This window comes from Metarhizium brunneum, chromosome 6, assembly GCF_013426205.1.
Source record: "Metarhizium brunneum chromosome 6, complete sequence".
Classification (NCBI taxonomy): domain Eukaryota; kingdom Fungi; phylum Ascomycota; class Sordariomycetes; order Hypocreales; family Clavicipitaceae; genus Metarhizium; species Metarhizium brunneum.
In genome coordinates this window covers 3,267,864-3,542,196 of record NC_089427.1, presented here as the reverse complement: position 1 = coordinate 3,542,196, position 274,333 = coordinate 3,267,864, and the positions used below count along the sequence as shown (strand labels likewise).

Genomic DNA, 274,333 nt, shown 5'->3' with positions numbered 1-274,333 from the left:
TCAAGCGTGCATGAACGCCGCAGCCCACATCGCTGTACAGGGCACTGCGTATGACTCAATATCATGAATCGCTCCTAGGGCATCCTTTATTCTCGAGCTATGCCCTTTCATGCCGCTTGCTCGTCGATTCGAGTTGTAGTGTTGTTGTCGAGTGGCCGACTTCTCCGTCTTCGCCCGATTCCCACGAGACTCTGGTGTATTGGACCACGCCGCTGGAAAGAGTATTCCGCCAAAATATGACAAGTCATTACGTTTGAGTAGCTTTTCCAGAGTCACCCCTCTATGATGGCGTCGTGGTCTCATCGCCCGCGACGTCGTTGGACTTGCAAAAGCCGGGGTGTTATGACACGGGCTACGGGCTTGGAGCAACATGACTCGATTGATCGAATCACAGTCTTTGGTGGTAAAGGTCCTTGGTTTTCCTTGAGGCCTAATTGACCAAAAAAGGCTCTTTATACAACACGTCGGTAAGGATCTTTGCCCTAGGGCCCGTGATTGTAGCCCTCGCGTAACCCGTGTGACAGGCGTGGACTAACTCGGCGCTGATGGGCGCGAAGCAAAATACAGCAAGGTCCGTTTCTTGCGATTGTCAACGAGCCATATGCCAAGGGCGTTTTCGTAGACAAATGCGAGACAGTAGCTTCGGTTGCCACTGGATTGGGCATCACTGCGCAGTTGCGACATTTGAAGTATCTCATCATGGTTAAAACAGCCGCAAGGTTCGCACACGCCGCATCTACTCGGTGTAGGAGGTAAATGTCCCTACGTGAGCCGTGAGAAATTTGTTCCTGATTCTACGTGTTTAATCCCATGTGTCTAGCATTCCTAATTACATGAAAAGCCTGACTTGACAATGCTATCGAAGACGATACTTTCGACCATGGCTACGTAGGGGCGTTAGACATCCATCGGCTGGTGACTAGAATGGCTCCAATTTTATGAATATCTGTATATCGAGAGAGCCTGAGAATAGAGGACAAGTTCAAGGCCAGGGCTGACGTCTTAAAAGGCTGTCCAAATTGCTTGAGCATCATGTACGACGAGCTTTCACGCAAGTATATCGAGAGAGTCCGGGACAAGGCTGAAATATAGAGGACATGGTAGTGTTAGGGGGGCTGGCCCGAGCCTCCATTTCCATAGAGTTGGTAGTCGGGATTCAGACCTGCAGCCAGGTCAGGTACTTCTGTGCCAAATTTCGGAGAGATATATTATATAATGCCTGGCTTTGAAGAGCTCACGCCGCGACGCGAGCGCGCGGCGTCTCAGCAATGAGGCCTGAGTTCTAGTATATTTGATCTATATTAAAGGTGGGTATTGTATCGCTCATTTAGTCAAGTGAATTTACAAACAGGATGCGAGTAACGTCCAAGCGTAACATCTAATAACATAATATTGGGCTGTATCTGTGACAAGGGCTCGGAAAGAGGGCTTGGAGCAATAAGGGGCTCAATTCAATAATAATCTCGTAGGATGCCAAAGGTCCTGAGTTGCTACAAGAAAGGAAGAGAAGGGTAACCGTCTTATATACATGAAAGGAACGCCCGGGCCTAGGGTCCTTGCCCGGGAACGTGTTCTGGCCGTGTAACCAACAAGTCCTATATCGGCGTGAAGCCCCTTTGTTGGGCTTCACGACCTGTTGGGCCTTTTCCGTGTAACAGTATCAGGCCAAGAAGAGTAAGAGACCAGAAAAATATTTGATCTATATATCTTGATTCTTGGCCAATCTTGAGGTTGATGCTGCAGGCCCACTACAAGTTAAACGCGTTGTAGTAAAGTATACAAGAAAACACTTCGACTTGTTTGACACGTGGGGAAAGTATCTATGCTATAATCTGTACGCCATGCTATACAAACTTCATTGCCAGGCATGGAGATTCCTTGGCTGGGTTTCAATCCATCCGGCGTCTTGGATCACGTAGACCGACCCGTGTCGTCAATAAAATGTGCTTGGCTACATACCACGCTGGTATCTAGTGAATAGCGTCTCTCTTGAAGGAGGGGAGATGGACAAGCGGCTTAATGCAATGAGGTAGTCTAAATAAGTACTGTTGAGCGATTAAGACTCCAATATAGAACGTTATAAGGTTTATGCTGTGAAACGTAAATTGCTGTCATCTTTGAGACAGTAGTATATCCCAGCTCCTATTAGACCAACTATCTACGGAATATCTGATTTGCCCACAGCAATAGCAGTCATGTTCCATCAGTTGCCACGAACAAAACGCCCGAATGGCAAGATTCCGAGCCTCTTATCTCATATCCTATTGCCCTGCCAACTCTATATAGGGGGTAGGATTGACGGTTCAAAACTGTGTGACTCCAAAAGAAGTTGCTCTGGGCTTAGAATCCAAGTAGCATATATTAAGCGAGGTCCCTGTCTTTATATACTATACCTTTCAAGGCCCCGACATGACATTGCTAGCTGTCCACTTTAAAAATGCATACTTCAATGCCTACTACTACACTTATATTATGTATATCTGTTTGTGGCTTCCAACAGTGCCATGGTTGCCGAAAGCAGGCGTCCTTTCGTTGCATTTACATGGACCGCCCTGCCGATAAATATGGTGGTCTCATCTCTCCCCTCACGTTGAAAAAAGAAAGTGTGACTGTATCTTCCGTCATCTCTAGAACCTTGAGCAATAGTGATTATCTGCCAATTGTGCCCAGTCGGCGCACTAATAGATTGGGATGACAACAAATCCTCTTTCCGCCAGATGCGGCTTGCGGGACTTGCACCCACTCTCGGTAAGATTAGTTGGCAAAAACAGGAGAGCAGATATTAATAAGCTTGGAGATTCTTAATAAAGGGGGCTCCTCTATCTTGGACTTTTGACTCCCCTGTGGGACAAGATTGGTTCGTTCAAGTGCTCTAAGCGGCATGGACGAAACTACTTGGAATAGTGTATTTTATCCTATTGACTTTGGGCAGAAGATTTCTCCAAGTAGGGCTTCTTTTCTCGTCACATAAATGCTAGGGCTCTTCGTTGAGAGCAATAGTACCAAGATGGGCTTGCTTATTCAAAGCAAGCATACCTGCAGGCTGTAGAGTTTCTCACGGGAACTCTTGAACAAGACGTTGCGGCAGCTCAGCGGCCTTGCCGAGTGACGGCTTGCAGAAAGTGATAATTTTGATGCCGGTTGGCGCTTCAGCGTGGCCGACTCCCGGCAGCCATGTAAGCCGCCGATGACTTGGCGATGCCTTTATTCAAGTGCCGCTCACCGACTCATACCCACGTCTATGTTGCCTTTCCACCGCTAAACCAGTCAGAGAGCTGAAGGAACACACCCCCTGGGACGAGAATAGTCACCCAAAGCCCGAGGAACAGCGATGACGGGATCAGGCCGGAGTGAATAGATGAACAGGGTCTGGTTTGTAGAGCACCTGCAATGTCCAAGGAAAGACGCCACGACGCAGTAATGCTCAAGGGCACAAAAAGATGACATGGATTCGTCTTCAAGCGGAAAAGAGAGAAAACACCCCCAACAACCACGCCGTAAGAAACGCCACCCAGCAAGATGGTCCCGATACAGTCGGATCAACACTCGTTTCGGGCAACTCTCACCAATGCAGTCAGGAACGGCGCGCCAAGGGCCTCTGCACCCTGCCAAGACGTCGCCTCAATCCTGCATCCATGCCCACCGTCTCGGACAGTCTCCCGACGGAATCGTGGGCCGAAGGCAGACGGGCATCGTGCAACGGCTTCGTGCCACTTGCGCAAAGCAGCGGCCCTCGGGAAACAAGGCAAAGAAAGCAGCCGAGACTCGATTCAAAAGCGCCCGCGCCTTGTATCCGTCCCTGCCGCAAAAGCAAACCAAGACGCGGTCAAGCTCACAAGCTACAACCACCAACGTGCCATGCAGCACGCCGCATCTCATACGGCGTCGACACACCGCCCTTATCCAAAGGCCGCAAATCAAGACGCCCGCGGATAAGATTCACAAAATCCACCAAGTATACTTCTCTGATCATCCATCCAAAGACACAAAAAAAAAACAAGACGTCACCCACCAAACTCTATACCCGCACCGCAAACCCGTCGCGACTCGCCACCATGGATGGACCAGATACCAAACAAGGCGGCGCAGCTAAAAAAGGAAGACAGCAGTAAGAAACATAATTAGCCTCCATGTCTCAATTGATGGGTGCATGCGATCCCCCCACGGCCAACAACACCTATGCCACCACCTCCAGGCAGTGCCATCACCAACCACCATCGCCAAACTAAGACATGGGACGCACCTCGACCCAAGCACACCCTTCAACCCACATGAGCGAAAGAAGTAAAAAAAGGGGGCAGCGTCAAACGTCAAACGTCAAACGTCAAGCGGCAAAAACATCCGCACGCACCTGCGGCCCCTACAAACAACGCATCGGGTGTCAGTTTGGCACAGCTACATGAAGGCCACACTCTTCACCGGCCAGACGTCCTGGCCCTCAACAGGCCGGTGAGCGAAAGCAAAAAAAAAAGGCGACCCCCGGATCCATCTACACCGCGCCCAATTCGACGGATACTCACCTCCCAGCACCGAGTCCACGCCGCCCGAATACCCCGTACACGTCATGCCAGAGCTGTACCGCCGTCGCACCGCCATCAAACGCCAGCAGAGGCGCGCCGGCCACTGAGAGGCGCCGAACAGAGCACAGCTTGGCAAGCAGTGCTCGTGGACCAGAGTCGACCCCTTCGCACCGCTTCTCCGGCCTCTTGGCCCAGATCGGTATGCAGGTACCGGGATTTGATTTGCTTGGGCCGGCCGCCGTGTGCTTCTCTGGATATCTATCCTCTGCAAGACTACCCGACACCACGTACCCGTGTGCAACGGCGGCCGCTGTCCAGACAGCGTGCTCATTTTAATCCCATCCAACGAAACTGCCCATCGTAGCCGTCACACATCTTCATGCCATGAACCTGGGCACACGGCAGCACCAAAATATGCATCAGCACGTCACGCCGGAGCACTGGCTTGGAACAGACTTGTCAACATGAGGAACAAAATAATTGAATTCCCTCGCCGCCGTTTTCCGTCCCGCAAAATTTGGCTACTGGAACGTCACGCAATATAACAAATCTATACCTGGCTTACTCCCTTGCCGTCCGTTTTTTTTTGTGTCTTGGCTGGTGCCCCATCTTCTTCTTTCGCCCTCCTTCTCTCCCTCCATATTGTTCCACATTAATACGTCTTGTGATACATAGAAATCAGTCCAGTGATATGCCCGAAACTCCCTGTGCCGCTGAAATGTAATGGAAACGAAATAAAACACAGATGGCTGTGTGGAATATAGGCCCGTGCAAACTTGGCCTATACCCCAATAACAAATGCAAGTCGGGCCGATGTAGTGTGACAAGTCGCCTTCAAGGCGCTCCATGGCCATTTACTTGCGGCTGGGCATGCTCCATTTGTCGGCCCTGAAGCTGACGGGACTGGGCGGAGGGGGGGCGGGAACGGTGTAGTCGTTCTCCTGGATGCGTCGTACTGGTGTTGATGGTCGGTTGCCCTTGTAGGACAAGTTGGCGTTGAGGCTGTACAAGTCTTGCGACGTGAACAGCCGCAGGTCATTTCGCTGAGAGGACATGGCGACGGGTGAGGCAACGTGAGGCATGTTGGTTGTGTTGTTTGCAGGAGGACTGTAGTGGACTAGTCTTTGTTTTTTTCCCTTTTGACAGCAATGAGTTAGTCATCAGAAGCAAGATTGGATATGCTTTTTGCAGAGGTGCAAGGCGGAACGCATACTGTAAATTGCAGCTTTGTTGCGCTCCACGTAAACCGACGAGTTGAACACGACGAGCTTGCGTAATTTGTGGGTAGAGTTGGCGGAAAACTGGGAACCGAGACTGTGAATCCAAGCAGCTCTAATGATAGAGCAGGATAGATACGTGACAGGTGTGTATTCTGTGGGCCAACAACTTTGTTGATCGACGCCGACCAAGTGGAAATATGGAGCGGAATGTTTATCAGGACTTGTGTTGATGCAACGCAGGCAGAGAGAAGGTGCGAGTTGGAAGCAGAGAGGCGAGAGTTTTGGTATAAGTGTGGATGGACTCAATGGAGGCAGCAAAACCAGACAAGCCGGGCCCGGGGAGTGGTGAATTTATGTCAAAAGAAAAAAAGACAATGAAAAGAGATGCTTGTCTGCCAGACAATGGCGTGCAGGGCCAGGACGGGGGCAACAAACGAGCCATGACACCGGGGAAAGGGAATAGGGATTTGGGAGCCTCGAGCCGAGAGGTTCAATGGTCGGCGTGGACGGGCGGGGAGTGAAGACTCTGTCAGGTTGGGGGTGGGGAGTTCATGCTCATGGGCACCTGGGGTCAATGGGAAGGAGCGTTGAAGGGGCAAAGCGACAGGAACGGGGCTGAAAAGCGGACAAACGGGGCCAACCAAGGGCGTGTGCCTAGTGGCTTGGTGGGTGCCCGGCAGGAGTCAGCGCTGCTGTTGCCTCAAAGAGCTCCAAAGTCCAATGTCGAGCTTGACATGCCAACATGTAGCCGGCGTGGCAGCATGCCTCACATGTAACCAGCCGGCCGGCCTGCCCCGACTGCCCAGAGCCCAGATGAATTGTGCCGCGTACTTGGAGCACAATACGGGGTACGGCACCTGTGCGCATTGTACATGCCTACCGAGAAGTATCTCGCGTACGGAGCACACAGCACATACGTGTGCCTGCTGCGAGACACTGGCTGCAGTGCATTCTGACGCCGGGGCGCTCTCTGCTGTGCCTGAAAGCAACGAAACGAAGCTAGCATCGTAGATTGCATTCCTGCGCCTTTAGTCTCCCCGGTGCAGAGGAGAGAACATGAGTGACCAAGGAGTAACGCTTGTGCATGAAGCCATCACGGCCGGATTGGAACTTGGTACACGGCCTGTGTGCGAGCTTGGGGTCCTGCCAAGGCAGGTGCAACCAGGCTTCAATGGGACATCTGGAGCCTTTTGCCTTTGGCTCCAATGTTGGTCAGGACAATAGAGTCCGTCAAACACACCCGAGTCAGCTTTCAGCACCAGTAGGAGCATCAGCAGGAGCATCAGCCCCCAACTCTCAAAAAATAATCCCATCTCAAACCTGCGGACCCCCCAAGAAAAAGATAAAGATTACATCAGCCACTGCCTGGGGGAAAAGACCCCAAAGGCCCCTTCAACCCGATCCTAAAGAAGCAGCTCGTTGAGCCAGTCGGGGCCTAAGGAGGCCGACCTCTTCGTTTAGCATAAGCACCTGCAATCTGGGGTTGCAAGCACACGACACGTTGCCTTCAGCAGATGAAAGATGCATTACAAGGCGTCTGCGCCAAACCGGACGTTGGAGCCTGCCAAACAGTCGGGCATGCTGGCGCGCAGCCATGCAGGTACGCATCCCTTTTTCCTGGCTGCCTTACTACCGCGTCCGCGACGACATCCAGACGTCATGATTGGGACCCAACAACTCTGACCCGTCAACGGGGTACGGAGTGCAGGACATGGGCGGAGCAACAAGGCAAGAAGTTGTTGGGAGCTCGTTGCAAAGGAACGCGAATGCAGATATTGGCTCCCGCTGCCATGGACACGCATCCAAACGCACCATCTATCTGCCTGAGGGAGGTACCTCGCACACGCCTTGACTCATCGCAGCGGCGGCTCAGCTGGGGCACACGCAGGAATCATTATTCAGAGACCACTCAGACCAGGCAGAGTCGCCCACATCAGAAGCCAACTGGCCCTAGAACCATCCTTTCTTATTACTCTCGCCCCCAGGGACGTGCCCCCGGAAATGTGTTGGAGCAACATTGGCCCGGTCTCACTTGCTTGGTTCCCTATTCAAAGATTGAACTTTGTCGTGTCTGTTGAATCAGATTTCCACCAACACAGGGCCACGGACCTTGGCATGGGCGAGCCGCAATGCCACAGTAGATGTGCATTATTCGTTATTTCGTCTCCAGCCTCACATTACGAGTTGCTCGACGGTAAACAGGGTGCCGCCGCTTTCTATTCAAAAAAGGAGGATCAAGAAATAAGACACAACGGCCGTGGCTTATTGATTACCCCACGAAGAAATGGGCCAAGCAAACATTCCAGAATCCGGAATCTTCCAAAAAAAAAAGTCCGGGGAAAGAAAGAGCTTGCATTGGAGACATGGCCAGGGTGCTAGATGTGTGGGTGTGGCATGGTGACGGCAAGACGGCACGCCTTGGGTCAGGCACAAAAAACACCACGTCGTACGTAACAGAAAGGGGCCAATGCACTGTTATTTCTAGCAATGCGCTTTGGTGTCTGGGGCTCGCTGGCCTTGTGCGACTAGGTATCCTTGCACCACAGAGCCCAATCGCCGCGGAGTGTCTCTACATTTGTCCCTACGGGTAAAAACAAGTCGGACGGCGCCAGACAACGGTGCTTTCCTTAACCAAGGTGCACCAAGCGAGGAGGAGGACCATCTAGGCCATGGAAAGGTTTTGGAGACCGTTTCCTTGATTAAAGCAGCACATGCGCTTCCGTACAATACAAAGCCCGTCGTGGGGGGTGTGGGTATCAAACCATTGTCTCTTTACCCCGGACTTTTTTTCATCGTCGCCATGTTGCCCCGTGTCTTTCTGGCGAGGAATACAGACTCGGAAGACTATGAGCCCATGCATGTCTAAATGCTGGAAGAAGTCGTGCTTCGCTGGGAGTCGGACCCAGCAACGCCGCTGTTTCGATGACGTCCCAACACATCAATAGACAACAAGTTGGGAACTCGATAGTAGGTCGATTCGGGGACTGATGATCAATCATCCCGCTTGACAACAACAGTTTGCGCCGAGTAATGATCTGATGCGCCGAGGGCGGGCGGATACGGAGCTTGCGGCAGCTGTTTGGCCCGTTCCGAGGCGGGTTCATGGATGGGCGCTGTCAACACGTGAGAATGGGCTTGTGTGTGGGCTATGGCAACATTGGGAGGTGGAAGTTTGTTTCTAATACGGCTATCATAATATTATGTCTACGGAGTACTGTACGTACTGATTTGGGCAGGTTCTATCTCCGTCTTGTACAGTCAATGACGCGAGCCCTACCGTGTTGTTCCGATCGACAAAGCCCCCCCGGCACTTTCTTCATCGGCAGTTGATCAATACCTGTTTGAGAATGAATTTAGTGCAATATCCAGTTCGAAATTTGCGTGCGTTCGACGCTGGATTGATCAAGTTTTCGTTCTCTGGAAACCACATCGCGGCACATCGGACTCGATACTAGTGCTGCCAGGAGAACGATGCGACGGGAATTCTCAGGGCAGATGAGTCGTCAAAGATGAAAATTCTTCGCAGAATCATGCGGCAACAGGCGATGAGCGACACTAGGCCGATGCTTGGGCGGACGGAATCTCTCGTCTGCTTCCCCGGCTTGTGGGGATTTTACGCAGCCATGTCAACAAGCGAATGAAGGCCGTCTAACAACGCAAAGCTCTATCATTTAAAACAGGGGACGAGGGTAAACCTCAATGCCACGAATACCAACAAGTGAAACCCGAGCCGGGTTCCTGGATTTTCATCTCTTGTCTTTGAAACCCTGTCATTGTCTCGTATTAGCAAAGCTTCCAGGTTGGGCAGCAAAACGAAGGAAAGAATGTTCCACGACCCCTGACTCTGCATAAAAATGCTCCGTTGTCAGGGCATCACATCCACTGGACCAGCCTCGAAATAGGGGTAACTTCACTTATCCCGGGATGATCTATGCCCTAGAGGGCATAATGTCAATTCCCTTCATCGACGATCGATCACGATAGACTCGCCAACACCCAAGCAAGCATGACTCTCGACGCATGCATTCTCAGTAGTTCCAACGAGATATAACATAACATGAGTCGCCTCGCTTGCGCCTCGCCTAGTATAACGACCTCATCAGAGGCATCAGCATCGAAATGCGGGGGGGCTACAAAAATGCCATGTTGAGCATATGATTTCGTCGTCATGGCGAAATGCCAAGAGATCCGCATAGCCTCATGGCCAACACTTCCCAGGCCTCCTTTGCTTTCAGAAAGACCATTGATTGCGGATACTCGGCCACACCCGCAAACACACCTACATCACCGAAGAAAGGCATGAAAAGTACAAATTCTATTCTCTCACGCCGGCCTTTGTCGCAGCCAATCCAAGCTGGTGAAACAGGGGCCGCTGACGCGTACCTAATCCATGCATCGCTTGAGAGGAACTTTAAGCACTGTATGTACAATCTCGTGGACGGGGCCATTTCGCACAGCTACCTGGTTAGTAGTCAATTCCTTCGCAAAGTTGACTCCGATGGTACACCAAAGGTACATCTCTGCAATGCCTGTAAAGAATGGACCTCCACTAGTGCCATGCCGCAAGCTTCAAGTTTAGCAGAACAGGGACATGAGTAGTGAATCATGGACCAAACAAGGTCGAATTGCGAGAGGAAACGTGCGCTCGTAACAAGCCACTGGGATCAATAGTAACAACACATGCCGGAGGTGAGCCCCAGATCGCCTTTGGTGATCGGTGCGTCGAAAGACATGGAGAGTAAGACAACATGCTTTTTGTTCAGCTCAAAACTCCATATGATGCGTCGCTAGCACAGTGGGCAAAATGACGCGATCCCATTGTTCAAAAACATCATCATCGATGAGCACGCTTTTGGATACGCACAAATCATCTTCGACTGGTTCATTACATCGTTACTTCGTCCTTAGTAGGGCCATAAATACGCCAGCACCTTTTCTGCACATGAGGCACCACTGCACATTTCATAGCAATAAAGGCCCCTCATGCCTTGGACGTATTCGCCGAAGTAGCAGTCGTAGTCCTCGTCTTCCTCCTCGTGGGCTGATACACATCATTAAAGTTCATAGCTACTCCCAAAAATCTCATATCCACATCTGGCTGGTAGGCCAAGTCACCAAGTAGCATCTGCAGTCTACTACTAAACGAGGCACCCAACTGCTGCAGTCTCTTCCTCAACTTGGGAAACTCGGATGGTACATCCTTTTGACCGCCCATGTTGTCGTCGAAATCAGATCGCATGGAAATGCGTACATCTGCTTCCTGGCGGCGCGTAAAGTCAGAGACACTCCAGCTGTATAGCCCATCTACCGACTTCCGGTAGTCTAGCATCAACTCGAGCAGAAAGCTGAGTTGTCCGCGGTATGAAGACTCGTCATCGCCGTCTTCTGAGCCTTGGTTTCGGCGTTTTGCACCGAGCAAACCCTTGTGCGTAATGTCGGTGAGGTACCGTTGGTGGGCGTTGATGAGGTCATCCAAGGTGCAGCCTTCCTTATGGATGCGCTTCTGGAGCTCATCCCACGATGATTCAATCACTTCAAAGAGGATGTAGTACTGGAGTTGGCCGACGAAATGGGTCATTTCAGCGAGAGTGCCGCGGGTGGATTTCCATGTCTGCGAGACGACAGGGTCAGAGTTTTGTAGAACACCGCGCGAGCCGGTCATGCACCTGCGCCAGGTGGTGAGGAGGGCGAATTCGACACGCTTGATGCGCCAGAGGTAATTAAACACTTTGAGGTATTGGCGATTGCCCCACTGCGTCACGACGACATCAACGGGGGCGTCGATTTTGTATTCCAGAGTGAAACAATCCCAACCCATGTCGTTTTCGGAGAGTTGAAGCACTCTTGCATCGAGGCGGCGGAGAACCTCGGGGGAGTCGTATTGCGCGTTGGACCCGCGGATTGCGTGTTCCAGTTGGGCTGTGAGCGTGTGTCGATATTGGGCGCTGACGGGCAGGTCTAGATTTGCAGCGAGAGACTCCATGAGGAGAGCTATGAAATCCCCTTGGCCGAGGAGGATGTAGTTTTTGAGAGCTTGTAGGTGCTCAAAGAGATGGAACTTGCTGGACATTAGATCCATGAGGCGCTGCATGGTGGTCTTGTATGCCTCGTCGATCCAAGCTTCCAGTGTCGCCGTGTCGCCGTATCGAAGTTCCTTTGACGCCGCCTTGGAGTATTCCTCGACCCATACCGAGTCGCCGCAGCTGTGTCGAATAAAGTTGAGAGACTTTCCGATGAGGAACACCTTTTGGGAGAAGTCCTGTGTAATGATGCTGGGGACCATGCTTTGATGGATCTCATACTTGTCTGTCCAGACATTGCCGGCTCCCTTCAAGTGGGCAACGTCGGCGGGTTTGTTCTGCTCTTGGACGAAGAACTCCTGGTACGGGTCTGACAACTCCCCGTCGTATATCCAGTGCCGCAGTATATCATAAAACGGCCTTGTGAAGCTGCCTAGTAGCCTCTCTGCAAAGGCGGCAACCACTGGATCGCCGTGCGATGACGAGAAACTGTGAATGAGAGAGATCAGTTGCCCACCAGTTTTATCCTCCGACTCCTTGGCCATGACGCTCATTAGCCGTAGGCCCATTGTTGCTTCTCGCGTCCACACCACGCATCTTTTCAATGTGACGCCAGCTTTTCCAGCTCCACCACGAGGTTCGCTTTCATCAAGTGACGACAGAGCTTGTCGGATCTGGCTTTCTAAGGCTGCTACAAGGCTGAGGTAGGATCGAAGTTCGCTCCCAATAGCGGACCGCAAACTTTGCCCCAGTAGACCTGTAGCTGGGGTGTTGCAGTACTCGTCAAGACCTCGATATAGGAGGGATGGCTCGGCAAGGGTGTGGAGAATAGACACGAGAGGCAATGGCACAGTGGGAGGCAATCTGAGTGTTTCCGGTTTGGAGAAGGGAAGTGTCGTTGACGAGAGTCCTTGGAGGGTAAAGGGCAGATCTCGCAGGATGTCGGCCTCGGGAGGATCAACCTCGGTGTAGTTGTTGGCGAGTAAAGTTGATTGCAAGGAAACGGCCCTCTTGGGGTGTTCTTTCCCAGCGAGGCCTGGTTTTGGCGCGGGGACATGCTTCAACCCCTCTGGTTGCAAAGCATCTCGGAACTGCTCTTCCTCCCCCCTGGGGACGGGAGTTGCGGCCTTGGTTCGGTCTCGACCTTGTCTTTTGGCGGCATCTCTCTGGATTGCCTCTCGGTAATTTGGTGCGGAGGGCTTGATCGGGCTGAGGGGTAGAGGTTCATTTGGGTCTGGTGAGTCGGCCAGTTGGTAGAGGAGATACAGGATGGCCCATTTGTTGTCGAGCACAGGAAGTGCGAGTAACCGCGAGTATAGATTTGAAAACGTCAATGCCAGACCGGGGTTTGTCTGAATCAGCCTCCGCTTGATGAGGTCCGAAGCATGGTTTACGTCGGCGGAAATAGATGGACCTTGAGGGCTGAGACAGGTTGTTAGCAAGGGCTCGTTGGGCGACGGAAGAGGAGGCAGCAGCGCACCTGTCGATAATGGACATCGCATTCTTCAAGATGGCATCGTGCCGGTCCTGGGCGGTATCTGCATCTTCGTCGGGGTCTTGCGGGACGATGTGGGCTATTAGGTGCTCGAGTGCCCCGATGATGCGTTCCGACGCCATTGCTGCATGGCCGCACGAGGGATGAGCTGATGCTGGAGATGATGGCAGTATTTTGGGGCGGATTGAGGGCTTGGATCTTTGAGGCAGAGATGGTGACGCGCTAGACGCGACGAGGGCGCCATCGCCCCAGTGCCGCTGGCTCAACTGGGCACAGCGTCAAAGGCCAACTTCCAAGGCTTTGGCACGGTGGTGCTCCAGCTTGTGTTTAGTGCCAGGGGGACCTGTGTCCATGGGGGCGACGGAAGAGGCCAGCCCCTCATGTATGGGGTACTGGCAGATGAAAGAGCCCCCCCGCGGCGCTCAAGTACCCGCGACACGGCATCATCGCCGGCCAGTCCGCGCCTGCTCATTGTCTGTTTCCCGGCAAAATTTCGACTCCCATCCGTCTGCTGCTCTCTCCCTAACGTCGATTCTGCCCGTCCTCCGCCATCAACTTTGCAACCTCACCATGCTCTGGTCATCAAGGTGACTCTGGTGCCGCGATCGCATAACCCTCCGCATTCGATTGATGCAACTCATGACCCGTTCTCCGCGTCGCGCGTTGCAATCTCGCCGCACGCGACGTTGAGGACGTCGACCGTGATCCTGCCTCCACTATGCCCGACATCGACCCCGCGGCCCTGAGCCGTCCGGCCGTCAGCCTGTCGACCCCGACTCTATCGAACAAAACTCTGTCCATCACTGCGCCTGGCTCCGGAAAGCCTGTGAAAACCAGCCAAATCATTCCTGCCCGCATTGACCTTGAACCGGTGTATTCCGCGCTCAAGGGCGCCATCGGCGGAGAGAAATGGCTCGTGTATAAGGAGTCGACGACCGAATTCTTGACTGGTAGGGCATCGTTATGTCTCGATATTGTGATGCGCAGGGTGTTGCTTACACTGTACAAGGCCGTCTCAGCCAAGCCGAATACTCGGAACGAATAGACCCCATCCTAGCCGACAACAATGGTGAGAGGGACCATCTTCATAACCAGCTCATTGCCGCCATACTCGGCAATGTCACACGAGAGATGCCCGACCAGGGCCTGGCGCCTTGGGTTAGCGCAAACGACAAGCCTATGCCTGGCGCTGGCAGTAAGCCTGTCACAGGTGATGCTGCCGAAAGAAGGTTGAAGGGGGAGGTGATGCAATTACCACCCCGAGATCGCAGGCGCATAAAGGACCTTGCACACAACGATGTAACTACCGACTTACGCCACTCATTTAGTTTTCTTTACACTGACGTACCTCTTTAGTATGATCCCCATGAGAGCTTATCAAATCTCTTTGCGGACACGCACCGCAAATCATCCACATCCGTCGAGCCCATTCCAACCACTGCAACTGGTATTAACAATATGAGTCAGTACTTGTACCCATTCAAAAGTGTCGATACAGCATTCTGACTGATGGTAGACTTTGACTTGGAAATTAGAAAACGATTTGCGCAACCTCTGGCTATTGAGTCTGGGGAGTTCCCGGATGTTGGCGTTATAAGTGGGCGCATGTTGCCGTTCTGCTACGAGGCAGGGCTTCCCAGCGGTCACGCATCAGACGCGCCACAACTAGTAACAGTGGCTACAGAGACCTTTATCAAAGAAGTATTAACCCAAATATTCAGCCGCACGCGCAGTAATGGTGCCGGCGACTCGGGCAACGCGGGCTACGGCATCGGCATGACATGGATTCAGACGCACAAGTACAAGAAACAGCTTCATCGAGAGGAAGAGGCGGCTATTCGTGGAGAAATCACGCGTGATAAAGGTGGATTGCTTCCTGTTGAGGCAAAAGCCGCCAATGAACGCGGGCCGTTGGGCATGGCCGACTTGAGACTGGCCCTCGAAATGGCCGATACAGGCATGGCCCAGTTCCCTATTCTGTCGACGCAAGTCATTTATGGGTATCGCGAGGGCGAACTCGAACAGTGGGACGACTATACGTGGTATTATCACGAGCCTCCCGCGGTTGAGGAACTTGTAGATGGTTATGACGCCAAACCCACCATCAACGGGTACGGAGACGCCATGGACTTGGACCAGGAAACATGGTGGGACGGAGCAGAGACCGGCGATATGGATATGCTGGATGGGATGCTGGACTCTTGTCTTGCCGTGGGATCATAGGCTGGTGCCACGGCAAAGACGGCGCACAAGTACGACAAAATGAAATCGCCCGTGTCAGAGGTGAAGAAGGAAGAGTCTTCACCAGAATACAAGTTCGAGTCGGACTAAAAGTGTTGTAGCGTTCTGTAACATTGAGCTAACGTCGCAGGCTATTGGGAAAAGGGGGCGCGGTGTAGAATGAGCTTGGCATCAGCATCACTGACTTTTGGCGCATTGCGGACGGACGTCATACCCGGTGCTTTTTTGTTATTGCTTTTGTTTCAACTTTATTTTTTGAATATGTCTTGGTTGGCTTGGCTTGGCGTCGGTGTCTTCCAGTTGTAACAGGTGAGAGGGATTCTGGCGTCGCGGAGCAAAATGGTGCAGTTGAGGGGGTTCATCCTGCTTGTAGAAGAGGAGGCGGTGCTCGAATGCTTGTATTTGTATGGGACGATACCCATGAGGCTCCATGGGGCCCAGCTGGTGTATAACCGCAGAGGGAACTGCGTACAACAATAGTCATGTCTCGAAGCTGGCGAGTCGCCCCATTAGGGCCGATGCCCAGACAAACTACTTGGGAGATGTATCAGAATAGACTTGCCTTGTTGTCACGACACTACCTGTCCTGGACGCTGCTCACGCCCCGTGTACTGTATTCTAGGTGGTCTTGGCCACGATGTAGAGCCGGCGTGTCGATTTGGATAGTTGAGAGCATGGCTCCTAGGCTTCCGTGAGGGAAGAAAGGCGCTGTCAGGTGGGAGACCTTGACGCCTGAGTAGACTTTTGTCCGTTCTCCGAGATGGATATGCTTAAGGCACGGCATCATTCGCACTGGGATTGGATGAGGCCGACTGGGTAGTTTCTCAGTCGAGATGATGTTGGCTAGCACGGTAGTCTTCAACGTATAAAATTCCTGGTCTGCAGCTGTGCTGCTCGTATTTTTCAGCTGCCTTCTCCGACTACGTTGCCGCGGGGTTTTAAAAGTTGGCTACTCTTCCAGCAACACGGTTGGCTCTTGTCCATCCTTGAGCTTTGGCACCATGTGTGTATCTCGCTGCGCCTTGTGTTGGCCTTTACGATGGTTATATGTACATGGGATTATTTGCGTATTCTATTTCTTCTCCGTTACCCGTCTGGTAGTGGCTGCACTTTGCTCGCTACGATGGGCAAATGCAGGTCTGATGAGAAGAGCCGTAGTAGTAATAGTATCGCCTCTCTTTACGCATCGTCTACATCAAGTCAGTTGACTGGAGCGTTCGCTCGGTTCGCATGCAGTGGGTATATAGCTTGTTCTTGCGCGGATTTCTTCGCTGGCGATTCAAGGACGGAAAAAATAAAAAGAAAACGAAAAAAAAAAAAAAAAATTAGGCAATTGCCGACGCTACCGACGACAATGCGCAGCTCTCTGCATCACTTGTGTGGCTTTGTGTCAGTCGGTTGTGCGACGCAAAGCGGCGTGAAGAGTCGGTGGGAGCGTCGGACGCAAGGCAGCATGACACCTGCACGCATGCACGGAAGGCAGGAGCTGTCCATGTCCGCTTCCAGACCCGTTCTGGAGCTCCAGGACGCCGCGAGCCCAGGGAGCAGGAAGCTCGGCCGGGAGAAGCTCCTGCTGGTTGACAAATGCAGTGGAGGCGCGGGACGTGTGGTCCGTGCGCTCTTCTAGAAAGCTTCGCTGCGAGCCTCTTGCCCGTCATGTTCCCCTCCTTCAGGCCCTGAGAGAGACCCCTCCATTGCCAGCCTGCCTGCTTGCCCATAGCTGCCTGTGCGAGCTGCTCGAGGTTTTCCATGTCCAACGTGCTGGTGGCGCGCCTTTTCCGGAGCATTTGCACAGGCAGATTGACAAGCTTCCCAGCTTCCCTGGCCGTATCCACTCGGGGCACCTGAGACCTTGTCCTTTCTTCTTTTCCTTCTTCTTGCTCCTCCTCCTCGACCCGCTTGGAAAGCATCGCGTTGCGTCGCTCATCCATCAACCCGCGCACCCGCAACTTGCCCCTCCCTGTTTCAAGCCGACTTTTCAACCAGACGTTGGCATCGCTCCGCCGCCGAAAAACACCTGCGTTGGAGTCTGAGGCAAGAGGCTCATCCATCGGCGTCGTGTTGCGTTTCGTCTTCCCTCTCGACCTGGAGCTCAAGCCCCCCTCCATCCCTCTTCCCACCTCCCTCTTCCCCCATCCCCATCCCCATCCCATCTCATCCGGGCTGGTGTCGGCTGGCTGAGTGGTCGCATCGTCCTGCACAGCAACACCGGCCACCGCAGGGTTCTCCCCGAGGCCCCAGTGGCAACTGCAACGACCCCTCCTCCTCTTCCATCTCTCGTCTCTGCTTCTCTGCTCCATTTTCCTCAGCTCCCCATCTCCCTTGACCTTGGCTTAGTTTGGATTATCCCCGCCCTCGGTCCTGACTGTCACCAGCTGCTTGATTTCCTCCCCAAGGTGAGTTGACGGCCATTCCCTCTGTTCTCCAGCTTCCCGCCATGGCATTGGCGTGCCAGCTTCGTGGTGCCAGGTAACACAATGACGTTTCTTTGCGCCGCTCCGTTGATTCAGAGCTTTTCTCTGCCAAGAGGACAGTCGGATTCATCTCTCCTGCTTACGCCCGACACCAGAAGCCCAAAGCCATGACTCTGCCAGCATGGTTTGACTTTGTGCAAGCTCCAAAAGCTTCCACGGCGTTGCCCAGCTCGTACTAGTCACATGGCCCCCAACTCCCCCCATCGATGTTACATGATCAGAAGGTCATACCCGTATGCTAACGCATCGCTGTTATGCAGGTCTTTACCCTCACATTGGGCCGAGACTGGTTTGTTTATCCAGCTCCTCCTACATAATCAAGGTTGGTTGGTCTGCAGTCCCCTCTTTCACGCCTGTCTCATCGTGCCATCGATGAGAAATGCCCTTGCTGCCACAGCTCCTCGAGACGCAGCCAGATTGATTTGTCAAATCATGTTCCGTAATTGACTAGAGTCCCGACAGGCCATCGTTATTGCCGGCCGGCAAATCAAACTCGCTCCGAGCTTCGCTCTCCAATATCTTCTACCAAGCCTACAAACGAAGAACCACCATCGATCCTGTACCTGCAGTATTCATACTAGCCATAATGTCTGTTCCTTTTTCGAGCCCGTTCGGGGCCAATGCAAACCCCTTTGGCAACGATCGGTCACAGAATGTTATGCACAGCCTGGCCGAGGAAGATGAGAATGAGAATGGCAGGAACCAAACCACAGGGATCGGCCCGGGTGCTGGCATCAGCTTTGCCGGAACCTTTGGTGGCGATGCCAGCACAGATACACCTCCAACTGTCCGAGGCCCTCCACACCCAGACAGCTATCCTGCCCAATACAACTTTGCTCGTCGCACCTCGGTGTCGGCTGAGTCGCTAAAGCCCAGTGCAGACAGCTACGACAACTGGTCGCCCCCTTTTCATGAAAAGACTGCCGACCAGTTGGGGCGTCTCAAAAGGGCTATCGAGGGCAACTTCTTGTTCAGCCATCTCGACGAAGAGCAAACTGCCCAGATCCTCGGCGCGTTGGTTGAAAAGCCAATTCCTGCCAAGGGTATCAAGGTGAGCCACAATGCCAGAGGCAATGAGTGGGAATGAGACGCTAACATCTGATAGGTCATCAGCCAAGGTGATGCTGGCGACTTCTTCTACGTCGTGGAGAAGGGATCATTCGATGTCCACGTCAACCCCAGTGGGACCATCCAGCCTGGGCCGGACGGCTTGGGTGAGCAGGTTGGGAATATCCAGGCCGGAGGATCATTTGGTGAACTCGCCCTCATGTACAACGCCCCACGTGCTGCCACAGTCATTTCCGTTGAACCCAACTGCACGCTATGGGCCTTGGACCGCATCACATTCCGCCGCATACTAATGGAGTCGACCTTTGCCAGGAGGCGAATGTACGAGACCTTCTTGGAGGAGGTTCCACTCCTGTCATCATTAACGCCGTATGAGCGGTCCAAGATTGCTGATGCCCTCGAAACCAAGAAGTATGCCCCGGGCGAGATCATCATTAGGGAAGGGGACCCAGGTCATTCATTCTTCTTGCTAGAGAGCGGCGAGGCAGACGCCTTCAAGGGTGACCAAAGCAACAAGGTGCTGCATTATAAGAAGGGGGACTTTTTTGGTGAATTGGCCCTGCTCAATGATCAGCCTCGAGCTGCCAGCGTTATGGCTTCGACGGAGGTCAAGGTGGCAACGCTTGGCAAGAATGCTTTCCAGAGACTCCTGGGTCCTGTAGAGGGTATTCTGCGCCGTACCAGATACGAAGGTGTCGCCACTGGAGTCGAGGAAATGGACCCTCTGCACCGCGACTAGGGCACTGCTACAAGCTTGAAATGATGCCGTGTGGGCTTTGATGCGGTGGACGACTGAAAATTCGGCCATGACTTCAAGATGGCCAAAATAGGCTCTGCCAAGGTTTGGCTAGGTGGGCATGGAGGAGACGGCGATGCCCTGGTACAATACTGCATGAATTGGCCGAATGATGGAAGAAACGAGTTTCGAGTCGGCGTTTGCCTGTTTTGGAGAGGAATTACACGCCTTTAACCTCATTTTCCTAAAGGAAGAAAGAGCCATGGCTACATGAACAGATAGATACCTTGTTTGATAGTGAATTATGACTACCGAGCTGATTCGAGAGTCGTACTGCCATGCTGTGAGACGTTTAATGATGGTCTACAAGGTGCATGCTGCCATATTTCTGCAAACATGGAGGTATATATCTGCCAATGCTTGTTTGTTTGATCACCGGTGACATACTATGGAAAGGGATAAAGCGAGATCAAATGCGAATCTGTTGGTTCGAAAATACAAACGCCGGCATGCCCTATTGATGCGTATTCCAACATGTGCAACTTGTAAATATCCCTGTCTGGAGCTTGGCTTCGCCGTGATACCACCGAGGGTTTCCCGTCCCCCCGAAGTGTCAGGGTCCTTGCGCAACTCCACTAGTGACAAGGGTGAGCTCGAACTTGGTCCGTGCACAACAGTCAAGCGGGACTTGGGACACGATTGGCTTGTGTCGCACAGCTTAGCTGCGGAACGGCTTGTGGAGGCCCGATTATGTAAGAAAATTGTGAGGTGCCCTGCGATAGCTCGTTGGCACAAGGCTGCAGGGCTCAAAAATTTCCATCTCCCCGACTCTCTTTGCTTTCCCTACGAAGAAGAACAACACCACGACGATGGCGGCACCTGCGTTCCACGAATCCCTCCCGTGTACGCCTCCCCCCTCTTCCCTTTTTCCAAAAAGCCAGAAATACAAAGCAAGCTGACTGATTTGCAAACAGACATCGACACGCCGTCCGAGTCGGAGCTGGCCAGGGCGCGCGCGCTCGTCACGCAAGAAGCGCAAGCCTCGCCGCGGGGGGACACCACCCGACAGGCAGCGCCGGAGCCGGCCTTTTCGGAGACGATGCAGACGGAGCTCGCGCGCGTCGCGTCGTCGACGGCCCTGACGCCGCTCGACACGAGCCGCTACGAGGCGCAGGACCTGCCGCCGCCGGGGGAGACGGGCACGGCGCCGGTCCTCGGCCGCGCGTACACGTCGGCGGCGTACCTGCGCGGGCGGCTGCAGAACCTGGAGCTGCTGGAGAGGCACGGCGCGCCCGCGTGGCTCCTGGCAAACTACCACCTCGAGGCGGCGCTGGGGCGGGCCGAGGCCGAGCTCACCCGGGCAAAGGGCGAGGTGGACGGGGTGAATGACGCGCGGAGGCGGCGGCAGGCCGACGTGGCCGCCGAGATGGCCGGGCTGGAGGAGACGTGGAGGACCGGCGTGGGCAGGGTGCTGGAGACGGAGCTGGCTGTCGAGGAGCTGAGGGCCTCAATACGGGAGGAGCTAAGGAAGAAGGGGGGGCTGTCGGTCTGACACTGCTCTTTTGTCTTTTTTACTTCTCTTGATTACTGAGAAAGGGGGGCTTTTTTATGTTTTTTTGGCAAGGGAAAACAATTCATCTGCGAGAGGGGACTGGAACAGTGTTGCCCAAAGGGAACCCAAAGGGGTCTTCCAGATGCACGAATGTACTAACGGACGGGACTGCAACGAGCTTGGCTCGAGATTCAAGATTCGAGAGTCAAGCAGCTCTGGACTTTTGATCGACACCACACACGAACCGGGGCGAAGGGGGGAGACCGTTGGCGTTATGGGGCCGGAACTCTGCACTTGCTTCGATCGGGGACGTTGCAACGGCCAGTTTTGCCCGTTTGGCAGAGCCCGACAAACCGACCCCCTCCTGCCAATGGCCACGGACGTTGCGCTGCGGGCTGCATGATCGGGTGAGTGGGAAACCCGGCCCGTCGTACAAGCAAGTAAAAAGACAAACAAACGGCCGCGATGAGCACTTTTTGGGGGGGAACAGGCTGCCAAGGGGAGCACGCACGTACATGATAGTCGGCCCCCTCTGGCCCCCATGTTGTCATACCAGACCAGATCGGCAGTTTGGCGGACATCGAACTGACTTGAGTGACCTCCCGCAAGTGTGTGAACCGTGGCGCCGAGCGGGGTCCTCTCCAATCGCAGGAGCCGTCGTTTTGACATTTACGCGTGGCCTTGCGTCCGTTTGTTTCCCTTGCATTATAGATTCGGGTCTGGGGGTGATGGGAGACTGTATGTCGATGCCGTCCAACTTGGTCCTGTACTTGTGTCATTGCCTTATCCCGATGGACAGCATGATGGCAAAAGGTGAGGTCTGCCAGCATCTGGTAGATAGGATGGTGTCACATTTCATGAATGGTCACGGCATTGGAACAGCTTCACTTGAACACAGTGTTGATATACAGGGCGGAATCTGTTTTCATTCTCAGAATTCTGGCCAGCGTCATTAGACGTCATATGATAGATAATACAATGCATCCTTCGCCCACCGGGCAGATGTCAAGAGCAGCAGATTAGCTGCTCGTCAAGGTCCCAAATAGCCACAAGAAGAGGGGTCTCCCTTTGTCAAACTCCGATCCTGTTACATACCTCTTCCTCCAAACTCCAGTTTCCGGTTTCATATGTAAAAAGCAAATGTTTCGTATAATTATATGGTTTCATTTCATTTCATGGTGTTGAAATAGCGACTTTGCAAAAAGTGTTTCGGGCACCCCAATCCGTAAAAGTAGGACGAATGACTATCTGGGTCCTGACTGGCCGACATGAGATGTACTCATTTAAGAAGCGGACCGGCCGCTCTCAGATGAGTCAGTCTTGGAGACATCGTCCTCCTCACTGACGGGTCCGTGGACAGACTCTTCGAAAACGGGCTCCGAGTCAATGACTTCAAATTTGGTTTTGAAGTCGTTGAGATGGTGAGAGGCAGAGCTGCTGTTGGAGCGACGACGAGCGTTATTAAAGGAGAAGTCTTGACCCATGACATCGTCGGTAAAGGTGCCCCTGTAGTTGAGTTGTATGTTAGCCAGGTTGCTCAAGACATGGCCAGATAAAGACATCAGTCAACCTACCAGTTTCCTCTGCCGCAGCCGTTCTTCTTGACCTTCTTGGGGTCGGTATCAGTGAAGCCAGCCTTGCCGGTGTAGCGTGGCATTTGGTCTAGGATAACTGCGGTGCCTTCGGCGAGGCCCTTGTGGTCACGGTCGTTGGCCTTGACGGTGCGAGTCACTGCCGCAAATTTGTTAGTGCCTTGTTTTGACTTCAGGGGCCTTGAGTCGCATATGGGCATCCGGTCGAGGTGCTCAACACATGCAGATGAGGTACGTGATACTAGGACCGTGTTTGCGCTTTGGACTCGTAGGTAATGAGGTACTCACTCTTGGAGATTGGTGTGTTAAAATCAACGGTATCAACGTGTGGTCAAGTCAAGCAGTGAATATCTGCTTGGTGAAATGAATCAAGAGAAGGTCCTGATGAGAGAATCCTTGAAGTGATGCGATGATGTGATGAAGGTGCTGAGAGGGGGAGAAGAGGAGAGATGTGTCAAATGGATTTAAATAACCGTCAAGAGTTGTTGGAGGGCTGGAGAGTGTCGCAAGCGTAAAGTCGTTCAGAGTGGGTTCGCTTTGATGAAAAGTGAAGATGGGATGATGGGAATGGTACAGAGTAGATTGAAGAGATGAAGAAGCTTCCTGGAATGGGAGAGGCGAGGGAAGCTGTACTATTATATCACAAAGTCACGCGAGGGCAGGCGGGGACCAATCAGTGCTCATGGGGAGTCATGAGAGAGATGACGGCAGAAGAGCAGTTGTGCCAGTCAACAGTCAACGGCAAAGTACGAGTGCACAGAGAGGACAGTATACATTCCCACGTCAGTCTAGGCCGACTCGGCGCTGATACGGGGGTCTCAATACTTGTTGCACACCTGGAGGGTGGATGCAAGGCCCGTTTTGGTTGGGGCGATGCAGTTGCCACGATGGTGGTGCGGTTGCTCCTGCCATGATGCCATTGTCCACTTTGGTCCATGTCCATTGCCAAAGTACCTACCTAGGTTCACAGAGACGCTGCCCCGGCACTGGCACGGTAAACTGGCCACTTGACGCTTCAATCTTGGTACAGGATATTACCTATTGCAACCGACAAGGACCAAGTAACAGATGTGGCCTTGTGCTTTTTGCATGTCTCCTGTTTGCGACGAGGGATTACATTCGTGCCTGCCCTCCACGGTGAGGACGCAGCCCAGGCCAAGGTCGATGTGAACGGTGACGAACAAGTCTTGGCCGGGGGCAGGAGCCAGGAGACAAAACCGAGAGAAGTGGGGCACATGAGCATGTCACTAAGCTGCAATGGAGCAGGCCATCGCGTGACCGGACGCCAGCTGCTGGGCCGGCTGGGCCAGCTGGAGCTCCCAGGTTCGACATGGTCCCTCGTCCATGTCCCATCCATTGTTGACGAGCTCAGTGGCACGTCATACGGGGGAGCTTGCCATTGCAGCAATGCTCAATTGCTCAATTGTCCAATTGCCTGCTCACAGAGTATCACTATCAATTGGGCCACGTTGCGCTGACGGGATATGCAGCTCTGTTTGCGGCAGCACCTCAATCGAGCATCCCCCTGCATGCAAACGCACGCAATCACGACGGCATCTGACCTGCGGACCTCCTCTGCTTGCGCCGAATCGCCTTGCACGAGCACGTACACGGTACAGAAGACAAGCGAAACAACAAGAAACCGACTCAAATGCCACTGCTCCAGGGGGATGATAATTGAACGGTTGAGACGACCCTGGAGCTCTCGGGCCACACGAGACATCAAACTAACGCCCGACGCTTCGTGTAGCCGGTACTCGGCATATCCACCTGGCGCATGCTTGATTGCGGGGTAACAAAAAGTATGGGGTACGCAAGCGTCGACTGATGGACTGATCGACATGACTGCCCTGGTCGCTTTGTCTCCTTGGGGGCTCAAGCTACATCAATTGCTGGTCCCCATCCCGCTTCGTGCCAAGTACTCTGGTGTCTGGTCCATGTCAGCTAGTTATCGGGCTCGTTTTGCCCAAGTTGACTGCACATTTCCTAGACAACTAGGTACACGTTGCCCCTCTGGCTTGGTAAAGAACCTACTTCACCAAGACTAGCCACTCAAAGCGCCCAAGGGCCTTCGGTGGCGCTTGACTTGGCGCTAAGCCGGAGTTCGGATAAGCATTCCTGCGCATGTTGTGCATTTGCCGTCGTTTCGTGGTGGTGTCCGCCGTCAAGGTGTCCGAGGTGCTACGTCCATCGTCTTCTCGCGTCCGATTTGGTCGGGGGCAGTTCGCCAGAGTGCGAGGCTGCGAGCCGCAGCAACCTGGACTTATTTTTGTTGAGCCCCCCCTCGCCACCACATTCGCCATCGAATCGCCATCATGGCGTAGAGCGGCGGAGCCGGGACTGGAACACGTCCAAGACACCCTCCGTCTACCGGGGAGACAGCCTGGCAACATGTGCAGAACTCGGTGCAAACACACGATATCGGACCTTTCGAACCCCTAGCTGATGAATTGAGTTGTGAAGCCATCTCCGTCCAGAAACCCCCGGCGTCCGATGTCGCCGGCGTCGATGCATCTCGACTTCGGAAGAGGCGGGTTCGCGGCCTGGAGCCTGAAGCCTTGAGCCTCGTGACTTTGCCGGACTTGCCTGCGCCCAGAATCCAACCGTAGCGCCTGGGGAGAACAAAGGGTCTTCAGCGAGCGGTGACTCACCGATGCTCCTGGCCGTCCTTGTCACCATGTCGCCGAACCATGGCGAGCTTTCGGACCCCTGGATGTCATGACAGTGCCTGGAGCTGCCCTGGGATCCGCCCAAGCTTGTCTGAGACCCGCAGCGTGGGTCAACTGGTCCCTGCAACCAGCTTGCCAGCTTCTGTCCAGCTGCGAGGCGGACCACATGATCACTTCACTCGGGCCAGGAGTCGGACCAGGACCCGCGGGCCAAACGACGTCAGAGCTCTGCTGAATCATCATCTAGCAAGCTGCGCCAACGAGGCTGCAGTGAGAACCCATGATTTGACACGTATTCTTTTCGCTTCGACTCCAACTGTCGTTCTTTCGAGTAACTCATGTCCAACCTGTCCCTTCAAATGGCCATCGTGTCTTTCGCGACGTCATCCAAGACCGCGGTATCTAAGGATGCCCCCGTTTGCATCTCCACCGGATCAATACCTTCACACACGTCATTTCCAGGCTCGCAGATTGCCAGTCACGCCAAGATAATATAAACCACGGCGATTACCGAAAGACTAGCCCGACACACCATTCAAATACCCCCAATACCGTTTGCGTCCAGTTCCTCAACAAGTCACCCATTTATTTCTACAGGCCAGGCAGATGATTAGCGGTGCTTATCCACGTCTAGGAAGGCATCACCCTTCTCAGCATGTAGAACAGGCCTGCTCGTCCCGCGTAAACCTCACCACGGAAATGGGCAGCAGTGTCAATAGCAGCATCCATCCCACCTAGTGCACCAACACATTGTAGTCCAGCCACTTTTTTGTGCTGTGAAGATTCGGTCTGAATCATCAGGCGGCAGTACTCCTTTTCGTGTTCGAGAGCGTACAAGGCATCTACACTCATCATGAAGCGTAGATGAACAGGAACGTGACGTGCAGTATTCGCTGCGTAGAGATGTGCAAACAGTAGACTGAGCTTGGCCACCAGTAATGCCTGCCACCTTTGCACACCGCGTTATAACAACCCCTTTCACATGGGCAGATGCACCCGATGCCAGCCAGCCATATATATACTCGACTGCATAAAACGCCAGCCGTCCGGGGCAAACATCACCCCCAAACCCCAAGCTTCCACATAACACTACATGGCCTGCAACATACCATCCAAGTAGATTCTCAACCGTGCTCCAAAAGCCCACCAGACGCAACACCCACGTAGCGGCGCAGCAATCCCCAGCACAGCGGGATATCAACATGCCACGTTCACGCGCGGACAAGGCCTCATCTCCTCTCATGTTCAAATCTATTCCTTCGCTATTCCGTTCCGCCGGCACGGCGGCTACGATGAAACATGGCACCAAGTTATACAGTATTACAAGCGAAATTCCACATCCCGTCCCATTTTCCCGGGCCCTCGCAGAGCCGCCCTACCATGACAAGCAGCATCAAATTCGCCGCCATCCCCAACGCTTCCTCCACCAGCAACGACTTGAAAAGGATGCCGACGCATCACCGGTTCCCCATGGTTGAAAACTCATTCTGGTATCGTAGTTTGAAGCCGTTGCACAGCGCACGCATATCCGGATACTGGTACCCTTTCAACTCGTATCCCTGTGGAATCGAACGAACAGGGAGGCCAATCACCCTCGCCGTGCGACTGGCCTTGAAGCAGAGCCAAAAGTATCCCGGGTGCTTCTGGTCAATGCAGAAGGCGTACGCGGACCGGTTGGGGTTGGCGTCGATATATGTAGTCAGCCATTTCTCTGGTGGCGTTGGTCAGTGAATCTGCCTCATCTTTTTTTTTAGTGTCTGTATGTAGTTTGGAATGTACTTACCCGTCTCCGACCGCGACCTGCTCTGGTACTTGTCGTGGCGCATGAGCTCCTCTACCTTTCGAGCCATGGCTTTGACGTGGTCGACAATCAATTCGTCCAGATCGCTGTACGTGTACTTGCCTCCGATGCGGAGGAGCTTGCCGACGGAGAACTCGGTGTCCTTTTGCATCTCCAGCACATCAATGTGCTGGTAGACGTTGTCCGCCACCTTCCATGTAATGGCCAAGTGGTCGTTGCCCTTGGACGAGGGACGAATAATCACCTCGCCGGGAGGCTGTGAGCCAAGGTATTCCTCTGCTTGTATTGAGTTGAAGGGTTTGAAGTTGGGGTGCTTGACCACCCGCTGTGTCCTTCCAGTGCTTTGGTCCTTTTCGCGAAGCTCCTCCTTGTCGGTTGTTTCCAGGTTGTAGTCCCAGCCGTCACGGCCATAATTAATGGGCCGCTTAAACGGCACGCGCAACGCATCTTCTCGCATAGACAGCTTCGCCATGAAGTCTTTATAGTTCAGCTCGAGGATCTTGGCCTGGGCAGTCTGGCCCGTGCTCAGGACCTCCTTGACCGAAGTGCGACTCGTCACTTCATGTGCTTCAACCCTGCCCTCAATGCCGCAGTCGAGCTTGACAATGGCAAAGTCGTCTCGCACCATACGGACATTGACAGGCACAATCATTCCCTCGCACAGCGATGACTTTGTCTCGCCGGTAAACATGGTGAAGATCTCGGACTGGTTCAGGGGCGCAAAGCTGCGTCGCAGTTCTTCATACGGGGCCTGAAGTTCTGCGCTAATGGCCTCGAGCGTCGCCCGCTTTCGTTGGCTGAAGTTGGTCAGCAGCTGATCAGCGTACTCATCCAGGACAAGTTCGTTGACTCGTTCTTGCTCGTCTTGTTTGAACAGTTTCCGAACAATTGCGCCGGGTCCGTTTTCGTCCGTTTCGGCCTTGACGTCTTCCTCATCCAACTCCAAGGCGTCTGCAGCCATCTTGCGACCAAGTTCGTAATCCTCAGGATGAACTCGCGTGTTGTCCAGGGGATCAGTTATCTCGTTGGTTGAATCGAATTCAATATATAGGAAGCTGGCACAGTTGTTCCAGACACGAGGTCCAACAACAGGCAACTTGCCGCTGTCGGGGTCACCAACTAGCTCATCTCGTGTGTTTACGGAGCCTCCATTGGCATTAATCGCCTTGATGACGCTAGTAGCCTTTCGGGGTCCCAAGCCTGCAATATAAGGCAGTAGATTTGCCGTGTATGTGTCAGTCATTGCATCGTTAATGTTAACACCGACCATATTGACAGTATCAACCATGGCGGAGTCAAGGTATTTTGCCAGCTTATCCTGCGGTAACAGATGCTGGCAAGGGTGGAATGAAAGCGATGATACATCTTTGCCGAGAGCGGCATACTCCTTCATCGGATTCTGCATGTATCGCGCCAAGCCAAGGCAATATCTCGTCACTGGGTTCAGAGACGGATGCTCAGCCACCGCACGCGGGCTGTCCTTGTACAGTCGGGCTACCTCGTCATCCACAACGACCACCTCGAGAGGCTCTGTTCTGTAATCATTGGTCTCCGGATCATCGAACTCTGCTCCCCGGAGATCCTTATCGCTCACAAGAGCTTCTATGTCTCGAACCAGTTTGCTTGTTTCGGCACTCCAACCACTGACAGCAATAACATCTGGGCGGCGCCGTCGAACCAGCGCAGCAAACTCTTCCCGCTGAGCTTCGTCTCGCGCCAGGTTACCAAACTTGCCCTGCTCGAGAACTCGGCCGTCTTCTTCCACCCATGTCCAGCATGTTGGCTCACGGGTTGGGTCACCCATCCCATTGGACAGAGCAAGGACTCGAGGTGTGGTTCCCAGAATCATTCCCTTTGGCTTATATGGAGCCTGATCCAGCTTTCGGTAAAACTCCTGGCGACACATCTTGAGCACCTCATCCTGGCAGAAAGTACGAATAACTTCCTTGACATTCTTTACAATGACCTTCTCCAGCTTGGGGAAGGCCATGTCGAGAACCTTTTTTCGCTCCTCTCGCCATTGCTCGGCACGGTCACTGAAGTTCTCAGACTCGAACTCTTGGTACAGTTGTCGCCGGAAGTCGTATCGTGGTGGCATGTCGACTTTGATATCAACTAAGCCCTCTTCTTCTGCTCGCATCATCTTGAGGAAGAGCTCCGGTCGGTGAACTAGGTCAGCAATTGCCTGGTTCTGGAGATATTTGATTTCATAATAGGGATGTGAATCATCAATCTTCCGAAGGCCCTTATCCGTACGTCGACAGCTGAGCTCGGCAGCCTGGTAGTAAGAGCTCCTGAAGTACTTGCGCATGCGAGGGCTGGCGAAGAGCTCCTCCGAGTACATTTGACGCGCTGCAGAAATGACCTGGTCGCCTGTGCTGAAGTTGTCATCGATTAAGCTATCAGCAAGGTCCATGGGGTACTGCGAGTCGTCATCGGGTGTGATCTTTTTCCCTTGCCGCAGCGCATTCTTGGCCAGTTGGTCGGCAGAGACACCGTAAGCTTTCACAAAATAGTACGCCTTGCCGTTGCGAACTCGATCAAGTAGGGCTGACTTTGAGCCAGGCCGCTTCGATTGAGAGTGGTTACCAGCCATGACTGCAAGATCCCTGAGCTTAGCGCCATATTGAAACTGGAGATAATCTTGGAGGTCTTGTAGTTCCTCCATAGTTGTAGCTTCTGGAATCATTTCCTCAACCATCGGATCCTCAACGTCAAGAGATTTCAGGTTCTCATATGTCTTTTCCAGGGAGTTCCTCTTGTCAACAAATGATCTAAACTTGATGTCCAGTTCCAGAATTCTCCAGAGATCGTCCTGATTAAGGAGCTTATCTGATTGAATAGTGTAATCCGGACCATCCAAATCATCACGGGCCGACTTTCGAATCTTTTTGGAATGCAGAAGATAGTCTTTTCGATGCTGGAAGACATACGGGACTTCGACTTCGTCAACGATAAAGAATTCAAGAACTTTGCCGACAGCTTTAGCAAAGGGCGTCTGGAGCTCCTGGGTCAGACCCTTCTTCGGCCACAGCTGATTCGTAATCCATTTGGCTTCCTCTTTAAATTGTTCCGCGGTGAGCTGAAGGTTCTTGAATGACTTGCGCTCCAGTTGAAATCGCTCGGGCTCGTCGGTGAATCGAATCTCATTGTCTTCGTCGGTGAGGAGCTTCTCCTTGAGTTGTGATGGTTCAAACACATCCTTAAGCTCAATACCCTGTTCTTGTTTCTCCCGGTCTTCTTCATCATCTTCAAGTTGCAGTGCCCAGTCGTAGTCTTCACCGTTGCCAAATATAGCTTCCATGTCATCCAAGGCATCCTTGTCAAGGCCTGTAGTATCGACAACAGCCCCTACGCCGCGGTCCCGAGGTCGCGCAACTTCTAAATCTTCCAGTCGGCGCGTTCGCTCGTCTTCATCTTCGGGGAAATCTTCTTCGATAAAGTCGTCGAACTCATCGGCCTGGGCACGTAGATTTGACCGCCCATATGGCCTTTGCTCTGTCGCATCTTCGTCTTCATCGGAAAAGATTTCGTCCAGGCCACGGCGCTCGTTGGTAATATCGTCTTCGTCGCGATGGCCTCGTTTAAGCCGTTTAAATTTGGACTAGATAAATGTCAGCCTCTATCTTGGGTCTTGCTGCACGATCTCCCCGTGCATGTTCAGGTCGTACCTTGCTTTCTGGTTTAGGGCGTTCCCCAAATTGCTCACCAATGAGCTCTAAATCGTCTTCATCAAGACGCTCTTCCTCTTCACGATCTCGATGTTCGCGCTTTCTCTTCACGTGGCGTGATTCTGCATCTGATTCGACCTCTTCCTCTTCCTCCTCTTCTTCATCGACAATGAAGCCCTCGCGGATCTGTGCAGATGTACTGGTTAGCATACAGTGATACAGACTGCGCCAGAAACACTCGCCTTCCTAGCTTCCTCCTCGTCTTCATCATCATCCTCTTCTTCACTGGAGTCATCAACATGAGCGCCATTCCGCCTGACACGCTCCTCCCCAGTCTCCTCATCGAAAGACTCATCATCTTCCTCATCATCCAACTCGGCCTCCCCCGAAATCAAGTCGCGCATGCTGTTGCTCATCGTGGCTTTTGAGTTGTCGTTTCACGAGGCAACTCGTCGTCCCGTCCAATGCCGGCGATCGAAGGCTATGTATGGATAATATCAGCCAAGCGAGCCACCAAGGCTGAGACAGCCAGCAGCAAACCCGAGGATGAATGTAATGGCTCGGCCGCCCGGGAGCTTGTCGAAGAAGCAGAAATGGCTGCGCTGCGTTTTCTTGTGCCTTGGATTTTTTGGTCGCATCAAAGCGATGGTCTTCAGCGCGTATGGCAGGGATGCAAGGAATTACAGTTGTTCCGCAGCCTCCTCTGCTTATGTAATACGTTTGCCCGTCCTCGTGTCTCTGTCTGACCTCCTTCAACATCGACAACGACAGAGAAGTGCAGTCTCCTTGTCCTTGTAGCAATAATTTATATTTCAGAAACCCGAGAAGCGCAGGCCTTTTGTTCGCAAAGTAGCTTTGTGTTCTTTCCTTCTTCGTTGTTGCTGTCCCGTAACATTCAGAAGACATGGCATATCCCAAAGTACCTAGGTGTGAAGAGGATGATTCAGTGGTGCAAAGGATGGATTCACTCGTCTTGCACCTTGACTGCAAAATACAGATGTGATCTGACTGAACTCCTTCTACACTGAGCAGACTGAATTACTGCGCTGGTTTAACAAGCCTTTCTCCTCTGGCTATTTGAGCCAGAATCCGAAAGCAATTTGTTAGCATTGGATATAAATACAACCCCGGCAAAAGAGATGAGCATGGACATTTCTGCGGTGTTTTCTCCGGACGGAAAGCCGAGATTGATTCCTGCCCTATTTATTTGGACTCGAAGCCGTGATACTACTTTCTTTTTTGCCGGCATGGGCCTCTCCAGGGTAGCTTATCCCGTACCTGTCACACGTCGTGTGACCCTTAGGATTAGAGATGACACAGTCACCTAGGGTCAGATACTAGAGTGGCTCTGATTCAACTTGATCAGCTGCTACTCAAGCAAATGATGACATTGAGCTTGCTGAATGCAATGTGAAGGTCAAGCCGAAGCTGGCGACATGATTGGTGGGTTAGCCAATTCGGTCAATCTTGGGCTGACAGGGTACTCTCAGCCCCGAAGGATCAGGCAAAAAGAGCAACATAATCTTCTTTACTGCATATGTATAGATAATATAAATTTGACCGTCTCTCTCATTTTCACCGAGCCTTGTAAATACCAAAATCACCGGATGATCGTTGTCTTGAAATGGCAGAATCGCAAGGAACGATCCAAGTCCACGCCGACGCGGCAACCTACAACGTCACAATCGCAGACTACCTGCAAAATAACCCGACCATCCAAAATGTTTGCGTGGGAGCCGTGATACGCAGCGGCAACCGGGTGCTTCTCATCCGACGTGCCGAACATGACTTTGCAGGACTCATGTGGGAAGTTCCAGGTGGTGCATGCGAAAGCGACAAGGACAAGACTATCTTGCATTCGGTGGAACGGGAAGTCTGGGAGGAAACTGGTCTTCATGTGCGCAGGGTTCGGCGACTAGTAGACCATCAAGAGTTTCAAGATATCGCTGGGACAGTCAAAGGCAGATATATATGGCGCAAGCTTACGTTTGGAGTCGATGTGGGAGAAGGGTATGGCTTAGATGCCGCGCAGATGCGCAAAGCCATTGACAAGGCCATCAAGATGGATCCCAACGAGCATTGTGACTGGGGATGGGCAACGGAAGAGAATGTTGAGAGGGGTGAGTGGCATAAGGGTAAGATGGAACTTATGGCGTTGCAGAAGAAGACGATATTGGACGACTTTGCGCGAGGAGAAGTTGAGATTGCCTGAGGCACTGTCTTGGCGCCATTTCTTATCGACGCCCCTTGCGTTCATGTTGCAATGCGGCAATGCCCACTAGGACCACGTGCCTTGTTCTCTAGTCGTTCTCTGGTAGACGGGTGGTCTGCCGCCATTAGTTCCTGATAGAGCATGAAAAGGATCCCCATCATCAAAATAGGACAGGCTCAAGATGCGAGTAACAAGGGATTTTGCGCATCAAGAAGTTTACCAGACACGATGACGTAGCGGGGTTGTCTTACCAAGGAGACGGCACAACCAGGGACAGCCAGGGACAGCAAGCTGGCGTGTACGGAGTACTACTTTCATCCTTTATTGCTTTCCCATCTCCTAAATGGGCACGGCAAATTACCCGCTGACCTGTCAGGCCTTTCAAAAGCCCAGCCAAGCAGGTGTAGCACACAGCTCATGTCCACAGACAGTGAAGATCCAATTGCCCAACGAGCAGTGCCGAGTGGCTTAACGCCGCCCTATGTCATTGCCTTCACTCAAGACGCCGGGCACCAACGTCGCGCGGCCACATCAAGTCAATCAAAGGGGATGCTGGTTGGCGAGGCTGTTGGCCCCCAATCTTGTCTGGAGATGCGACCGTTTCTGCAGCCCGCGATTGACTTTTGACAAGCGCGCGGACAGACGCATGCAAGACAGTTGCATTTGCCAACAAGCCTTGGGGGCATGGCTGCTTGATGGTGCTCAAACGCTGGCTGTGCATGGGGATCCAAGGCTGCAAGGGGATAAAGACTTGCTGATGTCGCACGTGTCGGGTAGCGGGCGATCTTGGGACACAGGCACCAAAGATTGTCGCCGTTCCCTTGGTCCCGTTCAGTCCGGTTCGACGGATATTCGTTTCGGTCCTTTGATGCGTGACGGTTGTTTTTGGTGCTAAACAGGCCGGATTGGACCACGTCTGAAACGCAGAGACAACTGCGGCCGGGCCGGAGGTGGTGCCTGGCTAACAAGCACGGCATGCCTGATGGATTAATGTTATCATGCAACCACTTGATACAATGCGACCATGATGGGGGGTCGGGTACCAACCAGACCAATGTCGTGGTGGATGAAAAGATGAACGACGGCAAAGACCATGCCGCTTTGGGCACCATTCTAGATTCCGAACATTGAATCGACGGTCTTCTTTCTCGAGGGCCAAAGTTGGGTCCTGTGCCTCGTTTGCGCCACGCTGGGTTGCGGACTGGGCTCGACAATCGAGTGCCATTTTCGCGAGTTGGTGTCTCCGTCGTGTTGTCAGCAGTAGAAACTCAGGGACTCGGGGAGTAACTAACGCAGCACTAAGTACCCTCTCTCTCTCGCACGGCATGCTCATGCTCATGCTCGCTCACCTTCACCGTCGCACTTGCCCTTCGGGGCCCTCCGACTCACAAATCACAAATGGGAAACCACAGATAACCCCACCTTGCCTTGTGCTTGCATTGCGCTTGCCGTGCGTTGGATTGCACTTGCGCAGCACTTGCGCTCGACTTGCACTGGACTTGCAGGAGCAAAGGAGCAAAGGGGCCCCGAGCGCATCAGTGCCAAACCACTACGAGATATCAATAGATGGCATTTGATCACAGTCCCACCGCCAGCCAAAATCACTCCGTGCCGCAAGACTTCATGGCCATCAGACATCGGCCTTGTCTGTCAAGCATGTACATGCGGCCTACGGACAACGGGTACCTAGTAGTGGTACGGAGTACTCCGTAGTAGTTGCATAGGCACGTCAGTCGAGTCATTTCGCAACCGCCCAATAGCCCCCGGTGACCCAGGGGACCCAGGGGACCCAAGCACCCAAAGAGACGCCACGAGTCCAAGACCCGGAGGAACCCCACCAATCGAGCAACCCGAGCGCCGAGTCCTGCAAACACTCCAGCACTCCAGCACTCCTCCACGTCTTTCAACGCAGCCAGCAGGCCAGGCACCGACTCAGACCCCTCGACTTGGCGCTTGAGGCTACGGCTGCGTGTGGGTGTGGGTGTGTGATCCAACTTCAAAGTGGTGGCCACCCCTCACTGCTCAGCGTCCTCCCCCAGCGGCAAGCCAGGCGCGAGTTGTTACGGCCTTGAGCAAGGTTTGCGTCAGCCCGACTACACCAGACTTCACATACCAACCTTGATCATACCCGTTGTCGGCAGCAATCTGGTCTCAGCTCTCGTCATATTTGCGTCTGTCGGCCGAACAGTCCGAGACGTTGCAACGATATCTCGCTACCATTGACGCCCCGCCTTTGTTTTGTTCCGCAGAAGCAAATAGGGGGGAATGCCAGCGAGCACATATCTTGTCTGAGCCTCTCGAGACTGTCCCACCGACCAAAACCAACTGCCAGTCCCTCATTACCTCCCCGCCGCTCCACGAGAGCGACAGTGTCCGGAACAGCAGCACCAGCTCACCAGCTCTAGAGCTCCTTTGACGAGTGCCATTCAACACCATGGCTGATCCGTTCGCGCCGCGCTCGATGAAGCGCAAGAATGTCAAGGGTCTTGCCCTGACACCTGCAGCCCCGCGACCCCCGCCAACTGCGGAAAGCTGGTCCGGCGCTGACGGCGGCAGAGATGATAACAAAGACGAGCAGCTCGAGATTGGTATCGAGTACAAGCTGGACCTGAGACCCCAAGATCTGGAAATAATGAAGGAGCTTGGATCCGGAAATGGAGGCACCGTTAGCAAAGTCAAGCACCTTACCACCGGCACGGTAATGGCTCGCAAGGTCGGTTCTATTCCCCAACCCACTGCAACCACGACGCGATGCTAACAATGGCACAGGTTATCCATGTCGAGGCAAAGAAGGAAATGCGCAAGCGAATCGTCCGAGAACTTCAGATTATGCACGGATGCCATTCTGACTACATTGTCAACTTTTACGGCGCATTTCTCAACAGCAATAACGATGTCATCATGTGTATGGAGTATATGGACGTGGGGTGAGCCGCGGAACCGCGCAATCTGATTTCTTAGCAAAAAGTTTGAATATTGTACTGACAAATATACCCTTCACAGCTCACTGGATCGAGTTTCGAGAGTCTTCGGGCCTGTTCGGGTTGATGTCCTTGGGAAAATCGCCGAAGCCACCCTAGGAGGCTTGACGTACCTCTACTCAAAGCACCACATCATGCACAGAGATATCAAGCCGTCCAACATTCTTGTCAACTCTCGAGGGTCTATCAAGTTGTGTGATTTTGGCGTTTCTGGCGAACTGATTAATTCGATTGCCGACACGTTTGTGGGCACTTCAACGTACATGGCCCCGGAGAGAATTCAGGGCGAAAGGTACACGGTCAAATCGGATGTGTGGAGTTTCGGCTTGACTGTCATGGAGCTTGCCATTGGCAAGTTCCCATTCGCATCGAGCGAACAGTTTTCCGACGAGGATTGCGCTCCAGCTGGTATTCTGGATCTGCTACAACAGATTGTGCACGAGCCCGCACCACGATTGCCCAAGAGTGACGCATTCCCTAGCATTCTGGAAGACATGATTCAAAAGTGCCTCTACAAGCAACCTGATCAGCGGCCAACACCACAGGAGCTTTATGTAAGTTGACAAAATCTACTCACTTGCGAATTTTCTTTGGGGTTTAACATGTGTACAGGACCACGACCCATTTGTACAGGCTGCCAAAAGGACTCCTGTTGATCTTCGCGAGTGGGCATTTGGCCTCATGGAGAGAGACAATCGCAAATCACACCTCGCACCTCAACTATCACCCGCCACTCAAGATCTTCTTCGGTCTAGCGACTCCCCAACCTACTTGACACAAAACGAAGACCGCATGACACCCACACCCACCTCTGGTGATATCCCCATTGGCGGGGCTGGAATCATTTCACCCCGCGATCAACCTAGCCGTTCACCCAGCAGGAACGGCAACATCAGGACGCCTGGCTCAGTACCACACCCCGGGATGGGAATGAGAGTGGCAACGACGAATTCAGTGCCCCAAACATCACACTATGCAGAACTGTCAGGCCCTGCGAGTGCGAGCTCGGCAACATTTAGCCTTCCGGTCCGCGCAGGGCCCCCAGGAAACCCAATGCCACCGCCACTGGCACGACGACAGACTCCTGATGATTTCCGCAGGGAGACTCGCCGCCAAGCCACGTTTGGATTGCCCCCAAATCCCAGCCCTAGCTACGGATTATAATGGGAAGACCATGACCTTCTGGACAACGGAGGGAAAACATGGAGCAAACCACGTGGCAAAACTATCATGTGCTTTCCCCCTTCCACCATGACAAGACTCTGAACGCTGCAAAACTCTGCGAGTCAGCGTAGCATCACTCGGCGCATTGATTTTATGACATCATTATTCACACATTCTTGCTCTTTGGTGCCCAGCGGAAGCGAGGCGATTCAAGCAAACCCGTGTATCATCCGTCATGCTTGGAGAAGAAGAAGAAGAAGAAGAAGAAGAAGAAGAAGAAGAAGAAGAAGAAAACGAAGAAGAGGAGAGAATTTTGACCATTGCTTGTCGTCCTTTCATGATGTGTTTTGTGCTCAAGGTTCCGGCGGAACTGACTGTTGGGAAGAGTTGTCATCAAGGACAGGATAGTGCACGCGGAATATGCAAGGATTTGTGATTTTAGTTTGAGCAGCTCCGGCGTTGGGATAGCAAGAAGCGAGCCCAAAATGGAACCATACTTTTTTCTGTTCTAAAATGTATGCGTAAATCTATACGACAAAAACGAGTCTAAGAATTAGATCAAGCCAAGGAGGTGCCGGCCGTCACCTTTTCCCTTTCCTTCACATTATAAAGCAGCACTGGTAGGCTCATCGGCCAAGTGGCCGTCCTTGCCGCCCGCCCCGTCACGCCGCTGGCTGGCGTCTCGCCCCTGGAAGCCATCCTCCAAGATGGCCACCAGGTCATCCAGGCGCTCGATGACGAGGTCGGTGTACTCGTGGGCGGCCAGCCCCCCGTTGACGCCGTTGACGAGCAGGACGGTGGCGGCGCCGGCCCTCCTGCCGGCGGCCATGTCGTCGATGGAGTCGCCGACCATGATGAGGCCGGCGGCGCCCGGCAGCCCCCAGCGGCGGGCGATGTGCAGGATGCCCGCGGGGTCGGGCTTGGGCGGCTTGAAGGCCCTCGTGACGACGGGGTCGAAGGGCGACGCGGGGAGGAAGGTGTCGAGCAGGTGCCGCACGGGCACGTCAAAGTTGCGCGTGCAGATGGCCTTGGGCACGGCGCGGTCGTCGAGGTAGGCCATGAGGGCGACGAGCCCGGGCTGCGGCGCCTGCGAGGCCATGGCCTGCCGCTCGATGGAGCGGACGGCCTCGCTGGCCGTCGCCTGCCGCGGCGGGGGGAGCGACTCGATGTGCTGCAGGATGTCGGTCGTCTTGGGGATGCCGAGCGCCCGGCGCATGTCTGCGAACATGTGGGTTTGGGGCAGGCTTTGTCACGTCTTGGTAAGGGTTTTTTTGGAGCGAGGCTGTGGAGGCTGCATTGTTTGTGTTGTTCTCACCATAGTGTTCCGTCCATGTCAAAGACTATGCCTTGGAGTTTTGGGGCCGTGGTCGGCGGCGCTCCCTTCTTCAGGGGCGCGAATCGGGGGCGCGCTGCCGAGGCCATTGCTGATGATGCATGTAGGAGGCGGCGCATGGACGCTGCTACGGGTTTATGTGATGGTGGTTGAGTGAGGCTCGGGACTGGCAAGGGCGTGACGTGGTTTGGCTGCTTGGTTGGAGGTGAGGGGGTCCCACTCGGCGAGGCGGGCTGCTCCGATGGATTGCAGATGGGTGGTGTGGTGTGCTTTGGAGGCTGCCATGATGGATGGTTGATGGTTGTGGTTTGGCAAATGGCGGATTGCTACATATATAGTTTTGGGGAGCGGGAAATTGGGCGCTTGGAGGTGAGTAAGGGTGGCTGATATGTGCAGGTATCAACGCCTGGCTGTCTCCCAATGGACAAGACACAATATTTGAATCGGGTCTGGACAAGGATGCTTGGTGTTTATCTACCTCCATATGCTTTGTATGATCCAGCCTTGCTATTTTGTAAGAATCCCGTCTTTTTTTTGGCTTCGGGCTCATGATGCATGGGGGCACAATCGTTTTTCAAGAGCGGTGTATGTCTTTTATTTACATAGGCAGACATGACGCCAAAGAGCGATAGACAAGCGCGCACCAAATCATCTTGCTGCTGAACCCCGGTTGGCCATGCTGCCACGCCCAGACAGCTGGCTGAGCAACTGTCACTTCACAGCCGAAAATGGTACCCACGAGCAAGATTTTCCTGATTACATACCCTTTGATGTATTTACCCCGTCAAATACACAACGGTCTGATTTTGTGGGGAAGTGCCGGTACGCTTGTAGATCTGGGTGGTGTGCCAGTCAACTACACGGTTGATGAGGTGATCATTTCGACCCGAGGCACATCTACACCTATGCCGGGCAGCATCAGAATCGGCAACATCGAGGGGTTCTTCCCCCCTTGTTGGGTATAAGTATTCCATCACCTGCTCTTCAGCTCTTCCGTCCCCGTAGTCAATCATCACATCATCCGTCCATATAACCCCATCACCATCATGTCTCTCCGCGCAGCAGTATACATCGCACCGCCAGTCCCGTTCAAGAACCCGGGCAAAGGTAGCGGCGGCGGACTCTGGTCCCCCATCTCCTGCACACTCATCTACTCGGCAACCCACGCCGTCCTCGTAGACACGCCCATCACCATCGCCCAAACCAAGGAGCTCATCGCCTGGATCCGCCGGATAGCGCCCAACCGAGCACTCTCATACATATACATCACCCACGGCCACGGCGACCACTTCTTCGGCATTCCTCTCCTGGTGCAGGAATTCCCCGAGGCCAAGCCCGTGGCCACGGCCGGGACCGTACAGCACATGAAGCAGCAGGTGGAAGAGAACGTCTTCCGCTTCCAGTGGGACTCTCGGTTCCCCGGCGAGATCCAGCAGCCGTTTGTCCTGGCTGAGCCGTTGCCGCGGGACAACAAGTTTACGCTCAATCAGTGGGAGCTGCAGGCCGTCGAGGTAGGACACTCTGACACGTACGACTCGACGGTCCTCTGGGTGCCTGCGTTGCGGCTTGCTGTTTGCGGAGACGTGGTGTACGGCCAGGTGCACCAGATGTTGATGGAGACGAACACGCCTGCCAAGAGGGCGGAATGGATCAGAGCCGTCGAGAAGGTGGAAGCGCTGGATCCGCTGCACGTCGTTCCGGGGCACTGCCAGGAGGGGGAGATTCTGGGGCGGTGGCATTTGGACAAAACCAAGGAGTATATCCGGGCGTTTGAAGACGTTTTGAAGGGGAACCCAAAGTCGGCGAGGGACGTGGTTGGTGCCATGACGAAGCGGTATCCGGATAGGTTCAATGTTGGGGCCATTATTCTGGGTGCCCAGGCCGCAGTTCAGGCTGCCCAATCTAGGATCTAGGTTGGTCATTTCGGCCGCGATGTGTGCGGTCCATCCTAGAGTGCGAAAATAAATCCATTCCCCTTGGTGATGTTGCCTTTTCGGTCATGGATACTGCAGGAGGGTAATTCTGCATGTGGCACGAGGATCTTGATACCTTGCCATTGTCAGTCCATATTGTGTGACTTGAAAATATATTCCATGAGTGACTTGCCAGTAATGACAGACGCGGGCGGTGGCAGCCATGTCGATTCCCATCGATTCCCAGGAAGTTGGAAGCGTTAACGACGTTGGAGCTGGTGTGGGGATTCAAGGTCTGCATGTGGTTGCAGATTGGAGCACTTGAGGCTGAATGGTGGAGAGCTACCCCTGTACGGAGTACGTACTTGTAGTGGCTCAATGCCGAATTGGGTGCGACTTGTGCCCAACCAAACTCGTCGGTACTCCATGCCCGTACCTGAACTTGAACATTGAATGTTCCTGTTGTCCAACAATTCTGACCGTCGTCGCTTGGCCGTGCCGCATCCTCACCGACTTGGCATGCCGACGTGCATGGCAAGGCAAATCTCTATACGTGGCAAGGTCTCTGCAAGACGTTGAGCGGTCCAGCCGAACAAAGAGCTTGATCATCCTCGCGCGAGCTGAAAACAATGACGACGCCTCTTCGTGCATCCAACGCGACCAACCACCCCAACGCTACGTCGCGACGTGATTTTCGAGCGCCATGAGCTCCGGCGACAGCTCCTCGGCAGGCCCATGGCCGCCTGCCCGGCTGTCCAAGAGGGGTGTATGTATTTGTGCAGCCGTCTAGTTGTCCTCGGGGCTAATCGCAATGCTGGATAGAAACTGCGCAACGGCACATTTGTCATCCCCACCACTGGCGAACGCTCCAGACGCCAATTTACACTCCGAACATCAAGCAGCATAGCATCGGGCAGCAGCGGCAGGAGGCTGGAACGACGATCGTCCATGGGACAGGCTACCGACAGCATTCGCTGGTCGGCACGCGTCGCAAAGACGAGGGCCAAGTCCGTTTGGCAATGGCTAAACTCACGCGACGGCCACCAAGTGCTCAAGTGTACGCTGGCGTACCTCCTTGGCAGCACTGCTACCTTCTGGCCTCTTCTGTCCGACTTCCTTGGCCACCGAGACGGCAAACACATCGTTGCTACGCTGACGGTTTACTTCCACCCAGCGCGTACCATAGGATCGATGCTAGAAGCCGTTTTCATAGCCCTCATTGCCGTGGCGTATGCGGAGATTGTTTGCGTCTTGTCCATGGTTGCGGGAATTGCTTCGCGAACGAGCACGGGGTCTGTCGTCCCTGCACACGCCGTCGTATTAATCATCTTTGTTGGGGGAGGGCTAGGGTTCGTTGGATGGGTTAAACAGAGACTGAACCAGCCTCTTGTCAACGTGGCTACAACACTTGCGTCCATGGCCATTATTACCGTCATTACCAAGGAGCAGTCAGTGCAGGACGGCTTCTTCTCTGGAGATAAGATTGTCCAGGTGATCAAGATGCTGTGTGTGGGCATCATATTCTCCGTGGCCGTTAATTTGCTGGTATGGCGCCTATCCGCCCGACGAGTTTTGCGCGAGGCGGTCGTCACAGCGTCGGTATGCATGAGCGACAGACTGTCCATCATCACAAGGGGCTTCTTGAATGGGACTGAAGACGAAATTAATTCGCCAGTCTACGCTCAGGTACGGAGCAATTTCACTTCGGCTTATACGGAAATGTCCAAGAGTCTGCGCGAAGCCAAACTAGAGCATTATTTCATGGGCCGAGAAAAGATATACAAGCTGGATAAGCGTCTCTTCAAAGCTGTCGAGTCTGTGTATCAGGCCATTGGTGGTTTGCGAAGTTCGCTATCAACTCAGATCGCACTTTTGAGCGAAGCACCCGTGCTCTCGCAGGAACCTGGTGTATTGTCTCCCGGAGCATCCCTTGTGTCCCCAAAATTTCGGCGAACCGCCTCGCTCATCCTGGACAGTACCGGCGACTCCCTGTCTGTCATTGAAGAAGATGACGAGGACCAAAGGCTGACATTGCTTGCGCAAAGTGAGCCCACGCTTTTTAGCTCATCCCTGTTCCGAACACCATCCGACATATTTTCGCTATTCATAACTATGCTTGGCCCTTCTCTCAAATCTCTAGCATACACGCTCTCTGAAACGCTTCGAGAATTGCCTTTTGGAGAGGACCCAGTGACACAAGTTAAAGTCAACGACCATCTTCGGGAGAGTCTGCGGGATGCCATAAATCTGTTCAACCGTGCAAAAAGCAACGCGTTGCAAGAGCTTTACAAGACAGTGGAGCTCGAGCGCTCACGGTCCGCAGCGATCCAGGCTGATATCGAAGAAGTCGCCGCAGCTTGTGGCCACTTTTCCTTTAGTCTCCAAGCTGTAGCAGACGAAATGGACTCTTATCTAGATGTACTCGAAGAGCTGCAGCACGTCACTGAATCGCACTCCCGCAGCTGGGAGTGGCTCAAATTCTGGAAACGAACACTGCCGCCAACCCTCTCCGACGACCCAGAGTGCGAATCTCTCCTCCAAAAAAGAAAGACCACCGTTCGTGGTTTGAAGAAATCAGCAGTCCCAAAGGGCATCCCGGATTCTATGAGAAAACGGCGAGACTCTTTCCACTGGGATGCAGCGCCGAGTGCAAGCTCTTTCCAGCGCAAACTGTCCCAGAAGGTGCTCGGGGTGATGCGGTTCCTAGCCCGCGAAGACATCCTATTCGGTATCAAGGTCGGCATTGGGGCTGTGCTCTGGGCACAATTCGCCTTCATACCCGCCACGAGACCCCTGTACCAGCAGTGGCGAGGAGAATGGGGTCTGCTGTCGTACATGATTGTCGTGGGTATGACGACTGGCGCGTCAAACACGACATCTACATCTCGTCTCATCGGCACCCTCATCGGCGCAGCATGCGCCTGCGTGTCATGGCTAGCGAGCCAAGGCAACGCGTACGTCCTCGCCCTATGCGGGTGGCTGATGGCGCTCTGGAACTTTTACATGATTCTCGTCGTCAAGAACGGCCCGTTGGGTCGCATCGCCCTCCTAGCGTACAATGTCATTGTCCTCTACGCATACAGTATATCCCTAGACGTGGACGACGACGACGACGACGAAGGCGGCAAGAACCCGCTCATTTTCAACATTGCCTACCACCGAGTCGTGGCCGTGGTGCTAGGCATCATCTGGGGCATGATTATCTGCCGGCTGCTCTGGCCGATATCCGGCCGCAAGAAGTTCAAGGAGGGCCTGTCGGTGCTCTACCTCCAGCTGGGGCTCATTTGGAAGCGAGGCCCGCTGAGCATTCTCCTCAAGAGCAACAACACGCTGGACTACATGAAGGAAGGGGAGCAAGAAGCCCTCCAGCGATACGGTAAGTGTTGTCCTCTGTGCCACTGATTCGGTTTAACTAAAACTTCCTCTGCGTAGCGTTCAAGCTGGAGACCCTACGCAACTCGGCCAAGTCGGAATTCGAGCTGCGCGGGCCCTTCCCCGACGCGGCCTATGCCCGCATCATGCACTCGACCAAGCACATGCTCGACGGCTTCTACGCGATGCGCCTCCTGACGCAGCGCCACGAGACGGTGTCGGCGGGCGAGCGCGCGCTGCTCGTCTTCACCGCCGACGAGCGCGTCCGGCTGTGCCAGCGCATCTGCCACGTGCTGCAGGTCCTCGCGTCGTGCATCATGCTCGAGTACCCGCTCACGGATGCCATTCCGACAATCGACTCGGCAAAGGACCAGCTGCTAGGCAAGATGTACCAGTTCCGCAAGGAACACATGCGGAGTCAAGAGGACGACGTCGGGGGTGACGGTTCCAACAAGAGAATGGAGGTGGTTGAAGAGAAGGACTACGCGCTGCTGTACGCGTACACGCTTGTTACCGCGCAGGTGGCGGCCGAGTTGAAAAAGGTGGAGAGGGAGATTGAGAGTCTGTTTGGTGTTTTGGGCGAGGACGAGCTGCTGCTGGAATAGATGGACTATGTATTTGGAGTTTGGATAGGGTGAAAAAAGATGTACACGGTTGGATATTGATATACTTTGTTTTTTTCTTCTTGAAATAGTTGTATTAAGATGGCTGTTATAATGTGCATTCGCGTAATTTCCCCTGCCGCCCCATCTCGTATTCTATCCATCTGGCTACGCCCTTGCGCCCCGGGACCAGCACGCTGCCGGGGTTCATGACGTGGCAGCCCTCGTAGGTGATGCAGAACGGCGGCGCCGTCGTGTCGATGAGGGCCATGGCCGAGGGGAGCGGGTACAAGTGCAGCGAGGAGGAGTAGTCCCAGTGCACGGGGCGGACGGACTGTCTAAAGGGCGCGAGGTAGCCCTGGTCGAGGAGGGTCTTGACCAGTTTCTGGGCGGTGCGCACGTCGTCTGCGACGGGGCCGGGCTTTGCGGGTGCTTCGTGGGCGTCGTCGAGTTGCATGGCGTCGTCGGCGGCCGGGTCCTCGTCCTCTGGTGGCGCGCCTTCGGGGTCGTCGGCGCCGCGCTTCACGGCGACGGACGTGCGGCGCAGACGGGCCGACAGGTCGTCGCGGAAGAGGACCAGCTCGTGGTTGGGGCCGAAGAGCGTCAGGCGGCTCGGGTTGGAGGTCCATACCGCGGAGCCGTGGACGCCGTGGCCGCCGCCGGCTTCCGCGTTGGCGGTGGCAAAGGCCCGGCGGATGCGGGAGGTGAACATGTCCGGGACGGGTTTGCGGGGCAGCGGCGCGGAGGCGCCGGCGGCAAAGGACGAGACCCAGCCGTCGTTGTCGCCGGGCACGAAGACAAAGGTCGACGCCTGCAGGAGCGTGGGGAAGTCTGACAGCGCGGATGCCAGGGCATCAAAGTATTCCTTGTACTCGATGCTGCCGCCACTGCCGCCACGGGCCATGACGGCGTGCTGCGTGAAGTTGCCCGCCAGGACAAACGTCACGGGGGCGGAGCCCTGCGGCTCGGCGGCGTAGAGGGACAGGATCTTGCGCAGGGCCTGGAGGGCGCGCGGCTGGTCGAGGTTGAGCTCGCCGACCACGACGGCGCGGCCTCGACCGGGGGCGTCTTGGGACGGCTGCTGGTGCATGAGGCGGCGCTCGATTCGGCGCATCTTGGCCCCGACCGCTCGTTCGCTGCCGACACCGAGGAAGTCGATCCACCCGAAGCCGCCGCCGATGGTGTGGTCCTGGCCGCCTTCTGGGCCGCTGATGCCCAGTGTTGCCTGGCGCTTTTCACACGGCGGCTGGCCGATGAAGAAGCCTTGGAATCGGCCGCCCAGGGTTCCTCCCACGCCGCTGCTGCCGCTGAGGCCTTTGCCGACGGACTCTTCTTCCTCTTCGTACACGCCGTCTACTAGGACGACCATGCCGGGGCAGAACCATGCCGAGTCTTGGGGGATGGCGACGGCTTGGCCGAGATCAAGGGCGATTGTGCCGGTGAGATCGCTTATGGCAAGATCTCCTGTGGGTAGGATGACTAGTTGGCCGAGGAGCATGTGGTTGCTGCCGTGGCGGCCAAGCATGTTTGCGATGGGTGTGATTTTGAGTGATTGTTGATTGGAGAGGGAGCGTTGGAGGGCTCGTTTGCGGGACGACGACACTGACGAGGTCTGGAATGCTTCGCTGCGGAGTAGACGCTGGTGGATGACTTGATATCGATTTCGGAACACGGTGGTTTTGTGAGAGGCGGGCGGGAGCAACGATGGCTTTGTCGTTTCCCTGCAGGTTGTTAATAGCTGTCATGTGTAAAGATTGCATGTAGACATGGGATCTCGCCTTTCAAAGTGTTTTTTGCCGACATTATAGACCAACCGCGGCTGCTCAAACGCATTGACAACATTCAGCCAAGCCCGCGGATCGTTTGTGTCATCGTCGTCGTCGTCATTCGCCTCCTCGTGCACCCCCAGTCCTGACATGCCGAAACTGGCGTTGCTGTCCTCCCTCGTGAGCGTAGTCGGTCGGATACCGAGCCTCGTGTTGATGGCGTCGCCGTCTTGCACTTCCAGCATGCTGTCGCCTCTCGGCAGACCTCTTGCCTGTCCGACAATCTTTCCTCCGCTCATGTTGCCCTCGAGCGTCTTTAGGATATCGTGCAGCTCTTTACTTGTGCCTTCGACTATGACGCCGCCATTCCTGTTCTTCCAACCCCGAGCCACCTCCTCCAGTACACGTTCGGCGAGACCCTCCTCGCGCCATCCCGAGCCGCAATGTCTCCCGATAAAGGAGGCCAGCTCTTGCAGGGCAGATGATGTGAGGGTCAACGAGTGCTTCTTGGTAAATGTGCGAAACGCAAGGGGCCGCAGGGTGGCCGGCGGAAGGATGATGGGGAGAATCGCGGCCTTGGGCGCCTGGACATTGAATGGCCTTGGAGGGTGGACGGGAGTGCCGAACGCCGGCGACGACGATGGTATCGCGGACGAGGATGGTATGGCGTTTTGTCGTCGGAAGATGGGTGCCGGTGGTTTGTCCATTGTTGCCGGTATCAACCCATTGGCTTCGACGCTCGTATCCGAAAGCGCGATGATGCTTGCGTGACAAGCTACAGGCCGAATTGTGGTCGGCTGGATACTTTTGGATGTTGGCGTGGACCGCGTGGACCAGACGCGTCCATAGTTTAATTGATTACTGTTAGATGCATATTTTTGGGGTCGCGGGGTCTTCGCGTCACCCTGCAGCTGTCAATGCAGTGACGGCATAATGGCTCCACTTTGAAGCTCGCATCCATGTCTGAAGAATTTCAGAGCTTGACATCTTCATCACCAAGGAATTCGCCCGCAATGCTGGCAGCGACTCGCTTTGCTCCCCGGAGCTTTGGCATCTGGCAACGGGCCGTATCAACACTCCCGAACAATTCACGCATTGTGCGTTCCCTCCCCTGGTTCCCATTCCGCACGGAAGCTCTAACGCGCAGCCCAGAGAGTTTTTGACAACCCGTCATCGCCGGCGACATATATCCTCACATACCTCGACACGAATCCACCATCTCCGAAACTCGCCATTGGAACGTCCGCCGTGATCCCCCCGACGCCGCAGTCCTTTTCGGAAAACCACCGATTCCTCGATATACTCAACGAGGTGGTGACAGAGTATGGCCACCTGGACGAAGATGTAACCAGCCAGGCCAGGGCCTTTGCCAGCCCAGGCGGGTCGAACTTGGGCTCTGGCGGCGTCTTTTTCAACGCTCAGCGGTCCAGAAAGGCATCATCACGCAAGCAGGGGGCGGGGGGCGGCGCCGGCGGCTCTGGAGCCGGAGGCGCGAGTGCTCAGGGCGGTGCTGGTGGTGCCGGCAAGGGCGGCTGGGTGCATCTGAGCGATCGTAGAAACCCCCCGGACTTTGGAAGAATCGCGTGGCCCGAAGATATTCTCGGCAGCGTTGAGGTGGACGGGCATGGCGACGTCGTTGGCAGGGTGCAGCCGAGCGGAACATATCGCGTGGTGACGCGAGAGGGAATGTAAGTCTTGCACGTATTGATGGGCTGGATATTGCTAATTCAAATATGCTGCTAGTCTGGGACTAAGTCCGTTCCTGGAAGGCAAGCTGATTGAGCGGCTGAAAAGGGAGGAAGCGACGTCCTAGAGCAGCATGGCGACGTGCTTCGACAAAGCGGGTGTCTTTGATAGCGTAGCGCGGTGGCAGGCCGAATCGCGTCGTTCGGTACTGATGTATTATGACGTTTACCATAGAGAATTGATTGGACAATTCGTCTCGTAGCCTGAATAGAATGGGCACACCCGGCTTAAAAAGTAAAGACTCTTTACGTGCTGGGATGTCGTCCATTTGGCTCACGGAACAAACTACAAAGTCAAACAACTACTATCGACTTGTTTGCAGCAGGCATCCCCACGGATTTGGTATCAAGCTCTTCAAGAAGTAGCATTTGAGTGTAACCACCAAAACCCATGATTTTATACGCCCATTCCCATTACTCTATTAAAAAAGCAGAGATGTATACAAATTATAATGTTATTTAGAAATCCCAAGGAACGGGGGACATCAAACCACTATGTACAGTCGGTCCCGGTAATTCTGAAAAAAAAATCCACTTAAAAAATAAACCTATACTTTTTAAAAATTTATATTAAATAAATTATAAAAATAAAATAAAAAATACTTTTATAATATAATAATTTAATACTTAAATATTATTTTTATATATTTTTATATATTTTTATATATTTTTATATATTTTTTAATATTTTTTAATATTTTTTAATATTTTTTAATATTTTTTAATATTTTTTAATATTTTTTAATATTTTTTAATATTTTATAATATTTTATTTAAAGTAAAATATTAAAATAAAAATAAGTATAATAGCTAAGGTTCCTAAGAGATAAACTAGTTATAATTTATATTAATAAAGCTATTAAAATAATTAATTTAAGTAATTAAGTATTATATTAATAATAGGTTATAAATTATAATTAAATAATTAAAGTTAAAAAGTTATAAGTAAAGCTTATTTAATATAATAATTTATATTAAAAGCTAAAAAGCTAAAAATTATTTATAAAGTAAATTTAAGGGTTTTTATATATTATAATTATTAGTTATTATAAAAGTAAGTATTTTTAATATTTACTTTTAAATACTAATAAGTATTATATATACTTACTTATAATAACTAAGTATTCTTTTTATTAGTTTTATTATATTAATTAATATTTTATAGCTTATTATACCTATATTACCTAGTAGCTTTATATAGCCAGCTTAACCTATAGCTTATATACTAGGTTATAATATAATATCCCCTTTTTTATAGTTTTATTCTTAAAATCTAAGCTTTATTTTATAAGTAGTTCTTTTACCCTTTTTTTTTATTAATAAGTTTCTTTTTCTTTTTATTTTTTATAATATTTTTTTAATATTATATTTAATTATATTATTATTTTTTATATTTAAAAGTAAAAAAATCTCTTATTAAAAGCTTTTTTTACTTTATAAAATAATTATTTAGCTAATTTTATTAAATTATTTAATTATAATATTATATTATATTTTTTTTATTTTACTTATAATTTTTATTATAAAATAATTAAGCGTTTTTTTAAGTATAAAAAATATATATAATAAGAGTATTTTTATAATACTTTTAGTATTATAATTAGCTTATATAAGTATTTTTTTATATATTATTATTTTTTATTAATAAGTATTTTTATAATTAATTATATTATTTTTAAATTAAAATATTTAAATTAAAAGAAAAAGAAAATAAAAAAGTAAATACTTAAAGCTTAAGCTAAATTAAATAAAGTATTAGCTTATCTAATATAATTATATTATTAAAAGTAATAATTAATTATTAAAAGTTAATAAATAACTTACTTAGATTTATAATTACTAAATAAGTTAAAAAAAAAAGTATTATAAATTTAAGGCTATTATTAATATATAATTTTTAAATATTATTAATATATTAGATTAAAATATTATATTTAGGGATATTTTATTAAATACTATTAGTAGTATTATTATAATAAATACTAATAATTTTTTAGATATTTTATAAGCTTTTATATATTTTTCTTATTTTTATAGCTTTTTTATTTAATAAAATATTAATATATTTTATTTTTTATTTTTATATTTAAAATTTATTTTACTTTATATTTTATTTTATTTATAATTTTAATATTTTTTTTTATTAATATATTATTTAATATTTTTTTAAAAAGTAAAATATATATTATAAAATAATTTTTTATAATTTTTAATAATAATAATTTATAATTATTTATTAATATTTATTTTTTAATAATAAATAATTTTAATTTTTTATAATTTAATTTATTACTTAATTATATTATTTTAATATTTTATTAAAATAAATAAATTATATTTTTTTTTTAAAAATTAGTTTTTTTAATTTTTTATAATTATAATATTATATTATTTTATTTTATATAAATTCTAATTTATATTATATTTTTTTATATAATTTTTTTAGTTTATTTACTTATAATATTATTTATTTTATTTATAATTTTTTATATTATATTTAAAATACTTTAAAATTAAATTTATAATTAATATAAACTAATATTTATTTTATTAATTTTAATATTAAGTTATTATAAGCTAATTATATTATAAGTAATTATTTAACTTAATTATTTTATTAATAATTAATATAATATTATAAATATTATTTAAGTATTTAATTTAATTTTTTTATTTATTTATTTATTTATAAATAATATATAATACTTAATTTATAATTTATTTTAAATTATATTATAAATACTTATTAAAACTTAAAAGTAAATATATTTTTTTTATTTAATATAATTTTTTTTAATAATTTATAATTACTTATTATTATTTATAAAAATATATATATAAATTCTTTTATATTACTTACTTTTTTATATAATAAAAAGTATTTATATTTTATAAATTTATTTATAATTATAAATATATTATTATATTTTATATTAATTATTATTTTTTTAATATTAATAGCTTTATAATATAATTAAAAGTTATTAATTTTTATAATTATATTAATATTAATAATAATTATAGTTTTTTATATAACTTATATTATAAAGCTTTATTTTTCTTATATTATATATATTTATTAATAATTTTTTTAATTATTTTTTTAATTTTTAAGAAATTATATTATTATTATATTTTATTTAATATTTTATAAATTTCTTAGTATTTATAAGCTAAATATTTATATATTTTTTTAATATATTTTTTTTATAATTTTAAAAGTATTTAGGTTTTTTTATAATATTTTAAAATAATTCTAGATTTTATAAAATATTTTTTTAATATATTTATAAACTTATTTTTTTTTTATTTATTATTAGATTTTTTTATATATTAGGTTTTTATTTTATACTTTTAATATAATATTTAATTATTTTTATTAAAAATTATTATTTTTATTAATTTTAAAAAATTATTTTATTATTATAAGTATTTTTATATTATAATTACTTTTTTAACTTAAAATATTTATTTATTTATTTTTAGATTTTTTTTAATAAATAATTTTATAATTAAATTTTAAAAAATATTTAATTTATTAAATTTATTATTTATTTAATTATTATATTATTATAAAATAAAAAATATTTTTATAATTAATATATACCTTAATTTTATATTTATTTTTTATAAAATAATATTTAAATTTCTTAAAAATATTAATAATTATTAAGAATTTTTTATTATAAATAAAATAATTAAGTTTTATTTTATAAAGTTTTTTTAAGTAAAATATAATAAAATATAATTTTTTATTATTATTTTATTATTTAATTTATATTTTTAAAATAAAATTTAAAAAATTAATTTTTAATTTTATTTTTTTTTTAAGTTAAAAATTTTTAAAATAAGTTTAAATATAATAAGTTTTTTAATTTTATTAAAAATATATTATATTTTATTATTTTAATTTTATTATTTATTTTTTTTAATAAGTTTATTTAAAAATATTATAATTTTATTATAGCTTTTAATAAATTTTTTATAATAATTTATAAAGCTTTTAAAGCTTTATATATTTTTAATATTTTTTAATATTAATTAATTTTTTATTATTTTTATTTTAAATTTTTTTATTTATATTTTATTTAATTATATTATATATCTTAAAAAATTTATTTTTTAGGTATAAAATTTACTTTTTATTAATTATATTAATAATTTTATATTTTATAATATTTATAATATTTTATATATATATATTTTATAGTTTTTTAAGGTTTTTAAGAAAATTAATATATTATTTAAATATATTATTATAAAATTATTTAAATATTTTTATAATATATTATTAATTATTTATTAAAATATTATTAATATATTAATAAGCTTAAATAATATTATTAAGTATTTAAATAATTTAAACTTTATTTTAAAAGTTATTTTTTATTTATAGTTTTTTTTTATTTAAATTAAATTATATACTTTTTTTAAGTTTAAAGTAATAAATTAATTTATTTTATATAATTAGTTTTATAATTTAAAAATAAATAATAATAATATTTAATTTTTTATAATAATTATATTTAATTATTAATAATTTATTATTAATTATAATTTTATATTTTTTTTTAAAATAAATATAATTAAATATTTAACTTTTAATATAAATATTTTAATATAGCTTTTTATTAATATTTTATTAATATATTTTTATAATATTTTAAGTTTTTTTATATTTAAATTATAAATTTTATAAAATATTATTAACTTTTTATTTATTAATTTAATTTAATAATTTTATTAATTATATTTTAATAATTTAATTTTTAATTTTTTTATAAATAATTCTTTATATTTTTAATATTTTTTAAAAATATTTTTAAGTTTTTTTTTTTTTATTATTAAGTTTTTATTATTTTTATTATTTTTATTTTTTTTTTTAAGTTTTTTATTTATATTTATAAAAATTTTTTTTAAAATAATAATAATTTTTTAGATTTTAGCTTTTATTTTTTTATTATTTATTATTATTTATATTTTAATTTATAATATTATTAAAATTATTATAATAAATTTAATTATTTTTTTTTATATTTATTATTTTTATATTATTTATTTATTATTATTAATTTTTAAATAATTTACTTAAAGGTTTTTTTTTTTTAAAATTTTATTTATAAGTTAAATTATAATAAAAATTTTTTTTTTTTTTTAAATTTTATTAATTTTATTAACTTAATATTATAATCTAGTTATATATAAGAAGCAGGCTGCAAGTTAGGCCGGCTATATAAGCTATAAGATAGTATAAGCAAGGCGAATAATAGATTAATAGTCAAAGTAACTATTATATTTAGATTATAAGAGAAATTATAATCCGTGTAAGCAGGATTATAACTATAATAATAATCTAAAGGAAAATATTATAATAAGAAAAGTAATTTATTATAATATATAAAAACCCTTAATTTTACTTTATAAATAAACTTTAGCTTTTTAGCTTTTAATATAAATTATTATATTAAATAAGCTTTACTTATAACTTTTTAATTCTAATTACTTAATTATAATTTATAACCTATTACTAATATAATACCTAATTACTTAGATTAATTACCTTAATAGTTTTATTAATATAAATTATAACTAGTTTATCTCTTAAAAATCTTAGCTATTATATATTAAAAGCTTTTATTTAAATTACTATTATATAACTCTAAGTAATACCTAATAATTATTAATATAATATTATATAAAACTATTATTATATTTAAATTAAATAAAACCTAAAAAGAATTAATAATTATTTTTACTTATAAAATACTTATTAAGATTATATACTTTAAAGAATAAGTCTAATAAATAAAAAAAAAATAATAAAAATAAGCTATAAATATTATTATAATTAAAAAAAACTTAAAAGAAATTCTTAAACCTAAAATACTAGAATTATATAATAAATTTCTAGGTATATTTTAAGGATTTTTTACTTAACTTAAAGCTTATTATTAATAATTTTTAAATAAAATAAAAAATTCTTTTATTAAAATACTTTATATAAAAAAATATATAATAAAAATAATACTTATATAATTTAAACTTATTATAAAAAATTATCTTAATAAAAAAAAATAATTATAAAAAAAAAACTAATATTATTTTTAAAAGTTATAATAAATTTAAAAAAGCTATTAAAAAAGCCTTTAAAATAATTAATAAAACTAAAGCTATTAAATATTATATTAATAAGCTTAAATAAAAAGAATTAATATTTAATTATATTATTTACTTTAAATAACTTATATTTTAGCTTAATTAAAAAAATAAACCTTTTATATTAGCTTTTTATAAAAAACTTAAAAAAAAAGTTAAAAATAAACTTTATAAAAAAAATAAACTAAATAACTTATTAAATTATATTATTATAATAATATAAATTAATAATAAATAATATTAATAATATATATAAAAAAAATAAAATAAAAAAACCTAAAATTTTATTAAAAAAAAAAGTTATTAAGTTAATTAATATAAAAAGTATAATAAACTTATTACTTATAATTATATTTTTAATTTTAAATAAATAAAGCTTAATATTACTAAAAAAAATAATAAAAAAAAAATATTATAATTATAAAAAACTAAAATATTTTATTAATAAATATAAAAAACCTAAAAAAAAATAAAAGCTAATATTAAAAAAAAATAAAAAATAACTTAATTTTATTAATTAATAAAAAATTAAAATTATTAAATTAAAAAAAAATATAAAAATCTTAATTAAACCTTTTATTATAATAATAATTATTATATTTATATAAGTAATAAATAAAAAAAAATAGTTTTTAAAAAAACTAAAAAAATTAAAAAAAAAATTATAAATTTTATAAAAAATAAATTATAAATAATTAAATAATTAATATAAAAAAACCTAAATAAATAATTATTAAAAAAAAAAACTTTTATAATAATAAAATAAAAAAAACTTTATAAACTAAAATTATTAAAATATTTAAATAAAAACTTATATTAAAAAATTCTTAATTAAATATAATAATAAATAAAAATAAAAAAAATTTAAAAAAAATAATAATATAAAAAAAAGTAAAATATATAAATTTTTATTACTTTTAATAAATTAAAAAATAAAATAAAAAAAATAAGTATTAATAATAATAATATAATTTTAAATACTTTAAAAATATTTAAAAATAAATAAAATAAAAAAAAAATACTTATAAAGCTAATAATTATATAAAAATAAGCTATATAATAATATTTTCTTATATTAATAAAAAAATATTTTATAATTCTTATTTTAATAATAAATATTATTATAATAATAAAAAACTAAATATTATAATTTTTTAAAAAAAAAAAGGAAAATAATTCTAGATTTTTATTAAAATATATAAAATATATATATTTAATATAAATATTATATATATTTATAATATATTAAATATACTTTTAAATTAAAATATAATTAAATATATTTTTAATTAAAATAAAAAAATATTTAATTAAAGTATTATATTTTAAATAAGAATTTTTAAAATAAAAAATAAAAATAATTAATAATAATTAAATAATAATTTTAAAACCTAATTTAAATATACCTATTAAATATTAAGCTTATATAAATTTTATAAATATATATAAATTAAATATATATTAATTATATATATATATATAAAATAAGTAATAATATTAATATATATATATAAAAAAAATCCTAATATATAAAAAATAATTATTATTTAAGTTACTTTAATATAAAATAAAAAATTATATAATATATTTATTATTAAATTATTTAAAATATATAATAAATAAAACTAAGAAATAATATAAGTAATAATATAAAATATTAATAATATATAAATAAATATAATAAGTATTAGATATACTTAAATAAAAAAACTCTAAAAAAACTATAAAATTAATATATTATAATAAATAATAATTAAATAAGTAATATAATAAATAAAAGTTTAACCTTAAATATAATAAGAAATATATAATAAATTATAATAACTTAAAATATAAAAAGTATAAAAAAATAAAAAACTAAATTTATAATTACTTATATTAAATATTTAATAATAAATTTTACTTTAAGTACTTATAAAATAAAATTAAACTTATAAAATAATACTAAAAAATAAAATAATAAATTATAAAAAAATCTATTTTAAAAAACTTAAAAAATAAAATATATTATTTATAAAAAAGCTATAAGTTAATATAAAAAAAAATATTAATAACTCTTAATATAATTAAAAGTAAATAAAGTAATAAAATAATATTAAATATTAAAATTATAAAATATTATATTTATATACTTATAAATAATAATATAATAAGTAATTATATTTTATTTAAAGTTATTAATTATTATTAATTATTATAAAAATATAAAAAAATATTATATAAGTTAATTAATATTAAAAGAAAACTTTTTACTTATAATAATAAAATTATTAATTAAAAAATTAATTATTTTAAAGTATAAATTTAAGGTTATTTAAAAGTAATTTAACTTAATATTATAAATATATTAAAATATAACCTAGTATTAAAATACTTATAATTATAAAAAAGTAATTTATTAATTAACTAAAAAATAGGCTAATTAAAGTAAAATAAAACTTTAGGCTAATAAAATTAATAAAATTTAAAAAAAAAAATAAAATTTTATTATAACTTAGCTTATAAATAAAATTTTAAAAAAAAAAACCTTTAAGTAAATTATTTAAAAACTAATAATAATAAATAAATAATATAAAAATAATAAATATAAAAAAAAAAATAATTAAATTTATTATAATAACCTTAATAATATTATAAACTAAAATATAAATAATAATAAGTAATAAAAAAATAAAAGCTAAAATTTAAAAAGTTATTATTACCTTAAAAAAAACCTTATAAATATAAATAAAAAACTTAAAAAAAAAAATAAAAATAAAAATAATAAAAATAATAAAAGCCTAATAATAAAAAAAAAAAACTTAAAAATATTCCTAAAAAATACTAAAAATATAAAAAATTATTTATAAAAAAATTAAAAATTAAATTACTTAAATATAATTAATAAAATTATAAAATTAAATTAATAAATAAAAAGTTAATAATATTTTATAAAATTTATAACTTAAATATAAAAAAACTTAAAATATTATAAAAATATATGTTACGACCCAGTCACAAGCTGCAGCGTAGGTCGCAGGTTGGGCCGGCTGCATGAGCCACGGGACGGCGCAGGCACAGCGGGTGACGAATTAATGGTCGGAACAGGCCGCCAATAGGGGAGAGTTCACTGACTGTTCAGTGAACTCCAGACAAACCAGTAGCACACATGTAACCATAGTTCACCAGGACTTCAGTGAACAACAGGTAAACGCCGTAGTATATAGGGACCCCCAAATTCGCTTCATAGATAGACTCTAGCTCCTTAGCTTTCAACACCAATCATTACATTGAATAAGCTTCGCTTACAACTCTTTGACTCTGATCACCTGGTTACGGTCTACAACCTATTACCAACGTAACACCCAACTGCTCAGATTGACTGCCCTAGTGGCTCTGCCAACATAAACTACAACTAGTTTATCCCTTAGGAACCTTAGCCGTTACACGTTAAAAGCTCTTGTTCAGACTACTACCGCGTCACTCTGAGCAATACCTGATAACTGTCAATATAGCACCACGCGAGACTACCACCGCATCTGGATCAAATGAAACCCGAGAAGGACCAACAACCATCTCTGCTCACGAGATGCTTGCTAAGATCATACGCCTTCAGGAACGGGTCCAACAGATGGAAGAAGAACGGCAGGAACAAGCCACGACTGCTGCCACAATTAAAAAGGACTTAGGAGAAATCCTTAGACCCAGGGCACCAGGACCGTACGACGGATCCCCGGGTGCGCTTCAAGGATTCCTCACTCAACTCAGGGCTTACCACCGACAATTCCCAAACAAAATGGAAGAATCCTCTGTCAAGGTACTACACACAAGAGGATATATAACAGGAGTAGCACTCGCATAGTTTAAACCCATTATGAGGGACTACCTTAATAAAGAAAAAGACAACCACGAAGAAGAAACCAACACCATTTTCAAAAGTTACAATAAGTTCAAAAAAGCCATCAAGAAAGCCTTTAGAACAGTTAATAAAGCTAGAGCTGCTAAGTACTACATCGACGGGCTCAAGCAGAAGGGATCAGCATCTGATTATACCGCTCGCTTCCAACAACTCGCATCTCAGCTTAACTAGGAGAACGAACCTCTTATGTCAGCTTTCTATAAAAAACTTAAAGAAGAAGTCAAAGATAAACTCTACAAAGAGAACAAACCAGACAACTTATCGGATTACATCGCTATGGCGGTACGAATCGATAACAAACAGTATCAGCGACGCATACAGAAGAAACAGGGTAAAGGAACCTAGAACCCTACCAAAGGAAAGAGTTACCAAGCCAATCAACGCAAAAAGCGTGACGAACCTATTGCCTATAGTCACACTCTTAACCCTAGACAAATAGAGCTTGACGCTACCAAGAAAGACAACAAAAAGGAAAAGAAATACTACAACTACAGAAAACCAGGACATTTCGCCAATAAATACAAGAAACCCAGGAAAGAATAGAAGCCAGTACCAGAAGGAGGTAAGAAACAACTCAATTCTACTAACCAACAGAAAATCGAAGTTACCAAATCAGAGGTAGAACATAAGAACCTCAACTGGACCTTCTGCTATAACGACAACTGCTACGTTCACATAAGCAGCAAACAAGAAAGAGGATGGTTTCCAAAAGAACCAAGAAAACCAAAGAAGAAAATTATGAACTTCATGGGAAACGGACTGCAAGTAGCCCAACAACTAGTACAAGAAAACCTAGACGAACAATCAATAAAAAAGAGAACGCTTACAATAACGGGACAAAAGGAACTCCATAAACCAAAATCGCCAGAATATTTGGACGAAGACTCGCACCAAGAAATTCTCAATTGGGTGCGACAACAAGCAAAAGCAAGGAAGATTCGAAGGGAACAACAATATAAGGAGGAGCAAGGCGCACAAATCCTCACCACCTTCAACAAACCGAAAGATAGAGTAAGGGAAATAAGCGTCGATAACAACAACGCAATCCTAGATACTCCAGAAGCGTCCAAAAACGAACGAAACAAGGAAAAAACGCCTACAAGGCTGACAGCCACACAAGAACAAGCTGTACAGCAATATTTCCCCGCACCAACAGGAAAACATTTCACAATTCCTATTCTAGCAGTAAACACCACCACGGCAATAGAAAACCAGACACTATAGTTTCCAGAAGGAGAGAAGGAAGACAATCCTAGACTCTCACCAAGACACGCGGAACACACACATTTAGCATGGGCATCATACGCGTTTATAATATACCAGGCACACTTTCAAACCAAGGCACAACTAAATACATTTCCAATCAGGATAAAAAGATATCCAATCAAAGCACCATACTTCAGATAGGAACTCCTAGAATAGAGAGTAAAGATAATCAATAACAATCAAACAATAATCTTGGAACCCAATTCAAACACACCCATCAAATGCCAAGCTCATACAAATCCTACAAACATATATAAATCAGACACATGCCAGTTACATATATATACAAAGAACAGGCAGTGGCATCAGTATGTGTATAAGGGAAAAATCCCAACACACCAAAAAGAGCTACTACTCAAATCACCTCAATATAAAACAAAAGACCACATAGAATGCCCACTACCAAATTGCTCAGAACATATAGTAGATAAGGCCAGAGAATAGCATAAGTGGCAATGTAGAACACCAGTAGCATACAAACGGACACAGCGAGCATTAAACATACTTAAACAGAAAGACCCCAGGGGAACCACAGAATCAACATACCACAATAAATAAAATCTGGATAAGTAGTACAACAAACAGAAGTTCAACCCCAAATACAACAGGAAATATGCGGTAAACTACGACAACCCAAGATACAAAAAACACGGAGAAATGAAAAACCAAATTTACAATCGCCTATATCAAATATTTGACGATGGGTTTTGCTTTAAGCACCCACAAAATAGAACTAGACCTACAAAATAATACCAAGAAATGAAACGACAAATCGCAGAAGAATCTATTCCAGAAAACTCAAAAAACGAGGCACGCCATCTGTAAAAGGGCTACAAGCTGGCATAAAGAGAAAGACGCTAATAACCCTTAACGCAACTAAAAGCGGACAAAGCAATAAAATGGTATTAGACGCCAAAGTCATAGGACATCGCGTTCGCATACTTATAGACAATAGCGCAATAGGCAATTATATCTCACCCAGAGTTATAAATCGTTACCAACTACCGTAAAAACACAAAAAGGCACCATACAAGTTAACTAATATCAAAGGAAAACTTTTTACCTATAATAACGGAATCATTAACCAAGAGACTGATCATCTCGAAGTACAGATTCAAGGTCATTCAAAAGTGATTCAACTCGATATTATAGACGTATCAGAACACGACCTAGTATTAGGGTACCCATAGTTATAGGAGAGTAACCCACTAATCAACTAGAGGACAGGCCAACTAAAGTAGAACAAGACTTCAGGCCAACAAAATCAGCAGAATTTAGAAGAAAGAACGAAATTTCGTCATAACTTAGCTCATAAACAAAGTTCTAAAGAAAAAAAACCTTCAAGCAAGTTATCCAAGGACCAACAACAACAAACAAGCGGCAAAAAAGCAGTCAAAACAATTAGATCCACCGTAACAACCTCGACGGCGCTATAAACCGGGATATAAACAACAATAAGCAACAAGAAGACAAAAGCCAAGATCCAAAAGGTTATTACCACCTTAAGGAAAGACCTCGCGAACACAAACAAGAAACTCGAAGGAGAAAAGAGGAACAAGAACAATAAAGACAACAAAAGCCCAATAACAAAAGAAGAAAAACTCAAGAATATCCCTAAGAAATACCGGAAATACGAAAAATTATTCGCAGAAAAATTAGAAACCGGATTACCTAAACACAGTTAATAGGATCATAAAATCGAATTAACAGATAGAAAGTCAACAACATTCCACAAGATCTACAACTTAAACGCAAAAGAACTCGAAACGTTACGAGAATACATCAACGAGATACTAGCAAAAAGCTATATCAAAGCATCAACATCAGAAGCTAGATACCCAGTTATATTTGTTCCAAAGAAAAACGGAAAATTACGGTTAGTAATAGATTATCGGCGATTAAACGCGATTACCATGAAAGACAGAACACCGTTGCCACTAATATCGGAACTACAGGACCAATTGCACGGTATAAATTGGTTCACCGCGGTAGACCTAAAAGGAGCATACAACTTAATTCGAATAAAGAAGGGTCACAAATAGATAACAGCCTTCAGAACGAAGTTCGGACTATTCAAATATTTAGTAATACCAATAGGGCTCACCAATACACCAGCAACATTCCAGAAAATAATTAACAGCGTACTACAAGAATATTTAGATAACTTCATGGTAGTATATCTCAATAATATACTAATCTTCTCGAAAACCCTAGAAGACCACAAGGAACACGTACACACGGTACTAAGAACACTACAAGACGCTAAACTATTACTTAAACCAGCAAAATATAAGTTCCATACACAAGAAGTAGACTTCCTAGGACACACAATACAACCAAACAAGATACAAATAGAAAAAACAAAGATTAAGGCAGTAAAGAACTAGCCAACACCGAAGAATATCAAGGACATATAAAGCTTTAAAGGCTTTACGAACTATTACAAGAGATTCATCAAGAGCTACGGCGAAATCGCAGCACCCTTAGATAAACTCACCAAAAAGAATAAGCAGTAGGACTAGAACAATAAGGCGCAATATACCTTTAACAAGATCAAAGAACTCATCACATCCAAACCTGTTTTAAGAACCTTTAACCCAAAAAAGGAAACAGAATTAAAAACCAACTCATCAGACTTTGCTCTAGGAGCACAAGTTAGACAAAGAGACAATAACAAAAAACTACACCCTATTACGTTCTACTCAAAGAAACTTCATAGAGCAGAACTCAACTACCCCATCTACAACAAAAAATTCCTAGCAATCATCAATACTTTCAAGGAATTTAAACACTATCTCATGGGAAGCAAACACAAAGTTAAGGTGTATACCAATCATAAGAACATCTCTCATTTTACAACAACACAACAATTAAATAGACAACAAATTCAATAGGCCAAATATCTTTCAGAATTCAACTACAAAATCATCCATCAAAAAGGATCCAAGAACAAACGAGCAGACGCTCTAAGTCAAAGAAGCAACTACAATACAAGAGTACCTACAACAACAGGACAACTCCTTAAGATCAATAAAAATGGTAATTTCCAGCAAAGACAACTGAATACCATATTAAAAGTACAAAAAGAAAACCCAGTATACAGCAAAATACACCAATAGGCAACAAACAATATCCAATACATTAGAGACGTACCAATAAGATGCACATACTACCCAGGAGGAGTACCAATGTATAGAGAAAAAATCTGGATACCACCAGACTTACAAGAAGAATGCATTAAAGAAATGCATGAACACCCAGTTTACAGACATCAAGGAATCCACAAAACACTAGATAAGATACAACGACAATACGATTTCTCAGGAATCAAGAAAGTAGTCAAAAAGGTTATCAACAAATACATACAATACGGAAAAAGTAAGGCTTCACAACATAAGCTATACAGAGAATTGCAACCATTACCAGTACTAACACGACCATAGGAATCAATAGCTTTCAATCATATTACGAAGCTACCAATGTCAAAAGAACCAATAACCAATGTGGAATATAACAGCATATTCGTGGTCACGAATAGACTCACAAAGTATAGATACTTTCTACCGTACAAAGAAGCAAGCAATACAGAAAAACTTGCATATATATTCTTACGAACAATAACAAGCAACCATGGACTGCCAGAAAAAATCATATCGGACAGAGGAAGTACATTTACTTCTAAGTTTTGGCAAGCACTTATAGCACAACTTAGAACAAATCACAAGTTAAGCACTACATATCATCCACAGACAGATAGACAAACGGAAAGATTAAACCAGACGCTTAAACAGTATCTGCGATACTACATCAACCATCAACAGGACAATTGGGTTAAATAGTTACCTACAGCGCAATTAGCTTACAATAACTCAATATCGGAATCAACAAAGCAAACACCAGCCTACGCCAATTACGGATTTAATCCCGAAGTATTTCGAATACAGCGTGAAGGACCGCAAGCAGAACGAGCGATGCTACAAGCAGATAAACTAAAAAAATTGCACGAAGAAATGCGACACGAACTGGAATTCATACGAAAAAGAATGGCATAATACCATAATCAAAAAAGATTAAAGGGACCAATCTTTGGGGAGGGAGACATGGTCTACCTACTCCGACGAAACATCAAAACAACACGACCAAGCGACAAATTGGATTACAAAAAATTAGGACCATTCGCCATCAAAAAACGAATATCAACAAACAACTATAAACTTTCGTTACCAAAGACTATAAGAAATCATCCTATAGTACACATTTCACTCCTTAAAAAGGCACCAAGCAACGCACCAGCAGAAAAAGACATCAAAGTCATAAACAAAACAGAATACGAAGTGGAACAGATCCTAGACATAAGAACAAAGAACAAAACACGCCAATATCTCATTAAATAGAAAAACTATAAAGACAAGGAAAACACATAAGAACCTACAGAACACCTAAAGAATTACCAGCACCTGCTACGGCAGTATCACCAGCAGCTTACAACTCAGCGCTAAGCAAAGCGCCCCAGTCCAAAACATCAAAGGCACCCCAGTCTTAAGCATCTCAAACAGCCTCAGACTCTTACCGTTAAACCTGCTCCAATTCACGCTTCCAAGCCTCCTCCTCCTCCTTCTTTCAATCCGCATTCTCCATCTCCTCCAGAAAAGCGAAGTCACAACAAGCCATTTCTAGACCCTTCTCACGCAAATGACAACGCATGCGCCGAAGACGCATTAAACGATTTAAGGCCTCATCTATTTCCAGCTAAGCCTTACAACGCCTCTCAATTAACAGTTCCTCCGTCAATTCCTCCTCCTTCTCGAGCCGACGAAGTTCCTCGGTAATACGGTTTACTAGAACACATCAGCAGTACACACTACAGCAGGAAAACCCCGCACGTACAGTTCGCCATGGGAGTGCAAGAACTATCACAAGAACAACCCAGAGAATAACAAAGAGCGCAACGACCAATGCTCTCAACAACCCAATAAGAACTCTTCTTTTCAAAACAACAACTACAGGGCGATACCTCAAAACCCTGTTCACAAATAAAGGCGGCGGTCGCAACGCGATTAGTAGTAGAACAGGATCTCTTAGGTTTATCCACACGGTTAGACATGGTGAAGAAAGGACATTACAAGGAAGCAGAACACTTACAACCAACAGAAGAAAGGGCAAACAGGACTATTTATGAAACAAGGCTTAGATCTTAAGAGCAAGACCATAGGAGAGGGGACATCATGTTACAACCCAGTCACAAGCTGCAGCGTAGGTCGCAGGTTAGGCCGGCTACATAAGCCACGGGACGGCGCAGGCACAGCAGGTAACGGATTAATAGTCAGAACAGGCCGCCAATAGGGGAGAGTTCACTAACTATTCAGTGAACTCCAGACAAACCAGTAGCACGCATATAACCATAGTTCACCAGGACTTCAGTGAACAACGGGTGAACGCCGTAGTATATAAGGACCCCCAAATTCGCTTCATAGATAAACTCTAGCTCCTTAGCTTTCAACACCGATCATTACATTAAATAAGCTTCGCTTACAACTCTTTAACTCTGATCACCTGGTTACGGTCTACGACCTATTACCAACGTAACACCCAACTGCTCAGATTGACTGCCCTAGTGGCTCTGCCAACATAAACTACGACTAGTTTATCCCTTGGGAACCTTAGCCGTTACAATATATTAATAAAATATTAATAAAAAGCTATATTAAAGTATTTATATTAAAAGCTAAATACTTAATTATATTTATTTCTAAGAAAAATAAGAAATTATAATTAATAATAAATTATTAATAATTAAATATAATTATTATAAAAAATTAAATATTATTATTACTTATTTTTAAATTATAAAATTAATTATATAATATAAATTAATTTATTATTTTAAACCTAAAAAAAATATATAATTTAATTTAAATAAAAAAAAATTATAAATAAAAAATAATTTTTAAAATAAAATTTAAATTATTTAAATACTTAATAATATTATTTAAGCTTATTAATATATTAATAATATTTTAATAAATAATTAATAATATATTATAAAAATATTTAAATAATTTTATAATAATATATTTAAATAATATATTAATTTTTTTAAAAACCTTAAAAAACCATAAAAAATATATATATAAAGTATTATAAATATTATAAAATATAAAGTTATTAATAAAACTAATAAAAAGTAAATTTTATACTTAAAAAATAAACTTCTTAAAATATATAATATAATTAAATAAAATATAAATAAAAAAAATAAAAATTAAAATAATAAAAAACTAACTAATATTAAAAAATATTAAGAATATATAAAGTTTTAAAAACTTTATAAACTATTATAAAAAATTTATTAAAAGTTATAATAAAATTATAATACTTTTAAATAAACTTATTAAAAAAAATAAGTAATAAAACTAAAATAATAAAGTATAATATACTTTTAATAAAATTAAAAAACTTATTATATTTAAACTTATTTTAAAAACTTTTAACCTAAAAAAAAAAATAAAATTAAAAATTAATTTATTAAATTTTATTTTAAAAGTATAAATTAAATAATAAAATAATAATAAAAAATTATATTTTATTATATTTTACTTAAAAAAACTTTATAAAATAAAATTTAATTATTTTATTTATAATAAAAAATTCTTAATAATTATTAATATTTTTAAGAAATTTAAATATTATTTTATAAAAAATAAATATAAAATTAAAGTATATATTAATTATAAAAATATTTTTTATTTTATAATAATATAATAATTAAATAAATAATAAATTTAATAAGTTAAATATTTTTTAGAATTTAATTATAAAATTATTTATTAAAAAAAATCTAAAAATAAATAAATAAATACTTTAAGTTAAAAAAATAATTATAATATAAAAGTATTTATAATAATAAAATAACTTTTTAAGATTAATAAAAATAATAATTTTTAATAAAAATAATTAAATATTATATTAAAAGTATAAAAAAAAAACCTAATATATAATAAAATATATTAATAAGTAATAAATAATATCTAATATATTAAAAATATATTAATAAAATATATATATTACTTAAAAAAAGTACTAATATATAAAAAAAAAATCTAAATATTATTAAACTTATAAGAAAAATATATTAAAGAAATATATAAATACTTAGTTTATAAATATTAAAAAATCTATAAAATATTAAATAAAATATAATAATAATATAATTTCTTAAAAATTAAGAAAATAATTAAAAAAGTTATTAATAAATATATATAATATAAAAAAAGTAAGGCTTTATAATATAAGCTATATAAAAAATTATAATTATTATTAATATTAATATAATTATAAAAATTAATAGCTTTTAATTATATTATAAAGCTATTAATATTAAAAAAACTAATAATTAATATAAAATATAATAATATATTTATAATTATAAATAAACTTATAAAGTATAAATACTTTTTATTATATAAAAAAGTAAATAATATAAAAAAACTTATATATATATTTTTATAAATAATAATAAGTAATTATAAATTATTAAAAAAAATTATATTAAATAAAAAAAATATATTTACTTTTAAGTTTTAATAAGTACTTATAATATAACTTAAAATAAATTATAAATTAAGTATTATATATTATTTATAAATAAATAAATAAATAAAAAAATTAAACTAAATACTTAAATAATACCTATAATATTATATTAATTATTAATAGGATAATTAAGTAAAATAGTTACTTATAGTATAATTAGCTTATAATAGCTTAATATTAGAATTAATAAAGTAAATACTAGCTTATATTAATTATAAATTTAATTCTAAAGTATTCTAAACACAGCGTAAAGAATTATAAGCAAAACAAGTAATATTATAATTTATATAAAAGAGAATAGTATAATATTATAATTAAAAAAGATTAAAAAAACTAATTTTTAGGGAGAAAAATATAATTTACTTACTTTAATAAAATATTAAAATAATATAACTAAGTAATAAATTAAATTATAAAAAATTAAGATTATTTATTATTAAAAAATAAATATTAATAAATAACTATAAACTTTTATTATTAAAAATTATAAGAAATTATTTTATAATATATATTTTACTTCTTAAAAAAATATTAAATAATATATTAATAAAAAAAAATATTAAAATTATAAATAAAATAAAATATAAAGTTAAATAAATTTTAAATATAAAAATAAGAAATAAAATATATTAATATTTTATTAAATAAAAAAACTATAAAAATAAGGAAAATATATAAAAACCTATAAAATATTTAAAGAATTATTAATACTTATTAAAGTAATTTTACTAAAAAGTATAAAAAGTATAAAAGGACTTAAATCTAAGAACTTTTTACTTAACCTAAAAGTAAATTAATTACTTTTTTTAAGAATATTTATTATACTTAAATTATTTATTACTTAATATTTATAAGTATTTAAAATAAGTAGAATTTTATTCTTAGTATTTAACTTTATTATATTATAATAAAATAATTCTGAACTTTTATTTTTAATATAATTTTAGATTTTTTATATTTAAGCTAATTAATTTATAGCTATAAAAAGCTAAGACTAAAAGTTAATTAGCTATATATAAAGCTTTAATAGCTTATTACCTGCTTTTTTCTTTTTTAACTTTAATTTCTTTTATTACTTTAATAAGTATATTATTAAGAAATATTATTAATAAAAGAATATAAATAAAATAAGAGCTATAATAATACTTATAAGAAAAAGCTATTAAAATACTATTATATAAGTAATTATACTATATATACTTATTATATTATAATTTCTTATTTATTATATAATAAGATTTATTATTTTTAAAATAATAAGTATAAAATATATTTATAAAATAATTAAATAAATTTATAATATTAATAAAATTAATATATTTATAATTATTATTTTTTTTTATATTTGATTTTAGCTTAAAAATATAACCAGATATAATATTAATAAAATATCTTAAAAAATAAAAAAAAAAGAGAACTTATTAATAAAAAAAAAGCTATAAAACTATTTATAAAATAAAACTTAAGTCTTAAAAATAAAACTATAAAAAAGGGGATATTATATTATAACCTAGTTATATATAGGAAATAAGCTATAAGTTAAGCTAGCTATATAAGCTATAAGATAATATAAGTAAAGCAAATAATAGATTAATAGTTAAAGTAATTATTATATTTAAATTATAAAAGGGACTATAATTTATATAAGTAAAATTATAGTTATAATAATAATTTAAAAAAAAATATTATAATAAGAAAAGTAATTTATTATAATATATAAAAACCCTTAATTTTATTTTATAAATAAACTTTAATTTCTTAGCTTTTAATATAAATTATTATATTAAATAAGCTTTACTTATAACTTTTTAACTCTAATTACTTAGTTATAATTTATAACCTATTATTAATATAATACTTAACTACTTAGATTAACTGCTCTAGTAGCTTTACTAATATAAACTATAATTAGTTTATCCCTTAGGAACCTTAGCTATTACACTTAAAATTTTATTTTATTTTAATTAGCTTATTTTTTAATTAATTAATAAATTACTTTTTTATAATTATAAGTACTTTAATATTAAGTTATATTTTAATATATTTATAATATTAAATTAAATTACTTTTAAATAATTTTAAATTTATATTTTAAAATAATTAATTTTTTAATTAATAATTTTATTATTATAAGTAAAAAGTTTTTTTTTAATATTAATTAACTTATATAATATTTTTTTATATTTTTATAATAATTAATAATAATTAATAATTTTAAGTAAAATATAATTACTTATTATATTATTATTTATAAATATATAAATATAATATTTTATAATTTTAATATTTAATATTATTTTATTATTTTATTTATTTTTAATTATATTAAAAATTATTAATATTTTTTTTTTATATTAATTTATAACTTTTTTATAAATAATATATTTTATTTTTTAAGTTTTTTAAAATAAATTTTTTTATAATTTATTATTTTATTTTTTAATATTATTTTATAAATTTTATTTTATTTTATAAATACTTAAAGTAAAATTTATTATTAAATATTTAATATAAATAATTATAAATTTAATTTTTTATTTTTTTATATTTTTTATATTTTAAGTTATTATAATTTATTATATATTTTTTATTATATTTAAGGTTAAACTTTTATTTATTATATTATTTATTTAATTATTATTTATTATAATATATTAATTTTATAATTTTTTTAAGGTTTTTTTATTTAAGTATATTTAATATTTATTATATTTATTTATATATTATTAATATTTTATATTATTATTTATATTATTTTTTAGCTTTATTTATTATATATTTTAAATAATTTAATAATAAGTATATTATATAATTTTTTATTTTATATTAAAATAATTTAAATAATAATTTTTTTTATATATTAAGATTTTTTTTTTATATATATATTAATATTATTATTTATTTTTTATATATATATATAATTAATATATATTTAATTTATATATATTTATAAAATTTATATAAACTTAATATTTAATAAGTATATTTAAATTAAATTTTAAAATTATTATTTAATTATTATTAATTATTTTTATTTTTTATTTTAAAAGTTTTTATTTAAAATATAATATTTTAATTAAATATTTTTTTATTTTAATTAAAAATATATTTAATTATATTTTAATTTAAAAATATATTTAATATATTATAAATATATATAATATTTATATTAAATATATATATTTTATATATTTTAATAAAAGTTTAAAATTATTTTTTTTTTTTTTAAAAATTATAATATTTAATTTTTTATTATTATAATAATATTTATTATTAAAATAAAAATTATAAAATATTTTTTTATTAATATAAAAAAATATTATTATATAGCTTATTTTTATATAATTATTAGCTTTATAAGCAATTTTTTTTTATTTTATTTATTTTATTTATTTTTAAATATTTTTAAAATATTTAAAATTATATTATTATTATTAATATTTATTTTTTTTATTTTATTTTTTAATTTATTAAAAATAATAAAAATTTATATATTTTACTTTTTTTTATATTATTATTTTTTTTAAATTTTTTTTATTTTTATTTATTATTATATTTAATTAAAAATTTCTTAATATAAATTTTTATTTAAATATTTTAATAATTTTAATTTATAAAGTTTTTTTTATTTTATTATTATAAAAGTTTTTTTTTTTAATAATTATTTATTTAAGTTTTTTTATATTAATTATTTAATTATTTATAGCTTATTTTTTATAAAATTTATAATTTTTTTTTTTAGTTTTTTTAATTTTTTTAAAAATTATTTTTTTTTTTATTTATTACTTATATAAATATAATAATTATTATTATAATAAAAAGTTTAATTAAGATTTTTATATTTTACTTTTAATTTAATAACTTTAATTTTTTATTAATTAATAAAATTAAGTTATTTTTTATTTTTTTTTAATATTAATTTTTATTTTTTCTTAGATTTTTTATATTTATTAATAAAATATTTTAGTTTTTTATAATTATAATATTTTTTTTTTTATTATTTTTTTTAATAATATTAAGCTTTATTTATTTAAAATTAAAAGTATAATTATAAGTAATAAGTTTATTATACTTTTTATATTAATTAGCTTAATAACTTTTTTTTTTAATAAAATTTTAAGTTTTTTTATTTTATTTTTTTTATATATATTATTAATATTATTTATTATTAATTTATATTATTATAATAATATAATTTAATAAATTATTTAGTTTATTTTTTTTATAAAGTTTATTTTTAATTTTTTTTTTAAGTTTTTTATAAAAAGCTAATATAAAAAGTTTATTTTTTTAATTAAATTAAAATATAAGTTATTAAAAGTAAATAATATAATTAAATATTAATTCTTTTTATTTAAGCTTATTAATATAATACTTAATAGCTTTAATTTTATTAATTATTTTAAAAGCTTTTTTAATAACTTTTTTAAATTTATTATAACTTTTAAAAATAATATTAATTTTTTTTTTATAATTTTTTTTTTTTTATTAAAATAATTTTTTATAATAAATTTAAATTATATAAATATTACTTTTATTATATATTTTTTTATATATAATATTTTAATAAAAAATTCTTTTATTTTAATTAAAAATTATTAATAATAAGCTTTAAGTTAAATAAAAAATTCTTAAAATATACTTAAAAATTTATTATATAATTTTAATATTTTAAATTTAAGAATTCTTTTTAAGTTTTTTTTAATTATAATAATAATTATAACTTATTTTTATTATTTTTTTTTTATTTATTAAATTTATTCTTAAAAGTATATAATTTTAATAAGTATTTTATAAATAAAAATAATTATTAATTTTTTTTAGGTTTTATTTAATTTAAATATAATAATAATTTTATATAATATTATATTAATAATTATTAGGTATTACTTAAAGTAATATAATAATAATTTAAATAAAAGCTTTTAATATATAATAACTAAGATTTTTAAGAAATAAACTAATTATAATTTATATTAATAAAACTATTAAAATAATTAAGCTAAATAATTAGATATTATATTAATAATAAGTTATAAATTATAATTAAATAATTAAAATTAAAAAGTTATAAATAAAACTTATTTAATATAATAATTTATATTAAAAGCTAAAAAGCTAAAAATTATTTATAAAGTAAATTTAAAGGTTTTTATATATTATAATTATTAGTTATTATAAAGGTAAGTATTTTTAATATTTACTTTTAAATACTAATAAGTATTATATATACTTACTTATAATAACTAAGCGTTTTTCTTATTAGTTTTATTATATTAACTAATATTCCATAGCTTATTATGCTTATACCACCTGGCAGCTTTATATAGCCGGCCTAACCTGCAGCCTACGTGCTAGGTCGTAATAATAAGTTAAAATTTTAAAAATATTTAAGTATTTTAAATTTAAATAAAATAAGAAATAAAATTATAAAAATATTATAAAAATAATTTTCTTATAAATTAAATATTTATTTATTAAATTATTAAAAATATTTATTATTTTATTTATTATTTAATATTAATATAAACTTTTAAAATATATAAGTTTTGGTGTAAAAGTAGTCATTTTTCGGAATTACCTACGACCCACTGTATGCAAGGTAAGACGCTTAGCAGTATCCTTCAAATTCTCGCCTCAAGACCCGGCAGCTCACTCGGTCCCCAGCCACCCGTCTTCACGCGCAGCGACGCAGTGCCTGCCTCTCGAGATGCTCCCCTCGTATAACTCGGCGGCAACCCTGGGGTTTTCTTGGCTCGCACGTTTCTCAGATACACCACTGCAACAACGCACCCACACACCAGCGCTATACCGCCAATGGTGCCGCCAATAATGGCGTTTGTGTTATCCTCTGCCGCGGTGGAATTAGATTTAGCCGTTGGCTCGGATGTAGCCAGGGAGACGCCAGAGCTCGAGGTTGCAGCCGCTACGGATGACAAAGGGCGCCCTTGAAGCGTGGACGGGGAGGATGAATCCGTGCCTGTGGCGGGAATCTCGGCTGTCGGCTGTGCCATGAAGTGAGCAGTGCCGGGGTCGGGGCCACAGTGATAGTAGCTATAGGTCTGATCAACTCCGAAGGTGAGGTACGCAAAGGAACAGTATCTTGATGAAGGGTCTTCAGGTGTGCTGGCCAGTTATTGTTAGCCGTTTGTTGTTTAGCTACATGGAGCAGGGGGCTCCTACCATGTCCACGTTGATATTCTCGTGTTGTTGCGAAGTCGGCCGCATCCGGTCTGACAGGAGGTGTCGTCGAAGCAGTAGCCGCCTAAACTACAGTCTGGTGCGGCAATGATGGTCGTGGGACAGAACCCCCAGAGGCCGTGAGAAGTGTCTACACGGCAGTCGTATCCATCTGGTGCCGACCAGGGCTTGGATGGGTCTCCCGTTGAATATCCACAGATTGACGTGCGCGAAGGGGGTGCCGACCTGGCCCTGAGGGTCGCCGTGGTGTTTGTGGTCGTGTTTGTAACCCGCGGCTCGGACAGTGTGAGGGCGTGTCCGAGGCAGGAGACAAGGCTGAAAATGAACAATTGCAACCCGACCATTGTGAATGTAGTCTTCAGTCGTGGTCTGGGAGTTGCTAGGGCTAGGGGCCAAGTTCCGGGGAAATATCTGGGACACAGTCCGGAGCCGCATGAGTTTTCTGACGCCCAGACTCCATGTCCAGCGGCCCGTGTAAGAACCAACAAATAAAACGTGATGCCTTCATAAAAAAGAAATTGTGTAGCGGAGCAAAGACGCAGATGCCAAGAAGTCGCGGCCAATGCCCAGATGTTGGGTTGTTGGGTCTGCCCCTAGGAGTCTGTGAGCTTGGACACGCATTTCCGTGCTTCCTCGTAGAATTTTTCAACTTGGTGCCCCTCTCGCATCGTTGAGGAGGAGATTACCGGCAACGGAGCCACCGTCATGAATATTGGTATGGCGCATTGTGGTTGGCTTCCGTTTGCATCGCAACTCGCGCTCGCGCAGTGCCTGCATCATGACAGTATACCAGGTCCCCCACATCAAGAATTTCTCTCTGAAATAGAGGCTAGCGATATGTAGGTGCTTGTTATTTGTTTAGACTCTTGTACTAAGAATTGAGTTGTGTGCTGAAATCATCCAAGAGCTGACCGTCTTCTGCCCCATCGTGGTCAGGAAGCGCTTGGTAGCTGGCGGCACGAGGCATCCCTGGGTGACAACGGTTCTCGAGCCATGCCATCAAAGAAAGCGGCATCCCTAGAGCTAGGGTTCATCTACATGCGATTAGACGTTAGAAAGCCGTCGATGGGACGAGTTTTGTATGGGAGGATTGTTCGGAGATGACCTGGGGATAGCCTACCAAGAGTTGGCCGCAGCGCTTTCATGAGAGAATTACCTTGTTTCCTCGCAATAGTAAGTACCGATCGATAACCAGCTGACTCTTGTATCTGACGGTGCTGTTGCTTCTGTCTAGCCATAGGCGTCAATTGTCTAGCCATACCTGTGCATGTCGACAGGAGGCGCGCTTCGGACCGCCTGATAAAGGGGGTGCCGTGCGGGTAGTTTAGGGTTAGGGTCATAGGAGCAACCGAGACTTGGTAACTACATGAAGAAGACTTATCATCGCAATAACTCGCGACTTTCCTACCAAATCGCCACAACGCTTTTAGTATTAAAAAATAGCTTCTTGGTGCTAAACATATTTTACCAAGGAATGAGATGAAAGGAACAAAAGCTTTCGCATTCAAAAGTGTCGCATTCAAAAGTGGGCATAGGATCTGAGCAACAGCATAGGTTTTGACGAATAGATCGCCTTTGTCTCGGTCCAAAGGTGGTCGTCGGAAACGCGAGGCAAAGTTTTGATGATGCCCAGCTGTCTTGCCAACGCCAACTGGTATGCTTCGAGAGCCTATTCATCACTTTCGAGGGCTTCAAGGTTAATCCACCATGTACCAGGACGAAAAACAAATCCTGTTTTCAGGGTCATTCAAATCATTCATATTGGCCTTTTACACGGCTTTGGCGGCGATGGAAAAGTTCCTATCAGTTGCCCGATATATTTGGTACGTACGACCAGTCTTGGTCGCGATAGCTTTATGGCACTTCTACTATTTAGCAAAACTGCCAGTGATCTTGGTCAGTTTAGGAACGGTTATAACACGCTGTGATGAACGACCACCAGTTAACAGCAAGTATCACTCCATGTTTAGCTATTAGTTATTCGTGGCACGGTCCATGAATGGATCTATCTTGGTATAGAATTGAAGACCAATTTTATGGCTGATCGAAAAGTCCAGACTTCAGGTTGTTCATATCACACAGATCTTGCACGAGGGTACTGATCGCGAGACCCTAGGGCTCGAGGAACCACCGCTTTGTATGAACAAGACCATTTGGTCCCAATGACTTGTGATACCGAAGACTGTTACTAGCCCCATTGAGTTATTGCTCCAAGCTCTCTACTGAGCCCTTGTCGCAGTTAACTAGCTTGATTGAGTGAGACGGTCGACGCTTTTGGAATCTTACTATCAATGGCTTGTTGACCGTAAAGAAGTTGCTCAAGAACGGAGCCTGCCTGGGATTTGATGGTGTTACTAATAACAAAACTGTAGTAATTGGCACCGACGGGTACGTTTGGCCTCCCAAATAGAAGCATTGCTTGCTTGGTTTCACCAGTCCGTATGATTCCGTTTGCCCGACATAGCAACCACGGTACTATTGCCCCAGACGAAGCAAGCTGCCATATTTTTTGGTAGGGGACCGGGACTGCAACAGGCTTAATGAAAAGAAAAGAAATAAACATAAAAATAGAATAGACGCAATGCACGGTCGACAACCGGGTACCATTCTCGAAGAGCCTGGAGACCATCTCCGCGGCAGGCAACTGGCCGTCATCGACGTGGAAAGACGCCTCAATGCCCAAAGCCCCAAAGCACTTCAGCTATATTGGAGCAAGATGGGAAGCCCAGGGGCAGGTGGGACGTCGGGTCAAGACTAGACATGTAACGTTCCAAACATTGCAAGGCTGAAAAACACTCGTACATACACCAATGGGCTCAGATCCTCACTCAGGCCAGCACGTCCATGATATACGAACTACGCACGGGAATAGCGCCGCCATCCCCATATTTCCAGCTGGACAGGAGGCCATAGCTGCCATAGCCAGAGCCCTCAGCTGGACGGTTCGCATCATAGCACCGCTGGATACGAAGGGCCACAGTGGAAATAGACTAGCCAAAGCCTCGCATCATAGCGTCTTGCAAGCACCGCGCACAGCTGCTGCCTCATGGTAAAACGGGCGAGTCGGTGCTGGAAAACGAGGACATGGCTGGTGGCATGTTGGTCTGCAACGTAGTCGCTCATCCATCGCTTCCATGTTTGCAGCTTTGCATTGCCTTTATATCTTTGTCTCACGGTATATGTGTCGTTCCGGCCACTGGAATCCGGCTCATGAGCAAAGCGTGCCCGCATAAGGCTCGGCGGGTGAGTGTCCAAGAATGCAGCAACATTGATTACTAAATTGAGGAATTGCGTCAAGGAATGTTCAGAATCGTGAGATTCACAGGGTCTTCTCAACTTCCGGGCGAGATGTGACCCGCTTTTCTACTTGTTCTGACACGTGCGATTGCTTGGCTGCGAGCATGCCCCATATTAATTTATCACGAGGCACGTCCTTCCCGTTCCTTTTAAATTAATTTTGCCGTGCAACCCCCTGCATGATTTTATATGAGGAACCTTAGATCAATGGTAGAGGCTGATGGAACCAATGCTTGAATAAGGGCATGTAGGTTGCCCAAATTCCCTTACGCCTTACCAAGCAGGCAAAGATGATGATGCGAACCAGTTGCGCCAACGACTCACTCGACAAGGAACGAACTCGGGAAACCGCTTCGCGCTAAACCGCGTCTGTGGCGATTTTTCTGCTCGGGCCAACTACGACCAGTCTGCGGGGCTGGGGCGGGAACACTTAACCGATCGAGGGGCTCGGTTGGCCGCGCCGTCTCATTGGCCGATGCAAGTTGTCCCTGCCGTCCGCGTTCCTTGACAACTCCGCACACACGAATACCGACAGCAAGGGGCCATGGCCGCCCAGTCGAATAAGCCAGAGAGCCATGCTGTGCTATACGAAGGTTTTCCCCTCTGAAATGGAAGGCGACTTGGCGTCATTGACGACCGGGGAGGATGAATGGGCTGAAGCTCAGGGCAACCATGAAAAGCTTAATCGAGCTCGGGTCCAGCAAATACTCGGACATCCATGCGTCATCGTCTGATGATGGTGAAGACTTGCGGTGGGGACAATTCCGCTGCTTTCAATGTTGCCTCGTATTCCTAAATGAAAGGATTTCAGCAGATACGCCCTTGAGTCCTTGATAAGGCCGCGTGCGGGCAACGTGCTCCAAGGAACAGCATCGTGGGATGAGACATGATCACAATGGCAACGACAACAAAACAACAACAGCCGGCGGCCACATCCACCGACGGCTTCGTCTTCACCCAGCCCTGGAATTTGGCATGCGCTCCTGGCCTAGTCTCTTGCTAGAGGGAGTGCGCTAGCCTTTGTTTCTGTCTCTCCACGGCGCCGTATTGTTGATCAAAGACACCAGACCGATCTGGGACAAGAGCGCATTATATCCACAGCGTGGCCAAGGTCATGATACGACCAGGCTGGGTCTAATTGGCCGTGCGGTTTCGTATACATGTTGTTTTCGGAACACGACCCGTCATCCTCACGACTATGTGACATCAGAAACCCACCCTTCCTACCGTATAGTCACTGTCGTTTAGCACCGTGATCAAAACATCCGGTCACTCCGACTATCCAGGGCCGGCATGCGGCAAAACGTGGGGGACAGCTCGTTGACCGGGTCGTCGGCCTAGATACATGTCTGTAGGGCGAGTTATGTATATATATCGAGGCCCGGCCACGGCTTGCCCTCCAGCCAAGGTAGCTTCCCCATCAACAACTCGCAGTCGTTTCTGAAAAGACATATTCACTCGCTCACAGAACAAGCTGATCCATCCTAATTCAAAATGAAGGCCTCGTTCATCGCAACTCTTGTTGGCGCCACCGCCGTGGCCGCCGCCGACTGCCCAGCCGCCGGCTCGACTGATAGCCAGGGCCGCTATAGCTGCAACCTGGCTCATCAGTATCCCAACGGCCAGACTTGCGCCGTCGTCGACGGGTGCCCCTTCCTCGTCGGCTCTGATGGAAAGCCCGTGAACAACAGCCCAGCCCAGCCCAGCGAGACTGCTGCCGCCTGCCCTGCTGCCGGCTCGACTGATAGCGAGGGCCGTTATAGCTGCAACCCGGCTCACCAGTATCCCAACGGCCAGACTTGCGAAATCGACGACGGGTGCCCCTACCTCTTCGGCCCTGATGGCAAGCCTGTCAACAACAGCCCTACCACTGCTGCCCAGCCTACCGAGACTGCTGCCGCCTGCCCTGCTCCCGGCTCGACTGATAGCAAGGGACGGTATAGCTGCAACCCGGCCCACCAGTATCCCAACGGCCAGACCTGCGGCCAAGTCGACGGCTGCCTCTTCCTCCTCGGCCCCGATGGAAAGCCCGTCATCAACAGCCCTGCTAAGCCTAGCGAGACTGCTGCCGCTTGCCCTGCCCCGGGCTCAACCGACAGCCAGGGCCGGTATAGCTGCAACCCTGCCCACCAGTACCCCAACGGCCAGAGCTGTGTTGCCATCCAGGGCTGCTACTTCCTCTGCGGCTCCGACGGCAAGCCCGTTGATAATGCTCCTGCTCCCACCGAGACTGCCGCCGCCTGCCCTGCCCCCGGATCGACAGACAGCCAGGGCCGATATAGCTGCAACCCTGCCCACCAGTACCCCAACGGCCAGAGCTGCGTTGCCATCCAGGGCTGCTACTTCCTCTGCGGCTCCGACGGCAAGCCTGTCGACAACGGGCCTGCTCCCACCACCAGTGCCGTCCAGCCTCCCCAGCCCTCGGGTGCGGCCTGCCCTGCTCCCGGCTCGACTGATAGCCAGGGCCGGTATAGCTGCAACCCGGCTCATCAGTATCCCAGCGGGCAGACTTGCACCGTCGTTGATGGCTGCTACGTCCTTACCTCTGGTGATAAGCCTGTTAATAACAACAACGGGACTACCCCTGCCCAGCCGCCTGTTACTGCTGGTGCCGCTTCTCTGCAGGCTGCTGGTGCCCTTGTCCTGGCTGCCTTTGGTCTCCTCTTGTAAAGTAGTGTAGTGTAGTTCGAATGACTGGTATTCTATAGTGTGAGGATGAATAATACGGGGTTGAAAGGAAAATGGAACTGCCTCATCCTGCATGTGTAAGGCTTTGGTGTCGTAATAATAATAATCAGACATGACTTCGCCTTTTAGACTATTGGATTATTTCAAGTTGTACCGCTGGTATTCGACTGTACAGCCGCCCAGGACTCGCTGTGTGCTGTGCTATATTGGAAGGCGCAGATTTGCTTCCCATCTCAAGCAATTTCGAACCCATCCGTCGGCGGACGATGCAATGACAATAGACGGGCTGCCCCGGCTTGAGGGCAGATATTGTCGTAAGCGAATGTAACTCTTGCAACGGCAACCGCGGCGGTATTAAGGGGGCTGGTGCTTGCAGGGATTTCTAAAGTGGGATTGTATGCCGCCTACGGCATTGAATACACCCCATTCAATATGTGGAATCGTAAAGCGCGCCTGGTATAGCGGGATCCTGTAGTATACCCGGACGAATTATCAGGATGTGTTGCCTGGGGGAGGCAGTGCCTGGCAGCGTGAAACATGAGAGCAGCGGGCCAGCATGCCTGGCCAAGATATGATGTCGCATTTGTTGGAAAAGGCCCGTATCTGGTTTTCCCCATCAGGGTGTTGTTGGGCAATGGCATTCCCGGCCGAGTACTCCCTTGGTTGGCGGAAATGAGAACACCTCGGGTCTGAAGTACTCTGAAGTACCTTGGCATGTTTGTCTGTGGAGACATTTGGCCAGGGAACATGCCAACATGGACCCTGGAAGCAGAATTTGTCTCGATACGGGAGATAAATATGGTACGACGGAGCGCGGGAACCTGCCGTCTTGGAGGCACATGATACTGGAGTTTATTCGGTCTACCTTATTGACGGGACAATATGAGCTAGACACAAAGTCGTTCACGTGGTAAGCAGTCTCTAATAAACCGTGTAGCAAGATATGAATGTTGATTATCATGCAGTAGTGTCGGGTACGTTGCTCGAGTATACCCTCATACCGTATAGTGACGGACGTTGCGTTTACACCATAGCACGACCTTGAGAAGGCTGGATTCTTCAAACATGCAGTTGCAACCGCTATTCGAAGAGATCAATGACATTATTGGTGTCAGCGAACTTGATCAGAGGTAGAGTTTCATCATTACGCCGGCAAACTAGGAATGTATTTTCTCAACCTTCGGCTAGGTGAATTGTCTACATCATGAAGGCACCACCTGATGAACGGTACGTCATGAGATACGTAAATCTCTGTCAACGTCGCGATGCTAACTGAGGCCATGAAATTGGGGTCTCTTCTGCCCCTTGGCCCCTATTTTGTGACCGTATTATTGAGGTAAGAGGGACTCGTCTGAGACCACGATGTGATATCAAGACGTCTTGAACCACCATGAGCGGTAGATATCACTTCCAGATATATCCCCCAGATATGGCCAATTTACGATCGTGTTTTCCAGGGAAATTACTCGAGTCCGCGGGAAGTTTTCCATCTCGACTGTACGTGTGTAGTAGCACCGCCAGGACCAAAACTTGTTGCACGCCCTATTATTGTTCGTGGATTGAATCAAGGCTTGACTGAATAGAAACTGTGGAATAATTTCACCGACATTTCTAGTATACGTGCTTGTCATGCAGCGGCCTTTTGTCTGGAACACCGGGTTGGTAGGCATGCCCTCGGAGAAGGCCATGTCCGGGAAGTCAAGGTCAACAGAGGAGCTTGTCCCTGCTGCCCAAGGTGTCTTGATTATTTGTAATGGTGAAATTTATAAATTTAAAGAGGACTGCTTTGGATCCCAGTGGGAGTATTCTCGATGACATGCCCTCGAGCCAAAGAGCTGTACCTGCCCATCTGATACTACAGGACATTACCAATTGTCATATGGGACTCGTCAGTAATTCATAACGGATAGATGATAGAGGCGGAATCAAAAAAGAGTGGGGCGGCTAGGTAAAAAACACATGGCAAGAGGCATCATAGAAACAACTGGCGCAGGGGAGAGATTCTTGGCCTTCATGTACTTCATGACGAAGAAGACTATCCAGAGACAGTCTGGGCAGCGGGACCAAATGCTGCAAAAGCAAAAGCCCAGTACACTGGAGTGCGCTCACATCACTGGAGTAATGTACGTATAGAAACGAGATGTATAGCGGGAGGGAAGGAGTGTTTGCGCACCTCGAGATCATTCTTCGCAACAGGGTAGGCATTTGTGACATGGGCTTATAGAGGGGCTTGGAAACGACGTCATATCCAGTAATAATCCGCTTTGGCATCATAGGTTTTGCTTTTCTCAAGGCCTCGAGGGGTCGATGAGCCTTATTAAGCAAAACGGGAAAGAGATGGAATGCATCTTTGCTTCGTTAATAAGTTAATAATAGTCCCCAAGTGTGCCACCAGAATCACATTTCTCATGCAGTTAAAAATTGAGTTGGTCTAAATGACCTTGAATTACTATTATTAGCTTGAACTGTAGTGTCGGTACATATCTTTGTGGATTATCACCATCTTGCCGTTTTAGTGTTGAAAGCCGTGAGGCCCTTGACACCATAAGCAACATGGCGAGATGTCGCCGCCAGCAGCCCCCGGGAGGGCAAAATAAAATATTCAAGGGACGGCACGTGCCTCCATTGCTACGTGACCTCCGTGTAACAGCCTGGGACTGATGGTTGGGGCTTTTACTGGGCCAAGACGGGATATAAAGGGACAGAATGAGCCTGGAGCACCCTCACTTCGTCGACTACTAGCTTTAAGCCTCTTTGACATACACTATCGTTGTTTATGCTTCCCAGTGCTACCAAGGATATATTGTCTTGACATATTTCCCAGTGATTTCATCCACCCTCCCAAAGTAAGTCGCCCAGCAACGGCGGCACTCTGTCCTCGATAGTGTTGCTCTTGGAAATATTGTACGAGCCGTTTCTCCCCCGTCTTTTCTACGTTAATTGCCGAAATAAACGAACATGGCTAATATTAGCAGTTACGCAAGGTCTACATGCCAGGTTCACGTAGCTCCAACGGGTCCAGCCGCGATTCTACGACGAGCCGTGGTTACTCGCGACCGAATCCACATTGCGAGATTTGCAGAGGAAGTGGCGAGTACGAGGCTACAGTCAGAGAAACTGTGGAATTCTCCTGTACCTACTGTGGTGGTCGCCCAAACCTTTGCGAACAGCGACATACGGCGGCTTGTGAACAACGTCGAGCCTATTGGGGCCGTTATGGGACTCCTCAACCAATGTGCGATACTTGCCACATATGTAATGGGACAGGAAGACTGATGCGATGAGTGCAGTGTGAGGTGATGACACCTTGCGATTGTTTTGCTCACAATCATTCGAGGGTTTCCTGACAGGATTCCCCGATGCTTTTATACCACACGACCGGCAGGAGCATGGACTTGCCGCCACGGTCGGCAAGGAAGTAAAAAATGCGGTTTTCATAGCCGAATTCATCGCCTGCGAATGCCAGCGGTCCTGATACCAGTCAAAGTCACAGTTTCAGTGGTGCTGACAGATGAGGTTTCGCATAAACACCACTCTTTCCCACCGGCGGTTCCCTGGCACAAGACTTGTGGGAGTGTGCACCAATATTCGTATTAGTCTCCATGAGAAGTGAATCCGTTCTTGTTGTGGAATATTTTAGTGGCGAGGAGATTCCACGCAAGGGCGCTTGAAGGTCACATGGAATTCCTGGATTTGAAATATGGACTGCCCAAGGTGTCGTCGTGTCTCGTCAGTTACACACTCAGTCAGCCCATCTCACCTATACGAGTGCAAGATTGACCGAGACCAAACTTGAGACAAGGTTTGAAAGGATCTAAGCTTTCCCCCAAATGGTTCAGGTTCCGTGGAGTCTGGTATTGTGACCCATATTCCGTAAACGGCGCCTTGCATATCAGAGCAGATATTGGCTGTTGCTTTTTATCTCCCCGTCAACTACCGACTATTGCCGTCGCAATTTCACTCTCTCATTTGTATGTTTATTACGTCGTCAATTTGATCCACGTCTGGAAAGACGACAACCCTCGGAGTGCACGTCGTGCGCTCCGAGCCGCAGGAAAGCTGCCGCCTCCTTATCCGGAGACATACATCAGTCTATAGACTGCAGACTGCAATGTGCGACCGCCAACGTCTCCTTTTGCCAATTCCACCTGCGTAACAAACCGTCCACAACGTGCTACAGACCATGTCCTCCGTCGTCCGGTTTTCCCCGCGGCCGCTCCGGCTGTCGCCTCTCCGCCAAGCTTATTTGGACAATCATTCCCGCCTTGTCCCCCTTATCGCTGAGATGGATCCAGCTCCTTCTTTTTTGGTAGGTTCCTGCTTCGGTGACGCAAAAGACCCTTGCCCTAGCCTAGCCTGCCCATACCGCTGCTTGTTATAGTCGGAACGGTGTTGAAACGCAAGTGTTGCATCCTGTACTCTAAGGTTAGTCGTGAGAAATACATTATACATCAGATAGATGATGCATTGGGGTTTTAGTCAGTTCAAGACATATGAAGGCGTGTTTCGGCGACAACAACAGTAGTGGCTTCAGTGGGAGGTCATAATGTTAAGCTGGTTGCCATATTTCATCGAGGCCAGAGTTAAGGAGAGACATAAAATGGAAGGTCTTGTGTTTGGTAGCTAAATGGCAATCCGCTCAACGGGCTATGCCACGTATAAGCAGAGCTTTGGGAGCTGGACTCAGGGCTATCCTGTAAGCCTTTCATCGAATGTACCGGATTAAATGAGGCCAGCTGCCTGGTTGTCACACCATTCTGTTTCTCTTCTATGTGAAACCTGCAAGTCTCATAACTCATTGGTACCAGAAAGCTTGTAGGCAATGTGGTTGTTCAGAGATGGATACATGTTTATACCAGATATCGTGGGACCCATATGCGGCTGGTTGAAAGGAGGTGCTGGATCCTGAAGCGGGTCAGCAGGCCCTTTAAACTCCGATGGTGTATCCGAATTCATCGCTGGATACTATGTTTCAGCTATTCGCCCAGCGCTTTTGCGAGAAGACTCAGTCTGCTGTACGTCTACCACCCCCCCGTGTATGAAGCGAGTATCCGACGCAGGTACTATCGAAAGGGCCCTGGCTTTATAAGATATGTGGTTATCAAATCTCGGCATGGCGGGATATTCCTTACTAATTAGACATAAAGGGAGCTCAAAGATAACGCTACCGCAACACGTGTAGTATTATGAACATGGTTCCATGATGTTTCCCTGTACAGCAATGATTTAGTCACCCCACATGGCAAGAGTGGTATTTTGAAAACTACATACTGTTCAGCTAGTTCTTGGCGCCGACATCCTGTATAAAACCCAGCTTTTCACTCCGTTCTGCATCTTCTCACGTTTCTCTGCCGCCAACCCATCTTTGAATAACTTATCAAAAGATTTGGTATCAAATTCATACAAACAGCCATGAAGTTCGACCTTTTATATTTAGCTGTTATGGCTACCGTGGCATTTGCGAGACCAGGAGCGAGCGATTGTATACCGCATGTAGGTTCCGCGATTTTCGAAACAGCCATCATTGATACCACATGCTAATAAAATTTAGGGGACTCGATGTGGAGGCTTGTGGGATGATGACTGTTGTCCGCCATATGAGTGTCTAAACTCCATTTGCAATGTAAGCTATCCCGTACATGGCGCAGGGACTGCCTTCTCGCAATATACTGAAATGATGGGCAATTATTAGCCGAGGTAAAACTTGACATCCGCATTGTGTGATGGCCAAGACTGGTGGATGTGGAAGATTTCTGGCAGTATTGGGGTTCTTTACTAGAGTTCAAGCCTGGCAAGCCGTGAGAAGGGCAGTATCGCTCTTACGGTGATAAATATATTACGTGTATGACAAAATGGTCCCGGATATGTACCAGGTACTGCAGATGTGCTTCTTAATTGTGATGTTTTGATCGAATACATCAGCAAGTACAATCAGGAGATTTTCGAGATGAATGTTTTCATCGGCTCTATCAGGACTCTTGGCCATTAATGACTTTGGTTCTTCATACCATTCGCTTTTATTGGGCTATATTACTGTTTGGCCTTTACCGTGTAACACTTGTCCCTTTTTGTCCATCGACTCTCCTCGGGCTGCTTGAAGGCCCATTTCTCAGCGTTCAGCATAATCCCTGCAGCTAAAGTACCGTGTGATGATATTAAGCCTGTTAAGTGTTGGCATAATTTCATGTGCCGCTCTTTAGTATTGATAACCATCTTAGATTGAATAATGCGCGCAATGGGCTCGCCCGGCAAACGGGGACGGTCGCTACAAACATTGAACATCATCTCACCACCTTTCAGGTCTCCCGTTATTAGGCCTGCGTACGGAGTACTGCTTCAGTCATCCATGATTTGCAGGGAGTACATGGCACGAGGACGTCTCCACAAGCTCGCGAGCCTCTCATGATGCTTGAAAACAAGCATGTCTTAGAAGCCAAAAGGAAATCTCACAACGTTACACGAAGCGGGGTAGCCAAGAGGAAGGGCATCTTTCTGTGTTCCAAGTTCTCAAAGAATGCTGTTTTCTCGAATGAGCTTGGCACCATCACTCCCGTCACGCACGCCATCATGACTACGACTCGGCTGCTGAGCAGCCGTCAGAGCCAAGATGATATTTCAGTTCCTTCCGTATGCTATGACACATGCAGTAAGCTCATAGTACTATACGCACCCAGCTTTTACTCAACAATCTCGACTGGCTAACCATTATTGTTGCTCTGAAGATTCGGTCTATGTCATAGCCCAACAGACGGGGAAGACCTCCGAACTCTGCGAACCCAACTCGCCCTTTCGGACTGCATACGAGAATTGCCTTTCTTGTATTAAGCAAAATACCAACGGGGGCGGGAGTAAAAGAATACCGCGTTTGGGACCATTTCTAGCATTCTGCCATATCGAGTACTCCGTTACCACGGGCATATTTGTCCTAACTGACGGGTCTGAATCGACCATCGTTTACATGGTTCCCACGGGAAACTCAACATCAAGCACGGCAACGTCTTCGTCCACTCCGTCACCAACTGCAAGCTCTTCTGCAGTGGGAACACCTGTCGGAGCCTCCTCAGGCAGGTTCAAGCTGTACCTGCTCCCCAGTCTAGAGGATGGAAGCTAATAAAACACTTGTTATAGCCAGTAAAGCCTGGATAGCCGGGGCGGTTATAGGTCCTATTGTAGTATTAGCCCTCGTCCTAGGTTCCATCATCTTCCTGCGCAGACGTTCGGCAGGCAGCAAGACAAAGAGCCAAGATCAGACTTACGAGAAAGCCCAGCTACATGCCGATAGCCTGCCAGGACCAGCACACAATGCTGCCGACCCAGATCCCGGGATAGTTCATGAGATGCCGGGGACTCCTTCTCGCGCTGCTGAGAAGCCCGCGAATGAGCCACCGGCACATGAGTTGGCGTCTTGACAAGAAGAAATACTGTTTTACATCAGATTGAAAGTTGATACCCCATGGCGAGACTGTGCTACACATGTACATAGATGCTTTTGCCTCTCTCCTTTACCGATAGTTGATACCCATTCGACGCGAGACTTAGTTATTGTATACTGTTGTAGAGCTAGTTCCAGAATCCATGATGGTTACGACTCCGGAATAGTAACAACGCTACTGAAGCGTCTAGGCGTAATAGAATAGTCAATGCAACCGGACTCATTCATCGCTTGAGATGTGTGACAAGGGTTCAATATGAAGGCTTGGAGCAAAAGGGGCTCAATTCAATAATAATCTCGTAGGATATTAAAGGTCCTGAGTTGCTAAGAGGAAGGAAGAGAAAGGTAACTGCTTTATATACATGAAAGGAACGCCTAGGCCTAGGGCTCTTACCCGGGCACGTGTTCCAGCTGCGTAACTAATAGGTTCCTTTATCGGTGAAGCCCCTTTATTAGGCTTCACGATCTGTTGGGCTTCTTCCATGTAACAAGATGCGTTCAACTCAGGACTCAAACTTTGGCATATCCTGGTAAATATGATAGATGCCCGTGACTACCACACATACTGCGTTTGTGTGACACTCTCCACGGATACACGCATGACGGCAAATTTAGGCCAACGGCCTCGCACTTGACCAGTGCTCTGTCAGGCCGGGCCGGCAAATGGCAGCCATTAATAAACTCGTACCACTCGAGTACACCTCTGCCAAAGCTATTAAACATAGAAACGGTAAGGCCAATGCTAATCAGAGACGTTGGGAATGTGGGATAGCCCGGCTATGACTCGGAGAGGGGAACAGCACTGCTTCGTTACGAATAGAACTGCGCCACCAACGAAAAGAGTGTCGGGAAATGGAGATCAAGGCATATGCAGCAGCCTGGAAATGGCATAGTGTCCCCCTTTACAGGCCCACGATTGTGGCGTTCTCCCGTTATCATCATGAGCCTGGACGTCGCAATCCTTGTCAAGAAGCAGTTTGACCACGGCCTCGTGCCCCCCTTGGGCAGCCCAAGATAACGGCGTTCGGCCAGCCCCGTCCTCAGTTTCGAGGAATGCTCCGTTTTCAAGTAGCAGCTTAGCTACAGCCTCGTACCCCCCCTTGGCCGCCCACAATAACGGTGTCTGCTCATAAAAGGTGTCTTGAGTCTCAAAGTCAGCGCCCTTCTCGAGTAGCAGCCTAGTCACAGCCTCATGGCCATTCATAGCGGCAAGGGAGAGCGGCGTCTGGCCATATTTCCCATCCTTCGCCTCGATATTAGCGCCATTCTCGAGCAGCAGCTCAGTTACGGTCTCATGCCCCCCCTTGGCCGCCCACGATAACGGTGTCTGCTCATAAAAGGTGTCTCGAGTCTTAAGGTCAGCGCGCTTCTCGAGTAGCAGCCTAGTCACGGCCTCGTGGCCATTCATAGCGGCTAGGGAGAGCGGCGTCTGGCCATATTTCCCATCCTTCGCCTCGATATTAGCGCCATTCTCGACCAGCAGCTCAGTTACGGTCTCATGCCCCCCCTCGGCTGCCAATGATAACGGCGTCCGGTTATGACAGTCCTTAGCGTCGACGTGTGCGCCTTTCTCTAGGAGCAGCTTAGCCACGGTGTTATTGCCCTCCTTGGCAGCTCGCGATAGAGGTGTTCGGTGAAACTGGTCCTTCGTCTCCGCGTAGGCACCATTCTCGAGTAGTAGCTTAGCTCTAACATCGTCCCCCGTATGAGCCGCCTGCGATAGAGGCGTCTGTTGGCACCCGGCACACGCCTCGATATCGGCGCCCTTCTCGAGTAGCAATTTAAGGACAGCTTCCTTTCCCTTTATGAGAGCCCACGACAGCGGCGTCCAGCCATATTCTGTGTCGGTAGCCTCTATGTCGGCACCCTTCTCGAGCAGCAGCTTAGCCATGACTTCGTCCCCACTAGCAGCTGCCTGTGTTAACGGTGTCCATCCATCAAAATCCTTGCCGTTGATGTCGACGCCGCATGCGAGCAGCACCTGTAGAACCGCCTCGTGCCCTTGCTTCGCGGCCAGAAACACTGCCTGGTTGGCGTTGGGCTTCGAGCCCACGTCCCCAGAAAGCTTACTCGCTACAATATCAAGCACTTTGCGTCCGACGCCATCTTCCATGTTGATGTCCTCGCCAAGCTCAATAAGCGTCCGGGTTGTCTGGTCCTGCAAGTTATCCGCAGCTATGCACAGCGGCGTCCATCTATTGTTGTCTTCCATATTCATGTCAGCGCCTCGGTAAGCTAGCATCCGAACAACAGTTTCATGGCCGTTTCCGGCTGCGAGAAACAGCGCGGTCTGTCTTATATTATCCCTCTGGTTGACGTCCGCGCCTCCATCAATAAGTGTTTGCACCACTCTGACATGACCACTTTCTGCCGCAGAATGTAGAGCCGTCCGGCCCCTGTTATCTTGAGCTTTTAGGCTCACTTGCCGCTGGACTAATAGCAGCGAAGCATCTACACGGCCCGTCTCTGCCGCGTGATGGAGGGCTGTTTGATGATTGTTATCCGCCTTATTGGGATTACATACTTCAAGTAGCCGCTTTATAATCTCAGCATTACCGGTTCTTGACGCTAAATGTAAGGCCGGAAGATTATTGTACTGATAAAATGGCATGTTGAATATGGCGTTCCTGGGCTTATAATCCTGTATCCGTAATAAGAGATCTAGTAAAGGGACATGATGATGTACTATTGCCCACCCCAACAAGCCAAAGTAGTGAGAATCAGGAGATTCTCCTAGAGGCGGCCAAGGATGTAACCGCCATGACAAATTTGGCTCGAGGGCAAGCCTGCGGAAGTTATCCCAGTGTGGAGAGGCTTTGCTAATACTTCGAGTGAGTGGCGCCCAGTGGGCTTTGGCATAATGGAAGAACGACGAAAGCTCCATGTCAGAAGGAGGGCTCGAAGCTTTGCTAGGTAGGAACATAGTCGCAGGTTTAGGCCTTAATAAAAAGCGGCGAGTCCAGGATGGTAAGGGGCCTTCAACCAGTGTCTTCATTGTTGGTTTACCTATTGCAATTCGCGAGCATTCGCCCAAATTACAATGCTGCAAATTGAGACCGTAGTCAGCAGACGTAAGATGGTTCACGCAAAGCGCACCAAGTTCTAGCCGCGCAGTGTGTAACTTGTACGATGCCCAGGTGAATCGGCCGCTAGGGAGTCGTGTTTCTAAGAACTGCCGTACGGAATGATGTGCGAGGAGGATTTGACCGTAGTTCGAAGTGATTAGGTTACAACAGCATTTTACAATCTCTTGGCGTGGCGGCATTCGGTTTCTGTCGAGGCACCCTGTGTTGGGATTAATCGCAAGTGCCTCTCTCAACTGATCGACTTGAAACGGCGTGATTGTTGCGGCCACCCAACGCAAAATGGTCTGGGCAAAGCGACTTTGCCTCCTATCTATTCTTTGTAGGCAGCGGGCGTAAGTCTCATCTAGACTCCTAGGGAGATTTTCGAGGGCCGTCTGAATATCGTCATCCGTAGTACACTCGTCCCAGAGAGCGTCTATTTGCATACTCACCCATAACACCCTGCTTTAATATAAGTATATCAATCAAAACGAGGGTTGCCATAGGTGCAATCACTCACATGAGATCAGCCCTTTCATTCAGTTTGTTTTTGATGTCCCGGAGGACGTACTCACTTTCTGTGAGCTGTCGTTCCCGCAGCTTTGCCTCGATTTTCCACTCAATAAACTCCCGAACGTCTTCTTCATTTTCCTTTCTTGATATGCGCAAGGTCATAGAGTTTTCTATGAAGTTTGTCACATCCAGGTCTTCCCGTCCGGAGACTAAAACTCTTTGCGTATCGCGCTGTTGCATCATGTTTCGTAAGGTATTAAGTACCAGTCGCCTCTCGACTGACTCACACTCGTCGAGACCGTCCACAATGTATGTTGCGCTTGGGGTGACCTGATTCAAGAATTCGCCCAGAGGTATGAATATCATCTCTATAATCTCAGCAAAGCTGGGTTGGCACCTGTTTGGGCCGTAAAATCGTTTCACAACATACGTTAGCTCGTGAGGGCATACATGTCCCGCATTGTCAAGAAAACCGAGCATCTGTTTAATATAGCTTTCAAATAGATGAATAGCTTTCAGTCGGAATTTGCTTGAGTGGTTGAAGAAAAAATGTGCCACAAAATCACCACCTTTTTGAGACGCTTCCATTAGATGCTCAACAACGGTGGTCCTAAATCACATTAATATTATGACAAGTTTGGCCAAACGGGTCATAAGGTGCGGAAATACGTCACAAAAGTTTTCCCAGAGCCAACTAGAGCGCGGTAGTTAGTGTCTCGCCGTCTGACTTGTAGACGTATGGATACATACTTTTACCAGACAGCCATAAACATGCAGAGGTCTTTTTTCTCCACGTCAAGAATTCCTTATTACCTAGTATCCACGTTGCAGTACCCGGGCATTTGTTGCGCAAGTAATTGCGGTAGGTACAGTTGGGTTCGTAATTAGAAATATGTTCGAAAATATTATAAGGTAAAGTCCCTGAGCGCCATGTGTTAGCAAATCCACAACTCTTCGGAGCATTAGTGTGTAGAGCTACCATCTTGGGCCAAATGCCACTCTGGCCTCTGCGAAAGATTTAAGAATTGTAACGGGTTGCCACATCCAAAATCCGCTTCTTTGTCCGCGGGGAGTTGAGTTATGGGTAGAATTGAAAGGATCTCCTTAGCCATTATAGCTGCCGTTGCTGCCGCATAAGCCTGCCACTTCTTGTTCTTGTGAGAGTCTGCGTAGTCGCAGATGCCTCGAATTATAAGGCCTGGAAATATGCTCATAAATCCAGCCGCTTCCATTTCAAAGCAAAGAACACCTCCAAGCTCCGAGCTGAGCGTATCTCTCGTGGACGCATCTCGTATAAGTTGGTTACCAGAGGCTATAGTACCGTAATGGATTACAATTTCCCCACTGCTTCGCGGCGTTCGATGTATCACCAGATCTTTGTCGCAACTGTCACAGCTAGCCGCTCCAACATGCTCGTAGATTGACTCGAATAGGATATCGGGTCCGGCGCTATCTCGCAAGTGGTTGAAGGTGGATAAGTTCTTTGAAATGTGGACCTGGTGCTCCAGAATATTTGCTCGTAGCTTGCTAACAGCATTTAAAAGGATAGTTGGCGGAGCATTGACGAACCCAGTACGTATAAATCCGCTCGGTGTGCTCTTCCCGAAATCATATTGAACGACACCACCATGTCCCATATGCGGCTGGCTAATGACCACATCTCCAAGTCTTACAGCCGCATCGTCGCCCGGAACACCGCCTCCAACGCCGACCAAGAACGTGTGCTGTATTGACGGAAACTGGCACCTCATCTGGCCCATAACCGCTGCGGCTGAACTCGCACCCGTCTGACCAGCAGGCAGACACACGATGACAACATTGTGGTTGTGAATTCGACCGAGTGTATATAAATTTGGATCATCGGGCTTTCGTAGAATGTCGCAATGCCGCTCATCAAACATTTTCGTCGCCGCGTCAAGCTCGGTCGGGAGAGCGCAAAGCCATCCCACGGTGTAGTTTTCAGGGCGAAGTCTTTTCATTCTAGAGCCTTTGTGAGCCTGGAGAAGAATGGAGCAGACAGTGCACAATGGCAGGAGCGTTTCTTCGAGTAATAGTTCAGAATTGTTCATTCGTCCGATTCACGCCGAGCCCAGTTGGCTGCTGGTATCATTGATAGTTTTGATGCTGAGATAGATGCATGTGGCCTTGGCCACTGCTTGGCAGGCGGCAGTCAAATGCCGCGGAGCACAGCCGAGACTTGGGCGTCTGGTGAAGATGAACCAGGTCGGTAGTTGTGGTCGCAGATCAAAAGAGCAAACGCCCTGTTTGTATAGGAGCTTTGCACGACAATGTGGGTAAAGGACGGGGTTCAAGGTGGAAATTAGGGGAGCAGGAAAGAGCGAAGACGACATCTGGACGTGCATGGCTCAGAGGAAATCACGTAGGCAGCCCGTTGCTCCTTCCGCACAACGATTGGTGAGGGGGAGAGACGAGGCTCAGCTGAAGCTGACATCTGGCAGCTGATGGTTTTTTGCGGGGAATCTTGTGCGACCTGCACGCCTCACCAGCGTCCCCGGCCAGCTGATGGACAGTTATTTCTCTACATGATCGGTGATACAGATATTTCTCCTGTAATAACTAGAAAAGGCTATTCGGTTTGATACTCACGAACTATTTGGCGGGCGTGCGTGCAGTTGGAGGTAGTTGTTGCAAAGCCTAGACCAAAGACCAATACTTTACCGAGCGCATGTTGACTATCTTGGAGCTCTTATCTTTGCCGAATAACAAAGAAAAGATAGTTTGTATTATAAGAAGTTAAGAATTAATATATATAAAAGTAACTATTTTTCTCTTATTATATATAGTAATACACTTTTATTAATATAATTTTTTTAAAATATAAGCTTTTAAAAAATCAAAACTTATTATTATAAAGTATGTTTAAACTTGTCCTTAAAGCCTTAGTATGTAGATATCCGGTAAATCCCTAGATCCGGCACTTTACTGTAAAAGCCTTTACCCTGTTCTCTTCTTCTTATTTTCTCTAGCTGTATCCCTCCTGGATGTGGGTTAAGATATTACCCGTTCCCCCCTTGTTACTAAATGCTGCAACATTGTAATTCGTTTCGTGATAGCGCACATAAGCTCCTACCTCCTGCTCGGAATACCTATCAACCGGGATAGTAGTGTTGGGGCTACAGAGCTGGTCTCCACTGCGATGCGTCTGTCAGTGCTGACAACGAACATGACCAATAACAGGCATTATTTGATTGGTCTACTTCCCCTACCGGGCCACATACTTTAAAACAAAGACGCAGAACGCGACATTACGCGGCTTATGGGTCTCACAGTAAGATTGGATTTACTTGCCCCGCTCTGTTACCACTCGGGTTTGGATACCCCGGATGGCCGATAAGTCTATTAGCATTGGAAAGTGATTGCACATGTGGTTATTCGGCAATTAATGCCTTCTAGGCCCTCCGCCCTAAGCAATCAAGAATTAGAGCCCAGAGCTCCTAACAGAAACAGCGACAGAGGGGCAAAATAAATGCTACTGCAATTGCCCCAGTCGCGTTGCTGGGTGTAGCGGCCCTAGCAAAGTATATTGGCAACTAACTAGTTGACTCTATCGAATACCTCGAGTAAAGAAGAAAGGGAAAAACGGAGCAATAAAAGGGAGAGCTCGACGAAGCCGATGTCGCTTGTTGATACGTTTCGCACTTGTCATGTTAAGAAGGACATATGTTCTGTTGTATTCATTAAACTTGTTCTCGGGTGTGGCGTCCCATCCTGCAGATGTTTGCAAGTACTCGGGAGGATTTCCAGCCCTATTGCTTCATGTGTCTCACGAGTGGAGAAGTGTCGGCGAATAATCATGTCATCTTAGACAGCGAAATCTTGGCCTGGTTTGAGGCAGGGATACCCGAAACTTGAAACAGTCATGCAAATGCGCAATGGTCAGATCCGGCAGATCCGGCAGACCGACTAGCCGAGGCCGGTTTAATGACGTTCATTCCCTTCAAAACACAAGGCATGAGTTACTTGGACCCTGCACACCCGGGACGGGCATGAAGGACAATGAAATGGGCCGAGATGCCCTTTCCTATGACTCTTAACTTCTATTCTATTTCCATGGTTTCTTCCGACCTGATTACCTTTACGGACAATTTCAAAATCACTGCATGACGGCATAATTCTTTTGTCTAGATTGTCTCTCTTGCTTCCAAACACAACAACCTCAGCTGGATAATATGAAGCTATATTGTATCTTGTATTGCATAGCCGCACTGGGAACAGCAGTAACAGCCCAGTCCGACGACCAAGGTGTTTGCCCAGGTGAACGGCTAGACACGCTTACAGACGACTTTATTGATGGCCTATTCAATTATAACAAAAATGTGCCAGAAGTCGGCAATAAAACCAGTTTGCTCCAGGGCTGCCAAAACACGCTCCAATGCGCTGCAGCGTTGGAATCGAATCCAAACGGGACATATTGGGTAGTGTACGATGAATACGACCTCACTCCTCGCTCTAGCATTCCCGGCTGACACGGACTGACATGATTAAAAGGTTCTTGCATGGAGGTGCCTGGCGGAGTGGTGCGGGAGTTGATTTCCTGTGCGCCGTGGCCAAAATGCGTTCGCGCAAGGGCGCTCCCTTTGACCAGATCCGCGGCTTTGCCACCATGGACTACCGGCTATCGGACTTGGGCGACGACGGCCAGGGCCAGGATAATGGCAATACGCAGGTCAGAAGGCACGACCTAAACCGCAGACAGAGCCAACCCCGAGTTCGGCACCCAGACCACGTCAACGATGTCCGCTCTGCGATCCGGTCCTTGGCGCAGAGGATGCAAATGGACAAGTACATCTTGATTGGGCATTCGGCTGGTGGTACAATGGCCATGCAATTGCTCATGGGCGACGCGGCATTGCAGCGCCTAAGCGATCAAGGGCGTCAACAGACACCGACATGCCGGGCGGGCCGCAATGGCACAGCAAATTCCGACCAAATACCGCTACCAGACGCAGTCATCACCACCGCGGGCATCTTCGACCTGCCTCTTCTTGTGGACGAAGTCGGTCCAGAATCCAAGCAGTTTTACACCAATTTTGTTACGCAAGCTTTTGGCAGCAGACGAGCGGATTGGACGCTGGCATCTCCCGCTACCTTTTCTGGAAATTATAAGCAAATGTGGCCTGGTAACAATGTCTTGGTGCTGGCACGGTCGCAGCAGGACACACTTATTAATGCCTCACAGCTTGATGCCATGGAGAAGAAGCTGATTGCAGACGGTATTACTCCGACTGTGGTGAAGAATCTCACGGGCCAACATGATGTAGTATGGCAATCGGGGGTCCAGCTAGCTAATCTTGTTGAGCAAACACTAGGCGAGTTGAATGCTCGCTCAACTTGGTGAAAGAGTATTAGCTTATATGGAGTTGGTACTAAGAATGAACTAAGCTTGGTATGCATACATATATATATATATATATATATAGAAATTAATAGAGCGGCACGACACGCCAGAACGCGATACCCCTGAGACTCCTCAAGCTCTCTCTCTGCTCTACAAAGCCGGGCAGTAGTCATATTATAAGCGGAATCCTTTCCGGTCCCAGAAATAACGTCTCAGCAATCCTTATCCTCTAATCAAGCGATTGTTCGGGTAGAGGTCCATATCGGATATCAGGCACGATCCTTGGTTTCATGTTTCTGTCCTTGCAGCCCACTGCATAATTCCGAAGATTCATTCCGACTCAGCCCTATGGTCCCTTTCGATCCCGATTGCCGGTTCATCACAGCTGCTTAGTAAACTTCCGAAACCATAATCGCCTTCTCGACTCAGCGTCCGGGTTGGTCCATAGTGCCAGTCCATGCCATGTGTTTGCTTTTGACTTGGCCACACCGGGCCCCCGGTCAAGGAATCTGAAATGAAACCTCACCCCCATAACGTAAGCTCATGGCGCGGGCCGGGCAATGCACTACTTGTTTCGACATGAAACCGCATCGCGGCGCCGAATCTCCCGACGCGGCCCCACTTTGCCCCCTCGATATTCCCAAAACAGATGTTTCTCAACGAATTGCGCATTCCTATTGGCTTCCTCGGCCAAAGCAAAGCGCCTCCAAAGCTTGGTTAATCCATCCAGTCTGGAAAATATGCCGGCCACCACTCCCATGATGGTGCGGAATCTAGCGTAGATCTGCGCATTTTCAAAGCACTATACATAATGGTTCACAATTCCATTACAGGCCACTCGTTAGACTCATCACAATTTGCACGATTCAAACATTCTCAGCTGAGTGATTGTATGTACAATTTCTAAAAAAAAAAAAGAGCATCCTAAAAGCGCTATAAAAACAGAGTACATTCTAATCTTGAATCCCATACGCCCCTGCTCCTGCAAAAGACCAGGCCACCGGTGCCGTTCCTTCGCAGTCCCCACCGCGAGGCCCCTTCAACCCTCGAACTTCAGCAGCCAGCACGGCTGCGTAGCACCAATCCCACAGCAAGCACGTCTAAGCCTTTGGCACAAACGGCTTGTCAGGACCGCCAGCAGCCACACTCTGTCCGGGCTGGCAGTAGCTCACGGGAGGCGCCAGCTTATCCGCAGCCTCGAGCTCCTCCCTCTTCGGACACGTGCCCTCAACATTAAGATCCTTCGTGATCTCCTTACAAGCGGGGGTCAAAGCGTTGCGAAAGTCCTCAGCGTCGAGCATATAGAGGCTGTCGCGGAGCGGCTCCCCAATCCAGCTACTCAGCAGCATGCCAATCTGGACATCCTTGTCCTTGCACCAGAACGAGCGCAGCGGGTCGTACCGGAAGCCGTTCTTGATGATCTTGCTCGGCCCCCCGTCATTATAGCCCGAGCAGAGGACCGCGTCGGCGCAGAAGCTCTGCGCCCGCTTGTGGTCCACGTAGTCGTCGCGGTTGGCGACCAGCTCGTCGGTGCAGCCGTTGAGCCTGCCGAGCAGGGAGATGGTCAGGTGCGGCTTGCAGTAGGCGCAGAGGTCCTTGTAGGTGCGGACCTTGTTGTCGGCGAAGCACTTGGCCTCGGCGTCGCGCTTGGCCGCGAGCTCGGGGAACTGGGCGCGCTCGAGGCCGATGGCGATGGTCTTGAGCATGCCCAGGAAGCCGGGGATGTTGCCGAGGGTGCCGACCTTGGGGAGGAACGAGAGCGCCACGCCGCCGAGGTTCTTTACCCACTCCTTGCCGTTCTCGGGGGTGATGCTGTAGTCCGAGGTGGCGAGGAAGGAGAGGAGGGTGGCGCCCTGGCCGACCTTGCCGGGGAGGTTGCCGGCCGCTTGCCAGCCGAGCTGCTCGGCCATGGCCTGGATGGTGCCGGGGATGCTCTTCTTGTTGTCTTCTTCTAGCTGCTTTAGGACCTTTTGCATTTCGTCTGCGAGCTCCTTGGAGAGACCCTCGGTGGACGGGTCATTCTGGGGCGCGGCGGCAGCCAGACCGAGAAGGGCGGTGACGAGAGTTAAGGAAAACTTCATTTTATTGAAGGAGAGTCTTAGAGTAGGTGTGTGTTGTTAAGGAGTGTGTTTATGTAGTTAAGATGTGTCTTGAGGGTGTTGGTGTGATGAGATGGGAGATTTTCTGCAGCATCTTCGGGTTCGTCGTGACTGTTTTATACATTTTAGATCATCTCGCGAGGCTTGGATGTAAATGAAGGCATGAATGGCATTGAATCATGAAGTCTGTCACTACTAACCTAGAATGGAAGTATTTAAGAAAATTTAAAGGTATTGCCGTGACGCGGCAGTTTCCAACAGCCTTGCGCCTGGGATGTGTAACGTCGGCATGGTGGGGGCTCAAAGAGGTGAATGTCTCAACTACCGGCTTAGTAGGGCGGACGTCGGTTTATGGCCATGTAGTGCCATCTTGCATAAATAGAGGACCCGGACGGGCAATCTCAGACATGAGCCAAGATGCCATTAAAGGGCAGGATCCACGGCGTTGACGGATGGACGGGTGTGGCTTGATGGCTCGGCACCTGGGATAAGCGTCCGGCATTATAATCAATAAAGGCTGAGCTAGGTTTCGTCACTGCTTGGCTTCCAGAAGCACGCTAACGATTCCGTCGGGCTGCTTCGTCCCAATAATAAGGTTCTACGGGCATTTGAATCAGACCGCCGGCTATCCATGCATTGTAGTATTGCCATTCGTACCATCAACTCATGCCTCAACTGGGTTGCTTTACGTTGCCTTTACGGGGAAGGGAAGGTCTTTTGATCGGATGATGAATGAATAACATGTCTGCAGCAAAGCACAAAATGCCATTGACATGAAAGTGGTACACAAGGAAGTAGTACATCTAAACCAAGTACTCTGTTGCGCTGTCAGCATCCTAAACAGTGTCAAGGGTCAAGTATCCAATTTCAACCCTGACAAAACTCCGAGGCTTGTGACAATGGCAAAGTGTCTGTGCGAGATGGTTCGCGAATATACCTGCGCGGCTCTGTAGGTGCGGCCATGTCGGGCTCCCGTGCATCGCTTACACGACATCTGGACGGCCGAGACGTCTGGTTTGCCGTAGCCAAAAAGGGCACTGGGTGAATACTCTGCTAGTCGGCAGCTGATGGGGCTGTTTCATGGGGACTATCCAGGAATTAACAGAACCAGTCCCGCGGGTCGGAGGGTCCATGACTCCATGTCCGGCAGGGCCAGCGACGCGTGGGGGAGCTGAGACATCAATGATTGCTGAATGACTTGGTCCCGCCGCTGCCATGTGAAATAACCTTTAGACGCAACGCGCCTGTGTATGCTTCGTCCAGCATGTGAAACAGACGAGGACGATCAAGGATGAATTGCATGAGGTCTGGGGCTCCCTGCGTGTAACATGCAATGTACAGCCCCAATAGCCAAGACAACTCCCAGGTTTCGAACGAGGCGGGTTCCATGGCTCGGTCGCAAGTGGCTTCAATTTTGGCTGCCGCCGATTGGCCCAAATTGTTATCATCGCGACATCAGGCAGTGGAGGTGGAGTTTCCTCGACGGGGCAAGTTCAATGTTGTAAGTTTCTCCGGAAATAAGGAGGAACTGCGGAGTCGTCAGGCAAGGCGGTCTTGCGTGGCACATGCTTCGATGTCATTTCCGTGCATGATATTATATTAGCCGTCGTCTATTTTGCACCACGGGCGGGCCGCCTCCCACGGTTGCAGTCGATGCGGCGACCAAGAACCGTCATGGGCACGATTGCGCAATCCAGGCAGTAATCGATTGGCCTTGCAAGCGCGTGGGTCCGGGGCTCAGTTTGCCAAATCCCTGAGGGCCCCTTGCCGGCATCATAATGGTCGTCGCTCCATGACGCCGGAATGAAACGTTCCACCTCCGCGCCAGTCGCGAGCCGTGGTGTTGTTAGCCGGGGCGCCATCCCCAGCTTCGCTAAACGTCGCGTGAGTAAGACGCCAAAAGAACCTCTGCGGTAGTATCCCGTGCTAAGATAAAGAGGAAACTAACAAAAACTAACAAGCGGCGAGCATAAGAGCGAGCTTGCTTGAATCGGCGCACGGAAAGATTCATCATTTGTAAGCAGCCCTGTCAGCGCTCTGGATCCTACAACACCGAAGCCTGAAGGGTTTTGCCAGCCTGCACAATTGTGAAAGAGAATATGACTCGTTGGTGCTTGATTTCCTCCTTCACTACCAGGACTGAACGAAGTCAAGTACGAGCTCCCAGATGTAGTGGTGTAAATATGGAAACAGAAATTAGCCGCTTAGACATTGATTCGCCCAATGCACAGCGGATTGTGGCCAGCGAGTCCTGCAATCTTATCTATTTACCCAGAGGCGCTGTGGTTGATACCAACATTGCAAGGAAATCAGTGCAGCTCGAATTTTCCTTTTTTACTTTTGGTTATTATTACTAATAAACAGCATTCAGATACAAAGTATGGTAAGCAAGATGCTCAAGGCATTTCAGTCCCGTACCTCGGAGAATATTTAGGGTAAGAGGGCACGTGTAGATAATTGGATATGTATGTATATTCCCGACATCCCTAATTCCGGACGCTTCTCTAGGCTGAGGCACTGCAATCTTCTAAATTAGTGCGTCCACGCCATTTTGGGTCTTGTGTCTATACCTTCACCCCCTTCCAACTCGACGACTACTGGTATTAGTCCTGGCTTGGAGCTCGTATAGACTTCATCGCAGAGAAATAATAACAACTTCAAGAGCAAGAAAACAGACTCGTCGCTACAATGAGATGCACATTTCCATGATACTCGCTTTATCCCTGCGTCCTCGCCCGCCCATGTGCACCTATCCGCACCGCCTCCAGGTCTACGAAACTGTAAGAAATGAGCCCGCCAAGCTTTCATTTAGAGCGACCGACACCTAGTCCCACTGAGCCTTCTATGGCGAAATGGCACAGCCATCACCTCCCATAAACGGCGTAGAGGCGAGCCTTGGGGATCCGCCGCAGGGCCCCGACTTTACGGGATCCTAGTCCCCAGACCCCCGATCTCGACGCTGTTGGTTTTGCATCATGGTGCTTGCGTGCATCAGTACTACAAATGCTGGGATTAAGTTTGGGGGGGACGGGCCCAAGCGTACCCACGTGGATGGAGGCTGGAACATGGATGTGAAGTTATTCCAAAGCACTGACGGAGCGGAGGGCATTGAAAACCCCGAAAATCCGGGCATCTGCCTATTTTCGGTTAAGCGCCAAGAGGCCGGCCCCACACGCCCTTGCGTTTCTATGTATACCCGCCTATAAAGTTGCGGCCCCCTTCGATAAATTAAGTTATATTAAATTGTATCAAACCACGAGGTTGGTCAAGGCTTAATGTACTCTAATCTAAACTTTGTTATTTTCCGAAGTTGAAAAGTCTCATGCTAATCTGGCTAGGAATTAAAAATAGACGAAAAGAGATAGACCTGGTATACCCTATCCTATTCCCGATAATCCCTGCCTTAGCATAGCATTATAGGAAAATGCATAATGAGCAACTTGGGGTGTGGGCCGTGGATGACTCGTAGCAATGCCAGTTCTTATCGCCGGACAAGAAATATTCGATTCAAGGCAGAATACCAGGAACGACTGCTCCGAAGTCCTGGAAGAGAGCAGCTGGGAATCAAAGAGGATTGTGCAGTCGGCCGTTTCTTGCGTTGGAAGTTACTCAAACGGGTTTCTTGCGCCCATTGACTAGTACCGTTGAGCATCTACGCGGCTACGCATGACGCAAGGCGCTGGGCGCATTGTGCCATGAATTCCACTGAGCTCAAACTTGGGCCGACGACTAGGATAATCGGCGCCATGAAGGAGTTCCATACGTCAACACCGACGAGCTTTCATGGCAAGGCGGCGTTCCAGGCCATGGTATAAGCCCGGTAATTGGCATCAAGTGTCAGATAGGTTGAAACACACTCGCTGCCAATCTACACACATCAGGTCATGCACTTCTGACATGAGCCTGATGCGCAGAACAAACGCGTGGCGGGGGCTGTCTGCGGCCAGCCTACCCATATACACCCCAATGAAATGGATCGTTCTTGCTCTGATTCGAGTTAATTTTCTCACCTTAACCCCCGGCTCCTGAACTCTGTTCTCTTGCGGGGATTAGAAGATGTCTGGTTCTTCGTATTGATTCCACGTTGCCATGTTCGACCGCGCATTAGACCCACCCCCTCCCTCTCCCTCTCGGGGACCTGCATTCGGCCCCACCTAACATGTGAGTGTCTGGGCACCAAGGTAGACCCCCACGCTTTACAACGAGTCAAGTGGGCCCCTGTCTAGATGCAGAATAAAATATTGAAGAGTCATGTAAATCCGTAGCGTGGCCGGTAAATCATATGTTATTAAACCGGTAATCAGATGAGGTGAGGAACTAGGGAAAAATGCCAAATCATAAAAGATGGACATGATCAAAAAGCGATCTCGAATAATAAAAACTGCAAGAGTATTTAGATGCACTGATTAGCGCTCGAGTGCAACAGGTGTCGCTGGCCAACGCTTGTTATAGTCGCTCACGGCCGCCAGGCGGAAACTAATTTCTGCGTACAAATTACTTTTACCAAATAGATAGCTAACATCTCTCGATGTACTAATTATCAATCAAAGAGGATTTCGTAGAATTATAGCGCTTCAAACCAATACAGTTGTCACACGGTTACACGAGTGTTAACATCACGGGACCTACGGCAGAACACCCTCACCGAATTTTTATATTTAAAGAGCTCTTTGGTTTACTAGGCCTTGAGAGAAAACAGGGACGTTTAATATCAAAGATTTTTATTAGATGAATTGAGCTAGTAACTCCAAGCCTACCATTGTACCCTTGTCACACCGTCAAACAGCATGGTTTGTCAGGAGATTCTACAATTTATACAGAAACGTGCATCAATCCCACTAGCAGAATCAAAACAACTCCGGAGTAGAATATAAAGGGCAAGCCAGCCCACGTGCCCCCAGTCTCGACTCCTTTTGCAAACAACAGAGCCATGAGAGGGCTCCCCGCTATCCGGCCAACTATATCAACCACACCGATAAGACTATTCAGCCGCGCAACATTGTGGTGCTCCACTAGACTCGTCGCCAAGCTTCTGACCAGGGGCAGCATTCCCCATCCAAGAGAATTGATAAGCAGAGCTGAGACCAAGAGCGGTCGATTGGGCGCCACGCCGAGCCCCAGCAAGCTCAGAGACATGATTGCTGCGCTGGCGCGTGCGAGAAGCAAGTCAGATTGTCTAGGGCCCCATAATTTCTGGTAGTGCCTGTTCAAGACGGGTAGGATGAAGAGGTTGAGGAATAAGATGCAGCCGGAGCGAATGGATATCATCATTGTAGCGTACGCGAGGGTTTGCTTATAATGCGTCGAGATGTATAGACGCAGAATTTCCTGGTTGAAAAGCGGATCAGCTGTGAAGGGGGAAATTATTAACAAAAGCTTCCTATTAGATGCCAGGAAGGATATCGAGCTCAGAATATGGCTGAGTGCATTCTGGCAACACCTCCACCACTCTAAAGGCTGCGCAGTTGCTTCCTCGGCGGGCGCAGCATCAGGTTCACTAGCGTTGTAATTCAGTGTTTCCGGGATGAACAGCAGTATACCAATACCAGCCACTTTGATGAAAATGGCGAGAATCATGGGTATCCACGGGTTCCAGCTCATGAGTGCGGCGGCACCAAGGGAGCCGAGGAATTCCGCCGCGATGCCCACAGCCATAAGCTGGAAGAAAATCGTCACCCTTGACCCTAGGCGCCTCAGTACTTTTCTCGCGGTATGTCATCATGCAAGAGGTCAACACACCTGCTTCCCTCTGCAACCACGTCAGAGACGATGGTGTGTGTGAGAGCGGTGTTGACGGGCACGCCGCCGCCGAAAATAGCGTGCAGTGCCGACAACCAGATCCATTGGAGTGGTATGGCTCCGTCGAGATAGCTGACGAGTTGCATATAGCTGTGTTTGACCAGGAGTGCCACACTCACAAGCACAATGACGGGCTTTCGACCGTATACGTCTGCGGCATAGCCCCATGGGATGGAGAAGATCAACACTACCGCGGTGACGCTTAGCTCCGACAGGTAGAAAGGTCTTCAATGTCAAGGACGAAGAAAGGCTCACTTCCTGTGCCGTCAAACGTCAGTTGCCAGCCCTTGAGCATGGCTACCTCGCCCTGGACCCAGCTCACTTTGCACCACTTCTCATCAACGCCGCCTCGGCCATCGCTCCCGATGAGGCTTGGGTCATGCTTTTCGTAGTATTCACGGCAGTAGATGCGCTCCAATATGCGGGTTTGTGCCGGCTCCATTAGGTAGAAGCCGAGGTCTAGGAATACGGTGTAGAGTAAGAGGAGCAAGACGATGACGGCCGGACGTGCCTTTTCGCGCTTGATCCGTGTTGGTTCATCCTGGTGACTCTTGACAGGAGAGAGGAGTGGCGATGTCTCTGAAGAATCCATGTTATTCCAAGACCAGTGGCCTTGGGGTTTTTTCCCTTCTGATGTCTTTTCTGGCAGCACCTGGGCTGCGAAGGTGCGGAGAAGCAGCCTGCATATTGTTCGTCACATCAAAAGTTACACAAAGGAACCGCTTATCACGTGCCACTCACCAAGGCCACGTGATGATAATGCAGCGTCTGGAAGAGGAAAGAAATCCCTCAAGCCTGGCCACTGCTTCAGATGTTTTGAATATGCCCTACACGACAGTTGGGTGCCGTCTGCGAGCCGGCATAGTATTGACATCAATGGGTGAGTGGCCGCCTCCTGAAGGATAAATGGGTAAAGTTTCCACCCCGTAATATGTCAGCCGCTAAGAGCAGGGGCAAATTACAGGCTCGTGACCTTCCGTGTGTGTCTATCGTAGAGTCCGAGGGCCGGTCCGTGCCGTGAGGCTGTGGTGCATGCCCGTGTGACAAGTCTCATATTTCAAGACATTTCCCTTTCATCGTGACAGGAATCCCTATATACTTGGTACCACATAGCTACCTGAGCTCCAAATAGACTCAACATGACCTAGTAGCTGCTAAATATTTCAGCATTTTAAGCGTCTCGTTTTAGACTAGGACATCGCATTTTGATGTTAAATGCATGAATATACGTGGCGAATAGGTAAACACGTGTAATATCCTAGAGGCACTCCAGTTCAAACTCGCCCAAAGACACAGTCAGGCTGTGCTAGTTTAGGTAGGCTCCATCTCAACGTCAACGGTTATGTATTTAACGAGCAACTAGTACGTGAAATCCGCTGCTTGCTCTGTGTGTGACCAATGGAACACGGTCAGCGTGACCAAGGCCCGAATCAAAAGCTAGAGATTTATTGGGGAATTCATAGAACTATGAGTTGACAGACCTAGACCTCTGTTGACAGTAGATTTGGTTGCAAGGCCATGCGAATAATCACCCCACAGGGCAGCGAGCTTCCTAGCTCATCGTTGTAGAGCCGTCTAACCAGAATCTGCTTATATGAAGCCACTGATTTCATATCTCGGGCCTCTCAAAAGTAAGCCCACATTGGTCGCCGGTGTATTCAAGAGCTCAAGTCTGCGAGTGGCCCGATGCTCTTACAAATCACTGGTACACAACACGGCCGGTTGCTTTTGTCAGAGCCAACCAAGACAGCCTCAGCGTCGCAACGGGAGAGCGTCAAAACAACGTTGCCAAAGTACCCACCGTAGACGAACTTTCATCTCCTTGCATGGCTCACGATATGTGGCGGGCCTGCGTGATGCAACGCGGAGTACGGGCCAAAGAGATGAATTCTTTACATGCCTTGAAGGCGAATCGTACGAAAGTCTCTCACACCATCTGCATCTCATTACCGGATGGGAATGCAATGGCTTGATCGAAATACGTCACGCGGCTAGCCCGGATGCTATATCCCAAGCCAGTGAAATCGCGGGAAATCTACTAGATCTATGGTACACCAATCAGCCTATAATTAGACCTGTTGACGTATTATAAATCTAATCATCAGATTTATGTACTATTTCTCGGTCGCTTGTCTCGGCCCCCTTTTACCAGTGGGGGGCTTTTCTTCCGTGCAAACTCTCGCATGTTGGGCCATGACATCTCGCCAATATAACAGAACTAATAAATATTTCATAGTTTGTCAGAGAATATTGGAATACGCCACCGCGTGTGGTTGCAGTCTATTCATAGCCCCAATATTTAAGCCTCCAATTTCCATGCATGTAAGAAATTCGCCGTGACATTTCAGCATGTTGTATTCGGGCTTCTCAATTTCCCAGCAAAGTTTCCACCAGAGATCGTCATGGCAGAAATCCCATCATACATAATTCACTCTCAAGTCAGAGTTAAAAAGGGCCGAGACTCATGGACCAACTTTAACACCCGGGCGAGTTCCAAGATGAACGTCTCCGAGTCCAAAATGAGTTTTGTTTGATTGCAACGCTGCGGATAACGCCACTCATCTCGCCATCTGCCCCTCCGTAGGCAGAGGAACTCATTTGTCGAATAGCCCGCGCGATGGTGTATCCAGGAAAACTTTATCGACGGGATCAACGAGTCCATATAATTGTGTTTGGTGGCGCGTTACCCACCCCGGCGGATATAAACCGTGAATAGTGACGACAAGCAACCCGGCTCTATACATACATCCCATATAAGCTGGACAACCCACCTGTTTCGTCCCTCGGGTTGCTTTAAGCCTTGAACGCTTAGTTGTACTATTTCAGCCAAATTCAGAGACAACACTGACAAATTTCCAACCATGCCTGTTAAAGATACTCGCGTCTTTGGTGGGAATGGCGGCCATCCCTATGAACTCTACCCACAGAATTCCGACGCAAATGTGAAGCTCCTCGAGGTCTGGAGTGGCTGGGGCACCAAAGATTGCAAGGACAAGTGGGTTCTCAAAGGCATTGGACTCACATGGACTGATGGGCAGCACAAGGAGCTCTACAACAGGATTGAAGACGACGACATGTATCAAACATTCCACTTTCCAAGGGACGGCTCCGCAAGCTGGGATTTACGGTCGGGGGCGCGCGTTGACGAGCTCAAGTTCAAGACGAAAAGGGGCGTCCCTTGGGTTACGGGAGGCAGTGGTGGCAAAGAGGAACATCTTGCCGATGGCGCCTTGGTCGGGTTCCATGGCAAGGCGAGCGATGATATCGACTCTATCAGTATGAGATACAGAGTCTGAGGAGAATTTGCAAGTCTTACCGTGGCTAGGGACAGGCGACGGGTTACTGGAAATAACAGATTGACGAATTACCGCGTAATGAGATTGATATCGTTGGGTAGGGAGTTACAAAAGTTCTACTCTTTTCTGCAACTAGTAGTAGTAAAATTATATATGCATTGACGTTGGACTTTGGAACATGAAACAGCATCGCGTGTAGGCTATATGGAAAAGAATTCAATGCTTATAAGCCAACTTTGAGCAAAGGATATATAAGCATTAGATATCCTGGCCAAAGTCGTCAATTAGCCGGTTCGGATTTGTCAATGTACCGGCGTCAAGTTCCCTGATCAGCCCCAGACATCCCGGAGAATTTGCAGGAGATTATCACAAAGGGGGGGCCAAGTGGGATGGGTCAAGCATGAGCTCACGAGGCTGCCTGATGTTAGAAAATCGAGGTCAATGTAAACGAAATTGGTATCCCTCGGTCTGATTGTACAAACATGAATGGATATTGCATGCCTACAGAACCCAGACCTGATGATAAATCTCGAAGAATTGCTCATCGCCATCCCCCTGTTGGAACAGCCCAATACCGCTGCATATCTCAGCATGACATGAAAGTCGAGGAGCGACATTCGTGGTCGAAGCACCGCAAAAAAGCACATGGAAAGGAACCTCGGTGTAACTGACGCCATATTATTAAAATAGCACACTATTTAATACGTAATGCCCCTGTAGCCTTCATAAGGATTATCAAAATAATACGGAGTATCGCGCCCGGGATTCTCTTTAGTCGAGAAACCGTTTCCAAGATAGGCAAAGCGATTTTTACCAAAGGTCTGCCAGTCAAAGTCCTCGAAGCGCGGCTTCTCAAGCATATGGAACCAGTGTATTCTGCTACCCGGGTGCAAGGCAACGACTGGCCCATCAACTTTTCCATTCTTGAACCACGATCGACAGTGCGTACTCCAAGCAGTGCGCTTCATGAAGATGTCAATGTGCTCAGAAAAATCCGCTACCGCCTCCTGTTTAGGGGCAACGGATTTGATGCCTTCTGTCTGGCATTTATGAAGTATCTGAATGATGTACTTGGCAGCGTGCTCTACAATGGGTAGTACGGATCCGTGTCCTATCGGGGCGTTTGGTCCAAGGAACGCTATGCGTCAAACGGAGGTTAGCAAGGCCACGATGGCAAATAAAGAGATGGTATGAACACGTACTAAAGTGGTTTGGAAAGTTTGGAACAGCGAGAGACAAATAAGCCTCTGGTTTGTCTTTCCACTGGTCCCCAAGCGAAATGCCGTCTTTTCCAATCACTGGATATCTGGGGCAAAATGATATGTCGAACCCCGTGGCACATATTAACATGTCAACTTTCAAGATCTCTCCGGTGGAGGTCTTGATGCCCTCTGGGACAATTTCCGAGATGGCGTCTGTCACCACCCGAACATTTTCTTTAGTGAGCGCCTCCAGGTATCCATTCCCTGGCGTGGGACGTCGGCAGCCGACGGCAAAGGTTGGTAGCATATGCTTCAGTAGCGGGGAGTCTTTTCCCAGTTTTTCCTTCATCCCATTGACGGTGAATCTAACTGCTTCCTCCTGTTCTGGACTATCCTTGATAATCTGAGGCGGCTGTTAGTTTTGAAGACGAGCCACTTGAGCGGGAACAGCGAGCACGGACAAATTTAAATCGAGAGTTGAGCTCCGATTCGATGTCTTTACGGTAGCCCATGTAGGCTTTCGGGTCCCCTCTGAATGTCTGCTTTTGTTCCTCCGAGACTATACCTGGAATTAGCGAATGAATGCTCATGGTTTGCTAGGGCACTATATCGCTATACAGGCAAAGTTTGCTCCACCTGGGCCTGCTTTGCTCTGGGCTAAGCCGGCGGTGATCCAGGTTGGTGTTCGGATAAAAGTGATCAGCTTCTTGACATCTAATGATCGGTCAGCGATCGACCCCATGCTTTAGCGCCACAGAATGTAGAAATAATTCGCAATACCGGGTTGTATCGTGGGAATAATCTGAATCCCAGACGATCCACAGCCAAGCACGGCCACAGACTTTCCTCGCCAGTCTGCCGATGGGTCCCATGCCGCGCTGTGAAGAAGTCGGCCTCTAAAGGAGTCGAGTCCAGGGATGTCTGGCCACTTCCAATTGCTACCATGGGTCAGATGAGATCACCTACTCACAGACGATCGACTTACTTTAGAATTCCGGAGCCATTGATGAGGAAATGACACCAGTCGTCAATGACAGACCCGTCGCTTACATTCTCAATCTTGACGTTCCAAATCCCTTGCTCTCCATCCCACCTGGCGTGGATGACCTTGTGGCCGAGCTTAATGAATCGGTATAGCTCGTACTTTGTTGCCAGCCTTTTGAAATACTCCAAGATCTCGGGTGCAGAGGAGTAACTAGCGATGTGTGAGTCTAAAGCTCATAATAATAGCACTAAGCCGCTGAGAATTCCTACAAATTGGTCCATTCTGGATTGGGCTCCCACGTGAATTGATAATTGTGAGACGGGACATCACAAGCACATCCGGGATACTTGTTCTCGTACCACGTGCCTCCCACTTCGGGGTTCTTCTCGTAAACGATGTGTGTGACTTGCTGCATGTGCTTGTCGATCTGGTAGGCGAGATTTAAGCCTGAAGCACCTGCACCCACAGTGATAATTCGCAAATCACGCGGCTCTCCCAGTGTCTTTTCAACAATCTGGTAGCGGTCCGTTGAGCCCTTGACCATGCCACCGGTAGCATCGCGATCCTCCACCACAGGAGTTTGATCAAGAATGCTGCTCATCGTGCGCAAAAGTGTTCATGAAAAGAGATTAATGGGTCAAGATTTCCTATAAAGAGGGTGGTCGTTGTGTCTCGTTCCAATTCAATGTATCGTGCTCGCAGCCGTGCGTGGTGTATAAGACGATCGAGCTCTTATACCAAGTTCCGAAACCAGCATGTCGGTTTCGACTCAAATTATGTTGGAGGCCCGCGCCACCAGCCAGAAGAAGCGAACGTTGCTCGCATCGTCTCGAGCCGACTTGGATGACGCTTGCCTTTGCCGTGGTTACACGCCCCCCAGGGTAAAGGTGGGGCCGTCTCCGCATCACCCGCGCTCTTGGATTGGCCTAAAGGACCTTGTTCCCCTCACTCCCCACATGTCAACATCTAATTTCTCCACATTTGCCCCATAATATTACTCTACTTGGAACAACCCGATTATGATAAGTTATAGCTCGCCCTTACACTGCCATTGTACTCCGGACGACGGTTACTTTCAATACCCCGGCTGTCGGAGCGTGGATATTGTATTTTTTTACTCATCTCATGACCAAGCTGACCGGTAGAGATTTTGCTTTTGAGGGGCGTTCGATGCAGACTGAGGTCTCAATCAAGTATCAAACATGGTCGAGCCAGGTCCCTCCGGTTCGCCAGGACCTCGCCTTCCGTCGACGGTGCTTAATTGGGCAACTTGTTTCAGAGCTATCCGGGTGTTCTCTTGTTCCTCAAGTGTGAATACAATAAATCCGTGCGGACTGCCAGAATAGAGTTTAAGGACCGCGTGACCTCCAGCCATCATCCATCTACAGGCCATGAAGATTGAGTCCTCTAATAGGCAATCTTCTGCCACGCAGGTTATCAAAGTTAGTAGGAGCCGTAAACCCCGTCGGTCGGCATGAAATGGAGAAATTTCTGGCCGCATTGCCTGTTCTGGCTTTAAATCAGGCAAATATGCGTTGCGGAAGTGCGTAAGAGACTCTTCATCCAACACTAATGTCGGAAACTCGTCAAGGTGCCTAGTACCGGGACGCCAGTGCATTTAAAATATTCCGTAATGGATAAGTAATCCTTCGAGTTGATGCCTGGAACATTCATTAACCGAGCAGCACAGGGGCGCGAGAACCGCTAATACAGCCAGATTTGTACCTGCGCTCTCCCCTCCGATAAAAGCAAGCTCGGCATCATGTAGTTACGTTGGCAGCATTGCCGATTACCCAATGTGCTACATCTAGGCAATTGTTTTGAGGGGCTGGAAAATGGTGGTCTGGTGAAAGTCGATATCGCACGAAACACAGATAAGTTAAGTAGAATCTGCTACGCTCTGTACATATATATCAGAGGACTCTTCATGGTTAATAGCCAACCACCATCATGAATATGCATAAATATGCCCCTGGGCTTCATAAAAGTACCGATTGGTTTCAATTTTCGGCAAGAAATGTTGCGACCTTCATCTCGCGACGGGATGAGAATGGCTTTTGTAGATGGCAAGGTTACAGAACCGGGTGTCAACCCTTTCTTGCGCATTGATGGATACCAACCAGGGCCGATCCATTGCCACCATAAGAATCACTTCAAGTTCTTTATATCTTTGTTTTGATCTTGCACCGTGCTATCTTCCACGCCCATGCTCATGTTACCTGGTAAAGCTCTTTCGGCTTAGGCTACTATTTAAGTTCATAGAAGCTCCGAAGTAGACTTTGCTTGCTGATAAATTGGATTGATCCAGGACAGCATGGAAAGAGGTCTTTGACTTTAAACTTTCAAAATACTCTGTATTCAAGTTCAACATAGGCAATGTATCCAATGCCAGTGGTCGGAGGACGGGAAACCACCCGTTTCGCCATCTACAGGAATTATTTGCCGAAGTGAATTCTTACCTCAGGACTAAGACACACGATGATAGGGTCCTTTCGACTTTCTTCTTCGCCCTCGCTGCCTCCTTATCCTCAATCTTTTTAAGCTCGGCGGCCGCCTCCCTGTTTAGGCGCTCGTGCTTTTAATAAGTGGTCTCCCACGGTTGCAAAGCGCCCCCTATGCCCTTGATGATTTTATACTTGAGCTCGTTGCTGTAAATGACATGGCGTTAGAGCCCGCCAATGACGTCTTATAGGCTGGCTATGGCATCGTCAACCCACTCCACGGAATGCCCAACAGGATTATCCCACTGCTTGAGCCTGTCGTACAAGTCTTGAGAGTAGGGCGCCACGACAATGAATGCGGTAGCTCTGGCAGCAATCTGGCTAGATCCATGGAATATCCTCACTTGGCTTATCTATAGGACGACTTCCGCAGACGAGGCACCTGGGGAAGTCTGGGATAGAGAATAACTTACCACCCGGCGCATGTGTATTTCAAGACGTCAACTCGTCTAGTCTAGGTTATGTGAAGTAAAATAACCGGGAGCTAAACACGCATCCAAGGGACGAATGCGCAGATGAAGGCGTGGTATGAGGAATACAAAAAGCTCAACGTGGAACGAAAGGAGGCCAAGGCCCTGCAGGCAAAATTCCAACAGACCCGAATCATCTGCAAGACCCAAGAGATGTCAATGATGCAAAAGATCCAAAAGCTACTTGAAGTCTCTTGCTACGCAGCCTGACGAACCTACCACAAGTCTAGCTCGAAGCATTTTGGTCCATCGAGCTTTGCCAACAGAAGAAAAGTAGAATAGATATCTTTTCTGGTCTGGTAGAAGGCCATGGCAGTGTTCAAGTTCAAGTAAATGGTGGGCTTGAAGGCTCAGTATCGCGATTTCCAAGACGGGCCGGATTCCCTGTGGACGATGCCTTCTGACTAGGGTATCGTGGGAGACGAGATGGGATGTTATGTCTCAACTTGACCTTTGCTTGTAAGGTTCGCCTATCCCGACCTCTTCATAATGTGGCGCACTGGCAGAGCTATGCCCTGGCACGTGCGGGATGAGCGCCCATCACAAACTCTTTGATCCGCTTGCACAATGAATAGCATACCGTGCACACGCAAAGAGCTATTAATAACTTTTTCTTTAATATAAGTGCCCGCACTAACCCAAGCACGTGGAGAGATGAGGTCCTGTATGGTTGCCGGGACAGGGGACAGGGCGACAGGAGTCCAATGAGTACAAATTGAAATATAAACAGTAGGGTGGCGTCGTGATGGTGGATCAATACTGAACTGTTGTTTGGGTGCATTTATCCACTCGCACGTGTCATATGAAACACTCGAGTATACATGGATCAAATAACGGTACAAGCAGAGCAACGGAGGCACGGGCGAGATGAAAACAACATGTTGTATTGTGGGAGCTACGGTAACTGACTGTGCGTGAAGATCACGAGAATGCCGGGACCTCTGTGGGACTAGGTCGCGCGGTGGCGTCACAACAGACGAGTGCTTGTAGCCAGTTTCACAAGTATAAAGCGGCGTGTAGTCTCTATCCTGTCTGTGTTTTTTTTTTTTTTGCATTTTATTATTCATTCTTCACTGCCCGGGTGCAAGCTCATTGTACTGCTGCCTTCTCAGCACTTAGTCTCCCTGGTCCAAACACGAAGACTAGACGTGCCTTTTGGTCGACAAACTGTAACGCTATACATATAGCCTTTACATATTTCCAAAGGCAGCTGACCACTCGCTTACATACACAAATCGAGCCCGAGCTTCCAAGTATCGACCCTATTCACCATGGCTGGCCGCAATTCAATTGCATTGCTTGTTTTATTGCTCTTCCAGGTCTATGTGCGTTTACATCCCCCCCCCCCATAGATTGATTCTGTTGCTAACAAGCCTGAATAGCGCACGGCATTTGCCCTTAAAGGATCTAGAATTGAGAGAGACCTAGATGCGGAACCCCCCTTCTATAAGCTGGCTTGCGGCCATTCGCCTAGCTTCGAGAAATATGCGTACGCCAAATATAGTGACGCTGTCCAGGCAGTCAATGAAGCCTACCTATATATGATGACGCAACCCGGACTCGATGTTAAAAAGCACTTTGATCCCGGGTGCTGGGGCGTATTTCTTAAAGGCACAGCTCATATATGGATTTGTAATAAGGTAAGTTTGAAACCAGAGAATGAGATGAACCAAAGTCGATAAAGTATCTTGGTGTATTGACTTGGTAACTTATAACTCGGTAGAATCATGATGTAGTCAATGTGAGACAAAGTGATTTACTGCCGATGGCTACACAGATTATCGAGCAATGTCGACAAGGAGATGGCACTCTTGGTGTGGCATATACCACTAAAAATTGGTTTTTGATTGTTTCGAAGTAGTACCAGACTTCTTCGTCTTCGATACTGCATTTTAGCTTGCATTTACTGCTTACTAAAAGAGCAGGGCTTTTGCAAAATATCTTGTGGGAAATGCATGGAATACGCTTGATATATATAATGTGACATTTCACATTTATTAGTCAGGTTCACAAAAATACTTAGAACTATTTACACAATGCTTTTCACGTATTTTGAATGTTCAAGGACGTACGTCTGTGTTACACGGAAATCGCCTGGTACACAAGGGCTACAGTCACGGGACTATGTAACGCAAAGTCCCTCACCCACTTCTTGTATTTAAAGAGGTCTTTGGTCAACAAGGCCTTGAGGAAAACAAGGATCTTTAATACCAAAGACTGTTATTAGCTGAATTGAGCTAAATTGCTCCAAGCCCTCATAATGAGACCTTGTCATAGTCTGAATGATGGCATTGTGAAACCACGACGCAGAGTACCGATGCAGTTCGAGTGACCTGCAGAACTTCGGAAGTGGAGAGCCGCCGATGTCGGCAGCTGTACAGGGCAACACATTACCAAAGAAAGCGTGATGATGCGAGTCCATCAGAATTTGATGGCCTAGTATTCGGTACGAAATTCGTTGTCCTAGCGTTGGATGAATGCATTCATCGCGAAGTTGTAGCCGAATGCCCTGAAATGGCATTGATCAAATTCGACGCCCAGGTGCCGAATGCGGTGCGGAGCCGAGACCCTTTGGCCTCCCATCTCCCCATCCTGGTCCCCGGTCAACGGTCGGCCCACTTTACCAGATCAACTTGACATTTGAATGGGTGGGGGCCCAGCCAGCCTCTGCAGGGTATCGTCACCGCCCTCCTTGGAACTGGAACCGCAAGTCTTCCGATAAGAACAAAGCCGTCCGCGTGCTTTTTGCCTCTCCAAACTATCCATCTGACATCTCTTGTCATCAATTGAGGCTCTCCCGGGAACATGCAAGAGCCCCCACGACGTGGGATTGAGTCCTTCGTAGTACGAATCTGACACTAGACATCAGTCAGCTACCCGCAAGCCCCCTCCAACGTCCCCACTCCCAGCCAGTCCCCCTCTGTGTCGGCGACACCTTTTTGCCTTTTTTTTTTTTTTTTGGACGACGGAGCTTAATCCTAGCTCATCTCGCCATCGTCCCCGTGACGCAAACGCCGTTCCTTCCAGCCTGCCGAATAGTTCAACTTTAGGTTTTATTGCATTTTTGATTATTTATTCATCCCCCATCTGCCACTGTCGCTACAAGCCTCCTTTCATTTCTGCACGGCAGTCGTCTGTGGCCACCTTCTCGTCCGTCAGCCTGCGCCATCGTCATAGTCATGGCGGGAACGACAAACCACCGAGCGCGAGGCTCGGAGGACTATAATGTGTTTGACGACGCAAAGACATACTATGCTTCTGAAGAGCGACATCAAAACCGATTTGGGTCCCGTACACGTACATACTCCCAGGTATTGCTCGACTTGTCTGCGACGCCGAGGATACAAATTTGACTGTGCATAGAACAGCTTGATGAAGCAGTTTGAACGAAACGGCCTGCGTGAACCATACAGAAGGGGCAGCCACGGTAAGACTTCTTGGCTTTTCTTCCTGTCGAGCGCTATGGATATATCTAATTCTGGAAATAGACGAGAGTTCGCTGCCCCAGGGCCGCCGATTCCTCATCCAGGTCGACCCTACTCTCGAAAGCTTGCAAGCCCAAGAAGACACCGATGGCAATATGCAAATTACCATCGAGGACGAAGGCCCCAAAGTACTCTCTCTACGAACCGCGGCTTCTGCCGGCCACAATCGTTTCGAAGTCCGAGGCACATATATGCTCTCCAATCTGCTGCAGGAATTGACCTTGGCGAAAGAATACGGGCGGAAACAAATCGTCCTCGATGAGGGTCGGCTCAACGAGAATCCAGTCGATCGTCTGTCCCGTCTGATCCGTGACCACTTCTGGGATGGCCTGACTAGACGTATCGATGCATCCAGTATCGAAATAGCCGCGCGAGACCCCAAGGATTGGACGGATGATCCTCGACCGCGAATTTACGTCCCTGCCGGAGTCCCGGAGCAGTATGAATACTACAAGCAAGTTGCCGAGGAGCGGCCAGAGATTCGTCTAGATGTCCAGCAGCTCCCCGAAAAGATCACGCCCGAGTTGATCCGGGACATGAACGAGAAGCCCGGCTTGCTGGCGGTCGAAACCGAACAAGTCGTGGACCCTGAAACGGGTCGAAAAACACTACAGGGCCTCCCCTTTGTAGTGCCTGGAGGGAGATTCAATGAATTATACGGCTGGGACAGCTACATGGAGTCACTTGGCCTGTTGGTCAACGACAGGGTTGACTTGGCAAAGTCAATGGTGCTGAATTTTTGTTTCTGCATTGAGCACTACGGAAAGATACTCAATGCTACCCGCTCGTACTATCTCGGCCGATCTCAGCCCCCATTCCTAACCGACATGGCATTGCGCGTGTACGAGAAAATCAAGCATGAACCGGATGCCAAGGAGTTCCTTAGACGGTCGATACTAGCTGCCATAAAGGAGTACCACAGCGTCTGGACTTGTGAGCCCCGGCTGGACCCGGTCACTGGTTTGTCGAGATATCGGCCGGAGGGCCTGGGTGTGCCTCCGGAAACGGAGGCTGGCCATTTTGTGCACATTCTGGAGCCGTATGTGAAGAAGCACAATATGGAGTTCAAGGAGTTTGTTCGCGCGTACAATTACGGCGAGATCAAGGAGCCCGAATTGGATGACTATTTTATGCACGATCGAGCAGTGCGAGAGTCTGGGCATGACACTACGTATCGATTCGAAGGCATTTGTGCCGACCTTGCCACTATTGATCTCAACTCACTCTTGTTCAAATACGAAACCGACATTGCGCGCACAATCCGCAACGTTTTTGACGACAAGCTTGTGATCCCGGGCGAGTTCTGCGATAGGACGCCGTATCAGCCGGGGGAAGTGCTGGCGTCTGCAGCTTGGGATCGGCGCGCGAAGCGACGCAAGCTCACTGTTGACAAGCTGATGTGGGACGAAGAACAGGGAGTCTTTTTTGATTACGACACGGCAAAGCGGGAGCGATGCAACTATGAAAGCTCAACCACGTTTTGGGCTCTATGGGCGGGCATCGCGACGCCGAAGCAGGCCGCCGACATGGTTAGGAAGGGGTTGCCGCGATTCGAAGCGTACGGTGGTCTGTTGGCTGGCACTGAGAAGTCTCGCGGGGACATCGGGCTTGAGCGCCCCAACCGACAATGGGACTACCCGTACGGCTGGGCTCCTCAGCAGATGCTTGCCTGGACTGGTCTGCTCCGGTATAGCTTCACAGAAGAGGCTGAGCGTCTGGCCTACAAGTGGCTGTTTATGATTACCAAGGCGTTTGTTGATTTCAACGGTGTCGTTGTGGAAAAGTACGACGTGACGCGACCAGCTGATCCTCATCGCGTGGATGCCGAGTATGGTAACCAAGGGCTGGACTTTAAAGGTGTTGCCAAAGAAGGGTAGGTTTTATCTCGTCGTGATGGCTTTGCTGCGACGGTCGACGCTGACATGAGTCTAGGTTTGGCTGGGTTAATGCCAGTTATGTGTATGGTCTGCAGATTGTAAATGCACATATGCGTCGTGCCTTGGGTACCCTGACACCGTATCCGACGTTTATCAAGGCGATTGAACAGAGTTTGGAGAAGGAATTGGCTGATTTGCCGTGAGTAGTAGCGGCATGAAGCGGCTCAAGGTGGCGGGTAAAGAAAGCGTGAAATGGCATTTCTACAGCGTGTGTGTGTGTATGTTCAAAAGTAGGTACCAATTAATTGCACTGTTAATGAAGCGTGCAGCGTATCTTTCAGAGTTGGTATCGAATCGAAGTCGAAGGAATGGGCTGCAGAACAAGAGTCAGCAGCACATGACAAAGGTCCCTGGACGTCTGTGGCACAATGGTCAAGCAAGGGGCATCATGTGACAGCCGTCTGTCAATATTGGGCTCCGGACATGTCAGCCAAGACACTATTCTTGGTCAGAGGAGTGAAGCGTCAAGTCCATCAAGGGCCCCGTCCGGCCGTTGTTTTGTCCTCTGTCCTCCGTGGTCCGTGGTCGGTAATGCCCGTTTCAGCCAGAAGAAAACATGCCAGGCCATTAACAATATTTTGTCCAAACTGCCAACAAGTGAAATGGGTATATTAAGTACGGGCTGCAAAGGACCGTCATGCGAGGGCTTGTGCCAAGAAGCGTCAGGTCTGGCACTGTGAGGTGCAACGTGAATGCAGTGGATAAAACGGATATCACGGGCAAATCCAGTCGAGTTGCATGGCCGCCTTGATTCAGCAGATGAATGGCACACACATGGCGACGAGGCGACCATGACTGGCCGTGCCGGTGCCGATTCGTTCACATGTCAGGACTTCCGGTGCGCCGGAATGGAGGGGCTGGATCCGGGGGGCGTCGTGGCGTGCAATATGGGGCGCCGTCCAATGAGTGCCTGGCGTTGTAGTGGTGTGGGGGAAGGAGGGAAAGCAGATGCACGGTGTGGGGCGCTCTTGTGCCGAGATGCACCACGAAGCAGTTTATTCTTCAGCGTGGACTGACTTGAGAGGCAATGTGCGCGATTGCTTCGCGAGGCAAACCATTGGTGTAGAGATGGAGCTGCCTGTGTTTTTTTGATGACTTTTTTTTTTACACCTCATGGCACACACAAGTAATGCAACGCTTGGACAAGAACACGCGGGGACCGTTCCGGGCCACCAAGAACCACATCGCTCCGTGGCCAACCTCGGCCAATGGCGGGTATTATTGCCACGGCTCTGATTGGCCACGGCGCCGTGCCGTCACCAAAGCATTCGAGCCTTTGAGCCGAGCGCCAGACACGCCCCCATGCCGGTTCCGATCAGAGCAGAGGACGTCAGAGATTCAAACGGATGGTATGCGCCACAAGGAGCATGTTCTCGATCTTCGTGCGGACTCCGACACACACTGTCCGGACTATCCCGAGCCACGGGCGCAACCACACTGTCCTGCCAAAACTCGCCCAGCAAGCTCGTGGGGCGGCCAAGTTCCGAGGTGTAAGTCATATGCAGACCTTGGGACATGCCGAGCGGTGACTCTTAACTTTGCCTCTCGTGCCTCCAAAACGGCTGGTTTTCTTTATTTTTTTGCTTTTCCCCTATCCCCTCCAAACCCCTATATCCTCGACTCATCTAGGTGAATCTCCTTTGCCGGATCCCTAGATTCGCATCTTGACAACACAGCCTTGATCCAACGGGCAAGAACAAAAGGAAACGTGAAAAGCAGACAGCCGCAATCATGGCCGCCAACAACATGGTCAACCCCGCCGTCAACGCAGACGTGGAAGACGAGCTCTTCGCCAAGGAGGTCGCGCAGGTCAAGAGCTGGTGGGCCGACTCGCGCTGGCGATATACCAAGCGGCCGTTCACCGCGGAGCAGATTGTCTCCAAGAGAGGCCACCTGAAGATTGAGTACCCCAGCAACACACAGGCCAAGAAGCTGTGGAAGATTCTCGAGGACCGGTTCAAGGTCAGACATCAATGATCACACACACGAGCCGAGGGATGCCCGGCAAAGCAAACTTGACAAGAAGGCTGACAGACGAGACAACCGCAGAACAAGGACGCCTCGTACACGTACGGCTGCTTGGAGCCCACCATGGTCACCCAGATGGCCAAGTACCTCGACACCGTCTACGTCTCGGGCTGGCAGTCGTCCTCGACGGCGTCGGCGTCGGACGAGCCCGGTCCCGATCTGGCCGACTACCCATACGTACGGTTTCCCGGGCCACGACGGACCCCAATGGCAATGCTGACTGCGTACAGACGACGGTTCCCAACAAGGTCGGCCACCTGTTCATGGCGCAGCTCTTCCACGACCGCAAGCAGCGCCAGGAGCGGCTCAGCACGCCCCGGGCCCAGCGCGGCCAGGCGGCCAACGTCGACTACCTGCGTCCCATTATCGCCGACGCCGACACGGGCCACGGCGGCCTGACGGCCGTCATGAAGCTCACCAAGCTGTTTGTCGAGAAGGGCGCCGCCGGCATCCACATCGAGGACCAGGCGCCCGGCACCAAGAAGTGCGGCCACATGGCGGGCAAGGTGCTGGTGCCGACGAGCGAGCACATTAGCCGGCTGGTTGCGATTCGAGCGCAGGCCGACATTATGGGTGAGTTGTCCTTTTTTTTATTAAATATGCGCCCTCGTTGTCGTGTCATGTGCCGGCGAATACATGGATAGAGCTGGCATGTGAATGTTGCCCCAGTCCAGTCCCCGACGGTGCTTCACAAAGAGTCACCCCACGACCAAACAATGGCAAAGAAAAAAGAACCTCTTCCTCTTCTCATCGTAGGTAGCTGACAGCCCCTCCCAGGCACGGACCTGATTGCCGTGGCGCGCACCGACGCCGAGGCCGCGACGCTCATCACCACGACCATCGACCCCCGCGACCACGCCTTCATCCTCGGCTCGACCAACCCGTCGCTCCAGCCGCTCAACGACCTCATGACGGCGGCCGAAAAGGCCGGCAAGACCGGCGACGCCCTGCAGCAGATCGAGGACGAGTGGCTCGCGGCCGCCAAGCTGATGCGCTTCGACGAGGCGGTGCTCGCGGCCATCGCGGCCTCCGCCTCCCCCGACAAGACCGGCCTCGAGCGGCAGTACCTCGCCCAGGCGCGCGGCAAGTCCAACGGCGAGGCGCGCGCCGTGGCCCGCGGCCTCCTCGGCGCCGACGTCTTCTTCGACTGGGACGCGCCGCGCACGCGCGAGGGCTACCACCGCCTCCGGGGCGGGTGCGCGTGCGCCGTCGCCCGCGCCGTCGCCTACGGGCCCTTCTGCGACGCCGTCTGGATGGAGAGCAAGCTGCCCGACTTCGCGCAGGCCAAGGAGTTCGCCGACGGCGTGCACGCCGCCCGCCCCGAGCAGAAGCTCGCCTACAACCTCAGCCCCAGCTTCAACTGGAAGGCCGCCATGCCGCGCGCCGACCAGGAGACGTACATCCGCCGCCTGGCCCAGCTCGGCTACTGCTGGCAGTTCATCACCCTCGCGGGTCTGCACACCACCGCCCTCATCAGCGACCAGTTCGCACGCGCCTACGCCGCCCACGGCATGCGCGCCTACGGCGAGCTCGTCCAGGAGCCCGAGATGGACGGCGGCGTCGACGTCGTCAAGCACCAGAAGTGGAGCGGCGCCTCGTACGTCGACGAGCTGCAGAAGATGGTCACCGGCGGCGTGAGCTCCACGGCCGCCATGGGCAAGGGCGTCACCGAGGACCAGTTCCACTGAGGTGCATGTGGGCATCTGAAGCGTGTACATTTCCTAACAAGTCCTTTTTTTTTTATGCCGGAAAAGAAAAGAAAAACAGGGTTCGTGTATGTAGAGAAATTGTTTCGACTTCGTGGGGGCGGGGCATCGTTTTCATCCCGCAGTCATTGACCCTTCGATTGCCTGCCGTTAATGATGATACATCTTTTTTTGTAGCTGTCACAAATCAAAATCCCTTGGTAGCAGCAGCATGGTAGAGAAATGTAGTTATTCAAGTACACAACCGACGTGTGTTCCATGTCCACCGCTGTTCGGCAGCATCGCACCAATGCGGGTATAATGACCGTCCGATTCTATAGTAATACCCGCTGACTGCCCTGCCTACACTCGCCAACGCTGGGGCAAGCTGTCTGTACAGACTCCGTACTCCCAAGAAAAATAAAATAAAATAAACCAGGGCTCGCACTCTGCTACAGCGGCGAAAATTTCATCAGTCATCACATTTCAGCTCCTCTAACCACCGCCAAAATCCGCCTTCTACCTCCATGTCCCTCCTCATTAGTCTGCCTCGGCCAACTGCATTATCAACCTTGCTGCCATGTCGAGGAACGGAAACGGGCTCGTCACCTCCTTTTCTTCAAGTAGCCTGCCTTCAGGCGTCTCGTAACCTGAAGACTTAAAGTCTACCAAGTACACCCCTTGCTCCATCTCATATATTTGAATATCCAAGTGTAGGGCTACAAACTCCTTCTTGTTCGGATTGTCCTGTGCCAGAATGTGGTAACTGTCTGGCGTGCCAACCTGCACCTTGTCGACGCCTTCGGGCGGCGTCTGGACATGCTTTTTGAGTGCTGCAAGCAAGAAAACGAGTTAGCCCTCATCCATCCTCACAAACAACAAGGGAAAAAAAAAAGGCGGTCGGCTTACTGGAAGACTCCCACCGCACTTTGATGTGCCATGGATCAGCTGGAAGCTGGTACCGCTTGGCCGGGTCCAGACTCGAGCTTGAATCCCGTTGCAGTGGTGTGCCGTCGTACTCGTCCGCAAAGCTGCCGTCTCCGCTTGGCGCCTCGCTATCCTTGCTATGCACCTGAGAATATTCCTCGTCCGGAATATACTTAGCACCCAACTTATGCAGTGCCTTGTGGATGCAGAGCAAGGCCTCCCACGGCGCATTCCTAGATCGAATACCAAACTGCCATCGAACCGGCTTCGGTTTTTTGGGTGGATTGATTGGTGTCATGCCTTGCGGGCGCTTGCTACCTTCCTCGAGCCGCATTTGAACCCGTGCGTGTGGCTTGAGTCGTCTGGCCGCTTCCTCCTTCTCCGCGTCTGTTCTCGCTGTGGGTGGCTCATCATGGACTGCAGAAACCTGAGGCGGCTGGGAATTAAGCCCCGCCTTTAGCCTCTCAATGAAGTCTTTGTGATATGTCGGCAAGCTTGTCGGTAGAATACCAACCTTGCTGGCATATGGTCGAGGTGAGATTCCGCCCGACGCGCCAGATCTAGCAGAGGACATGCTCATCATCGGGCTCGATGATGATTCCTCAACTTCTGGCGTCAGTGGCTCTTGGCCTTCTGCAATCACAGTCAGCACTTTCACGCAGCATGGGCATGCGATAGCTCAGGAACAGACTTACGATTGACTTGCATGAGCTTGTTTTCCCTCACAATCATGTAAGCATCCTTGATAGCGGAAGGCTCCTCGGACTGCAAGGCTTCTTCAACATCCAACTTGCCGTAACCCATAGTTTTACTAATCTTCTCCGTAACTTCATTGTGCAGCTTCTCTTGCACCTGAACAGGGGCATTCGGGGCTATGTCCCTAGTTTGAATGGCTTTGTTGGGGTCGACGCCAGTGTTGAAAAACTCTTCCACAGGCATCTGGAGGTAAGCCGGCAGGTCCGTCAGGAACCATGGATCCTGCCTAATTTCCTCAATAGTAGCTCTTTGCACAGGGTTGACAACAAGCATCTTCTTGATCAGGTTGGCCGCCCCTGACGGCATCCACTGGGGGATGCTGTAAGTGCCTCGGGCAATCTTGGCAAACAGGCTGGGAATATGCTCGTCGTCAAACGGCAATCGTCCAACCAGAAGAACGTATAAAATCACACCGCAACTCCATACATCGACCTCGGGACCGGCGTACAACTTTCCGCCAATAACTTCAGGCGCAGCGTAGTTGGGGCTTCCGCAACTCGTCTTGAGGAAATTCCCGTCCGTCATGATATTGCTCAAGCCGAAATCGGCAATCTTGACGTTCAGATTATCGTCCAACAGCAAGTTCTCCGGTTTCAAATCGCGATGGACAATCTTGTGGCGGTGACAGTACTCGACAGCACATAGCATCTGCTGAAAGAAGCGCCGTGCCTCGGCTTCCTTCATACGGCCGTTTTGCACGATGTAATCAAACAGCTCTCCGCCTGCATACTCAAGCACCATGATGATTTCGTTGTGGGTTTTGATAACGGTATATCTGTGCAGTGTCAGTCAACCACGCTGTCATTTTTGTCCACGTATGGCGAAAAATATAAAGAGGAGCATCAAAGCATCACGTACAGTTTGATAATGTGGGGGTGCCGCAGGAGCTGCAAGTACTCAATCTCCCGTTCGACACGGCCAGCCATGTCCCGACTGATGAGTTTTTTACGAGCGATAATTTTGAGAGCAACTTGCTGTCCGGTGAGTTGGTGGATGGCCAGCCTCACTTTACCAAAAGATCCCTCGCCCAAGGTTCGCACAATCTTATAGGCGCCGATGCGCTGTTCGGTTTTGGTCTTGTCCCGCAACGACTCCATGGCGTTTTGGCGGCCGGCGCTCGGCTTGGGGGACCTGGTGGCATCGTCGCGACCCTGGTGCCGGGGGTGATGCTGAGGCGGTTGTTGCTGCTGCTGCTGCTGGCGCCGGACGTGGGATGAGGAGAGGGAGATGGTGAGCTCTTCGTCCTCGAAGCCTCCTCGAGGGGCCATGGCGGGGCGGGGACTAGCTGGAAGATGACTGGATCGCTGGCAATGGGCGGTTGGCGCCGCGACGCAGACACAGGTTGATGATGATACGCAGAGCCAGAGAGGCGAGTCAGAAACACTGGCGAGGAGGTTAATGATGATGGTGGTGGTGATGCAGTGCTGAGGGCTGCAAGGACGGAAGAGGTGAGGACCATGGAAGGTGGGGGGAATGAGTTAATTGTGGTGTGGCATGGTTGATCCGGGCCGGGTCAACTGGTGGTTTTCGGGTGGCTACCGCGACGGAGAGGTACAGCGAGGTGGCAGGGTATGAGGCACCCAGCAGTTTGCCGGAGACCGGACAATTGGGCTAACGTGAGCTAATTCAAGGCCTGGACCGGGCAGCTGGCTCCGGTCCCGCCACTGGTTGCCAACTGTCTCACGTGACACTGCGAAAGCTGGTCGTCTTCAAACATTGAACCGTGAAATTGTGACGACAAAACTGTACGCACACATCACAACCTATATTCACAGTTCGCCACTATGTCACCATCTCATCACTGCTTCCTGAAAGCCTGCGGGATGCGATTGTTCAACGTGATTTTTCTCTGCTCGGCCTCACTCGGCCTCATGGCTTCCCTCATCATAAGCAATCTTTTCGATGTACCCAGTTGCGCAGCAAATAGTCCTACATAACGAACTTTACTATTCAAAGACCTCCCAGTCTCACATCGAACCATCATCGCCCACAATCTCCTGATCAAAGTCATATACCGGACCCTCTTCCTCGACTAGCACAGCATCCCCGTTGACAGGCCCAGCTGGCCCCGACTCCGTCTTCTCAGCCGCATCTTCCTCCACGTCAAAGTCGTCCCCAGAGTCCCTAAACCCATGACCAGGGTGCACGATGGAGCTGTGTTTATAGCACTTGAAGCATAACGTGTAGTTGTAGCAGTCTGTGCATGTAAAGTAGACTCCCCACAGCTCGACTTCGCAACAATCACAGAACCATCTCTCCACCCGCCTTCCCCTCCTTTTCCGCCTCGAAGATGGCCTTCGCGACGAGACATTCGCCTCCGCAAGGCCAGGAATACTAATCACCGAGCAAAGGGCGCGTCAGCAAACGACTATGGAAAATCGGGATGGGGCCTGGCTACAAGGCTTGCAACAAACGAACCTATCATAATTATGATACTGGGCAACTTCCAGGGCAGTCCAGTCGCCCAAGGGTCCTCGACCAGAAACACACGGGTCTGCGCCATTGTCAAGCAGGAAAGTGACTGTTTCATCGTGGTGTGCCGCTCGCCTATCTTCCCATACCACAATGTTCGCAGCACGCGCCGCCCAGAGAAGGGGTGTCCAGCCGTCCTTGTCCCTGACGTTGACGTCAACACCGACCCGCATAGAGCGCGCAAGAACTTCCTTCAGCAGGTCGACTTGTCCGCTGAGAACGGCATAATGGAGGGGCACTCGGCCAACGGCGTCTTTGATGGCGAAATCCGAGTCCGGGACCCGGAGCAGAGTAAGAACCTCGAGGGAGTTGTAGCAGGCAACGTGCGCCGGTTTCCTGCCGCAGGAATCCTGCACATCGACGGATACCTTGCGATCGAGGAGGCTCTTTACGATGCTGCTCTTGCATCCCAGACTGGCAGAGATGATTGGATAGCTTGAAAAGCCCCCACGGAGAGTAGGGTCGGCGCCCTTTTCGAGGAGAAGTCTGAATATCTTCTCTTTGTCTGCATCGTCTTCGCGATGGGTGCGGCCGCTGGTTGCCATTAGGGGCGTGCCATTGGCGTTTCGGCAATCAAAGTTGACGTCCGAGCCACTTTGGAGAAGCAACTCGACCATTCGCAGAGTACCAACTTCGCAGGCCCCATGCAAGGGTGCTCCCCATCTCTCCACGGGGGTGGAAAGAGTAGCCGTGATGGCCTTTTTGGTGAGAAGATACTCGACAACCTCGTCATTTCCGGCCTCAATCGCGGACAGTAGAGGTGTCAACTTGTACTTGTCGATTCCGTCCAACTTGCACCCGGCATTGACAACGTGGCGAACCGATCCGACAGTAGTCTTCTGGGTGATGCAGTGTAGCGCCGTGCATTCATTCACGTCTCGAATGTCCAGGTCTGGACGGTACTCCAAGATGGTGCGGACCATGTCCTCGTGCCCGGCAGCGAGGGCACAGCTGACGAGGGTTCGGTTTTCCTCATTTACCGCATTCACATCAACTCCGGCCTCCAGCATCAATGAAACCACGTCACTGTAGCCTTCTTCAACGGCATATGCCACCATCTCTTGGGTCGACCCGCGTGTGAGGTCAGGCTTGTCCTTGGGCTCGTTGAGAAGCACCTTGCAGGTTTCGACCTGACCATAGTTGATGGCATACTCCAGCGGCGTCCCGTTTCGTCCAGTTTCCCTTGTTGTGTCTGCGCCAAGGTCAACAAGTGCACTGGTGGTATCCGGGTGTTCGTAGGCAGCATGCAGCGGCAGCCATTCGCCGTCGCCACAGACATCGTTGACACCTGCGTTGGCCTCGGCAAGAACTCGCACAGTTTCGGTGTAGCCGTAAAGCGCAGCAATCCAGAGGGGGCTGTTACCATTCCCATCACGCATGTTGACATCTGCCTTGTTTGAGATCAGGTACCGGACGGCCTCGAGATAATCGTCGCTTGCTGCCACGAAAACTGGGACGAGTCAGTATTGTAGCGCTTCGTGGAAACATTTGGTGCTAACGTACGTGGTGGGAACTGCCACCTCACAGCTTCTACCTTGTTGACATCTGCACCAAAATCTACGAGTAGTTTGATCATGTCCAAGTTTTTACCGGCAACAGCCTGAAGCAGTGCTGTTCCGCCACCGTCGATGGCGTTGGGATCAGCGCCATTACGAAGTAGAACTTGGGCAGTCTTGTAATACCCTCTTCGTACACTCGATACCAAGGGCTGGTCTTCAGCCTCGGGAGGTAGATAGTCCTGCATTTTCCTGTGCCTAAGAATAGTTTCGGCTGCGAGGAAATGCCCCCTTTCACACGCAGATTGCAAAGGCGTCAACCCATATTTATCCTTGATATCAACGGCAGCTCCATTATCCAAGAGCATCTTTACTATATCCTGTGAGCCGAAGGCGGCGGCAATATGTAATGGTGTCTCGCCGAGTTTTGTCTTGGCGGTCAAACTTGCACCTGCATCTACTAATAGTTTAGCAACGCCGGCGTGGCAGCCTCGACCTGCAAGATGGAGCGGTGCCAAATGGTCGAACAGCAATGTTTTTGGAGGGTTGGGATCTGATCCCAAGGCCAGGAGTTTGGCGACAACATCTTCCATGCCCAGCGAGGAAGCACGGCACAGTGGGAATGCCAACCAAAGCAACGGATCATTGCCTTCAACGAGGATTGTGACCTCTTGGTTATTAAGCCCTTCGCCGTCTAGGATATTGGTCGCATGATCTTTACTGCTAGCAGACTGTTCTGTTTGCTGTGTCGTCGTATATTCTTCTTTGGGCCTTCGCCTGGGAATGTCATGGGGTGGTTTGGGAATGTGATTCACCAACTCCGGGAACAGATCTAGGTTTCCACTGAATGCCGCAACTTTGACGGCACTATGCAAGTAATCATCGTCAAAATCCAGATCGGACAGGCATGAATCGAGGATAAGTCGAAGAGTAGAGAGCCTATCTTGCCTCGCTGCCTCAACCAAGGCCAGGCCACGCAATTCAACGTCATCCTTGTGCACTTCCAAAAGAGACGCGACGAGGTTATCAAGTCCAAAGTGTGCTGCGACCGGAAGAGGCGTTCTGCTACCCAAGGGAATTCTTTCATGGAAAGCCGGCAACGCCGAATATGCGTCGATCCATCGTTTCAAGGTCGGGGGATGATGGAAGACTGTTTCCAAGATATCATCCAGCGGGCCAGCCTGTGTCAAATGCCTGGTCCAAAACTCAACCGCATATGGTAGTAGTGAAGCACCCGACCCCGTTTGGTCATTGCCACCGCGTAAGTGCGCCAAACAAGTCTGCAGAATGTCCAAATGACGGCCGCGTTCTGTCGTCTGCAAATACCACCCATTGGGACCCGGATGTTGCTGGTCGCGCTCACTGGACTCGAGCCACGGACGAATTGCCGAGTGACAGAACTGAATCTCATCGTGGACTACGACAAGAATCCCACCAAGCAATTGCAGGGTGTGTGCAATAGTGTTGTGAGCAGTTGTGTTGCCTTGGTCCGCGTCACCAGCAGTCCTTTTTACTGAGCCGAGACACAGATCTGAGACGACGCAGAACTCAACCGTCCTTAATGGTCTGACAGCCGACAGCACCCACGAAATCAGCTTCTGAGCCCAGGGTCGGCGTTCGCTCGGGATTTCCGACAGGACCGCCTCAAATAGGAGCTCCGGTCTGGGTGTCTCTAATTTCCCCAGAAGCCTAGGGACGGAGTCGGACGGGTTCGGTGTTGACCTGAGCCACTCCATCAAGAGCCGGCACAGAGACTCGTCATTTGAGAAGCGAGAAATCAATGACTTGGTAGCACTCTGGAGATGCTCAGCGGCGTATCTGGGGTTTTCTTGGGTAAGCATTGATGTTTCGAACCCAACTTGAACGGGGACGGCATCAGGGAGCGAGTATTCAATACGTGAAACGGCGTCTTGGGGGAAGTGGGAGAGTGCTTCAGCAATTTGCAAGTCCCCTTGGGTGCCTTTTGTTGTCGTAATGACGAGTTTCAAATTGTCCTCGGTCCTTGAAAAATGGGCTTTGAGCTCCGAGAGTAACCACAGCAGTGAGTCGTTGCACTCGTCAAAACACTCCAACACATGAATAGACTCGGTGCATGCTGGAAAAGAACGGAAGTAGTCCCGAGATATCAGCTCACCTGCGTACACTCTCAGGTACTGCCAATAAGCAAACAAGTCGTCTGTAGGCCAGGCTTTGGTGCTTTCGAGATTTTCAATTATGCTCTGGATAGCAGGACGCCGGGTTTGGAGGCATTGGAAGATGATTTGGGCCACGAATGACGCCAGGGCCGCCTGCGAGCTGTTGCATCGGACATCGTGGGCGTCGAAGCGGAAGTAAAGCATCATTTGAGAGCTGTCCCTGAGATAGGTTCGCACCATTTCCGAAGCGATAACTGTACCCGAGGAGCACTGGACATGCAGTATATGGTTCCCTTTTAGCTTGATCGCGCCATCAACTGCCGACTGGTCCATTTCAGCCGCCTCATTTAGAGACGGGTAACATAGCGGTGCTTGATCTGCCACCCTCCGCAGGATATTGACTTGACTGGGTGTGTACTCTCCCTCTATAATACCTCGTCAGCCCATGATTTCAAGTCTTGAGCAGATGCAAATACCTAGCCAGTCTTGGTCTGGCAAACCCTTGATTGGGTGGGAGTCATTGTCCGAACACCGGGTTAGGTCCATATGCGCTTCGCCGCTGGGCACTCTGTACTCTTGCGGGATGCCTATTGTCATGGTGAACTGGCCAAAGACCTGAATGGCTAAATATTAGCACACACAAGGGCAAGATGGCGCAGAATTTCCTTGTCGCAACGGCATTCGTCCACTTACACTTTTCGCCGCATCCTCGTGTGTGGAGTACATGTTTACCATCTTTGCTTGGGTCAGCAGCTTGGTGTGGACAAAGGCATGGTTGACGTGGGTTATAGTTTCAGCAAGGCTCTTGACGAGCCGCATCGAGTTTCCGTGCCGATGGCGATCCCTTCTGAGGGACAGGAGACGACAAAGTTGTTCCTCAAGATCACCTGGCGAGAGTGGCCTATGGGGGTAACCGATGAAGATCTATTACTTGGATATGAGAACACGACAACAATCCCTAGGCGGCTCGACGGTGGGTGACGTACAATGGCACGACATGAATACAAAATGTCAGCATACTTTTCTTTGCTGTCTGTAGCTAGACTCAAGGCCTATTTTATGAATTAGCCATGGTCCGCATTGAAACAGGCTCTCAAAACCGGGGGGTGAGCTTGACACAGCTCCATGACAACTCACAGCTTTTACTATCAGCCCTCCCATGTCATGAGATACAAAGATGATGGGCCGCCTTTTATCCTAGGGCAACTCATTCACATCAGTCACTGCTCAGTCAAGTACACTCAGTGCGCAAGACAAACCAAAACTTTAGGCGAACGAAGCTCCAACAGCCGATCCAGGAGGGCATGGGCCTCGTGATACACTCCCCGTAACGTGTAGCAATTGCCAGAATCCTCGTCCGAGTCATATCCATATAGAATAACTCTTGCCGACTTGCATGGTACGTTTCCCCAGTCGTGACCGAGCCAGGTGCCGGCTTGTGGTCCCGGATCTGAGGCCTTCCAGGAATTCCAGCTCTGGCCATGGAGCCCGTGGACCCCAACGACACTAGAGAAATGGACTATTAGCACCAGCCTTATCTTGAATCAATATGCCTGTTTCTCTAATGAACTCACTCAAAGCCAATGGCTGCGTTGGGGTCAAGATCGGGATCACGGACCACGACGCCGTTTCTATGAGGTTCCGGCTGTGAAGCATTCGCATCAGCATCAGCAACGGCGGACGACGTCGATTCAATCTGAGCCTGTTGTTGTGTGTCGACCGACGGCGTGTCGGCCTTGAGAGACATGGCCAAGTCACGTCTAGCCTTGGTATACGACGATATGTATTTGCCTATCGGTTAGTGTACGCATTTACAACGCCTGATAGTACATGTCGTGCGACAGCGAACGTGATGTGGTCAAATATTGACTCTTTGCCTTCCGCCGTCGCTCGAAGCACCTCCAAATCAAAGAAAGAAGCTCGGTGATGACGCCTAGGCACGCATAAGATGGGCCCCTGTGCCAAGTTCCATGGATGCAGCTCGCCCGCTCAGCCACCCGCTGCCAGGGCCTGGCCAGCTTTAGATTGGTTGCGCTTTGATATGACCCCTGCTATGGATTTATTGGACTTTACCGCGTTTAGCTCAGGGGTATTACCCTGTCTTACTGTAAAGGTACCTGCTACCTCCGAGCTGTATCCTGGCCGTGGCCTCCCCGCTGTGACCTGGACGGTGAAGAACATGTGGTAGACGAGAATAATACCACGATGCTTATGCGTGGTAATAAATTGGAACGTCTTCCCTCTTCCTCACTTCTGCTGTAGTAGAGCGGGAATCAGATCTCAATCTTTGACATGGCCGTATCCCCTCCCGCCTACAGGCTATGACACAACTTATTTACCCATACTAGGAGGTATAAACGAATAAACTGAAAGATAGTAGGTAGACACGAACATACCACGAGATATCGAGTACACTAATATACCGTAGGATATCATCGTTGGTACGCAACAGTCAGGCACCCGCTCCGGTCAAATACTTCCACCATGGCAGAAGCACAAAAACACGTCCCTTCCACCGCGCCGGGCGACGAAGAGGAACCCCTTCTCGCGCTCGAGGTACCCCTCGGCGACGCCGTGCCCGGCGAAGACGACACCTTTCGCACCGAGAATGCCTCAGTCGACGACTGGGAAAGGCGCAACGTCATTGAGCGCACGAGGGGCAACATACACAGCCGCGTCGAGCTGCTAGAGGTTCGGCACGGCACCTACGACGACGACGGGGACGAGGCCACGCTCCTGGTGTTCCGCTTCCGCTTCGACCCGCAGAAGAGCTCGCGGCGCGTCATCCGAGCACGCGTCCACGTCGAGTTCCTAGCCGCCAGCGCGCACCACGGCACGCCCACCGTCGACGCCATTGCCCCCGATGAGAGATGGACCGTGATGCCGACAACGGACCATGAGTCGACCAAGAGCGGGGGCGAGCTCAAGCTGGGCGTCTCGGGCGCGTCCCTCCTCGACGCCGGGGGGTCGGCCACGCTGGAGAAGACAATTAGCAGAGACGTCAGCGACGCCACCACTGTCACCGGGAGCATCAACCTGGGGACGGGCAGAAACTCGGGCGAGTCGACGGCGGCGGTGTGGAATCTCCAGGAGAACAGGCGCCGGGCGACGGGCGTCCCCGACGCGGTCACGGTCGCCGTACTTTTGCGCCGGGAGGACGGCCAGCCCTTTCGCGCGAAGATTACCCTCGAGGCCGACGTGGACTTCAAGTCGGGCCTGGAGAAGAAGTTTTCCAAGGTGCCGCTCGACGACCCGGTGCTCTTCAATGCCGGGATGACGGGGAAGCCGAAACGGGGGAGGAGCTACGGCGTCGAGAATTTGCGCAGCGTCGACTTGTATTCGCTATGTAGAGTCCGGATGGCGGCGGAAGCTCCGTTTACAGAAGGCAAAGGGTCTTAGTGATGAGCTACCAGTACTATTACTACTATTCTGGCTTTTTCCCAGGGCGATGCGAACAAGGGGGCGTCAGAACGGGCCGAACCCGCTGGCGATGTACATAAGTGGGTGGTGCGGGTTTGGTATCTTTTGATATCCCGTGATGGGATAATTCGCTGCAGTCTGTGGCAGGATATTCGCCCGCCAAGTAATATACCCTGCTATGCTGGCAAGAAGTTCATGTGTTATAGCATGGAGCGCGATAGCCAGGTACCTACCTGAACTGGTCGAATACTTTTTGCCTTTTACTGTATTTTACACGTCATGGCGGTCTTTCCCCTAGTTACTTGACAGGCTCCTACAATGAGTACTGTTCCTGATGGTCTAACAGCTCCCGCATTCACACAGTCCCGCAAGTCGCCGGTACTTGTGAGGCATGGCCAGGATGCAGCTCGGAGGTAGTAGCAGGCACCTCCATAATACGACATGGGTATATCCCTGAGCTAAACTCGGTTACGTCTACCAAGTCTATAGCAGGGGTACCCCGGCGAACGGGTGGTTGGCTTTCATTTGAGCTCGCTATACTCGGGCGTAGGGCTGACGCCGGACGATAGCCCCTTTGCGTCGACTCGAGCTTCAATTCGAGCCTCGAGACTGCAATGGGAAGCAAGAGGCATGTGACCAGATCAAGTACATGGCTATCGCGCCCTACACCATTACATACTACGGAAATCTCGGTGCATACGTCTCCGTGGGCAGACATATCCCGTCATAGACTGCGCCATCGTACAGACATTACCGTCGCAGAGCCTTCTCCCTCGGCCATTGTCTCGCCGTCACCATGACGCTCGACGACGAGGACCTGATGCTGGACAATGAGGATGAGTTTCACCTATTGTCCGAGGGCGCCACCGACGAGGACCAGGTGCGGCTACAGTTTGAAAACGACGTGGAGGACGCGAGGAGGCTCTCGCAGACCAAGTTCCAAGACGGGGACGAGGAAAGAGAACAACGCACGCGCTTTGTGCTCGACCGCACGCCGCAGTGGTCCAGGACGACGCACGACGGCCGCAACTTCCTGCACCACCTGGCCTCGTACGACTACAACCGCAAGCCCTTCGTGAGCCTGCAGTGGCTCATGTCGCGGGCCATGAACAAGCTGCCGCACCTGATGGGCGCCATGGACAGGTCGCGGCGCACGCCTCTGACGACGGCGCTCGCCGCGGGCAACGTCTGGTTCAGCTACGCGGCGTGCAAGAACCAGAAGGACGAGACGCGGCAGCAGTTTGGCGCCGCGCTGGCCAGCGAGTGCGAGGACCTCGACAACGACCGCGGCAGCACCTGCTTGCACACGGCGCTGGTGTGCCCGATGAGCGGCGAGGCGCTGCGCGGGGAGATTGTCAAGATCATGTGCGGCTTCGTGCCGCGGAGCATGTTCAGCGCCGTCGACGTCAAGGGCCGCACCCCCCTCCACGTGGCCGTCGAGTACGAGAGGTGCTGCCGCGTGCAGGTCGGCATCGTCGACGAGCTGCTGCGCCGGGGGCCGGGCGCGCTCGACGTCGAGGTGGCCGCCTACTCTGGCCGCGCCATGTCGGTGTACCAGTACCACGAGTACACGCGGAGGCGGGCCGAGACCAGGAAGAACCCGGCCAGGGGGCGCAAGGAGGTGAGGGACGGCGGCAGGTCGGCGGCCGCGAACCCGAGGCCGGATCTCCGCGCGGCGGCGGCGCCCGAAAGGCCGGACAAGACGGTCATGGGGCCGCCGCTCCCGAGAGACAGGGCCGAGCCTCTCCCCGGCCTCAGGCGACGAGTCTCCATGCCGGTCGCGGCGGCGCCTCCAGACGGCAAACCGCCGAGCTTGTCTCTGAATACGCAACATCCATGTCCGCCTGCTGCCGGGGTGGACGAGTCGCCGCTCGATGCGCCGTTGAACGGAATCGACGCCGCGCTGCAAAGGGACGAGGAGCGGGACCAGGCCGCCGGGCAGATTGCCCAGCTGCTCAAGCTTTTTTATCTGCGTACGCAAATGCCGGAGCGTGCGTCGCGCTGTCTCCATGTCCAGGACGAACAAGGTTTGCCATTGTCCCCCCCGTAGCAGGATTGCTTGAGGAAGATTGTTCTAAGCACCGTTGCCGATAGACAAGGAATTGTGGTTTGACTTTGGGCCGCCCAAGAAACTCACCAAGACGGACTTTAGAAAGCACTTTGGGCACCTCCAGTTTGACAGTGCACTGCAGTACGTTGCATTTCCGCAGAGTACGCTGGACAAGGGAGAGGATAGTCGGCATGTGCTCCGCCAAGGCCGGACCGTGAGTACCGTGTCAACGATGCCGCTCAACGCTTGTATTCTGGTTTCTGACGCCTGCAGGACATGGTCTTCTTCTTTGAGTGGCTGGCGCAAAAGGGCGTCGAGCGCATCATCAAGGTACTGTCCGCCCAACCTCGCTACAACATGTGCAGCATACTAAGCCGCAGGCAGGTCATTGTGGAGGATCTCAAAACCCCGTCACACAGTGACCAGGCTATTGAGAAGTCGCTGAAGCCTTTTGTGAGTCTCCCCCTTTACAGGCCCACGTGAAGATGCCGGTCCCGGGCTTACACGGTGTAGAATGTTGAGATGCTGGACTGGCGGAGGGCCGACTTGGACCCGGTATCCCTGGCTCGCATTGGGCAGTGCCTGAGGGAAGTCCATCTCTACTGGAGCGGGAGGAATACCGTGCTACGGGCATGGTCGGAGAAGGAGGGCCTGGCACTGATACCGACATTGGAGACGATATATATTGTTCAAGTCGAGGTAACTGACCATGTGCCGGTAATGAATCCCACACACCTCGGCTAATTCGACTTGTACACAGGGTCTAGAGCCGGAAACCAGAGTCCGTGAGAACCTCGATGCATTCGAAAGGCGACTCGGCGAGTCGTGGCCCACGGAAGCCAAGCCAAAAGTGTATATACAGCTGCTCGGCGCGGGCGGCCCTCTGCCATCTCTCACCCAGCCATCGGACCTCCAGCCCCGGCGACAACGACCAGTCGATCCGCACAAGTGGATGCAGTGCATGGAGGAGTTTGCCTCCCACTTCAGGCAAATCCGCGCGCTCAACGACAAGAGTGCCGATCCGGCCCTCGCCCCGGTCAAGGTGGCCCTCATCGACGACGGCGCCGACATCACGCACCCGGACCTCAAGGGCATGAAGTTCCCCGGGAAGAGCTTCCACCACTACCGGGAAGGGTCGTCGTGGCGCGTGTCGCCCTTTTGGGACTCGTCGTCGGGCCACGGAACCCTCATGGCGCGGCTCATCCACCGCATCTGCCCCAGCGCCGTCATCCACGTCATCAAGCTGTCGACGTTTGCGGGCGAGGCCTCGGCCAAGCTGCAAATCAACACCGACTCGGCCGTGCAGGCCATCGAGTACGCCGTCGAGCAGGGCGCCCAGATCATATCCGCGTCGTGGACCGTCAAGCCGCCCACCGAGGCGGGACGCAAAAAGGCCTTTGACGACGCCGTCCACAACGCGCTCAACACCAAGGGCGCGCTCATGTTTTGCGCCGCCAGCGACCAGGGCAAGTCGGCCGACCTGACGTACCCGCACGGCAGCAACCCCAACAGCTTCCGCATCGGCGCCGCCAGGGCCACGGGCAGCGCGCTGGACAATGTCGGCGACGGCCACGAGCTGAGCTTCCTCTTCCCCGGGCACGAGGTCGTCGTTGACAGCGCGTACGAGGACGTCCCGGACAAGCAGTTTGGCAGGTTCGCCCCCCATTCCGGCAGCTCCGTGGCCACGGCGCTCGCTGCCGGCCTGGCCGCCCTGGTTGTCGAGTGCGTCCGCCTCGGCGTGCTGTACACGGGCGAGACGGGGCCGCTCGACGAGACGGTCACGATAGGCAGGGACGACCTGGTCAGGATCTGCGAGCGGCGGCAGATGGAGTACGCCTTGGCGTCGATTGGCACCAGCCGCAACACGGACAACAAGTACATCGAGGTGTGGAACACCTTTGGCGCCGCGGCGGAGAAGCTCAAGCATAGCGAGGGGGATAGGATGAGCCAGCTGGAGATTATCGCTGGCTTGGCGAGGCTGTTTCTGAGAAAGGGGGCGTAGAGCGGGCAAGGGTTATGTTACAGAGAGTAGTAGGGGCTTGATCTTGTCCATGACTCTTTTGTTATGCCGCCGCACGGAGCATTTCCAACTATAGGAAATGTACATGTATTTTAGGCCTACATGGTCATGCAAGACCACTAGTAACACCAGAGTGTACATACGGAGCGCATCGCGATGCGTTAAACACGCTGGCCTAGGTGGTGGTTTATAAGACCCTAATGCCAACAAACACGTTGGTTCTTAAGCTGATATACAAGCGGAAAGTCAAGTCGGTGCCGTTGAATACTCGTGACAGTCCCACTATATGACAATCTTGCGGAAGCTCTTATCGGCCTGTTGGATAATAGCAAGGTCATGCATCAATCAGCGTGGTCTGCCTCCGTCATTGTTTTCCGAAGGACCGAAACGAGGGCTATTCAATAACTGAACATGAGACTCTGACGTTTCAACGGTCTACCCCGCCTGGGTGCTCAGTGCTTTCTTTCACAAGCCATGTTCCGGGCATCGCCTTGGACAAGGTGTTACACGGAGAAAGCCCAACAAAGAGGCCCTGATCGGGGACTTGTTGGTTACACAACTAGAAGACGTGCCTGGGTAAGGGCCCTGGGCACGAGCGTTTCTTTCATTCTTTTAGAAAACCAAGGACCTTTGAGACGCTACGATATTATTATTGAATCCAAGCGTTTTGCCCCAAGCCCCCCATATGGGCCCTCGTCACACAAGGCGTGGCCTGGGCTGCATTATCCCCAGAAGAGAAAGAAACATTGAATAATGAAGCCAGTCGAGTGTCAAGTGAAGGCGGGTGCCTTATTTACAAAGAGAGTACACGCGTTTAGATTTACAACTATAAAATATGAAAAGTCATAATACTTTTTATTCTCAGGTATAAAAATAGCATTTACGTGAATAATGGTAGGAAAAGAAATAAGCTCCGACATGTCTAAGGAGACATGGAACAATGAAAGAAAGTGTGTCACCTGCTTGTCTTTGTTTCACTGCCCAATGTCGTCATCAGGCGTGAAAGGACGTCTGGAGCAACAACACCATCCCATTTCACATATAACCATCCCCGTGGTCTCCATGATACAATCTCCAGCCCCATCCTCTTCAGAGCAAGAATTCTCTTTTCAGGCTACAAAAATGACACAAGAAGCTTCAATGTGGACAGTCCCCCTTCTTGCAGGCGCGAGCCTGGTCTCGTCCTTCGTCACGGCGAACCTCTTTCTTTCTACGGCCGCGGAGCGACCCAGCAAGGCCATGTCCCTCACAATTAAAGTAAGCAACACACGGTACCGACGTCAGGCACAGGGACTAATCTACGCGATGTGTGCATAGACTTTTGGCCAGTCAAGACACAACTCCCAGTCTCTTCTGTCGAGAAACACGGCTGTCGTTCTCTGTGTGCTCTCCCTCGTCATCTTTTGCATGATCCACTGGGCGCTCACGATTCGAAGAGGGTTTTCGCGCCAGGCCCTCATCGTTGCTGCATTGGTGTGGATGCCTCCGATGGTCACGCTGGCCGAGTACGTCCTGGTTTTTATGCCAATAACATACAGCGCCCTCGTTTTGCTCTCGGTCGGGTTCCAGTGGATATCGGGGGAATTGGGAACTTGACCGAGGCGAGAAATGTCGGGCCATGGTTCTGAGAGATCAGCAAAGCGGCCTTGCATGGATGAGGGGTGCCTACATGGCAGACAGATACAAAGCATCTTGGGAATCCAGGGCGAGATTGACGACGGGATTGGCTGGGGACAAGTGGTTTCGCTGTGAGGTCGACTTAGATCCCAGCGTCATCCGGTGTGAGAGGTGGAATTAAGTTGCATAGACAAAAGTGCTATATAAACCAGTCTCTTAGGCAGGACTACCCTGCATCAACGCTGCTGAGGTTGAGCAAGCCCAGCTTCATCACAACTTGTCTGACATCGTATCAAGGCCTCCTGAGCGCCCAATTGACCACATGCAACAACGCAGTAGTAACTAACGAGAAGTAATGGCCAGTAGCAAGCCAAGAAAACATAGGACTTGTATCAAAGTGATATTCAGTGCAAACGAAAGTGCATACTCGCAGAGTTTGGGTACTAAATATTGACCAGACTCAACATTGAAGATTGACCAGACACTACAGTCCCCTGGAACTCGGCCGCTATTAGGGGCTGAATCACTGTATTTTCACTTGAGGTCAATGTTGGCTGGGGCCAGGCACAAGAGTCTGGTCTGCAAGTGGCTGCATGTGGTGGGTGTGGCACTTGTGGCTGTGCAGAACCAGCTGTCTGGTAGTTTGAGTTAAAAATGACGTCGGGTCTACTGAGGCGGGGAGACATCATGGAGGGGGAGGGGTAGTCTGGAGGTCAATTTTCTGGTTCGGGCGGTGCCATTTGTTGTGCAAGCTACTATGTACGCTCCGTTAGAATTGGGCGCTCGGCAGAGTCAGCAATCAATACATGTATGTACCTACTGCTATATTAGTGTCACGCTCCGCAAACATGAACATTGAAGGGTCCAGAAGCCGTCTTGGCCCCTCGACTTTACCTATCGTCGTGAGCAGCAAACGTCCTTGGACCCCGTCCCCGGCAAGAGATCTGCCTCCGAGTACTCGTTCTGGCTCCTGGCATCATCACCGTCTAAGAATCAGACTTGAGTGAAAGCCCTCGGCCAGCATTGGCACTATTACCGACCTCTACTAGGGCCATTATTGCCTGCCACCAGGAACCACCATCGAAACCCACCACGGGGCATCTACATACGCCAGATATCGATCTGCCTTGGCAAGCATCACTTTTATTCTCAGGCGCAGCCAGCATCCTCCACGTCCCTACCTGCTGGGGGCTTCAGACGGCCAACCCAAAAGCCACGATTTCGTGATTTCGTGCATTGACGTCCCACTCCATCGTGAACCAACCTCCAGGGTTCAGATCTATACTCCACACTTGACGGCGCAAATTACTTGGCTTCATATCCAAAAGCAGCACCTAATGTTATTCATTGGCGTCCTATTCTAATCTGCACTCATGTCTCGCTTCCGGGTGCAAATTCGCAACTACCAGTTCAAGCATGGCGAAGCATGTTAACACGGCCGTGTACCAAATCGTCATCACCAACCTCATGGTCGCCTCTGCCGCCATCATCCTCTTCCCAGCCCTCCCTTCCGAGCTCGGGAATGGAGCAGCGACGCCAGATTGGGCGGTGCTAATGTAAGCTAGACTATTTCACAGAGCAAAAAGTCGAGGCTTGATTGGTTGCTATTCCAGAGAATCCTTCCTAACATCTTCGACCTTGGGTGCCTCATTGCCTGGTTGCTGTTGACACTGGGCCATGTCACAGCCAGGAACTTTGACAAATCCCCAGATGACTTCACCCTGTGAGTATCCGACGACCCCCATTAGTACTACATATTGAAAGCTAACGGAACCCCTTTTGAGTATTGTCCTTGGAGTGTACCTCTTTTCGTCGGGCTTCATCTTTTTCATTGTCCGCTACGCCTTCAATCCCAACAGCCATGTCATCTGTACCCCGTTCAATGTATCGGCGGCTATCGTCATGGCCGACATAATGATAAGGCTTTTTCGCAAGAAGCGAGAGGACCAGGAAGCGCTGCTCGAGAATGCGAGGAAGCTGGTTGGCGTTGGGCGCCAAGTGTTTGCCTGGCTCACCCGTGAGATCGTAGCCATCACCAGCGTACTCACTAGCTTCGCCGACGGCTTTGCTAGACGCTCTGGCGAGACAGCGGCCCGGGCTGAGGACGGTAGAGGTGGCGCCAACATGAATTGACAGCGTGGGCTAGCGAGATGGCAGACGTTGCGGCTTACCCCGTGCCGCTTTGTGAGTGGCGTCTCCCGTCAGCGCGGATTGGTAACTCGCTAGCTGCGAACCAGACGGCGTGTCGCCAGCAGAGTTCCGACTGATTGACTAGTTGAGATGATGATCGGCGGCGGCACTTGGGGGCATTCGACGGCCATCCCCTGCTGAGGGTCCAGACTAAAGGGACGGCGTGCTGTTTTGTGCTACGTGAAAACATTGATGAAGCGAATCTTACCAAGCATCAAACAAGCAAGCGAGGGCACATTGAGAGGGATTTCATTTTGTGCATTTGGGTATATTTCCACTGTTGTAGATGTTGGGCAACTTAGACTACTGTATAGAGATTTTTAGACCGGGTCAGCCTCGACCCGACAAAGGAGAGGCCTGTCAACCATACATACATGTCAATACCACACAAGACCATCGGCTTCCCTGCGTGCTCTTTCTCATTGTAACCATTTTCTGGGCTTTGTGCTCGAAATTCTTGAAACTTGGTTTTGGAAAATTTTTGGACTGAACATTGAAAGGGGATGCAAAACAATGAGCACTGGACTTGGTGGTGCAAGTACCTACCTACCCTTGATGGCCCCTGGTTTGCCTCGAGTATTCTGGCACCAATCTACTCTGCCGAGAAACCTATGCATTAACTTTTGCCATCTTCCAATCATGACTCCCCAACATGCCACTTGACCCCGCCATATACCATGTGTTCTTCTTTGCTGCTGATGCCCTGCCCCGCCAAAGCTCGACGATTCACAAGGCGAGAAAAATTGATGACCACACACTCTCAAACAAGCTGGCATTGTGTGTGTGCACTACCAAGAAACTACGCCACCTGAATATTTTTGACTCCATTTTATCTCCAGTCCAATTTTAGTCCTCCCATTTCTTTCTCCCACAACATATTGGTCCAAGAGCACCGCGTGCCTGGCTACTCTGCACGCGAGCGGCCTTTTCTCATTCCAAATCAGCTTCATTCGCCTGCTCTGGCTCCACCAATTTTCTGGCCGCTGTTTTGTGTGCCCCTCCAAACTTTTCATTTACCCTAGACTTTTCTCACCATCAAGCCCGTCAAAGCCGTGACCCTCACGCCGCTTTCGCCATGTCTGACAAGCTGACGCGGTATGCAAACACCCCAACGGCCATATTTTGCAAAGCTCAGTTGAGACCCGAGGCTAACCATGACCTGACAGTATCGCCATTGTCAACAGTGACAAGGTTAGTTCGAACCCGTCAAAGATTTCCCGCAGTCTCCCCCGCCTCTTCGTGCCCCGCCGTGCCGACTGACCGCCCCTCACTCAGTGTCGCCCTCGCAAGTGCCGTCAAGAGTGCAAAAAGTCTTGCCCTGTTGTTCGCAGTGGCAAGCTTTGTATCGAAGTCACTCCCGAGTCTCGTCTCGCATTCATCTCCGAGAGTCTCTGTATCGGTTGCGGTATCTGCCCGAAAAAGTGCCCCTTCGATGCCATCACCATCATCAACCTGCCCACGAACCTCGAGAACCAGGTCACCCATCGATATGGCCCCAACAGCTTCAAACTCCACCGGCTTCCTATGCCGCGACCTGGCCAGGTTCTTGGTCTCGTGGGAACCAACGGTATTGGCAAAAGCACTGCGTTGAAGATTCTCAGCGGCAAGTTGAAGCCAAATTTGGGCCGATTCGATAACCCCCCTGACTGGGAGGATGTCATCAAGCACTTTCGTGGTTCTGAACTGCAGAGTAAGTTCAAGGCGGCCAGGCCAATGATGGCTACGTTGATCTAACAAACCCCAGACTACTTTACCAAGCTGCTGGAAGACGACCTCAAGGCCGTTGTCAAGCCTCAGTATGTCGATCAGATCCCCAAGGCTGTCCGCGGCCCGGAGAAGAGCGTCAAGGCTCTCATTTCAAGCCGCTCCTCCCTCGGCAACATGGAAGAAGTGACCGAAATCCTTGAGCTTAACCACATCATGGATCGTGACATCACTCTCCTGTCTGGTGGTGAGCTGCAGCGATTCGCCATTGGTACCGTCTGTGTGCAAAAGGCCGACGTCTACATGTTCGACGAGCCCTCCTCGTATCTCGATGTCAAGCAGCGTCTGAGCGCTGCCCAGATCATTCGATCTCTGCTCCGAGACGATGACTATGTCATTGTCGTCGAACACGACTTGTCTGTTCTCGACTACTTGTCCGATTACATTTGCGTGCTCTACGGCCAGCCCGCAGTCTACGGTGTCGTTACCCTGCCTCACTCGGTCCGAGAAGGCATCAACATCTTCTTGGACGGCCACATTCCCACCGAAAACTTGCGCTTCCGTGACGAGTCCCTCACCTTCCGTCTTGCCGAGAGCGCCGACGACTTCGTCATTGACAAGTCCCGTGCGTTCCAATACCCCAAGATAGAGAAGCACCTCGGCAACTTCAGACTGAACATTGACGCTGGCGAGTTCACTGATTCCGAGATTATCGTCATGATGGGGGAGAACGGCACGGGCAAGACTACCTTTTGTCGCCTCCTAGCCGGAGCGCTCAAGCCCGACAGCAAGGCCTCTGTCCCCGATATGCGCATCAGCATGAAGCCCCAGACCATCACTCCAAAGTTTGACGGCACCGTCCGCCAGCTCTTCTTCAAGAAGATCAAGCAGGCCTTCCTGAACCCTCAGTTCCAGACCGATGTCGTCAAGCCCCTCAAGCTCGATGACTTCATCGACCAGGAAGTCAAGAACCTGTCCGGTGGTGAATTGCAGCGTGTCGCCATCGTCCTGTCGCTCGGCATGCCCGCAGACATCTACCTCATCGACGAGCCCTCCGCCTACCTCGACTCCGAGCAGCGCATCATTGCCTCGCGCGTCATCAAGCGCTTCATCATGCACTCCAAAAAGACCGCCTTCATCGTCGAGCACGATTTCATCATGGCTACGTACCTTGCTGATCGCGTCATCGTCTTTGACGGCAAGCCCGGAATCGACGCCCACGCCAACCGTCCCGAGTCCCTCCTCACCGGCTGCAACACCTTCCTGAAAAACCTCGACGTGACGTTCCGCCGCGACCCCACCAACTACCGCCCTCGCATCAACAAGCTCGGATCGCAGCTGGACCAGGAACAGAAACTCGGCGGCAATTTCGTACGTCTTTCCATGTTAACCCCCCCTTGTTCATGCCTGCAGAATAGTGCACTAACGTTCCGTAGTTCTTCCTGGAGGAAACCCCCGACAAGAGCTCCTGAAAAGGGCAACAAGAACGAGCAGTTTTTCCACCAAGCATTCCCCGGCGTTAAAGGCGTTCAAAAGACAGCTTCCTCTACGGAGCGCAGCGGCGGGCACGGTCTAGATGTGGCGCTGCTAGAGAGCAGCGCCAGCGAGGACGACGAACCAGACGAGTAACCACGGCGACGGCAGTCTATCCCCTGTTGTCTGGTCCTGCGGATTGAATGGCCTGTACATGTTTTTATTTCAAGAGTGGATTTGTTATTTGCTTGTATTGTGTTTTTTTTTGTCTTGTCCTCGAGTATTTCCCGACAGAGTGCAACCGTTGCTGCATATGTAGAGACTACGCACAAAGTGGGGGGGGGGGGAGGTAGGGGACGAACAAATCAGGCCATGGTGATTTTCGCAGATTGAGGGACAATGGAGCAAGCAGGATGGCTGTCGTCCGACTTCCTAGCCTCGCGGGAAGCACATCTGGATCCCATACTTTCTGACTTCAATTTGAATAAAAAACCAGTAAATCTGTCTCAACACATGGCTCGTGTCGCAGGTGACAATGTGTATTGCTGCACAGCACTTGGATCCATTGATAAATATGCCTTTTTTTTTTAGAAAAAAAACTATTACTACTCAACTACGGCCATAACAAGGAAAGCCGACGCTTTCTGTACAGCAAGCTGATACATCTTGCAAGATGGCCTATACATAGAGGAGACTCAAGGAAATTGGGCAGAGAGTGAAGCTGATATCCATCTGGGCTAGAAGTGCTAGTAAGTAAGGAGATCAATATAGATTAAGGGGATATGAAGAAACCGCGGGCTTATTCTTCAATTTCACCCTCCTCACTACCGCTTCTGATAACCTCCTTGGCAGGAGCCGGTGGAGTCTTGGGACGAGGGTGCGCTTCACGGGCCGGGGATCGTTCGCGTGATCGGTCTCTCTTGAGTCTCTGCAAGGGATGTTAGTCGAATACCATGAAAGGATTTGCGCCGTGGCTGTAGGAAGCCGTCCATACCTTTGAGTCTCTCGAGTCTCTTCGCGACGTGTCGTCATCGTCATCTTGTCGCCGACGTCGTGAACCTGATGGTCGCTCATCTCCATAGGGGAGTTCATCATACGAACCTCGATCAATGCGACGGCGGTACAGCCGCTCCCGCTCATCCTCCCTGTCCCTTCGCTCACGATCGTAGTGGCTGTCGTCATCACGTCGTGAACGGGGCGGCCGGTCAAGATCACGATCACGGTCTCGGTCTCGGTCTCGTTCCCTTTCCCGGTCGCGGCCAGAGTCACGGTCGCGATCCCGTTCACGATCACGTTCACGATCACGTTCACCATGACGATCTCTGTCACGCTCCCGCTCCCGTTCTCGTCGCGGGGGCGGAGACAATCGGCCGCCCCGGTCGCTGGCCAAAAGATTTTCTGCCATGGTTGACTTGCGATGGTTTCGTTCTCTTTCTGCGATGGCTTTCCGCCGATCGGCTTCATACGGGTCCTGCTCGGGGCTACGACTGCGCCTTACAGGACGGGTACCACGTTGAGATCTCTCACCTCTAGACCGGTCTCTTTCACGACGGGAAGTCTCGCGCTCAGTAGAGACACGGTTTCCTCGTCTGTGGCGACGATCGGCGTCATCCTCTTCCCTTTCTCGAAGTCGCCTCATGTGCTTATCAAAAGCGCCTCTTCGGAGGTCTTCGGAATTGACGGCCTGGAACTCTTCTGATTTCAGTAGTCGAGGTCGTACCTTTTCAAATGTGTCACCCGGCACAATGGGTGGATCAAGACGCTTCAAAAGTGCTCGTAGATCTTCAACGGCGCGCCGTTGTTGCCGATCAGATTGTTTGTCATCGTCCCGCTTGGCAACGCGTTTTTCGCGGAGCTATAACCCATGTTAGCTTGAAGTTGGGCGGCAGCGGGTGGAAATGCTCAATGGGAGACTGACCCGTTCAAAAATCAGTTGCAAGATGTCATTGTCAATGTTAGCAGTGCGTCGATCATCCTTCATAATAGACAGGAACTCTTGGAGATCGCTCGTTGGAGTAAGCTCAAACCGTTTATCCTAGAGAGGTCGTTAGTTCGTACCTATGCAATGACGTGTCCCGGCCCATGTGGCAATACTTACTTCAAGAACATCTAGAACTTCATTTCTGGGTCCGCGAAGGGATCGCTCTTCTTCCTCGACAACATCCCAGAAAAGATCCTGCGGCGTAGAACCATCATGGCCCAGCATATTCGTATATCGCTCGTCTCGCTCCAGTTTCTGATGAATGTTGCTCCATTTGACCCCGGGTTTGATTATACCGTCTTGTCGAAGCTCGGCGAGAAGTGACTTGAATGCATCTCGAGCTTTGCGCTCCCTTCGGTACTTCATCTTCTTCTCGTGCTGCTTTTTCTCGTTTAAAGCACGCTCAAGAGATTTGATGTGGTCCTGGAAGGTGATTAATGTATCATATTTGGCGAGAGCCTGGTATTTTTCGTCGTTTCGGAACGCCGCAGAGATGATATCTTGAGCCTCACTCCACCGAGTGTAGGCCTTGATGTTGAGCTTTGGAAGGAGATCTTTGAGCGCCTCAAGAGCATTCTGGTGGTCTTTTGTCTCTTTCTCCTTGTGAGCCTTCTTCAGCCCCACAACATATTCCTCAAACAGTTGTCTGCGTTCCTCTTCATTGTTTGTCGAGCGGAAGATCGTCTCACCCTCGATCATGGGCCGAGCTGTCTTCCAGCGAGTGTAGTGAACGATCTCGGGGTGTCGCTTAAGCATGGTCTCGAAGTCGGCGCGAAGTTTGGCCATGCGTTCCTCCGCGCGCTCCTTATCCTGAACAATCATATCCTGGCAGTATTTGTCGAATGCATCCCGTCGGCCTTTTGGGTCTCGGATTGATCGGTACTGCGGATCTTTAATGATGGCTCGTATAGCATCGCTCCAGGTCCAGTCTGGTTGTACGCCGCTGCGCTTCAGCAATTTCATGAAGGCAGCCTCTGCCTCTTCCGGGGACGCGTACTCGGGTTCGTCACTGGCGGCAGGAATGAAGGCCGGCGCCTTGGAATCGTTACCGTAGCCTCCTTGGCGCGAATCAGGACCGGAGTATTCACGGTGATCTCGGCTTTCGCGGGGATGGTCGTAGCCGCCGTGGGAGTGACCTCCGTTCTGAGCATAGGCTGGCTGACCACCACCTTGTCCAAGCGCATTTCTATAGGCATCAGGCATCTCCCACGAGCTTTGCTTTGTTTCGGTATTGTACCAATATTTTCGGCCGCCTTCTGCCGTGTATTCCTTCCATGGTTGACTTGAGAGAGCACGCTGCGCGGCAACTGTGGTTAGCATTAATACGCAAGACAGCATAATGATACAACATACCTCTGCAGGCGTCATAAGATCCTCAGGCTTAGTCCACTGAGTCACCTTGGTTGCACCATTGTAGTAATAGGCCCGGCCGTCAGGAGTGTGATGCTCCTGCCAGGCCGAGGCAGCTTGAGCACTGTACCCGTTCATTGCGCCGCTGTCGCCACAATACTAATCATCCAGAAAGTATATATAACCAGTGCAAATACAATGAATATTCAGTCGCGAATGCCAGCACGGTGTCGACGGATGTTATTGACAGGGCCTCGGGCGAAAGAGAACTTTGTCGTCGAGGTTGATGATGGAACAAGAGGGAAAAGGTTGGTGGTGATTGCAGTTTCTGACGCACGAGCCAATGGGAAAGGCTGCTATGCAACTAAGCGGGGCCACGTTTAATCCGCCAAACGTCACGGCCAACATCAAGTGAGATCCCACATGCAGCCTTCAAATGTTGTCCAGGAGACGGGTTCTGCTGGATAGTCAAAAATGGCACTTGCGATATAAAGACCGCGCAACATGAATGCTTGGCCGATTGCAAACCTATTCTCATTCTGACAGTATGGCTGACCCTGGCGAGAGCCTTGACAAGGCCACCATTGCCAACGACGCTCCCACTGCTGTTGGGGACTTCCTTGAGCAGTCGTATCTCACATACGTGGTGCCGTCACGGACAAACATCAATCTAGACGATGCATTCAAAGATGCCGGCTCCGGGAAGCCAATTCTCGAATCAATAGAGCCACGGGAATCGCTCTTTTTCGGTAACGAAAGCTCACTTCGCTCCCTGTCAAGTTCGCTCACCAACGTCCCGACTAGATGAAACGGTTGACGTGCTTCTCATTCTCAAGATGCCATGGTCGGAAGAGAATGAACTGCAGGCACAGATCAGACGGCTCGTCATCTCGCTTGAAGGCCAGATTGTTAATAACGTCCCAGCAGACCGGAGCTCACAACCGGTGTCTGAACCGATATTCAAAGGACGCGTTCCAGACGTCACTGACCCCTTTATTATCGTAGACGAAGAGAAGGAGGATTCCGAAGACGGCGCCTCTCAGAGCGTCTACGCCATGTGGAAACTGCCCGTGTTCTTAAGCCGGCCTAGAATACGGCTACAACGTCCAACAGTCGTCTTCACCGCATCCGCGAGCGTCAAGCCCGACGCCAGAGGCGAGGCCAGCACCCGCGGCACGGGATATCTCCAAAGCGGCATGCCATCCAGCTTCAACCTTCTCGAATCCTTCTCCTCCGACCCGGCCCTCAACGGCATCAAACCGCGCCTATCCGCCCTCCGTGTATCCAGAGTCGCCCCCGTCAGCAGACGGCAAGACCAGGTCGCGCACCTACGCGCGCAACCACACCTCAGAATACCAGTACATCCCGCGATCCACGCCCGGGTACGATTCTCTCGCCCAAACACGGCGCAGTCGACTTCTGCGCTCATCGCCATGCTCGAAGTCGACTTCACGCCCCACGCGGAATGCGAGGTCCTCCTCGACGACATCAACCTCGCCACCAACGACGGCACGGTGCAGAGCCTCAACGACGACGAGCTAATGAAGCTCCCCATCCGCTGCGTGTCCCACGACCACGTCACGTTCCTGTACCACATCAAACCGCACCAGGCGGACAACGCGCCCAGGAACTTTACAGGATCGCTCGACATTTCCGTCACCGCCACCGCCCAAGTCGTCCCCGGCGTCTGCACCCCCAAGCTGTCCATGGCCTGGAACGCCGCCCTCGACTTCACCATCCCCGTGAACCCCAGCTTCAACAACATGGCTGACTCATCCGGCATCCAAAGGGCCCACAAGCCCTCGCAGCTGTCCATCGGCAGCAACGCGACCGTCACGCCGCTAAAGTCCCCATCCGTCACCCGCCCCGACGCCCTGCCCGGCCTCGAAGCCTCCGCCCGCGCGGAAGCCGCAGTCCCCGATCTCGGCATCACCGTGTCCTTCACCGGCCCTTCGCAGCCAGTCCACCCCGGGGACGTGTTTTCGTGGACAGTGTACGTTGTGAACCGGTCGTCTGACAAGACGAGCCGCCCGCCGCGGAAACTCGCTCTTGTTGCGGTGCCGAGGCGTCGCCGCAACGATACCCGACCTGCTCGTCCGCCGTCGACGGCGACTCGGCGGAGGGGCGAAAAGGAAATCGCCGACGCCGTGGTGGACGTCAACATTCTTCATGCTCTGCAGAAGAATTCTGCCATGGATGCAACCGACGTGATTTGCCTCAGTGCCGATACGCGCGTGGGACCCCTGGCCCCTGGGGCATGCCACGTCGTCGAGCTGCAGTTCTTGGCCCTGCGCGAGGGCATTGTGGGTGTCGAGGCAGTGAGGGTGGTGGACTTGGGGTCTCAGGAGCACGTTGATATACGGGAGTTGCCTACCACGATAGTAGAACCCGCTGCTGCATGAATAGGAATGTAAAATACTACAGTACTCATGATTGTATACGTCCTTGTTCTGCTAACTTCATATATGCTATGTAAAGTGCAGTTAAAATGATCAATAGCCATGTAATATAAACCGTTTTTCTTCAATAACTCCAATGATGCAATGCTTCATGCCTGGTCCTTCTTATTCTCATCCCTCCCGTCATTTCTAAATGTGTACCCGATTGTGTGCCCCCCTATGCAACGCCTTAAAATGCTTGTTATAAACCTCGTCAAATGTCATCAAAGTCATCGTCCCAACCCAATTTCTCATAAATCGACACCGTCCTCTGCTGGTCAGATTCCTTCATAGGCACTGGACTTTGAATCAAATCTAGTCTTGATACATTCTTCCTGACTGGTGTTGCCATGACATCGTTAGACGGTTTAGTCAAAGATCGAAATCCTATGGTATCTCCGGCTGAGCCTTGAGGCCTAGGGGACTCATCCACCATGGCTGTGTTTCTGCTAAACAATGGAGATGACGGTGGAATCGCTAGCCCGTCGCTGGCCATGCGTCTAATAAAACTGGCCTGCAGCGAGGGCCGAGCTGGTGTTCCACCAACAAGGTCCATACCAGGCGAGACGCTATCCGCAAAAGCGTCTCTGTGACCATGCCTGTGTCCTGTGGACGGAACCAAATGGTCAACGCTCGAGGGAGGTATGACTTCCTCCATGCTTTCCAGAGAGACGTCAACGAACGACTCTTGTTTCATTGCGAGGACGTCTCTAAAGCGATTGTTTGCTGGCGTTGCCTTAACTTGAATCGAAGAAGCCAACGTGCTCCTAGGCATCCTCTTTGTTTCTACTTGGAGGTCAGTTTCCATGGATTTCGACAAAGGTAGGATCGGGAACTAACTCTTTGCAGACAGACTAGTTATGGCGCGGTGTTGGTCTGCTTCTGCCATAGCCTTGCCAACAACCTCACGATTCGGTTTCCTCAGGGCAGAAATTGCATCCTTCAGTTCTGCTTCCACCAATGCCTTCCTACTTGCTTTGATTTCTTCAAGGTTACTTGTGCTGTTACTCCGTGGTAGTGAAGGCTGTCTTGATCTGCCCATCAGAGAGTCTCCTCTGGGTAGATCTTTCAAGGACAAGGGCTCGCTTCCCTCGCGCTTTATTCCCGATACAGATGTTGACGTTGCAGATCTTAATAGTGCAATCGTGTTGCTAGGACCTCTGGAAACGCTGCGCCGATGTAGCTGCTCCGTTGATAGAGCCCGTTGCAGCGTTCTCCTAGAATTAAGCGGAGCTGATCGCTTTGTGGCAGCCCCTGGCTTTTGCTCCTTTTTGCTAGAGGATCGCTTCAGTGCTTTGGATTTGACGGGAGACACAATAACCGGACCGCCGAGTTTGCGATTGATCGCATCGCATCGCTCTGGCAATCGGGCGGAAAAGCTAGGGAATGCTTAGCATCTACCTCCTCAATGAGAACAAAAGACTACTTACAAGGGTACAATTACATCCACACAAAAGTCCCTCAATGGCTCCGACGAGGCTTTCTGCTGAATCTGGCCCTCGGGCGAAGTATGTGTAACTTGAGAGTCTGCCAACAAGAGGTGCTCATCAAAAGCAGTGGACTGCCAAATGGTAAGTCGGTCCGCGTGTACATCTAACAAGACGGGTAAGTTATGCTTGTTCCGCTTCTTAGGCGGGGGTGCCATATTCTGCTCTTGTCGAGAGTCTGCTCCTGGCAAGGTGGGTAGGTTCAAAACCGCAGCTTCATCCGCAGCTTTCAACGGTTCCAAGGCAAGAATCTCCAGAATCAGAATCATTTGAAGCTGAGTCTCCCTGGTCCGAAGCATTGAAACATGCGACTTGAGTTGTGTTGTCGAGATTGATGCTTCTTCCTCGTTAGTTTGCGGCTTGTTCGCATTCCACCACTTGTGGATGCTTTCGTCTTCCATGGGATATAATGAATCCTTTCCAAGCTTCATTTTTCTAAGCTTGCGCTTCTTCTTACGGCCTTCGTCTGAAGTCTCGATCAAAGTCTGCATTTTGGCAATGATCTCTGGAATGGTTTCGCGATACTTTTTGTCTATTTGCATCGTCGTAAGGATCAGGCTCTTCAAAAAGTCGATCAAGTCTACCATGTTCAGGTTGGACTCAAGATCCAGATGGAATGCGGATCGCGCTCTTGAAAGAGGTCCTTTGGCAAAATACGCCAACGAGCCCTAAAATCCGTCAGTAACTGAACCGTAGCGGAGGTCGGGAGGTAAGCATACCATAGATCTGTACAATGCTTCAAAATATTGCGTGCGAATGTTGTCAAATATTTCCTCTGCGGTTTGTTGTGACGAAGCTGGCGGCGCGTCGTCAACAGAATGGCCCGTCATTGAAGCATCCTGTACGTTCACTAAGTTCTGAGCATTGTTTTGTTCGTCGGATTTGATCTCCGGGGATGGCAGTTGAGATGCCCGGATGTCTACCTCCACTTCGTCGCCTTTTTCGTCGCTTCCATGCTCTTGCTGCACCGCCTGAGGCTTTGATTTCTTCCTTACGAGGCTTTGAATAGCCTCAATGGCAGCTCTCTTCTTCTTATGCTCCTTGTGCAAGTGGGGTGTCGTCAATGGCGCGTCATCTTCCCTATCGTGTCTGTGCTGCCTGGCAGGAGCCAGACGTTGGTGGCATAGTGCTGTTGCCCGCCTTGCCAGTTCTCCAAGGTCGACCCATGAACCCAGCTTGCACATGACGTATAGACCATTTGGTTGTCTCTCGAGGGCATATATTGTGCGTTTTGGCTCGTTTCTTGCAATTACAATGCTCGCTGAAGACGCTAGGCGGCTTTCAAGATCTAGAATCTTGATATGAGACTCCACGAAACGGGTCCGTGGTAATTCATTATCGAGGGCGGAAAAATCGAGACTGGCGAGAGGCAAGTACTCTCGGGGAAGTAGCATCAATGGTAACAAGACTCGGGGTTGGATATGCAGATTTGGCGGATGCGGCTATGTACGCTCGTTAGCAAGGTCCAGTGAAGACAGAGTTTAGATGTCGCGAGGCTCTCCAACCTTGACTGTAATGGAAGGCTTGAGGAGGTGGTCCATTGCCGCCGCATCTGCCCGTCTATTTGTACCTCCATCTGGCGAACTGAGGCGCCGGCGGTTCAAGCTCCCGTCAGAGCTGGGTGTCAATATTCCAGACCGTGGACGCGACGCGTCTGCGTCGAGCACAGCAGGAGAGGACATAAATGACTAGGTATACTCATTCGTCAAAGGACATGGTAAAGAAAAAAGAGTCTTATCTATAAAATGAGACGACAAATAAATACGCTCAGTGCACTAATGCTTGTACAAATAATTCTGTGTGGAATGGTAGTGTCTGGTTTGTACATATATTTGATCTAAGGTGCATGTGGACCAATTCGATGGCAGACGCGTCGAGGTACAAAGTACAAACGGTGACGTCGGGCTGGGCCAGTCATTGCAGTTAAAGTGGGGGTTGTTCGAATGTTGCAACTTGCCTCCCTGCAAAGCGAGGCAGCCTGTTATCACCACATGCTTTACCACAGCGACTGGACGATATTTTTGACTAAGATTTCCGTACAAGTTTCGTATGTCGTCTCGCCTTAGGTACACCCCTCAATTCATATGCATTAACGAATTCGCCAAAGAGACAACCAAAGAACACGACGCTACAGAACTGGAAACAACATGTGCGTATATTACTGAGGGGGCTGTTGGTGGTTTTCAGGGCCACGCGCGGGCACACAGACGACGAGGATTTTGAGAACGCCCTGCCTGCCGGTGGTGGTGGCAGTCATGCTGACCACGACCGCCAAGGTCAGCTGCCTGAGCCCTGGATCTGAAGAAAGGACGGTGAGCAAAGTACACACTCCTAATAGAGACAGGAACGCAACAGAGGGAGCACGGAGAGCCAGACCGAAGAGTGAAGTGGCCTCATGAACAGTGTGACTAAGATAATACAGGAGATGATAGAATCGAAGAGCTGAGTTGCAAGCACGATATCTTTGAAACTACCGAGTGGTCAGGGTGCTGCTTATATTGTCCTCGGCGTTTGGTGGTCAGCGTTTCGTGCAAAGCACCGCCAGAGCTGTCCAATCTCCAGAATTCGAGCCGACCTGGTCAGGTCAAAGCTCCAGATGTCCTATTCTCATAATACTTCCCCATCGCCTCGGGAAACCCTTCAGCTCTCTTGCAAACTTGGGCTTTCTCGGCACCCGCACGCCAATCCTCTGGTGCGTTGGGGCTGTGAACTTGAAAGTCCATGATCTCGATTCTGGAGCACTTTGGAAATTTATTGTAGAGGATTCTTTACATCTCGTCTTGACGGCATAGGGGAGTTGCTGCGTGTTCTGTTTGGTATATTGGTTTGATATTTCAAGATTTGTGTTTGTTGCCAAGCAGTCTTCAACGCTTTGCCTTGGTTACGAGCACTGTTCACCGCCACAAAAGATGACATTTATGCACTTTTCAAGACGAATACCCCTTCTTTCTTCTTTCCTGAGTCTTTGGCTTTTGCGAAAGTCAGGGTAGAAACGAGCTCGACAGCCACTGGTGGAATTTTACCATAGCCTCGCACAACGGCCACAACGGAGGAAGTACAGCTCCGGCCAGGTTCGGGACAAAGCCACAACGGACACCGCTCCCCTCGTGGCAGAAGCTTGACCAGAAAACATTCGGCTACCAAAAAACATCAGCGCTCAGACGCGGTATTAGGTCATGTGGAAGAAGGGATGGGACTATGGGGCACATTTCACTTGCCCGGAGGATGTGTTGACTTCCAGTACATGCCCTTGACTAGCCGTGGTAAAGGCACGCAATAACCGGCACGGCAATGAGGTCAACTATCACTTGCACCTGGTCATTTTGGACTTGTATTTTCAGCTTCTTAGCTGCCAGGCATGGCTTGGCCAGGACGACCGACAAGTTCTGTTGTCGAGGTTCAGCGTCTCTCACAATTACTTGAATCCCCACGGGCATGATATCGGTATCGGTCTCTCCCGCCGCGGATGGAAACGCAGTTCTTGGTGGCTTCACCGGCGTTGTGGATTCTAAGACATTCTCACGTCTCTCAGGGGTTATTGTGACGCCCGTTGGCGATCCAGGCGCAGATGGTGATGACAGCACAAGTATTCAGGCGAGGCGCGGATGGGTACCACACGTCAATTTTGAGTAAAATTACGTGTCCATCAATACAAACCGTCATTTAAGCTCATACAGCGGCGGTCTCAACAGGATTGCACCGCTGTGTTGCATCATCTCACAGAAAGCGTCCGAAAATACAAAAGTATAAGGCATGGTTAGACAGGCAGGGCGTTCAAATGGAGAGTTTTAATGACATTGAAGCGCTTCAAAAACGGCCTGATGTACTCGCTGAGCTCTCACCAACACCCCGGTCGAGTGTGTCGCTGCAGCAATGTCAAGGGTGTGTGCAGATGCTTCGCCCATCTTCTCAGGGGTATAGGATCTTTTCGGCATTCTCAGTGAGTGCGACGTGCTCGACAAATGTTTAGGGTTCAGCACACTAAACCTCTTGAACTGGGCGCCGGTTTTGGTTCCACTACCGAGGGCGTTTTGAATGACCTTATTCGTGCCGAGGTCACATTTTCTACTTGAAATACGTCTCCTCGGGTGCGTCGCATTTACATCCGAACAAAGCATCGTCATAGTGGCTAGATCCTTCTTGCTCTCTCTCGAGCTCAACAACGGCATCACGGTGTTACGCGCAGACAAGGCCATGAATCTGAGCAGGCTAGAGCACTAATTACAGACTTGGGGAAGGGGGGGGCATGAACCATCTCGCTGCGTCAAAGGTGAGACTTCAAAGCTGGGACAGGACGTAATTTCATCCTTGGCAGTGATGGTCCCTTCTTCGAGAGAATGGAGAGAGTCGAGTTTCGACACTTTCAGGAATTTGTCGCCAACCTGGACGAATATGGCGTCTTCCGGGTTACTCAACCGTCACATATATACTGTCAAGATCCTGTATACGCACTAGGAATGGGATTATCAGACTCTTCGCTCCCAGCTAGCAATAGACTTGGCCACCTGCGAAACGGAAAACTGCGGCGCTTCTGCCAGCGTGGCAGCTGATGCCCTTGCCAAGTTCCCAGCCAGAAACTATGAGAGCTCTATGGGACCGGACTACGAGTATTCCATCCGTGACGGCGCCGTTTACGTCAATCGTTTCTCCCTTTCCTGGATAAACAACGGGCCTGTACTGGTGTAGGTGGTTGAGGCAAGCCACGAAGCGATTCTCCAAATCGATCGTCTGGGACGCCTTGATTTATGCCACTAGCCTGAAGAATCATTTGAGCCACCCATGGCGGCGAGACAGAGGTGGAAGTGCATTGCGTGGGATTGAATTTTAGAGTGAGCACCTCACTTGATGTCTTTCTCCTTACATCAACACATGGGTCCAACTGCTTTACACCTAAACTCGATGTCCGGATCGCAATGGGCATCTTCAAACTCCCAGAACTCGTCCTTGATTACGAGGCCAAAAAGCCACATTTTTGATTCCCGGAGCACCGCCCTTGCGGAAGGCGCCATGTGCGAGAGCAATTGCCGTGTAGATGTCATCTTGAATTCCTTGTCCGGCGACCTCTTGCGCGACATGGAACTGGGCTGCTGAATGGAGCATCATGGTCGATATTGGAAAACAAGACCTCCTGAGAGCCGGAAAGCTGGACATGGACGTGTCTCTAGAGAATAGAGACTACTGTTACGTGGAAATCAGCCAAATGGGAGTCGAGAAGCCAGAAATGATTTCAGCGTGAGTTTGCGTTTACTCCATGAGCAGAATAATTCAGCCAACTCGAAAAACGATGCTAACATGCCTATTTGATAATAGGCCCTTGAGATACAATGATGCAATACTACGCGCCGGTCATGTACCTCCCATCTGGCTTACACAAGTAGACGCCGCGGATCGAATCCAAGACGCATCCAGATACATGCAGTAGGGTAATCACATTGGCTATGGTCAATGTTCGACGAGTCGGGAGTCTTGCAGATTGGCAGTATCAAGCACCTATCAACAGCTCCAGCTCGACAGCTCAGCCTCGTATCTACTGGGAGGCAGCCTGGCAATTTAGGCCGTTTCGTCTCCGTGTAAATGGCTCAACAGGCGCCCAAAGTCTCGCCTTCTCTCGTAATGGCGGCAGCGAGCGACACGACGAGATCTTCAAGCGAGAGATGGAGAGCATGGGCTGCAGCGTCAGCTTTGTCTGCGGAACCACCACGAGCCGCCACGTCGTGAGCCGCGCAGTGAGCGCGAACTCGGGTCCCCTATGAAGCGTCCTACAAATACCAATAGTGATGCGTGACCAAAGATTTCACACGCATGACTCTAGGGGAAAGGGGCAGCTTCTTTAAGCTCAAAGGTCTCAGGGAACGCGAAACCGAGCTACTAAGCGCGCCCTAGGCGAGGCCATGATGCCCAGTCGCCGCCATGCCGACAGGTCCGGCCTAGATCCAGGCCTTGGACACGCATCCGGCAGCGGTTTGGTTGCCCAGAGTCGATTCCTGTTGGGCATCAACCCAACAGCTCCCCCGAGCAGTCCCACCGGCCAGCGTTGGACAGCGCCGAGACGTCCGCATGTCCGTGTACCACAACCTAGGTGGCACATGGGACAGCAGCGCGGAAGCGCAAAGGGGCACATGGAGCGTCAGAAGCAACAGGTTGACGGCTCTGCTGGCAGCAGCCAAGAACGACGCCGGCGTGCTTGTAGAGCTAGGCACGGCGGCGCTGGTTGCGCGCGGACCCGGTGAAGTGTTGGAGGCGCTGGGGGCAGAGCGCAGCAACTACGGAGGATTGCGGGCCACAGATGCAGAGACGAAGCCTTGCAGGCTATGACAAAGTAAGGACATGTATAGCTCAAGGTTCTGTGCTGTGGTTGCATGTAGAATTTAGATTTTCAACCTCCCACCATCCTTGTGCCGTGTCACCCTCGTCATTGGTGGAATTTGCGTAAATACAAAAAGAGTTTCCAGCCGATGAGCCAAAATCCATACCGAGAAGGCAATCTATCTTGTGTACAGCATCCCGGATGCAGCAAGACGACACTCCCGCTCTACGGTTACAGAAGCAACCGTTTCCGCAGCATGGCCCCGACGCCAAGTATCGCAGCCCGCCCTTGTATACCAAGAATATCGGACGCGACAGGCAAGATGGCAGGGCTCGGCAAAAACACCAAGAGGCTGTATCCCGCGCCAAGACGGCCTTGGAGGCACTCTCTTCCGACGGGCCCCGGACAGGCGTGTAAATGCCAAGTTTCACAGTCGTCCCGTGGGCATCCAGCATGTTCGGCTCGCCAGATGTATGCAGGTCAAAGGGGGAAAACCACAATTCATCGACTCTCTACGGCTCCAAATACGCGTTCCTCCCCACAACTGGGTCCCGGGACCCAGGGCCCGTCTATCATGGGCTATATGAAACTCCTATACTACGGAGTACTGACTGGCGATATATCAAAAGTGGGCTCTAAAAGGGCGGCGGGTTGTACTGTACGCATGTACGCAACCATGTACAGTACACCACAGTCTCTCGGCACAAGAAGACAATGTCCTTGCAAGGCAGCCCCGTACGGGACCGAAACGGCCCTATGTACATGCGTGCTCTGCGTGCCACGATGGAAAAACCTTGTTCGGTGGACTTGGCCGCGTTTTGCCACGGGTCGTCGCGTGCAAGAACCGAACAAGCTGCTCTGGGTCAACGGGCAGAAACCAAACAATCAAAACACCAGTCGACGTCTTTGTGACGACTCCCGCATCAAAAGAAACAGAACACCTCGGTGCCGTGTTTCCGCACGAGGCTGGAAGAACCAGCGAGCATCGCTCCTTCCCACTACCAAACGGGCCAATCCAGCCGAAGCGGCCTGGCGGCAGTTCTAACCAACATTGAAGGACCAACCAGGAGGGACCATGACGGAGAGGACAAAGCGTTACGAGGGGAGAAAAAAATATCCAGACAGCCTTGGCACAAATCCTCTCGCGATCGGCACGCCCCTGCAAAGCCAAACATCCAATCGCCGTTACATCGGCCCCCCCCTTTTTCTAAATGGGGAGGAAAAGGGGGGGAACGAGCGAAAGAGACCGGATCAACGGTCTGTTTTTTTCTCTTACTACTTAAAAGCAAGGGCCGATCCGGCACTCCCCCTCTGCCCACGGGCTAAACTCTATCTCAGAGGCCCCGGCGTCTCGCTTAGACGCAACTTTCTCGCACAGGGATGCCGGGGTTTTTGGCATTCTGCCATTTTCTGCCTCGGGGGATTTTGTTGTTTTTCCTTGTATAGCGCTGGGGAGAAGGCTTGCCTTTGCAGCACCACCTGATACCAGATGGATAAAACTCTAATACGGAGCACCTGGCGGGCTGACGGGAGATACGAGGCAGGCATCGAGGGGCGTTGGCGCCGGCAAAATGGGCGTTTGGTCCGCGCCCCCCAACGGTCTGGCTGCTTTCGCGGCTCTGGTGAGTGCACCTTTTTCCATGTTTTCCTTTGTTTCGCCGGAGCGTTGTGCCTGTTCGTAGTAGGGGGATTCTGGAAGCGGAAGCCCCCCTCTCTTTGTGCGTCGGGAAAATAAGAAAGAAAACGGGAATGCAGCCCGCCGGATTGGAGAAATCGACCGACCAGGAGCTCCTTCCCCCCCTGCTGTGTCCCATTTTCCCCAAAAACGAATCTTGGCAAGTTTGGGGTTGGCGCTGTCGCGTCCAAACTCCTCCGGCTGGGATCGGCCGTGATATCCGCCCCGCACCCCTGGCACGCGGGCAGAACACGTACATTGTACGGAGTACGTACATTGATCGTAGTCGCAATCAGTCATCACCAAGGCCTCGCATGCAAAGCAGTAGCCGTCCCGAGCCAACCCTGCCCATGTCCCGCCACAGGCCCGGCTGCTCCCTCCCTCCCTCCCCCCCTCATGCACGAAATTCACCTCTGGTCGTCTTGCGTGTCCGTGTCCGAGTGTTCCTGGACCCCGTGACAGACCATGCGACACGGGCGGCTTCCGATGGCCCCCCCGGGACAAACAAGCCTCGTTGCAAAGCAATAGCCGGCCGAAAAAAAATACAAACGTCTCCTGCGTCCATCCCCATCTCCATCTAGCTCCAATGCAACTCTGCCCCCCGGCCATTGTATGTACAACATGCCCTGCCACTCGTCTCGCTCCGCAAGATCGTGATGCAGATCCCGCCCTTCCCCCCGACCGACGCGGCCGAGATGCGCGTGCTTCCCAAAGCGTCCCTCGCAAAAAAGCCCAGCGCAGCACCCGCACGCGTCGATCCGCCCATCCTCATCCATCCATCCCCCCAAGCTCAAAGGAAAAAAGCCAACCCTGCCTGTCGTGCCCTGTGTCGTCCCTGCGCCCCTCGGCCAATCAGCAGCCGGCGGCGGCGGCAGAACCCACGACACGGGTGGCACGACACCCGCCCTGCGACAATGAGACAAACCTCTTTCTAGAAAATAAACTCCGTGCATCCACCCATTTACATCACATCATGCACATACACGCCTACATAACTCCGTACGTACATGCGTAAATTGCGTGCACCACACCCTCCCCAGCCAGCGCAGTTGCTTCACCCACGCCCCAGAGTTTTCCGCAAGATTCCCAGATAAGCAGATTCGTTCACGCAAACAAGCTTAATCAGTTTTTTAGAAAGAAAAAAAATAGTGTCACGAGTCCTGCGGAACGTGGCCCAAGTTCCAACTACAAGCACGACGTGGCAGAATGAGCCCGTCCGTGGCACGTACCAGCACTGACTGTTCAACGCTGCTCTTTGTCCCTAGACTCCATGTCCCCTACCCCCTTTGACCCTCCCTCGCTGGCACGACGAGGCTTCCCTCCGCCTTCAACCATGTACATATCTTGGCCACGCTGTGTCGGTGCCGGCGTCAGGCCGGCCTGCCTTGGTCATCGTACTTCCGCGGCGTACCTGTTGCACAAAAAGGTTAATTTGTCCCCTTCCCCCCCCCTTTGTGATGCACCACCCCTTGATATACCGTTGGGTAATTCTGCAGCTTTGACATGTTCGCCCCCACTGCCGTGCTGCTTCGTAGCTTGTCGTGAATACATACGTGCCGGAAAGGGATACCATTGCTGGCCGTTGGCCTGGCTGCTGTATTCCCAGACTGGCCTCATAATCAGGCTCACTTGCATATCACGAGTGCAGAGCACATCACCCTTTTTTGATTTTGACCAATGCGTAATGCTCAAGTACATCTTGTCGACTGTATTCAGAATTTAGTATTGGGTAAATGCTGGCTATTCGGCCGCCTTTTCAGTCGCCTACGCCGATAATGAACTCTCTCGAGGCTGTAATAAGCCTCTGTAAATGATATGCCCCTTCTCCTTGGGTATTTGCCCCCTTCCATCGCTATACCGAAGCGCCAAGAATTTACACAAAATTTGTAGTAAAGAAAACATGATAATCCAATCCTCCCATAAATACTATGATATTCATTACATGCGCGGAGACGCACGTGGAAAAAAAAAGAACAACAGGGGAAGGGGGGAGCAAATTTTGCATCCTCCCACATGCAAGAGCTGTATATCTGATCTGCAGTCAAGGTAGACGAAATGGACCACAGTAATCCGGACTGTGTCTTTCGGTGCGGCTTTTCGTGGGTTCGTGCTGACAATATATAGAGAAAAAAAACGTTTTATACAAGTGATCCTCGCGTTCACATCATTGCAAGCGGCTAGGAGTACAGGGGGTTGTCGTGTCGTGTCATGGATGGTGTACGGAGACGAAGCTAGTTTTGGATGTGGCTGAGAGCCATGTATCTCTGTTGAGAGGTCGAGGACGTGGATGCTGTCGAAGGTGACAAGTCGGACCAATTGTACTCGGAGTTCTCATTGGTGCCCATGAAACCAAAGTAAGGGTGCGCCATTTGTGTTGGAAACAGGGGGGCCATTTGTTGAGTTGAGCATTGTGCGTTGTTGAGTATGTAGCTGGCAAACGCGGCCGGGTTGCCAGCCATTTGCACCCCACGATTGGCTCGATCAACGCCAGGGCCGATAATGGTCTCTTCGGAAATGCCCATCTCGTACCCAGCACCAAGGTGGAAAAGCGAGTCGCCAAAGCCTGGCGTGGTCGGTGGTGTGCGCAAGGTGGGATCAGATATGACAACATCTGGCGGCGTATACTTGCCCTCGAGAGAGTACAGCGACGGCATGGCAGCATCCACTGACCCGTGTTGTTGGAGAGTAACAGGAGTATCGGGTGTAGGAGGCGCCGCAGATCCTTGGCGGCCAATTGCATTGGGCGAATGTCTTCGTTGAAAAAGGATATCTGCGTTTCTATCAAAGAACGGGCTTCGAGGGGTGGCAGCAGACTTCTTCACACGGCCGGATCCCGTACTGGAAGAAATCCTGCGCATGGAAGCCGCCTGGTCGCCCGTTCTTGAAGAAAAGTCGCAGGCTCTGGACGAGTACGAGTGGCTCCGGCCACCGGTAATAGAGAGTGGAGCTGGGCGTCGGTTTCGGCGGGAGGCAATGTCTTCTTCAGGGGACCTTGGTTCGGAATTATCAGTGAATGGCGATGAGTCGGCATCTTGTTCGTGCCTGTCGGTGTCGTGCTGGCCACCAAATCCGGCCAAGAGCTGTTGCTCGGCTGCCTTTGAGGTGACAGCCAGCATGGACCCGTTCTGCATGGCCAAGTACTCATCCACCCGATCGGACAGGGCACAATTATCATCCTCGTCCTGCTCAGTCTTGAGCAAGAGTCCGCTGAATTTGGAAGGACGAGCCATGCCGATTTCCTGCCTTGTGGGGAGCGAGAGCGGGGAGAGGAGGTCAGACTCATCGCTTTGGCTAGGCTCATTCGTCTCGCCAGATGGGTCGGGAAGTGACTTCTCGGAGGGGGACAGGGCGGCGTCAGACTCTGGCTTCGTGTTGATGCCTGGCTGGGGGAATGGAGCACTCGAAGCAACCAAATCGCGTTGACGACTGCCCTCAGACTGAGATTCCCCCGAGGCCTCGGATCTTTCCTTCTCCAATCGCTGTTTGGCCTCGTATTCCCTGATATTGTTCTCCTTCTTCTCACGAGCCCGTCGGTTTTGAAACCAGTTCTACATCCAATGGTTAGCACAACATGCTAGTTCAATGTGGAACGCCATTTCATGGCGAGACATTCACTAACATTAATGCGAGCATTGTCCACTCTCATGGATTCAGCAAGGGCCTTCTTCGTCGTACTGCTAGGTTTGTGGTTCTTCTGGAACTCGGCTTCCAAAAGTTCGACTTCTTCCTTGGACAGGCGGGGTTTCGATTCAGTGGCCCTGGACATCTGGTGGTGTTGAACCAGGCGGCTGTGATGTGGTTGATAGACATCCAGAGAATCGTGGAGGTAAGCGTTAAAGTTGGAAAAGTGCGTGTATGTCGAAAATGGATCTGCCACGTTGGAGTAAGCCCACGACGGCCATTGCTGTTGGGAGAAGGGTCCCATGATGTGGCTCTTGGTGTTGTTGGAGAGATTGAGGCGATGGCTGCTGCACAATGTATAAGAGATGTTGCGAAAGGTCAAGTCGTGTAAGGGAACGGAACGGCGGAGCCGATCAAGAGAGAGAGAGAGACAAGGTTGATTAACGAAGGGACGTCAGTTTTTTTTTCTGTAAAGACTTCCAGAACTTTGACGGCAAAGAATGGACGGCAATCTCTATTAGATTTTCAATGCGAGGCTGGAAGCGGGACAGAAAGCTGGCGTCGTCTCTTTATCAAGGGTCGAATATAGCCTAGGGAACAGACAAAGACGTATATGGCCCGATGGAGAGGTTGTCGAAAAGGGTGCGCAAGAGTGAGACACAACCCAATCAAATGTCTAGTGTCGCCCTGTTGGTGAGGATGTTGTCAAGGGGGCACAAAATCTTAGATGAGGAGAAGGTGTTCACGAGGGATTGAGAAGTTGGGCGAGGGGGCACAGAGGGTAGATGAAGGAAGGGAACGACGAGTCCGGTGTGTACACACACACTCTCTCTGTACCGTACATATGGTTTCCGGCATTGCATTGGCCTAGGCCCTGGACATCGTGGGCTGTGAGATGGCGTGTGTTTGGTGCGCAACTGCGGCCGGGGGGACGGAAGGCAAAGCGACGACGACCCCTGCCGCGGACGGGCATCATCGAGCAGCCCTCCGAGGCCAGGACATGGGCGAGCCCAGAGCCCAGAGCCCAGAGCCCAGAGCAGCGACGAGAGCATGTGGCGGCACCTCCGGAGCACATTGTGCCCTCCAGGGTGCCCGCGACGAGTTGGCATCTGGGCGGTTTGGCCACGGCCAGCTTTGGCAGGGACAGCATCTCCTCTGGGTCTCCTTTGGGTCGTGGACGCGGAGAGACGGGCGACCTGGGCGCTCGCGGTGGGCTGCTCAGTGCTCGGCTCTGCGGTCTGGTGGACATGGACTGTCCTTGTCTGGTGGGTGTAAGTGGGCTGTATGGCGACCACATTGGCGACGCAGCCAGGCGCGGCTTGCACGGCCAGGGGTGGGTGGTGTGGAAGGGGGGCCACATGCGCAGGCTCTGGCTCTGGGCCCAGGGCCACTTTGGACACGCCCTTCTCTTGGTTGCCGTCCTTGCTTCCTTCCTTCCTTCCTTGCCATCGCGATGGACGCGCAGCCTGTCGCAGGGCGCCATCTCGCACAAATCTTCACAGTCTCCCGACGACTCCCACTAGCCGGGGGAGGGTGTGTAGGTTCGAGGCGTTGTGGGCTGGGTCGAGCCATACAGCCATGGCACCGCGGCGGACCAAGGCTGCCGCAGTGGCGGCGCGTGGCCCGTCCAGTCACAGCCGTGAGCACTTGAGGGCATCCCTGGCAAGCTCCCTCTTCACCAGGACGACGACAGCTGGGGGCCGTTCCTCTCGCTCCTCTCGCCGCTCCTTGCAACGGTGGAACCGCGGGCGCCTGGGGAGACGTTGAAGGGGGGCATGGCGAGCTCCTTTGCACACTTGTTGGCTGCGATACCGCTAGGCCCAGGGCGGCCCCCTTGCCCTCGCCGTCGTGCGTTCAATGTTTAGCGTCAATGTCTGTAGGGATCGCATGGCCATGGCAGAGCGCGACCGCCATGAGACACTCCATCGTCGTATTGCGTCAGTTGGAGCAGCGGCACCGTTTCTGCCAAATTTGTCCAACACCATGCCAGTGCGTCGTCGTCGCCGTCGCCGTCATCTTCGTCGTCGTCTTCTGATTCTTTCCGTCTTGCGACATGCCTATAGTTATGGCGGCACCATGTTCGCCTGCACAAGTAGACAGGACCTGGGACAGAGCGTACGAGCTTCAGTGCTACGCATTGCATCCGCTGGGCGACTTCTCAGCATCGTCCGGCGTCCACAAAGTCTCCAACCCTTGCGGGCAGGTATCCTGCAACCAAGTTCCAGATGACTGCTTCAGCAGCTCTGGCCGATGCGGCAGATGCGCCATGTGCCTCCTGCTGTTCCATCTTTCAACCTTTGGAGCTGACGGGTAAGCATGTGGATGCAACGAGCCGGCTGCTCCGTTGCTACACTTGTGTATCCATCAATGAAAGAAGGGCCAGCGCGGCGGCGAACTGATGCCCCGAATCTGAGCATGCATATCCGCAAACGCCTTTGCGCCTGCGATACCAGCCTGTCTGTCTCCTTTGTCACCCACGGCTCTTCCCGTGGCTTCCAGTCTGTACAAGTGGCCTGGCCCTCCAGTGTCTGTGTCTGGCTCCTCTCCATAGGATATATCGCATGTATGTACTCTGTACACATACGTTAAATGCAGTACGCCTAGAGAATGGGACCCAATTCTCTCTTTCTAGCCTGGTCACTTTTTATTATGCAGCTCTCTTTCCCCTTCTTGCCTTTCATGTCTACCACACCTTACCCTCATTACCTCACAGGCTTGAACTTGGCTCCATCATAAACACGGACCACGGGCTCCACGAGAGCTCCAGGCCCACGCCAGAGAAGGAGGACAGGCGTCCAGCGAGAAAGAAGCCCGATTCCCTGCAGCTCGCGTGGTACTCCTTCTGCAGGATGCAGCTCCCACGGTGCAATACATCATACGGAGTACACTGCTCTTCTCCGTACCGTAGCTCCCACACTCCGTACATGTATCACTACTCCGTACACCAGATGGAAAGGTCCTGGCAGACTGGTCTGGCTCAAACCCTCAGGGCTGGGCAAATTCCGCTTTCGGCGGGTGCTGCGCAACCAGAACGCCCTCCATTGGCTGTTGTCCCGTCCGCTCACACGCTTGGCTGCACGTCACAGCCGGGGTGGCTGCGTAGATTAAACAGATCATGGCCCCATCGTTGGCGTCGTTGGTTTTGGGGTCGTTGTAACACACCGAGCTGCTGTTTTCCCTGATGGCTCGCCTGGCAAGGGGGCCCAGTTCGCTCACCACAGCCACCGTTTGTAGCCTCTTGAGCCTTGCGGAGAGGTCTCTCTCCAGTTTAACCGTCGCGGTCGCAGTCGTTAGGGCGCGTTGGGTTCCTCCCTCTACTTAAATAGATTGAGTTTGCGGTGGGATTCCCCCATTTATTTAAAACGGGCGTCTTCTGCTTTTGGCAACCCTCCGCGACACCTAGCCATCCTCCGTGGCGGGCCAGGGTGGTGGTCGTAACAAGCGACTTCGAGACTTCTCTGCGTGTTCTGTTGCTCTCGGTGCTGGCTGATGCCAACCGCTACTTTCTTTTTCCAGGCCATGTACTCCGCATTGCCCGCAGAATTTGTTTCTCTACAGCTATTTCGAGCATGTCTTACTTTTCTCTGGCTTGTTCATCGCTTCAGGGCCTGGCTGTGCCTCTGGTTTTTGCTTTTTAGTTTTCTGCCATGTGCGGACAGGGAGTAGGATGGGCTAGGCCGTTCCGGGATCAAATGCAACCCACCGTATGGCAGGTTCCGAACTCATTGCCCGACAGCCCTGCCACCTTGCTTCAAGACGAATGGTGCTTGGGTCCTTGGGTGGTCTGACCACAGCGTGACATGTTTCCGCTGAGAGCGCGGCTCGCCGACATTGGCCTCGTCTGTACTTATCATCTGGAGTGATTAGCAGTAGTGACACGCCGTACTGGTAGGTGCCATGCGAAAAGAGACGCCTTACACTTACCGTATAGTTACAAAGTCTTGCTTTTTTTTTTGGACGTTTTGGAGCAGCGTCACAACAGCCCTGGTGGATAAGACCTTGAGAGTCATGGAAGGGCTGCGGGGGTTCAACTAGCTCGTTTACCTGGGTTATCAAGGTGAGGCAGCGCGGAGACAGATACTTGATTGACATGACAGTGGCAAGACCAGAACTGCACCAGCAGGAAGACTTGACCATGTGCTGTCACCTTTCCATATCCAAAATGGCTTCTCATTTAGCATACCTAGGCCGTGCGACCAAAATCGTCATACCTCGCGAAAGGGCTCATGATTTGTCGTGGTTGAAAGTCGGAGAGCTACCCTTGGCCTAGTTATCAGATCCTGCATAGGGAAAACTGATGGGTGATGGCTAGATATCCACAGGGCACCATGTAACTCGACCTGGTCTGGATGTTGACAAGCCATGTGATTTGTATTATCCCACATTGTGGTATGATGTTGTCGTTGGCGAACCCTCGGTGTGCAACACTGGCACCCGGACAACAAACGATTATCTCTGGCAGTCGGCGTTGGCACAGACGGTTGAAGGCTTCGGTTCAGAAAACTAGGACAAACACTGGCAAAACTCTCGCTTGCCAAAGCCCGCGCGCCGCCTCAACAGCCTTTGTCTCGAACACTTGAGCACCAGGCAAGTCCCTCATCTGGCTGAGTTTGCGGGGGTTGATTGGGACGCTAGATAACGATGAGAAGCAAAGCAGCATGTCGGAAGTGACTAACCTCTGATCTCCTCCAGAAATTTCCAAGTCGCCAGGCTGCCCTTTACAGCCACAAACCGCCTCCAACAACAACATCTGGTGTCTAGCGATGGTGATAGGATGGCAGGGGATCTGGCAGTCTGGACGACCGCTGACTACCTACCTAGGTAGGTTGCTGGCAAGATCCAAGACACTGGCTACCAGACGCAACAGACACCAGACACAGTAGAGCGATCGATGATGGCGGGCGCATCCTCGAGAGTTTGGACGGGCGGGTGCAATTCGCCCGTGCCACAGCCAAAGTGAGGCCCAGTTTCGCTTACGACTGCTCCTGATTCGCCAACTTCATTCTTGCTCCCACAGTCAGCCCCAGGTCAGGTGTGCTCCGTACTTTCTTAGTAGGTACTAAGTATACAGACCACGCCCGAGTCCACGCAGCCCATGGCCCACGTAACCACCAACCAAACATCAGAACCCTGTCCGTCGTCATCCAAATCTCACACTCTTTGCCTCGCCGCCAATCTGCCTCCGCCCACTCGCACTGAAGTCGGAACACTGTCTAGCTCCCAAGCCCCATGGCGTTCGAGTGAGCATGACGGGCGCCTTGTTTTCAACCCGGTGCAGCGCGCGGCCAAATTAACCCGAATAGAAGGAACGGGAACGCAGAGAAGTGCCCCTGAGAGCGTCTGGTCTGAGCTGCTGGTGGTAATCTAGGCCAGTACGTCTTCGCAGCTGAAGCCACCATCATGACAACACAAGAACTTCCGATGTTATGATTCGAGTCAGGTGAGCCCTTTCACAGGCCGCTGCCCTGTCATCCACCCTTCTGTACGCAGTACGTACATATCGTATCTATATGGAGCCTCGCCTTGGGAAAGCCATTGGCGTAAGCACTTCATTTTCCAAATGCCAGCACCGAAGGGGAGCTGTGTGCCGCGCCAAATTAGCTTGACATCGGGGGGTGACACTTAGCCAGCAGTCATTGTGTCAAGTTTTCAAACGAACCATTCTGAGAAGTTGCGATCGCCAATTGAGGAGCGTCAATTTCATCGCCCATGTTTCAGTCCCGTATTCCAGACACTTTAAGCATAGTCGGAAATTGTGCCAAATACGCCAAGATACGGGCAGGGAGTATGAGTCCCCGATACGGGACTTTATGGCGCGTGCGACTTTAGCAGAAGATACGTACAATATCCCCCGGTGGCATGACATAGAGCTTAAAGTAAGTAGATACTATGTCATTCCTCTTGGCAGCAAGTTCTTGTTAAGCCTATTGAGGCTATACCGGCGCCGATCAACCCAGCTGTCTGGTTCCCCGTTGGGTAGGGTTGGGCTGGCAAGCTGGGCGTCCCTCCAACAAAAACGACGCCTGCCAAAATGCTCGCCGTCTGCAACCTGGCATGCCCTTGGTCTCAGATTCGTCTCCGCGGATGTTGCCGACAGTTTGTACAACGCAATCGCAGTCAACGCTTGCCACGTGCCGGCATCGAGCATGGTGCATTAACCAACAGACCAGATTAGACTATGGGTGACCAATAGGCGGCTTATGCCGCGGCGTGAAGAGCTCAAAATTCAGCTAGAGAACGAATCTAGGATGGATGTACTATCATGAATATGCAAGCATCCCGGACTGCATGGTATTGAGTCAACAACGTGGAGTCGCCGACGCTACGAAGTATTGAAACTGGAGAGAACAGTCCTCTCGATACTGAGATCTCGGCACGGGCCTTAAAGATGAACAAGAAGCCAGCAAATGAAGGCCGGAAAAAAAAGTTTTTTACAAAAAAAAACATGTCTCAGCATCAGCCACACCAGAAATTGTTGCACAGGGCTGGCAATCCCCGCCAGATCTCGACCTCTCGACAGCCTTGAAAGATACATCGGGTTAGCCAGAGTCTCACAGGACTGTCGAAAGCCTAGACCATTGCGAGAGCCTGCGAGAGCCTTTGAGCGGGCCAGACAGCCAACCAGACAGCCAACCGATAAGCCCAATGATCCAGGCCAGGTTGCATATCGTGGCTGAAGTCGGAAAGTGGGGGGATGTACATAAGCTTCGCAAAGGAGTCGATTAATTAGCACGCGCCGGTTTGTGCTTAAATTCATTCTCATTCCGGAGCAAACCAGTTGGGGCACTCAGGCCTAGACGTCTGTCCCGGTTGCTTGGTACGTGGCTCATCACCATCGTGGACTGGACCGGGTACGCTTTGGCGCGTTCGTTCAAACCAAGGACCATGTCGCTCGGAGATGACCCATACCGTATCAGCACATTACATCAACAAAGGGGTCAACAAAGGGCTTCTTTGTTGCTCTACAAGGCACATCCTCGGTCCCTCTGATTTGCTACTAGTCATAAGCAATGGTTTGGAAGTGAGATCAGTTCTCATTGGGGGGGGCAATGAAGGAATAAAGATATGCAGAGGCACATATCTTGGCAGCGCTGTAGAAGCCAAGGCCCATTTCGTTTTGTTTGTTTTATTCTTGTTGCCTTTACTACAGTACAACTAGTTTGTCGACGGGCCTATTCTTTGACACGTCCTACTCTCCACAGCCAGACACAGCTTAGGCAGCGAGAGCAAAGGCGCCAGGCGGCATCCTCAGGCTGCGGCAAGGTTGGCCAAGATGGAGGCGCCAATGCCGGAACCCCGGCACAATTGTACGACTCTTGCGGGAGTTGTTTATTCGCACATCACGACCCATGGGCAAAAGCAGTGGCCGGAAGATGCACATCTGAAGGCCGAAAATGATTTACCGAAACCAGAAAAGGCGGGAGCAGCTTGGGCCTCTCAAGTTCGGTAGACTAGACAATAGGAGGCGGGCATGTCAACGACAGCTGCCGATTTGCGGGACTCCACCGAGACTTGTCCAAATCAAGCAAAAGCATGCGCCGGCCATGCTGGCAGATTAGCGGCTGGGCCTCGGAGGGTTGGTTGTTGGGAACTCGCACGGGTTGGGCAACGCGCTAGTGCCGTCGCTTCGCGAGCCTTTCCCAACCCTGATGCCACTGATCAAGCCGAGATGAAGCACATTGTACCCCGTACTGCTACGTACTACCAAGTGACTACGAGGTGTGTGGATGGCGGCCCATGTGCCATGATCACTGTGGGGATCAATTGAGGTTGGCCGTTGGTCAGGACTCAAGAGCCAGACAGAGGGAAGGAGTCACTCCATTGAGCAGCACGCTTGAGCAGCACGCTTGCTTGAGCAGAGTTGCCCATCCCACGACGCGCGATCCGCGCGGACCCGGCCTTGCTGCAGCCACAACGGAGAGCAAGCCTCCGCCTTCGGCTTGGGCCTCGAACTCGAGTGACAGGGAGCCACAGAGATGGGCATCGAGCAATACCCATCGGAGGGGAAGGCAAATGTCGAAAGACGACGTGCCCAGAACGACTCAGTTGGCCCTCGGCTTGCCGACGGACCTCAGCAGACCAGGGCCGATGTACGTTCCCACCCGCAGCACTCCTCCTGCACGGTCGCACACATCAACTCAGCCTTGGCAAAGAGGACCAGGGACGGGCATCTTGGGGGGTTGCGAGGCCCCGGCAGCCACGTGTGTGATGGAACAGCTAACAGTTGCTTGTGGAGAGCTCCATGTGTCTCCGGATGTCTCGATGTCTCGACGCCTCGATGATCACGCCAACCCGCCTGCCAGAAGCGCACACTGCCTGCCCGTCTTTGGAAGCTGGCTTCTTTGACAACATCAGCCCACTCATACCGACACATCCTTCCGCAACAATAGGACGGCCTTGTATACCCCCGCTCATCTGCCAGCCCCGAAGGCTGAGATGAGGCTGAATTGCCTGCACCACGGCATTTGTCAACGCTGATGTCTCGCTTGTCCTGGCGAACAACCCATGAAGAGGATATAATTATACCCAAGACATACTCATTAAACGTATCGTGAGAAATCATGATGCCGCGATGCTCAACACGGCAGGTGCCTGAAGGACTCCGCCGGGGCCAATGAAGCGTTGCGGGCTCGGGACTTGGACCTGGCCAACCAACACTTGGAGACTCTCCAAGCTCGTCACTTGTCATGTTTCTTCAGGTGGAAACTGGCAGGGGAGTTGCGAGCGTGTACATCTCTGCATGCATGTACATGTGTATGTACATGTACAGCCGCCGAACGAGGGGAGCCGAAGACAGGGGAACGCGTTGTGTGCAATGGAGCCGACACGAGGCCACACCCGACAAAAATCGGCTACATTAGCTCACGCAGTTCCAACACAGCGTCCAACTTGGCCTTCGTTCACGATCCCCCCAGCAAGCATCATTGGATCAGCTCGCGATGCTGGTGACAAGACTCGGTGCTGAAGTGGATTGTCGTGGATGCAAGCATGATTCATCTCGCCATCATTCAACCACGCACCTGCGTCATGACTACGTACATGCCATTGTCCCCGGCAGTCGAACACAATCGCGCCGAGTCGACTACTACTACTCCGTAGTAGTTGTGCAAAGACCAAAAAAGGAACAAAAGGGGGGATGGATACCACGGACCAAGAGGCGGGACGTCGTTGCACCCATAGCCAAAGGGCATGTTTGTCCGAAAATGGCGACGTGCAGGTTCAGCAGGTCAGCGCAATCTGGTTCGCCTCACAGAAGAAACCTTTAGAAGGCTGGGCGTGGTTGTATCCCCCCAGCATCAAAGCTCTCGGCATTGAAGTAGCGTCATTGTGGCGGCCAGTGGAGACCTGGGCATAAGCCGTATCATCTTACAGAGTACTTTCTGATAATCTAATCCTCGTTGTGCGTTTCCAGGTCGTGTACGGAGTACCGAGTACCGAGTACGCAAGTCGCAAACTTGGGGGCTCAAGGATTCTCATGGGGGGGCCATGCTGTCTGCTACACTTGAACTCTTGCAATGTATGTACTGTGGCAGCTCCTCCGCGATTCGGGATGCCATTGGGAATAAAGTCGCGGAATTGGATTTGAAAGCACCACATGTCCTTCCTCATACCCATCACGGAGGACTAGATAGGCCATGTCACCGAGTGACTCGGGGCCGGCTCAGCTTTTGACCACAGCAGTCAAGACAACTCTCTTCTGACTGTACAGTTGTGATACCAGGAAACTGTGCTGTGTGACCAGCAAAGGTTTTGGCCCTTTTCCGCAAACAGGCGTTCCTGCAGGTGCGCAGCCATGGAGCAACGTCCTACAAAGTACAGCACAATGCAATGCAGACATTCTGTTTCTTGCCGGTGAGCTACGTTGGCTGCCAGTCGGGCTGCTTTCGCAGGCCAGCACAAGGCTCCGCGGGCTGTGGCGTCCTTTCTGTGAGCGCCGAGCTGCTCCGATGTGAAGGCCCCAAGGCCAGAATCCATCGTGTTTCTGACAGAAAATGGGGTCGTACAGTAGCTCTTGGTTTACTGCAAAGTGCTCCGAATGCGGCTGGTAGGGCACACTGTCACAATGAGCCCAAATACCATGCTATAGTTGGCCACTGGCGAGATCATCAGACCTCCCCCCCTCGTTGAAAACAAAGGGAGCGCAACCGGCGAAGTTGTAGTAGTATCTACAATAGGGCCAGGTGATTGCGCTCCAAGGATCCCTGGTAGCATTTGTCTCTTGCCGCCTGCATGGGCTGGCACCAGGAGGAGACGCCGAGCGCGTATGTATGTACGGAGTACATATGTATATGGGACCGCGAGGGCAGTCGAGGGCAGTCGAAGGGCAGTCGAAGGGCAGTCGAAGGGCAGTCAAGAACTACCGACTCGGCAACCAAGGGCGGAACAACAGACCAGGTCTGATATTAGACGTAGGCCAGGGGGATTTGGCAACATGGCAACTGTTGTAGAGCACACGACCACCGCGATCAGGCCATCAAGTTGAGGGCGCCCTGAGTCAACCCGATCTCCAGCTGTCCTTGTCGAAAACTGGTTCAGAAGCGAAGCGAGATTTCGATGGCGCGAGACAGAAATCGCTGGAAAAAGCAAATCCGCATCGACAACGTCGAATAAGGCTCAGACACAATAATTGCAATGTGTGACACCAAATTCCAGTGACCATAAAGAAGCTTTTTTTTCTCTTTTAACCCTGGAAATTAACGCGAGGCGAGGGCGAAAGAGGAGTCCTCTCGGACGCTTACGCGATGTGACGTGAAAGTCAAGGAAGGGATGAACATTTAAGATGACGTCTCGTCGGTAGCGGCTGGTCTTGGACGATTGCACGACGGCATTGTGAGACTGCACCGCGGTTATCTGCATCCGAAGCGAACCGATCTGATTCAGAAGCAAGGAGGATGGCTTGTGCCGGGTGGATTTTCGGCGAACGGTTCGCGGTTCTGAGACCTTTTGTGGACTTTTGATCCATGACCGGTCTGGCGCGTCGCTCGTGTCGGCGCGGACGTCACCTGGCGCCGCGACAAAGGGATTGTTCTATGCAAATGCTACGGAATGCCGCGTTCCTGGCTAGTTGAAGCTTAATCGTCCCCGTATCCGGGTCAATAATTACCACTCCCTCGCCTCCCTCGAGGTGGATGCCTTGATCAAAGCCCCATTTCTGTCGGTAGGTCCCCCAAATACACACACGCTGCTAGTAGTCATAGGTCCATACTACCAGTAAGTTCGCTCTCTATCAAGTCTATACCCGTTTCATTGCACCAACGCGTTCGAAATCTCAATCGTCACTTTTCCTCCTTCCCGTCCGACAACCCGGACCGACTCCAGGTCCTGAACCACCCAGTCCGGCTCCGCGGCAACAACCTGCTCGACGGTATGGCTCGTCACTAACCCAATGACTTTGCATCCTGCCGCCTTGCCAGCCTTGATGCCCGCGGGGGCATCCTCCAAGACGAGGACTTGCCTGGGCCGGTCTTGGAGGCCCAGCTTCTCCAGGCCTAGACGGTAGCACGCGGGGTCTGGCTTGCCGTTCTGCACAGACTCGGCGGTGACGAGATGCTCTGGAATGGCAAGCTTGAGACGCTTCAGCCAGCCCGATACGAGGGGTTCCGTGCCGGAGGTGACGACAGCCCATGGTGCAGACTGGGCGATGAGCGCGTCCAGGAGGCTTCTCGCGCCTGGGATTTCGGAGGCGAGGTCACCGTATAGAAGGGGCAGCTGTGCTTCTACCCCCCTCACGTCTGCCGAGTGTCAGTTTTTGCTTGATGCGCCGCCAAGGCATGATGAGAGGTGAAACGGGGAAAACCGCGTACAATCCCAGGTGGCTTTATGCGGGGCGACGATCTTGAATACATCAATGCTCCTCCGCCCATGGGACGTCTTCAGAATCTCTTCTGGGTTGAGCCCGAGTTCCGTGCCGATTCTATGCAAGGTTAGTCTCACCGCTTCCGACTTGCCTCCGTCTCTCCGAGTACGGGCGAGTGAATAGGGGACGTCAATTAGGGGGGGGAGCTTACTTGCTCCATTGCTTTACAATGGCTTCCGTTGAGTCGATCAGGGTGCCGTCCATGTCGAAGAGGAACCCGTCGAAGGAAGCCTGCTGAGGCGGTTGGGTGTAGTTGTGTTGGGAGCCCATTGCTGATGCTGTTGATGCTTGCTGTGGCGGCAATTAGACTGAATGTCTAGTCTAGGGAGATGCGGATGAAGCTCCGAGTAAGTGCTGTGACTGTATATACAAGGTCAATCTTTGTCCGTCTCACGGTCCAGCGCTTTCCTTAAATGTCACGGCGGAGGTCAGAGCGAGTCGCCGAGGCTCGACTTCACCGTCTCGGACCCTGTGTGGGAAAAGTCCGCCCATGGCCGGGAGTCTCCACTCGGAAGGTCCGCTGGCGAGGCTGTGCGGTGCGCGGGACTTCCGCTCGGGGTTAGGCGCGGCTTGCTTCTGGGCTACCCTGTATTAGACGCGGGCGTGAATATACTACGGAGTACTTGAGTGGGTACTTGAAAACAGGGAGTGTGGCATGTTGACCGAGCTCATGATGATTTACGAGAGCTGGCCGTTTTCCATGGGACTCGTAGAATCAGACATGATGAATAGCCATGGTGGTGAGCGCAAGAGAAGAGTGCGTCTTGAAGTCGTGCCATGTCTTGGGGGCGCATCGGACCCCACCCCAGATGTCACGCTCCTCGGCGATGCGCCTCGGTGACGGCGATGAACCGTTGACCCCTCAGCGGGCTCCTAGTCGAGCCCAACGCTACCTACCCCACGTTGATGCGCCAACTCGACCTGCTTGTCCAAGAGAATAGCCTCAACCCAGAATCATCAGATCCTGGATCCTGGGTTGTCTCGGGCGCCATCACCACCCAGCAGCTCTCACACCGGGGGGGCCCCGAGCAAACGGTTGTCCTGTCCGACCTGCCTCCTCGCCAGGCACAACACGCCTCGCACGCCAGAAAAAGCTACAATACCGCCTGACCCCAACCCGGCGACGATGGGCTCCCAAAGCAAAGACCAGAAGGAACTGACGGTGCTCGTCACCGGATTCGGCGTACGTCACTCCCCCTTGCCAGTTCTGGTGGCGGATCCCAAACCCAGCAAACACGCCGGGAACTGACTGACTGACTGACTGACTGACGAACAGCCCTTCCGGGAGCAATACCCCGTCAACCCGTCGTGGGAAATCGCCAAAGACCTCCCGTCGCACCTCCCGCCGCTCCGGGCCAAGGACGCCGGCTCCCGCGACGCCCCCGACACGCCGCCCGTCCGCATCATCGTCCACCCGGAGCCCATCCGCGTCAACTACAGCGTGGTGCGGGCCCTGGTGCCCTCCTTCTGGGACGCGGCGCACGACGGCCGCCCCGTCGACATAGCCGTGCACATTGGCATGGCGGGCCCGCGGCCCTTCTACCAGCTCGAGCGCCGGGCGCACCGGCGCGGGTACCGCTCTCCCGACGTGGACAACGAGCTGCCGGCCGAGGGGGCCGAGGGGCGGCCCGACGACGACGCCTGGATCTGGCACGGCCTGCCGGACGAGATACTGACGGACGTGGACGTGGACGACGTCTACAGGCGGTGGCGGGGGCATAGCTCGGTACGTTTTTGCATCTGGTGCTTTGTGTCGCGGGGACTGATTGACGGTTGGCAGAAGGACATGGACCTGCGCGTGTCTGAGGACCCCGGGCGCTATCTGTGCGACTTCATCTATTACTCGTCCCTGGCGCACCTGTGGAAGGCGCGGCGCCCGCGCAAGGTTGTCTTCTTGCACGTCCCGTCGGACGCGTCGGGCGAGTTTGTCGCGAGGGGCCGCGAGCTGGCGGTGAATTTGATCAGGGCGCTGGCGGAGAGCGAGACGGCTGCTAGGGAGAGGGCGCTGCGGGATGCGGCGGCTGGTCAAGGTGCGTCGGACGAGTCCTGAGCGTTGAAAATGGTTTATTTGGGAAACGTGGAGAAGTTGAAGTTGAAGTTGCGGCTTGGTGCATTTTTCTTTATTCTTCAGGGCGCTGGGACTTTGCATGGCAGGGCGGCGGGAAGCATTTCACTAGCAGGACTTTTTTTATTTTGATTTGATTATGCCGCTTGGGCACGTGCTTGAACGGGATGCGTCGGATTTCAGTGACGCTTTCGTTCGGTGACCATGTGTTGGACTTGTGTTTCTGGCAGGGGCTGGATTTCGCAGGCTCGCGGGGCTGGTGGTAGTTCCCCGAATCCACAGGCTGTAGGTACATAACTGAACCTTTGGGAACGTGTTAATTCGCGGCAACTTATCTGGCACGGGGAGCTTGTACGGCCGTCGGCCCTCTTACACGCCAGGGGCCGCCTCCGCCCCCGGAATCGGCGAAAAGAGCGGCCCACTAGCCTTGTACTTCTAAGTAGGAATCGGCGACCTCCCCGGCCCCCCGTGAAGCCACATCGCCGAAGGGGGGAAAAACCAGCCGAGCCGGCTGTCCCGACGGCCGCCCGTGTATAAAATCCAGACCCCTCCCCGACATTGTGTATTTCCTGTCCTCGCCATCGCACCACGTGCAGCCAACAAAATTTCCTACTACATTGATATTCAGATACAACATGTGCCGAAAAGCTACCTGCGATACATGCAGTAAGTGTCGCCGCTACTGGGTCTTGTTTTCATCATGTTGACGGACTCTTTTTTTTTTTTTTATAGAAAAAACCACCTGGTGGGGGTGCGGGAACCATGTGCCCGCCGTGATGGATGGCGTCCCCGCCGACGAGAGGTGCACGTGTGAGCCGAGGGTCGAGAGGGACGGCAAGGAGTATCCGCCGATGGGGACGCAGGCTTCGTGACTCGTGACGAGGTTGGCGGCGGTGTGGTTGTGGACGAGGGGGAAGAGGGCGGCGTGGTCGGCGGAGCGGGTGGTGGAGGAGGATTTGGGCTGATTTGGGTTTGCTGGCGAGGGAGTTGACGGTGTTGCGGGTGGTTGAGGGGCTTTTTTCGGGGAGTACGGGAGGCTGCTGGTGTTTTATACGATTGGAAGTATGACCTTGTGGATGCGTGTTGGTTGGTCGTGTTAGGGAGTTGGCTTGCGTGCATTGACGGGTGTTGGGAGAATGAAGCAGCCTAGTGGTCATGTTGGAGGGAGAATGAAATACTATTGTTGTATACTTCTGTGCATCAAAGCGAATGCTTGGCTTGGGATACGTACGAGACTTTGGTTACACGCAGTTGGAAGGACAACCAGCCTGATTCTGTGCCGCACTTGTAACAACCTGCTCCGGAAACACGTAATCAAAGACGCATTCACACCTGGATACGCATATTCTCATTGACGGACATGTATATGGTATTGGACACTGCGGCGGTTCCGAATGAAACGCGAGCTCTTCTCGCAGAGTTGCTTGAGTCACAACCACACGATCCATGTCATCTCCTCCTGGCACCACCAGCACCGCCGGTATCCCCCCTTTCCGCCAAGCTGACAACCTCCTGGATGCCCGCAGCCTCCTGCTCCTCCTCCAGGGCGGTAATCTCCTCCCTGCAGTCCCACCACTTCTCCTCGCTGAGCTCAAACGCCTTGGCCTTGATCTCCTTGATGGTCAGCGTCTCGGGCTGAATATTCTTCCAGCGGAGACTGGTCATGAGGATTTCCTGCCACTCGGCGGTTGTGCGTACAAAGAACTCGCGACGAGACTCAAATGGCTGCCATGCCTTGTTAGCATCATTGCGTCTGGATCCGGATCGGCGGGGGGAAACAAGAATAAAATGGATGCGGAGCTTACTCTAGGGTGAGGCAGACCATCGTCCACGGATGTTGCCGTTGTTTCCGTATCGTCTTCTTCGGGCGGAGCAGATGTTGTTTCCGAGGCAGTATCCGACACGACATCTTGCTTTTTGCGCTTACTGAGCGTATGCAGTTGTTCAGGCTCATCATCCTCGTCCTCGTCCTCGTCCTCCTCGTCTTCTTCGTCATCCTCGTCGTCGTCGTCGTCCTCCTCATCCTCGGATTCCTGCCCAGGGTCAGCAAATACATTAACAGACAATACTGCACGGTGACGACTCACGATCCAATCCTCTACCGGGCGGCTGAAAACCTCTTTGCATCCATCCAGTTTGCTCAAATCAATGGCATATAAATCATCAAACGTGAATTCGCGATCGCCCTTTTCGAATGTCCCGCCGTATATATAGAGAACGTCATCCTGCACAGCCATCTGCGCATTGAACCGAACATGGGGCGGCTCCATTGTCACCGGCATCTCTCTGGCTGGCTTCTCGTCCTCCTCCGGCTCCTCTTCCTTCTTATCAATCTCGATTCCGTCAACGTCATCCAGAGAAGCACCCGTTTCGAGGGCAGCCAACTGCTTCAGCAGCTCCTCTTCATTGGCCTGCGCGCGGCCACGACGGCCTACACGCGGCTGTTCGGGAGCAGCTCTCTTTTGCTGACGGGGTTTGCGGAAACCCAGAGGCATGAACCTATTGCGTTCAATATTCCAGGCAAAAAGCTGGTTGAAGAATTCGCTATCCATGCCCTCTTCACTAGCTTCAACGTCGTGTACGCCGCCGAATAGGATGCCTCGTCCCTTGTGGAAAGTCATGGTGGCTCCCGCGCGAGACGGGTTGGGAGGGTTGGCCGGCTTCTTTCTCCGTTCCCACCGCATTGTTGGAAGCGTGTTGGAGTTGGCATCAGCGGGAGGTAGCGCCATTCTCAGGAAGAAGCAGTCGTCGTGGACTTTGGGAATCAAGACATTCTTCTGTCCCTGGCTTTGCGATTTCCCCGCCTTCTTCTTCAGATTCACCGTCGCCTTTACACGCGAGTAGCCTCCGTAGAGCACGGCGCCCGAATCGCACGGCAGCAGAGAAAACGAAGATCGAGCATCCGGCTTGAGCTGTGCCTGAGGCAGCGCGGGACAGTGCCACACAAAGTTGACCGTGTCGAAAATCCACAAATCTGCCAAATACCTGGTCTGGTTGGACGTGTCCTGGAAGCCGCCAAACAAAATGATGTACTGCTTCCAGTACGTCATGCGATGACCGCTCCGTGCCGGTGGACTCTTATCCTTGCCCTTGACCTCGATCTTGGTCCATTCCCTGGTGGCGGGCTCCAGCCTCCAAAAGTCAGAGTAATGGTGGAAAGTGCCCTGCTTGGGCGACGAGAACTCGCCGCCAAAGAGGTAGACGTGGTTGGGATTCGAGGCACGAGTCCATGCATGTCCCGAGCGAGGCAACGGGGCATTCGGTGAGGTGACGCAGCGCCACTCATCCCGATGGATGTTGTAGATGTGCAGGTCATTGTAGAACTGTGCCAGAGAGCCGTTGAAGTATTCACCGCCAAACAAGAGGAGGTTGTTTGCATCCGTGGGCGAGGCCATCAGTGTGGAAGCGGCCCTTGGTCGAGGTGGGCCATGACACACGGTTTCTGTGATCTTGAGGAATTGCTCCTGCTGGCGACGGTACTCTTCAAGGACGGCATCAAGATCGACATCTTCGGCGTCACTGCCCTCAATCTTGGCAGCTTTGGTCTTGGCCTTTTTCTCCCCTTTGCTGGCTTGTTTGGCTGCCTTTTCAGCCTACGCATGTATGTGGGTGGTCAGTAAAAAGGCATGGGAAGAAGGGGAAAAAAACTTTTTTGTGAATCTCTCATGATCCTTGATGAGGGGCATGGAGGGGGGCCAGGACGAGCAAAGACACGGGAACGGGTACCTTTTTGGCTTTTTTGGCGTCCGAATTCTTCTTTTTATCCTTGGCCATGATGGGGAATTATGCCGTGCTTCAAATCAAATCAAGTGGGCGGGCGATAAAGCAACCAAGCCGTCGCCTCGGGCATCACTGGATGGTGGTGGTGAGCAACAAACAGTCAACTTTTGAATCCGCTGCATTGCATTGGTCAACGTTGATGTGGATTGTGGTCTGCGGTCTGGTACGGAGTACGTCGAGCAGTACTTGTGGTGGTACCTATTGACAGGTAAACCACACCATCGCCCTACCAAGCCATCATTTCATAATTTCACCATTTTCGGCATCTCAAGTGTATACTTTACCAAGGATTGTTTGGATGTGCTTGCCGTAATGGGCACGATTTGTCTTTTGAAATTCCGCGCCCAGTCGGCTATCTACTAGGCACTACCTCAGTACCTAGGAGTTGGTTGCATTGCATTATCTCTCCTGGTCGCACACTGAACATCAAGGTGGGGGCCACATGCAGCCTATCGCCAGTCTTGACGACGGACATGGAATACCTTGAACCCGTGCTTCACCCAATCGGAAAACACCTCAAAGCCTCTCAAAAAACCAAGTCGCATCGTTAAGAAATTGAACAGATTAGATCGTCGCCGTTTGAAGAAGCCCTCTCTGCCCGTCTATTCCGAAATGCACAGTCTTCGCCGGTATGACCGTCACGACTTACCACCACCAAGATGGAATACCCCAGGTTTAGCTTCCAGTCCACCTTCCCTTCTAGAAACATCTCACCCCAGCCCTCACGGAGACTCTCACAGACAGCCCGCAATCCTCTGACACGCTTTTCCCAGCGAGAGCCGGCATCCTTGTCGTTTTAGAGTCGGTGGCCAACGACGCAGAATGGCGCTTCCTCTCTGTGACGCAAACCGAAACACACATGAGATGTTGACGACCACGGGAGCTACAACCGTGAAATGGCCGGCAAGACCATGGTTGTCAACCCGTGGGCCGCATACGGTCGGTACGCATCAGGAAAAATGGTCCGGCCTGGTTACGTATGAATACCGATCCTGGGACCCCTGAGGCGCTGAATGCTGTGCAAAATAAGGCTGATGACGAGAATCTGGAAGCAACATAGCTATGAGAAAGCGAGGCGATGTAGAATGAGCTGAGACACGTCCCTGTGGACAAGACGACGGAACCAAATTTTGTATGTTTTGGATAAACGCACCGCCTTGGCTGAGCAGATTACGAAGCTGGACGAGTGGAGGGGTGAACAGCAAAGCCACGCCACTACTATCGAGCCAAGATCGAGCCAAGATCGAGCCATGTGATACATCGCCATGAATCAACAGATGACAAGCCGTGCATTGACAAACGTATGTAGCTTACATGGGCCATGTACAACAGTGGGTGGTGTAACTACATTCTGGAGCCAAGTTACAGGACCCCTTCTTCTTTAGGTTTGGATGCTGCGCTCGGGCTCTGCAGCCCATTGAACGGCAAGGTTCGCCTGTCTAATAACCGTAGCGGCGCGGCTCGCGGCGAATTCGGAGAGACGTCCGTTATCATTGGGAACTTCTGTTAGTCTGAGTTGAACCTGGATGCACTTTGTAGACACCTTCCCAAAGCATATAAGTCGAGCAGCGTCCCGCCCCAGACGCCTTTGAATGTCAGAGTGCGCAACAATCAGGCACTGCAGCCCCTCCAAAAATGATCTTCTCGACTGTTTTCAAGCTAGGCTTGGGCGTGTGCTCATTGCTTCCCGCCCTGGGGGTTGTCTCGGCTACCGTCAGACGGGATGACTTCCCGTCCCTTCTCGACGCAACTCTAGATGAGCTTCGCCATGGTTTGGACGCGGGCCTCTTCACCAGTGTTGACCTTACAAAGGCCTACATAGCCAGAATCCAAGAGGTCGCCGATGAATTGCACGCCGTCAACGAGATCAACCCTGATGCATTGTCCATCGCCGCCCGCATGGACGCGGCGCGCAAGAACAAGACGGCTTGCAGCCGCGGACCTCTTTACGGCATCCCCGTTCTTATCAAGGACAACATCGCTACCCTGGATAAGATGAACAACACGGCCGGGTCGTTTGCTCTTGTTGGTGCCCAGCCAAAGGAAGATAGCACGATAGCCGCCAAGCTCCGAAAGGCGGGTGTCATTATTCTCGGCAAAGCAAACTTGTCGCAGTGGGCCAACTGGCGAAGCTCAAACACAAGTAGTGGGTGGTCTGCCTATGGAGGCCAGACAAAGGGTGCTTATCTTCGCGACCAGGATCCCTCGGGGTCCTCGTCTGGAAGTGGTGTTTCGTCGTCCATTGGGTTGGCCTGGGCGGCGCTGGGAACCGAGACAGATGGTTCCATTATTTCACCTTCCTATGTTAATAACATTGTGGGCATCAAGCCTTCTGTCGGCCTTACCTCTAGGTACCTGGTTGTTCCCATCTCCTCGCATCAAGACACTGTTGGGCCCATGGCCAGGACAGTCAAGGACGCCGCGTACCTCCTTTCCGCCATTGCTGGCGCAGACAAGAATGACAACTACACATCGGCTATCCCTTTCAAAGAAAGGCTGCCTGACTATGTCGCAGCTTGTAAGGATGACGGCTTGAGCGGCAAGAGGATTGGCGTACCTCGCGGTTTGTTGACGCCGTCACAAGATACGTCCCCTCTCTTGCAGGCATTCGAAAAAGCGCTGGAAGTTCTTAGGTCCGGAAATGCAACCATTGTTGACGACTTCGAAATCCCCGGCAGTGAAAAGATTGGAAAGTTCATTGAGCCTATCCTGGGCGCTGATATGCTCACAGATGTTGCTTCACACTACTTCAACCATCTCAAGACCAATCCTTACAATATCACCACTTTGAAGCAGCTGCAAAGTTTCACACAAAAGTTTCCCAAGGAAGAATGGCCCGTTAGGGATACCCAACTCTGGCAAGATGCCATTGACAGAGGATTCGATAACACATCCCCCGAATTCTGGAGTATGTACACGGAGCAGTTGGAGTTTGCTGGACCACAAGGAATCCTTGGTGCTCTGAAGAACAATTCGCTGGATGCCATTGTTCTTCCTAGCGAAATGCTCAACTCCCTTCCGGCCATTGTCGGCAGCCCCATCATTACCGTGCCACTAGGCAAACGGCCTGACGACTGGCCTGAGAGCAAAAATGGATTTGGAAATCTCATCGGCGATGGGCCAAATTTGCCATTTGGTATAGCCTTTGCTGGAGATCTGTTCAGCGAGGAGAAGTTGATTGAGATTGCGTATGCGTTTGAGCAAAAAACCAAAGTTCGGGGCACTATTCAGCCTCTTGTGAAACCAAAGACTGAACTGCGGGATGTGGTTGGGACAGGGAGTTGATCCTGGCGCCCTAAATAAGAGGGTCGGTATATTTGTCACTTTCCAGAACGAGTGCATTTGGCAGGGAAATACGAATCTTCCACGTATTTGTCACTATATCTGAACGAATGGTCATCGAAAGGTCCTGGTAGCACTACTCCCTGACACGTCAATGATGGTTCCAAATGAGGTTTGAGCCGCTTGGAATAGTAGGTCCACACTGGATGCACTTACCAATCATGCTCTGCAAGGCTAATAGAGAGTTCCTTGCATTGCAGCTTATATACTATGTGAAGCATAATAGTGGATGACATATTCATGTGATGCAGCCAAGGTGCAGGCTTGTGAGAAAGCGCTCCAGGAGTGACTGCGACTCGTGTCTTGACCTCCTGAGGAGCATGCCGGTGGCTTTTCTTGTAATTCTCATGTGACGCTCCCACACTATACCGTATATTATCATCCTTGGGCCTCACATCTCGGAATGTACGCCACCAAAGCCTTGCTGGCGCCCTCCATGCAATACTGCACAGCATCCACCCTCCTGTCCTCTGGTGCCAGCTTTGCAATCTGCCGAATGTCACTCGTCCGCGGCAGATACAATACGTGATCCATGCTCCTATATGACGAATGCAACTTATCCAAGTTGTAAGGTTGCATGTTGCTCAGGTCAAACACCTCGTCTGTCCTGTATCCTGGGCCTCCCCATGGCGGGCTTGAAAACAGCACCGTCTTGCTCACATCGACCCTCAGGCCTGGATGAAGTTCCTCAGGCCGATTGTGTAAAAGTTCCAGGTACTCAAAACTATCTGCATGAACCCAGGTGATTATTGAAGGGTCTACCTCGTAGAGCTCTGCGTTGTTCTGGGCGCATGCCAAGGTTGAGGCGTCACGTTCGACAGCGATGATTCGCTTCCAGCGGTTGGTGAGCGCGAAGGCGATAGTATTGCCTCCGGCGCCAGCAAAAGCATCTATGAGGGTGTCTTTTGAGGCGTCTGTAGCCGACAATTCACTAGCGATTTGACTTGCGGCCATTAGGATGCAACTATCAAGGCAAGAAGTCGTGATATGGGTACATACTTTGCTATTGGTTCTGGAGTGACACCAAACCAGGCGTCGTCTGTGAGGTATACGCCTTCGTCGTACCAGGAAAATATGGAATATCTCTGTGAAAAGTATCTGTAGCAAAGCTTTAGTATGTAAACGTCGTTGCTGATGGTGTGATGAGCGCCTCGCACTTTTGAATATCCCATGGTACCTGATGCCTGCCCTCGTAGTGTTTGCATTCGTCAGTAAGGGGAAACTTGTCAGCTGGCTCTAAGACATAGCTTGTTGCAATTTCAGGGACCTTGGCGGAGGCCATATCGACTTGCTTGTATGAAAGCTTGTCTGCGCACAAACTATACAGAGATCAATTTTTGTTGTGTCTCTTCTTCTCAAAATGTCGGCTGAAAATATAGTAGTGAGAGTGCGTGTTGAAAGTCAGACGCTGTCGACGGAAGGAAAAAGAAAAGTGGACCGCCCACCTACACCACCAGCGCCCCGTGCTAGCAACTGTGGCGCTGACCTCCCGCCTGCAAGGCTGCAATGGGACAGCTTGCGATAGCTTCAGACGACACCTGGACATCTGACCAAAGTCACTCGCCCCGAGATCACACCCAGCCTCCCAAAAACCCTCAAATTCGAACTTGCCAGCCAATAAACCACTCCACGAATATTGAATGAGGCTGTTCACGACACAGCAATAATGTTCAACGCCCTGAATCGGTTCATGTCCCGTCTGGACGGCGACGTGCCCCAGCGACGCAATGAGCAGGGATCCTTTGGTTTCCAGGTCCTGAGAAACACAAACCTACAGCTGGCAATCGAACCATGGTTTGACTTTATCGTCGGGATCAACGGACGGCCAATTGTGCGATAAAAACCCGTTCCGAAACGTGAATATCAAGCCGCATAGCTGACGCTTTCCCGTTGATATTGTAGGAAGACCCTAACCCAGCGCTCTTCGCACAAGAAATCCAAAATTGCGCCGGTGGCACCGTCTCCCTCGGTCTATGGAATGCAAAGGTATACCGGTCTACCATCATATTCGCTGAAGGATAGCGCCGTCAGAACTAACCCAGAGACTCTAGGGGCAACGGACGCGAGAAATGCACATTCAGGTGCCCCCCGATACTGCATCCCTCGGCCTTACCCTCCAATATTCACCAATTGCTTTAGCCGCCAACATCTGGCACGTACTAGACGTTGCGGCCAAGTCGCCCGCCGACCAGGGCGGCCTCCTCCCGTACAGCGACTACATACTGGGCAGCCCTGAAGGACCGTTACATGGCGAGAGTGCCTTGGGCGAGCTTGTGGAGGATCATATTGGCCGGCCGCTGCGACTTTTCGTGTACAATAACGAATACAACGTCACGAGAGAGGTCACAATACATCCTAGTCGAGGCTGGGGCGGCGAGGGCGCCTTAGGTTGTGTGCTGGGCTACGGCGCGTTGCACCGTCTGCCTGCGCCGTTGAGCGAGCCCGTGAGCGCGCCGGGGGAGACCATGTTTGACGGTGCCGTCAATGAGAAGGGCGGCGAGGCTGGGTTCGTTTCTGCAGGCGCAGGCTCCGTACCACCACCTGCTGCCGCAGCCTCAACTGGTGGTGAATATCTGGTGCCCGCGCAAATGGTTGGGTCTGATCCCATGAGTGCACCACCGCGTTCGGCGGCCAAGAAAAAGGACAGACATCATCCCGCCAACAACAACTTCATGGATGATTACTTCAAGGAGCAAGAAAAGAAGAGTCGAGAGCTGGACAATGCTCCGTCTGGTAAAGGATCACCGGCACCACCGCCACCCAAGGCAGGGGGGCCTCCAAAAGCTGCAACTCCTGTACAAGAAGCAGCTGAATAGATAGTCACGAAGTAAATGCGATAAATGATTCCCTAATTGACGTTGGCTTTTTTGAGTTTCTGTTCACTTGATCTCTATTCCCGCCCTGAATCTTGTCTTGCTCCCATATGAAGAAAAAAAACAGACTATGCATATCATACACCATGCGACTGCGCATCTTCCGTACTCTATTCTTGTTTAACGCCCTCAGTTGATAAAGTTGACACAGAAGAAGTGCAGGATGAGGCTGCAAACAACGAAATCGGCAAATGCCCTGTAAACCCAACCCGTCAGCAACCCCAATCAGTCACATCACAAGTTGCTCGCAAACCACACATACCTCTCGGGAGAAACAGACGGGAAATCGCTCTTATTCGCCGTAGTCGTCTGTATTCGCAGTGACACTACCCCATCGTCAGCATCCCTCAACCACCACGGGTGGTACAAGGCAAGAAAACATACCCGTCAAAACAAACTGACCAACCGAAGCACAGAAGCCCGACAGAAAAGCATTAAACGGCTACCCTCAGGCGTCAGCACATACGTCCCGTATCGGTCTCTGTCCAAGGCTATAAAGAAACGCACATAGTTGCCCGCGAGGACGCAGTACACAAACTGCAGCCCGCCGACGGCAATCAAAAAGAACAAGAACACATCAATAAGCTTCGTCCGCTGTGGCGTCTCCTTCATGTAGTACTGGTAGATGTTGAGCAGGACCTCATCCCAGTTGGCGCGGCCGCCTTTGTGAGTCGTTTTGGCTGGGAGGGAGGAAACTGCTGGCGCGGCGGGCGCCTCCTGGACGGGGACGGCGGCCGAGGACGGCGTGGCGACACGGTCGCGGGTGTTCTTCTTGGGAGCCATTGTGGACTATGGTGATCGGGGGGAGGCGGCTTCAATGGCGAAGAAAGAAGTTCGTGGAGGAAGGCTTTGGGAGAGATGGTTTACTATGGTGGCAGGTGTCGGATTTGGAGACTTTGGACAGGTAAGCTTCAAGGAGAGCGGGGCGCTGATTGGCTGGAGGAGCTGGGCCAGATCTGGGGGTGGTGCGACCCGCTGATGTCGTCAATTCCTCCGAGGCACCGAAGTGGTTCGGATGCAACTTGGTTCTGTTCATTGAACATATTCGTGCCTCTAGCGAGACGTAGTTTGTCCAAGGTGCACATAAGTTGCAGATACTATTCGCCTATTCCAAATTTTTAATAACGATGGTATGTATTTCCCCTTTGCTAAACCGGCAATCAACCGTGGTAGCTGGGCTCAGCAACTCACGCTCCGCAGCCTCAACTCGAAACCTCATCCTACGCCCTTGCCGCGCTCACTGCCGGCGGCGGTATAATGGGCTACGTCCGCACAAGATCCATGCCCTCAATCATAGCAGGAACCGCTGTCGGTGTCCTCTGTACGCTGTCTCCCGCTCCCGCCGCAGCCGCCTGCGCTTCGCACCAAGTAGTTCACGCAAGCTAACCATGGCATGTAGACGGACTTGGTGGCTACCGCATCCAGAACCAGCAGCCCTACGGCGTCGAGTTGAGTCTCTTGGCCTCAGTTGTTCTCGGAGGATCCGCCATTCCCCGCGCAATTCGCCTCCGAAAGCCCGTCCCGGTGCTGCTTAGTGTTCTGTCAGTCTTTGGTCTCTTTACCTTTGGCCGGGCGTACCAACAAAAGTTGTAAAAGCAACAGCGTAGCCCGATGCATATATGGAACAGTATAGGAATATTCTCAGCTCGAAAATAATCATGAAAATTGAGTAGTATCATGTCGCGTTGATCCTTTGTAGTGTACAAATGCCCCTCTCACTCAATGGACCTCTTTCTTTGTCGTGTTTCCTCTAACGCCCGTATGAATGTACAATTTTGTACACAATCACCTTGCGGTGGATTATCGATCGTGTGGTAAGTTTCCCGTTCGCTCGCCCATGCCACGTCAACCATGGCCATCTAGAGACCCAAGGCCTTCTGCTCCTCCTTGATCCTGTCGCGCTTCTCCCTCGCCGCCGCCCTGTTCTCCGCTTGTAGCTTTCCCCGCTCGAGTCGTAGACACTGGTTCACTTTGTCCTTGACGTCGTTGCACCCGCCGGTGGCTTTGTGCATGAAGCCTCTGTTGTGGCATTCTTCGAGGGCGGCGATGATTTCTTCGCACGCTTGGTCGGTCACCTGTTAGCTCATATATCTGTTGAGGAACCCCGTTTGCGAGGGGTGCGTACCTAATGCGTTCTTGGTATGCAGATGCGGGTGCATTTTAGCCTGGGAATAGGACGCTGAAGGGGGAGTGAATTGCTTGGAATCGATTCCCGGGACGAGATTAGATTGGGACGTCGACTTTTCGAGTGGTCGCCAGTGCCGTCGGGCCAACCAGAGACCTAGAATTTAGGTGGGCTTCCAAGGTCATCCACCTGGTGGGATGAAAGTCAAGCTGCCAGCATCAAACCACAACACCATCTCGTGCCTCACGCATCAACGTGATAAATACGGACAGGACCCCGAGGGGGCAAAGAGCTGAGGGGAACGGCCACATTGGGATCATAAGCCAGCTACTAGCACCATGTCTGCGTCAACGGCCGCGGCGCCGGAGGGAAAGAGGCAACAAGGTATGTCGAAAGCGTCTGGTATTCTGCCCCTCCTTCCGTTGGCCTTCTAGCAGCTCATTCTGAAGTAGATCTTCAAACGACATACTCAAATTACAAGAACACTCTGCAGCAAATAGCGCAAAAGATTGGAGATATCGAGCAAGAAGCCGAGGAGCATAAGTAAGTCCCCTTTCAGTGATACCTGGTCGAATGTTCCTACGCTTCGTCGCTGTCGCTGTCGCGCTCACGCGAACAATTGGCCCCCCCTGGTCTTCACACGCGCCTAAACGAAGCACCGATATTTCTCCCCCGGTTTTTATCTCACCGCTTCACTTTTCATCACACCGCTTACAATTTTTGGCTTGCAAATAAACAGATTGGTTTTGGAAACGTTGGAGCCTTTATCGGAGGATCGCAAGTGCTTCCGACTCATTAATGGCGTTCTCGTAGAGAGAACCGTCAAGGATGTAGTCCCAGCTTTGAAAACCAATCAAGAAGGACTGAAGAAGGTTTTGGATGACTTGGTGAAGCAATATAAGACGAAACAGGATGAGCTGGATAAGTGGAAGGTATATGCCACAACCAACACCTGTACAAGCGGTTTACTGACGACATGTCACAGAAGAAGAATAACGTGCAAGTAGTCCAGCAATGAGAAGGCAAAGAGAAGGTCCATGCTTCATAGGAAATAGATAGTCTTTCTCAACAGCAGAAACCTGAATGATGTACGGGGATTGGGGCAAGATTGTCACGTCTTGACTTTGGCCATTGGTCATCTCTCCGTGAACAAGCAATCTGCTGGAACATGTCACCTTCAGGCTAGTATGGCTTTCTTTACCCGCGGCTTTTTCTTTCATTAGCACATCATGGGTGAGCCAACACTCACCCTTGCGTTGCTGGAACGAACACATTCTAGCTGCATATCATGTTCAAAACGTGACCGGAAGCTGCAGGAAACATACCCGTGGTGGTGTGATGCCGCCGGTTAGAGTTGCCATCGTTGCGTGAATTTGGCCTGCGCGGCACTGGCCTTTCGCTGCCCAACTAGCCTATGAAATTTTTTTCCCTCAGCTCATGTTGAAGATCTTCTGTGGCGCACAATCCAACCAACACTGGTGGAAAGCAACTTCGGAAAAACTTTTGCAAAACTTTTTTCCAACTTGATCCCTGCCAAACATCAATAGTCAGTGTGCATGCCCTTCGTTGTGTTGCCTGCTTCTTGTAATTTGATCCTGAGAGTCAAAACCCGTGACCGAAGATGTGAATACCCGGCATCCATGGAGACAGCCCACCCACCACCATTTCCAGATTGTACTGTTGGCAATGCCACGTCATTCGGAAAAGATTCTCACGTTGAGAAAACAAATGCAATAATAACCAGATATGTTATCTTCTGTGATGCGATTCCCTTACTAATGTCCAATCCAGTACAAGGAGGATGATAGTAGACGCGGAATAATAGCTTCGCATTTCAGAAGAAAAAATATATATGCATACTTCATGCCTAAACATGACATGTCCTTCCATTCTGTGTATGACACATTTCAGAACACGATTGCAGCTGCCCACGGTGAAGATGCAGTAAGCCTCGCAAGCCATGGCTACCTTGAATATAGTTTCCTCGGACTTGGCGTGGCCATGGGCGATTTTGCCATGGCCCCCGTATCCTTGCCAGCCACCCTCTCTACTTCTCGAAGCGGCAGTTGGTTCCGTAAGCTCGGTGAGTGGTCGCTCTTGAAACAAGACACTTGTAAAGAGCGCCAAGGCGATTCGAGCTGCAGAGAATAGCGCCGCCAATGCTTGGTGATGCCTTGAAAAGGTTGAGCAGACGGCCGCATCATCACGTCACCGTCCAGATCGGTTTCCAAGAGATGTTGGGGTTGTTCCAAGTCGAGAACACCGTAGCCATTGACCACGGAACTGATGAAGGATTTTGGGTTCCATGCAGCTAGACTATCCGCATATGCAGTAGAGCCTTGGTAAATGGAATTGTGGTGATCAGATGTCGGAGGTGTCGTTATCCGTATGCGAGTGTCGGCATTTACATGATGGGTGTGAGGGGAACGGTTCCGATATGAATGTCTTCCGTCCGTGTCAGATACAGTCCATCATCATATTTTGGCTAGTGTGGGAAAAAACATTTGACTGGCTAAACCTGAAAATTTGCAGCCAAGGGCGTAATATTTTTGACGAGATTCAAACATGATGATGGTCCTGTCGGAGATGGCTTGTATGCACAGTCTTTCTGCCTTGGGGGCTCGAGGCAGGAAGCCTAGATTGTACATGATATAGCCTTATGCCTTTGGCCCAGTCGGAAGGTATGGCTGGAGGTGCTGCCCAACCATTGGGTGTATTGGCGATTTGGCCGCAGAATGGGCCTTTGGGTCTGCATTCAGGCTACGGTTCCTGAACGGCTCCGACGCTCTGGGCATCGGCTGATTGGCAGAAGTAGTGGTTGGGGCAAACGCAGGTCAGCCTGAAAGGTAGTCTGACAGAAAGATCTGTTCCCTCATGACGTTTGACTCTGGTCCAACTACCTGGGTATGCATGAAGTCAGCAGTGATGCGAAAATGTGCATTTATTGTAACTAGATGCTGTGTTGGATGCGGCATGGTGTCAGACTCTCCATGGATCAAGCCAGGGGGGGATTCAAGAGATGTTTTCTCTTCTTGACCGGTCTTCCTGCCGACTTCACTTGCCATGGAGTGATGCAATAGCCAACCCTTGTAGGTTCGGGTATCATGCGCATGGCCTGAAGCACACCGCCATGAGTAGGAGCAAGTTCGTTGACCCCTGTGCTCGATGCAGGCTGGCGAAGAGGAATGTAATTATGGAGCTGTTTGATCACGGCACAGATGTTGTCGCTGATTGACGTTGGAAGTGAAGTAGGTCTGGCAGCTCGAGCCCGCAGTTACCTGGGTACTCACGAGCAGAGAGATGCATGCACCCTCCTACTTGTAGGTTGGAACCTTGGAGACGACGATACTTGTTGAGTGGCATTGCGTACTTGTCTTGGATATGGTGGCGGGGCGGCAGGAGAAGTACCGATATGTGAGCGTGATTCCAGGTACGGAAACTACTTGCTTAGACGATGCCGGAAACAGCTTAGAGCGTGCCCAGCCAGCGTGCTGCGTCTTATCGATAATGACAGCGGTCGACTGTGTTGCAGTGTTGCAAAGACGAGCGAACGGCGGGTCTCTCGTTGCAGGTGAGCCAGAGCCAGCCGGAGGCAGCAGTGGCAAGACGGCCATGCATTGAACGAGGACTCTAGAGACAGAGTATGGAGGATGGAGTAGTAGGCAAAGAGTTAACATTGAAGTCTGGTCGCACGTCTAGAGCTGGGGCGGGGCACAGCTGGACCGGCGAGGTTTTGGCCCCGCTAGTTACCTGGTACCTGTGCTTGGTAGCAATGAGCTGCAGTCCACATTGAAGTCAATCCCAGTCCCTCCAACTAGGGGCCTAGCGCACTATTACGCAGGTCTCCAGCAGCCATCACCAGCACTCGAGCTCTATGAGACGCCTCGAAGAGCGCCAGGCACCAACAGGCTACAGCACCAGACTCAAGCCGACGAAGACAAGCTCATTGAGCCCAGCCCAGCCCACTCAGAGGTCTGACAGCACCAGACGCAATGTTGGGTCGACCAGACAGCAACCGGACTGGACGGGTTTTCTAGCCTCGCATCCTCGTCAGCCTTCTTTCTCTTCAATCAACCCCACGCCTCTCTGCGCTCCACCAATGCAGTTGCTGCCACCTTCACGGAACAACGCCGATTCCCTCGTCTGAAGAAAGCCCATTTTGCTTGGGCTCCTGTCTCGCGACCCCAGCCGGTATGCCAGCCCTTTTCCATTGCGTTGCTTCTGTCTCGTCCTTTGCGCCTCTTGGGACGCACGGCCTGCCGTGGCTGTTGCGGTTGCGCCGTGTGCAACCTCGCATCGCCGTCGCAACCTTTGCGTCGATGTCGTCGAGCGCGAAGCGCATCCAAACCCCAAACCGCCTCGCCCGCGATCCCGTGCTCTTCTCTGCTCCCTGCCCGTCGCGACCTGGTCCTACCCAGTCCCCGATCATTCCCGGCGTCAGGAACGAAAAGAAAAGAGAAAAAAAACAGCTGTTCCTCTCTCTCAGCCCGTCATCCTGGGAGACCTCGTTCTTTTCCGACCGCTTCGTACACGTACGCCCCCGTCGTCAAGCTGATCGCACGGGAAGATTCGCGGCGCTCCATCTCATACGTCTTGGTGTCGTGCTGCCTCGCCTTGCCGACACCCGTGTTCTTGGAAGCTCTGCCTCTGCTGTCGTTTTCCCTGCATGCCCACCCCCCCTCCTTGGCCTTGGCCTCCCTTTTGGTGCGCCATCGTCTCCCAACCTACAAGAATTATATCGTACACGCCCAAGCATCTCATCATAGCCCCATTACGTTACCTTGTACCCCAGGCGAGGCATGGTGAAAGCCATATGCAGCCGCAATTGTCCGTTGAACGTCACCACTGACGCATCTCGTGCAGCTAACCAAACATCCATCAGCCCCAGGCAGCCCAGACCTCCTAGACTGCTTTCTGCCCTTCGTCAACGTGGCCAGGGGGACACATCATACCTCTCGAGACCCCATCTGTACCAGCCCGAACACCTTTTACACGGACGCTAGCAGCCGCTGCAGGTAGCCAAATATGTCGGACTCCCCCCAATCTCCTCCAAAGGATGTCGAGCAAGGTGCACAGTCACCCGACGACGAAGGACAAATGAATGACAATCAAGACCCACACTCGGCTGGCGGCGCCGCTGGTTATGAGTTTGAAGTTAAAGAGCAAGACAGATGGTTGCCTATAGCCAATGGTAAGTCGTTGATCTCCCTCTAATCTCCCTCTTGATTTGTTGTCTTTGGCTGGTGTACCTAGGGTCTCTTCGAAGCCGCCTGGCGTGTCTCTCACAAGTTGCCCACTCATGTCTCACGAACCAGCTCCTACTTCACCGGGAACAAGTCGTTCTACTACGCAAGAATATCATGATGAGCTCGATGCTAATATTCGTAACTTTGCTCCAGTCGCCCGAATCATGAAGAATGCTCTTCCTGACAACGCGAAGATAGCCAAGGAGGCTAAGGAGTGTATGCAGGAATGTGTTAGCGAATTTATCTCCTTCATTACCAGCGAAGGTGAGTCGAAGTCAATCCATCTGTTTGCCTAGCCATACAACTTGGCTCAAAAGGCGAATACTGAAACATTCGTCAACTAGCTTCCGAAAAATGCCAGCAAGAGAAAAGAAAAACGGTGAATGGTGAAGATATTCTGTTCGCTATGACTTCGTTGGGGTTTGAAAACTACGCGGAGGCTTTAAAAGTCTATCTTTCCAAGTACCGAGAGGTAATCTACTACCATCTGCTGTTGTGTAAGTCTGGGTGTTGAAACAGTCTGGTGTACTGACAAGCCGGCAGCAACAAAATCAGTCCAACCGAGAGCGTGTCATGGAAACCACTTGGGCTGGTTCCATGATGCCCGGTGAAAAGGGCGACGGGAATGCGCCAGGGCAAGAGTTTACCGGTGGTGATGCCTCGAACAACGCTGAAGCTGGCGCCGACCCTAACTATATGTACGGCCAACATGCCGGCCACAACGGAGCTGCGGCCGGAGAGGGCTACTAGAACGCCGCCTTGGCGCAAGTTGTTCAATTGAGATTGGCAATGCTGTAACGAACGCTATGAGAACCAGAACCCCCGGACCTTCTTAGGCCGAATGCCGCCAACTCCCAAGGCACGAAAATATCCGTACAGCAACCCCTGGCTCGTCCTAGGGGTATTTTGTTTTTTCATTTCCTAGTTTTGTTCCTTTCTTCTTCTTCTTGGGGGCGATTAGCAATTGTAAAAGTATAGGCGGCGCCTATGGTATACGTCAAATTTTATTTGGGAATCAATCAGGGCTTAGCAGCGCAGAGGTTACAACTATGTAACGAAACGTGGGCTGGAAAAGATGTTTTGCTTCAAACTGGCCTTGGTGCCTTCTTTTGCTGATGGGAAGGAACTTCTGGTAATAGAGCCTCAGCCAGCTTCAATAAGCACAATTATTAAGTGCACATGGTCGACAGACTTGACAGAGCCTAGCGCGGACTTGACAGTTTGGGATAGAGAGGGTTTTAGACTAGTACTTATTGTGGATAACTTGATGCGTTTCCCGTGACAAATTTTGAAGAATAGGGTGAAACGTTCCTGAATGATATCCGAGGAATGATTCGGTAAGCTGAATCCTTACCGTAGAGGTTGTTTGCCGGGCCAAACCGGGCTTTTCATTATTGAAGCGTTGCCTGATATCCACACGCTGCAGAGCGTGTGGTATGACGGAGTGTACGGAGTAGTACTTCAGTGTTGTATTTGGCTTAGGTGCGGAGTACGCAAGGCAAGTTCAACGTTGGCAAGCCACCGTGTGGGTCAACATTTGACGGTGCGCACGAACCATAACTCCGTACGGACACAGAGAAGGATGCAGCTAAAGACAAACTCGACTGGCAAAAAATTACAGGACCAACATGAAAAGGCCGAAAAAAAGATGACAAGTTTATAGATACATAGCCAGCACCAGATATATTCACCATGTTAAATATGGCAGTTTCGGTTCGACCTCTGACCTCTGAGTGGTGACCCAGATGGTAGTCGAGAGGCACGTGCAGGGCCCACTTTTCATTGGGAAAATCTTCCCACCGCCCTCTGCAGAAAAAAAAAACTGTCCCACATCTCCAACATCATTGACGTCGCCTTCCACCTTCTCCGCTTCAATATTTCATTTACTACGGTCGGGTCATCTCTTGATGCTGGCCAGTGATTGCGTTCCATGATATCCCCAGACGATAGGCATCCCGTATCTTAATGTGTCGCCACAGTTCGTGCTTCTTGTGCCATGAACATACCTTGATTGCGCATCGCTAGAGTTGCTATAGAAACTCGGCTCTTTCTGCCCAAGATTTTTTAGTGAATGTGTCGCATCGAGCCATCGCCATCTTGATGCGACCATTCACCCCAAACACCAGGGCCTTACCTGGCCACACACCACGAACCGCAACGCCTGTCAAGTCTATTCTGAAACCTGCTTCCGTATTGGGGAGAAGGAAAGAGGTGCACAACGAGACCGATTCTACATCTGTAGCGCCGCCCGACAGCCCAACAAAGCGACGCAAAGTTTTTTTTGACGACATTCGAAATGTAACGTACGAAGTTGGCCGCAGAACAATGGACGACGTCAAATTGGAAGTACGGGCCGCCCTGGAGGACCATCTCCGCGGCAATGGTGGCCAGTACGACATGCTGAAGGAGCTATTTGCCAAGGACAGACAAAGGTACCTGCCTCCAGTGGTAGGAGAAGACGACGATACTTTGAAACCATACGAACTCCAAGTTTATGTTATGGCTTTGACGAGCTGCATACCTATTCTGAAAGGGAAAGAATGCAGCGGTTTGGTGAGGACAATATTGCAGTGCTCTTGGCTGGGACGAGACGCCGCCTTCGCAAAGGTTTTTACGCACTTCTTGGCTGCCCTTGTCAGTGCGCAAGGGTCTTACCTCGTACCCGTCCTGTCAATGATGGTGGAAAAATTTCGCGACAGTCGACCCTCCGCCTGGTCCGTACCAGATTTCCCCGAGGTGAGCAGGGCCATAATGCGTGATCGGCTACACTCTGGCATCGAATATATCCTGCAGATGTTCCCATCCGCGGTGGCAGTGCTGGAGAACTTGCTCAGCTCCAAGTTCCCCTTCCCCGACGACTCGGTCCGAGTCCACATGGCCTATATCCACAACCTGCTTCAAGTCAAGAAATACGTGCCTGATTTGCAAGATGAGATCCTGGACCTCATCTTGAACCGAGTCGTTAAAATCGATTCCCAGATGCAGGTGGACCTAGAAGACTTGGACGATGACGTTACCGCAGCCGTTATGTACGCGCTGCGGGAGAATCAGCGACAGCCGTCGGCCTGGGAGGATGATGATTCTGACGACAGCGACAACGAGTCAATTGACAGCGAAGATCTTGATTACGACAAGGAAGCGGTGCGGATTAAGGCTGTTAAGGACAGTGTAGAGAAGATGGATGCGGTTCTGGATACACTCTTTAGCGTCTACAGCCCACACTTTGTAAATCCTGGGTCCGACAACGCATTCGACATGTTTACCACGATTCTTCGCGAGTTTGACCACATGGTATTACCTACGTATAAATCAAGACACACGCAGTTTCTGATATTCCATTTCGCGCAACGACACGAGCGTCTCATCGATGCGTTCTGTGGCCAGCTTATGGCCACTGCATTTCAATCAAACACGCCAAACGTGTTGAAGCAAGCCGCCGCAGCCTATCTGGCGAGTTTTGTGGCTCGCGGAGCGCATGTCCCACCTAGCTTGGTGCGAACCATGTTCACACTGCTCCTTCATCATCTTGAGCAGTACAGAAGAAAGTACGAGCCGTTGTGCCGCGGACCAGACTTGAAGAGATTTCACCCATACTATTCCCTTGTTCAAGCTACGCTCTACATTTTCTGCTTTAGATGGCAAGATTTGGTAGTGTCTGCCCCCGAAGTCGTGGACCCGGAGGATCCGGCATCCTACATTGGGCAGGATTTGGAATGGATCGGAACTTCAAGAAAAGATCTGTCAGTGCAAATCTTTGGCAAACTCAATCCGCTCAAGGTGTGCGCGCCTGTAATCGTGGACGAGTTCGCCAAGCTAGCACATCGCCTAAACTTCGTTTATATTTATCCGTTGGTGGAGAGCAACAAGCGCGTCCGGTTGACCCAATTCCTCTCGGCGACGTACTCTACGGGTGGCGCATTGCGAGATGCCGGATACGAAGGGCAAGGGGAGAGCTATCATCAACTCGACCCATACTTTCCGTTTGATCCATACCAGCTGCCGATCAGCAAGCGATGGCTGGCGGATGACTACGTGCACTGGAAGTCGGTGCCTGGCCTGAACCAAGATAACGACGATGATGACGAGAGCGATGGCATGGAAGAGGAGGACGACAACGAGGAGTTGGTAGAGGAGACAGCAACGGACACTGACGGTGATCACTATTGAGTAGCGAGTATGGTGGTGTGTGCGAATATTTTTGCTCTGTATTTTTTGTTTCCATCCTTGGGTACATGATACCCCTTGCTTTAGGGATGGCACTATTTAGCATCAGCGAGGAGTTGGGAAGATGTCATTAGAATATGAGCACACACAGGGCGTGGATCTTGTAGCGCAAAATAAAAGTGTTGAATTTTGGTTGACCGTGGCTTGCAATGAGCAGAATTTTCTCTAGAGAAAGATGCTTGGTATATGTGCAGTGAGAAGCCAGGCGTCAAATCAAGCGTGCATCAAAGTTGGGTATTTTGTGGGTTGCATCTGCCGATGTAAAAAGAGACGTATGTATGTACATTGCATGGAGCTTCCAAATGGGGATCCACCGGCTGCTCTAGTCGGCGGGCAAGATCCGATCTGCAGAGACTTGAACTGGTGCTGAGCATGAATCGGGGTGGGCAAAAAAAAAAAAAAAGAGAGAGGGAAAGAGAGAAAGCGAGAGGTGGTCAAGACGGATCGCTCACCGACCGATACTCCGCATCCAACTGTCAAGTTTCACGCCAACACGTTTCCACCACGACACATGAACATCCAGCCGCCCGGTTGATCTGAACCAGACAGACCTCTTCGTACAGTCCTCGGTGGACCATCGTCTCGCGGCTGCCGGGCCGTCCACGCACATCACGCAGGCACCGGCGAATGTTTACCTGGCCCAAACCCAGAGGGAGCCGTTGATAGATTTGTATATACGCCCGGGGAGGGAACCTATTACCGACGCCATGAGCGACGACGCGAGCAGGCCCTCCTTCACGTCCTTTTGGAGGAAGGGCAAGCAGAAGCTTCGCGGGAAGCCCTCGGCGGCGGCCACGCCTGAGGGAGCGGCCGCGGCTGCAGATCCATGTATGTGCCTGTCCCAGCAAGTCTTTCTGTCAAACATTTGAAGTCCCCGAGGTCCCTGCTCTGCGCGGGCCGCATCTCATGCGTGTGCGCGTATGCGTTGGTGGGCTGGTGTGATTTGTCGTACATGGCGCCCGGCGTGATTTGTCATGATGGTGTTGAGGAATCCGCATGATTCCAACATGACCATGTTGCTCATTTCTCCTATTATTTTATGATTTGTTTTTTCTGTTTTATATGAAAGACATGGACCTCTTCTTTTATCCATTCCCCCCCAATCTACAGATACTCTGTCTTTGCGGAAACAAAACATTCCATGCACAGTTGCCACCTTGAGTGTCCGGCACCACGCACAGCCTTCAAATTCACATACAATGCCGTTCCTCACCAAGCTGTCCCTCCCCCGAGTCTCCAAACATGCTAACAAGCCAGCCAAAGCATACGCAGACGCCGCCGAGCAGTCCAAGCCGGACAAGGACAAGGCCCAGCTGCGACGCGCGCAGGTACGCCGCGCGCAGATCCAGCACCGCCAGCGCAAGGCAAACTACATCAAGCAGCTCGAGATTGACGTCTCGGAGCTACGCGACCTCATCTCCCTCACGGAGAAGGAGACGGCCGCGCTGTTCAAGGAGAACTTTCTGATCCGGGAGGCCCTCGAGACCGCCGGCCTGCCGCTGGCCATGACGACGACGGCGGCGATGCAGCAGCAGATGCGCCTCGACGCTGGGCCCGTGGACACTCCCGCCGCCGCCGAGGAGTCGCCCGAGCTCTTCGGCGCCATTGACGTCGACGACCTGACGGTGACGCTGAGCATGGATGCCGCCCTCGGCGCGCCCTGCTTCCACATCAGCTCCAACTCGTCGGGCGCCAGCGCCGCCGCCTCGACGTCGCCCCGGACCGTGGCCGGCGTCGCCCTGACGTGGGAGCAGGAGCAGCGCGCCGTCAACTTTATCCTCGGGTATGTGACTCCTTTCACTTGGCGCGATTGTAATTGTACATGTGCTTACGACGGACAGCCTCGAGCACTGCTGCTGGGACCACTTCTTCATGGGCGACTTCCACCTGCACGACCCGGGCCTCTGCTCCGAGTCGGAAAGGGGCCACACGCTCATGGCGAGCGCGTACTGCATGGCCCCGGCACCCGAGAGCGTCTACGCCGGCCGCGCCGCCCTCGCGGCCAAGAAGCCCGGCAAGGCTGCGGCGCCGCGGCCCAGCTTCCAATGGGGCGCGTCGGGCATCACGCTCGAGTCGCTGCACGGCCTCGCCGCCTCGCTCAACCCCGGCGACCTCGAGATCACGCCCGTCCAGGCGTGGTTCGAGCTGGCGCGCCGGTACCCCGTCGAGGTGCTGCTCGGCGGCACCGTGCTCGACACGCTGCAGCGCGAGTTCAACGGCGTCGTGCGCTGCGTCATGTACGGCGCCGTCATTGAGAGGCTTGCCTTTGAGAGCATCATTGCGAGGGTGCTGGGCCCGTCCGAGGGCTCGCTGTGGGCTTGATTTCCTCCATCGTGTTTAGGACTTTTTTTTTCTTTTTTTGGTTTCTGGGCGTTTAAAACCCGGAGTTGGCGTGATTTCAAACCGTCTTTTTCTTTGGGACGGGGAATCCTGTGGCCACGAGACGAGAGGGGCGATAGAGAGAGCAAAAGTCGGCCGAGTGGACACGAGAGCGGTGACAAAGAGACAAGTTAATGAGCCTTCGCATTCGAATGTAACTTGGTTGCAAGTGGTTCGTGCCGTCTTGCAGGGTTGCTTTGTGATGGCGTGACAGGACTGGACATGATTTGGAATCAATCGCGAAGATGACCCATGGCGCCATGGCGGCCACCACTACACTACAGGCTGGCAGCTTGAAATTCTGGACTTAATCACACCGTCGCATCAAATTCATGGGTCCCATTGCAATAATATTTTTTTTTGTATTATCCACACTCACAGTGCCCTCACCATGGTCCTCTCGTCAAACAGATCCTTCAACAACCCCTCAATACAAGCCTCTCTATCCAGCGCTCCCATGGCATACGTAGACTCAAACGCATAGATGCTCAGTTGCCCAAAGAACGGGCGTAAAATCTTGGCCACTAGTTCATCCTTTCTCTCCAGGCTAACATCATCGTTGATACCACCTGGCCCGAGAAGCGGCCGTCTATGAGGGCCGCTCGCCGCCATATGCGCCTCCGTATCCGTTTGCAAGGCACTGTGGGTGCTGAAACTACCCAACTCTTCAGAGAGCTCGTCCGCAAGCGCTATGGGCTGATACGTGGACGAGCGGTAGACTGCTTCTATGGTGTCGGTGATGAAGAGCCACTCGTGAAGCTGAAAGTCGTCTGGGGCGACGCAGATGAGCAAGTCGAGAAGCTTGCACGCTTGTAAAATGCCACTGTTGAGATACATGTCCGACGCGGCGCTGTGATCTGGTGCGACGACGGATGAGATGGCGGCGTGGATCTCGCCATTGACGACGGGCCACGTCATGGCGAGGTGGATCGGGCTGGTTTTGAGAGCCAGCGCCCGGATGACCATGTATACATCGGCTCGGGTTGTTGACGATGGAGAGGAGGTTGATGTGGCTGATAGTAATTCAACCACTTTGTCGAAGATGGTGGGCAGTTCTGCAACGAAGCCATCGTCCGCAGCGGCCAGAACCAGCGTTGCAATTCGGCGCAGGTTGAGCTGTGTCTTCCTGTCTGCTTCTAGTCTCGCTGAAGTTGCGCCCACGCCAAACACTATGCCTGCCGTAGTTGGAGCACTGATGCGAGCTACGATTTCTGGCATCCGCTCCTTGTCCGTGTGAACCCACTGCTTCAGCAAGGGTAGCCATCCATCCTTGACCAGATCCAGGTTCATCCCAAAGAAGCGGTTGTCGTTAAATGAGTCCCCAATATCCCTTTTCCAGGTCTTTTGGTGGTTTTGCAGTCTCGACAGCTCGTGAAACAGTCTCAAAGTATTAGACGTTACGGTGTCTGGGAATGACTTGGAACGCAAAGTCGGCCCAACAACATTGGTCGAGATGGTGCCAGCAGCAGAGAGAACTCGGTCGGGTTCAAGAAGGATCTTGGATAGGTTTGGTACCACAGATGCCAATACTGAGACGACGTCGTCAGGCCCATCTCCTCTCGACCCCTGTCTTCCTGGGCCATCCGCCTTGGATTTTTCCGGGATATTGGTGAGGCTCCCAGACTCTGTAAACGTTAAAGGTCGAGTCGTGAACAAAGCAGCTAGTAGTCGCAGGAAGATGTCCTATAATAGTGTCAGTAGAATGCTATCCTTCCGCGGGGGGTTGGTTGTATGCATGTAACTCACTCCCAACTCTCGCCGCATCCGTCTCTGCTCTCCGAAGTTGGTATTGTCCACCTTTTCACCGAGAATAGCTGCGAATTCAAGAAGACCGGGCAGCGTCTGGCGATGCGGGAATGGGTTCCCGAGAAGGTCCTTGAGAAATGTCATGCAGTCTTGCCAAATCTCGTCCATGGCGTCATCCTCCAAAGACCTGCTATACTCGACAAGAAACACAACAAGATCGGAATCTTGCAGGGAAATTGTCAGGGTGGATTTCCGGACTGGATCTAAGGCGCCAGGGTTCGTCCGGCTATAAATTGCATTAAACAGCGCGGGAATAGAGTGCCTCGGTCGGCATGCATCAAGGGATGAGAGAAAGTTGAAAATTTGTGTCCGCTCCGTGTCGCTGCCAGAAGCTCGCCAGATGTCAATGACGGTCTCTAGACATTCCAAAATCTCTGCGGTAAAGAGGTGTTCCATTAATCTGCGAGCACGGTTTCTCATACGTAAAGACGTATAGCCAAAAGATGCCGAGGAGCCAGAATCCTGTTTCCTGGAGTCATCGCCTTGACCCCAAGACCATATCGCATAGCAGATGCGCATCGCATCTTGAAAAGCGAGATGAACAGTAAGGCGATCATTGGCCGTGGCGCTTCGTGATTGAGGACCTTCTGACTGGAAAACACCGGATACCATGCTTCCGAATAGCGATGATGGTTGCTCAGGCCCCTTTATCAACTGGATCCGGGCTTCTTCAGCGAGGAGCTGATCATGCGCCAAAGCCAGGACTTGTTCCAGCCCGTTGAGTAGGTGGATCAATGTCGACTCGGGTGTGTTCCCTGTCGTGATGGTTTCGCATGGCTCGCTTAGGAAAGTTTCGCGGAGGCCAGCAAACGTAGATCCTATGTGCCTGCACAGCGTCTCGACCAGTGGAATAACGGTTTGAAAAATGCTCTGCGAATAGAGGGCGATAATTTGGCCAAGAAACGATATCCAGCTATCAAGGACCGATTGGCTATTTGGCGAGCTCAGTCCGGCCTGCAAGCATTTGAGCAAAGCCGGAGGCATTGGTGGACCTGTTGGTTGGATTTCGCTTGATGAAAATGACGAGTGCCCCATTCTGGAATTGTCCGCACTGGTAGGTCTCTTCTCCGAGATTTCTGCCGACTGTCTGTCATGTAACGCCATGTTTCTGAGTTTAACGGTGTCATATACAACATCGAGCAATAATACTTGGACGTAGGGGTCGGGGGTGTTGATGGATTTCGAAAGTTTATCAACAAGGATATGATCCAGTTCAAGGCTGGACAGGGGAGCGGCATATCGGCTGGATAAAAATTGATGGAGAATTGTTAGTGCAAATCGATGCAGTTGGCATATCCGCTCTCCCAGCTCGGGACTGGAAGATGATGGCCGCTCGCCTATAACACATATCATACACACACGAACGAAGAAATCTTGAAGTGTCATTTCGTCTTCCTCCGCTCCAGCTACGCATGGTCAGCAAGGAAACTAAAGTTGAGCAAGATATCAATGACATACCCCTGATGTGAGCCGAGCCGTCACTAAAAGAGACGTATTTAGATGCCAATACCGCTCTGGACATATCACCAGATATTTTGAGGACATTGTGGAGCGTTCGTAGGTAGTAGAGACACAATTCCAAATCATCATCTTCTGTGAATGTGGTTGACTGGGAGTTGACTTTCTCGCTAGCACGATGGGTGATGACATGGTTGAGGAATGGCAGTTGTGCCATCTTCATCGCGAATACCAGAAACAGCCTGTAACAATCAGTATGTACCACAAGACGAAACTAGACATGTATAGATGTTCACCTGTCGATTCCAATCATACTATTCAGCCATGATTTAACAACCATGTACGTTTGTGTTCTGTCGTCCAAAAGAGCATCCAAGACCAAAAACATGGGCTGTGTGAGCATGACCTGGTAGTGGTCGGTGCCAGACAGACGTGGTATTTGTCGTTGATCCAGTGTCTGGCCTTTGGAGCCTCTACGCTCAGAAGACACATCTTGCAGACTATGTGACCACAGTACACCAAAAGTCCGTCCATTTTCAGCCGAATGAGACGTCTTCTCAGGACCTGCCATTGGTTTGGTCAGAATTTCAGCAATGGCTGCCTCTATGTCACGACCAGACAAGGTAAGTGCCGTCTGCAATTGCCACAAGCAACGCACGGTTTCGACGTGGTATTTGGGTTCAGAAGCGGACAAGTAGGACCAGCCATGGCGAACTAATGGCCCTACGAGGTCAGAAAACTCCTTGTCTTGAATCCTTCTTGCGGAATATAGTTGTGTTGACAACATAACCATGGCCGAGAAATGAGGAAACAATAGTGGTTGCGACTTGCTTAGCTTGCCATGCAGGTATGACACAAGCTGTTTTGCGTCGAAGTGGTAATTTCCAGGCGTCTTGGAAAGAATTTGAGTCAAGATTCGTACGCGAATCGCGATATCGTTCACAGGTGAGTCCTTGGAGTCATCGCAAATGTAAATGACGGCCTTCTCCAACAATAACTCCCCTGATTCTACAGCAGTAAAAGGGGGTTGTGATGACTCCAAATTGCCCTGTTCATGTACATAAAACGTCTTTATCTTTTTCAGGAGCTCAATACTGGACGTCGATAGCAAAGCTGTTCTGTCTTTTTGATTCCCATTTTGCTCGAGTCTCTGAGGGAATGCTCGTTCAGGAACAAGTTCCAATAGTGAAACAACGGCGCCGAGAACTTGGTCGCACAGCTTCTCGGACTCGATATCTGTCAAGGCCGTCTTCGCCTTGCGGTTCTTGGAATCCTCCAGCATCAACAACGCCGCCAAACATGTCAGCGGCGCGTGAATTGTTACCATCTCCTCTTCGCGAACATTAAAGCTGGACACGATGAAGTTGACCAACGCAAGCTTATCCATGCGATCCCTTGCAATGAGGCTTCCTGGTCCAATTGCCTGGGCCAATAAGCCAACAATCTCGCTGTAAATCAAACCACTTTCGATACCATCGAAGAAAACGCTGGCGCTACGGAGAACTTCGTCGAACTCGGATTTGCTGGCGGCCTGGGCCTGGAACTTCCGGACACTATCAACAACCGGCATGAAGATTTCAGGTACTACAAGGCCGCCAATCTCCCATCTATCCATGAGAGAAAGACAAATCCTGTATGGACGGGCTCGCTCGGCGCTGTTACCACGAGATGCACCTTGAATCATCTGGAGAAGCGCTCTGGTGAGAGGCTGCAGGCCGAAGTCTTCGAAGTAGGTCGTTCGCGAGGATAGGTAGGCTTGGTTTTGTTCATTATGGTCGCCATCTTGACCGGCCGGCTCAGGCCCTAACAGCCATGCCCAAAGACGACGATTTAAGCTCATATCTCGTCTGGTAACTACACCAACTGCTGCTTTCACGAGCAGCTCTAGATCCGCTGGCTTTACCCGAGATTGGAGGACGTCCGAACTAAGGGGCAAATGCGATACGAGAAGGTCGAGAAAGCCGCGTTGAATTAACAGCTGCTCGTCACCTAAGCCGCTTGCGAAGCATCGTACTAGTAAGCCCGGCTCGGGTGACGTTACGATAGCGTGCAGGCTCTTCGTAATTCCTTCCTCTCCAGCGCCAGCGGAGGCAGTCGGGCCAAGCTTAGGTAGATAGCGCACAAGATAAGCCAAGGCTCCAGACCTGCGGCTATGGCTAGTTATGGCAGCTAGGAAGAAACACTGCCAGAAGAAATCGTCTCCAGAGGCATGGTGCTCTCCCAGCCTCACACTTTCCCGAGGCCGTATGGCTTCCTTGAACCGTGCCACCAGATGCAATGTTCTATCAAAATCCTCACTTGTTTCCTCCTCTAATCCAGGAAGCAAGGCAAGTATAATAGATCTCATGGCTGGCCGGAGCGATCTGGGGTCGAGGTCAAGGAAGTGGGTTTCCAAGAGGTCTAGGTACGGCGATCGGACAGACAGCGAGGCGAATGACAGTGTAGGCGCAAGGCCCGGGAGATATAGGGGCAGGTCCCGAGACAGGCCATCCGTCCCTATCGTTGTGAATATATAGTTGTACAGCTCGAGGGCCTTTTGGTGTACACCCGATGGCAGAGCGGGATTGAGGCATTGCGAAAGACGTTTGGCAACGAGGGCCTTGGTTGGAATGGAATGAAACGATGGTGGCCGAGCTTGAAGCGACTAGTCACAACCACGTTAGAAAATATGATGCTATTTAAAGCTTCTAGACGAGTTGGCGCAAAGCATACCTTGAGCAGCTTGTTCAAAAAGGAAATATAGTCTGCCCATTCCTCGAGGGCGGTTTCAAACAGCGAAAGTGTCTTCTCAACGCCAGCAGCATATCTGCGATAAGCTTTGTCCTTGATCGGGATTTCCTCTGTTCCCACGCATTAGCATCGATTCGGCATCACAACAGTGCTGCCTGGTGGCTAACCTCCTCCAAGTTGGTTTCTCCATTGACGCGGTATGGGAGAATCCCGGCCGGAACTCTCAGGCGAGCCCGCAATGGCGCCGGATCCCGGATCAAGCGCCATGGTCGTGAAGCAATCGGATCATGTGGTATCCTGAGGGCATCGCTTGTCGAACGTCTGGTCCGAAGGATCGTGTGTTAGACCGAGCAGTACAGCTGTCAAGGGAGGGTGACGTGGGGTGGATTCGCGACCATCCATCCTTCAGGTCGACACGCATCCGCATCAGTTGACTGATGTGAGGCTACGTTTCACAAGCCACCACTTCCAAAAGAGTGGTCGACGCGCAGGGGTCGCGTGGCTGGAACGTCTGTGATTGGTTTGTTGCTAACCTGGTAGAAGCCACAGGGTTGCCCATTGGCGCAAGGCCACCTCGAGCCACGAGCCAGCTGCTGCTACAAGACATGTCAAGACGTCACAGCCCCTCAGGCAGACGTGACCGCACATGTTCATTTCATCCACGCCTTCGGCCTCGACCCCGTCCTCATCCTCACTGTCGTCGGCTCCCAAAGCCAAAAACAACCATGTCCTGGTCTATTCGACAGTTTACCACCATTTTTCGGGCGCTTTAGTTACCCGTTGTAGTGTAAGCCGTGTCGACATCACTCAACCCGCCCCGTGACCTCCCCTTTGAGATGCGACAACTACCATCCGCGGCAGTATCATGGGCAGAGAGACTAAACCTCCCACCGAAGAGGAGGAGCAGCCTCCCCCGTTACCCCCTCGCAAAGCTGTAGCTACCACTGCGGAATCGAGAGGCTTGCAGGCCCAGCCTACCACGGCGTTGACGTCTGTGGACATCCAGACGCTTTCCTTTCCGGACGGAACCCGGGGAACATTCTCAACGCCCGGGAACAGGTCAGTTTCCACCCCCGTGGGCAGTGGTTATGATTCACCAGGATACAAAGCCAGCCTATCTGGTGGGGAAGGGCCTGATGACGCTGCAAGCATGATGAGCTTTGCGCCGACCATGCGGCCAGCTGGGGACATTGCAAGCTTAATGGTTTCCGACTTTCACAAGCGCACTCCAGCGTGGAATTTGCTCCAAGCCCAGTCTGCTACAGTCCAGCCATTCCAACGACATCTTTCAGGGGCTCAGGATGGACTTGCCGGTTTCGAGGATGAATTCCAGCCCATTCCATCCCAAGAGGACGAGAATGTCAAAGACGAAGAGCGAGTATTAATGTGGAAGTCAAAACTTAAGCATTACATGATCCTGTCATCTGCCGGAAAACCCATTTGGAGCCGTCACGGAGACCTCGACCTCATCAACTCGTCCATCGGAGTTATTCAGACAATCATATCATTCTACGAAGGAGCCAAGAACCCTTTGCAAGGCTTCACAGCGGGCAGCACCAGATTCGTGGTATTAACCCAAGGCCCTCTTCATCTCGTGGCTATAAGCAAGCTCGGCGAGAGTGATGCGCAACTTCGGTCCCAGCTCGAGGCGTTATACATGCAGATTCTGTCAACGCTGACACTACCCACGCTAAAGAATATATTCGTCAACCGACCATCGTCCGACTTGCGCAAACCACTCCAAGGCACAGAGTCCTTACTATCCTCCTTGGCAGACACATTCACCCTTGGCTCTGCATCGACCCTCCTAGGCTCATTAGAGTGTTTGAAGCTGCGCAAGTCTGAGCGCCACGCCATCAACAATACTTTTTTGAAGCTACGAACCGATAAGCTGCTCTACGGGCTCATCGTCGCTGGCGGGAAACTCGTGAGTGTCGTGCGGCCGCGGCGGCATTCTCTCCACCCCAGTGACCTGCGGCTCATCTTCAACATGCTCTTCGAATCAGACGGCATCAAGGGCGGCGGCGGCGAGAACTGGATTCCCATCTGTCTACCTGCATTCAACAACAAGGGCTATTTGTACATGTACGTCAGCTTCTTCGAAGACTCGCCGGAAGTGCAACCGCCAGGCAGTCCAACAAATGTGCAGACGCCCAGCGAAGAGATAGCCATGATCCTCATAAGCGCAGACAAGGAGAGTTTCTTCAGCCTCAAGCAAATGCGCGATGACGTTGCGCAGGCCTTGGCGAAAAGCGGCAGCCTAGCCACCATTCGCAAGGCAGCGCGCGCCGGCCGACCTGCCGTGTCGCAAGTTGCGCCCGGAAGCCAAGTCAGCCACTTCCTGTACAAATCTCGGGCAAACGTGCAGTTTTGCATGTCGTCGCTACAACCCTTGTTCGCCCATGTCGTCGAGAGACGAAGGCTACTGTCGCTATACCACGAGCTACATGCCTCTGTGCACGCTAAACACGCGCATCTTAAGGTTCTGCACTGCTCGAGCGAGGAGGCGACTTGTCTGGCGTGGATCACGCCCGTCTTTGAATTTTATTGCATCGGGGGACCAAACTTGTCTCGCGCGGCCATGACTCAGGGCGCGAACAAGATTATTCAGTGGGCCAAGAAGGAAGAGCAGAGGATATTCATCATTGGCGGAGGCGTATTCTAGCCACGAGTACGTATTATTATTTAACTTGGCCCGACATGGAACAAATACTGTGCATCATTAAAAAAGCGGCTGTGTCGCCGTAGTAGATAGGTATATAAAATTATATACATGGTAAATCGTCCATCAAAACACCTTTTAGTAAAGGGGGGAACATGGCTGTGTCAGTCATAGATGTCCTCCCTGCCTTTTTTCTCTCTTTAGTTGCGAACTGCCTCGAGGAGGGTCACATATTCTAAAGACATGAATAGTCGTGGGCGTAGCGCTCATAATTCGTCATGAATCTCTTTCGGGATAAAAGCATAGCTGCGGTGTCGTTGCTTTTTGGTGTTGTCTTTTTTTTTACTTTGCATTTGTAACAGATCATGATGGCCGCGAGGATTCCCCGTCGTCCGAGCGCCTCAGCCCCAAGAACGACTTCCGAGCCCATTCTCTTAACCTGTCATTCACGCCGGAGCTCGAGCTGCTCGCGCTTCGGCTAGAGTTTGTGGATGACCAGCTATCTTCGCGTGATTGCGTGGGGCGGGGCGAGTGAGCCGGCTTAGTGATTGAGATGTCGCTGGGGTGCTGAGAGAGCGGCGACTTGTCGCTCTCGGTGGCGAGTGTCATTGTTGATGCGTTTAGGAGGGCCTCTGAGAAGGGCGCATCGAAATCTTCGCGGAAGCGAGGGCTGCGCAGTGCGCTCCGGGGTTGCTTGGCCTCGAGATCGGAGTTGGCTGCCGGCATGGTTGTGGTGAGGCGTAACTCGGGTTTGGATGCCATTGGTCTTATTCGCACTCTGGCTTGAAGTGGAGATGATTGTGTCTGGGTAGAAAGATTCGAGCTTGGCAAGTAATGCGCAAGGCGTACGATGGTCAGGACTCAGGATATGTTACCCGAGAGAAACAAGTGTAGAATGAATGTGGCGAGAGGTTTAAGCAAGAGAGAAGACGGATGGAGGAATGGAGGAAGACGGCAAGGCAATATTGGAATAATAGTACAATGGCTGTCGGTTACCACAATCGAGGGCTCGAGTCAAAGAACAGCGGGGGAAAGCCGTCGAGAAGCAGGGGAAATAGAGGAGAAGATGCACACCAAACCAAGAGCGGCTTACAGGCACATGCCATGTCCATATCACTGGTCGACTCGGTGCTTAATGGAGCAGGAGAAGGTGAAGTGACCAAACATTGAATTTGGGTAGGGATTGACTGACAGGGGGACAGGGGGCCAGGGTGACGGGGTGACGGGGGCCGTGGGGGCCACAAGAGGGGTTGACAAGCAACCAGACAGGACCCTGCTGTGTCCACTGGTCCCCAAGGACAGCCGAAATGCCTACCATTGTGCCGAGGACCCACCACATTCCCCTGACTAAAAGGCTAGAAAGGCACCAAGCTTCTTCAACATGTGGGCGGCTAGGACGAGGTGGATCTGCGAACCTCCGAGCAGCCAAACGCAGGCCCGGCTTTGTTGGATCTCCCCTTGAGGCGCTAGAGTTCAACCACCATGTCTCCGTCAACTTGAGAGGGGAGGGACAATGAGTTCAGAAAAAACCAACGCACAAATGAGCAACGAGCGATGCCTATTGAGAGGCACGCCAACCCCCCCAGAAGCCGGCCACATTCTGGCCCTATGAAAGGAAAGGAGAGGGACAATAATTAAGTGCATCCAGACTAGACATGAATCGAACTGGCTGGCATCCAGGAGGTTGAAAGAGAGAGGCACATGTATGTACATATGCCCCGAGGACATGAACTCGTCCGACTGGCCGGCCGGCAGGAAGATCACTCTAGTCATGGACAGGGATGCATCGGAACAATAGTAGAATACATGTTTCGCCAGTCTCCATCCCATCGTGTGGGCCAAGGTTAGTAGTACTAGTTTATTGTACGAAGTATTCGACAGGAAGTACTACACTGTAGTACCGTACAGATTAATGGCATATGTCAGGTATTATTACTACTACTTATGTATGTACACTAGGCTAGGACGAGTTGAAAGCGGATGCGGCCGGAGACCAGCAGGGCAAATCATGGGGTGTAATTAAACTAAGGGAAAATGTTTTTTTCTTTGCCTCAAGACAACAAACATGAGCATGAGACATGTCAATTTCTATCCGTCTGTTTTGGGTAGTATTTCTTTCTGCCTTGAGCAGAACAGCACGTGAGCTAGTCAGGACGCTCAAATCCATGTGTTAAAGCCCCAGTGCCCAGATGCCCGTTGGCATGTCCCTTGTCCGGTTTGTGAGAGGCGAAGCACAGACCAGTGTTCGGTAGTTGGAGTTTGTTTCGCCCACTCACTTGCGAATGCGTGGCATGACTGGTAGGTTCTGCTTTGAGTCAGCATTATGGAGCATTCTTGATGCATCTCTTTGTACGTACGGAGTACGACGTGCGGAGTGTTGTGGGTGCTGGTCGCTATAGTGAGACCCAGGCCTTACACTCTGAGTAGCAGAGAATGGCGTACATACAGCACAGCACAGGCTGCCATTTTCATTGTCCAAAGACGAAAAGGAATGCTGCATTCCGGCCCTGTGCAAGAAAACAATATCACGGGGGGGGGCCTTGCTGTCACGCTGGGGGCATGGAAAATTGCTGTTGTCTCGACCACCTCCCTGTCTTGTGTCAGATGACCTCGGCAAGGGCCTAATTCGTAATTTGAATCAGTTAGGCGCTCGCTTCGTCCACGATGCATAGAGCACCGGTGAGCAATGGTTGATTGCATCTGCGAGAGACATCAAGGCATGCTCCGATTGTGATCGGGCCCAGAAATAGAGCTCGCTGCGACAACTCTGGGATTCGTTCGAAAGTCGGTCCGTACGGCTCAACCAGAAGGTGGGTATTTCGCCATCACAGTACTGTATCTACCCATCGCGCCGTGTAGCTTTCTGCGCCCTGAGATGTTAGCACATACCTTTCCGTACCGTCCAAGGAAGAGCGAATGGATGCACCTACGACCGCCAGAAGCGGACTGATGACGAAACATTTGAGCCTCAACTGTTCAATGTTCACGAGTAGATGCAGATATTATCGAGACGCAGCTGTCAGGGTTCGGTGTCGCTCCTGCCAACTTCGACCGCAGATGAAGCAGGCGGTAGATAGGCGTGCACATATGGACCTCCTTCCTCAACTTCCTGCCTGGAGCTCCTTCCTTGGCTAACCTCAAGCCTGCTCCGTACAGACTTCGCCCTGAATGCTCCTGCAAGTGAGGCGTAAATTCTTCAGAAAAAGCGACTCGGTTCACATCGCCCGAGAAACCATGTCCCGGACGACCGATCGAGATTTCTGCCATCTCTTCATCATGCCGTCGGTATGGCAACCCTGTCAAAGCAGGAAGGGTATCGGTCTTGTGAATGCATGGCCACCAAGCACTGCCAACGCCCGCCACGCGCTGTTGCCGACTCGATGATATCATGCGAGGTTGACGATGTGTAGCGACTTCTCGCTTCGCTCATCTCTTGTCACAGCTGCTCGGTTTAACGAGCTAAGATTCGGGCTGCCTCTACATCAAGCCCGTAGCAACTTCGTCTCCATTTGTCTTTCATTCTCCCATTACCACGTTTTTTGGACGACCATGTCTACCAACATCCAACTGTGACGTCTCACTGCAAGCCAGTATTTGGTCCTCGAAACTGCCAACCAATTCACATCTTGCCGTGGCCCCAATCATCTCCTTTTTGTTCAGATTTGTCTCATTGCCGTATTCATTTCAGTCTATCGTTATATCTTCGCCCAGTTCTATGTATTAGCAGGCCGCGGCCTTACATGAAATTACCATGGATGTTTCCAAGTCTCGTTTTAAGACCGCCAGCAACGGCTCACTTCATAGCACTTACACTTCCTACGGTTCCCATCTTCCCCCATCGACAAGCGTTCCAAGGGGACAAAAACCTCATCAAAGACGTGCACTACGGAATGCCAGTCTTAATTCGATATTGCCCCCGTCCCCGGGGCCGCTCACAAGCATGTTGAAGACAACCACCGAAACGGGAGATATTAGCGTCTTCTCCATTCAACCATCGGTGACTCCTGCAGCTTATCATCAGCATCCCAGGGCAAGGCCAGACATGCTTGAGGGGATAACTCCTCCCAAGTACACACCCAGAAAGGGTGAGAACTTCTACTACGCCGATGACCACAGACATTTTCGCTCTTATAGAGACACCACATCTGAGATCATTTCGCTCTATGGGTATGACAATCAAGCATTCTACATGACGCCAGGTTCTCCAATGTTTGATGACATCAGTCATCGATCTTACTCCATCACAACGAATAGCTCTCGTCAGCTTCCATCCCAGAAATCTTCGGGGACTTTGCAGAGTCAATCCAGCCGAAGTGGACTGCAACGGCCACGTTCACCATTTCCATATCCAACACGGCTCAAGAGGCCAGGGGTGCGACCTGCGTCTCCTGCATTAGCAGAAAACGGGTGTATTGATTACAGTCGAATGATTGAACTTGATCGTGTTTCACAGGTACAGCTGACCTATCTTGGCACGAAACGGGGGATGGAAACTAATGATGCCTACAGAGAACCGTTCATGGGTCTTACAAGTCAACATATAACAACTGGGCTCGAAGGCCACCTCCTCTGTCTCTTCGGCCGGACTTCAATCGATCCACGGCATCGTTGCCCTCAAGAGCATCCCCGGGGCCGTACTACTCGGGACCCGTGTCTCACAGGGCTCGAACCCCCGGCTCCTCGCAATCTGGCGCAAGCAGATATGGACGATTTGAGAGGCATGCGAGAATGCCTGTTGATCGGTGCGGAAGATCCCCTAGTCTAACATCTATTGTTGACATGTATCGGAGACCTAGCACTGCAAAGGGCTCAAGACAGCCACCACAGTTGGCCGGTTCGTTCTACTATGACTACAGCGAGGACTTTGATAGACCGACTGCATCTCACCATGACATCAAGAGCCAAATTTCGATTGAATCTCCCCACATTCAGGATGGCGGGGGTCGGAATTATGATGAGTTTGCAGTGAAACCAAAGCCTGACGGACCTGATCACCAAGATGCCGCCGTCGACACCCTTACTCCCCATTCCCGCTCAAGTCTGGAGTACAGCACAGGGAATCAAGAGGAGCTAAAGTCAGGCCCAAAGCTGGAAGAAGAAACGACAAGATCTAGTGACGCCGACGACACCGACCTCAGTAATCTCATCGCTGCCAGGCGATTATCTCAGTCTGCGCCTGCAGACCCTGAAGCATCAAAGAGTGCTGAAAGCCTGCTTCAAAGCGATGAGCACAACATGAGCGTCAATATGGCAAGACTTTCCAAATCGGGCCAGTCTTTGAGAGCGGTGGAAGCCAAGCCAAACTCTGAATGCCATCCAAATACACTAGGTACTCAACAGGGATCACGCGTTGCACGATGTGCCCTTGATCCAACCTTGCCTGATTTTGCGTCCATATTCTCTTCATTTGACTTGCTGGGCAAATCTCCGTGCTTCAAAACGGCGGACATTTCTGCCCAGAAACTTTCAGATGAGAGTGATACTGACAGTGTTGCATCTTCAAATCACAAACTCGGCAACCAGAGACATCGTCGCAATGTAGCAGCTGTGAGAATCAATACTGCCGAGTTGAATGATAAATCTGGGCATATCGAAGATGGGCCTGTGCATGAGCAAGAACTGGACATCCTATCGCCAGAGCCAATCTCTCCTGCTCGTGGACTCAAGGTAAAAAACAGTATCCCGCAGCTGATGAAAGCTCTTCCACCATTGCCCCCAGGAATGCCAAGCGAGGGAAGTCATAATCAGCACCCTTTACGGAAATGGGATGGCCAGCTAGATGAACAACCGCTATGTGACTGTTCTAGGCTACATGACATGGTTCGAGAGGACGATGAAATCCACTTAGCCGAGCCAGTACCAACTGGGTTGAAACAACCACCACAATCAGGCAAGCATAGCAGTCCCTCCAAGTTCAAAGTTCGAATCAAGCCATCATATTCTCCGGTTAGTGGCATGGGCAACATCAATTGTGCCCATATCAAAGGAGACATGCAGGGGGTGTCACAACAATCAACTGCACAAGCAAAGCCGAAACTAAAACTCAAGCTTTCACGAAGCCAACTTGGCCAAGGCCGGCAAGCCACAGGTGAACCTTTCACGAGGGTCAATCGGTTAAAGCAGTGCAATTCGTTGGCGGATTTGGCCTTGTACTCGAGCAGCGGAACGAAAGCTGGGCAGCGCTTTGCAAATGAAGACAATGCCCGAGGCAATGCTCAGTCTGAGGGGTGTGTTCAGTCTACGTTCGAGACTCGGCATAGCCAAAGCAGCACAGGATACAAGTCGCCCCAGCCATCTGATCCCTTCAGTATACCCTACCCGCCCTCATCAGAGGACAATACAGACAAGAAAGGGTCTCTATCTTCTTCAAACAAAGACACCCTCGTTCAGAGACCAAGCTGCAGTTCGGGCAGGAGTCCTGTGCAGGAGAATGGCTTGCGCAAAAAGATGTCCATGTTTCGATTACGCATTGCTGAGTCATTTACAGCTAAACCTCCTAAAAAATGCAAGAAGATTCCGGAGTTGGAGCAGAGTGACAGTCACATTTCAGTCAATATGACACTGAAAGGTTCCGAGACCAATCTCAATACTATTGATAATCGCACACAACCACCCAATAGCAATATCAAGTCCGACTGGGTGACGGACCGTGTCAAGCGCTGGGCCATAGATGCCAGACGAGCATTGCGATCTTATGTGAGACGCACTTTGGATCGATCATCGCGATGGAGTGAATAATAATGACGTTTGATTACTAATAGAAGTCCGTTTTGGGGGTCTTGAATGAATGAGCCTTATACTTGGGTTAGGTTTCCAGTGTTATTCAGTCTATGGGACAGCACTTGTTGGCTTGTTGGGAAGTAGGGGGTGGTCAAAAGCATCTGGCTGGGCGTTGTATAAGTAGCTCCTCAAGGTCGATACCAATACCCAATTTTATTATTGCCTTAGCTTCCCAGGCGGCTTTTATACTATTCCATATGTACCTTTGACGAGGGCCTGGGAGACTAGTGTAGCGTCGACGGCATGTGCGGTGGGGAGCGGAAGCGGAAGTCCGCTGCAGCATAAGCCACTCGGCGTCGATGATTGAACATTGCCAAAGCACAACTTGGTTTTTCGCAATATAAATACAATAAAAAAGTGGCATCGGAGAAATACTTGTTTGGAATAAAACAGTTTCCCTGTGTTCAGCTTGAGCTGCCAACATGGCCATTCTCAAGATGCTAGGCTCAGAATTATTCACCGGTTTAGATGCTCGTCTAGCGGCACGGGAAAACGAGCACACAGGTCCAACAGCGGGGATATCGCGGGGATACATTCAATCAAACATGATTGTTCTACCATCTCGCTACGCCAATGATTTCCGCGCGCTGTGTGGACGAAACCCAGTCCCTTGCCCTCTGATCGCAGAGTCCACGACCACAGGCTCCTTCTCCTCCATCAAATCATGCATCAGGGGCCTTGAAGACAAAGACATGGTCTCGACAGGGTGCGATCTACGAACAGACATCCCACGCTACATGGTCTACAAGGACTCCGAGCTCGTCGCGTCCCATGTCACAGACGTCAAGGACTACTGGACAGACGACCACGTTGCTTTCCTCATTGGCTGTTCGTATAGTTTCGAGAGCGAACTGATCAGGGCCGGGCTGCCGCCCCAGCATGTACTGCTGGGCAGGAATGTGGCCATGTACAGGACCACGGTGCCGTTGTGTCCGGCGGGTGTGTTTGTGGGGGGCACGTACGTTGTTTCGATGAGGATGTACAAGGTGAGCGATGTAGGGAGGGTGAGGGAGCTGACGGGGAGGTTTGGGATCACGCACGGGGAGCCGCTTGATTGGGGGTGGGACGCGGTTGCGAGGTTGGGCATCGGGGATATCGGGGAGCCGGAATGGGGGGATGCGCCGGTCTTGAGGGGCGGCGGCGATGGCGAGGGCGAGGTTCCGGTGTTTTGGGGCTGCGGTGTCTCGCCGCTGGAGGCGGTTGTGACGGCGGGGCTGGAGGGTGTGGTTTTGGGGCACGCGCCGGGGCATATGTTGGTTTTGGACCTGAGGGACGAGGATATTGTTGGTGTTTTGTGAGGTTGCTGGTGGTGATAAGGTGATGCCGCCCGGGAAGCGGATGCATGGGCCAGCAGCGTGTGTGGTACCGAAAATGTAGGGTCTAATTCTGTCGTCGACTTGAAATACCATCTCTGTGTCGCCTAGCACGCCGTGGGCTCTCGTGCTTGTGGCAATAGGTAAAATGGCGTTGTAGTGAGTCTGCCGGATGAAATGCGGAGGGACTCCGAGGGAGGCCCGGTCATGCCGGTGTCGGTACCTAATTTGTTGTCGTTGATCTGAGTTTCCACCAGGAGCTGCCGCCGACACGCACCAACACAGCGACTTCATGCAGCGCGACATACTTGATTCTGCGTCCGCGGGTTTAATCTGATGGGCTGTAGATTGTCGTGACTGGATGAAGCACACGCGCGACTCTCGACCAGGCTGGGTGGTGGATTCAAGTTACGACTGTAGGGTGACTCGCTCCTTCCCTCAGTGTGAGCAAGCAACGGATAGGCTCGACCCCTGGATACTGTCAATTGGTCCGGGTTGAAGATTGGACGTGATGGAGGCAACACCTATAGGGGAATCAATCAAGACATCGTAAGCGTTTCACGATGGCCCTTGTCTACTCACAAATTAACCACCTGCGTTAGGTGTGAGCGATGTCGCCGTCGCAAGGTTGGCAGAACGGCACCCGGAATATGATCCGAAAGCTGACGAGAGCGTGCAGATCAAATGTGACCGCAAGCGCCCCTGTTCAAGATGTATCAAAGCAGGAACAGAATGTGTTCTGCAGGGAACTGGCGAGAAGCAGAGGTGGGATATTTTTACGAGTCACCGCCCTTTTGTGCATTTTGCTTACCGTGATTCAGACCAGTATCTAAAAGCTACGTCCAGGCTCTAGAAGGGCAAATTAGTGCACTGGAGCAAGTGATTCGCAAGCTGGCCATTGCAGATAGCACGGAAAGAGATGAGATTCTTCTAGAGTTGTCTCTGAGCTCGGCGCCCGAGGACGGCGCACCGCTTGACAAAAAGCCTCAGCCAAACCCGACTGGAGACCATGGCGTTGCGGTTGCTCGGCTGCGCGCTGGACAATTGAGACGGCCGCGAGATGGTAACGCGACACAATTCTTTGGCGGAACCAGTTCGTTTCAAATTCACTTCTCCAGGGACGAGACTCAGACGACCCCTCGTACGTCAGCCAACAGCGATGGCACAATGGTGCAGGCTGATTGCCAAGTCAACTCGATGCTGGAAATGACGGATCTTGCACTCGAGGAGTCAAGTTCCAGTGGCAGTGGCTGCTTTCAATATGCGCCTCATGACCAAACTTCTCAAACCCTGATGGCTGCCTTCTTCACGGAGCAGTATCAGTATAATATGGTGGTTTACCGGGAATACTTCCTCAGAGACTACGACGTGGGCTCTGGGAGATATTATTCCGACCTGCTGCTCTACTCCATGTGTTCGCTCTCGGCCCTCCTGTACGACGACTTCTTCAAATTATCCGACGTGTTTTCTGGCCAGGCGCAAGCACTGCTCTTTGCAACACTGGACAAGCCCGACCTGACCACACTCCAGGCCCTGATTCTTCTAGGGCACCGAGAAATCGCTGTAGGGCAGACATCTAAAGGATGGCTCTTTTGTGGCATGGCTTTTCGACTGGCTCACGAAATGGGGTTGCACCTCGACCCGAGTAACTGGGATGCATCCACGAGCTCCTTCCGCGATCGGGAGATCCTCCGTAGGGTCTACTGGGGAATTTTTATAGCCGACAAACAGCTAAGCCTGTACTTCGGGCGACCTCCAGCTCTATACCCCAGCGAGTCGGATGTGCGAAACACCATCAGACTACAATATCCTCACGACTGGCAAAACTTGTTGGAAACGTATATCTGCAGGGGTGCCACGGTACCAGAGTACGAGAACGGCGTGGCGCTGGTTGGTTCCTTTATATACCAAGCAGAGCTCTGCAAGATCATTCACGTCATGATTGCGGATCTCTTTGAAAACCGGCGAGGGGATGTTGACCCAGCCATTGCAGCGGCCAAGTCGCGCAAGATTCACGTTTCGCTGACAAAATGGCTTGCGAGCCTGCCAGGAACGCTGCACTGGAATCAATGGACAGTAGGACAGGTGCCATCGCCTGTACTTCACCTGCAGTAAGTCTAAAGCCGCCTCCCTCCGCGTAGAGGATTCTCGGCAAGCAGCCTGACGGACTTGACAGCATGTTATTTCACACCGTCATGATCATCCTCCATCGCCCACCGTCGAATATGTTTGAAAAGCCTGGGATCTCAGAAAGTGAAGATGTTGAAATATGTTACGAGTCACTGCAGGCCATCTTGCGCCTCATGCGAAGTTACTCTCGCTATTATCGGTACAGATCCCTCCCACTGGATTTTGCACAAACGCTTTCCACGGCCACGGGGGCCGTCATGATGAAGCGGTTCTTCCAGAAATCATCGTGGGAGGACCCCGAGATCGAACGGTCGCTGTCTCTGCTGACGGAAGCCATGGACGAAATACAAAACAGCCTGCCATGTGTCAAGGAGATTCGCGATTGCGTAAGTGTCGCAAGGCAGTGCCGCGAGACAACTCTGCCTCCAGACGTACCTCTCAATGCGCCGGACTTGATGAATGGGCTTGAGCTTGGCGGTGCTGACGCCACGACGGGGCCGCTGACTAGTTTTGACGACGAACTCGGCACATTGATCACCGATGAGTTTCTGAGTGCTCAGCTTCAGGTCCAGGACGGCAGTGGATTTGATTTCGAGCCATTTGACTTTAACAACCCACCAGAAGGGACGATCGATTCGCGGCAATGAGCAGCAGTAATTACGGGGTTAAACAAGCGCCTCTCTGCTAAAACCGCTCGAGGAAGCAACGTAATCATACAATCGCCGGCGAATAGGCGAACGAGGTGGTTTAGATCAGATTACGGCAAGTCTTGGTACCTATCAGATTGAGCCCGAAACACACGGCTCGGGTGGAGAAGTTGACAAACCTGGGCGCCACATGTTGGTCTCAATCCGCGGATTTCGGCAAAAGGATGAATCCGCATGTACGACCCGGGAAGGTGTCGGGGCGGCGGCTTTGGAAGACCAAAAAAGGTTGTGAAGATGATTTCGCCGGTAAGAGTTTTTCTTTCTTTATTTCTTAAAAAAAAAAAAAAACCAAACTCAAACAATCATGGCCCCTTTGTTTTGAATTCCATCTCGGGCGCGGTTACTCCCCCTTATGCAGATCAGTCGACCATGCTGCTATTAGAATTTGTTTGATCGGGGACACGGACAAGGACACGGACGCAGCATATTGAGATTTGTGTTATGGCCACGGAGTACGGAGTTAGTACAACTACGGAGTAGTACAGGGATCGGGCAACGGAGTAGAATCGGCGCCGTCAACATGTCCAGCCACCACAACACAGGCACTTCGTATGGATCCAGCAAAAGCCACCGCCAATGACGAGCCGACTCATAAAGTGGCGCCTGCACTACGGGTCGTTCTGTTCTGGACGAGGACTAGTCTGTGTTGAGAAAAGCCACCTGGAGCCGCGCAGCTACTCCGTGCTATAACCATAGCTAAAAAAGATTGGAGCCAAACATGTCGACGCTACCCAATAGGCTGCGGAGCCTGGCACGGTGATGTATGTTGTCAGAAGCGCGACGGTTTTAAGGTTGTGGCTAGTTGAAGGTATCAGCCGAGTCCAGGACAATAAGCGAGCTACAGTACGTATCTTGTCTGGCCTTGTCTGGCCTCATGGAGTTGTAATGACTGATGGGTGGGATGGCGACCCGCTTTCGCTGCTGTTCTGTTGCTTGTTCCTGGACTTCTCAAACGTATCCCACATTGATTCCACACTTTTGGGCAAATTAAACGTCTCTCCCACACGCGCCAATATCTTGGCATCCAGCATTGTCACGCAGCGAATACTCCGTAGATAAGTGCCATGGTGTTTGCCAAAGGGGGCTCAAGAACCATGATTACGTGGCTCGCTCCGGACAGGTCAGATGGGCCAGACCAAGGCAGGCGAGGCGTGTATGTACGTACATATGTACATACAGATACGGACCGAAAGAAGAGACGACGGGGAATTAAGGCGCAGATGCCGGACTCCTGGCGTACATGTAAGGAAAGCAGAGCAGAGAACGAGGCGGCCTTTTACGGACTCTTTGGAGAACCTCCCTCATAGTTGCGCCTCGTCTGCGCTTTTTGCGCCTTTTGCGCGGTCATGCGAGTCGGTGCCAAGACATGCGCGTGGTCTGTATCATCTAGTACTAGTAGCAGTACTTCGTATGGAGTTTGGTTGCTCCGATATACCAGACTGCACACAAAGTTACCAGCTAGCTCTGCGACGGACGGGCTAAGGAGCCACGGCCACCGCGTGGCAGAATGGGTTTTGCGTGGGGAGGGAGCCCAGGGATTTGATGACGACGAGAAAGGATGTGCCAGTAGCAGTAGGTCATCGATAAAAGGTCAACTGGTCCATGTCTGTATGTATGACATGCCGAGAGCTGCTGATGACTACTTTACTTTACTTCCAAGTACCTGCCTACGCTCAGCATTCAAAAGGTGACGGGACCAGACTCGTTGCTAGTTCTTGCCAGCTGCCTTTTCCTGGGCCGGCTGCTGTGTCGAGTGTTGCCAACTGCACCGTCGTCTACGTGCTGCGACGGCGGATCTTGGATTCACTTTTGTTACTTCCCAAAGAATAAAGTGCCAAGCGTCGTCTGACCAAGCCAAGGATCCCTTTTATGCGCAAATCAACCAGAGCTTTTGTTCCCCCCTTCGTCTGGCAGGCACCTCCTAAACTTCTTTTCTGCTCCATCATTCTCACTCATACATTCATACATACATATTTGCGTCTCCTTTTTGTTTCTTTGTACTTCTCTTTGGTCCTTGCTCAATTCATTATATCGCATTGATTACCCTGTGGCCCATACGACTGGCAAAAACGTTCTCCTCGCGTCATCAGCCGGCATACACAGACGTCGCCGCATCTCGACGTCGGATTAGACGCGGGACGTCCACGGCGCTGCAATGCCCCTACACAGCCCCCTTCGACCACCCACATCCAGATCTCGGCCGATTTTCTACGTAATACCCGTAATCCTCTTTATTGCCGTATTACTCTTTCAGGATGTCATCTACCAGACATGGGCGCTCATATCGCTGAACATGCACTGGCGCGCCAACGCGGCCGACTTTATTCTTTCCGCCGAGCGCGACCACTTTGACGTTACTTTTGCCAATTACACACGCAACCAACGTACCGCGGGCGAGCCGTACCAGGATGTCGTGCCCCCCGTGCTGCACCATATCGCCCTGGGCACCAGGAGGGAGGACTGGCGACCTCAGTGGGAAGAGGCGCTGCAGAGCTGTGTCGATTTACACCCCGACTGGGAGACGCGACTGTGGACAGATGACGACGCCGTCGCCTTCATTGAGCAGAAGTTCCCAGAGTTGAAGGACATGTGGGACAGCTACCCGTACGCGATTGAGCGGATTGACGCCCTGCGATACATGATTCTGTACGAAATCGGCGGCGCCATTCTCGACCTGGACGTGCGATGTAGACGCGCCCTCGGACCGCTCAGGCGCTTCGGCTTTGTCGCGCCAGAGGCGCACCCGACGGGCTTCTCAATCAGTTTCCTCATGGCGAGCAGGCATAATCCGTTTGTCGGCACCATCCTCGACAACCTGCCGGCCTTTAACAGGCGGTGGTTCGGGCTGCCCTACGCCGCCGTCATGTTCAGCACCGGCGGCCACTTCGCATCTGTCCTGCACACGCTGCAGCCCAGCCGAAAGGACTACAAGATCCTCCCCGGCCCTCTTCACAGCCTCAACGGCCGAGTCGTGACCCCCCTCTTCGAGCACCTGGGCAGCTCGTCGTGGCACTCGTACGATGCGCAGCTCATCACCATGTTGGGCCACGCCCACCTGATGCCCATCTTCTTCGGGGTAGGCATTGCGCTGGCGTTGTATGTCAGGAGGCGGATCATTATCCGGCGCTTACGCCTATCTTGAAACATGCATTGCGCCTTGGCAAGCATTCGTTGCTATTTGTTTTTATGTCCCCCTAGTACCTGTTTACCAAGCACTTGTACCAAATACCCGTTTTGTGTCACGGACAGACATGGGCGGCGGCGAGCCCGAGGTTGCGGCAGATGTTGAATATGTTGCTTTTTTTAAGAAAAAAAGAAGCACTCTGATGCAAAAGGTGGATTCTTCACATGCGAGGATGGATGGGGTCTGTGCAGCGTGGAAAGGAGAGTTTCAAGATCGAGGTTGCGTTTGAGCAAAAGCAAAATAGGGGCGCGGCCTGCGTGGACTGCTATGACACACCTGTTGGCTGAGATGGCCTATAAATAAATATATAATGGAACTACTAGTAGCAGATTATGCGCATTTCCGTAAACGTCGTGAACCTAGCGTGCCTAGCATGCCATCGGACCGGTCATGCAGAGAGAGCTCGTTGTCTTTCTCGTCTAGGTGGCATCTTGGTATGGTAGTACTCCGTAGTTGCCTGGTATGTAGGAAACGGGTATTGCTGCCGCTGCTATCCAAGATCAGGGGTGGAAGCTACACGGACGGAGTCCATGGAAATACATCCGAGGACTGGTAATTGCGTGTTGAGGGTGTGTGCATGTCGTGCTGCGCTGGATAAACTTGAAGCTGTTGGTTAGGAATACGGACTTGACCAAGTCACAACATTGAACCGGTATTTCGTGACCCTGCTAGTAGAGCTGGCCATTTGTCAACATTCATTATTGACAAGACTTGCTTGCCGAGACGGGGCGTGACGCTACAATAGCCTTGCGCTATACGGTACAGTTCAAGGCCGTCTGTGGGATTGATGGCTTTTGTTCTATGCCGTCGCCAAGGACTTGTAGGCGACGAGTACCGCATGGCCTGTTGGCCGCACGAGGCACTTTACATATCTACTGTAGGTATCAATTGATACTCGGTGTACATATGTAGTTGCTCAGTGCCGCCAAACGGCATGGTACTTACTTAAGTAAGTACTTGAGTAAAGTAGTTATTGCACACGCTGAACGCGGCAACCCAGAGCGGCGCAGCAAGTGACGATGGCCGAGCTTGTCTGACGGACATCAGCTCTTTTCCCTAGCTCCAGCTACGCTCAGCGCCTCATTGACGGTGTGTAATTGCTCGCAAGGCCCAGCGATGCGCATCATCGAGGGCAGTCGCTTGCGGAACAATGCCGTGTTCCACCGACGCCGAAAGCATGGCGCGAGATGTGTACTCCCCATCCGGAGTAGACGATCGGAGTCAATGCAAGATCAATTCACAGGACAGGCGGGAGCATCTCTGCAACGCCATGCCGGTGAATGCTGCAAGTCTACTCCGTTCTCCGCACCAAGCTGGGAGCAAAGTGTTCGGCCGCCATCCAATCACACAGCATGCAAGTGACGCCCATCGTCAATTCGTCGCCTTTTTCCTTCCTTCGTCCCCTGACGGACCAATAAGCAGGCAGCTGACATGTACAATACCGGCCTCCCAGGACCCCGATTCTCCAGACATCAGCTTGCTCAGCGTCCGCACGCGTTGCAGTGGTTGTGTGGTTGCATGTTCCCGTCTTGCTCGTTTCCGCGTGTTCAAAACCTAGTGTGCCAAATATATCCCACCCTTCACCCAAGCCATTCGAATTAGCTGGACATTGAGTTTGGCCAGGCGGGGTCGACGGGATCAGCTCCATCAAATTCAATCTTGGCTTCTGGAAAATGTCAAGTTCTAAATAAAGACGCCTGCCATGGGAGCGACGGTGCGACCGCAATACCTGCAATCGCAATTTGCCACCACCACCAAGCCGACAGACGAAAGTACGGGTGGCGTGAGGGGAAGGGATATTGGGTGAATGAACGGTGAACGGTGAACGGTGAGCTGTTCAATCTGCTGTTTTGCCTTTTTGGGGCATCAATTGATTCGCCCAACCATCCACCAGCCCCAGCCATGACTTGACACGAAAGTGGTCAAGACGGCAGAGTAACCTTAGAATTACCACTGATGATGTACCATTGCGCTGTGACTGCACGAGCACTTGGAAATGTCGTGACACATGCCAGCATGCGTCACTTCTCTGTCCTACGACAGGCGCTCACATGGTAGATGGACGAATGCAGCGGCGGGAAGATGGCACCAGACTGGCAGCAATGGGGGTGACACAAAGGGCGACTGACGACGTATGTTGCAAGCGTTCAATGCAGTCCATGACGTCTGTTTAGCTCGATGAAACAACGGCGCATTGCCAGTGGCGTCCAAGGTGCCCAAGGGATGGCATTGCTCGCACAGTCGTGAGGAACCAGTTGTTGATGTTTTGGCAAGATCAACCGGACATTTGTATCAAATCGGTCCAATGAATTGCTCTGTTCCAAGCGTCCGCCGACTTGACACATTGTAGACTGGATGGACTGGCACGCTGTCCCCTCCCTGCCGTAGCGGGTTGGCGGGTCCCGTTAGCAGCCCCAGTAGCCTAATTCGGCCAGCTGCCCTCCCTGTACATGCACGGGGCCGCCACCGCCTGGGCGCCTGTTGTTCATCACCTCCTCGGTGCCAGGAATCGCCTTCAATCTTCTGCCACCAGTTGACCCGTTTGGGCCACCTTGTTCCGCACTGACGCTACCTTGACCTCCGCACACGGCAATGCCCCTTCGCTTCATACTACCTTCGTCTTGCCGTTTTCCCGACTCCCTCTCCAACAAGCATCCGCGCGACGTCCTGTCAAAACCCTCTTGGAACACCATGTCAATCTTCCGCAGCTTCGCAACCTCATAATTCCTTCTGTGCCCGCGTGATTGCCGCAATCACCCGCCTACCGCCGGCCCTGAGGAAGCATCTGACCTCACCATGGACGACCTCGTCGTGACAGAAGAGCGGCGTTCTAGCATCGAAAAGACACCCATCCAGGTCGCAACCGACTCCGATGCCTTCCATCGACTTCCCGACGAGATTATCGAGCAGTAAGCTAGCCTTCCTCCTATGGCCCGCCGCCTCATCTGCTGTTGCTCCTGGAGATATTGACGTGCCACAAGAATACTCCTCGCCGCTGAACCAAACGATTTCGCATCTCTGATTCTCCTCAACAGCAAGTGGAGAGCAACATCTCAACGCCCTCACCTTTATACACATCAATTGGCACAATGCCCGTCCTATGCAACCTCACATTCCCCGGTTCCCATCGCCGTAGATGATAATCTGCCCGCGCTTCGCCGCCTTTTTGCACGCGAGGTCAAACGAAATCTATTCGAATCTTATATGCGCCCCAAACGGACCTTGATAAAGTTGGTGTCCAATTCAATCAGCTCTTCATCATGTCCTGGTGGAGAGGGAATGCAGTTTGCCTCTTCACCCAGAGGCCAGCACCTTCTGGCGTACAACTCGTCGAGAATTTACGTCATCGATGTCTGCAGCCCAACAGTCAACGTTAAACGGGAGTTCAAGATTCATCGACGACCAGCTTCGGCCTGCATTACTGATGATGCACATACCCTTGCTGTGCTGTCGAGTGAGATGCAGGTCGATATTTATGATTTGACCCAGTCGCCACCACATCGAGAGCACTCCCTGATTTTGGACAACAAACCACAGACAATTGCAATATCCGCTTGCGGTGCCGTTCTTGCTGCTGCATATGATGGAGGTATTGAAGTGTCTTCGTTGAAATCGTCCGCTCTGGCGACAGAAAAGAGAGCCGTCAAGTGTGACGCGGTTGATGCCTTGGCCTTTTCACTCGACGGGACCCAGCTTCTGGGCACTACTGTAAACTCGTCTCCGCCGTGTACTGTTGTTCTGACAGCACCGTACTATGACCCTGGTAGTCAGCTGTTGGAGGAAAATTTGGGTGCCATGTGGACTACCTCGATCCTTTTTCCGAATACGAGTCGTGACTGCAGTCATGCCATATGGTTGCCCGATGACGAACATGGAGAGCCCGAGTGGACATTCACCTATGATCGCAGCTTCGAAACCTTTCGTGCCGTACGCCTCGATGATCTCCGAAATGGGACAACTTATTTCACTGGCCCGATTCCGAATGCCAAGTTGCAGACAAAGCTGTTGCCATGTACTCTGCCCGCCACCACCTCCCAGGGAGAGCTGGTTTCGGCAGGGTTCCAGGGCAACGAGGTTTGGATTTATGGCATCCCCCAAGATTTGGACGCTATACCCGAAGCACCACCAGCAACTCGTGATGTTACGTCGAATTCGAACTCTCCAGGACTAGGCAGGCATAATAGTACCCAAAGCAGCTTGTCCCGTCGCACCTCGACACGCGGCCAAGATGGTGCTGAAGCCGAACGGGTGCCTCAGTGGCAGGCTCTCTGCGACAAGCTGCGGAACAATCTAGTAGCTGGATTCAAGGTTACCGAATTAAGTGGTGTTGGCAGTGTCAAGTGGGTTGGAAACTTTGGAGAGCATTCCTCCCACGAACGGCTTGTGGCTACTGCCACAGGAGTCATGGGTCCAAGACTAGTGACGGATGAGGAGGACATCGACTTTGTTGATGGTGGACGTATTGTTTTGCTGGACTTTGATTACGGCCTCGTGAACGGGGAGACTGTAGAAATTACGATTGAAGTGGGAACAGACGGTGCCGAGCCACTGGCCGAGCAGCGACGTGATTTGGAAACAGAGGTGGCCATAGTCCGACGAAGAACCGTTGCCCAGAGGCGAGGAGGCAGTGCTGCTCTTCTCCGAGCAGCAACCACAGCAGCCGGACGAGAGCCCCTTCCTTGTCTAATGCAACCTGGCAACAAGGCAGACGACAATGACGATGACGACCCGTTGGCCCCAAGGACTGTTGGACAACATCCAATCAACCGCCGAACCGCAGAACCGACTTCTCAGGTTGAGGAAGAATTTGCATCCATGGAGGAGCAGGAGGCTCTTGATGCACCCTATGCGCACGCTAGCCCTCGGTCCGGTACAACCCTTCGTCGGGCAGCTACGGCCGCGGCCGTGAATCGGCGACTGAATCCTCGCACGGCGGATGGCCGTCCTATCGAGTATCGTCGGGCAGACGGCCGTACCGAACATCCTCACGAGAGTGATGCCGACAACTGGGTGCCTCCTCCGCCTCCTTATCAAAAAGAAGACCCTGGTGATATGCCTGTCTTTATGCGCAGACCTCCGGTGGCGCCAATGTCGGCTACGGACGACTTATCAGATGCGAAGAAATTTCCACATTCCGCAGGTGGTTCGACCAGCGAGACTCTCGATAGCTCTTTAACGTTAGCCCTGGAGCATCCGCCGAATGCAACTAGGGATGGGACTCCGTACAGGCGGACTCATCATCAGCATAACCCAAGCGAGGCTACGAATATCGACAGATTGCAGGTCTTGGATGTACCTCGCCCGAGATCTTCACCTTCTATGCTATCAGTTCAAGCAGACGACCTCTACGACGTGTCGCCGCCAGCTTCTCCACGCATATCGTCTGCGCATCCTAGCGAGCCCGCGGCGCCTCAGGATCAGATGCCGTCACCTACGTCTCGTGGAAATAGTTCAGCTGTAGCCTCTTTTGATACGGCCCCATCCCAGCAATGGACTGAGTTTCCCGTAGCGACATCAGTGGCTGGTCCCTTGAGTCCTGGCTCTAGCACTGGGCCTGGAGCTCGGCCCGGAGCGCCAATATTGGAACTGCATATCCCTTCATCTGCGTCGAATGTTGTTCCTGCCCCAGAAGCAGAGCCAGCTGTCAGGCGTCTGTCTAATGCCCGAACGTGGCCTAAGCAACTTCAGCCAGGAACACAGTCAAACATGGGCCCATCACAGCAGTTTTCGGGGCATCCCTACACTGCTCCGCCTTTGAACGCTACCTCAAACGATTTTGCAGCGGGCTCTCTTCCGCCCGCGCCGAGTTCCTCTCAGATTGCGAGCCTGAACAAGAGAATAAGTCAGGGCAATCCTCGCCGACTGTCGGGCAATATTTTGAATCCGCAGCTCTGGATGGGCAATGGCCGCAGTATGAATGAGCCCCTTGGCTCACCGTCGCAGAACCAGCCCCCGCCCATTTCTGCGGAAGAGGAAAGGTTTCATGTTACAGAATTTGATCGACCTCTCATCATCAGTACACCAACCGGAGTTTCCGGATTGCACGACCCGCCTGAGCGGCGAGGGTCTTCTGCACACGCAGAAACTCCTATACTTGCTCCCATTCCACGACGGCCACGACCTGCCAACTTCCCGAGAACGGGGGGGACTGCGCAGCAACTGGAGAATATTTACAATAACCAGCCTGCTGCGGCCTCATTGCCTCCTCATATGCGCTCAACTGCTAACGCCTTGCCCATGTGGATGAGAACCCCGTCAAACTCGTCGCGTAGAACGCCTAACAGCGTCAACAGACGCCGCAGCCGTGCGGAAAGAAGCGCAGCAAAGAATATGAAGGACGCCAAGAAGAAGGGGTGGATGCCGAAGAAGAAGAAGAAAGAATCCCTCTCAGATAGTACCGGATGGGTTGACATACCCACTCCATCGAAGCCGAAGGAGAGCAAATGCGTCCTTATGTGACGATGTGCATGGCGAAGACATGGTTTTTGAGCGAGTTTTGCCTGTTTTTTTTCCCCTGTCATATCAGGCTAACTTTTCATTTGTATGAGCACCTGGGCCTTGGGGGTTTGCCAACATGTTTGAAATAGGATTTGATTTTGGAACAAACCTCGTGGTGTGGCACCACTCGTTATACACGGCTCGGGGATGGAATTGCAGGAAGCGGTTTTTGAATATCCATTGCATAGCGTCTACGTTGTTGTAGTATCATAGCCTGTCGTTTTACAATCAATGCTAGAAAGCATTAGTACTCTGCGCCGTCGGGTAATATTTGCATGGTGACGTAGATACTGGCGTGTAGTTGGTGGTGATGCAAAGAGTCGGCGGTCACATACATGTGCAACTTGTTACCAGGAACATGGAATACAGATGCGGCCACGGACAATCTATCTCTAGGAGCTGCGTTCAAGCTGCAACTGGATCGGGAAGCTTCGAATTCGACGGCTCATGGCTTCGAATTCGACGGCTCATGGCTTCGAATTCGACGGCTCATGGCTTCGAATTCGACGGCTCATGGCTTCGAATTCGACGGCTCATGGCTAACCTTGTAGCGGCTTAATCGACCCGACCGAAAGGCCTCGAATCTGATGTCAGCAACTTGGTTCAACGCAGTCATCATCTTCTAGGCCCGCGCCATCTTGCAGCGTGCTTGTGTACACCTGCGGCAAGGGCAGGTTGCTTGCTACGGGACTCGACTTGACTCTGGTCAGAATGCCTACCGCGGACACACGATGCGCCACGGCGTCTGCCCCAACGGCCGCCGAATGTCGGGTCCGCACCGCCGCACCGCCGCACCGCCGCGACCTGCGGGCCCGTCGCCGTCGACATGTCGGGTCCATGGGTCCACCGGTTCGTCTCGCCTGGCCTCTCCGCCGGCGGGCATCCCGACGTACCACGTTGCCGCGCGCAACAGAAAAGGGGTCGGGGCACGACTTGACGTTTCTCGAACGTGCGCATCCAACGCGAGGGCCTTGAATCTCGCCGCGGCCGCGACTGCCCATGGCGTGGCCGGGCCAAGATGCGCGCTTTGGTCAACGATGCCGCGCGGGGAGGTGTCGTCTGCCGGCGCGAGCGTCCGATCGCGCATGCCGGATACCAGGATACCAGGCTGCGCTGGGGGATCCCGATTCTGGTGTCTGCCCGGTGCTCCTGACCCGGCCGATGGGCCTGAGCGAGCTGGTGCTGAGCAAGACCAAGGTGCCAGCGCATTGTGCTGGGCCGCGCGGGCCATGATCACCCGAGGATCCGAGGCTGCCACGTCTTGGCGTTTTTGAACAAGCTCGAGGACGGCGCCGCGTGCTATTGACTATTGACTACAAATGATGAAGTTTGCTTCATGGGTGAGTCTGCGTGCCATCTATGCGCTGTAGAGGTGGCAACAGTGAACACCGCGAAGGGTGCGTCAATACTCGGTTCGCAGGCAGACATTTTCCCTGCAGGACTGAACCTGGGCTCAAGGGGTTTCACAATCAAAAGGGGTCTCATGCAAGCTGCATGCCATTGTCGACTTTCAAACAATGGCCTTTCATGGAAAACCACAGACAACTCGCCTAGCCATGCCCGCACGAAAGGGGCCTTTGCGCCGGGAAAAAAAAAAGACTGCTTTCATCACCAATGACGGAGTGCCCAACAAAGAATCCGTGTCTACATCCTGCACATGTGTGCAGCCAACAAGGTCTATTACTATCGGGAGTATCAAAGAATTAGAAAAGAAAAAAGACTGACTGCCCAACACGAGATCCCCAACTCCAGTCCAAAGACAAACGAAATTTCGATGCAAATGGCTCGTAATTTTCTTCACCTGTTCATGTACATTATGTATTGCCCTTTATCGCACAGCCCCTTGTCAAATGTCAAAGTCGGCATCACTGGCCACTTGCATTCTTCCGTCTTCGTCTTGTTGTGAAGGTGCCACAAACCCTTTCAAGGCCGGCAGACGTATTCATCACAAGTTTGGTGTCGCTCCGGGAACTCGTAGTCTCTGGCTTCCAGGCACGTACCCCCCGTTGCGATGAACGCCGCTCATGTCCGCTTGGTCCATCAGGTCGCTGAATGTTGTGCCACGGTAATTACGGTGGCTGTCGTTGCCGTGGCTCACCGTGTCGGGGTCGGCAAACACATTGATGTTCTCCCGGCTTGGCTCATCATAAGCGTCTAGTGTCGAGATTCTGCGCGACTGTGTGTGTGTGCCTCTCATTTGCCGAATGGGTGGCAGACGTGCGCCGACATGTCCCGTCCGCGCGTTGCGATCGTCCTCGGATGTCAAGGATGATCGTGACAGGCGCGATGACTGAAGAGAAGGGTTGGGCGAGTAAAATCGATTAGGTATACCCGAGTGTGCGTTCTGCGTCTGGCGCTCTGGCAGGCCTAGAAACCGAGAGCAGCGGTCCATGAAAGAGGGTCCCTTTGGCGGTGGAGGAGTGTGTTCTTCCTTTCGAATAAAGTCTACACGTCCGGCTTGGTTATTTAAGATGGGCGGAGAAATCTCTCTAAATGCCGGGGACCTGGCGGATTTTTTCGAACGGCTTCGTACGCAGAGGAATATTATTCCTACCAGGAGAAAAAGCGCGAGACCACCGCCAACCGCCCCTCCAATGATGGATATCTTCTCGGCCCCGAGAGAAGATGAATTGTCTTCTTGGCTCGCACCTGTTGAGGTGGCCGCGGCTGCTTGCGCTGTCGAGGTCGAAGGTGATGTAGCTTCTGGCTTGGCCGTAGGCGTCAATGTTGGAGTCATGCCTGGGGGCGCTTTGGACTGATCCGAGTCCTTGGTGCACGACGAGCTATCCTCCGAGCAGGTATACCCGAAAGGGCAGCAGAAATTGCTACCGCATGTCGGTAGTTTGGCGCCGTGCGCCGTGGTTTTTATCGGAGCGTCTGGATGTAATGTCGGGTCTTGTTCGGACATGTCGCAGGTGATGGGTTGGATCTTGGTACACGAGCTATCACTCGGGCAGCAAATGACTGTGGTATTCCCTGCCAGAGGGACGCAGTTACTGCTTGTAGGGCAACACAGCCCTTCCGAGAGACCCTGCGACGTACAAGATGCTCTGCCGCTTGCTGCGCAAGTATCGCGAGCGAATAGTGCCGGGGTTGGTTTTGAAGACACGACGCCTGCGAGAAGCAGGAGCCGAAGATGAGGAGGCAATCTGGCCATTGTATATTTGAGAAGTAATTTTTCTTTCTGAATATAGTCGAAAAGGCGATTATTCGTTGCAGACAGCAGGCAAATACGTTGGTTTGATGACGAGGTGAAAGTTGCGGATATGCTGGTGGTGATAATGATGTCGCTGAGGGGGGGGAAAGCGTTGTTGTATAGCACAAAAGTTGAATAATAAAAAGACAGAGGAAAGAGCCGTTAACAATGGTGCTACGATATCTCAATGATGTTCAGTTCATGAAAAAATGCATCAAGAGTCCCGCTTGTTCAGCAGTGGTACAGACAAGGTGGGTGGGCAGACGAAAGGCCATTCACTAGAAACTGGTCAGTCAAAGGACAGCGGGACCACTGCAAGACACATGCATGGCGAACGAAGAAGGCAAGAGTTCAAAAATCGTGAGACCAAGAAGAAAGGTCCAAGGAGTCATGCGTTCACTCCAGCTGCTGCTACTGTTCATTCCTTATTTTTGCCGCCGCCGTTACTACCACGTCGAAGCTCTTGAATCTTGCCCACACCCGGCCGTCACGGGCTCGCCCACTGCAATCGAATCGTTCACAGCTGCGCATTGTGTTTCCGCCAGTTCCGTCGTGGCCTCCTGGCCTCCTTTGACCCTTGGCTAGTGTTCAGTCTCGCAGGCGTTAAAACCACTCGACCACCGATTGCGCGGCAAGTGTGTCACTGAAGAGACGCCGAACAGGGAGACACGGCATGAAGGGTGGCCAAGAGCCCATTTACAGGTTGGGAAGAAAAGGTTCCGGATCGTCTGATGGGACGCTGGGGAAAAGGCAGAAAAAAATCCGACCTGGTCGAGAGTATCGACTGGACACTGAGCGTCGGCAGATTTCGCTTGCGACACGATGGCGCCTTAGGACAGCCGAGTCGCTGCCAAGCGTGTGAATTGATTGGCCAGAGATGAATGAGTGTTGGTGCAGGCGGTTACGGGCGATGGCGGGAAGGCGGGAAGGCGGGGGGCATCATTTGCTGGCGCTTGCCGATACCACAAACACAGCAACTGCGGGGTCAGTGCTCCTGCCATTTCTGCCATCTGCCATTGTATGCTTGCCTTGTTGCCTTGGTACCTGCTGGCTGCTGGCTGCTGGCTGCTGGCTGCTGGCTGCTGTCGGCAGTCACGCCCAACAAACGGCGCCTGTACTCGGTACTCCGTACTTGTCTGCTAGATCTGCTCCGCCATCAATTCATGCTGACCTGCCAAGTTTTTTACCCGCTGCCCATGCTGTGCTGCCTCATTCAATCCGCATTGCCGTACATGCAAGCCATCGCCTCTACAAAACAATAGTCTTGACGGCTCGGAGATATATTTGGGACCCTACAATACGACGGCCACGGAACATTAAGCCACCACCTATCCTCAGGCTGGCGGCGCCCATCCACTTGTGTCCTCCTGTCAGCTTGCGACTCTTGTTTTGCATAGATGGACTAGAATACTCAAGAGTACCTTATAGCCCACGGCAGAGTATGTTTGCCTTCCAACAAATACATATGTGCCTAGGTACTCCGTACTCACACACAATAGCAGATGCTCAACGTTTTGTCCCCCGCTTTCAAACATGGTCGAGCTGTCAAGTTATGCCAATATCTCCATGACTTGGGAACGGAGTTTGTCACCGCAAGACGACAATAAGACTGCCCAACTATAACCAGGTATACCGGACATTTCATGCATGTACGGAGTACCTGCTTAGTAGGTGGTGCAACCACGGTGCGGTTACATCCATATCACCTCGCCTCAACACGCTCAACACGCCGCAGACCCCATGTCTCTCCCCCGCCCCGAATATTTGCCAACTCATTGCATTTCAACCAACAAGTGCAGCACGGCGCCTCATTTCAAGGCCGGCTTCTACATGATGGAGGCCCAGCCTTCCATTGCATGCCGAACCCGATGCTCGGAAATAGCAGACAATGCCCAAGATGCCGCCCCAACGATGCATCCCGCCATACAGCAGCCCACAAACACATGTCAATGGTGCATCATCCTTGTCCGGCCCCCACGCCAGCGACGCGAGTGACGGTGCATTTCATCAAGCTACCACTTCCAGATGGCCTTGTTGTAAAAAAAAGACAGGTATTAGAGCAGCTTCACTGTCCCAGATGAGGCGGGGATATCTGCTTCTCTGCTCGCTTTTACCGTCGTACTCTTTGATCCTTGCCATGTGCTACTGAGTGAGCATTGAGTGCGGCTGTACACCTCGTCATCAAGAATGGAACGCTATGTTATGATGGACAATGCCACTTGATACAAGAACCAGCAACATGTCATCTGCATGACGGAATGGAGGCTGCCCTGTATAGAGTCAGCCAGGCTGCCACTGTTATCTTTACAACGTCCGAATCGCGCCTCCATAGCAGCCCATGCAATGGTCCGTACTCCGTAATGCGCCTCGGATTGCCCAGTATTGCAAAGTTTGGTAGCAAGTCAGCACGCCGGCCCTAAGCTGGCTCCAATCTTCCCTGTCCCCAAGTGCTGCTTTTGCATGTCTCCTGACAAAGACAGGCATCATGAGACCAGACACCATCAGCCTTAGCTTGCCAGACGTGCAGCATCGCGAAGCCACTCACCTGCCGAGATGGCCTCGACGCCAACCCGCATCGCCTTGATTTCTGCCCATGGCCGTCGTCATTTGGGTCTGCAGAAATACCACCACGCTCTGCGTCACCCGCCACCCCCAGGTCCCGTCCCCGCGGCATTGTCCCATCAATGTGCAAACCTCCATCATGCATCTCAAGCAGCCATCGGTCCTTGGTCGCGCCGCACCGCCCGCTACGAGGCATTTCCCCCCCTCTTCCTGCCCAGCAAATGCGTCCCTCTCGCCCTGTTCGGCCTCAGCTAGGAGCATTTGTACTGGATTCCGCTTGAACCAGCGGCCATAGCTTCTGTCCTCTGCCCTGTCTGCCGAGGACGCGTCTACGCTCACACCCTCTGCAGGCCAGCTGCCACAGTTCGTCGACACTGTCTTGCAAGCCCTTCCAGCAATTGGTTCCCCAGGGTGCCGTGGGACGCAACGTATCGCCTTTTTGTTGGGATTAACATCTTCCCAGCACCGCCATTTTCCCCGACGCCTGGGTCAGGCAAAAGCTGCGCGGGTCGGGCAAGCTGCGTTGCAGCGAAGCCGTTCGGCTTACAAAGCACAGTAGCACTTCCCAGACAGCCGTGTTACATGGTCGAAAGCTAAACCGTTCGGCCATGAATTCCGCCTACGCCACGCCACAAGCCTGTCGCCTGGGCCTCTTGTTAACGAAGAAACACCTGTGCTTTCTACTTTCTTGTCCTTCTCTTTCTGTGCGAGTAAAAGAGACAGGCAACAAAGGGCCATACACAAACCGCCGGGTTACGCTTCTTTGTCGAGTACACGATGATTGATTGACGTGCTGCGGGAGTAGCCGTTTTGTGAAGACGAGACTTGATTCCGTGTTGAAAGGCCCCATTGTTTTGGCCGGGGTGTGCTCGCCGGTACTCCGTACACTGTAAAAGCCAGCCAAAGGTTTAATCTTCACAGCACAAAATGCTTGTCCGTTCTGTGGCGGGCAAAGTAAACCTTGATTCTGCTGCAATACCGTAGCTGCCTGCTCCCGTAGCCTATACATGCCTCGCGCACGCTCGGGGTATTCCGCACAATTCACGACCCGATGAGCGGGGAGATGAATGAAGATAGTAGTAGGAACAAGGCGTCGGGCGCACCGCATCTTCATCTCACATCATGGCGTTGAATTCGGAGAAATCTAAAGATAGCCCTTATCCTCTTCCCTGTACAACGTGAAGCCACGCGCATCGCCACCCACTAAATAGACTTTCCGCTTGGGCTTTTTAACCCGTCAATGGAAACCAGGAACACACCACATGGCAGTGATGGACAGTGAGGATGCTCATGTAACGGTCGATGGGCTACGTCGGTCAGACCAAGTTGATTGCCGGTTCCGTCTGTGCAAAGGCCATCTCCGATTCACTGTTTCAAAAAGACACGAACTTGTTGGTTATTGGTATGGGTATTTGTATTCATTTGCTATGTACGGGATGGTATTGTCTTCCTCCTCTTTCAGCAGCCCTCAACGGGCTGCATATGCTGCCTTACCCTGTCCCAATGATGACCCCCAAATTCCAAGCCAGCCCTGTACGCGGGGGACTAACGAGTGATGCCTGCCAGAATTGTTTCCCTCTGGAACCAAGAATGTAAATGTCCTCAAAACCCAACAACGGCTGGAAAAAAAACTGCAAAGGGAAATGAAAAAAAAAAACATCATGCGTGCCTCCAGATCCCAGATCATAACCAATCGTCAATTCATCAAGTCCCGTCTCTCCCCCTAACCCCGTCATCCATGAGTTGTTCCAAGTGTTGAAAATGTTGAAGAAGGCTTCTCTGTTGCTTCTCTCTGTAAAAAAAAAATGGTGTGACCCCGGTAAGCCTCGCGGCGTCCTCTATGTGAAGTCCCATGCCAGTAGGGTATATTGTAAAAATCAAGGTGGCTGCGAAGCCAAGAACGATGAACAGAAAATGAACAGAAAAAATAGTCATGATTGGGCAAGACAACAAAGGTGTCTGAGGCAATCGATGCAGTAGCCAGCAGACATGCAAGTGAAGAAACAAGTTCCAGTCAAAGGTATCCTGCCTTTTGGTCCACACAGACTTCAAAGGCAGGCGCAACAAAAAGGAAAGGAGAAGAAGACAAAAGGCTAGTCGACAGAAGTGAAATTCTGCTTCCAGTCTTGTCTGAACACAAAGCGTTTTGACAACCCTTTTCCAAGAAGACCGGCTACTTTGAAAGGAGGCTGGATTCATGCCATGCCATGCAGCTGCGGACATCTAGACAAGGCATTTTTAAATCAACAAGAAGTCCCAGCCCTTTTCTTGCATGATGTCACGCCAGTTGACGTACGGCTGCATAATCTCAGACGAGCATGATCCAGGAGTCGCAACCTGGGTCAAGCTCTCAGTTCGTCTCCATACTTCTCTGACGACCGTCACCATACGGCCGAAAGCGCCGCACATGGCGTCATGACCAAGCAGAGCGACGCGCTCTTCGAAGAAAGATCGGAAGTTGCTTCCAGGCAAGCTTACGGACCCAGCAATGAGGTAGACCCAGACAAGGCTGCGATCGTATCCCTGTGGTCCAGAGGGGATGAATTGAAGTGTGGTCGTCAATTTCTCAATTAAAGCTCGAGGAGAAGGTTGGCTTGGGCTGAAGCCAGGAATTAAGCTGCAGAGATAGATTCGAGCAGCAATTCGGAAAGCCGAGGTAATATTCTTGCAGAGCTGCTTGGGTGACAAGATGCCACTGGCATTAAAGGGCATCTTGGGGCCGGTATCGCCGACTTCGGTGAGAGTGAGCTGCTCTCCCAAAGCGGAGACGTGTTGGCAGAGAGTGTAGTCGTCCATGCCGTCCTTTTTGAGGGAGTCGAGGCAGGCAATCTCAGAGATGAGGTACATGACCCGGTCCTCGCAGCCCATGAGCTCGCGGAGCCCGAGCTGGGAGTTGACAGGAGACAGGTGCTTTTCCCGGTATGTGTGAGCAAAGGTAGGCGAGGTCCCCTGCATGGTGGCGCCGAGAATGTCAATCCAGGCCGTCAATGTCATGTTGAAGGGAGTCGGTCCAACCTGGCCAGCAGGGTCGGACACGAGCCGGGGAAGGTCGAGCTTCTGGACAAGGCTGATGGCAGCCTGGAAGTGCTGGTGCCAGGCGATATCCAAAAGGCCATCATCAAAGCGGCCAACGATGCACTGGAAAAAGATGAGGCCCAGAGTAGCTTCTAGGATCTGCTGGTGGTTCTCGTCACGCTTCAGCGACTCGCAAAGCGAAAAGATGGTGGCATAACGGTGCTTCATGATATCCTCATCAATGTCCTCGGCAGGCAGGTTGGCGTGGGTCTTGAGGTGCTGGGCGGCAATACTAAGGCAGCAGTTAAGAAAGACACCGTTGGACTGCAGGGCAGGAAGAATCAAGTCGGAGCCGACCGACCCGTGCTGGTTTGACTCCAGGATAGGGAAGATGATGGGCAAAACATATTGGATGAAGTGGTCCAGTAGAAGCTGATCGCTTTCCTCCAGCTCAATTCTGAATTGCTTTGATCCGTTTTGTGAGCCGTGCGCAAAGTCAAAGAAGTTGACATTGAGTGCCTCCTCGGCCATCGACTCCCGTCGCTCTTGTCGAATGTGCTCGGTCCATCCGTTCTCGAATTGGCCAGACGGTAGAATGGTTCCAGGAGGAGGGGGAGTCTGGTAAGTGCTGAACGTGGCCACATGGGACTCCCTGAGCGTGGGAACATCATTGACAAACATTTGTCGCTCCGTCTTGACATCAACTTCATATGGAGAGTAGCCATTGAAGACGTAGTCGGGGTGTAGTTGGGCGTTGTACGCGGTAAACTCGGTTCCATTGGGCGGGCTGTTAAAGTTGAAGCCATCAGAGTAATGGGAGTCGATGGAAGCAGACCTTGTGCGATCCATGGGGTCCGAGAATGTGGCCGATGTAGGCACCGAATGCGACAAGCCCGGAGGCGGGCTGACAGAGGTGTGAACTGAGCTGGAAGTCTTTTCTGCCAGCTTCTTGCGCTTGATGATGCCTTTGATGTCATCCTTTTGCTGTCTTCGAGCATCATTGTTGCTCCACCAGATGGGTCGCTTGTATTCGCATAGTAGCCCAAGGTGTTTGCAGGCAGTGCACATCGGTGTGCCTTCATCACACTTCTTTCGTCTTAATCTGCAGGTATAGCAGCCTGTCGGGGAAGAAAAGAAGAAAAGACTGTTAGCTTCAAAGCGTTCAATTGAGCACGAAGTGAGGTTGCGAGGTGTGTAGAAAATTCACTGGCAAAACAAAGATGGAGAAAAGGGCCAGACAACCAAAGAAAGGGCAAGAAGCGGCCGTTGCGACTCCCTCTTTTGTTGTTGGTCTCGTGTAAGTGAAGAAGTGGGTAAAGTGAGGAAGGTGCGTGTAAGTCGGACTCGGCATTTACCTGTTCTTGACCTGCGGTGCATCTGCGTCTTTGACTTTGATTTTGTGTTTCCATTGTTCGCTTTTGAAGCCGGTTTTACCTTTGTACTCTGCGCAACTGTCATTTTTGCAACTGCGTCGGATGCTCCCTTGGAGCCGTTGCGATAGTCGGGGGGCGAGGAAGGCATTTGTATGGTACTGGACGTGCTCGATGCTGTGTGTGAGAGCTACCGAACAGGGCAACCAAAGAGCAGCAAGAGAAGCTTGCAGGGATCAATTGATAAGGGGCGTGTGTTCAGAGGGGGGTGCCGTGAGTGAGAGCGGAGACAGCTACCCTGCGGGAGGGGTGCTTTGGCACAGTGCGGGCTGGATTACTGCACCGTGGCTCTAACTGCGAATCCAGAGGCTGGATGGACAACCAGTCCGTTCCGTTCGTAGTCCAGGGTTGGTTTTTCCCTCCAGGTCAACAGGTCCCCGGCGTCGATCCGATAGTCGACCGTGGAGCGAGCTTTCCGCCTGATTTCCCTGGTCCTGGGTGGCTGACCAAGACTGGTCTCGAAATTAGCTAATTATGTGTCGCGTTGCTGGAGGCTGTTATCAGTTCCTGAGTGGTCAAGACGTTGCGGTCGACTTGTCGTATCAGACAACTGTGTGCACACAGGCTTTGCCGTGTTTTTCTGTTTTTGGGACCAAGTGATTCTCCTTGTCCGTGCAATGAATGACTGGTGTCGAGCAAGTCCGGCTTGCTCTTGACTGGAGATGGCGCTTGAGGGCAGGAGAAGATGACAGTATTAGAGTCTCGTCTTATTATGTATGTATTGAGTGAGGGCAGAGAGGACCCAACCAGGGGCAAAGGAGAAAAGAGGGTTAAATGAAAGAAAAGGCCTTTTTGGCAACACTTGGAACTTCTCGTCGTCTACACCAGGAAAGAAAGAAAAAAAGGGCAAATTAATGGGCAGTTGAAGGACGGCCAAAGGCTTATATCATGGCCGCCATTCGCACAGCCAAGGACGACAAGTTGGCCAAGTTGACAGCCGGTTCTATTTGTTTCTATTTTTGAACCACACACTAATTGGGCCGTCATTCCACGGTTTAAAAAAGAAAGTGAGAGAGTCTGCGCTTAGAGAAACCAATGAGGGGGGCCCATTTTCGAGGCCCGCCCAGGATTGGCATGTTCGCCAGCCCTTATGCTCTGCAGACCAGGGTGTCACGTCGAAAGAGGAAAGTCACGCAGCTTGCTTGCTTGCAAAATGCCACCCACCCTGCTTTCTTTGCCCGCACATGCCGTACTGTACTGTACATACATGCATGCGCCTTCTAGTTCCGCCGGCCAGCCGTAAACCGGATGTAGATGGCTGGCAAAGGCCCGTGTCAAGACTCAACGGGTGCGAGTGTCTTCTGCTCTGGAAACGATAGTCGTTCAACGTCGGAGCCGGCTGGACCATGAGTGAGGGGTCATCGGCTGGTCTATTCGCCCGAGGTCAGGCCTCTTGCCCGTGGTCTTTGCTTCATTAATCGCATGCAAGTCGGAATCAGCTGTGATGCGTTTTCACTTCATCTCCTGTCACCTGTGTACTCGAAAGGACCATCATGGCCAATGCCTCTTCAGCACGGACGGTCCAATGGAATGGAATCAATGACACCAAGTCAGAGAGAGATACGGAGTAGTATGTATGTATATACCGAGTAGCTGTGTTGCCAAACTTGAAAAGTCCATGGCAAGTAGCTTGACCTTCCACCAGCTAGCTATGTGCCTAGTGGTTGGTCGTGGCGCAAACACATTACAACCCAAACGAGCGGCGTGTTTTCGCCGCTGTTTTGGTGGACAGGTTGAGCTGTGCATATGTATGTAGTCGCAAGGCTTCGGATGTCATAGTCCACTGTCATCTAAATGGACATCTGCAAAGCTCCATGTCGGCCCACGCAGCTCTCTCTCTCATCTCTAGAGTACCACTCCGGTCGGTTAAGTGCATAGATGCATCTTCACCTATTCGGAAGTTCGAGGTAGCATGCTGGTTGATCTCTGCCCAAACTTGACGGTACACCAAGCAGGGCCACGCATGCTAGAGCAGTAAAAGATGTCATGTCTCGGACTCCAGACCAGGGCCACCCGACATGGTCCTCGACTCCTCCCCTCCCCCCTCCTTTTTCTTCCTTCCCCCGGCACGATTGATGCCAGGCCGTGTGGGCGACATTTTTTTTCATTCCAGGAGTCCTGTGGCTCAATATACGAGCCTTCAAGGTACCGAGTGCATATTACAAAATCTCTCAGCACCAAACCATGTTCCCGGGTTGCCCATGGCCTGATGCCTGATGCCTGCCATCATGACTCCACGTGAATCCGCTCACGCCGAAGACCTAACTTTCCGTCACTTCATGAATTGAATTAATGTGAAACCTGAGCCATTCACAGTCATGCTTGAAAGAATGAAGGGCAAAATAGAGACGGCAGAGAAGATTGTTGGCGGTGTGAGATGTGGATATTCGATCCACGGTCTGTTCCCTTGGAGCAGCTATCCGAGAGCGGCGAGCCATGTCTCGGGCAGTCGTCGAGCAAAGACGCCATGTGCGTATGACAAAAGAAAAGGCAAGCCTTTCTCCCTTCTCAATGAAGGTCTCGTCAACTCTCTGTGCAATGCATGGGATGGAACACGGAACACGAAGAGCTTGGTGGACATGCCAAAAATGGAGCATGGCCTTTATCGGTACCCTGTCCTAGATGCAGAAGCTCAACAAATAAATGCAGTTGACCAAGGGCCTCGACGGCCGGCCATGGACTTACAAGTTCAACAGCCGAATTGAAGAGACTTGGAGAGTCACGGCACGCTGTGCGACACAGTCACACAGCGCACACAGGTACATGTCCCGTCTGCATGTACATGCTCCGCACATAGCAACGTGCCAGCAACGTACCACTAGACGGTATTGCTCACCTCGTCAGCTCTCCGTCCTGTAGGGAACTGACGAACCAAACAGAGTCGCATCCGTGGCGGCATAGTTTTGTCCCTTGGGCATAGTGCGCATTGGTGGCATTCGGTGAGATGCCATGATTCAACGTTGATTCGCCAGTTGCATGTGACGAAAAGCTGGCTCGTGCAGAAGCGGCAGGGGCCGCGGGACCAACCGACAATAGCGCTGCCATCCAGCAAGGGTCTGGGCTTAGGCGAAGAGGCACTTGGCCATCAAGATTGGCTATTCTCTGCAGGACGCTAGACATGGGGACAGGGGATTCAAGCCCCCATGTGTCCAATGGCATTGGCGTCATGGCGCGCTAAAGATCCACCCCCAGGTCATAGTCAACAGACTTCGACCGCCGAAGCCAGGCAAGCGTCCGTGCCATCTACTCCGTTGGACATGTCTAGTATGTCTGTATGTACGTGCGGAGTCGGCAATGTCATCCAAGGTCCCCGATGGGGGTTCTCGGAATCTTGTTTCCGTATCGTGTCGTGCGTTTCTAGTAACCGGCGATTCTCGTGGCCATAGCGGCCATGATGGTCTGGGTTAGGAAAATGGCTAATGAAGGGGAAGAGGGGGGGGAAGAAGAAGAAGAAGAATGTTCCGTGAGGATAATCGACAGAGCTAGTGAAGGAGAAGGAAAAGACAAAAAACCACCAGCAGGTGCGCCGCGGGAAGGAAGGAAGGAAGCAGCAAGTCAGGAGGTGGGACCACGTGCCTCCCCGAGACGGCCATCACCCAAACACCAGCCCTCTTCAGCCATTCTTCATCGTCCTCTCCAGCGCCTTGAATACGCCCTTCAGCTCTGCCTACGTACAGGTTCTTGTCGCCCTTCTTTTCTAGCCTTGTGCTTCGGCAAACAGACTTTGACGCCTGGGCGCTTGCCGAAACGCGACAGCTGCCAAAACAGCCGACCTGGAATCCTCTTGAGTGCTTCCGTGCACAACCTGCATCCCATGTTGACTCGGATATTCTGCTCCAATTGACCCCTCTTTTAACGTGGTAGTACTCCGTAGTATTTGGGCTAATTTTGGATCCTTGTCGCCGTCGCCGTCATTTGTCTCGCGGCCGGCGCTTACGCCATGTTCGCAATGTTGGCGGCACTACGTTATCTCGACCACGACGCTAACAATTCTGAATCTATTTTTAATTTAGCCCAGATTAACCACATGTCCTGTTGTATGTACATATGTACATACACAACTTGGTATTTGGGTCGCTGGGAAAACTATAACCTGAAATGGGGCCGGTCACCGGTGATGGTGCATTTCGAAAGCTGGGGAAGGCACCTGAAGGTGAAGGTAAGCGAGATAAATGGTCAATGCTCCCAATATACCGCCTTCGTGGAGGCATTATTAGTACTTGCATCAAGTTCAACTTTTTTCGCGATCCGTCAGGTTTGTCTTTTTCATCATGTCTTGACGGTTAGACGTGTTGCGCAATGTTTGCTTGTGGAAAGCTGGGACCATTCCACGAATTATCAAATCCTCCTTCGCCCAATCAATGTCGGTCAGTCGCATGGTGGAGTTGGCAATGGGCGGATGCCGTACTCGTCAAGTGCCACTGCTCACATAATTAATATTGCAAGCACTCCCTAGGCCGAGCAGGGCACAATGCTCGTGACTATCACTTTTCAACTCTTTTGCCTCGTCTTGTTCTGAAATTACATGTTCCCCGGTCCAAGACCCTCACGGTTCGTGATGCCATGCAGTCGGCCGTGGACCCATTTGCCGTCGGCGTCGAGACACACCGCCACAACAACTGTCGTACATGTTGAGGTTCATGCAAAGCCAGCCTTAGGAACGGTTAAGCAAAGCCCATCGTGCAGCGCCCACAGCTCCACTCATGAGTCCATGACGAAGTAAAGCTTTGCTATGGTGGAGCGTCGGGAAATCGAGCCGGTTGTGCAAGCTTAGCCATGAACCAACGACCTTTATAAGTGCAGAGTACCCGGTAGTAGTTGAGCAATGCAAGATGAAAAAAAAAACACTCCATGTCAAATACAACCAGACTATCAAGGCCCCGGTACAGTGTCACCACAAACGCATCATGCAAACACTCAACCGCTCCAAATTCCTACCATAAATCAAGGGGCTCAGGAGAGTTCTGTGTCCGCCCCCTCTCCTTCCTTTTTTTTAAAGCATCCGACACATTTAATCCCAGCCACCAAAAAATATCATGATTTTATTTCGTCTTCAAGCCACGAGATGGTAGGATGCAGGCCCCGGCGTTGCAACAGCCATGGGTCCCTCTGTTGGCGCAAAATGCAGATCAGCCGTCGGTCAAGCATTAATCCATTGTGAGTGACCTGGCTTTTTGCTCAGCCGGATTGGACCTGGCTTAGGTGTACATACATAAGCTGCCGCAACCACGATGTGGGAAAGGGAAGGCGATGGTAACGATGCGCCATGTTTGTGATACTGCACTACTAGTTCAGTCTCCGCCGCTGCTAAAGCCGGCTCTTGTCTTAGAGTCCCAAGCCTGTGTTGCCCTGTAGAAACGGTGCCGATTTCATTTCTGTCTTTCTATTCCATTCGTGTCTTAGGCCAGTGGTATTATAACATCGCACAGTCTTTGACGGCGTATTGATTCGAGATAGCGTCGGCCGAAACTCTGCCCCAACGCCATGAGCTCTGCATGTCATCAACAGAGGGGCAGGGCTCGGACGCGGATAGCGGCATTAGCCTGAAGCAACTGAGCTACCCTTCAATTTTCGACTTTGAAGAACCAAGACTAATAATACTAGTTGGCGAACCGCAGTAAGGAGCCCAGAGAACTGTGTTGTCATTGACACGTCCCAGTTATGCAGTTGGACGTGATAACTTCGACCCCGCATTCATTTGCCATCCATCCATATCCATACAAAGTCTGTCCAATTGAACTTTGCTTTGAAGAGTTGTCAGAATCGACAGGGGATTGTTGTTTTCGAGAACCATGATATACTTGTCCCTGTTACAGTTTCCAGGTTCCACAGGAGCTTCAATGTTCCGCACTCATCACAAGTCAGTTACGGAGTATACCATACGGAATGGCCGGTGTTTTCATAACGGCCGAAGCCAGAAGCCGCGACCTGCGCTGGGATTTCCGCTTTAGTTCCACTAATTGGTCTGATCACCCGGCTCATCAGCAGTAGTCCGGGGATGAGACATCTTCTGTGCAGCGTCTTCTGCCACTATCTTACTCCAACCAGCCAGGATCAGTAGTGTTGCGCCATCGCACACTGTGCATCAAAGCAGGGTCCAGGCAACTCACATTGATCGTCTGCACACCCCTTCCCCCCGTTAGCCCGCTCTTGGCAACTTGTGCAATATGCTAGGGTATATTGCTTCCCCAAATCTCATGGTCTTCAAACCCCTTTGCTGAAAATCGTATTTCCACGAATACCAGCGGGGGGATGTCCGTCCACGGAAGTAAAAGAAAGAAGACCTGCCAGTGGGTTTTACATGGCATCCCTGTCATTACGGCTTCGTCGAAATTTTCGCAAATCGATTCAGGCTCTCGACGGAGTGTGCGGCCCGGCACCTTACGAGCATATCGGCAACCCGAACGTGCTGCTAGAGCCATAGCAAAATATGTGGCTGAGAAGCTGGCTTTCTCACCCGTGTCCAACTTGCCATCGTAGCGTGGCAGGTGTCGCTTGCGAGCCCGGTTTCCTTCTTATTCGCCTGTCAACTTTTGTTCATGGTACTGCTGACATTGACCGCCTTCTTGCCAGCATACTGACCAAAGACAGACACGATGCACAGCAGCAATTCCTTGATCGTCGTGCACCTGACCATTTGTTGTCACAAAAGGTCTCGTGGCAGGATGCCATCGGCCGAGACTTGCGTCTTAGCTGGTCGAGAATCCAAAGAGGCGGTGGCATCCCGAAAACTCCACATCTTCCTGCTCGTTACAATCTCCGCGTCTCAGATTCCGCAGCGATTAAACTATCACGCCATTGAGTAAACTGTTAACAAGGGCATGGCCTCCAAGTTCTTTTGTCGACGGACCAGGTTTTTTGCAGTTGGAAACATACCGACTGGGGGATCTCGTCTCCTGTTAAACAATTGGCCAAGTAATGAGGGGTACCGGTAGTATCCACGATGCTTCCCGTTCGACCAACACATGGTCGTCCCGAAAAAAAGCAAGTAGAGCCCCCAAATTCGGGGGCTGGTGTCTTCTACCGTGTTGTCCGTACTGGTCAAGAGCGGAAACAAGTGCGAAGCTGCAGAACATTATTGCTGCGGGAACAGCCGATGGTTGATAGGATGGCGACGAAAACGTACTCCGTAGCCTTTCAACAACCCCAAGCCATAGCAATACCACTAACCAACGAAGAGTTTCTGGGAATGCTGACCATGGCTGGCCGACAGAAGTAGCACTTTGAGAGATCTTTTTTTTTTGCTCTGGTCAAGTCAGCAACTGTTATTGATGACCGAGACCCCAGACGTGAATATAGAACACATCACATCACACCGTGGCTATCCTTCCATACGAGTACTCAGAATGGCAAGTGCTCTTTTGTCGGTGAGCCAATGCCGTGAGTCACGGGTAGTGGATATGGCAAATAGTGCATCGGTTTTAATGCCAAAACCCTCCCCACTTGAGTTGGTGACACTTTGATAGACAACCAAGGCGATGGAAATATTGATGATGTTGTAGTCGCGGTCGCGGTCGCAGTATTCAAGACGAAAAATAAGATTGCAGAAGGGAAAAAACACGGTAGTTGCCACCCAGCGTCTCAGAGCTTTATGTATACGGAATATAGGGCTGATTCACCACGGTGTATCTCCTGTCATGGGAACACGGGGATGCTATGTTTACTAACAACTCGTGAGCCTGCTGCAGCCGGGGAATCGGGAAACGAGACGACGAACGCGGCCAGCGGGCCAGAATTTTGCAAGTCGTCAGTGGTCGTATGGCGCAGAAAACAAAACCACCATAGCCGAGACTGGTGGGACAAAAACTATCAGGCGATGAAGGTCTAACAAAGAGCAGCGGACTGCAGGACATGTGCTTGCGAACCCCTGCAACCCTGCACTTGCATTGATGCCGGCAAGGATAGCAAGACCGGTGGTACAGTGTTGAGTGGCAATCAGAGACAACATGTGCGCGAGAGAGTCGACATGAAGGTGAAGGCCGGGCCATGAAGGTACAACAGACCAGTGGGACCCACGTGCAGAAACGAACTTGGACGAGATAAGATGGAAGGCGACACCCAAGGCAGCTGGTCGCTGTGGGAATGGCGCGACCAGACAGCATGGAAAGTCAGTGCTGGTGGAAGGAGCACCAGTTGACCTCTGCAGCCCTCCAGAGTCCAGACTGGACACCCCACGCCGAACATTGAAGCCAGTGCTCCCATTTGCCCTCTTACAGCGAGTGCCAAGCGCATCCTGCGCAGGCCAGACATGATGGCGCTTAGACATGAGAGACACCAGACTGGCTATATTTGGCATAGGCTCGGCAGCCGGACATTATGCGATTCGCCATTCGCGCACGCCAACAGTTGGAGCCTGGCATCCCAACCAGACCAACTCGTCCTAGCTCATGGCAGGGCTGTTTCGACCATCAACGACGGACCATCAACAACCCTCGATGACAACTCGACAAGTTACAACGCTCTCAACAACCATGTCTGTCTCTCCTCGTGCCCCCTGTCACTTCTGGACGAGGGCCACCACCCCTCCGCCATCAGCCTATCACAAAGTCCCTCCGACACAATGCATCAACGCCTCTGGCAGCGTGCATGTAAACCGTCCAATTGTTCTCGTCGTCTTCGCGCCCAGGTCGCCGTGTCTGATACTATGGCCAAGCGACAGATCTTATCTAGCCAGGGTTTGAAGAGAGCTAGCCCTCGCCAGCGGCCTTGCAAGACGCATTGTGCCGAGTCCATGGCCACTGTCTCTGCGGTCTGCGCTGTGATGGGCTTGTGACGGAAGCCGCGTTATGCATCGTCGGACTCTTGTTGAGAAGTCCCTGGGCGCCTTGACTTGCAGACCAAGGACCATGGTGGCTGTCCTGTCCTCCCCCCGCCCGCAACCGTTTCGACAGGCGTCGTGGTGGTGGCCCGACAAGGTGCTGTTGCTGCTCGTCACATTTGATGGCTCACAAAGTTCACAACCCAAGGCCTAGCTTAACACCGCTGGGCGTTGCAACCACCCCCTACTACATAATAACGATCACTAACCACCCGCCACCGAGGTCCTCTTTCTCTCGAGTTTCGCCATTTTTGTCTTGTCCAGCTGTCGCTGCGAGCTTGCCGTTGTTTTCCTTTTGTGATGTTTTACATTCCCATGTCTCACGGCACTCTGGACATCTTGTGAGACCCTTGTGGGCATCAAGGTAGAAAACGCTCACAGCCGGCAACGGCCCAGCCTCTCCATCCATTCCGTATAACGTCCAGGCTGGTCCAATCTCCGTGAACACCGCTATAGACTTCTATCAGCGCAATTTCTACAACACAGAAGGAATTAGAACAAGGCCAACATCGTTCGTCTGTTTCCACGCACGCGGCTTCAGACCGGCGTATCCAAAATGGTTTGTTTCTTGTCTTCCTGACTTGACCCGAAATCTTCTGCTTACACAACCGCCATTAACACAATTTTTCCACAGGAGTACGAATACGCCTACTATCGTCCTGGCGACAGCCAGGCGTACCAAGAAATGCGCCAAAAATTTACCAGGGATGCATTCTTCCGCTTAGGAAATGAGTTGCAGATGCAACGGCCTGCATCTGTAGCTACCGAGTTCGTTGACACAGACTGGGACGAGGAAATCATGAGTGAAGCCGAAGACAACTCCCCGCGCGTCAGTCTGCAATCGGTAAGCGCATACATCAGTTTGCACATTCTTCTTGACAGAAACCTCCTTTCTGATGCGCCTCTTCATGATAGTCTGGCCAGCCGAGTTTTACAACTGTGTCATCATATGATGAAGCACCGACTCCACGGTCGAGCAGGGGACGGGAGGCATACCCTGAGCACATATTCAAGCCAGTGGAAGGACCAAGCGGCCCTCATCTATTTCGAAGCTCAACAGACTCGCCCCTGGTGGACGATGACTTCATTTTAACGCTCTCGCCTGTCACCCCGAAGGCTCAGAGAGGCATCGGCGATCTTCTGGATAGACCTCCGATGCCGCGAAGGAGCGGTCCTTTCCAATACACATCTGTAGAGCTTGATTCTCTTCCCCTTGCGTCGTGGACACCGGAGATGGTCGCACAGTCGATGCTCAATGCTGGCATTGAGCTGTCCGTGGCCGATCGGTTCATTGAGAATGACATCAATGGCGCCATCTTGATAACGTTGAAATTCGAGGACTTGCGAGAACTTGATATTCAATCTTTCGGGATTCGCACCAAAGTATGGCATCAGATCCAGACACTTAGAGATAGTAGACCCTCTTCCCCCCGACCAGCCACACCAATCGAGGACGCGCCCAGCAGAGAAGCTTGCAGAGAGACTAGAAACAAGGCCCAGACTGGAGTGAACAGAAGCCAGAGCAACAAACGTCGGGCCCGTCGCAAGCTCTCCGCCGAGGAGGACATCGTCCATCCAATGGAATCAGTCTCTATCATCGGTATCGAACAAGTCATCCCAAAACCTCATAATTGTTCAAAAGGAGAAAATTGTCACAAATGGAGGAAAAACCAAAAACTTCTCAACGACTTGAAGAAAGCCAACCCAACTGTTGATGTCTACGCTGGAAGGAGTGTGATGATCTTCGGAGATGCAGGCAATCCTGAAACGGCCAGGGCCATTGACCCTCATGAAACTTTTCGGCCCGTATCAGACGCAGTTCCTTCTGTTGTTGCTTCCTCTGATGTCATGGGTCCTGGTGGCTTGCCTCCTTTGCAATATCTTCAGGAAGCCACATTGCGAGGCATTCAGGCTCGAGACCCCCAGGATAATGTCCGCCAGTTCTTGAAGTTTCAACAAAAGAATAGCTCGGACCAGGTGCCACCGACACCACCGTTTGAGATTCTTCCGTCGGCCAAGATGCCTCACCAAGGCTTGCGTCAACTACCAAAGCTCTCCATCCCTGGAAAACCACTTCAAGGTACTCCTTTGAGGACATCTACAGTCCCTCAGCCCACCGAGCCTCAGCGACAAGAGCTAGCTGCAGGCCAGCCGGTGCAGCAAGTGCAACGACAAGCGATACAGCCACCAGAGTTCGTCCCGTATCGCATGAATAAAGCTGATCCCTTGTCCCCAGATTTGGAAACTCCCCGAAACCCTTTCAGGTTTGGGACCCCATTCTCCGAGTTGGACGTCCCCATCACGGCAGTACCCGCTGGACCAGTAGCTCGCGACACTTCACAGTCCGTACCTCCGGATATGAACTATCGAGTGCCTCACGCTGCTCGATCCCAATCAAGAGCATCCAACCGGCGTCCCTCCTTCCCAATTCTACCCTCCGTGGATGAGAATGGCGTGGTACTCCAGAGATCTAAAACACCATCCCCAAAGAGCACCTCACCTATCTACCGCGTGCAGCAGCAGCTACAGAAACAGCCACTTCGAGCTCCCCCTCGCTTCAATTACCCCTGGTCTCCAGCTGAGCGTAGCAGCTTTGAGAACGCCATCCCTCCTGCGTCAACCCTCCATCCTGGCGGTGGCCATGACGCATTAGCAATGGCCAGTGGCATTACACATCAGGGGCCGATGAAGAAGCGGAAGACACGACTGCTCCGCAATGAGTGGCAAGATGGATACTTTACCCTGAAGGGAAGTAGACTCAACATGCACAAGGATGGGCAAGAGTTGGACCGAACTCTTGAATACATCGACATTGACGACTATGCGATTGCCTGCTCTAGTCTTGCATCTACGTCCAAGCTCAATGCCGCCTTCAAAGCAGTTCGTATTTCTCACAACCGTGAGAAGAGTGACCCAGTAGGGGCTTTCAGCTTTCAGCTTATTCCCCAAGACAAGAGTGCTGGAACTCGTCTGCGCAAGCGAGACAGTTCCATGAGCGGTGTAAACGGCAATTCCACCCCGTCCGAGGGCGTAAATGGAACAGGAAAAACGCACCATTTCGCTGTCAAGAGCCGTGATGATCGCATCGATTGGATGCGTGAGCTGATGCTAGCAAAAGCTATGAAGCAAAAAGGTGAGGGTTTCGAGATTAGCGTCAACGGAAACATGATCTAGGTTCACCAAGTTCATTTCATCTGCTGATCTCAGTTCATCATTCCTGCACCCGTTTAATCTTTGATCAAATCATGTGGCGCAAAGGCTGCATAGTTATGAATGACGTTACGAATCAAATACCCCCAACCACTCCTTTACACTACCGCGCACGTTTTTCCCTTTTTGTAACTTCCATTGTCGAAGTTGACTATTTTTGAAAGCATGAGAACGGCCTGAACTCTTCTCTAGGGATCTTTTGTTATCAGGTTTGTCGATGTATGCGTCACGCCGTTTCACATCTTTACATTTCTTTTTGCGTACACATAACTCTCCTTTTTTCACGAATTGGATGAGCAGGATACCATTTGGATTTTAGTTCGCGTCAGTCCTTTTGACTGTGGTTTTTAGCGGAAATAGTTGGTATTTTTGACGAAAAAGCTTTTATATAAACTTGCGTCCAAGCGTATTTCCCAGTGTGTCAGTAACTGTGAAATCTTGGCACTATACAATCGTAGCGGTGGTCAACGAAGGGGCATATGGGCTGTTGCTATCGGATATTGTTGTTCACGCATTGAGTTGCATGAGTTTTAAACGAGAATCAATGCCGGTCCTGCCATGCACTAGTTCCGACCTGTGACTTGGTCCTCTTGCCCAAGGCCGGTGTATTCTGGAATAAAAAGCGTTCACAAAATGCCAAGGACGGGCGTGAACAAAGCTGCCTTGCACACAGCTTCAGGGTAGTTACGTCCAAATAGAAAATTTACAGGTATTCATTTCTGTCCAATATTTCTCCCAATCGCCGTGCATTGAGTTCCGCCAGGTTATATGCAGACAAGTACACTTAATCTTACAGTATTTTGCACGCCCCCCCCCTATGCTGCTGCCAGTACGGCGTATGACCTTTCTTTGGGGTTTATGCTCCAAGCCTTATATTTTTTTTGGTTCTTTCTCTTCTTTTGTCCTCCCTCTCTTCATCCCCACTGAAGCTTCATCTCTGTACTTTTTCTCACTTGTTCACTACGCGGCGCCCTTGAATGCCGGCCGAGTAGACCGGGCCTTGTGGGCAACCTTTTCCCAGTCAATCAGGTTCCACCAGGCCTCGGCATAGGCGGTCTTGCCGCCGTTGCCGCCGGCGCCGACGCCCCAGTCCAGCAGCCACGCGTGCTCCCAGGTGTTTAGGCACAGCAGGGGCTCGAGCTCGATGCCGCCGGGGGGCAGGTCGCCGGACCGCTTCCTGCTGCCGTAGACCTGGTTCTTGAAGTAGGAGCGGGCGGAGCCGTCGCCGCCCACGGTGTTCATGTCGGTGGGCTGGGCGCGCCAGTGGGCGCCGGGGTAGGGCGAGCCGGCGAGGTAGGTCGGCAGCAGGCGGTAGTCGTTGATGCCGGCCTTGACGAGCCAGACGAAGCCGGGGCCGAACATGGCCGAGGCGGTGATGACGAACTCGCGGCGCAGCGTCTCGATGGAGGAGAAGCACGCCTCGAGCTCGGCGCGGAGCGAGTCGGGCATGGGGGTGCCTGTGGGCGATATGCCCTGGAAGAAGAAGTGGTTGTTGTGCGCCATGGAGGCGTAGTTGAAGATGGGGGCTTGGTTGGGCTCGCGGGCCGTCAGGAGGCTGATGGTCTTGGTGTCCTTGTCTTCGAGTTCGGTGCCTGGCAAGAGGGCGACGTTAGTGAGCGTGGATGTGGCGGTCAAGTTTGGGCCGGTCATTTGGCGGGAGCGGGAGCAAGCACATACCGGCCGTCAAGGCATTGAGCTTCTCTACCATCAGAGTCATGTAGTCTGACCATGCGATCGCGAAGCCCCCGGGGCTCATGAGGTTAGGGACGCCCTGGGAGTAGTCGTGAGGCAGCGTTGGGACTTGATGCAGGCTTCTTCTGGCATTGACGGTGGTGCGAAGGCCGAGGCCTAGGCTTTTCCCTGCGCGCGGTAACAGCCGTGATCGAAACATTGTGTGTGGTGGCAGCTCGAACGGCCAATGGCGAGAGGTGAGGGTGCGCGCGCGCAAAGGGGATCCGTGGTATGGGGCGTTTCGAGGCGGTTGACCTGGTCCCCTTGACTATCGCGAGTTTTTGGACATTAGAGCTCTGCACTTTTTTAAGCGGACTTGGAAAGGTCGTATCGGACGGGCAGCCTTGCACGTGAGGCTCAGCTAGGTGTGGCTTGGGCCAGCGGGAGTGGCGGTGCTAGCTCGCATGGGGAAGGGATAGGGGAGGAATGCAGACATGTTATGGAAGAAAAAAGATCTTTAATGTAGATTACAAACTATGTAAAGTCATAAACTATCACTTTCTCTTTGGTTTATGCTGATATGGGTAAAATGCGGCGTACAATACCTACAGGTCCAACACAGGGCTGATGAACGCGGCCTCATGTGCGAAATGATGTTCTCGGATTTATCAGAGGACAAGCCCCTGGGCTAGATTTCTAGCTTCATTTGCTATGGATTGGATTCGACTGCCTGATGGATAACAGATGAAGTTGGTGAACTTTGAAGCGGTTTAGAAGGCAGATGGTAACAGGACTGAGTTGATGACTGATAACTCGGATAGCACTGGGCGACTGGGCAGGTCAGTGACGCTCGGACCCGCGCATTTTGCCCCTAGCCATTAACGCTGATGGGCTGAGCAGGTGCCCGAGTAATGCAGACAGCCTCCAACTTAAATTTACCCCGTGGCCCGAGCCTGGTGGCTTGTGTTTGTACGCTACTCTGTCCAGTACCGACTGCACCTACTGAGACATGTATTCAACTACCAAAGTCTGTCTTGTGTGCATTACGGAGTAGTCACCTGGTGACGTCCAAGACTCTCACCACCCTCGGGACCACGAGTCTTCTCGTCGTACTGCACCACCTGGTCAGGTTACCAACCGTTCTCCGTCCGTTACCACTTCATTTTGTTTTTGCCCTTACCATTCTTCGCGGCGGTTGTGCTTCTGCTGCTTCTCAACAGGCGCCCCGCCCTTCTTTGTCTCCCAGCACCCTGTGTGCTGAGACGCTGTTTCATCTTTGACCCCCGTGGCATCTTGACAGCATTCGATCCAGCCATCATTCTCTACGCTTCATCGACGCGGCAACACCTGAATACGATTCTCTTCAACCCTCATCTCGCTTACATTCAGCCGGCAGGGACACCTGGCTCTTCGTCCGTTCGCGGTACCACTGCTGGCTGCCCGCCACCATCGATTTCCATTTCTCGCTTCCCATTTCCCGACTTTCTTTCGATATTTTACTCCTGAGCCGCTCCGATGGACTTTCGCGTTGCACAATATGCTAGAAATCCTGCCAGCATAGGCATCGACCCGCCTACTCACACCGCTGATATTGAACCTGTCATGACCATCTTCTCGGCTGTTTCTTCAACTGTTGCCGCCATGACAGCTTCAAGTACTACGGCCACACCCACGTCTGCACCCGACTCACCACACGATAGCCCAGAAGGTGAATGCCAGCTCCTCGGCTCCTTTGCCCTGATAGTTCAAGCGGCATTGGGAGCCTTGGCTTTGCTGTCGCTGGTGTATAAGCGGTACAGAGAGCGTCCGCAACGACCACTTAAGATTTGGTTCTTCGACGTGTCCAAGCAAGTGTTTGGCTCTGTCCTGGTGCATATTGCCAACATCTTCATGTCTATGCTTACAAGCGGCCGGTTTTCGATAAAGCTAGAACCGGGCGCAGTGCAGGCACGGGGCGACGACCCCTACGTACCCAACCCTTGCTCATTCTATCTCCTCAACCTAGGTATTGACGTGAGTAAACCGCGACTGCCCTCAAAAATGCAAATCACAAACGCTAACGTATGAATTCCAGACAACACTCGGTATCCCTATTCTTATTATTCTCCTGAAAATCATCACCGGCCTCGTGGCCTTGACACCGCTCGGCAAACCTTTCGAGTCCATCCAATCGGGAAACTACGGCAACCCCCCCAGCTCGTGGTGGTGGCTCAAGCAGTCCGTCATCTACTTCTGCGGCCTCTTCGGCATGAAGATCTGCGTCCTCATCATCTTCATTGTCATGCCCTGGATCTCCAAAGTCGGCGACTGGGCCCTCTCCTGGACCGAAGGCAACGAAAGACTCCAAATAGCATTCGTCATGATGATCTTCCCGCTCATCATGAATGCTCTGCAATACTACATCATCGACTCGTTCATCAAGATGAAGGAACCAGAGCACGAACGCCTCCCTTCCGACGAGCCAGACCACGACATCCCAAGATACCGGGGCACTCGGTTACGCAGCCAAGCCGAAGGTAGCGATGCAGACGACAACGACAGCGACTTTGATAGCCGCAGCCGCCCGCTCCGGTCCAAGAACGGCCTTGAGAGCAATGTACAGGAGGAATATGACCCCGATGTGGATGGGGACGCGCCCACCGTTATAGGAAGTAGTTCTAGCCGGGGAAGGTTGGATCGGGCCAAGGTATCCACGGAGTTGTATCCCAAGGAATAAATTGTGTGCTTCTGTTGATTTCTTTCCCTTTTGTTGTAGATTGGGGGATCTGGACATTGCGATGTACTTTGTTGATTTCAGCGAGCAATTATACAAATACACTATATATAGCGCGTTCCTGGAATGCTGGCGTTGGCTTTGGGGATCCTGTACTGTAGTCCATTCCGGAAGTTGTGTCAATCTACGATATTTTCAGCTTTCCTGGCTATTATTTTCTTCAGTGTGCCCATCAGTCTGTATAAACTTGTTGCACGTCATTCCGGCCTCGCAAGGGTCTACAATCACCTTCCATCATTATTCAGCCAAGACACCATATTGATGCTGTATTCAACTGAAAGGAAATCAAAATACTACATCGTAAAAAGGCCCTATGCCCTTGAATATACAAAACAGCTTGAATGGTCTCCAAAAGATCTCGCTGACTAATCCCCGGTGTCGCATCTATGACATCTATGATACATGATGAAAGGAAGAAAGGCGTTGTGCCTAAAATACGGAAAGTTTGAAAAAAAAGGAGGGAAAAAAAGCCCAACTTTTGGAGACTAAAAGTGGCTTTGGACCGAAATGTTACCCATTTCGAGAAACGCCTTGGAAAGCAAGTCCCTTGAACAGAAAAACGCCGCCCCAATTGAATATTCACTTCATTTGCATAAGATCATACAGTTGGATTATTGGGGCTGGTACGTCCTTTGCCCTGGGTATGCCGCTGTCGTGGGTGACTGAGCCGGGGGGGAGTGATGTCGATCCTCTTGTGGTCGTGAGTATCCTGATTCAAAGTCGAATCCGCTATTGTTTCTAAATGGGGAGCGAGGCGGCGACTGGTTAAAGGTGTTGCTGGGTGGTTGGACAGTGTTTGTAAGAGGGCGTGGTCCGGGGGTCCGCTGACGATCGGGGGCGGGTGAGTATTGGCGTTCGGGACCTGGCGAGAACTGGCGGGGAGAGGCCGGCAAGTAGCTTCCGTTCACGTTGTCGAGAGATGACGGAGGCCCACGGCCGTATCCCTGGTCGTTGCGGGGGGTTGGCGATCCCCGTGGGGGATAGGCGTAAGGATTCTCACCTAGCGACCCTGGCGTTTGGCTAGGCCCAGGGGAATTTCTCATGCGAGGGTCCATGCCGTAAGGTGGTCTTCCACCTACCGGTGAAGAGGCATTGTTGTCTGCTGTGCCAGGCTGTCTCATGCCATAACCCTCAGGCGGCGTGCTCCCGGCCAACTCTCGAGGTGCCGCCTGATCAGGGATTTGTGATCGGTTCTGCTGAGCGAGAGCTGAGCCATGGATACGGTCATGGTCGACCGGTATGGCCGGCATTTCTGCAAACTGCTCGTGGATTTGATCCAGCCCATAGGGAGAACTACTCTGGGCAAGGGCTGGTGACTGACGACCTCCGGATCCCATAGTCGCACCAACGACCGGCGGCGCATCATATGGTTGATCGTACGGTCCGGTAGACTGGTTGCGGTTGCGCATCGCCATTGCCCCGGAAACGCCGACGGCGCCGGCGACGGCAGCAGGAGCAACACCGTAGGGGGCATTATTATATGGCTGGTGTCCAGGAGCTTCGTAGAGTTGAGACTGCTGACCAGCTTGTGCGTGAGCATTGGCGCCGGACATAGGAGCATGGCCATCGTATGGGTCATCTAGGCCAAAACCCGCGGACTGACGATTCGTACTGAAATAATCATTATTATACCCGTGGTTTGGAACACCATAAGGCGCTTGGTTAGGTTGTCCGTAGCCGGGAGATTGTGGACTTATCAACAGGTCTTGTTGACTGTGATTAGACATGTGACCGCTGGAGCTGCCCGGGAGATGACCGTATTGGCGATCGTAGTTCATGCTCACGGGACTGACGGGAGTAGGAGACGGTAGATTCCTGCGGTTATGGTTCAAAGATGGGGCTGGCGCCTTTCTGAGATTGGACATTTCCACCTCTTCTTCCTCCACCAAGACCTTTTTGGACCCTGAGCGTTCCCAGCTGGGCATGGCAGGCAGGGCGTCCCCGTCGCCCTTTTTGGAGACGTCAAATTCGGCATACTGTTGTGGTTCGAATTTCGATTGTGCTGGTGGGTGAAAGTGTACCTGCATTGGAGCTTGGTTTCGGTAGCCTTGGCTCTGATCGTGATTAGGAGGGATGTACGGGCTGTCGAGATTCTTGTTCTTGCGATCGCCAGGCGGATCGCAGCAGCCGCAACAGTTGCCGCAACATTTCAAGCACTGGAAGCAACTGCAGCAACATGACATGCCGCAACAGCAGCATCGAACGATGCACCAGACAATAGACAGGATGATGAGGCTACCAACAATGATGACGCCAATAACAGGCCACCTAACGACTTGTCAGCAACAGGAGGGGAAGAGCCAACGCGCTGAACGTGGCAAAGTATATGGCATCTGTGAGTCGTACTTGCAGAACGCAGCCTTCATACAGTTATCCCAACTTGAAAAAGCAGTCTTGGCATCGGTAATTTGGTTTTGGGCATCCGTCACGATATCTCTCTTGGCCAAACTTTGGGCGACTGATCGAGCGACAGCATCTCTAATCAATTGCCAGGTTGCAGGTCGCAAGGACCTCGCCATTGCAACGTCCACCGATGGCATGTTGAGCTGCTCGTGTGGCCGTCGTCCAATACGGCTAACCGCGATGTAAATAAGAGGACAGAGAGTCCCTAAGAGTAGGCTCGCAGGTTTAGGCGACGTGGCAGTCGGGTAGGACTACCTTTAAATCCCAAGTGCTTGCGCCATGCGATGAAAGAGCAGGTCCACAATATGGCATGAAGGCTCGAGTCAAAGCAGAGATATGTGGAAGGTGGCAATAGAGCAAAGTAATCTTGTCGGACGAGAGACGAGAAGGGTCGTCAGAATAAGCTTGAACAGGTTTCCGGCAGTGACAGCAGAGCCAACAATGTGCTTGATTCCAAAAATAAACCGGGCGCGATACTTTATTATTCGACGGTCGCAAACGAATGAATTGGGGGGCTTAGACGGCGCCAAAACGTAGCCACTCAGCCAGACTGCAGCCACGAAAAGTGACAAAGAGGAGGCCCCCAGGTGATGCGGACCGTGAATGTCGCGACGAGGCAGGGAATGAGTTGTTCAGAGTCGAGATTTTCCTAGCACCGGACGGGGGTCGACTCGAGAGCAGCGATATGAAAATCCGGATCGGAACGAAATCGGAAAGCTTAAACCTGGAGAGAACGAGGAGGTTTAGGTTCAAGTGTGAAACCAAGTCGGGTGGGCTATGCCGAGTTTTTGGCCACCTTGCCGCCAACGGGCGTCGCTACATGTACAATCAAACGGGCCGCTTCAAACAGTTGTCGCAGGCGCAGCCGTTGGTCCTCGGGATACCAAAGGGGGGTGCTCAGGGCAAAGACGAGGTTGAAGACGGGGTATAAAGGAGTGCACTCGTCGTGGAAGAAGGGCACGTTTTTCGAGCAAGACAAAAAGGAGTGACGAGCAGCGGTGCGAAAAGGAGACTGGAACAAAAAAAAAAGAAAGCCCCCGTCGCTGCGTGGAAAGGGCCCGGTCGCTGTGCACGAGCATATGCCGTCTACGGCAGATAAGGATCGTCGACAGGAGCAAAGGATGAGAAAAGAGCGGGAGGCACGGCTAGGAAGAGAAGATGGACAAATTGACCATTGTGATTGAATTTCCTCTGGCGGTGCGGGACTTGGGATCAATTGATGTGCGGCGGCGGAGGGACCAGCGAAATGACAGGGGATGCGGCGCGGTGGAAGTCACTTCGATACGGCAGGTACGCCCCTCGGGTACCTGCCTTCGATGCTTCTTGGCACCGGAGTCGCGGTAAGACGACGTCTGGATGGCCATGACGGGACGAGCGCTTCTCTCTTGGGCAATGCCCCCCCCGCAGCTGATCAGGGATGCCCGGTGTGCCCCTGGAAAACTGGGGCCAATCCGACAACCTGTTCGATCCCCCCTGCGAGCTTCTCTTGGTAATGATGCTCGCGAAGTGCCTCCTACGATCCCTCAGCCCTCATTCCTCTTGCCGCGTGGCCCATCGCACACGGCATCTCTGCCCTGGCTGCTAATTCTCGGTACCATTATTAGTACGTGATGCCAAATGAATAAAGCGTCTGGTCCGCCTGCTTTTCCTGACCGCACCTGCAAAAACCTGTTTGTCCTGTGCGTGGACCGTGGCGCAACAAGGGGTCAAGTCGGGTACATGGTACATGCATGTGTACTGAGCACAAGCATGCCTCTTCCTTCAGCTTGAGTCACTTGTTTTTGTCCCCTTTCTGGGGGCACAAGAAAAGCCCTTGCTCTTTTGTCGCTTGTTGTCACTTGACCATGCTTGCGTCTTGGCGAGACGTGACGACGCTTCCAAGGGGGGAAGAGAATCAATGCTTCAAGTCGCGACGTTCCCGTTTGCAATTCATCTGCAACGACCAGCTGGACGGGCCGGGACGGACAATGGGGACCGGGTGGCTTAGCTGTCGACGTCAGGCTTTGGAAGGCCATTACTTTTCTGCGCCATCTTCATTTCCGGGGCCTCCACTGGTGTGGTGTCGTCAATATGGAGCGAATCAACACCATGTGGCCTGGGCTGTCAGAAAGGATGACCGCGTGCCTGGATACCCGGGTAGTCGTGTATCGTTTCTACCCGTGCTGTGTCTCAAAGCGTCGTTATGTTTGAGGTTGATGGGATCCATGCTCCCCCAAAGTTGACAGACAGGCAGGATAGTAGAAAATTAGTCGATATTTATTATTTAGCACTGGCCCCCGTCGGTCTGTCGTCAGTCTGAAACTCTCCTTTGACATCTGCAGGTCCTCCGTCCTTGGTACACAGATCCACATACTATGTCCTTTATTTGTCGACGCCGAGCCACACCGTTGGATACAAGAGTAGCATGGACAAGGATAAACTAGAGTTCAGCACCGAGCTGCCCCAGTAACCTGGCCATAGTACAGCCCAGCTCGAGAAACCACAGAGAAAGAGCGGCAGCGGTCTTTAGTTAGACTCGGGCAAAATATGCAAACGCCCGGTCGCCTCTGGACAAGATATCCTCATGGACATTTTGCCTCTCAACGACAAAATGAGATACTAGTAATTGCTCGCGGTTGAACTTGCCGAATTTCCCTTAAGCGGTTTAAACGCGGACCCACACAAGAGTGGCCCAATCAACCGTGTACTAGTGAGTCGAAAAGCAGTTTAGAAATTAAGCAAACTGCATAGATTGGGTAAATTCAGCCCCGTGTTTTCGATGCATTTTCAAAGACGAGGAAAGTGCGCACTGCTGGCAATACTGGAAAGTAGGAGTGGTTGCGATTATTGATAATAGGCCCAATTGACGAAGTTTAAACCTAAATAAGTGGTAGACGGTCGATACCCCGCAAATTAGCTAACCGGAAAGAAAGGCAACCGCAATACTGCAACGCGCCACAATTAACTGAAAACACGCATCAAAACACTTGCTTCGGATGGACAAAAGTCATCAACGCAATTGTCCTTCATCTCAGCCGGCATACTTTGCCTCGGGGTCAATCGGGCCAAGGACTCCTTATGCCAACCTGTTCCAGCGTGCCTAAACTCGCTCGCGCCGTGCATCATGAAATCCGTCTTGAGCCACAAGCTGGCCAAAGGCAAAGTCAAACGTTGTCCAAATCGCATGTCAGCAAAAGGTACGCGCTTCGTGTCTTGAGCCTCTACAGCCCCAGGTTGGTGTGTGAATCAGGCGCAGAGCGCGAGTTGTGTCGGGCAGTGGTCTGTTGTCGGTATACTTAGTTAATTGGAGGCTGTAAGGACTGGTGATATTCGCGACAGATAAGTATGCAAACATTTGTTGCTATCTGGCGTTGCCCACGAATCATGACTGGCGATTTTTGGTATTCAATCATGGGAAATATTGCATGCATGGGGCGCAAACAATATGGAAATAAGTATTGTTAGGAAACAGGAATATTTGTATGCCGTTTTGACGGGTAAGTGATGCATTCGGCCCTGGGAACAAGCTACTGACATATACAGCAAAATCGCGACTCTTTCCGTGTCAAAAGCCGTTTTGCTCTAATAGTCCTCTCCATCATCAACCACGGCAGCACAGGCAGCACACCACCGGGTGTCGGAGCGACGGCAAGCTCATCCTTCTCAAACACTGTGTGGTCAAGGTCCCCCACGATGACGCCCTGTTCCGTGGAATAAAAGCCAAGGTCGATAATTACCCGCACCTCGGGACGGATCATACGCGGCTTGATGAAGCCAGGCCCGCGATGAAGCTCCGTGATGAGCATGGCTGGCCGATCAACATGCTCTGAACCGGGTTTTGCGTCACCCGTGACTTTGGGAAGATTGGGAGAAACGCTGACCCGCGGGTAGTGGTGCCTCATGTGCGACGTGAAACCATCGGTGATGATGTTGCCAAAGCCCACAACGTGTACGGCGGACTCACACAACACACGGCTCCTCCCATGCTTGGAGAGGAGGCGACCAAGGGCGTCAGCAGCAATGTTGCTGGGCTGCCCCTCGCAGTACTCCTCGATGTGTTTGTCCGGGTCGATGGACGCCATGATCTTGGGCTCGTTGAGGTGCTCCGGCAGTGGGCGCTGAATGAGTATACCGTGCACCTGCTCGTTTTCGTTGAGTTCTTGAATCTGTCTCTGGACATGGCCCGAGGAGGCTTCGGGAGAGATTTCGTAAACCCAGTATCCGACGCCCGCCTGGAAACGTACGCACTCGGTCAGTGAAGCTATTTTGCGGCTGCGCAACACCAATGTACCTTTTCAGCAACGTGTGCTTTAATTCGGACATATTCCTCGGCAGCAGGGTCTGTATTGAAGAACACGACTGCTAGGACCGGGTCGATGCGGCCTCGGCGGCCCTTCCGCAAGCACCATTGCTCAATATTCTTGATGACAAGGTGTCCTTCCAGAAGGATGGCTCCCATTCTTCCTCGTCAGCAGCGACGCGCGGGTTGCGTCAAATAAAAATTTCGCTCAATGCCAACGCCTACGCCTGAGCTCTGACTTGGAAGGGGCAGCAAAAAAAGAAAAAAACAAGGAACGACGGACGAGACAAGCCAAGACGCAAAAGACAGTATTGTGCGGATTACGACGGCCGCATTTCTACGGTACATCGGCGAAGTGCATTGTCCTGGGGCTCCAGCCTTCTTAATACGGAGTACTACTTTCGCAGCATTGGGTCGAGAAGCAGCTTGCATACTTGGTGTAACCGGCTTCGTGACACTGCTGGCCAGCGCGGGCCGCCCAGCCTCTCCTTCCCGGGGGGCGAATCGGAGACGATGCTACTCCGAAAGGGGTGTTCAGATTCCTAGGTGGCCTGGACCTCATTTGCCGGATTTCAAGGCTGGCAAATCATGTTTGGTCTCGGTCAGAAACTGAGCAACGCACCTGGCCGGCCAGCCACATCCAGCGGCCTGACGCCCGACGAAGAATAGCCACAGGCAACCTTGACCGCAACGGAGATTGGTCTGATGCCTTGAACAGAGTGAGTACTCAAACACGAGATTCTTTGAACATCGTTGCGGCATCAAGTGCAACAGTACCTACACTGTGCTCTTTGTGACGTGGCGCCGTTTGTGAGACACGGATCGTTATCTGCGCGGGGATGTCATGGGCCAGACTGTGTGACGCGAACCAGGTGACGAGGGTTGGATGTGCTGCTACTCGAGAGCATGCGGAAAACAAGAGCGTTATCTTTTCCTTCAACTTGTAAATGTACGGAATGATCGTTACAGGGACATGGAACTAATAACGTACAATCAACTGCCAGGTCGGTCATCGCAGTTCATAGTGTAGGCATCTATGGGGAATTATTCCTCGAATTTAATTTAATTTCTTGTTCCCTCGAGGCAGCTTTCTATCTTGCAATACGTCTGGTCCTAGTCACACACACACTCCAGACACCAGAACGGTAGACGCCCAATATAATAGTTTGTTTTGCGGTATGCTGCTCCGCCTTTTGAATAAGCTTCAGTTTACCATGTAGCGCGATTGTATCTTCCTCCCGTCACACTCCTAAATACTAATCGCAATGTACAGCTGCACTTGTAGCCCAGCTTACCATCTTCGTTGACAAGGCCAGTCAGCTGGCATAGCCTTGATATACAAGGCCTTCATAAACCGGAACCCGGGATAGCAGTTGATTAGGTGGACAGATTCACGTTCTCTGTTAGAAGCCTGCCTCTTTTTTGTTGTTGTTTCCTCATCATGCCGTGATCGTGGCCGGCGCTACTTTGCTGTCCCCTGACCTCTTGAATCTCATCAGCTCGAGCCGTGTATACATCAGGTTTCCAAGCGCAAGAGACACGAGCTCCGATAAGGTACAGGTCTCTGACGACAAGGAAAGCAGCGCCGACTGCGGTAGATACAAAGTGTCCAGCGTACAAGAGCAGCGACCAAGCCGCTTTTCGTCGACAAATGGACGGCCTTGGATAAATGATACTGAGAATCGGCGTATGAGCTTGCGTGACAATGTACTAGGTCGTGACAGCGGCTGGTATAAAAACATTGGTAAATAACGCTACACTTCTATAGTTTCCCGGCCGATCCAGCGCAACACACAGACACCTAGTGTCAGACACTCAGGTAAACCAAACATTCATTATTCTTCAGGTATCGTCAGTTCCAACTACATCCCAAAATGGCCAACACGTGCTCTCGACGCCACTCCTCCCCATCATTATCCCCCTGCCACCCTAAATCCAACAATCTCACAAAGAGAAATTTGCATACAATCTTCAACCCTTAAAAAACCAGACAAGCCCCAGGATACCCCTTACTTGCCGGGAGGAGGTCCAGCAGGAGGGGCATAGCCGCCATCGGGGTGGTACGTAGTCGGCGGCTGCTGAACACCGTACTGCTGTTGCCCGTAGTAGCCATCATTAGGGTTGAACGTGGTGCCCGTATTCTGGGGAGCCTGCGCCTGGCCGCCGTACGGCGGAGGCGTGTTGTAGTACCCCTGGGGCTGGCCGTAGCCCTGGTTGTATTCGGGCTGGTACCCCTGGTTGTAGTTGTTCATCTGGTGCTGCTGGTTGGGGTCGTACTTGCCGGCGGGGGCCATCCAGCCCGTTCCGTACATGGGCTGGGCGCCGCGACGACGTCGGCGACGGGCGGTGCAGCTATATCTTCTGGTTAGTTGTTTGCGCTCTGTGAGAAGACGCGGGGTTGGGGAGAAAAAACTTACGCGCAAGTCATCATGATGAGCAGGAAGACGACGATGACGCCCGCGAGAACAACCCAGCGACCCCAGTCGTACCATCTGCTGTTGCATCTGTACCTGTAGCCGTAGCTGTCGCAGTAGTAGTATCTCTTGATGAGGCCCATGACGGAGGCCCCCGTTGAGGCGTCCGAGGTAGACGTAGGCGCCATGGTGAATTTTTTTTTTGCTCTTCTTGTGTCGAGAATGATGGAAGGGCGGGGGGGAAGAGGAGACTGAAGAAGAAATGTGAAGGCGACTTTTGATGCCAAAGCCGATGATGGATGGGCTGGTCGTTTGTTGGCGCAGCGATGGATGACGTGTTGCCCCGGCCAGGTGCAACCAATTGGGCTCGGCGGGACACACGGAATGCGGAATGCGAAATGCAAAGATGCTTATGTGGGCTCGGTCGGTTCGCACGCGACAGAGGTGAGTGAAGGCACGATGACGATGGCCGATGGAGATGAAACGTTTGATTTCTGGCCCGAGATTGCGAAACGAATCGATGGCTGCAATGAGCAAGACCAGCGTCCGGGGCGAGGGAGCTTTTGTACGTCAAGGCGACGGACGGCTGTTAGGGCGCTCGAATGTCGGGCTGAGCCACGGCGACAGACTAGCTGGACTAGCCGGCCGGGGTGAGTCTTGGCACTGATGAATCCCTCGCCCGGAGCTTGTGAACCAGCGACCGCCTGCGTGTCCAGAGAGTGTCTGCGCCGGGGTCGCCAGTTTGCCTCACGCAATTAAAGTTAGCCCGCATGCGCCCGCTTCATCTCGGTGGCTATGCGTGGGGTGGGGCCACCCTGTCGACCCTTTTGGGCTGCCGCAGCCAGCAAATCACATCGAGCCGCGGCCGACGCCAGTGGGGACCCTCAGCCCATCCGTGACAAACAATGCAGCTTTTCTCATTTCCTCGCGAGAACAGAGGCAGGACACTCGACGCAGCACGTCCAGATCCCACGCAAACAGAAACCACAAAATAATCACGGTGAAGGACGGCGTTCGTTTTTTTTTTGGTCGCCGTTCACGGGGTAAAAGTGACTGCTCACATTCTCTCTGTAGGCTGAGCAATCAATCCGCCAAGGCCGGCTTGCGAATTCTCTCATCCTCAGCATCATGGGTGGGACCCATGAGCAACGCCACACTTGGAATCAGTCAGACTAACATACGGAGTAGACAGGCGATAATGGATTGGGTAAAAAGTTGACAGGCACTCGACTGCCGTAACGACGCCCAACGTCATCCCCACCGACCCCTCTGGCCGTCGATGTCACTTCAATGTTCATCAGCCGCTCTTTGCTTACTTCGCCTCTGCGAACTTGAGCCCAGACCAACACACTGTCACAGCGGGAGCGTATTCCAAATGAGGGGAGAGGCTCAACGATGCAGCCCCATTGCCCGGGTTCGCTTCCGTGCCCGGTCATGTGTTGTTCTGGAAGAACTTTGTCTCGTAATACAGTTAGTTCCCTCTTCGCACGAGCATCGGTAGCGAGGACCATAAAACATTTCTTGTTGAAAGCATTGTGGTCGGTGCGACAAGATCCTTCCTCGCATGTTTTTGTTGTCTTTGGCTGTTCAGAGCATGTCCAGGGCGTACTTGAAAGGCATCTGAACAAGTCAATGCTCTGTACACCAAACACTTTGACGCACAAGTAGCTCAGGCCCACGAGAATGACGTGCATGTGTACAGAGTACGTGCACATGGCTTTGTCGTGCTTTTTGCCGTGACGTCTGTCGGGCTCCGATTGCAGACCTGCATGGAAACCGATCTCATTGGCTGTGAACCCACGCTTATGCCTGTGGGTGTGGAGCTCACCTTCAACTCCCAACGTTGAAAAGACATCTTCTACAGCTGGATATGAACTTGTCAGTGAAACTCGTTCTTTGTAACCACATCTAGGGCCGGATACCTATGTGTACACCGGCCTCTGTAGCTCTCGCAAGTTCAAAGCCTTCCATCTTATGCAATGAAGCACAACATCAAAATCGAGGAGATGCCAGAGCCGGGCAGAAGCAGATTCGAAGTAACGGGGAGTTGTCACAACCGGCCATGAACCCAATCAACTTTTATCTCGGCAAACGATAAAGTTCCCGGCGCTGTATAACTTTCTTTTCGACATTACGACAGATGTGAGACCATGTTGAGTAAAAGTCATGAATCTCCAAGGCAGTTGTTCAAGGCATGGGGGACGCTTGATCACCGAGATGCAAAAGCAGGACCAGCGCAAAGTTTTCATACCGTTTACACGCCGCAACGACACCACAACCAAATGTCTTCCGTCTGCAATCCAAGTCATAGTAAGCCACGCACAGGCTTTCAGAAACACGAGAAGAGCGCATATGGTCTGCCAAGCTCACGCGGTACGGGAGATAAACAGCAAGAAATACAAGTGACGCAAGCTACACATTTACCCGGGGTCGACAACCACCCTTGGTACATTTCCAACTTTCATTTCCCTTCGTAACAACCTCTAGATATCGATCCAGCCTCCCCTAGGCAGACACGTCAGCGCCGCGCCTTCCAACAGAGCTTCAACCAACTGCATAAGAAGCCGTACAGAACCATCAACCAGCTAGGCCCCCAAGACGTGAAGAGAGCTTCCTCCCAACCCATGTGATGAGAAATCTTCCAGTCTACGGTTTACGATTTACGTAAATTTGTTTTTATCTACTTGCCAACGCAGAAGGGAGGCGAATACGTCCGCGAACCAAGCCATGTGGCGTGGCCCCTTTATGCACATCTGTTCTCAGCAGAGACATACGAGGCTGGCCGTTCTACCCAGCACCAATAAATGTATATTGTGATCTAGTAGATTCTCACTCTTTTCATTTCCTCTCCTCTCCTCAAAAAGAGAATTATACCTGCTCATTTAGATAGGAGTCAGGACCGGCGGACGTACCAACAGTACCAAAAAAAAAAACGCGAAGCCGAGACTAAAGTACGGCGCCGATGCAACCTTTGGCTACGAGCCTCGCAAGTAGACTAACGAGGCAACTCAGAACCAACAAGAGAAAAAAATGGATTTATTCGAAAATACACATCTCTGCCTGGAATGTCTGCCCATTGGTCGCTCATGTCACAAGCTTGAGCCCCAATGAGAGATTATGCATCTTGTGCCACAAAAAAACAACAACCAACATCACGAGGCAGAATACCACTCGACAGCCAATCAACCAAGATACTGTCATGCAGTAGGTCGCAAAAACAGGCCTCGACTCTAGGCAGCAGGCGCGACTTTCAAACATCAACTGAGGGGGTTCGACGCCCCACCGGACTATAAGTAGAGGCAATGTCGGCGCATAATGTCCATAGAACTCGGAATATAAACACCAAAATCATACCAGACAATATTCGAACCATATCGAAGTGGAACTTTAAATCTAAATCTACTTAAACAAATAGTAAGTTGCCTTCTTCAAGAGCACAACAAGTCGCTAACAGCGGCATGCCCAAGGATCAAGATGGCAGACAAGCGCGATGCTCATTCCTCGGCCAGCTACACCGGAGTGGCTCAAGAGGCAAGCTTCGGGGTGGTTATTAAACCTTCTGATGCGGCACTGGCCGTATCGTCTGGCAAAAGCACGCAACAGGATCGACTCAAAAGGAAGCAGGAAAGAGAGGCGCGAGAGGCCGCAGAAAAGTCCTCCAAGTAGCGCGACTACTGTTCATTCAGTATATAGTCGACCTAGTTTCTGAGTATAGCCATTGAAATCAGAAATCTTCTTCTCGACAATGTGCTGTGACTTCCGTCTCCAGAGTAGTGCAAAGGACTTATCCAGTCCAGATATGGTTTCTGAAAACTGTGGTACAAGGTGATCATACACCAGGTAGTAGGCCCCATTAACAGACTCTAAGCTATGCCAAAACCAAGTACCCTTTGACTGCCACATTTCTTCCATGATCCTTGAGAGTGGCCAGACTAGCTTGAATCTAGATTCCTCTTCTGAGAAGGCGCGCATAAATTCTTTCCGGATGCCGTCGTATTCAGTCAAGTTCTGGCCTTCGTGGTTGTCCACAATTCCGTCAATGCTCCGCCCCGTGAACCAATACGGGGCCGACAAGGCCTCTGGAGGTAGAGCGCATAGCCATTCTAGGTCAAGAAGGCAAGTGATATTCCAGTCATCATCCACGAAGACATTGCTTTGATGAAGATCGGTGAGCTGAAGTAGGAACGGCCCATTTCTATATTCCCTTTTAATGTAGTTGTGGGAGAGGGTGCGAAGCATCGTACGAATTGCCATCTGGGCCCGGCAGTCATGCTCGTCATCTGCTGCACTCTCATTGCTGTAGAAATAGTTGTCATGTAATGTGATCATGTCGGCAACATACGACTCGGTGGAACAATACGTTTCTTCATGATCTATTGACGGCTCGGCCCCCCAGTTTTCCAGTAGCGCAGTGGCTGCAAAACTAGGTCGATTTGTCAGTGTTACAGTGCAGTCGTCGTGAAATCGAAATGAGCCTATTCTGGGCTGTGGTATCCGGGCCAGCGATATCATAATGCGGGCTAAACCATGGAACAGTCGATTCCGGTGGGACGGGTCATGCCGGTGCATATTCCACGTACTTGACAGCATTTGCCCAACATCTTGTCCTATATAGTCTAACAACATGTACTGAGTTGGCAATGTCGTAGGTGAAGTCATAGGGGCGTATGATGAAAGAGCCGGATGTTGGAATACTGATCGAAAGACTCGCAAGACGATACGACGCAAGCGCATGTACCATGGGAGTCGGGCTTCATGAGTAAACTGCGCTCGATTAATAACGTGTCCATCCCCAAGCTATGCTCAGAATACATACGTGACCATTGGAAGTACTAAATCCATATAGCTGTGGGATGCGAATATCTGGACAGTGTTCCTGCATCCAGAGGTATGCACCGACCTCGCCTCGCAGCTTTTCGTCCAGAGACGCCGAGTCACGGAGCGCGAAAGGCATGGGGCAACGCATCAACACCCTTCTTCCGAGTCGGCGCGACTTCACCTCGATAGGAATACAGACATTGAACTTTCCTCGAATCCAATCCTGAGGGAGAGCGACGGAGCATTCTGCTCCAGCGTCCAGCCCGAGCTGTTTCTTCGTTATTGTCGCAATAGACTCCCGGTGGCTCCATAAATCGTGATATAGCTGCTTCGCCAGTGCGACTTGGTTGTGGCGATGGATTACATTGAAGTCCAGATTTTTCGCTTCTTCAAAGGTGACGGATTCATGGTCCAGCAGCGGTATTGTCGATGCCATGGCTGGAGCTCAGCGTCCAGGGACTGGTGTATGTACGTGGGTAAGGATGATGGCAGCACCTGACAGAAGAGAGAGGTATGACCAGGCCCTATACAAGTCGACTAGTCCTCGCCTGAGGAATCACTGCACCACCGACCACGCATTTAGAATTGTTTTGTGTACGGAGTAACTGGCAGAAATGCGCATTGATGCCTGGGAAGTTGGTCGCTTTCAAGACGGCGTTGGTTGGACGTTGGAGACTGGAAGTTGATTGGCTGGGAAGCATTCAGGGGCGGCGATATGGAACCGTTGACCCCAGTGGCCCCAGTGCCGTCACGAGCCAGTGTCGGCGCCTTCCGTTTTAGTAGGACCCCAAAATCTCGGTTCCAGTCAATATTGGCCACCATGAGCGGCTACTCATTGATATCGTGCATGAGACTAGCATGCAAGCATGTATCGCAGAGGCAAAGCTTCAGCAAAGTTCCCGCACTACACAACCAAACCACTCAAGATGCGCGCCCAGTCTTCATTGGCCGGAGACTGTCCAAGATAAAATTCCCCTAAATACATTTCTTATGCCCCAAGGGTTCATGTCTACGAAATCTCAGCAAGCAAAGGCAGTGCATAGGCCACAGACAAACATTTCCCTGGACTCTCTGAACAATTAATTACCTGTGGTCTGACTGCAGAAGTGTTTCTCGGAATCAAACATTACTACATAGGTAGGTAGGCGTGGGTATATAATCGTACAAAAATGCCCTCCCGCAAAAGCAAACCGCTGAGAATGCGACGCTGGCGTCCTGAAGTCAACAGTCGGAAGCGACTGCCCTAGAGCTTGCCTTGTAGGACTATCTCAGGCTCGAGAAGATGCATCAACTCATCCCGTCCCCTTTCCCCTTCTCATTATCCATGTCGTTTCCAACCCGTTGCCGAGGAGGACAGAGTAGTCGCACAGTCAGGAGGCGTAAAACCCATCCAAAGGAAAGAACAAATCGGCTTCTGCTCCAGCAGAACAAGTCCAGCTCCCACTGCCCATAACGCAGAAGAACGAGCCCGAACTCGATATTCTCAGTATCGGGATACAATACAAATATGAGCCTCTGCCGCCATTGTACTCCCATCTCATCCAGCACCATGTGCCTGTCTGTCTCGCCCGCGGCCACAATGGTATCGTCATAACTTTGCTTAGGTCGTAGGTCGTTGCCAGAAAGAATTATCTGTCAATAGTACTTTTGTTTAAAGAAGATGCCTGTCATGAAAACAGCAGCAGAGGTAATGTTTAGTCAATGAAAACCAAAGACGACATTGGACTTGATGAAATTAGTTGTCCGAGTACAAGTTCCCTGAAACGCCTTGCAAAATAATCCCCAAAGTTCATCTATGTGAAAACGATCCAAAAATTCAAAACAGTAGGCCCACGATTTACAGACCGGGCTTGGGAAAAGAATATCGATGGCGCCGGAGCTCGTCGGAGGCCTTCATACTACGGTCAGCAGCCTGTTGCTTGGCGGCTAGGGCGTTGATCTTCTCGCGGGCTCTCATGAGGCTGCTGTTGTCCTGCTGCTTTATCTTGGCGCGGATGTCGTAAAGAGCCATGAGGGTAGATGCTCTTTCCAGGTCATCGTCAACCTAGACGTTTGTCATCAGAACTGAAATTCCTTCGCGTGCTGCTTAAAATGGGGGCAGGGCAGGGAGCGCATAGGCTTTCATACAATAGACTCGCTCAGTCGAGGCGTTCCAGGAGATGAGTTTGCGGCAGATCCAGATCGGGACCCTGAATTAATCAGGATTCGTCGACCTAGCTTGTCAAACTTGGGGGGGACACCAGCCTCGGATGACCACGATCGCTTCATGTTGGTCGGGCGCGGCGGTTGAGGGCTCGGTGCAGAGGTCTTCGGTTCGGCTAATTGTTCTGCCTTGACAATGGGGACATTGGCGTTGACGATGGCGGCGGCAGCCTCGGGTTCCTACAGCGACGAGATTTAGACAAGGTGCGTTGAATGCATCCAGGTGGCAAACACCTACCGCAGCTCCAAGATTGCTCAAGTCAGCGAGCACCTGAGACAGCTGGAGACTCTCCATGGCAGTGGCGCGATGACGAAGAATCCCCAGGGGTGTAGAGTATCAAGGGGAGGCTCGATGCCGGGTCTAGGCGTCAAGGCCACGCACAGGTCAGAGATGTCGACAAGGCTCGTCGTGGCAGAGGCCTCCTCGGATGCGAGGACAGGACAGGACGGAGCAGTGTAAGGGTGGAGTGGTGGTCGTGTGCCCTGCGGTGGAAATGCTGATTGTGCACACGACGGCAAGTCTTTTCTGGATGGATTGGCGGAGAGTGTGACGATAGATATCTTGACAAGGCTCCTGCTAAAAAATGAAGAGACGAAAATTTGCGAGCAGCGACCGTACGCGGTGGACTTGTGTGTTGTGTGGTGTTGTGTGGTGAGTCCTGCCTGGGGTTTGGTGGCTGCAGGCCGTCTCTTTTTTGCAGAGTCTGGTCCAGTCCAGACGGGATGTACAGTCAAGTTGTACTAGGCTTGGGGCGCTTTGATGTTAAGGACATCTGGACTTTGGAGGGGGAGGCGAGAAGGCTCATGACTAGTACGGAGTATGAGCCATGCACCAGTGCACTGCACTAGGGCCGGAAGCGGGGGAGGGCCGGGTGCAGCTTGCAACTTTGAGCTTACGGGACACCGGCTTACTGGGGCACATAGCAGGGGCAGGTGCGAGTGCGTGGATGTTGATTGACATTTCAAGCCAGTACGCATGTAGTACGCAAGCAGGTACCCAAGAACCTGTGCTAGGTCTCGATAGCCCTGCCAGCAGCTGACCAGCAGACTTGGATATTCTCCATCAAAGTCTAACGGGACTGTCCATCTACTTACTTAAGTAGTATGAATTTAGTGCTATGCCCTAGCACGACCAACTGTGCCAGATCAAGTCTGGTATTTGCTACCGGAAACTACCAGTTGACCAATTCTTGCAACTTGACACTACTCAGTACTCTGGCGCAAAGTCCATGCAGTCAGTGACGCGATACTATATGCCAGCATGACTGCGTACTGCATGGCATCGCATGGCACTCGCGCTACTAGCATGGTCAGATCTGGATGCTGGGACATGTCATTGCAGCAGCCCCGGCCTTTGCGGAGCACCCAGCACTTGAGGTCCCAGGTCGCCAGGCATCAATTCATCTCATTCCCACTTGGCCCTTCGAAATTCTTCTCCCCCCCACACTCTTTTCGACTAGAGTGGGTCATGAGCGCTTCAGGGTTCGGCCTTGGTCTGCTTCTGGAACAGACATGAGGAGACGACAGGGTGTCCGCGATGACAATGGCAGGGCAAATCTCTTGCGCAACACTACTTTAGGCTATGGATACTCGATAGGGAGACGGCAGAAGCTGCTAGACGAGGCCAAGGGAGACGGTTTCCGCCCTGGCTGCAACTCCGACTTCTCTCCTTTCCAGCCTCGTCTGGTTGTGGATGGCCTACGAGGATTATGCACTTAAATCATGGCAAATGGCAGAGCTCGTCTCAGTCCAATACGATTCCGTCTCCCCCGCCACACGAGACAACCGCCCCCATCCACCCGACGCCGAATGCATGCATGCATGGACTAATAAATTACTCTGTACGGAGTACAAGTACAAACAAGCATTTTCATCGACGTAGCATGCAGGCAGACAGCTGCCAAGTGTGCGTGTGACGATCCTGACGTGATGTGACGTGACCCCTCAAGCCCATTCGTGATGGCGGTCCCCTTCTCGAATCACCTCGACTGCCCGATTGCCCTCCGATTGATCGAGGCACGCAGCCATGAGTGTTTGGATTGACAAATGTTGCATTTGAGATGGTTATCAGATTAGACTGCATATGGCTGCCTTGACGCTGTCTCACCTCCTCGGCTGAGCCGGAGCGCCAAGTTGCCAAATGGTTAAACCACTTCAAACTT

At 49.9% G+C, this 274,333-nt stretch overlaps 74 protein-coding genes across 74 annotated transcripts; 41 read left to right on the top strand and 33 right to left on the bottom strand.

Annotated features, from left to right (window-relative positions):
- Positions 1 to 5,374: 5,374 nt before the first annotated feature.
- Positions 5,375 to 5,602, bottom strand: G6M90_00g104020 (uncharacterized protein; the record flags this gene model as incomplete). Its single annotated transcript, XM_014685912.1, has 1 exon — positions 5,375 to 5,602. One exon carries the CDS (start codon positions 5,600 to 5,602, stop codon positions 5,375 to 5,377), a length of 228 nt encoding a protein of 75 aa, XP_014541398.1.
- A 5,119-nt stretch (positions 5,603 to 10,721) lies between these two features.
- alp6 (Spindle pole body component alp6) lies at positions 10,722 to 13,377 on the bottom strand (the record flags this gene model as incomplete). Its single annotated transcript, XM_014685911.1, has 2 exons — positions 10,722 to 13,182; positions 13,241 to 13,377. 2 exons carry the CDS (start codon positions 13,375 to 13,377, stop codon positions 10,722 to 10,724), a joined length of 2,598 nt encoding a protein of 865 aa, XP_014541397.1.
- A 596-nt stretch (positions 13,378 to 13,973) lies between these two features.
- Positions 13,974 to 15,478, top strand: hfi1 (Transcriptional coactivator hfi1; the record flags this gene model as incomplete). The annotated part of the gene is made up of 4 exons (XM_014685910.1): positions 13,974 to 14,205; positions 14,265 to 14,554; positions 14,612 to 14,717; positions 14,772 to 15,478. The coding sequence occupies 4 exons, from the start codon at positions 13,974 to 13,976 to the stop codon at positions 15,476 to 15,478; spliced, it is 1,335 nt and encodes a 444-aa protein (XP_014541396.1).
- A 3,078-nt stretch (positions 15,479 to 18,556) lies between these two features.
- Positions 18,557 to 19,777, top strand: pkar1 (cAMP-dependent protein kinase regulatory subunit; the record flags this gene model as incomplete). The annotated part of the gene is made up of 2 exons (XM_014685908.1): positions 18,557 to 19,021; positions 19,076 to 19,777. 2 exons carry the CDS (start codon positions 18,557 to 18,559, stop codon positions 19,775 to 19,777), a joined length of 1,167 nt encoding a protein of 388 aa, XP_014541394.1.
- An 866-nt stretch (positions 19,778 to 20,643) lies between these two features.
- G6M90_00g103980 (uncharacterized protein) lies at positions 20,644 to 21,326 on the top strand (the record flags this gene model as incomplete). Its single annotated transcript, XM_066131633.1, has 2 exons — positions 20,644 to 20,677; positions 20,749 to 21,326. The coding sequence occupies 2 exons, from the start codon at positions 20,644 to 20,646 to the stop codon at positions 21,324 to 21,326; spliced, it is 612 nt and encodes a 203-aa protein (XP_065987697.1).
- Positions 21,327 to 22,609: 1,283 nt separating this feature from the next.
- On the bottom strand, positions 22,610 to 23,118 carry G6M90_00g103970 (uncharacterized protein; the record flags this gene model as incomplete). The annotated part of the gene is made up of 2 exons (XM_014685907.1): positions 22,610 to 22,832; positions 22,901 to 23,118. 2 exons carry the CDS (start codon positions 23,116 to 23,118, stop codon positions 22,610 to 22,612), a joined length of 441 nt encoding a protein of 146 aa, XP_014541393.1.
- Positions 23,119 to 27,044: 3,926 nt separating this feature from the next.
- On the bottom strand, positions 27,045 to 31,475 carry SPT6 (Transcription elongation factor SPT6; the record flags this gene model as incomplete). Its single annotated transcript, XM_066131632.1, has 4 exons — positions 27,045 to 27,298; positions 27,371 to 30,992; positions 31,060 to 31,245; positions 31,302 to 31,475. 4 exons carry the CDS (start codon positions 31,473 to 31,475, stop codon positions 27,045 to 27,047), a joined length of 4,236 nt encoding a protein of 1,411 aa, XP_065987668.1.
- Positions 31,476 to 32,683: 1,208 nt separating this feature from the next.
- On the top strand, positions 32,684 to 33,271 carry G6M90_00g103950 (uncharacterized protein; the record flags this gene model as incomplete). Its single annotated transcript, XM_014685905.1, has 1 exon — positions 32,684 to 33,271. The coding sequence occupies one exon, from the start codon at positions 32,684 to 32,686 to the stop codon at positions 33,269 to 33,271; it is 588 nt and encodes a 195-aa protein (XP_014541391.1).
- A 2,434-nt stretch (positions 33,272 to 35,705) lies between these two features.
- byr1 (Protein kinase byr1) lies at positions 35,706 to 37,416 on the top strand (the record flags this gene model as incomplete). Its single annotated transcript, XM_014685904.1, has 4 exons — positions 35,706 to 35,984; positions 36,041 to 36,198; positions 36,275 to 36,806; positions 36,865 to 37,416. 4 exons carry the CDS (start codon positions 35,706 to 35,708, stop codon positions 37,414 to 37,416), a joined length of 1,521 nt encoding a protein of 506 aa, XP_014541390.1.
- Positions 37,417 to 38,020: 604 nt separating this feature from the next.
- On the bottom strand, positions 38,021 to 38,838 carry G6M90_00g103930 (uncharacterized protein; the record flags this gene model as incomplete). The annotated part of the gene is made up of 2 exons (XM_014685903.2): positions 38,021 to 38,660; positions 38,732 to 38,838. The coding sequence occupies 2 exons, from the start codon at positions 38,836 to 38,838 to the stop codon at positions 38,021 to 38,023; spliced, it is 747 nt and encodes a 248-aa protein (XP_014541389.2).
- A 957-nt stretch (positions 38,839 to 39,795) lies between these two features.
- G6M90_00g103920 (uncharacterized protein) lies at positions 39,796 to 40,662 on the top strand (the record flags this gene model as incomplete). Its single annotated transcript, XM_014685902.1, has 1 exon — positions 39,796 to 40,662. The coding sequence occupies one exon, from the start codon at positions 39,796 to 39,798 to the stop codon at positions 40,660 to 40,662; it is 867 nt and encodes a 288-aa protein (XP_014541388.1).
- A 703-nt stretch (positions 40,663 to 41,365) lies between these two features.
- Positions 41,366 to 44,639, top strand: G6M90_00g103910 (uncharacterized protein; the record flags this gene model as incomplete). Its single annotated transcript, XM_014685901.1, has 3 exons — positions 41,366 to 41,428; positions 41,485 to 44,038; positions 44,095 to 44,639. 3 exons carry the CDS (start codon positions 41,366 to 41,368, stop codon positions 44,637 to 44,639), a joined length of 3,162 nt encoding a protein of 1,053 aa, XP_014541387.1.
- Positions 44,640 to 44,745: 106 nt separating this feature from the next.
- dpb2 (DNA polymerase epsilon subunit B) lies at positions 44,746 to 47,109 on the bottom strand (the record flags this gene model as incomplete). Its single annotated transcript, XM_014685900.1, has 2 exons — positions 44,746 to 46,357; positions 46,451 to 47,109. 2 exons carry the CDS (start codon positions 47,107 to 47,109, stop codon positions 44,746 to 44,748), a joined length of 2,271 nt encoding a protein of 756 aa, XP_014541386.1.
- Positions 47,110 to 47,361: 252 nt separating this feature from the next.
- On the top strand, positions 47,362 to 48,215 carry G6M90_00g103890 (uncharacterized protein; the record flags this gene model as incomplete). Its single annotated transcript, XM_066131631.1, has 3 exons — positions 47,362 to 47,499; positions 47,555 to 48,090; positions 48,146 to 48,215. 3 exons carry the CDS (start codon positions 47,362 to 47,364, stop codon positions 48,213 to 48,215), a joined length of 744 nt encoding a protein of 247 aa, XP_065987772.1.
- Positions 48,216 to 57,871: 9,656 nt separating this feature from the next.
- G6M90_00g103880 (uncharacterized protein) lies at positions 57,872 to 59,425 on the top strand (the record flags this gene model as incomplete). The annotated part of the gene is made up of 2 exons (XM_066131630.1): positions 57,872 to 58,099; positions 58,796 to 59,425. The coding sequence occupies 2 exons, from the start codon at positions 57,872 to 57,874 to the stop codon at positions 59,423 to 59,425; spliced, it is 858 nt and encodes a 285-aa protein (XP_065987642.1).
- A 13,259-nt stretch (positions 59,426 to 72,684) lies between these two features.
- Positions 72,685 to 73,605, bottom strand: G6M90_00g103870 (uncharacterized protein; the record flags this gene model as incomplete). Its single annotated transcript, XM_066131629.1, has 2 exons — positions 72,685 to 73,186; positions 73,244 to 73,605. The coding sequence occupies 2 exons, from the start codon at positions 73,603 to 73,605 to the stop codon at positions 72,685 to 72,687; spliced, it is 864 nt and encodes a 287-aa protein (XP_065987765.1).
- Positions 73,606 to 75,842: 2,237 nt separating this feature from the next.
- On the top strand, positions 75,843 to 76,314 carry G6M90_00g103860 (uncharacterized protein; the record flags this gene model as incomplete). The annotated part of the gene is made up of 2 exons (XM_066131628.1): positions 75,843 to 75,996; positions 76,094 to 76,314. The coding sequence occupies 2 exons, from the start codon at positions 75,843 to 75,845 to the stop codon at positions 76,312 to 76,314; spliced, it is 375 nt and encodes a 124-aa protein (XP_065987637.1).
- Positions 76,315 to 78,052: 1,738 nt separating this feature from the next.
- Positions 78,053 to 79,228, top strand: VLP4 (Vacuole-localized protein 4; the record flags this gene model as incomplete). The annotated part of the gene is made up of 1 exon (XM_014690481.1): positions 78,053 to 79,228. The coding sequence occupies one exon, from the start codon at positions 78,053 to 78,055 to the stop codon at positions 79,226 to 79,228; it is 1,176 nt and encodes a 391-aa protein (XP_014545967.1).
- An 8,309-nt stretch (positions 79,229 to 87,537) lies between these two features.
- On the bottom strand, positions 87,538 to 89,289 carry ANKRD50_6 (Ankyrin repeat domain-containing protein 50; the record flags this gene model as incomplete). The annotated part of the gene is made up of 1 exon (XM_014690482.1): positions 87,538 to 89,289. One exon carries the CDS (start codon positions 89,287 to 89,289, stop codon positions 87,538 to 87,540), a length of 1,752 nt encoding a protein of 583 aa, XP_014545968.1.
- A 970-nt stretch (positions 89,290 to 90,259) lies between these two features.
- Positions 90,260 to 92,235, bottom strand: G6M90_00g103830 (uncharacterized protein; the record flags this gene model as incomplete). Its single annotated transcript, XM_014690483.1, has 4 exons — positions 90,260 to 90,866; positions 90,926 to 90,950; positions 91,007 to 91,177; positions 91,236 to 92,235. The coding sequence occupies 4 exons, from the start codon at positions 92,233 to 92,235 to the stop codon at positions 90,260 to 90,262; spliced, it is 1,803 nt and encodes a 600-aa protein (XP_014545969.1).
- A 2,594-nt stretch (positions 92,236 to 94,829) lies between these two features.
- G6M90_00g103820 (uncharacterized protein) lies at positions 94,830 to 95,615 on the top strand (the record flags this gene model as incomplete). Its single annotated transcript, XM_014690484.1, has 1 exon — positions 94,830 to 95,615. The coding sequence occupies one exon, from the start codon at positions 94,830 to 94,832 to the stop codon at positions 95,613 to 95,615; it is 786 nt and encodes a 261-aa protein (XP_014545970.1).
- A 1,100-nt stretch (positions 95,616 to 96,715) lies between these two features.
- On the bottom strand, positions 96,716 to 97,696 carry G6M90_00g103810 (uncharacterized protein; the record flags this gene model as incomplete). Its single annotated transcript, XM_014690485.1, has 1 exon — positions 96,716 to 97,696. One exon carries the CDS (start codon positions 97,694 to 97,696, stop codon positions 96,716 to 96,718), a length of 981 nt encoding a protein of 326 aa, XP_014545971.1.
- Positions 97,697 to 102,526: 4,830 nt separating this feature from the next.
- atnC_8 (MFS efflux pump atnC) lies at positions 102,527 to 104,105 on the bottom strand (the record flags this gene model as incomplete). Its single annotated transcript, XM_014690486.1, has 3 exons — positions 102,527 to 103,391; positions 103,454 to 103,700; positions 103,769 to 104,105. The coding sequence occupies 3 exons, from the start codon at positions 104,103 to 104,105 to the stop codon at positions 102,527 to 102,529; spliced, it is 1,449 nt and encodes a 482-aa protein (XP_014545972.1).
- Positions 104,106 to 106,374: 2,269 nt separating this feature from the next.
- On the top strand, positions 106,375 to 106,809 carry G6M90_00g103790 (uncharacterized protein; the record flags this gene model as incomplete). The annotated part of the gene is made up of 1 exon (XM_014690487.1): positions 106,375 to 106,809. One exon carries the CDS (start codon positions 106,375 to 106,377, stop codon positions 106,807 to 106,809), a length of 435 nt encoding a protein of 144 aa, XP_014545973.1.
- Positions 106,810 to 107,507: 698 nt separating this feature from the next.
- Positions 107,508 to 109,597, bottom strand: moxY (FAD-binding monooxygenase moxY; the record flags this gene model as incomplete). The annotated part of the gene is made up of 7 exons (XM_066131627.1): positions 107,508 to 107,947; positions 108,012 to 108,414; positions 108,473 to 108,570; positions 108,630 to 108,725; positions 108,792 to 108,949; positions 108,997 to 109,206; positions 109,266 to 109,597. The coding sequence occupies 7 exons, from the start codon at positions 109,595 to 109,597 to the stop codon at positions 107,508 to 107,510; spliced, it is 1,737 nt and encodes a 578-aa protein (XP_065987758.1).
- A 3,641-nt stretch (positions 109,598 to 113,238) lies between these two features.
- Positions 113,239 to 113,828, top strand: G6M90_00g103770 (uncharacterized protein; the record flags this gene model as incomplete). Its single annotated transcript, XM_066131626.1, has 3 exons — positions 113,239 to 113,292; positions 113,350 to 113,607; positions 113,691 to 113,828. The coding sequence occupies 3 exons, from the start codon at positions 113,239 to 113,241 to the stop codon at positions 113,826 to 113,828; spliced, it is 450 nt and encodes a 149-aa protein (XP_065987555.1).
- Positions 113,829 to 115,146: 1,318 nt separating this feature from the next.
- On the top strand, positions 115,147 to 117,532 carry treB (Neutral trehalase; the record flags this gene model as incomplete). Its single annotated transcript, XM_014690489.1, has 4 exons — positions 115,147 to 115,278; positions 115,331 to 115,394; positions 115,456 to 117,325; positions 117,385 to 117,532. The coding sequence occupies 4 exons, from the start codon at positions 115,147 to 115,149 to the stop codon at positions 117,530 to 117,532; spliced, it is 2,214 nt and encodes a 737-aa protein (XP_014545975.1).
- Positions 117,533 to 119,120: 1,588 nt separating this feature from the next.
- ICL1 (Isocitrate lyase) lies at positions 119,121 to 121,105 on the top strand (the record flags this gene model as incomplete). Its single annotated transcript, XM_014690490.1, has 4 exons — positions 119,121 to 119,351; positions 119,439 to 119,594; positions 119,648 to 119,990; positions 120,195 to 121,105. The coding sequence occupies 4 exons, from the start codon at positions 119,121 to 119,123 to the stop codon at positions 121,103 to 121,105; spliced, it is 1,641 nt and encodes a 546-aa protein (XP_014545976.1).
- Positions 121,106 to 121,642: 537 nt separating this feature from the next.
- SNF1_1 (Sucrose non-fermenting protein kinase 1) lies at positions 121,643 to 124,053 on the bottom strand (the record flags this gene model as incomplete). The annotated part of the gene is made up of 4 exons (XM_014690491.1): positions 121,643 to 121,935; positions 122,012 to 122,662; positions 122,725 to 123,560; positions 123,644 to 124,053. The coding sequence occupies 4 exons, from the start codon at positions 124,051 to 124,053 to the stop codon at positions 121,643 to 121,645; spliced, it is 2,190 nt and encodes a 729-aa protein (XP_014545977.1).
- Positions 124,054 to 124,752: 699 nt separating this feature from the next.
- On the bottom strand, positions 124,753 to 130,635 carry ANK1_2 (Ankyrin-1; the record flags this gene model as incomplete). The annotated part of the gene is made up of 9 exons (XM_066131625.1): positions 124,753 to 125,119; positions 125,204 to 126,707; positions 126,761 to 129,313; positions 129,365 to 129,503; positions 129,582 to 129,812; positions 129,875 to 129,940; positions 130,026 to 130,085; positions 130,148 to 130,394; positions 130,463 to 130,635. The coding sequence occupies 9 exons, from the start codon at positions 130,633 to 130,635 to the stop codon at positions 124,753 to 124,755; spliced, it is 5,340 nt and encodes a 1,779-aa protein (XP_065987576.1).
- A 737-nt stretch (positions 130,636 to 131,372) lies between these two features.
- Positions 131,373 to 132,287, top strand: G6M90_00g103720 (uncharacterized protein; the record flags this gene model as incomplete). The annotated part of the gene is made up of 1 exon (XM_014690493.1): positions 131,373 to 132,287. The coding sequence occupies one exon, from the start codon at positions 131,373 to 131,375 to the stop codon at positions 132,285 to 132,287; it is 915 nt and encodes a 304-aa protein (XP_014545979.1).
- Positions 132,288 to 133,104: 817 nt separating this feature from the next.
- Positions 133,105 to 136,360, top strand: isp (Major intracellular serine protease; the record flags this gene model as incomplete). The annotated part of the gene is made up of 5 exons (XM_066131624.1): positions 133,105 to 134,335; positions 134,403 to 134,572; positions 134,632 to 134,811; positions 134,872 to 135,057; positions 135,119 to 136,360. 5 exons carry the CDS (start codon positions 133,105 to 133,107, stop codon positions 136,358 to 136,360), a joined length of 3,009 nt encoding a protein of 1,002 aa, XP_065987568.1.
- A 1,140-nt stretch (positions 136,361 to 137,500) lies between these two features.
- On the top strand, positions 137,501 to 137,974 carry G6M90_00g103700 (uncharacterized protein; the record flags this gene model as incomplete). Its single annotated transcript, XM_014690495.1, has 2 exons — positions 137,501 to 137,635; positions 137,696 to 137,974. 2 exons carry the CDS (start codon positions 137,501 to 137,503, stop codon positions 137,972 to 137,974), a joined length of 414 nt encoding a protein of 137 aa, XP_014545981.1.
- A 1,437-nt stretch (positions 137,975 to 139,411) lies between these two features.
- On the top strand, positions 139,412 to 140,128 carry G6M90_00g103690 (uncharacterized protein; the record flags this gene model as incomplete). Its single annotated transcript, XM_066131623.1, has 3 exons — positions 139,412 to 139,551; positions 139,686 to 139,718; positions 139,780 to 140,128. The coding sequence occupies 3 exons, from the start codon at positions 139,412 to 139,414 to the stop codon at positions 140,126 to 140,128; spliced, it is 522 nt and encodes a 173-aa protein (XP_065987720.1).
- A 1,132-nt stretch (positions 140,129 to 141,260) lies between these two features.
- On the top strand, positions 141,261 to 143,518 carry RLI1 (Translation initiation factor RLI1; the record flags this gene model as incomplete). Its single annotated transcript, XM_066131622.1, has 5 exons — positions 141,261 to 141,280; positions 141,352 to 141,376; positions 141,461 to 141,875; positions 141,930 to 143,274; positions 143,326 to 143,518. 5 exons carry the CDS (start codon positions 141,261 to 141,263, stop codon positions 143,516 to 143,518), a joined length of 1,998 nt encoding a protein of 665 aa, XP_065987602.1.
- Positions 143,519 to 144,161: 643 nt separating this feature from the next.
- On the bottom strand, positions 144,162 to 146,831 carry prp40 (Pre-mRNA-processing protein prp40; the record flags this gene model as incomplete). The annotated part of the gene is made up of 5 exons (XM_014690497.1): positions 144,162 to 144,290; positions 144,357 to 145,217; positions 145,281 to 145,397; positions 145,461 to 146,639; positions 146,697 to 146,831. 5 exons carry the CDS (start codon positions 146,829 to 146,831, stop codon positions 144,162 to 144,164), a joined length of 2,421 nt encoding a protein of 806 aa, XP_014545983.1.
- Positions 146,832 to 147,240: 409 nt separating this feature from the next.
- G6M90_00g103660 (uncharacterized protein) lies at positions 147,241 to 149,095 on the top strand (the record flags this gene model as incomplete). The annotated part of the gene is made up of 2 exons (XM_014690498.1): positions 147,241 to 147,442; positions 147,498 to 149,095. 2 exons carry the CDS (start codon positions 147,241 to 147,243, stop codon positions 149,093 to 149,095), a joined length of 1,800 nt encoding a protein of 599 aa, XP_014545984.1.
- A 250-nt stretch (positions 149,096 to 149,345) lies between these two features.
- Positions 149,346 to 152,159, bottom strand: G6M90_00g103650 (uncharacterized protein; the record flags this gene model as incomplete). Its single annotated transcript, XM_014690499.1, has 5 exons — positions 149,346 to 149,917; positions 149,972 to 150,510; positions 150,562 to 151,286; positions 151,338 to 152,060; positions 152,124 to 152,159. 5 exons carry the CDS (start codon positions 152,157 to 152,159, stop codon positions 149,346 to 149,348), a joined length of 2,595 nt encoding a protein of 864 aa, XP_014545985.1.
- A 2,796-nt stretch (positions 152,160 to 154,955) lies between these two features.
- G6M90_00g103640 (uncharacterized protein) lies at positions 154,956 to 155,304 on the top strand (the record flags this gene model as incomplete). The annotated part of the gene is made up of 2 exons (XM_066131621.1): positions 154,956 to 155,024; positions 155,074 to 155,304. The coding sequence occupies 2 exons, from the start codon at positions 154,956 to 154,958 to the stop codon at positions 155,302 to 155,304; spliced, it is 300 nt and encodes a 99-aa protein (XP_065987732.1).
- A 415-nt stretch (positions 155,305 to 155,719) lies between these two features.
- G6M90_00g103630 (uncharacterized protein) lies at positions 155,720 to 156,040 on the top strand (the record flags this gene model as incomplete). The annotated part of the gene is made up of 2 exons (XM_066131620.1): positions 155,720 to 155,850; positions 155,929 to 156,040. 2 exons carry the CDS (start codon positions 155,720 to 155,722, stop codon positions 156,038 to 156,040), a joined length of 243 nt encoding a protein of 80 aa, XP_065987749.1.
- A 4,791-nt stretch (positions 156,041 to 160,831) lies between these two features.
- On the bottom strand, positions 160,832 to 162,525 carry G6M90_00g103620 (uncharacterized protein; the record flags this gene model as incomplete). Its single annotated transcript, XM_014690500.1, has 2 exons — positions 160,832 to 162,148; positions 162,220 to 162,525. 2 exons carry the CDS (start codon positions 162,523 to 162,525, stop codon positions 160,832 to 160,834), a joined length of 1,623 nt encoding a protein of 540 aa, XP_014545986.1.
- Positions 162,526 to 163,006: 481 nt separating this feature from the next.
- Positions 163,007 to 163,744, top strand: G6M90_00g103610 (uncharacterized protein; the record flags this gene model as incomplete). Its single annotated transcript, XM_014690501.1, has 1 exon — positions 163,007 to 163,744. One exon carries the CDS (start codon positions 163,007 to 163,009, stop codon positions 163,742 to 163,744), a length of 738 nt encoding a protein of 245 aa, XP_014545987.1.
- Positions 163,745 to 173,465: 9,721 nt separating this feature from the next.
- On the bottom strand, positions 173,466 to 174,348 carry GPP2 (Glycerol-1-phosphate phosphohydrolase 2; the record flags this gene model as incomplete). The annotated part of the gene is made up of 3 exons (XM_014690502.1): positions 173,466 to 173,953; positions 174,026 to 174,135; positions 174,230 to 174,348. 3 exons carry the CDS (start codon positions 174,346 to 174,348, stop codon positions 173,466 to 173,468), a joined length of 717 nt encoding a protein of 238 aa, XP_014545988.1.
- Positions 174,349 to 175,204: 856 nt separating this feature from the next.
- Positions 175,205 to 176,128, top strand: Pgpep1 (Pyroglutamyl-peptidase 1; the record flags this gene model as incomplete). The annotated part of the gene is made up of 3 exons (XM_014690503.1): positions 175,205 to 175,261; positions 175,355 to 175,804; positions 175,859 to 176,128. 3 exons carry the CDS (start codon positions 175,205 to 175,207, stop codon positions 176,126 to 176,128), a joined length of 777 nt encoding a protein of 258 aa, XP_014545989.1.
- Positions 176,129 to 177,592: 1,464 nt separating this feature from the next.
- Positions 177,593 to 179,917, bottom strand: KEL3 (Kelch repeat-containing protein 3; the record flags this gene model as incomplete). Its single annotated transcript, XM_066131619.1, has 4 exons — positions 177,593 to 177,868; positions 177,949 to 178,176; positions 178,231 to 179,736; positions 179,870 to 179,917. 4 exons carry the CDS (start codon positions 179,915 to 179,917, stop codon positions 177,593 to 177,595), a joined length of 2,058 nt encoding a protein of 685 aa, XP_065987618.1.
- A 1,641-nt stretch (positions 179,918 to 181,558) lies between these two features.
- Positions 181,559 to 183,208, top strand: G6M90_00g103570 (uncharacterized protein; the record flags this gene model as incomplete). Its single annotated transcript, XM_014690505.1, has 1 exon — positions 181,559 to 183,208. One exon carries the CDS (start codon positions 181,559 to 181,561, stop codon positions 183,206 to 183,208), a length of 1,650 nt encoding a protein of 549 aa, XP_014545991.1.
- A 435-nt stretch (positions 183,209 to 183,643) lies between these two features.
- Positions 183,644 to 184,547, bottom strand: Tgs1 (Trimethylguanosine synthase; the record flags this gene model as incomplete). Its single annotated transcript, XM_014690506.2, has 3 exons — positions 183,644 to 184,208; positions 184,265 to 184,363; positions 184,423 to 184,547. The coding sequence occupies 3 exons, from the start codon at positions 184,545 to 184,547 to the stop codon at positions 183,644 to 183,646; spliced, it is 789 nt and encodes a 262-aa protein (XP_014545992.2).
- A 384-nt stretch (positions 184,548 to 184,931) lies between these two features.
- On the top strand, positions 184,932 to 186,081 carry G6M90_00g103550 (uncharacterized protein; the record flags this gene model as incomplete). The annotated part of the gene is made up of 3 exons (XM_014690508.2): positions 184,932 to 185,096; positions 185,168 to 185,251; positions 185,317 to 186,081. The coding sequence occupies 3 exons, from the start codon at positions 184,932 to 184,934 to the stop codon at positions 186,079 to 186,081; spliced, it is 1,014 nt and encodes a 337-aa protein (XP_014545994.2).
- A 186-nt stretch (positions 186,082 to 186,267) lies between these two features.
- On the bottom strand, positions 186,268 to 186,921 carry Dad1 (Dolichyl-diphosphooligosaccharide--protein glycosyltransferase subunit DAD1; the record flags this gene model as incomplete). The annotated part of the gene is made up of 4 exons (XM_066131618.1): positions 186,268 to 186,334; positions 186,401 to 186,464; positions 186,523 to 186,580; positions 186,646 to 186,921. The coding sequence occupies 4 exons, from the start codon at positions 186,919 to 186,921 to the stop codon at positions 186,268 to 186,270; spliced, it is 465 nt and encodes a 154-aa protein (XP_065987565.1).
- Positions 186,922 to 187,265: 344 nt separating this feature from the next.
- Positions 187,266 to 187,731, top strand: G6M90_00g103530 (uncharacterized protein; the record flags this gene model as incomplete). The annotated part of the gene is made up of 3 exons (XM_014690510.1): positions 187,266 to 187,268; positions 187,339 to 187,459; positions 187,538 to 187,731. The coding sequence occupies 3 exons, from the start codon at positions 187,266 to 187,268 to the stop codon at positions 187,729 to 187,731; spliced, it is 318 nt and encodes a 105-aa protein (XP_014545996.1).
- Positions 187,732 to 187,997: 266 nt separating this feature from the next.
- Positions 187,998 to 188,297, bottom strand: G6M90_00g103520 (uncharacterized protein; the record flags this gene model as incomplete). Its single annotated transcript, XM_014690511.1, has 2 exons — positions 187,998 to 188,200; positions 188,264 to 188,297. 2 exons carry the CDS (start codon positions 188,295 to 188,297, stop codon positions 187,998 to 188,000), a joined length of 237 nt encoding a protein of 78 aa, XP_014545997.1.
- Positions 188,298 to 188,601: 304 nt separating this feature from the next.
- On the top strand, positions 188,602 to 189,281 carry G6M90_00g103510 (uncharacterized protein; the record flags this gene model as incomplete). The annotated part of the gene is made up of 4 exons (XM_066131617.1): positions 188,602 to 188,647; positions 188,716 to 188,806; positions 189,003 to 189,195; positions 189,249 to 189,281. 4 exons carry the CDS (start codon positions 188,602 to 188,604, stop codon positions 189,279 to 189,281), a joined length of 363 nt encoding a protein of 120 aa, XP_065987756.1.
- A 4,007-nt stretch (positions 189,282 to 193,288) lies between these two features.
- On the top strand, positions 193,289 to 194,259 carry NFYB (Nuclear transcription factor Y subunit beta; the record flags this gene model as incomplete). Its single annotated transcript, XM_066131616.1, has 4 exons — positions 193,289 to 193,454; positions 193,663 to 193,773; positions 193,854 to 193,981; positions 194,053 to 194,259. The coding sequence occupies 4 exons, from the start codon at positions 193,289 to 193,291 to the stop codon at positions 194,257 to 194,259; spliced, it is 612 nt and encodes a 203-aa protein (XP_065987578.1).
- A 1,575-nt stretch (positions 194,260 to 195,834) lies between these two features.
- rrn3 (RNA polymerase I-specific transcription initiation factor rrn3) lies at positions 195,835 to 197,676 on the top strand (the record flags this gene model as incomplete). Its single annotated transcript, XM_014690513.2, has 1 exon — positions 195,835 to 197,676. The coding sequence occupies one exon, from the start codon at positions 195,835 to 195,837 to the stop codon at positions 197,674 to 197,676; it is 1,842 nt and encodes a 613-aa protein (XP_014545999.2).
- A 764-nt stretch (positions 197,677 to 198,440) lies between these two features.
- G6M90_00g103480 (uncharacterized protein) lies at positions 198,441 to 200,055 on the top strand (the record flags this gene model as incomplete). The annotated part of the gene is made up of 3 exons (XM_066131615.1): positions 198,441 to 198,561; positions 198,991 to 199,516; positions 199,575 to 200,055. The coding sequence occupies 3 exons, from the start codon at positions 198,441 to 198,443 to the stop codon at positions 200,053 to 200,055; spliced, it is 1,128 nt and encodes a 375-aa protein (XP_065987556.1).
- Positions 200,056 to 200,487: 432 nt separating this feature from the next.
- Positions 200,488 to 206,373, bottom strand: dop1 (Protein dopey; the record flags this gene model as incomplete). The annotated part of the gene is made up of 6 exons (XM_014690515.1): positions 200,488 to 201,795; positions 201,859 to 203,324; positions 203,377 to 203,618; positions 203,673 to 206,020; positions 206,089 to 206,216; positions 206,274 to 206,373. The coding sequence occupies 6 exons, from the start codon at positions 206,371 to 206,373 to the stop codon at positions 200,488 to 200,490; spliced, it is 5,592 nt and encodes a 1,863-aa protein (XP_014546001.1).
- Positions 206,374 to 206,971: 598 nt separating this feature from the next.
- Positions 206,972 to 208,771, top strand: MON1 (Vacuolar fusion protein MON1; the record flags this gene model as incomplete). Its single annotated transcript, XM_014690516.1, has 1 exon — positions 206,972 to 208,771. The coding sequence occupies one exon, from the start codon at positions 206,972 to 206,974 to the stop codon at positions 208,769 to 208,771; it is 1,800 nt and encodes a 599-aa protein (XP_014546002.1).
- A 360-nt stretch (positions 208,772 to 209,131) lies between these two features.
- On the bottom strand, positions 209,132 to 209,494 carry G6M90_00g103450 (uncharacterized protein; the record flags this gene model as incomplete). Its single annotated transcript, XM_014690517.1, has 1 exon — positions 209,132 to 209,494. The coding sequence occupies one exon, from the start codon at positions 209,492 to 209,494 to the stop codon at positions 209,132 to 209,134; it is 363 nt and encodes a 120-aa protein (XP_014546003.1).
- Positions 209,495 to 212,708: 3,214 nt separating this feature from the next.
- G6M90_00g103440 (uncharacterized protein) lies at positions 212,709 to 215,506 on the top strand (the record flags this gene model as incomplete). Its single annotated transcript, XM_014690518.2, has 2 exons — positions 212,709 to 213,221; positions 213,278 to 215,506. The coding sequence occupies 2 exons, from the start codon at positions 212,709 to 212,711 to the stop codon at positions 215,504 to 215,506; spliced, it is 2,742 nt and encodes a 913-aa protein (XP_014546004.2).
- Positions 215,507 to 215,970: 464 nt separating this feature from the next.
- Positions 215,971 to 216,846, top strand: G6M90_00g103430 (uncharacterized protein; the record flags this gene model as incomplete). The annotated part of the gene is made up of 1 exon (XM_014690519.1): positions 215,971 to 216,846. The coding sequence occupies one exon, from the start codon at positions 215,971 to 215,973 to the stop codon at positions 216,844 to 216,846; it is 876 nt and encodes a 291-aa protein (XP_014546005.1).
- Positions 216,847 to 217,372: 526 nt separating this feature from the next.
- Positions 217,373 to 219,638, top strand: G6M90_00g103420 (uncharacterized protein; the record flags this gene model as incomplete). Its single annotated transcript, XM_066131614.1, has 4 exons — positions 217,373 to 217,410; positions 217,471 to 217,626; positions 217,683 to 218,972; positions 219,038 to 219,638. The coding sequence occupies 4 exons, from the start codon at positions 217,373 to 217,375 to the stop codon at positions 219,636 to 219,638; spliced, it is 2,085 nt and encodes a 694-aa protein (XP_065987779.1).
- A 2,215-nt stretch (positions 219,639 to 221,853) lies between these two features.
- On the top strand, positions 221,854 to 222,840 carry SUR1_0 (Mannosyl phosphorylinositol ceramide synthase SUR1; the record flags this gene model as incomplete). Its single annotated transcript, XM_014690521.1, has 1 exon — positions 221,854 to 222,840. The coding sequence occupies one exon, from the start codon at positions 221,854 to 221,856 to the stop codon at positions 222,838 to 222,840; it is 987 nt and encodes a 328-aa protein (XP_014546007.1).
- A 2,838-nt stretch (positions 222,841 to 225,678) lies between these two features.
- On the top strand, positions 225,679 to 229,341 carry G6M90_00g103400 (uncharacterized protein; the record flags this gene model as incomplete). Its single annotated transcript, XM_014690522.1, has 2 exons — positions 225,679 to 225,791; positions 225,864 to 229,341. 2 exons carry the CDS (start codon positions 225,679 to 225,681, stop codon positions 229,339 to 229,341), a joined length of 3,591 nt encoding a protein of 1,196 aa, XP_014546008.1.
- Positions 229,342 to 230,095: 754 nt separating this feature from the next.
- G6M90_00g103390 (uncharacterized protein) lies at positions 230,096 to 230,611 on the bottom strand (the record flags this gene model as incomplete). The annotated part of the gene is made up of 1 exon (XM_014690523.1): positions 230,096 to 230,611. One exon carries the CDS (start codon positions 230,609 to 230,611, stop codon positions 230,096 to 230,098), a length of 516 nt encoding a protein of 171 aa, XP_014546009.1.
- Positions 230,612 to 231,325: 714 nt separating this feature from the next.
- On the bottom strand, positions 231,326 to 232,288 carry G6M90_00g103380 (uncharacterized protein; the record flags this gene model as incomplete). The annotated part of the gene is made up of 1 exon (XM_014690524.1): positions 231,326 to 232,288. One exon carries the CDS (start codon positions 232,286 to 232,288, stop codon positions 231,326 to 231,328), a length of 963 nt encoding a protein of 320 aa, XP_014546010.1.
- Positions 232,289 to 237,376: 5,088 nt separating this feature from the next.
- On the bottom strand, positions 237,377 to 239,221 carry adv-1 (Transcriptional regulatory protein pro1; the record flags this gene model as incomplete). The annotated part of the gene is made up of 1 exon (XM_014690525.1): positions 237,377 to 239,221. One exon carries the CDS (start codon positions 239,219 to 239,221, stop codon positions 237,377 to 237,379), a length of 1,845 nt encoding a protein of 614 aa, XP_014546011.1.
- A 9,736-nt stretch (positions 239,222 to 248,957) lies between these two features.
- G6M90_00g103360 (uncharacterized protein) lies at positions 248,958 to 251,575 on the top strand (the record flags this gene model as incomplete). Its single annotated transcript, XM_014690526.1, has 3 exons — positions 248,958 to 248,960; positions 249,036 to 249,245; positions 249,317 to 251,575. 3 exons carry the CDS (start codon positions 248,958 to 248,960, stop codon positions 251,573 to 251,575), a joined length of 2,472 nt encoding a protein of 823 aa, XP_014546012.1.
- A 996-nt stretch (positions 251,576 to 252,571) lies between these two features.
- Positions 252,572 to 253,502, bottom strand: G6M90_00g103350 (mitochondrial 37S ribosomal protein mS42; the record flags this gene model as incomplete). Its single annotated transcript, XM_014690527.1, has 2 exons — positions 252,572 to 253,203; positions 253,289 to 253,502. 2 exons carry the CDS (start codon positions 253,500 to 253,502, stop codon positions 252,572 to 252,574), a joined length of 846 nt encoding a protein of 281 aa, XP_014546013.1.
- Positions 253,503 to 254,797: 1,295 nt separating this feature from the next.
- STIMATE (Store-operated calcium entry regulator STIMATE) lies at positions 254,798 to 255,998 on the top strand (the record flags this gene model as incomplete). Its single annotated transcript, XM_014690528.1, has 2 exons — positions 254,798 to 255,295; positions 255,357 to 255,998. The coding sequence occupies 2 exons, from the start codon at positions 254,798 to 254,800 to the stop codon at positions 255,996 to 255,998; spliced, it is 1,140 nt and encodes a 379-aa protein (XP_014546014.1).
- A 668-nt stretch (positions 255,999 to 256,666) lies between these two features.
- G6M90_00g103330 (uncharacterized protein) lies at positions 256,667 to 258,595 on the bottom strand (the record flags this gene model as incomplete). Its single annotated transcript, XM_066131613.1, has 3 exons — positions 256,667 to 258,211; positions 258,272 to 258,323; positions 258,402 to 258,595. The coding sequence occupies 3 exons, from the start codon at positions 258,593 to 258,595 to the stop codon at positions 256,667 to 256,669; spliced, it is 1,791 nt and encodes a 596-aa protein (XP_065987597.1).
- A 3,369-nt stretch (positions 258,596 to 261,964) lies between these two features.
- On the bottom strand, positions 261,965 to 262,896 carry folD (Bifunctional protein FolD; the record flags this gene model as incomplete). The annotated part of the gene is made up of 2 exons (XM_014690530.1): positions 261,965 to 262,669; positions 262,729 to 262,896. 2 exons carry the CDS (start codon positions 262,894 to 262,896, stop codon positions 261,965 to 261,967), a joined length of 873 nt encoding a protein of 290 aa, XP_014546016.1.
- A 1,850-nt stretch (positions 262,897 to 264,746) lies between these two features.
- On the bottom strand, positions 264,747 to 265,339 carry G6M90_00g103310 (uncharacterized protein; the record flags this gene model as incomplete). Its single annotated transcript, XM_014690531.1, has 2 exons — positions 264,747 to 265,089; positions 265,155 to 265,339. The coding sequence occupies 2 exons, from the start codon at positions 265,337 to 265,339 to the stop codon at positions 264,747 to 264,749; spliced, it is 528 nt and encodes a 175-aa protein (XP_014546017.1).
- A 3,490-nt stretch (positions 265,340 to 268,829) lies between these two features.
- On the bottom strand, positions 268,830 to 270,405 carry G6M90_00g103300 (uncharacterized protein; the record flags this gene model as incomplete). Its single annotated transcript, XM_014690532.1, has 2 exons — positions 268,830 to 269,915; positions 269,968 to 270,405. The coding sequence occupies 2 exons, from the start codon at positions 270,403 to 270,405 to the stop codon at positions 268,830 to 268,832; spliced, it is 1,524 nt and encodes a 507-aa protein (XP_014546018.1).
- A 1,401-nt stretch (positions 270,406 to 271,806) lies between these two features.
- On the bottom strand, positions 271,807 to 272,466 carry G6M90_00g103290 (uncharacterized protein; the record flags this gene model as incomplete). The annotated part of the gene is made up of 3 exons (XM_014690533.1): positions 271,807 to 272,013; positions 272,097 to 272,351; positions 272,410 to 272,466. 3 exons carry the CDS (start codon positions 272,464 to 272,466, stop codon positions 271,807 to 271,809), a joined length of 519 nt encoding a protein of 172 aa, XP_014546019.1.
- Between the last annotated feature and the right edge of the window lie 1,867 nt (positions 272,467 to 274,333).